The following is a 250,000-nucleotide window of genomic DNA, read 5'->3' on the forward strand; positions in this document are numbered from 1 at the left end:
ATGACAGTAAGTAACCCTGCTCCTGACAGACGCCATGACAGTAAGTAACCCTGCTCCTGACAGACGCCATGACAGTAAGTAACCCTGCTCCTGACAGACGCCATGACAGTAAGTAACCCTGCTCCTGACAGACGCCATGACAGTAAGTAACCCTGCTCCTGACAGACGCCATGACAGTAAGTAACCCTGCTCCTGACAGACGCCATGACAGTAAGTAACCCTGCTCCTGACAGACGCCATGACAGTAAGTAACCCTGCTCCTGACAGACGCCATGACAGTAAGTAACCCTGCTCCTGACAGACGCCATGACAGTAAGTAACCCTGCTCCTGACAGACGCCATGACAGTAAGTAACCCTGCTCCTGACAGACGCCATGACAGTAAGTAACCCTGCTCCTGACAGACGCCATGACAGTAAGTAACCCTGCTCCTGACAGACGCCATGACAGTAAGTAACCCTGCTCCTGACAGACGCCATGACAGTAAGTAACCCTGCTCCTGACAGACGCCATGACAGTAAGTAACCCTGCTCCTGACAGACGCCATGACAGTAAGTAACCCTGCTCCTGACAGACGCCATGACAGTAAGTAACCCTGCTCCTGACAGACGCCATGACAGTAAGTAACCCTGCTCCTGACAGACGCCATGACAGTAAGTAACCCTGCTCCTGACAGACGCCATGACAGTAAGTAACCCTGCTCCTGACAGACGCCATGACAGTAAGTAACCCTGCTCCTGACAGACGCCATGACAGTAAGTAACCCTGCTCCTGACAGACGCCATGACAGTAAGTAACCCTGCTCCTGACAGACGCCATGACAGTAAGTAACCCTGCTCCTGACAGACGCCATGACAGTAAGTAACCCTGCTCCTGACAGACGCCATGACAGTAAGTAACCCTGCTCCTGACAGACGCCATGACAGTAAGTAACCCTGCTCCTGACAGACGCCATGACAGTAAGTAACCCTGCTCCTGACAGACGCCATGACAGTAAGTAACCCTGCTCCTGACAGACGCCATGACAGTAAGTAACCCTGCTCCTGACAGACGCCATGACAGTAAGTAACCCTGCTCCTGACAGACGCCATGACAGTAAGTAACCCTGCTCCTGACAGACGCCATGACAGTAAGTAACCCTGCTCCTGACAGACGCCATGACAGTAAGTAACCCTGCTCCTGACAGACGCCATGACAGTAAGTAACCCTGCTCCTGACAGACGCCATGACAGTAAGTAACCCTGCTCCTGACAGACGCCATGACAGTAAGTAACCCTGCTCCTGACAGACGCCATGACAGTAAGTAACCCTGCTCCTGACAGACGCCATGACAGTAAGTAACCCTGCTCCTGACAGACGCCATGACAGTAAGTAACCCTGCTCCTGACAGACGCCATGACAGTAAGTAACCCTGCTCCTGACAGACGCCATGACAGTAAGTAACCCTGCTCCTGACAGACGCCATGACAGTAAGTAACCCTGCTCCTGACAGACGCCATGACAGTAAGTAACCCTGCTCCTGACAGACGCCATGACAGTAAGTAACCCTGCTCCTGACAGACGCCATGACAGTAAGTAACCCTGCTCCTGACAGACGCCATGACAGTAAGTAACCCTGCTCCTGACAGACGCCATGACAGTAAGTAACCCTGCTCCTGACAGACGCCATGACAGTAAGTAACCCTGCTCCTGACAGACGCCATGACAGTAAGTAACCCTGCTCCTGACAGACGCCATGACAGTAAGTAACCCTGCTCCTGACAGACGCCATGACAGTAAGTAACCCTGCTCCTGACAGACGCCATGACAGTAAGTAACCCTGCTCCTGACAGACGCCATGACAGTAAGTAACCCTGCTCCTGACAGACGCCATGACAGTAAGTAACCCTGCTCCTGACAGACGCCATGACAGTAAGTAACCCTGCTCCTGACAGACGCCATGACAGTAAGTAACCCTGCTCCTGACAGACGCCATGACAGTAAGTAACCCTGCTCCTGACAGACGCCATGACAGTAAGTAACCCTGCTCCTGACAGACGCCATGACAGTAAGTAACCCTGCTCCTGACAGACGCCATGACAGTAAGTAACCCTGCTCCTGACAGACGCCATGACAGTAAGTAACCCTGCTCCTGACAGACGCCATGACAGTAAGTAACCCTGCTCCTGACAGACGCCATGACAGTAAGTAACCCTGCTCCTGACAGACGCCATGACAGTAAGTAACCCTGCTCCTGACAGACGCCATGACAGTAAGTAACCCTGCTCCTGACAGACGCCATGACAGTAAGTAACCCTGCTCCTGACAGACGCCATGACAGTAAGTAACCCTGCTCCTGACAGACGCCATGACAGTAAGTAACCCTGCTCCTGACAGACGCCATGACAGTAAGTAACCCTGCTCCTGACAGACGCCATGACAGTAAGTAACCCTGCTCCTGACAGACGCCATGACAGTAAGTAACCCTGCTCCTGACAGACGCCATGACAGTAAGTAACCCTGCTCCTGACAGACGCCATGACAGTAAGTAACCCTGCTCCTGACAGACGCCATGACAGTAAGTAACCCTGCTCCTGACAGACGCCATGACAGTAAGTAACCCTGCTCCTGACAGACGCCATGACAGTAAGTAACCCTGCTCCTGACAGACGCCATGACAGTAAGTAACCCTGCTCCTGACAGACGCCATGACAGTAAGTAACCCTGCTCCTGACAGACGCCATGACAGTAAGTAACCCTGCTCCTGACAGACGCCATGACAGTAAGTAACCCTGCTCCTGACAGACGCCATGACAGTAAGTAACCCTGCTCCTGACAGACGCCATGACAGTAAGTAACCCTGCTCCTGACAGACGCCATGACAGTAAGTAACCCTGCTCCTGACAGACGCCATGACAGTAAGTAACCCTGCTCCTGACAGACGCCATGACAGTAAGTAACCCTGCTCCTGACAGACGCCATGACAGTAAGTAACCCTGCTCCTGACAGACGCCATGACAGTAAGTAACCCTGCTCCTGACAGACGCCATGACAGTAAGTAACCCTGCTCCTGACAGACGCCATGACAGTAAGTAACCCTGCTCCTGACAGACGCCATGACAGTAAGTAACCCTGCTCCTGACAGACGCCATGACAGTAAGTAACCCTGCTCCTGACAGACGCCATGACAGTAAGTAACCCTGCTCCTGACAGACGCCATGACAGTAAGTAACCCTGCTCCTGACAGACGCCATGACAGTAAGTAACCCTGCTCCTGACAGACGCCATGACAGTAAGTAACCCTGCTCCTGACAGACGCCATGACAGTAAGTAACCCTGCTCCTGACAGACGCCATGACAGTAAGTAACCCTGCTCCTGACAGACGCCATGACAGTAAGTAACCCTGCTCCTGACAGACGCCATGACAGTAAGTAACCCTGCTCCTGACAGACGCCATGACAGTAAGTAACCCTGCTCCTGACAGACGCCATGACAGTAAGTAACCCTGCTCCTGACAGACGCCATGACAGTAAGTAACCCTGCTCCTGACAGACGCCATGACAGTAAGTAACCCTGCTCCTGACAGACGCCATGACAGTAAGTAACCCTGCTCCTGACAGACGCCATGACAGTAAGTAACCCTGCTCCTGACAGACGCCATGACAGTAAGTAACCCTGCTCCTGACAGACGCCATGACAGTAAGTAACCCTGCTCCTGACAGACGCCATGACAGTAAGTAACCCTGCTCCTGACAGACGCCATGACAGTAAGTAACCCTGCTCCTGACAGACGCCATGACAGTAAGTAACCCTGCTCCTGACAGACGCCATGACAGTAAGTAACCCTGCTCCTGACAGACGCCATGACAGTAAGTAACCCTGCTCCTGACAGACGCCATGACAGTAAGTAACCCTGCTCCTGACAGACGCCATGACAGTAAGTAACCCTGCTCCTGACAGACGCCATGACAGTAAGTAACCCTGCTCCTGACAGACGCCATGACAGTAAGTAACCCTGCTCCTGACAGACGCCATGACAGTAAGTAACCCTGCTCCTGACAGACGCCATGACAGTAAGTAACCCTGCTCCTGACAGACGCCATGACAGTAAGTAACCCTGCTCCTGACAGACGCCATGACAGTAAGTAACCCTGCTCCTGACAGACGCCATGACAGTAAGTAACCCTGCTCCACTTTCTTTGAGCCAACTAAGCCAACAACAACCTGTACTCACAATGTAATGGGGGCTCCGCAAGTAGGAAAACATGGTCCAGTCAGCCAGGGGCCCTTGGGCCCTTGGGTCCTTGGGTCCTTGGGTCCTTGTGGGGTTGAGGAGGTGTGAGGAGGAGGAGTTTGCTTCCTGAGCTTACATCCACACTGTGCTCGGAGCAGACATGGAGCAGTCGAGTGCAGGACCAGATTAAAAGGTTTTAAGAGCTATTTAGGACACGGACTCAAATAGAGCTCTCATCAGCTCCATGACCTGCAGCGGGAGACGAGGCGTGAACGTTCACTCAAGGACCACAACAACTACTACTACAACAACTACTACAACTACAACTACTACTACTACTATTATTATTATTCCTCTGGATGTCGCTCCATGAAGCACTTTGGTTTGGAAAGGGAAAAGTTCACCTGAGACTTACAGCTGCTATATTCTAACTAAAGAGGCTTTTATCTTTCAGTCACTTTTTAATTTACTTCTAAAGACTCTAGAACAGACTGTACACTACAGACTGTGTACTACAGACTGTACACTACAGACTGTGTACTACAGACTGTACACTACAGACTGTGTACTACAGACTGTACACTACAGACTGTGTACTACAGACTGTACACTACAGACTGTGTACTACAGACTGTGTACTACAGACTGTGTACTACAGACTGTGTACTACAGACTGTACACTACAGACTGTGTACTACAGACTGTACACTACAGACTGTGTACTACAGACTGTACACTACAGACTGTACACTACAGACTGTACACTACAGACTGTGTACTACAGACTGTGTACTACAGACTGTGTACTACAGACTGTGTACTACAGACTGTACACTACAGACTGTGTACTACAGACTGTACACTACAGACTGTGTACTACAGACTGTACACTACAGACTGTACACTACAGACTGTACTACAGACTGTGTACTACAGACTGCACACTACAGACTGTGTACTACAGACTGTACTACAGACTGTGTACTACAGACTGTACTACAGACTGTGTACTACAGACTGTACACTACAGACTGTGTACTACAGACTGTACTACAGACTGTGTACTACAGACTGTGTACTAAAGACTGTGTACTACAGACTGTACACTACAGACTGTGTACTACAGACTGTACTACAGACTGTACTACAGACTGTGTACTACAGACTGTGTACTACAGACTGTACTACAGACTGTACTACAGACTGTACTACAGACTGTGTACTACAGACTGTACACTACAGACTGTGTACTACAGACTGTACTACAGACTGTACTACAGACTGTGTACTACAGACTGTACACTACAGACTGTGTACTACAGACTGTGTACTACAGACTGTGTACTACAGACTGTACACTACAGACTGTGTACTACAGACTGTACACTACAGACTGTGTACTACAGACTGTACTACAGACTGTGTACTACAGACTGTGTACTACAGACTGTGTACTACAGACTGTACACTACAGACTGTGTACTACAGACTGTGTACTACAGACTGTACACTACAGACTGTACTACAGACTGTGTACTACAGACTGTGTACTACAGACTGTGTACTACAGACTGTGTACTACAGACTGTACACTACAGACTGTGTACTACAGACTGTGTACTACAGACTGTACACTACAGACTGTGTACTACAGACTGTACACTACAGACTGTGTACTACAGACTGTGTACTACAGACTGTACACTACAGACTGTACACTACAGACTGTGTACTACAGACTGTGTACTACAGACTGTGTACTACAGACTGTGTACTACAGACTGTACTACAGACTGTGTACTACAGACTGTACTACAGACTGTGTACTACAGACTGTACTACAGACTGTGTACTACAGACTGTACTACAGACTGTGCACTACAGACTGTGTACTACAGACTGTACTACAGACTGTGTACTACAGACTGTACTACAGACTGTACTACAGACTGTACTACAGACTGTGTACTACAGACTGTACTACAGACTGTGTACTACAGACTGTACACTACAGACTGTGTACTACAGACTGTACACTACAGACTGTGTACTACAGACTGTGTACTACAGACTGTACACTACAGACTGTGTACTACAGACTGTACACTACAGACTGTGTACTACAGACTGTACACTACAGACTGTGTACTACAGACTGTGTACTACAGACTGTGTACTACAGACTGTACACTACAGACTGTGTACTACAGACTGTGTACTACAGACTGTGTACTACAGACTGTACTACAGACTGTGTACTACAGACTGTACACTACAGACTGTACACTACAGACTGTGTACTACAGACTGTGTACTACAGACTGTGTACTACAGACTGTGTACTACAGACTGTGTACTACAGACTGTACACTACAGACTGTGTACTACAGACTGTACACTACAGACTGTGTACTACAGACTGTGTACTACAGACTGTACACTACAGACTGTACACTACAGACTGTACACTACAGACTGTACACTACAGACTGTGTACTACAGACTGTACACTACAGACTGTGTACTACAGACTGTGTACTACAGACTGTGTACTACAGACTGTGTACTACAGACTGTGTACTACAGACTGACTTATCCAGACCTGAAGTGTGGCAGCTTCACTGTACAGCCAGCAGGTGGCGCCAAAACACTTAGAAAACACTTCCTGTGACTCACACGCTCCACCTGCTGTTTGCTTGTGATGCCCCTGCTCTCTGTCCCAGTATCATTATGGCTTCTGTTTCCAAATGTACCAATTACTCAGTATTACTAGGATTACTTCAGTAATACTTCAGTAATACTTCAGTAATACTTCAGGTCTGCTCTGCTCCGTGGATGAGAGCCCTGTCCGTGGGCTCCCTTAGTGCTCTGCTGCACGCTCTCTCTGAGGGTCAGTGAGAGGGTCAGTGAGAGAGGGTCAGTGAGAGGGTCAGTGAGAGAGGGTCAGTGAGAGGGTCAGTGAGAGAGGGTCAGTGAGAGGGTCAGTGAGAGAGGGTCAGTGAGAGGGTCAGTGAGAGAGGGTCAGTGAGAGGGTCAGTGAGAGAGGGTCAGTGAGAGGGTCAGTGAGAGGGTCAGTACTGCATGTCGTCCCTTTTCTCTCATCCCCATTTCACCCTGTCCTCTCCGGTCTAATGAAGCCTATGGGCAAGAAAATCTTGAAAAGAAGAACTAAATAAAAAAAGAGTGAGAAAGAGGACATTAACACTAAAGAACTGCTGCTTTTGTGATTTTAGGATCATTTAAATGACTCTTTGGATTTCTGTTAATCTCTTGGGCTTAATCCTGCTGTGCTGGACTGACCACAAAAAGACATCTGATCGTGATGTATTTACACCACAGCCTGAGCGTCCCGAGCGTCCCGAGTGTCCAGCACTAAAGCAGATTACAGGAGGATTTTGGACGCCTTTCAGCTGTGGAAGAACGAGATCACAGGCCGGTCAGATGGACGAGAGGTCAACGTCTACTGCTCGTGGCTAATCAAGGCCTCCAACAAATGTTGGGAGGGTCTGAGAGGGGAGGGTCTGAGAGGGGAGGGTCTGAGAGGGGCGGGTCTGAGAAGGGAGGGTCTGAGAGGGGAGGGTCTGAGAGGGGCGGGTCTGAGAAGGGAGGGTCTGAGGGAGGAGGGTCTGAAGGGGGAGGGTCTGAAGGGGGAGGGTCTGAGAGGGGAGGGTCTGAGAGGGGCGGGTCTGAGAAGGGAGGGTCTGAGAGGGGAGGGTCTGAGAGGGGCGGGTCTGAGAAGGGAGGGTCTGAGGGAGGAGGGTCTGAAGGGGGAGGGTCTGAAGGGGGAGGGTCTGAGAGGGGAGGGTCTGAGGGAGGAGGGTCTGAAGGGGGAGGGTCTGAAGGGGGAGGGTCTGAGAGGGGCGGGTCTGAGAGGGGCGGGTCTGAGAGGGGCGGGTCTGAGAGGGGCGGGTCTGAGAAGGGAGGGTCTGAGAGGGGAGGGTCTGAGAGGGGAGGGTCTGAGAGGGGAGGGTCTGAGAGGGGCGAGGAGGGTCTGAAAGGGGAGGGTCTTAGAGGGGAGGGTCTGAGAGGGTCTGAGAGGGGAGGGTCTGAGAGGGGATTGTCTGAGAGGGGAGGGTCTGAGAGGGGAGGGTCTGATAAGGGAGGGTCTGAGGGAGGAGGGTCTGAAGGGGGAGGGTCTGAGAGGGGCGGGTCTGAGAAGGGAGGGTCTGAGAGGGGAGGGTCTGAGAGGGGAGGGTCTGAGAGGGGAGGGTCTTAGAGGGGAGGGTCTGAGAGGGTCTGAGAGGGGCGAGGAGGGTCTGAGAGGGTCTGAGAGGGGAGGGTCTGAGAGGGGCGAGGAGGGTCTGAGAGGGGAGGGTCTGAGAGGGGCGGGTCTGAGAGGGGCGAGGAGGGTCTGAGAGGGGAGGGTCTTAGAGGAGAGGGTCTGAGAGGGGCGAGGAGGGTCTGAGAGGGGAGGGTCTGAGAGGGTCTGAGAGGGGAGGGTCTGAGAGGGGAGGGTCTGAGAGGGGAGGGTCTGAGAGGGGAGGGTCTGAGAGGGGAGGGTCTGAGAGGGGCGGGTCTGAGAGGGGCGAGTCTTAGAGGGGATTGTCTGAGAGGGGAGGGTCTGAGAGGGGAGGGTCTGAGAAGGGAGGGTCTGAGGGAGGAGGGTCTGAAGGGGGAGGGTCTGAGAGGGGCGGGTCTGAGGGAGGAGGGTCTGAAGGGGGAGGGTCTGAGAGGGGCGGGTCTGAGAGGGGAGGGTCTGAGAGGGGAGGGTCTGAGAGGGGAGGGTCTGAGAGGGGCGGGTCTGAGAGGGGCAGGTCTGAGAGGGGAGGGTCTGAAGGGGGAGGGTCTGAAGGGGGAGGGTCTGAGAAGGGCGGGTCTGAGAGGGGAGGGTCTGAGAGGGGAGGGTCTGAGGGAGGAGGGTCTGAAGGGGGAGGGTCTGAAGGGGGAGGGTCTGAGGGGAGGGTCTGAGGGAGGAGGGTCTGAAGGGGGAGGGTCTGAAGGGGGAGGGTCTGAGAAGGGCGGGTCTGAGAGGGGAGGGTCTGAGAACCCTTGTTTTGTGGGTGAAATTTAGATTTGAAAGGCAAATGTAGTAGTGCAACTAGTCTGTATCCTACCAGGAAGTCTGCCAAAATGTAGACCGATTCCACTGTTATAGAAGGTTTGTAGGGGTTTTAGTGTCTGTTTAGTCCAGACAAACATTAACGATTATCAAAGTACAATTATTACTTATTTTACCCAACAAGTCGCAATTAGTAATCTAATTGTGACACCCACAAAATACAGTCAATGCATGTGAAGTACATGTGTACAAAAGGAGAGCATAATGTAGGACAGATATGAAACACCGGAGTTCAAAGAATGTAGTACAGTATGTAGTACACTATATAGTACTGTATACTTGATTGACAGGTGTATTAATCAATCACAGAGAATGGGTTTGAAGATGTTTTGGACTCCCTCATGGTCCACAGAATGTAGGCGGGACTGTACGACTGCCCTGTCAATGAGCCCTCGGCCCAGAAATGTCTTTAAAGAATCTAAAAGAATGTGATTATGTGTTGGACGTCCAGCTGAAGACGTAATGGTCCCACTCTCTGACCACAAAGGCTTTCCAGTGCATGGTCAGAGGCCCAGTCTGTGGGGGTGTGCACTGTGATGTCCCCTTCTCCAGGGGACACAATGCTGGCCTGTCTGTGGTCCATGTGGAGGGGAGGTCCAGGTCTGAGGGCAGGTCCAGGTCAGAGGGGAGGTCCAGGTCTGAGGGGAGGTCCAGGTCAGAGGGGAGGTCCAGGTCAGAGGGGAGGTCCAGGTCAGAGGGGAGGTCCAGGTCAGAGGGGAGGTCCAGGTCAGAGGGGAGGTCCAGGTCAGAGGGGAGGTCCAGGTCAGAGGGCACTGCCATGTTGGATCACGCCGTGTCTCGTCAGAGTGTGTCCTTCACAGCGGTGTCTGTGTTTGTCTTTTAAAGAGAAGACTAACTAGGCAGTGAAACAACACTAAACTTGTACATGAGACTAGAGCGGAGACATCGGAGGAGATTTGTGATTCACTTTGCAACACTCAAGGGTTTTCTATTGTTCATTCAGGCTGAAAATGTAAATGGAAAAATACACAGACATTTGAAATATAAACCGATAAACAAAACAAAGAACGTGAGTGAGCAAGTGCGACAGAAAATAATATGAATAAATAATAACGAACACAAAGACACTAGAACAAAACATCAATCAAATGACGGCATAACATGTCCTACACATATGTACCATCCATTTCTTTGTGATGGTCTTTTTTCTAAAGCTACATTCCAGAGGTATCCATGTCCTGTGTCCATGCAGGAGTTCAGAGGCCCAAGTCCATAGTAGTGTAGTTCAGGGGTAAATGCTGTATCAGAGCGTGGTGAACTTCACTCACATATCTGTGATTGACAGGACAGTCCCAGAACACGTGACAGTGGTTTGCCACCTGGTGGCGCTGTTTCTACAACAGTTGCATTTCCTGTGAAGAATGAGACCTTTGACACAGTGTTAAGATAAGATAAGCCTTTATTTGTCCGCACAATGGGGAAATTTCGGTGTTGCAACTCAGAGTAGATACAGAAGTAAAAGAACAGATAACTTATAGAAAGCTTTAAGAAAACACTCTTAATATAAAAGCTCTTATAAAAAAAATAATCCTATAGAAAAAAATCTCTTATATTCTTAATACAAAGTAAATACTAATAATATTTACAGCAGTTATATGGATGGGGAATATTGCACCAATATGATTGACATTTAGTATTGCACAAGAGTATGTCAGTATTGCACATGAATATGTCAGTATTGCACATGAGTATGTCAGTATTGTACATGGGTATGACAGTATTGCACATGGGTATGACAGTATTGCACATGGGTATGACAGTATTGCACATGGGTATGTCAATATTGTACATGGGTATGTCAGTATTGCACATGAGTATGTCAGTATTGCACATGGGTATGACAGTATTGCACATGGGTATGTCAGTATTGCGCATGGGTATGTCTGTATTGCGCATGGGTATGTCTGTATTGCACATGGGTATGTCAGTATTGCACATGGGTATGTCAGTATTGCACATGGGTATGACAGTATTGCACATGGGTATGTCAGTATTGCACATGGGTATGACAGTATTGCACATGGGTATGTCAGTATTGCACATGGGTATGACAGTATTGCACATGGGTATGACAGTATTGCACATGGGTATGACAGTATTGCACATGGGTATGACAGTATTGCACATGGGTGTGACAGTATTGCACATGGGTGTGACAGTATTGCACATGGGTGTGACAGTATTGCACATGGGTATGACAGTATTGCACATGGGTATGACAGTATTGCACATGGGTGTGACAGTATTGCACATGGGTGTGACAGTATTGCACATGGGTGTGACAGTATTGCACATGGGTATGACAGTATTGCACATGGGTAAGACAGTATTGCACATGGGTATGACAGTATTGCACATGGGTATGACAGTATTGCACATGGGTAAGACAGTATTGCACATGGGTATGACAGTATTGCACATGGGTATGTCAGTATTGTACATGGGTATGTCAGTATTGCACATGGGTATGACAGTATTGTTAATGGTATGTCAGTATTGTACATGGGTATGACAGTATTGCACATGGGTATGTCAGTATTGTACATGGGTATGACAGTATTGTACATGGGTATGACAGTATTGCACATGGGTATGTCAGTATTGCACATGGGTATGTCAGTATTGCACATGGGAATGACAGTATTGCACATGGGTATGTCAGTATTGCACATGGGTATGTCAGTATTGCACATGGGTATGACAGTATTGCACATGGGTATGTCAGTATTGTACATGGGTATGTCAGTGTTGTACATGGGTATGTCAGTATTGTACATGGGTATGACAGTATTGCACATGGGTATGACAGTATTGCACATGGGTATGTCAGTATTGCACATGGGTATGTCAGTATTGCACATGGGTATGTCAGTGTTGCACATGGGTATGTCAGTGTTGTACATGGGTATGTCAGTATTGTACATGGGTATGACAGTATTGCACATGGGTATGACAGTATTGCACATGGGTATGACAGTATTGCACATGGGTATGACAGTATTGCACATGGGTATGACAGTATTGTACATGGGTATGACAGTATTGCACATGGGTATGACAGTATTGCACATGGGTATGACAGTATTGCACATGGGTATGACAGTATTGCACATGGGTATGACAGTATTGCACATGGGTATGTCAGTATTGCACATGGGTACGACAGTATTGCACATGGGTACGACAGTATTGCACATGGGTACGACAGTATTGCACATGGGTACGACAGTATTGCACATGGGTACGACAGTATTGCACATGGGTACGACAGTATTGCACATGGGTATGCCCGCGCGTGCGCCCAGAGGCAGAGCAGGTGCTGCCTCCTCCCTGTATCTGAACGACAAACATCTGAACATTTTGACATTTGAAAAAATATCGTTCGATATTGGATTCAAATGGAAAGGGAGTTTATAATACATACCAGATGACAAATATTAATATTTTTATATTTTATATAATTATTTTATTTATTTATTTTTGTACAAGATTGACAGGTGAGGCCCTGCCTCCCCTGAATGCACGTCCCTGCTGTGCAGATTGACTCTCACCACAATGGCAGAGCTCAGCGTGTTCTCCTTTGTAATAAGCTCTATTCAGTATGTGAGGAGTAAATGTAACGTTGATGTGGTGAGTGTGATTGAAATAAACGACAGGCCTAAAACAAGTGAGTTGTGTTGTTGTGCGTCGCTGCTCATGTTGTGCGTCGCTGCTCATGTTGTTGTGCGTTGCTGCTCATGTTGTGCGTCGCTGCTCATGTTGTTGTGCGTTGCTGCTCATGTTGTGCGTCGCTGCTCATGTTGTTGTGCGTTGCTGCTCATGTTGTGCGTCTCTGCTCATGTCGTTGTGCGTCGCTGCTCATGTCGTTGTGCGTCGCTGCTCATGTTGTTGTGCGTCGCTGCTCATGTCGTTGTGCGTCGCTGCTCATGTTGTTGTGCGTCGCTGCTCATGTCGTTGTGCGTCGCTGCTCATGTTGTTGTGCGTCTCTGCTCATGTCGTTGTGCGTCGCTGCTCATGTTGTTGTGCGTCGCTGCTCATGTCGTTGTGCGTCGCTGCTCATGTCGTTGTGCGTCGCCACAGATATTTTCTGTCGCACTTGCTCACTCACGTTCTTTGTTTTGTTTATCGGTTTATATTTCAAATGTCTGTGTATTTTTCCATTTACATTTTCAGCCTGAATGAACAATAGAAAACCCTTGAGTGTTGCAAAGTGAATCACAAATCTCCTCCGATGTCTCCGCTCTAGTCTCATGTACAAGTTTAGTGTTGTTTCACTGCCTAGTTAGTCTTCTCTTTAAAAGACAAACACAGACACCGCTGTGAAGGACACACTCTGACGAGACACGGCGTGATCCAACATGGCAGTGCCCTCTGACCTGGACCTCCCCTCTGACCTGGACCTCCCCTCTGACCTGGACCTCCCCTCTGACCTGGACCTCCCCTCTGACCTGGACCTCCCCTCTGACCTGGACCTCCCCTCTGACCTGGACCTCCCCTCTGACCTGGACCTCCCCTCTGACCTGGACCTCCCCTCTGACCTGGACCTCCCCTCAGACCTGGACCTCCCCTCAGACCTGGACCTCCCCTCAGACCTGGACCTCCCCTCAGACCTGGACCTCCCCTCTGACCTGGACCTCCCCTCTGACCTGGACCTCCCCTCTGACCTGGACCTCCCCTCTGACCTGGACCTCCCCTCTGACCTGGACCTCCCCTCTGACCTGGACCTCCCCTCTGACCTGGACCTCCCCTCTGACCTGGACCTCCCCTCAGACCTGGACCTCCCCTCAGACCTGGACCTCCCCTCTGACCTGGACCTCCCCTCAGACCTGGACCTCCCCTCAGACCTGGACCTCCCCTCAGACCTGGACCTCCCCTCTGACCTGGACCTCCCCTCAGACCTGGACCTCCCCTCTGACCTGGACCTCCCCTCTGACCTGGACCTCCCCTCTGACCTGGACCTCCCCTCAGACCTGGACCTCCCCTCAGACCTGGACCTCCCCTCAGACCTGGACCTCCCCTCAGACCTGGACCACCTGGAGGATTACACATGCTACAATAGACTCTGTACAATGGGACCACGCGCATTTCAGACTCACCCCAGGGGTCTCGCTACGCACAGGCAGGGACGGCGCCGCCGCCATCCCTGCCTGTGCACTGCCCCCGCCATCCCTGCCTGTGCACTGCCCCCGCCATCCCTGCCTGTGCACTGCCCGGAAGAAGGACCAAAACAACCCCCGCATGAGGTTTCGGCCAATCACAGAAGACGTGAGATTCTCACAAAAGCACATGTTCTGCTTCTGTCTCACTCCGAGTCTCACTCTCTCATCCGCTTGAGACGATCTCAATGTGGTCGTCTCACAAGTTCACACTGTGAGAGGAGGTTCTCCACTTTAGGGAGAATAAAGTCAAGGAGTTCACTGTGAACAAAGATCCTGGAGAACCTGATGCTCCTGGAACTGAAGGTCCAAATAATCCTGATGGTCCTGACTCTGAGTCTGTGTCCAACGGATGAAAAGGACAAGAAGAGTTGATGTGTCCAAATGATTTCAGCCTGATGCTGCCATGAGCTAAAACTGTTCACGTTTACATTATTGTGGATTATACAGTGTCCATTAGTAATACATTTAAATGACTCTGTATTTGTGTTTATTTATCATTTCCATTAAGTTTTGGGAAGCAAATATTCAAATTTCTTGATAGTGGATGGGCTTATACACCATGTAATAGTGTGTTTAGACTTATACACATGTAATAGTGTGTTTAGACTTATACACCATGTAATAGTGTGTTTAGACTTATACACATGTAATAGTGTGTTTAGACTTATACACCATGTAATAGTGTGTTTAGACTTATACACATGTAATAGTGTGTTTAGACTTATACACCATGTAATAGTGTGTTTAGACTTATACACATGTAATAGTGTGTTTAGACTTATACACCATGTAATAGTGTGTTTAGACTTATACACATGTAATAGTGTGTTTAGACTTATACACCATGTAATAGTGTGTTTAGACTTATACACATGTAATAGTGTGTTTAGACTTATACACATGTAATAGTGTGTTTAGACTTATACACCATGTAATAGTGTGTTTAGACTTATACACCATGTAATAGTGTGTTTAGACTTATACACATGTAATAGTGTGTTTAGACTTATACACCATGTAATAGTGTGTTTAGACTTATACACATGTAATAGTGTGTTTAGACTTATACATCATGTAATAGTGTGTTTAGACTTATACACCATGTAATAGTGTGTTTAGACTTATACACATGTAATAGTGTGTTTAGACTTATACACATGTAATAGTGTGTTTAGACTTATACACCATGTAATAGTGTGTTTAGACTTATACACATGTAATAGTGTGTTTAGACTTATACACATGTAATAGTGTGTTTAGACTTATACACCATGTAATAGTGTGTTTAGACTTATACACCATGTAATAGTGTGTTTAGACTTATACACCATGTAATAGTGTGTTTAGACTTATACACATGTAATAGTGTGTTTAGACTTATACATCATGTAATAGTGTGTTTAGACTTATACACATGTAATAGTGTGTTTAGACTTATACACCATGTAATAGTGTGTTTAGACTTATACACATGTAATAGTGTGTTTAGACTTATACACATGTAATAGTGTGTTTAGACTTATACACCATGTAATAGTGTGTTTAGACTTATACACCATGTAATAGTGTGTTTAGACTTATACACATGTAATAGTGTGTTTAGACTTATACACATGTAATAGTGTGTTTAGACTTATACACCATGTAATAGTGTGTTTAGACTTATACACCATGTAATAGTGTGTTTAGACTTATACACCATGTAATAGTGTGTTTAGGCTTATACACATGTAATAGTGTGTTTAGACTTATACACCATGTAATAGTGTGTTTAGACTTATACACCATGTAATAGTGTGTTTAGACTTATACACATGTAATAGTGTGTTTAGACTTATACATCATGTAATAGTGTGTTTAGGCTTATACACCATGTAATAGTGTGTTTAGACTTATACATCATGTAATAGTGTGTTTAGGCTTATACACCATGTAATAGTGTGTTTAGACTTATACACATGTAATAGTGTGTTTAGACTTATACACCATGTAATAGTGTGTTTAGACTTATACACCATGTAATAGTGTGTTTAGACTTATACACATGTAATAGTGTGTTTAGACTTATACACCATGTAATAGTGTGTTTAGACTTATACACCATGTAATAGTGTGTTTAGACTTATACACCATGTAATAGTGTGTTTAGACTTATACACCATGTAATAGTGTGTTTAGACTTATACACATGTAATAGTGTGTTTAGACTTATACACCATGTAATAGTGTGTTTAGACTTATACACATGTAATAGTGTGTTTAGACTTATACACCATGTAATAGTGTGTTTAGACTTATACACCATGTAATAGTATGTTTATGGTACATGTACCTTTGGAAATAATGAAGGTACATTAAACCATCCTTGGAGGAAATGCGACTCCATATGAGGCATATTTATCGTCCCCTAAACACATTCTGGGGCGAGCACTGATATGGTTATTGCTATTTATTTTTTACATATGACTACATCTACATTAACGACAACATATTGTAGCATGGTGAGAATGGTAATAATATAAAACATTTTTACTCTTTTTTTTTAAGAGTATTAAAAAATAAACACCTTTTTCTTCTATAATTAACATTGTATTATTTCTTTGAGGCAGTGGCTGCACAGAACAATCCAATATAAGACGACTTCACCCGCCGACAACAGGGACAGTGAGTGAACTGCCTCTGTACAAAAATACATTTGTGTTCACTTGAAATGTTGTATTTTCAATTGCACTGTTAAAATAAAGGTTCAAGTAATGTAATGTAACCGTGCATCTGTCATCATGCAAAGCTCTCGATTTAACACTCACTCCACCCTCACCTACGGTCATGAGCATTTGGGTCATGACTGAGGACACGGTCACAGATACAAGGTGCTCTCTCTGTACAGCAGTGAGTGTGTGTGTGCAGTACAAGAATGCCAAGTATGTGCTGGAAAACAAGCCGGGGCCTCTCTCTGAGCGAGTACTTTGGACCGTTTCTGACTTTAGTGGCAGGAGCGCCCTTATGTAACGCAGCCGTCTACCATCATGTCCATCACCATTGTCACGTTTCACAAATAGCTTTGAACATTTTCTGAAAAGTTATGAAAACCCTACTTGAAAGTTGGATTTGATTTGAAATGCATTTGACGCATTATTTTAATACATTCAAAACTATTAATATCTGAGAGAAAACTGAACTAGACGCTGTTAACTACCAATGTATTTCAGAAGATGTTTGTCTGCAGGAAACTACACGGGTTATGCCTTAACTGTGCCGCAGTAAGAATAAATGTTCTTTATAACAATAAAAACACTTCATCATGGCTGACATTGTGCACTAAAAATCAAACCTAAAAAATGTACAAATTCCACAGCGTACTCCGTTTCAAAGTGAAGCGCTGTGCACTGTAAACTTCCCACTTCCTGTAAACTTGGCGTCACATGATCCGCCTCTGTAGTATCCTTTTTTGGAACAAAGAGCACATTCTCATGATGTCTCGGGGAAGCCACACTAATGCTCTGCCTCTGAGCGAGCAGTGCCCCACACGCTGCACTCGCCAGGCCTCGCTGCGCACGCTGCACTCGCCAGGCCTCGCTGCACACGCTGCACGCGCTGCACTCGCCAGGCCTCGCTGCACACGCTGCACGCGCTGCACTCGCCAGGCCTCGCTGCACACGCTGCACTCGCCAGGCCTCGCTGCACACGCTGCACTCGCCAGGCCTCGCTGCACACGCTGCACGCGCTGCACTCGCCAGGCCTCGCTGCACACGCTGCACGCGCTGCACTCGCCAGGCCTCGCTGCACACGCTGCACTCGCCAGGCCTCGCTGCACACGCTGCACTCGCCAGGCCTCGCTGCACACGCTGCACGCGCTGCACTCGCCAGGCCTCGCTGCACACGCTGCACGCGCTGCACTCGCCAGGCCTCGCTGCACACGCTGCACTCGCCAGGCCTCGCTGCACACGCTGCACTCGCCAGGCCTCGCTGCACACGCTGCACTCGCCAGGCCTCGCTGCACACGCTGCACGCGCTGCACTCGCCAGGCCTCGCTGCACACGCTGCACTCGCCAGGCCTCGCTGCACACGCTGCACTCGCCAGGCCTCGCTGCACACGCTGCACACGCTGCACTCGCCAGGCCTCGCTGCACACGCTGCACGCGCTGCACTCGCCAGGCCTCGCTGCACACGCTGCACTCGCCAGGCCTCGCTGCACACGCTGCACTCGCCAGGCCTCGCTGCACACGCTGCACTCGCCAGGCCTCGCTGCACACGCTGCACACGCTGCACTCGCCAGGCCTCGCTGCACACGCTGCACACGCTGCACTCGCCAGGCCTCGCTGCACACGCTCCACACGCTCAGCCTTTGCTCTGCTGCACAGGTTGGTAAACACATAAGAGGCCTGAGCACTGGGAAAACACGGCAAAGAAATCCAAGAAAAGGAGAAATGATATGGAATGTGTTGTTTTGTGCTGATACATTCTACATTCTCGTTGAAACCCTAAGTTACATCTTCACAGGCGGATCAAATGTTGAAAAAACAAAAATACAAAGAAAATCACACAAGTCTGTCAAATTTGTCAATTTCCAAATTAAGTCCAAATCAGTCCTTGATTGTTGGTGATGTTTGTATCATCCGTTTCTTTGTGAAACAGAATTCCCTCCAAACATGTGATTTTTCTTCCTCCACTGAGAAGTACATATATTATCCCTTTTTTCAGTCAAATTAAAATGACCGTCGTTCCCATTTATTTTGTATATAATGAGAAGGGTGGGCAGTCTGAGTCATCAGTACATTTCATGTCATATTATTCCCATTGAAACTCATATTTATAATTTTTAACAAAAAAATCAATCAAAGGATTCAGTGGTCATTCCTTTAATTTCTTTGTTATAATAACTCCTTATTTGTAAATACTTATAAAAGTCCTGTTTGTCTAAATCAAAGGATTCTTTCCACTCCTCAAAGCTCTTCAGATGATTCTCCTTCACAATCTGATAAAAGACATTTAAACCTTTTGTTGTCCAGACTTAAATCTTGAGTCTGAGCTGTTTGTGTGACATCTATTTAAGATTGTAACATGTGTTTAGTTTCTATGTTCTGATCAGCTCCTTCCATGTTGTAAGAACAGATTTCACCCAAGGATTCTCCACCTCCTCCAAATGACTCAACCTTCTGCCACTAAGACCTGTACAGGAACCCCCGGCACCACATGACTCTCAGTATAAGACCTGTACAGGAACCCCCGGCACCACATGACTCTCAGTATAAGACCTGTACAGGAACCCCCGGCACCACATGACTCTCAGTATAAGACCTGTACAGGAACCCCCGGCACCACATGACTCTCAGTATAAGACCTGTACAGGAACCCCCGGCACCACATGACTCTCAGTATAAGACCTGTACAGGAACCCCCGGCACCACATGACTCTCAGTATAAGACCTGTACAGGAACCCCCGGCACCACATGACTCTCAGTATAAGACCTGTACAGGAACCCCCGGCACCACATGACTCTCAGTATAAGACCTGTACAGGAACCCCCAGCACCACATGACTCTCAGTATAAGACCTGTACAGGAACCCCCGGCACCGCATTACTCTCAGTATAAGACCTGTACAGGAACCTCAGGCACCACATGACTCTCAGTATAAGACCTGTACAGGAACCTCAGGCACCACATGACTCTCAGTATAAGACCTGTACAGGAACCTCAGGCACCACATGACTCTCAGTATAAGACCTGTACAGGAACCCCCAGCACCACATGACTCTCAGTATAAGACCTGTACAGGAACCTCAGGCACCACATGACTCTCAGTATAAGACCTGTACAGGAACCCCCGGCACCACATGACTCTCAGTATAAGACCTGTACAGGAACCCCCGGCACCACATGACTCTCAGTATGAGACCTGTACAGGAACCCCCGGCACCACATGACTCTCAGTATAAGACCTGTACAGGAACCCCCGGCACCACATGACTCTCAGTATAAGACCTGTACAGGAACCCCCGGCACCACATGACTCTCAGTATAAGACCTGTACAGGAACCTCAGGCACCACATGACTCTCAGTATAAGACCTGTACAGGAACCTCAGGCACCACATGACTCTCAGTATAAGACCTGTACAGGAACCCCCGGCACCACATGACTCTCAGTATAAGACCTGTACAGGAACCTCAGGCACCACATGACTCTCAGTATAAGACCTGTACAGGAACCTCAGGCACCACATGACTCTCAGTATAAGACCTGTACAGGAACCTCAGGCACCACATTACTCTCAGTATAAGACCTGTACAGGAACCCCCGGCACCACATGACTCTCAGTATAAGACCTGTACAGGAACCCCCGGCACCGCATTACTCTCAGTATAAGACCTGTACAGGAACCTCAGGCACCACATGACTCTCAGTATAAGACGTGTACAGGAACCCCCGGCACCACATGACTCTCAGTATAAGACCTGTACAGGAACCCCCGGCACCACATGACTCTCAGTATAAGACCTGTACAGGAACCTCAGGCACCACATGACTCTCAGTATAAGACCTGTACAGGAACCCCCGGCACCACATGACTCTCAGTATAAGACCTGTACAGGAACCCCCGGCACCACATGACTCTCAGTATAAGACCTGTACAGGAACCTCAGGCACCACATGACTCTCAGTATAAGGCCTGTACAGGAACCCCCGGCACCGCATTACTCTCAGTATAAGACCTGTACAGGAACCTCAGGCACCACATGACTCTCAGTATAAGACCTGTACAGGAACCTCAGGCACCACATGACTCTCAGTATAAGACCTGTACAGGAACCTCAGGCACCACATGACTCTCAGTATAAGACCTGTACAGGAACCCCCGGCACCGCATTACTCTCAGTATAAGACCTGTACAGGAACCTCAGGCACCACATGACTCTCAGTATAAGACCTGTACAGGAACCCCCGGCACCGCATTACTCTCAGTATAAGACCTGTACAGGAACCTCAGGCACCACATGACTCTCAGTATAAGACCTGTACAGGAACCCCCGACACCACATGACTCTCAGTATAAGACCTGTACAGGAACCCCCGGCACCACATGACTCTCAGTATAAGACCTGTACAGGAACCTCAGGCACCACATGACTCTCAGTATAAGACCTGTACAGGAACCCCCGGCACCACATGACTCTCAGTATAAGACCTGTACAGGAACCCCCGGCACCACATGACTCTCAGTATAAGACCTGTACAGGAACCCCCGGCACCACATGACTCCCAGTATAAGAACTGTACAGGAACCCCCGGCACCACATGACTCTCAGTATAAGAACTGTACAGGAACCCCCGGCACCACATGACTCTCAGTATAAGAACTGTACAGGAACCCCCGGCACCACATTACTCTCAGTATAAGACCTGTACAGGAACCTCAGGCACCACATGACTCACAGTATAAGACCTGTACAGGAACCTCAGGCACCACATGACTCTCAGTATAAGACCTGTACAGGAACCTCAGGCACCACATGACTCTCAGTATAAGACCTGTACAGGAACCTCAGGCACCACATGACTCTCAGTATAAGACCTGTACAGGAACCCCCGGCACCACATGACTCTCAGTATAAGACCTGTACAGGAACCTCAGGCACCACATGACTCTCAGTATAAGACCTGTACAGGAACCCCCGGCACCACATGACTCTCAGTATAAGACCTGTACAGGAACCCCCGGCACCACATGACTCTCAGTATAAGACCTGTACAGGAACCCCCGGCACCACATGACTCTCAGTATAAGACCTGTACAGGAACCTCAGGCACCACATGACTCTCAGTATAAGACCTGTACAGGAACCTCAGGCACCACATGACTCTCAGTATAAGACCTGTACAGGAACCTCAGGCACCACATGACTCTCAGTATAAGACCTGTACAGGAACCCCCGGCACCACATGACTCTCAGTATAAGACCTGTACAGGAACCTCAGGCACCACATGACTCTCAGTATAAGACCTGTACAGGAACCTCAGGCACCACATGACTCTCAGTATAAGACCTGTACAGGAACCTCAGGCACCACATGACTCTCAGTATAAGACCTGTACAGGAACCCCCGGCACCACATGACTCTCAGTATAAGACCTGTACAGGAACCTCAGGCACCACATGACTCTCAGTATAAGACCTGTACAGGAACCTCAGGCACCACATGACTCTCAGTATAAGACCTGTACAGGAACCCCCGGCACCACATTACTCTCAGTATAAGACCTGTACAGGAACCTCAGGCACCACATGACTCTCAGTATAAGACCTGTACAGGAACCTCAGGCACCACATGACTCTCAGTATAAGACCTGTACAGGAACCTCAGGCACCACATGACTCTCAGTATAAGACCTGTACAGGAACCTCAGGCACCACATGACTCTCAGTATAAGACCTGTACAGGAACCCCCGGCACCACATGACTCTCAGTATAAGACCTGTACAGGAACCTCAGGCACCACATGACTCTCAGTATAAGACCTGTACAGGAACCTCAGGCACCACATGACTCTCAGTATAAGACCTGTACAGGAACCCCCGGCACCACATGACTCTCAGTATAAGACCTGTACAGGAACCCCCGGCACCACATGACTCTCAGTATAAGACCTGTACAGGAACCCCCGGCACCACATGACTCTCAGTATAAGACCTGTACAGGAACCTCAGGCACCACATGACTCTCAGTATAAGACCTGTACAGGAACCCCCGGCACCACATGACTCTCAGTATAAGACCTGTACAGGAACCCCCGGCACCACATGACTCTCAGTATAAGACCTGTACAGGAACCCCCGGCACCACATGACTCTCAGTATAAGACTGTTATGTAAGTGCTTAGTGTGTTTTAATAGTTCAGTTTTAGGGTCTTGTTGACTGAGAGGCTGATGTGAGGCTGTTCTCTTATTCCACTGACACTGACGGACCCCTCTGGACGTGCACACACAGCGAGCGGACCCCTCTGGACGTGCACACACAGCGAGCGGACCCCTCTGGACGTGCACACACAGCGAGCGGACCCCTCTGGACGTGCACACACAGCGAGCGGACCCCTCTGGACGTGCACACACAGCGAGCGGACCCCTCTGGACGTGCACACACAGCGAGCGGACCCCTCTGGACGTGCACACACAGCGAGCGGACCCCTCTGGACGTGCACACACAGCGAGCGGACCCCTCTGGACGTGCACACACAGCGAGCGGACCCCTCTGGACGTGCACACACAGCGAGCGGACCCCTCTGGACGTGCACACACAGCGAGCGGACCCCTCTGGACGTGCACACACAGCGAGCGGACCCCTCTGGACGTGCACACACAGCGAGCGGACCCCTCTGGACGTGCACACACAGCGAGCGGACCCCTCTGGACGTGCACACACAGCGAGCGGACCCCTCTGGACGTGCACACACAGCGAGCGGACCCCTCTGGTTGCAGACAGACACACCACTGACCTAGTTTTTCTTCACCCCCCTCGCTCTCCGCTCACTCTCTTTGTGACAGCAGGAGCAGGGCAGAACAAAGACTGGAGCAGGGCAGAACAAAGACTGGAGCAGGGCAGAACAAAGACTGGAGCAGGGCAGAACAAAGACTGGAGCAGGGCAGAACAAAGACTGGAGCAGGGCAGAACAAAGACTGGAGCAGGGCAGAACAAAGACTGGAGTGGACCAGCTGCAACACTGGCACAGCCTCCTCCTCCAGGGTCTTTCATTTGACCCCCAGAGCTTCAATGTGGCCCTCTGAGATCACACGAGCTTTAAGACTAAAATCAAAGGAAAGTCAAAGAATATGACGTTGCTATGGTTACAGTCCTCTTGTGATCACAGATAGTGGGTTTCATGGTTATTTCTGGGTTCTAGCCTGAACCGTGTGGAAACCCCTTATTTTATTATAATGGAGCAGTGACATTTCATTGAGGAATCTGTACTTTTATACTCCTGTCCTGTCATCCAGCACCTGCAGTAACTGACTGTGGCGACGATTATTCCAGTAAATCGAGTAAATCGATTACACAAAAGCTTTGATTATTATTATTATTATTTTATTCCCTCGATGATTCCTTTAACTTCCAAATGTAATTATAAACAGGTGAATCTGTGGTGTGCAGAGAGCACGGTGTCCCGAGCTGCCCCACCGCAACTAGCTCCGCGTGCCGCCCACCCCAGCACCCGCGTCCTCGCCCACCCCAGCACCCGCGTCCTCGCCCACCCCAGCACCCGCGTCCTCGCCCACCCCAGCACCCGCGTCCTCGCCCACCCCAGCACCCGCGTCCTCGCCCACCCCAGCACCCGCGTCCTCGCCCACCCCAGCACCCGCGTCCTCGCCCACCCCAGCACCCGCGTCCTCGCCCACCCCAGCACCCGCGTCCTCGCCCCGCCCACCCCAGCACCCGCGTCATCATCGCCCCGCCCACCCCAGCACCCGCGTCATCATCGCCCCGCCCACCCCAGCACCCGCGTCCTCGCCCCGCCCACCCCAGCACCCGTGTCCTCGCCCCGCCCACCCCAGCACCCGCATCCTCACCCCGCTGATACGGACCCCCCGTCCCACACTTGTTATAATAATGTGCAAAATGCAGACCCAGGGGTCCCCGGTCCCTCCCAATATAAAGTTTTACAAACAAATGTCTTATTTTAATGTATGTGACAAACACAAATGAATCCATAGCCACTGTAACAGTTTAAAGCGGTGGTCCCCAAACTACGGCCCGCGGGCCGCATCCGGCCCGCTGGGCCTTTCAGTCCGGCCCGCCAAGCTTGTCCAAGTTATATTAAAAAATAATTTGAAAAAGAAAAAGAAAAAAAAAAGTGTTTTTTTTTTTTTTTAAGCAAATGTCGGAGTCAAACTCACGATACTGTGGCGGCCGTTCACTTTACCTTTTGCCTGTAATGCCCACATTTCCCCAAGAGATGACACTGTTCCGTCTAAGCTGCGCACCGCTCGCACATGAGATCTATGGCGCGAAGAAAATACAATTTACCACAAACGGCAGGAAGCACAAGTGTTTGACACACTGAAGATCTTATGGACAGTAGGACACTGTCCAGGGGACACGTCGTGTTCTCTACATTTTTAGTTTCAAAACGCGGTGTGTTTTATTACAATCAGAATCATATTCACTGAGAAATTAGCCTTATTAGTCCCGCAGCGCAGCGCGGACCGCGGCCCGCGGGCGCAGCGCGGACCGCGGGCACGTTCAATAGACACTGGTGTGTCACTATTGTGTAAATGAGACTTTCTTGGCCAGACCTGACTCACGAGTCAAAGACACATGTGCATCATTATCTGGACCATATTTCTGTGTAAATATCTCATGTCACAGTAACACTCACTCGATGAGTACACGCTCAGGAGCAGATGATCCTGATGTGAAGACACAGGTCAATCAGCCACACAGAGTCATCAAGGACAGAGGAGACAGAGGGGACACTAGAGACAGCTGTGATTTGTTCTAAAGCGGGTCTAAAGCAGGACTAAAGCAGACCGCAGGGTGCGCCGCGTGCCCACGAGACCCCCGGTTCAACGTGGGCACCTGCGGTTATGACAGGTGCGGTTTATGACAGGTGCGGCCCTGTTAGTTTATGAATAATATCATCCAGAAATGGTCTTGAAGTGGCACATTTTGGAGCAGTTGATGAGCATAAAGTCACAGAAGAAGCAAACGAAGACATGAACCTGGACAAAGTGTCCAACCACTGGAGACGTGAGACGGACAGAAGAGCAAAACTGTAACATTAAAGTCAAAATGTTCGCATATTCTGGTGACATTTATAAATATGTTTTATTTATGGATATTAATCATTCCGTGCCGTTACTACTCGATCATTTATGGGGAGAAGAAATGCTAATAAAAAAACGGTCCAACACTCTTAAACTTAACGACTTTAATGCTTCACTTAAGGAAACAAAACCTCCGAAGGACGTACAGAAGAAGCTGGTCTTGTTCTGCTCGACCTGCTCATGTGAGACATTCAGTGTCATGAACATGAACGTCACAGATCCAGCTTCACTGACCAACACCAAAGGATCGATTCTGAGAATTGCCACAACAAAACTTACACCAGACTTTGATGCAAAACAGCAAGATCAACAACACTGTTCCCACTGAAATTGAAGGTCAATTTTCCTGCTGTGTTTATTCAACTGAAAAGTAATTAAATTAATCATTATTTAATGCATTTGGAAAACAATTTGTACGTTGAGCCTTGCATTTGTTGCTTTGTTACAAGTTACAGGTCAAATCTTGCCTGTGATTTATAGTAATTCATTAGTTCACACAAACACACCATATTTTCCTGGCCCCGCCCCTCGGTCAAATTTTAGAACCCAATGTGGCCCTCGAGTCAAAAAGTTTGGGGACCACTGGTTTACAGTGAATCAGTCGACGCCGGCCTCCGCGACGTGTAAATTTATGAAGTTGTTGCGAATATGAAAGGTTTACAGAAAACAGCAACGAGTTGTGAATTCTGAATAATGAGACTGTGACATTCATCAACAGGAGGGAAAAGTGAAAGTGATGATTCTATACACAAGTGATCATAGTTAAAGATGTGATGTGCGTGTCTCAGTCATGAGGGGTTTCAGTTGAGCCCCAGACATTCTTCAGCTTGTGTTCTATAAGATGAGAAGACTTATGTTACTTTATATTATCTTATTATACTTATCTTTATATATGTCAGGCTGCGAAATAGACGGGGGCCCGGGGCCCGTAGGCCCGTAGGCCCTCAAATCTCCGGCGGGCCCGGGGTTTGAATTAGGAGGGGCCCCCCTCGAAAGAATCAAGATTTAACTAGTAATTTGTCCATATTTGGGGCATTTTCATCGCTTAAGTTTCATTTTGACAGACATGCCACTTCGCAGTATTCTCGCTTCTCATTGGCCGAGTGGTGTCCGTGATCTATTTTCGATGAAAGCGGACATCTGATTGGCCGCTGCCTTCCGTCGCGTTCGGGTCGCACTCGGAAATGCCCGCTCTAATTTTGCCCCATAAGTGAAATCTATGTCTCCTCAGTCCACAATTCAGTCTTTTTAAACTTGTTTGCAACAAAAGCTGTAGTTTTACACATTAGGGACAATGTCAATGTGGAAGTGTCTGGAAGAGGGAAACCCACCACCAAAAACACAAAAAGTGACGGATGAACAGAAAAAAAAAAAATAATAATAGATGATGAGAAGAATGATAGAGACAGACAGTATATGGAGTGGTGGGACAGACAGTATATGGAGTGGGACAGACAGTATATGGAGCGGGACAGACAGTATATGGAGTGGTGAGACAGACAGTATATGGAGTGGGACAGACAGTATATGGAGTGGGACAGACAGTATATGGAGCGGTGGGACAGACAGTATATGGAGTGGGACAGACAGTATATGGAGCGGTGGGACAGACAGTATATGGAGTGGTGGGACAGACAGTATATGGAGTGGTGGGACAGACAGTATATGGAGCGGTGGGACAGACAGTATATGGAGTGGGACAGACAGTATATGGAGTGGGACAGACAGTATATGGAGTGGGACAGACAGTATATGGAGTGGGACAGACAGTATATGGAGTGGTGGGACAGACAGTATATGGAGTGGGACAGACAGTATATGGAGTGGGACAGACAGTATATGGAGTGGGACAGACAGTATATGGAGTGGTGAGACAGACAGTATATGGAGTGGGACAGACAGTATATGGAGTGGGACAGACAGTATATGGAGTGGGACAGACAGTATATGGAGTGGGACAGACAGTATATGGAGTGGTGGGACAGACAGTATATGGAGTGGTGGGACAGACAGTATATGGAGTGGTGGGACAGACAGTATATGGAGTGGTGGGACAGACAGTATATGGAGTGGTGGGACAGACAGTATATGGAGCGGTGAGACAGACAGTATATGGAGTGGGACAGACAGTATATGGAGTGGTGGGACAGACAGTATATGGAGTGGGACAGACAGTATATGGAGTGGTGGGACAGACAGTATATGGAGCGGTGAGACAGACAGTATATGGAGCGGGACAGACAGTATATGGAGCGGTGGGACAGACAGTATATGGAGTGGGACAGACAGTATATGGAGCGGTGAGACAGACAGTATATGGAGCGGGACAGACAGTATATGGAGCGGGACAGACAGTATATGGAGTGGTGAGACAGACAGTATATGGAGCGGTGAGACAGACAGTATATGGAGCGGTGGGACAGACAGTATATGGAGCGGTGAGACAGACAGTATATGGAGCGGTGAGACAGACAGTATATGGAGCGGTGAGACAGACAGTATATGGAGCGGTGGGACAGACAGTATATGGAGTGGTGAGACAGACAGTATATGGAGCGGTGAGACAGACAGTATATGGAGTGAGACAGACAGTATATGGAGCGGTGAGACAGACAGTATATGGAGCGGGGAGACAGACAGTATATGGAGTGGGACAGACAGTATATGGAGTGGGATAGACAGTATATGGAGCGGTGGGACAGACAGTATATGGAGCGGTGGGACAGACAGTATATGGAGTGGGACAGACAGTATATGGGGCGGTGAGACAGACAGTATATGGAGCGGTGAGACAGACAGTATATGGAGCGGTGAGACAGACAGTATATGGAGCGGTGGGACAGACAGTATATGGAGCGGTGGGACAGACAGTATATGGAGCGGTGAGACAGACAGTATATGGAGTGGGACAGACAGTATATGGAGCGGTGAGACAGACAGTATATGGAGCGGTGGGACAGACAGTATATGGAGCGGTGGGACAGACAGTATATAGAGCGGTGAGACAGACAGTATATGGAGCGGTGGGACAGACAGTATATGGAGCGGTGGGACAGACAGTATATGGAGCGGTGAGACAGACAGTATATGGAGTGGGACAGACAGTATATGGAGCGGTGAGACAGACAGTATATGGAGTGGGACAGACAGTATATGGAGCGGTGAGACAGACAGTATATGGAGCGGTGGGACAGACAGTATATGGAGCGGTGAGACAGACAGTATATGGAGCGGTGAGACAGACAGTATATGGAGTGGGACAGACAGTATATGGAGCGGTGAGACAGACAGTATATGGAGCGGTGAGACAGACAGTATATGGAGCGGTGAGACAGACAGTATATGGAGCGGTGAGACAGACAGTATATGGAGCGGTGAGACAGACAGTATATGGAGCGGTGGGACAGACAGTATATGGAGCGGTGAGACAGACAGTATATGGAGCGGTGGGACAGACAGTATATGGAGCGGTGAGACAGACAGTATATGGAGCGGTGAGACAGACAGTATATGGAGCGGTGAGACAGACAGTATATGGAGTGGGACAGACAGTATATGGAGCGGTGAGACAGACAGTATATGGAGCGGTGGGACAGACAGTATATGGAGCGGTGAGACAGACAGTATATGGAGTGGGACAGACAGTATATGGAGTGAGACAGACAGTATATGGAGCGGTGAGACAGACAGTATATGGAGTGGGACAGACAGTATATGGAGTGAGACAGACAGTATATGGAGTGGTGAGACAGACAGTATATGGAGTGGGACAGACAGTATATGGAGTGAGACAGACAGTATATGGAGCGGTGAGACAGACAGTATATGGAGTAGGACAGACAGTATATGGAGTGAGACAGACAGTATATGGAGCGGTGAGACAGACAGTATATGGAGTGGTGAGACAGACAGTATATGGAGTGGGACAGACAGTATATGGAGCGGGACAGACAGTATATGGAGTGGGACAGACAGTATATGGATTGAGACAGACAGTATATGGAGTGGGACAGACAGTATATGGAGTGGGACAGACAGTATATGGAGCGGGACAGACAGTATATGGAGTGAGACAGACAGTATATGGAGCGGTGAGACAGACAGTATATGGAGTGGGACAGACAGTATATGGAGCGGTGAGACAGACAGTATATGGAGTGGGACAGACAGTATATGGAGTAGGACAGACAGTATATGGAGTGAGACAGACAGTATATGGAGCGGTGAGACAGACAGTATATGGAGTGGTGAGACAGACAGTATATGGAGTGGGACAGACAGTATATGGAGCGGGACAGACAGTATATGGAGTGAGACAGACAGTATATGGAGTGGGACAGACAGTATATGGAGTGGGACAGACAGTATATGGAGCGGGACAGACAGTATATGGAGTGGTGAGACAGACAGTATATGGAGTGGGACAGACAGTATATGGAGTGAGACAGACAGTATATGGAGCGGTGAGACAGACAGTATATGGAGCGGTGAGACAGACAGTATATGGAGTGGGACAGACAGTATATGGAGCGGGACAGACAGTATATGGAGTGGGACAGACAGTATATGGAGCGGGACAGACAGTATATGGAGCGGGACAGACAGTATATGGAGTGAGACAGACAGTATATGGAGTGGTGAGACAGACAGTATATGGAGTGGGACAGACAGTATATGGAGTGAGACAGACAGTATATGGAGCGGTGAGACAGACAGTATATGGAGCGGTGAGACAGACAGTATATGGAGTGGGACAGACAGTATATGGAGCGGGACAGACAGTATATGGAGTGGGACAGACAGTATATGGAGCGGGACAGACAGTATATGGAGCGGGACAGACAGTATATGGAGTGAGACAGACAGTATATGGAGTGGTGAGACAGACAGTATATGGAGTGGGACAGACAGTATATGGAGTGAGACAGACAGTATATGGAGCGAGACAGACAGTATATGGAGCGGTGAGACAGACAGTATATGGAGTGGGACAGACAGTATATGGAGTGGGACAGACAGTATATGGAGCGGGACAGACAGTATATGGAGCGGGACAGACAGTATATGGAGCGGGACAGACAGTATATGGAGCGGGACAGACAGTATATGGAGTGAGACAGACAGTATATGGAGTGGTGAGACAGACAGTATATGGAGTGGGACAGACAGTATATGGAGCGGGACAGACAGTATATGGAGTGGGACAGACAGTATATGGAGTGGTGAGACAGACAGTATATGGAGTGGGACAGACAGTATATGGAGCGGGACAGACAGTATATGGAGTGGTGAGACAGACAGTATATGGAGTGGGACAGACAGTATATGGAGCGGGACAGACAGTATATGGAGCGCGACAGACAGTATATGGAGTGGGACAGACAGTATATGGAGCGGGACAGACAGTATATGGAGCGGGACAGACAGTATATGGAGTGAGACAGACAGTATATGGAGTGGTGAGACAGACAGTATATGGAGTGGGACAGACAGTATATGGAGTGAGACAGACAGTATATGGAGCGGTGAGACAGACAGTATATGGAGCGGTGAGACAGACAGTATATGGAGCGGTGAGACAGACAGTATATGGAGTGGGACAGACAGTATATGGAGCGGGACAGACAGTATATGGAGTGGGACAGACAGTATATGGAGCGGGACAGACAGTATATGGAGCGGGACAGACAGTATATGGAGTGAGACAGACAGTATATGGAGTGGTGAGACAGACAGTATATGGAGTGGGACAGACAGTATATGGAGTGAGACAGACAGTATATGGAGCGAGACAGACAGTATATGGAGCGGTGAGACAGACAGTATATGGAGTGGGACAGACAGTATATGGAGTGGGACAGACAGTATATGGAGCGGGACAGACAGTATATGGAGCGGGACAGACAGTATATGGAGCGGGACAGACAGTATATGGAGTGGGACAGACAGTATATGGAGCGGGACAGACAGTATATGGAGTGGGACAGACAGTATATGGAGTGGTGAGACAGACAGTATATGGAGTGGGACAGACAGTATATGGAGCGGGACAGACAGTATATGGAGTGGTGAGACAGACAGTATATGGAGTGGGACAGACAGTATATGGAGCGGGACAGACAGTATATGGAGTGGGACAGACAGTATATGGAGTGGGACAGACAGTATATGGAGCGGGACAGACAGTATATGGAGCGGGACAGACAGTATATGGAGTGGGACAGACAGTATATGGAGCGGGACAGACAGTATATGGAGTGGGACAGACAGTATATGGAGTGGGACAGACAGTATATGGAGCGGTGGGACAGACAGTATATGGAGCGGGACAGACAGTATATGGAGTGGGACAGACAGTATATGGAGTGGGACAGACAGTATATGGAGCGGGACAGACAGTATATGGAGCGGGACAGACAGTATATGGAGTGGTGGGACACACCTGTCCCCTGCATCAGTCTGACAGGAGCAGGATTATTGTACTGCACCGTGTGTCTTTCCTCAAAGGGATGTGTTTACAGAGCCGCCACGCGGCCCAAGCTGCTGCGCTATTTGACCACGCCGGGTTAAGGTCAGGGTCAGGGTCAGGGTCAGGGTCAGGGTTAAGGTCAGGGTCAGGGTTAAGGTTAGGGTCAGGGTTAAGGTTAGGGTTAGGGTCAGGGTCAGGGTCAGGGTTAAGGTCAGGGTCAGGGTTAAGGTTAGGGTTAGGGTCAGGGTCAGGGTTAAGGTCAGGGTTAGGGTCAGGGTCAGGGTCAGGGTTAAGGTCAGGGTTAGGGTCAGGGTCAGGGTTAAGGTCAGGGTTAGGGTCAGGGTTAAGGTCAGGGTCAGGGTTAAGGTTAGGGTTAGGGTCAGGGTCAGGGTTAAGGTCAGGGTTAGGGTCAGGGTCAGGGTCAGGGTTAAGGTCAGGGTTAGGGTCAGGGTCAGGGTTAAGGTCAGGGTTAGGGTCAGGGTCAGGGTCAGGGTTAAGGTCAGGGTCAGGGTCAGGGTTAAGGTCAGGGTTAGGGTCAGGGTTAAGGTCAGGGTTAAGGTCAGGGTCAGGGTTAAGGTTAGGGTTAGGGTCAGGGTTAAGGTCAGGGTTAGGGTCAGGGTCAGGGTCAGGGTCAGGGTTAAGGTCAGGGTTAGGGTCAGGGTCAGGGTTAAGGTCAGGGTTAGGGTCAGGGTCAGGGTCAGGGTTAAGGTCAGGGTTAGGGTCAGGGTCAGGGTTAAGGTCAGGGTTAGGGTCAGGGTCAGGGTCAGGGTTAAGGTCAGGGTCAGGGTCAGGGTTAAGGTCAGGGTTAGGGTCAGGGTTAAGGTCAGGGTTAGGGTCAGGGTTAAGGTCAGGGTTAAGGTCAGGGTCAGGGTTAAGGTTAGGGTTAGGGTCAGGGTCAGGGTTAAGGTCAGGGTTAGGGTCAGGGTCAGGGTTAAGGTCAGGGTTAGGGTCAGGGTTAAGGTCAGGGTTAGTCATGAGGCTATTTGACCGCGCCGCGGCTCTGCAGCCACAGCCTTCCTCAAAAGGGACACAAGACACAGGAATGTATTTGACGAGCTTTGGTATTGAACAGAACTCTTACAGCTTCTATTTTAACTACACTGACACTTGATTTGTTCCTGAAGAAGATTATGATTCAGAATATTTCATGATCTCTGGTTTATATGATTCAGTATTAGTGCTCTTCATATCAAATAAAAGATAAAAGTACTTTAAATTGTTTTACATGCTAATAACCAGGTTTAAAACAAAAAAGGTATCTTGTTCTTATGACGCCGCGATGCCGCGTGCTTGTGGGCCTCTGAAATTGTTGGGGGGCCCCTAACTTTTTTGGATAGGGGGCCCCCTGGCCCCTAACTTTTTTAGATAGGGGGGCCCCCTGGCCCCTAACTATTTCTCAGCCTGTATGTTGAAAATTGACATGTGGTTCTGCCCATACTGGTCATTAAAAAGGGTCGAGGGGTGAAGAAACTCAAGTCTCCTCTTGCAAGTAAAACTAGACCTTGTGTCTGACTCTTCCTGTGTTTTGGTGTTTTCAGGTTCAAGCGCTCAGTGGGATTTTTCCCGTATAGTGAAGAACAAGATGCTAAGTATATGGAAACAACAACAGCTCAAGCAACAAAAGCATAGTCTCCACATTAGCGTTAAACAACCGAGTGAATGAGCGAAGCAGCCTTACCTGTGCATGTTCGGTGCTGCTACTGCTGCTGAGCTCGTCGCCGGACTCAGAGTCCAGGCGAAGTGCATGTGCCAGCAATGGATGACCAGGTGACGCTGCTTTCTCGTTGTCCAGGCTGCAGATCGCTCTGAGCAAAGGTGGTGGAGAGTCCGAGCGCGTCCTCTGAAGCGCATTCAGCTGGTGGTGGTTGTTATTGTGGAGCAGCACCAGCTCGGCCACCATTTTGCAATGGTGTGGGCTGTGAGGCTGCTGGTTGTTGTTGGGGTTCTGGCTGAGGGCTGGAGGTGTGACACGGTCGGTCGAGGGCGAAGGCGAGGAGGACAAAGGTGGCGGCCGGCCGAAGCTGGTCATCTCGTGTTGCTGTTTGCTCAGGTTCTCGTCCGAGGCTCTGCTTATCTCCAGGACAGTGGGTTTAGCGCAGACAGTGGGTTTGTACGGGGGCGGCAGGAGCGCTCGCCGCACCTCCCTCACATACTGCGCCGGCACGTAGAAGGTCTTGGCTACCTCGTCACGCCGTACCTGCCACCAGTCGTCATTGGTTTTCTTGACCAGCAGGTAGCACTCGCCCTGGTGGATGGTCACCAGCTTATCCTTGGCTTTGTACTCGTAGTCATACTCCACCTCTATGTACACCTGCCCCAGGGGGACAAGCGGACCCTCCCGGTCAGCCATGTCTGCCACTCAACCAGCGCTTGACCTTTAACCCAGGCTGCTCAGGGGTGGGGGGTGGGGCTCCTCATGTCTGACCAGAGAACGGCTGCAAAACACAAACACAAGGTGTGATTTATGGCCAGGATCATTCGTGGGGGTTTCGGAACATAAAGTATATCACAGAAAGGTTTCTCTGAGCACAACTCGAACTACAACGTGAGCGTGTCTTGGACCTTTTCTCCAGTGTCCCAAGTCTGCTGTTGTCTGAATGAGAGTGTGATTGTGAGAGTGAAATGAGGCCAAGGCTACAACATGGCGTGTTTACAGCATGTGCATCATGTATGTTCATGCACTGCCCCCAGTGGACGACAGTTACTTCATGAGGACACAGGAAAGAGCATAAGAATCCTGCCTGTTTCTGTCCTTCAGACAGTTTGTGTTACCATGGAGCTCATCTCACTAATAACTGATATAATACTACTAGTCGAGCTACGAATGAGGTTGTGATAAACTTAAAATTATTTGGCCAATTTGTGGCCACAAAATTTTATTTTGAAAATAAATTGCTGTATTAAATGACAGGAAAATGTGTAATAAAAAAATGATTTGCCAGTTAAGAATATTTACAAGCATAAAAAATACAGACAGTTTCCTTTTTGCTGATAATCATGAATAATAATATTTTTTAGAAAAGGTAATATTTCCCCTCACAATAACTGTGACACTAAAATTGGATATTGTAACATCTTTAAAGCACAGCAGACCCACACGCTCATGTGAGCAGCGTCGTGAGTTTGAATCCGGCTCTGTTCCCAGTCTCACCCGCCTTCTTTCCTGTCTAATAAAGCCCAAATAAAGCCTAATAAAGGCTACGACCTTGGTAATGGTATCGATACCAGTATCAATACTGATTCATTCAATACTTTTACTGAGTATGAAAACCAGTCAGTGTCTTCTACAGAAAGTTTCATGATTAATCACAATCAACTTTATAGAAAAATTAGAAAGAAAATTGCAATAAATCATCTTCATCATCAGTATCAGGAGATGTTCAAGAGATGTCGATCTCAATGGCTTTTACCTGCTAGAAAAAATGTCATTCATTTTGCCTGACGAAGGCCCAGTTGAATTCCCCTGTACCGGATTTTGAGCACGAAAAAGCGCACCGGATTATTAAGCGCACCATCAGCTATCTGTGTACCATGTGTAGCATGTGTACCATGTGTACCCTGTGTACCATGTGCACCATGTGTACCATGTGCACCATGTGTACCATGTGCACCATGTGTACTATGTGTCATGTGCACCATGTGCACCATGTGTACCATGTGTCATGTGTACCATGTGCACCATGTGTATCGCGTGCACCATGTATCATGTGTACCATGTGTACCATGTGTACCCTGTGTACCATGTGCACCATGTGTACCATGTGCACCATGTGTACCATGTGCACCATGTGTACTATGTGTCATGTGTACCATGTGCACCATGTGTACCATGTGTCATGTGTACCATGTGCACCATGTGTATCGCGTGCACCATGTGTATCACGTGTACCATGTGCACAATGTGTCATGTGTACCATGTGCACCATGTGTACCATGTGCACCATGTGTACCATGTGCACCATGTGCACCATGTGCACCATGTGTCAGGTGTACCATGTGCACCATGTGTATCGCGTGCACCATGTGTATCACGTGTACCATGTGCGTCATGTGTACCATGTGCGTCATGTGTACCATGTGCACCATGTGCACCATGTGTACCATGTACCATGTGTACCATGTGTACCATGTGTACCATGTATACCATGTGCACATGTGTATCGCGTGCACCATGTGTATCACGTGTACCATGTGCACAATGTGTCATGTGTACCATGTGCACCATGTGTACCATGTGCACCATGTGTCATGTGTACCATGTGCACCATGTGCACCATGTGTCAGGTGTACCATGTGCACCATGTGTATCGCGTGCACCATGTGTATCACGTGTACCATGTGCGTCATGTGTACCATGTGCGTCATGTGTACCATGTGCACCATGTGTACCATGTGTACCATGTATACCATGTGCACCATGTGCACCATGTGCACCATGTGTACCATGTGCACCATGTGTACCATGTGTACCATGTACCATGTGTACCATGTGTACCATGTGTACCATGTATACCATGTGCGTCATGTGTACCATGTGCACCATGTGCACCATGTGTACCATGTACCATGTGTACCATGTGTACCATGTGCACCATGTGTACCATGTGCACCATGTGTACCATGTGCACCATGTGTACCATGTGCACCATGTGTCATGTGTACCATGTGCACCATGTGTATCACGTGTACCATGTGTACCATGTGCACCATGTGTATCACGTGTACCATGTGCACCATGTGTACCATGTGCACCATGTGTACCATGTGTCATGTGTACCATGTGCACCATGTGTATCACGTGTACCATGTGCACCATGTGTACCATGTGCACCATGTGTCATGTGTACCATGTGCACCATGTGTACCACGTGTACCATGTGTACCATGTGTACTGGTCCATACATAAAGCGCATAAGATAAACAAAACAGACGATAAGTCAGAGTCAGTTGAGCTTTATGAAACACGTTCAACTCATTCAGATCAACATCAAAACACACTCTGCTATCGCTAACAGACACGTTAGCATATCCACAACAACTCCCAGCCTCGTTCAGAAGCAACATGTAAAATACAACACAATACACTCACTTTTTCAGTTCATTCCTCGTCATCAAATCCTTTAAATGCAGCTGAAGTACATCCCGCACAGCTATGACCAGACGTCCCGATTTACCTGGGACAGCCCCGATTGTTTACGTCCCGTGTCCCGGTTTAATGTCTGCTGGGGCGCAGAATGGTAAAAGCAGCCAAAGCGTCGATAGTGCTCCGTGCTCAAATCTCTTTGGTCATGTGATCCCGCATCTCGGACCCACGCGGCAGTTCAGTGATGATTCCGTTTGATTCCCACAGTTGACTGATAGTTTAGCCCGTAAGAGCATTTCTAATAATATTAATAAGAGTTCCAATGGTCTCTAGGCAGCAGCCATCTTGGGCCATCACCGGTAGGTGTCTGCGTTGTGCCTGACTGAAAATGTTGTTTACGTTTTGACAGTTTCAGAAGACTACTATTCCCAGAATGCTTTGCACACATGTTGTTGGGACTTCCGGTTCCGGAGTCACTCTAGTCGCGCATCGGCGTCTCATGTCCCAAATCTTCTTTATACACCGTGTACCACACAAAATATCTTCGCGGTCAGTAAGCACAACCAGAAATAAACCATATATTAAGCGCAACGGACTATTAAGTGTACGGACGGCTTTTGAAGACGTTAAAGACTTTTACGTGCGCTTTGTAGTGCGGAAAATACTGTAAATACATTTCACTTGCAAGTAAGACATTCATTCATTCATTTTCTACCGCTTTTTCCCTTTCGGGGTCGCAGGTGACTGGAGACTACCCCAGTGACTTTGGGCCTTAGGCACACCCTGGACAGTGGCCAACTCGTCGCAGGGCCAACAGACAGAGACATAACAGACAACCATTCACTCTCACTTCACTCTCACATTCATTCACTAGGGCCAATTTAGAGTTGCCAATTTTGCCTGACACATGCATGTATTGTGCGGTCGGTGGGAGGAATCCACGGTAACACGGGGAGAACATGCAGACTCCACCCAGAGATCATGTGATGTTGGTCTGGTCCGGGAATCGAACCCATGATCTCCTTCTTGGGAGGCACGAGCGCTAACCACCTTTTTCCTACGCACCTCCCACAGAATCTGATGTGGGGAGCACCATCATGATATCTATTACCTGGTTAAATAAACAAAACAAAATAAATGTATCAGCCAAATCTGAGAAATTTGATTAATATTCCGTGAGAAAAGCGAATGTCCCGTCCCACTGAAACTAGTCTGAAATATGCTGCACAAAATATCAGATCCTGATGTAACAAAAGACAATAACCTGTTTCCAGCCGCCTAGTTTGCCCTGTGCACACTGGTTGGACCCAAATGGCACTGCTTATTAAAAGAGGATCTTACGTTCCACATGTGAGTGTGATGCATCACTTCTAGTTTCTGCAGATGTGCACATGTCACACTGTCAGGGCTTCAGAACTCACACTACAGAAGCACAAACATGAACAAAACATCCTTTTTTAGTCTCGCCTGAATATTGTCAATGTGTAATGGTCCTGAGCATGACATACTTCATTGTGTGTTTATGCTGTTCACTGTACATGATGTTTATCTTGTTGACAACAACTGTGTAAAATTTCACATCTCTAGAACAGAAGCATTTTGGTGCTGTTGACCTTTTTGTATCAAAAAGTATATTCGGAACAAGTGATCCAAATATGTGCCAACTGTGCCAAACTGTTTTATTACAATTTTAGCTCCTCTATGATCATAAAACATACATTTTGATGTTTTGTAGGCCACTAATACTATTATAACTGCTAAAAACAATGTATGTGTAAATATGAGTTTACCCATGAATTTTTTATTGGTATAATAATACCAAAAAGCTAATAAAATCAGAAAATGTGATGCGTAAAGTCTTGTTGCCTCATGCCGAAAAAACTGGCTCTTGACTGCTTTGCACATGTGAATTGTAAACACAAGCTCTGGCTCTTTCCTAAAACCCACCCATCGTTCGAAAGCTTGGCTGATTGGCTAGAATAATGTGTCAATCAAAATGTTCTACGTCATCTTTAATCGGTGCTATGTGCATGTAAACAATATAAACGCGTGCGTCGGAAGCGGCGCATTTTTTTTTCCTGAGGCCGTAAAAAACAAACCCGTGGACAAAAAAAATAGTGGATGATCCTACATTCTGTAGGTAACAGTCTGAAGAAAATATCGATGCCAAACACCATCAAACAGGTCATTTGTTATGGACGGAGAAATGTGCCAGACAAGCCTTCATCCTGTCAGAGAAGAAAACGTTGTTTACTTGACAATATCTCGAAATGGGAAAACTTCAGGAAAAATACAAGTGGATATTGTTTTTCAGTGGATTATTACGGACAGAACGAGTCCACTTACTGAAGGATTGAACGTTTACGAGGCCGTCATAATTCGCAAAACAGGTAAGACATTTTGATGACAAGTTGAGACTTTATGACAAACTATTGGTAATTGCTTCTTGGGGCGTATTATTCAATCAATGAGATCTTCGTTTTGTTGAGAAAATAATATTTAAAATGATGTATAACTTGCTGATATTGACAACGAAAATAAAAGTGATGATGTAATAGACCTTTTGAAGTATGGTTTTCGCCCGCGCGGGCAAGTGGGCGGGAACAGGTTAAGAATTATTTAACTGAAATATAGCTTGACAAAATGACTAATTCTGAAACTGAAACACAAAACAAAAAAGGTGGAGGTTAGGGTTGTGTTCAAAATATCAATACGACGATATATCGTCACGGACTCCGGGCTGTGTCGGCTTTGAGGGTCTTTCTCACACAGCTCCGGGTGTGTCCCAGAGAGGCGGCTGTGTAGGGATGCAGACCTAAACCCACGTTCAGGTTCAAGTCCGGATTCAAATCCAGAGGTTTTGGTTCAGGTCCGGACCTAATGAGTCCAGACCTGAACCAGGCCATATTTACATAATGTTACAACAGCATAACACAAGACACTTCGCTAAATTAAGTTGAAGACACTTGAACAAGGACGACTATCAAACACAAGGCTTAACTGCAGACTGAAATAAACTCAACTTGTCTGATTTATTCACTGTTTTTCACTTTAAACTTACAAATCACAAGCTACGAGCTAGCAGCTAAACTATAGCTTAACAGTTCACACACATTCATGTGTTTCACTTGAGGAACAAGAGCATGTTGAGTGTTGTTGACAGGGTCAGTCTGGGTCAAGGGTCGAAGCAGCTGTTTCATCTGATACTATGTTTCATCTTTAGACACATTTCACTCTTTAATGTTCAGATCCTTTAGCATCAAAAGTCAGATAAAACCTTCAAACACAAAACACCAGTGTCAATAATTAAGTCAGTGTAAAATAACAGAGTTATAAAACTAGCATAAAAGTCAACTTGAATCACTATAAAGCATCAACTTAGCCGTGTCAAAAGTAGAATATGAAAATATTTTACACAACACATCAAAATAATACATCATATTAGCAGCATTAAACACCAGACCATATTTAACAACTGTAGAATACAAATACAATTACAAAATATAAACTCCAATTAATGAATGTAGCAATTAATACCAAATACATCACACCACAACATAACACTTAAGTTATTTCATTCATATTTACACCCAGACAAGACCACGCTGACCCCGCCCCTTTAACACGCGGCCACGCCCGCAGCACATTAACCGTCACAACATCGCACGTGTTCACTTCGGTGTTCACGCGCGGAGACGCGGCTCACTTCGGTGTTCAGGCGCGGAGACGCGGCTCACTTCGGTGTTCACGCGCGGAGACGCGGCTCACTTCGGTGTTCACGCGCGGAGACGCGGCTCACTTCGGTGTTCAGGCGCGGAGACGCGGCTCACTTCGGTGTTCAGGCGCGGAGACGCGGCTCACTTCGGTGTTCAGGCGCGGAGACGCGGCTCACTTCGGTGTTCAGGCGCGGAGACGCGGCTCACTTCGGTGTTCACGCGCGGAGACGCGGCTCACTTCGGTGTTCACGCGCGGAGACGCGGCTCACTTCGGTGTTCACGCGCGGAGACGCGGCTCACTTCGGTGTTCACGCGCGGAGACGCGGCTCACTTCGGTGTTCACGCGCGGAGACGCGGCTCACTTCGGTGTTCACGCGCGGAGACGCGGCTCACTTCGGTGTTCAGGCGCGGAGACGCGGCTCACTTCGGTGTTCAGGCGCGGAGACGCGGCTCACTTCGGTGTTCACGCGCGGAGACGCGGCTCACTTCGGTGTTCAGGCGCGGAGACGCGGCTCACTTCGGTGTTCACGCGCGGAGACGCGGCTCACTTCGGTGTTCACGCGCGGAGACGCGGCTCACTTCGGTGTTCACGCGCGGAGACGCGGCTCACTTCGGTGTTCACGCGCGGAGACGCGGCTCACTTCGGTGTTCACGCGCGGAGACGCGGCTCACTTCGGTGTTCAGGCGCGGAGACGCGGCTCACTTCGGTGTTCACGCGCGGAGACGCGGCTCACTTCGGTGTTCAGGCGCGGAGACGCGGCTCACTTCGGTGTTCACGCGCGGAGACGCGGCTCACTTCGGTGTTCACGCGCGGAGACGCGGCTCACTTCGGTGTTCACGCGCGGAGACGCGGCTCACTTCGGTGTTCAGGCGCGGAGACGCGGCTCACTTCGGTGTTCAGGCGCGGAGACGCGGCTCACTTCGGTGTTCACGCGCGGAGACGCGGCTCACTTCGGTGTTCACGCGCGGAGACGCGGCTCACTTCGGTGTTCACGCGCGGAGACGCGGCTCACTTCGGTGTTCACGCGCGGAGACGCGGCTCACTTCGGTGTTCACGCGCGGAGACGCGGCTCACTTCGGTGTTCAGGCGCGGAGACGCGGCTCACTTCGGTGTTCACGCGCGGAGACGCGGCTCACTTCGGTGTTCAGGCGCGGAGACGCGGCTCACTTCGGTGTTCAGGCGCGGAGACGCGGCTCACTTCGGTGTTCACGCGCGGAGACGCGGCTCACTTCGGTGTTCAGGCGCGGAGACGCGGCTCAGACGCGGCTCACTTCGGTGTTCACGCGCGGAGACGCGGCTCACTTCGGTGTTCAGGCGCGGAGACGCGGCTCACTTCGGTGTTCACGCGCGGAGACGCGGCTCACTTCGGTGTTCACGCGCGGAGACGCGGCTCACTTCGGTGTTCACGCGCGGAGACGCGGCTCACTTCGGTGTTCACGCGCGGAGACGCGGCTCACTTCGGTGTTCAGGCGCGGAGACGCGGCTCACTTCGGTGTTCACGCGCGGAGACGCGGCTCACTTCGGTGTTCAGGCGCGGAGACGCGGCTCACTTCGGTGTTCACGCGCGGAGACGCGGCTCACTTCGGTGTTCACGCGCGGAGACGCGGCTCACTTCGGTGTTCAGGCGCGGAGACGCGGCTCACTTCGGTGTTCACGCGCGGAGACGCGGCTCACTTCGGTGTTCAGGCGCGGAGACGCGGCTCACTTCGGTGTTCACGCGCGGAGACGCGGCTCACTTCGGTGTTCAGGCGCGGAGACGCGGCTCACTTCGGTGTTCACGCGCGGAGACGCGGCTCACTTCGGTGTTCAGGCGCGGAGACGCGGCTCACTTCGGTGTTCAGGCGCGGAGACGCGGCTCACTTCGGTGTTCACGCGCGGAGACGCGGCTCACTTCGGTGTTCAGGCGCGGAGACGCGGCTCACTTCGGTGTTCACGCGCGGAGACGCGGCTCACTTCGGTGTTCACGCGCGGAGACGCGGCTCATTTCGGTGTTCAGGCGCGGAGACGCGGCTCACTTCGGTGTTCACGCGCGGAGACGCGGCTCACTTCGGTGTTCACGCGCGGAGACGCGGCTCACTTCGGTGTTCAGGCGCGGAGACGCGGCTCACTTCGGTGTTCAGGCGCGGAGACGCGGCTCACTTCGGTGTTCACGCGCGGAGACGCGGCTCACTTCGGTGTTCAGGCGCGGAGATGCGGCTCACTTCGGTGTTCAGGCGCGGAGACGCGGCTCACTTCGGTGTTCACGCGCGGAGACGCGGCTCACTTCGGTGTTCAGGCGCGGAGACGCGGCTCACTTCGGTGTTCACGCGCGGAGACGCGGCTCACTTCGGTGTTCAGGCGCGGAGACGCGGCTCACTTCGGTGTTCAGGCGCGGAGACGCGGCTCACTTCGGTGTTCAGGCGCGGAGACGCGGCTCACTTCGGTGTTCAGGCGCGGAGACGCGGCTCACTTCGGTGTTCACGCGCGGAGACGCGGCTCACTTCGGTGTTCACGCGCGGAGACGCGGCTCACTTCGGTGTTCACGCGCGGAGACGCGGCTCACTTCGGTGTTCAGGCGCGGAGACGCGGCTCACTTCGGTGTTCAGGCGCGGAGACGCGGCTCACTTCGGTGTTCAGGCGCGGAGACGCGGCTCACTTCGGTGTTCACGCGCGGAGACGCGGCTCACTTCGGTGTTCACGCGCGGAGACGCGGCTCACTTCGGTGTTCAGGCGCGGAGACGCGGCTCACTTCGGTGTTCAGGCGCGGAGACGCGGCTCACTTCGGTGTTCACGCGCGGAGACGCGGCTCACTTCGGTGTTCACGCGCGGAGACGCGGCTCACTTCGGTGTTCACGCGCGGAGACGCGGCTCACTTCGGTGTTCACGCGCGGAGACGCGGCTCACTTCGGTGTTCAGGCGCGGAGACGCGGCTCACTTCGGTGTTCAGGCGCGGAGACGCGGCTCACTTCGGTGTTCAGGCGCGGAGACGCGGCTCACTTCGGTGTTCACGCGCGGAGACGCGGCTCACTTCGGTGTTCACGCGTGGAGACGCGGCTCACTTCGGTGTTCAGGCGCGGAGACGCGGCTCACTTCGGTGTTCAGGCGCGGAGACGCGGCTCACTTCGGTGTTCACGCGCGGAGACGCGGCTCACTTCGGTGTTCACGCGCGGAGACGCGGCTCACTTCGGTGTTCACGCGTGGAGACACAGTTCTGTCTCTTTCGCATCTTTAAACTTATTTCGCCGGCTTCAACTTATTCCCTTAAGACGCGTGCGTTGCTAATTAGGGTCTGTGTGCGCCATTGACAGCGACACATGGCAGTGTTTACGCCTTTTCCAGCGCGAATTTCGCCGACTTCTTCTTCTGCCCTACAGCCAATCTCGCCCTGTGCGCCCCCTAGCTAACGCCAAGGAAGTGTCTCAACAAAGGAACGGTGAAAAGAGCCATTTATAGCGGCTTTTTACAACGTTAAAAGATCGATACTTGACGAGAATGCGTCGATAATTGATCGCGGGAGTAAATATTGTGCCATATCGATATTTTGGCGTCATGTCCTGTTTGCCACAGTAACAGATTAACAAACCCTCCAGCTCAGCTGCCGTTAGAACTCATTTCCACATCCAAGTGTAATGAGTTTGCATTATTCTTTAGGCCGTGGCTGGAGAGCCGCGGCGCGGTCAAATAGCCGCGCAGTTTCAGGGACCGCGGCATTTCCCTTATAGCCTCATGGCTAACCCTAATCTTAACCTTAACCCTAACCTTAACCCGGCGCGGTCTAAAACGACGCTAAAACGCGGTCAAATAGCGGTGAAGTTTCAGGAGCCGCGGCGCGCGGCCGGCAAAAAAAATAACATGGCAGTTTCGGTCGCACACCGCGGCTCTGCAGACACTCCCCATTCTTTAATGACAAAACTGTCCATGAGATCATCACCAGTCTGAGTTCATCTACAGCTGCCTCCATGTGTGAGCCTCCAGATTTCTAAAGTCTGTGCTGAACAGTTTGTTAGCACCATCACTCACATAGTTAACATGTCGCTTCAATCTGGAACATTCCCAATGTATTTGAAAACTGCGGTCATAAAGCCTCTCCTAAAGAAGAGCAGGGGGAGGGGGGAGGGGTCAGGAGGAGTGGTCATAAAGCCTCTCCTAAAGAAGAGCAGGGGGAGGGGAGAGGGGTCAGGAGGAGTGGTCATAAAGCCTCTCCTAAAGAGCAGGGGTCAGGGGGAGGGGTCAGGGGGAGTGGTCATAAAGCCTCTCCTAAAGAAGAGCAGTCTTGATGCTGCAGTCCTGAGTCATTACCGGCCCATCTCTAATCCTAACCCTAGGTTTATACACCATGTAATAGTATGTTTAGACTTATACACCATGTAATAGTGTGTTTAGACTTATACACCATGTAATAGTGTGTTTAGACTTATACACCATGTAATAGTGTGTTTAGACTTATACACCATGTAATAGTGTGTTTAGACTTATACACATGTAATAGTGTGTTTAGACTTATAAACCATGTAATAGTGTGTTTAGACTTATACACCATGTAATAGTATGTTTAGACTTATACACCATGTAATAGTGTGTTTAGACTTATACACCATGTAATAGTGTGTTTAGACTTATACACATGTAATAGTATGTTTAGACTTATACACCATGTAATAGTGTGTTTAGACTTATACACATGTAATAGTGTGTTTAGACTTATACACCATGTAATAGTATGTTTAGGCCTAAGAGAGAGCACTGTCTTGAAGACTTCTTCATGGAGAACACTCGTTAATTTCTTCTTTATAATTTCTATTCTGTCAAAAGCAGTCTCCAGATGTCTACAACTGAATATTTCTCTACGATGGAACACTCCTGGACTGAAGGACTACACCGATTCATTGCGAATTGTAATATTTATTTATATTGTTATGTTATTTTGTGCAATTTACATGATCTTTTGTGAGTAAAGACACTACTTCCACTGCTTGTGACACAACAAGAGCAAAATAAAAACAACTGTCGAAATTAGTACTAAAAGACAAAACATGGATATAACAAGATGCATTTTAATTAAGATCATACATTTCAAAATCAGAATCACATTTTTGGCAGTATAATTGGTTTGTAAGAATATAGTGCTAACTGGTAATGCTATAACATCATATTTGCTCTATAAATCTTGTTTATGTAGTCCTATTTCCGTGGATTGCCATCTCCACAGCAGGCCTGACCTGTAACTAGCTTGTTTCCATGGAGATCAAAAAGTTTAATGTCATTCTGTAGAACATTCCAGAAAAAGCAAAAACACCTCCATGGACCAGGTAGCGGACCATCCAGCGGTTAAGTTACATAGTGCACCTTTGGATAAAAGATTTAGATTATGTCTTCTAGAAAAACAAGCAATTCCAAAATAATCCCACAAGACCCCTCACATGACCCCTCACACGACCCCTCACACGACCCCTCACACGACCCCTCACACGACCCCTCACACGACCCCTCACATGACCCCTCACATGACCACAGTGACCACTAACGGCCCAATCTGACCCACAAAATGAGACCATGTGGCTTCAAGCCGCTTGTCCATCTGGAGCCTTGAGTCCAGGGCTCAGACAGTGATCCGGGTGTAAGGATATCCAGGGAGGAAACCCGACCAGGCTGAGGGCTGACACCATGAGCCACACGCAGCTCATCACGGCTTCAAAACAACAACACTGGCCTCCAGAGCGACTGCTTTTACCCTTTAACAATGGGTCAAAGCAGGATTAAGTAGCAACATTTACGTCTTATTGAACATATTTATGGCTCCCTAAGATGGATGAACATGTATATATTTGGGGCGTTTGAAGAGTTCATTGTCGCCCGCTGCCGTTTCTGAGCGAAAAACAAACTTTGAAACATTTGCCGACATCGACCCAGAAGAGAACTGGTCTGAAAAACCCGGTTCATATGTTTGACAAAGAGACATGTTTTGTATACAATTTTAGCATATTATAATGATAAAGAACGAAAAATATGTGAAAGAAAAAGATAAAAACAACTTTTACATCATCACGAAAGGGGAGCTCTATACACCATGTAATAGTGTGTTTAGACTTATACACCATGTAATAGTGTGTTTAGACTTATACACATGTAATAGTGTGTTTAGACTTATACACCATGTAATAGTGTGTTTAGACTTATACACCATGTAATAGTGTGTTTAGACTTATACACCATGTAATAGTGTGTTTAGACTTATACACATGTAATAGTGTGTTTAGACTTATACACCATGTAATAGTGTGTTTAGACTTATACACCATGTAATAGTGTGTTTAGACTTATACACCATGTAATAGTGTGTTTAGACTTATACACCATGTAATAGTGTGTTTAGACTTATACACCATGTAATAGTGTGTTTAGACTTATACACATGTAATAGTGTGTTTAGACTTATACACCATGTAATAGTGTGTTTAGACTTATACACATGTAATAGTGTGTTTAGACTTATACACATGTAATAGTGTGTTTAGGCTTATACACCATGTAATAGTGTGTTTAGACTTATACACCATGTAATAGTGTGTTTAGACTTATACACCATGTAATAGTGTGTTTAGACTTATACACATGTAATAGTGTGTTTAGACTTATACATCATGTAATAGTGTGTTTAGACTTATACACCATGTAATAGTATGTTTAGACTTATACATCATGTAATAGTGTGTTTAGGCTTATACACCATGTAATAGTGTGTTTAGACTTATACACATGTAATAGTGTGTTTAGACTTATACACCATGTAATAGTGTGTTTAGACTTATACACCATGTAATAGTGTGTTTAGACTTATACACATGTAATAGTGTGTTTAGACTTATACACCATGTAATAGTGTGTTTAGACTTATACACATGTAATAGTGTGTTTAGACTTATACACATGTAATAGTGTGTTTAGACTTATACACATGTAATAGTGTGTTTAGAATAAACATACTAAATAAGTACCTTAAAAAGCCCCAAAAAATGTTTAAGATATAAAAGGGAAGAGTGCAAAGACAAAACTGTTTTTAGCTTCGAACTTCACAAGCTGCAACCATGTAATAGTGTGTTTATCCATCTTAAACTTTCCATAGATCGCGGAATTCACGCTTGAAAAGACGTAAACACTGCATCGCTGCCATTACTGAATTCCCGAACTCTCGCAATTTGTCGCAACTTCTCACGAGATTTGGATGAAACAGCTGCTTTGACCCTTGACCCTGACTGACCCTGTCAACAACACTCAACATGCTCTTGTTCCTCAAGTGAAACACATGAATGTGTGTGAACTGTTAAGCTATAGTTTAGCTGCTAGCTCGTAGCTCGTAGCTTGTGATGTATAACTTGTTACTTCTGTTAAAAAACAGTGAATAAACTAGATAAGTTGAGTTTATTTCACTGCAGTTAAGATAAGATAAGATAATCCTTTATTGTCCACACATGGGACATGTTGGTGTTACACTGCAGTAGATCCAGAGGAAAAGGACAGATCACTTACAGGAAGTTTAAAAAACACTCTTAATAGAAGATCTCTAATAAACAAAAACAAAAACTTATTAACAAAACTCCTGTAAACAGGTCCTCTCATATCTTAATATGGAGGGAAGAAAATAAAGATAAAATAAAATAATTATAATTATAATAAAACTAGCTGGCATAAGACAACTAATACTAATAATAATGGTAAAGTAAACACTCTTATTTACATAAGTTATATGCACATGAATATGATGGTATTGCACATGTGTATGACAGTATTGCACATGGGTATGACAGTATTGCACATGGGTATGACAGTATTGCACATGGGTACGTCAGTATTGCACATGTGTATGACAGTATTGCACATGGGTATGACAGTATTGCACATGGGTATGACAGTATTGCACATGGGTATGACAGTATTGCACATGGGTATGTCAGTATTGTACATGGGTATGACAGTATTGCACATGTGTATGACAGTATTGCACATGGGTATGACAGTATTGCACATGGGTATGACAGTATTGCACATGGGTATGTCAGTATTGCACATGTGTATGACAGTATTGCACATGGGTATGACAGTATTGCACATGGGTATGACAGTATTGTACATGGGTATGACAGTATTGCACATGGGTATGACAGTATTGCACATGGGTATGACAGTATTGCACATGGGTATAACAGTGTTTGTTGTAGAGTCTGACAGCAGCAGAAGGACAGACTGTGAAACGTCTCCTTCACACAGCGAGTGGATCAGTCACTGAAGCTGCTCTCCAGAGTGGACATGCAGGGGACAGAGTGTCCTGCAGGGGGCGACACTCATGGTCCAGCATAGATGTGAGTTTAGCCAGGACCCTTCTGTCCCCCACCTCCTGCACCGAGTCCAGAGGACAGTCCAGGACGGAGCTTTGTCCAGCTTCTTCCTCTCCCTCTGTGATGACCACACCTACAGGAGCTGATGCACCACAGAGGAGGAGAAGGTCTTCAGGAGTGGCCCTGTCAGGAGCGGCCCTGTCAGGAGTGGCCCTGTCACTCCTGAAGACCTGAGTCTCCTCAGGAGGTAGAGCTGACTCTGGCTCTTCCTGTACAGTCTGTGTTATGAGTCCAGTTTGTGGTTCAGATGAACACCAGGTCCTTGTATGAGTCACTCTCTCAATGTCCCGTCCCTGGATGTTCACTGGTGAGGGGGGCGTGGCCTGTCCCGTCCCTGGATGTTCACTGGTGAGGGGGGCGTGGCCTGTCCCGTCCCTGGATGTTCACTGGTGAGGGGGGCGTGGCCTGTCCCGTCCCTGGATGTTCACTGGTGAGGGGGGCGTGGCCTGTCCCGTCCCTGGATGTTCACTGGTGAGGGGGGCGTGGCCTGTCCCGTCCCTGGATGTTCACTGGTGAGGGGGGCGTGGCCTGTCCCGTCCCTGGATGTTCACTGGTGAGGGGGGCGTGGCCTGTCCCGTCCCTGGCTGTTCACTGGTGAGGGGGGCGTGGCCTGTCCCGTCCCTGGCTGTTCACTGGTGAGGGGGGCGTGGCCTGTCCCGTCCCTGGATGTTCACTGGTGAGGGGGGCGTGGCCTGTCCCGTCCCTGGATGTTCACTGGTGAGGGGGGCGTGGCCTGTCCCGTCCCTGGATGTTCACTGGTGAGGGGGGCGTGGCCTGTCCCGTCCCTGGATGTTCACTGGTGAGGGGGGCGTGGCCTGTCCCGTCCCTGGATGTTCACTGGTGAGGGGGGCGTGGCCTGTCCCGTCCCTGGATGTTCACTGGTGAGGGGGGCGTGGCCTGTCCCGTCCATGGATGTTCACTGGTGAGGGGGGCGTGGCCTGTCCCGTCCCTGGCTGTTCACTGGTGAGGGGGGCGTGGCCTGTCCCGTCCCTGGATGTTCACTGGTGAGGGGGGCGTGGCCTGTCCCGTCCCTGGATGTTCACTGGTGAGGGGGGCGTGGCCTGTCCCGTCCCTGGATGTTCACTGGTGAGGGGGGCGTGGCCTGTCCCGTCCCTGGCTGTTCACTGGTGAGGGGGGCGTGGCCTGTCCCGTCCCTGGATGTTCACTGGTGAGGGGGGCGTGGCCTGTCCCGTCCCTGGATGTTCACTGGTGAGGGGGGCGTGGCCTGTCCCGTCCCTGGATGTTCACTGGTGAGGGGGGCGTGGCCTGTCCCGTCCCTGGATGTTCACTGGTGAGGGGGGCGTGGCCTGTCCCGTCCCTGGATGTTCACTGGTGAGGGGGGCGTGGCCTGTCCCGTCCCTGGATGTTCACTGGTGAGGGGGGCGTGGCCTGTCCCGTCCCTGGATGTTCACTGGTGAGGGGGGCGTGGCCTGTCCCGTCCCTGGATGTTCACTGGTGAGGGGGGCGTGGCCTGTCCCGTCCCTGGATGTTCACTGGTGAGGGGGGCGTGGCCTGTCCCGTCCCTGGATGTTCACTGGTGAGGGGGGCGTGGCCTGTCCCGTCCCTGGATGTTCACTGGTGAGGGGGGCGTGGCCTGTCCCGTCCCTGGATGTTCACTGGTGAGGGGGGCGTGGCCTGTCCCGTCCCTGGATGTTCACTGGTGAGGGGGGCGTGGCCTGTCCCGTCCCTGGATGTTCACTGGTGAGGGGGGCGTGGCCTGTCCCGTCCCTGGATGTTCACTGGTGATGGGGGCGTGGCCTGTCCCGTCCCTGGATGTTCACTGGTGAGGGGGGCGTGGCCTGTCCCGTCCCTGGATGTTCACTGGTGAGGGGGGCGTGGCCTGTCCCGTCCCTGGATGTTCACTGGTGAGGGGGGCGTGGCCTCTGTGGAAGTCCACCACCATCTCCTTGGTCTTCCCCGCGTTGATGAGGAGGTGGTTCCACAAAGTCCTGCTCCAGTCCTCTGTCCTCCACATCATCGTCGTCCGTGATGAGTCCGATGATGGCAGAGTCATCAGAGAACTTCTGCAGGACACAGCTGTCCGTGTCATGTCTGAAGTCTGCAGTGTAAAGGGTGAAGAGAAAGGGCGCGAGGACAGTGCCCTGGGGCGCCCCCACACTGCAGGTCCCTCACACTGCAGGTCCCTCACACTGCAGGTCCCCCAAACTGCAGGTCCCTCACACTGCAGGTCCCCCACACTGCAGGTCCCCCACACTGCAGGTCCCCCACACTGCAGGTCCCCCAAACTGGAGGTCAGAATGTCAGACACACAGTCCAGGGCTCTCACAAACTGGGGTCGGTCCGTGAGGTCGTCCAGGATCCACTCTGCAGGTCATACTCCACACCAGCCGTCTCCAGCTTGTCCCTCAGGAGCTGATGGTGTTGAAGGCGCTGGAGAGATGAAAGAACAGGATCCTCACAGAGCTGCCAGGCTTCTCCAGGTGAGAGAGAGAGAGGTGCAGCAGGAGATGACGGCGTCCTCCTCTCCGATGTCAGGCCGGTATGCAAACTGCAGCAGGTCCTGAGCTCACGGTGGAGCGGAGGTGGTCCAGGACCAGCTCCAGTGTCTTCATCAGGACGTGAGAGCTGTATGAATGATGCTGTTGACCAATCTCAGAAATGAATCCTGGTTTAGATCAGGTTTGGACATAGTTTGATCCTGGTAAAGATTTAGCACAGATTTGTGTTCTTTTCTGTGAATACATGATTAAATCATGTACTATTTAGCCTGGTCCAGGGGTGATAATGCTTTAGTCTGGGGTTTGGAATAGACTGAAGGGATTTCTGTTCTGGTGTAGAAGATCTGATCTAGAGCTAGTTTCACAATGAACTTTTCAAACATTTTAGAGAAAAGAATGACTCTAGAACCAAATTAAGACATTTGCTCATGAATTAGACTCAAGCTCCACACAACAAAGAACGCCTTACTTTCCACTCCAGCCCCAGAAGGGTCAGGGTTCTCCTGGAGCCAGAACATGCAGAGAACATGCAGAGAACATGCAGAGAACATGCAGAGAACATGCAGAGAACATGCAGAGAACATGCACAGAACATGCACAGAACATGCAGAGAACATGCACAGAACATGCACAGAACATGCAGAGAACATGCACAGAACATGCACAGAACATGCAGAGAACATGCAGAGAACATGCAGAGAACATGCAGAGAACATGCAGAGAACATGCACAGAACATGCACAGAACATGCACAGAACATGCAGAGAACATGCAGAGAACATGCAGAGAACATGCACAGAACATGCACAGAACATGCACAGAACATGCACAGAACATGCAGAGAACATGCAGAGAACATGCACAGAACATGCACAGAACATGCAGAGAACATGCAGAGAACATGCAGAGAACATCCTCCTGCACTTCCCTCCAGGCTCCGGATCAGAACCTTCTGGAGCCGGAGGACGCGTCCCTAAGTCGGGCACGTCCCCCGCGACCCGCCGCTGCGGCTGGAGGAGCCAGACTCACATCACGTGGAAGTTAAAACGCAGCTATTAGACGTTCAAAACAAACTCACAAAGATGTTGTTTTATTGCGGTCGATTCAAGCACAAAATGGGTGAGATTCGCAGACAAAAGCGCCGCAGGTCCCGCGCTCTGTGGACACTGTGGACACTGTGGACACTGTGGACACTGTGGACACTGTGGACACTCCGCATAGCAACAAAGTATCACCGCAGCAACATGGACACGACCTGCGCCACAAAGCCGCACTTACGTGAACACGCCTGCTCCTGCGCGCACGGCGTCCCGCACGGCGTCCCGCACGGCACGGGGGAGAACGGCGGGATACTGTCCCGGGATAGTCCGTGGAGAAGGGTAATCCAGCGTGGGGGTTCTGCGGGGTTCTGCGGTGCGCGGGGTGCGGGATGTGGATGGAGGATGGCTCGTGCTCGCATTCCCCCGCTTCACCAGCCACTCACGCGCTCCTCACCGCAAAGTGCCATAACAGGACGCACGTGCTACTTCCGACCACAGATTGCGTTTCAAAATAAAATAGTTGTGTTACTTTTAATAATTAAAAGTAACACAACTATTGTGTTTGGCAGTCAACTGAAAAGGTGCTTTCACCACCGCCCACTGTAGTTGTACGTCTTCAAATCATGTGCTCCACGCTGTACCGTAAAAAAGAGAGGGAGAGAGAGAGAGCAAGAGAGAGGAGGAGACTAAATCAAATTTAAATTCTCTACGCCTTATTTGAATAGATCCATGGTCTATGCCAGGGCTATTCAACTTTTTTTTTCTGAGGGCCATATTTCTCTGGGGCTACAACCAGTTCTGAACCAAGATTAATCAGGAATCAAACCAGGTCAAAAGCAGAATTAAATCAGGACAGAACCAAAATAAAACCAGATTTAAAATGGTACTAACCCAGAATTACACCAGAAAACAAAACAAAAAAAAGTTTGAATATTTGAGAGATGGGTCGTGGGCCGGATCAGATGGTTTGATGGTAAAGGTGGTTAAAGTTACACTGCATAAGGTTTCACCTAAAAATGTGGGTTATACCGACCTGTTTTTGTAGGTTTTTTTGAGCGATTATAAGTCTCAGACACTATCTGTTGCTCCGAGTGGGGCTTCTCTGCTGAAAAACCACCAGGGGCCAGGAGCGCTCCACTTCTGAGGAAGAATCGTGTGACAAACCTGCTTCACGGCACTCTCCCGTCAGCTCTTTTACACGAGGCACAGGTATACTCAAGAAACTGCTTTTAGCAATAGTATTTTTGCCAGTTTGTCATGGCCAAAGGATGCAAGTCAAAGACTATGTCAGAGGAGGAACGGAAGAGGAAACGTGAAAGGGCCGCACTAGATCCAGACGAGAGTAAACATCGCACAGACTTTTGCTCGCTGGCATCAGATAAGAGATGGAGATGGCAGCACATCGGATTCTGTTTTTTCATCTTTGTATTTGCACTGGTAGATTTGTCTTTCATTTTGTTTTCGTCTTTGGTACATGCTGTTTATACAGTTACTAGTTGGTTTACCGTGGCCATTGTGCGATATCTGTCAATAAATGATCTGATGACGAGCTAAGGCTAATAACAAGTGTCGACACAAATGGTTAGGTACAGTCTATTGTACAGTAAATTCACTGTATAGTCCTACTGTTACTTTACTTTACTGTTACCTGGAGAGGAAGCTCAAATAGGTAAATTATTCCATGTTTCAATTTGGTCCTTTTGGTTCTTTTTTCTTATTTGATGTAGAATAATTGCTGAGGAGTGTGATCCCTCTGTAGTTGGAACACACCCTCAGCCAAGACAGTCCTACAACATCCAGATACTTTAGGTCCTCAGGATCTCATCCACCGGAGCCACCGAGGAGTTTGCGAACAACTTCAGTGACTTCAGCTTGGGTGATGGACGAGTCAACCTCCGTGTCCCCAGTCTTTGCTTCCCCTTCGGAAGACGTGGCGGTGGGATCAAGGAGATCCTCAAAGTATTCCTTCCACCATCCGACGACATCCCCAGTCGAGGTCAGCAGGTCTCCACCCGCACCGTAAACGGTGTTGCTGAAGCACTGCCTCCCCCTCCTGAGGCGCTGGACAGTTTGCCAGAATTTCTTTGGGGCCACCCATAGTCCTCCTCCATGGCCTCCCCAAACCCCTCCCAGCCCCGGGTTTTTGCCTCTGCGACAGCCCAAGCTGCGGCCTCGCCTGCCGATACCTGTCGATGACCTCAGGAGACCTACAAGCCAGAGTGGCCTGATAGGCCTCCTTCTTCAGCCTGACGACATCCCTTACTTCCAGTGTCCACTAAGGGGTTCGAGGGTATTGTCGCAGAACAATAATATGAAAAATAAGATTCAGGATTTGGAGTCCAGATCCCGTCGGCCTAACCTGAGGCTTGGGGGCGTATAAGAAGGAGAAGAAGTAGAGGGTACAGAAAGCTTCTTGGAGAATATTATCGATGAGCTCCTCGATGGCTCAGGAGTTGAAGGAACATGTCTTGAAGGCTGCAAGGGTTAAAGGAGACCTCCAGGGTTAAAGGAGACCTCCGGGGTTAAAGGAGACCTCCAGGGTTAAAGGAGACCTCCAGTACAAAGGCAAGTGTGTCTTCTTTGCTCCAGATATTCCATAGGAGGTTCTTCAACAATGGCAAAAGTTCCACCACATCTGTGAGGAGCTCAGGAGGAGAAAACTGAAACATGGGTTCTCTTTCCCTGTGACTCTTCTGTGACTTTTGAAGGTTAAAAAAACATGCTCAGAACACCAGGAGAAGCAGAGGTGCTCCTCAGAACACCAGGAGAAGCAGAGGTGCTCCTCAGAACACCAGGAGAAGCAGAGGTCCTCCTCAGAACACCAGGAGAAGCAGAGGTGCTCCTCAGAACACCAGGAGAAGCAGAGGTGCTCCTCAGAACACCAGGAGAAGCAGAGGTGCTCCTCAGAACACCAGAAGCAGAGGTGCTCCTCAGAACACCAGGAGAAGCAGAGGTGCTCCTCAGAACACCAGGAGGAGCAGAGGTGCTCCTCAGAACACCAGGAGAGGCAGAGGTGCTCCTCAGAACACCAGGAGAAGCAGAGGTGCTCCTCAGAACACCAGGAGAAGCAGAGGTGCTCCTCAGAACACCAGGAGAAGCAGAGGTGCACCTCAGAACACCAGGAGAAGCAGAGGTGCTCCTCAGAACACCAGGAGAAGCAGAGGTGACACCAGGAGAAGCAGAAGTGCTCCTCAGAACACCAGGAGAAGCAGAAGTGCTCCTCAGAACACCAGGAGAAGCAGAGGTGCTCCTCAGAACACCAGGAGAAGAAGAGGTGCTCCTCAGAACACCAGGAGAAGCAGAGGTGCTCCTCAGAACACCAGGAGAAGCAGAGGTGCTCCTCAGAACACCAGGAGAAGCAGAGGTGCTCCTCAGAACACCAGGAGAAGCAGAGGTGCTCCTCAGAACACCAGGAGAAGCAGAGGCGCTCCTCAGAACACCAGGAGAAGCAGAGGCGCTCCTCAGAACACCAGGAGAAGCAGAGGTGCTCCTCAGAACACCAGGAGAAGCAGAAGTGCTCCTCAGAACACCAGGAGAAGCAGAGGTGCTCCTCAGAACACCAGGAGAAGCAGAGGTGCTCCTCAGAACACCAGGAGAAGCAGAAGTGCTCCTCCGGAAGAAGCAAAACACAGAGAAATTAACATTGACAAGAGATGGAGCCAGCGTGGGGCATGTGAGTTCAGGTCGTGGTCTCATGGTGATACATTTCTGTTCATTTGAAGAGACTGATGATAGAGACATGATTTTTTTTGTGTTTACATCACTTTATGCCTCATGTTGGCTGTCTGCTTTAGTACATAAATGTTGTGCTTAAGTGCATCAACTCTTCAATGTGCCAAATGTGGGAGATTAGATTTGAGGAAGATTGGAAAATAATATTACAGGGAGCCGCAAGGGGACGTGGTGAGCCTGCAAGGAGATATTTCCAGTTCTTTCTGAGGATTGGTGTCAGGAGTGACTGGGCTCGGCTGAGTTCAAGACAAATAGTTTTTGAACATAGTTTGGGATGTAAGGATAAAGAGGGCAGATATGTACTGGTTAAGGGGAATATTAATGAAAGGTTTTCATGTGTATGCACCACCAGGGGGCGATATCACTTTCTCTGCTGATGTCATGGACCTGATTGTAAACCACTCTGAGGGAACCCTGATCTGTGGCAGCGATTGGAATCTTCACATTCAGCTACATTAGACGTGTCGAAATCTAAGAAGTTCTGTATCTTGTTGAAGAATATAGGATTGTTTGACATATTGAGGGAAATGAATCCTAGGGCATGTCAGTATACTTATTTCTCAAATCCACATACAATCTATTCCAGAAAAGATTACTTTTTTATTCTCAATAAAGACAGATCTAACATTACTTAACTTACTTAATTACTTTAATTCTAAACCGATCGACCACGGGAAAAACCGCCACAAGTCGGTGTCAGTGAAACTGAGATAACACCCAAAAAAGTTTTTTTTTTCAAATGTGTGATTTTCGTTTTTTTGCAGAATCAAATCAAATCAATTTATTTTTGTAAGGCCCAAAATCACAACAACAGTTGCCTCTGAGGGCCACAGGGAGAAATGAATCAACAATGTCTGTGGTGGCGAGGGACGATGTCCCAGGGTCCTCTGTCCTTAGACTCTCCTAGAATGTGCTAGTTGAAGTTATGGACCAGCCATTCCATGTATCAGATAACAGTATTTGCAGCATTAAAAGCATAAATAAAGCCGAAATAAAGCCGTTTAAAACTGGTAGTTTCTGCTCTTCTCTGGACGTGCGAATGGGTGTGGCCTCATTTCCCTATGAACAGCTGCGCTATTGTAGTCAGCCAATGGGAGGCCAGCCGCATGGCTACTTTAACATGCAGCAACATGTGTAGCATTAGTTGAATCCGAGCTTAACCGCGGTTGTTACAGCTCCACGCTTTTGGATTATTTCTGGGGAAAAAAAAAGTTATAACAGCGTTACCTTTTTTCAGCAGCGTATTGTTGATCTTTTTCCACCAATCAGCTGCGGACCACATGGCTACAGCTACTGTTCTCCTCGGAGACATTATTCATTTGTCCAGACTGTCTTCAGAGCTTACATTCCCTGGACTGCATTGCAACGGAACTGAGGTACTTTTACTCTAAAGTATTGCTTTAACGCTGTGTTTTAAGGTCGTCTCGATGTCACTTTAGCCTCGTCATTTTTGCCTCCGGCACCGGAGCAGAGACGGAGCAATGCTAAGCTAACATGCTGCTTCAGTGCACTCTACATTATAAATACGGGCTTGAATTTAATGTGACCACTTTCTGAATAATTAACATCACGTAGTCTCTTGAAACTAGCTGTTTGTCATGGTATAATGTCTGCATGCATGCTTTGTGTGTGTTTTATGGTGCTTTGTGTTAGTTTTCGTGGCTAAACCTGCGTTTAGCTTCGGGCTAAGTTGGAAGCTAAACTTTGCTATCAACCTGTTATCGGCGTTTTGCCTGTACAAATTATATACTTATGTAGTATTTCTTGACCCGTAGGTTGTGTGGGTCGTGCTTTATGTGTGTTTTATGGTGCTTTGCGTTAGTTTTTGTGGCTAAACCAGCTGTTAGCTCCGAATAGAAAAAAAACTACAACTCCCGATACCACTTCTGGTCACGTGGCTTACGTACGTCGCACGTCACGCACGCACTGCGTCACTCGAACCAATCACGCGCTTGCCTGGCCATTATCAGCTTCCTGTGTGTCTCTCTGTGCACGGTGTTGTTGTTGTTGTTGTTGTTTTATGGCGGTTGGCATCCAATTGTTGCATTACCGCCAGACTTTATTCCTCAGACTTTTCGTAGTCCTCAGACTCTGTCGTAGTCCGTAAAAGTACTCCTTCCATTGCTTTGGTGTTACAAAGCACATGAGGTCATGATATGTCTTTGTGACTAGAATAGTTGTTGTTTCAGAGACCGACCTGCTTTATTCCAGGGAGACTCCTCTTCATCTTCCTCTCCCTCCCCGACGTTCGGTGCTTCCACCGTACAGCCCCACTCTTTAGGCTTCATTCTATAGGCTTTAATATGTCCACTGATGTCGTTGCTTGGTAGCCGTGCGTCTACGAGACTGGGCGAGGACAGGAGACCACCCCCACCCCCATCTCGTCACTCTGATCACTCTGACTCCCCACAAGCAGACCCCCATCACTCCGACTCCCATTTAGCGCCTTTAGCCTGTTTTCTATATCTGCCCAATCAAGCTCCTTTGTTCCAAGGAATCTCCCTGCAGCTTTAGCAATGATCCTGATCCTTTCAGTTCTGCTTTGAGTCTGAGCAGCACAGTTTACAACATCCACCATAAAGAGTACAAAATCCTCTCTATCCACAACCAGGGTATTCTCATTAATTCTGGAACCTGCACACTTGGGACCTCCACTCTTGAAACCTTCACACTTCTTGGGAGCCACGCTGGCCTCTCTCATTTCGCCCTGGCTGGGAGCAGCGCTGGCTCCTCTCTCTGTATTTACTCTAAACTCGTTACTTGAAACTTTCTTGACTGCATCTGCATAGGATATACCTTGAGAGACCTTTATTTTATGCACCTCAGCAGCTCTTTTGCTAAACCTGCATCCCCCGTAGGCAGAGCTATGTTCTTCCCCACAGTTACAGCACTTCAGTTTTGCTCCCACGTCACACTTCCCATACTCGTGATCTCCTGCACATTTACCACACCTTTGCCTCCCTCTGCAGACCGCTGCAATATGCCCAAAGCGCTGGCACTTAAAGCAACGCAGGGGCGGTGGAACATATGGCCTGACGCTATAGCACATGTACCCAATGAACACCTTACTAGGCAGGCACCTCAGACCGGGTCACCTTCAACCACCACCACCGTAGCTTCAGTCAAATTCTCCTTAACTTCATCCACAGACGTCGCCGTAGGGACGCCTACGATAACTCCTCTGACCATGTTTCTTTCAGCATCAGACACAAGAATGTCCTTTCCACCCAGACGTTTAGTTCCAATCGCCTTCCGTTGCTGAGCCGCGTCCTTGCACACGACCAGCAGCGAGCCATCTCTAAGGACACTCGCACTCTTGATCACTCCCACAGCTACAGTTAGGCTCTTTGACAATGCCACTGAATTCCACTCCTTAAAGTATGCACTATCCTGTGCAAGCTTTATGATCACCTTACAGTCTCTGCTCTCACTCCGGATATCAATAGCTTCAGCCTCATCCTGCTGCTCATTCCCAGAACCCTCGGACGAGCTAAGGGACTTTTTACGTTTCCGGGCACGTGCAGCCAGAAAAGGCTGCTCCTCCACGCTGTCCAGAACGTCTTCGACGTTCTCTCCCAACCGTCCTGTTGGGAGAGACAACAGGACGGCTGAACCAGGTAAGCTTTGTGACTAAAACACCCGCTTTTAATCACTTTGATGCACCGGTTTTAAACTCGAGTGTATGTTCATAGACGTCTTATCAACCGCTGCCGATGCTGGATTTTTAGAGCGCAGGAAAGTCTGTCTGAATTGTCTGTCTGTGTTTTCTTGTTGTTGTGCTACATATTGATTTGATTGTTGGTATATTTATATATATATATATATATTCATTACCCGTACCAACCGGTTATTTATCTTAACGAAAGGTATTTATATAATGTATTTATACAACAATAATTAACATCCCGTAGTCTCTTGAAACTAGCTGTTTTGGGATGGTATAATGTCTGTATCTTTGTGTTTTTTACTGTTTTTACTGTTTTGTTTCACTTTTCAGAATTGGCGCTCGGAGCTGGATTTTATCATAACTATGCAGAAGTCCATTGCATTACAGCTTTGACTTTGCACAGCAGGTACTATTTATTACACATCTTTTACTTAACTTCACTTTATTAAATGTACAATAAAGTGCAAATGCAGAATAGCAATTATAGATTGCTATAGATTAGTATTATTTTGTCTTACGCTGTTTTTATTTTATCTTTATTTTCCCCTCCATTCCTTATTGAGAAATGAGAGGTTCTGTCTATAGGAGATTTTGTTTAAAAGAGTTCTTCTATTAAGAGTATATGTGACTGACCGTGGCTAGACCAGTTACATGTCTACCCGGAGACATTTTGAGTTATTCACAGATTCTGAAAGTGTGAATTCAAAGCTTTCCAATGATGTCTCACTCATGTAGATCTGATCATATTTGAGTAAGTTGTGGTCATTTGAATGTATACAACTCTCAAACCCATTCACTGAGAAAACGGCTTCCAAAGTTTCTCACCGGAGTGAGCCCAGAGTCACAGGGGGCGGGGCTCATTTGCATCTCATTGAGATAAGCCCTCCCCCCTGTCACACTGACACCACCTCCCCCTACAGCTGTCACTCAAGACTCAAGAGGAGTGTTGTTATTGATGGTAACTGGACTTGAATCAGAATTAGAAGTTACTAAATTAAAATGGAAATACTTGGATTACAAAAGGCCCTGAATAGAATCAAAGAATCAGAATCAGAATAGGGTTCATTGCATTTGTCGATAAACATAATTCACAGGTGATTCAGTGCAACACAAACAACAAAAGATAAGATAAGAGCCTTTAATGTTACAACGCAGTAGATACAGGGGGAAAGGACAGTAACTTATAGGAAGTTTAAAAAACACTCTTAATAGTAGAACTCTTATAAACAGATGCCAGGGCCAGGTATACGAACTGCAACGGGTCCATGGCTTTGAGTATATGAGATATGAGATAATAGATATGATATGTACACCACCAGAGTCTAATTACATCAGAGATCACATCCTCATCCTCTTCTTCGTCTGTGCACTCTTCAGTGCTGTGACTCTCGGCTCTTGGCATCAAAGCTGTAAACAAATAACAGGACATTTAAGAAATGGCTAACTATTTCACATAAAACACTCAGTAACTATTTTTTTTTTTTTTTAACACAATGTGAGAGTTTCAATATAAATACCTGAAGTGCTGATAACTCTTGATCTTTGGAAGCCGTCTGAAGAAGGGACTCAGATGCTTCTGCCAGTCCAAGTTCTTGACCAACACTTTGCCATCCGCCGTTCCAACAAGCTGTGGGATATTGAGGTGAGACTCAGGAGAGCTGTTTTCCACTACCTGATGACAAGGGCGACAATGTAAAAAAAATGAGAACAGAAGAAACATATCTTAAGCAGAGAGCAGCACTGAAGTTTTGCCAGGCTAATGTTTACACATTACAGTAGTCAAATAACATAAACTAACCTCAGCGATGTCTTCCAAAGTGTCAACCCTGGTCTTCATGTATGCTCGCTTGATAAGTCCAAAGCCGCAATCAGGGGAGAATTTGGTGTGGCCAGCAATGAGGAAGTGGATGTCCATTGTGTAGTGAAGCTTGGCCCCGTCTGCAGAGGGTTGGACGGAGAGTGTATCTGTAGTAGACAGAGAGAGAAAAGGAGATTAGATTAATACATATGACATTTGATTAAGACGTATATGTCTCTATAATTGCTATTCTGCATTTGCACTATTATTAGTACCTGCTGTGCAAAGTCAAAGCTGTAATGCATCCTGATGTCTTTGCTTGCTGGCGGTGAGGGTCCAAAGACAGCACATTAGATTCTGTTAGAGATCTGTGCGTGGCCTGCAGCTTCTGATGTGTGGGAGAAGCTGTTTCCACAGTGATCTGAAGCTTGATGTACAAACTGCAGGCTCACCTGAAAAACAGATGTTGCTTATGGTTAATTATACTCTAATCATTAAAACACGAAAATCACCAAAATAATGTTTTACACTTACCACGCTCCTTAGCAGACTTCACGTAGAGACAGGTCATGTCAGTCAGGGTGTCTTTGCCAATTCTGAAAAGGGGAAAAAAGGATTAGGGTTAACAGTAATATGGGAATAACACGCTTCACAGATAACAGTTCACATTGTGACGTTAACGGTGTATTTAAGATGCAAAACGCGGAGATATTGGGACATCTGCCCTCGGCTAGCGATGCTAGCTAGCTCACTTGAGATAACACTGCTCGTAAAAGCAAAACACTTGCAGAACAGCACACCAAAACATAAACATACACTCAAGTTTAAAACCGGCGCACATTAAAGTGATTAAAAGCGGGTGTTTTAGTCGCAAAGCTTACCTGGTTCAGCCGTCCTGTTGTCTCTCCCAACACCGTGCACAGAGAGACACACAGGAAGCTGATAATGGCCAGGCAAGCGTGTGATTGGTTCGAGTGACGCAGTGCGTGCGTGACGTGCAACGTACGTAAGCCACATGACCAGAAGTGGTATCGGGAGTTGTAGTTTTTTTTCTCTTCCCACGCCGAAAAATAACCTGATAACATAGCAAAGTTTAGCTTACAACTTAGCTCCGAATAGCTGCGTTTAGCTCCGGGCTGTGGGGCTAACAGCCGGTTTAGCACCATAAAATAGACACAAAGCACGACCCACACAACCCACGGGCCAACCCACGCCGAAAAATAACCCGATAACATAGCAAAGTTTAGCTTAGCTTAGCTCCGAATAACTGCGTTTAGCTCCGGGCTGTGGGGCTAACAGCCGGTTTAGCACCATAAAAACACACACAAAGCACGACCCACGGGTCAAGAAATACTACATAAGTATATAATTTGTACGGACAAAACGCCAAAAATAACCCGATAACATAGCAAAGTTTAGCTTACAACTTAGCTCCGAATAGCTGCGTTTAGCTCCGGGCTGTGGGGGTAACAGCCGGTTTAGTCACGAAAACTATCAAAGCAGCATAAAACAGACACAAAGCACGACCCACACAACCCACGGGCCAACCCACGCCGAAAAATAACCCGATAACATGGTGATAACAGCAAGTAGTCACATTAAGCCCGTATTGCAGAGTGCACTGAAGCAACATGTTAGCTTAGCATTAGCTCCACCGGAGCAGACAAGTAAGATTCTAAAGTGATCACGAGACCGCCTTAAAACACAGCGTTAAAGCAATAATTTAGTAGTAAAGTAAAAGTGTACCTGAGTAAACAGTTCCGTTGCAATGTAGTCCAGGAAATGTAAGCTCTGAAGACTGTGCTCTGCAGACGGTCTGGAGTCATGAGAGGAAAACACGGAGCAGCAGCTGCCATGAGGATCACAGCTGATTGGTGGAAAATGTAAACAATACATTGGCTAGAAAAAGGTGACGCCCCCCAGGAGAGCAGGAAAAAGACCCCAAAACTCCACATTTTTAACAGCTTAATGTATACGTTTAAGACAACCAATAGTGTTATCTGAAGCACACAGGGGCTTATTCATAACTTCAACTAGCCCATTCTGCAAAAAAATGAAAATCACACATTTGAAAAAAAACATCTTTTTTGGGGTTTATCTCAGTTTCACCGAGGCCGACATGTACCGGCATTTAGACTGCTGCGCCACATTTTTTTAAACTTCCTATAAGTTATCCGTCCTTTTCCTCTGTATCAACCTGCGTTGCAACAATGGAATTTCTCAATGTGTGGACAATAAAGGAATATCTTATCAAATGTCACATGTCTTAATCTAATTCCTTCGCTCTCTCCCTCTGTCTTCTACAGATACACTTTCCCTCAAACCCTCTGCAGCCGGTCAGCGCGCAGAGGCGCACTGACCCCGCGTGCCTCTGCGTGCGGGGTCAGCACAGAGCGACGCGCGCGCAGCTTCCAAACATCAAGAGTTATCAGCACTCCAGGTATTTATATTGGAACTCTCACATTGTGTTAAAGAAAATAAAAAAAAGTTAATGAGTGTTTCATGTGAAATAGTTTGCCATTTCTTAAATGTCCTGTTATTTGTTTACAGCTTTGATGCCAAGAGACCAGGTGTGGTGCAAAAAGTCACTGTGAAGCAGAACCTGTGGAATTTCAGCTATTACGCGTTTCAGCTGTTCTGCCTCCGGTTGACAATCTCCATGTCCTGGTCCCACCTGGACTGAACATTGACAGGCAGACCTATCTGCATGAAAAAATCAGGCCTTTCTGTGCTGACGAGGCAAAAGACATCACATGCCCAGCGCCGAGAGTCACAGCACAGAAGAGGATGTGGATGTGATCTCTGATGTAATTGGACTCTGATGGTGTACATATCATATCTATTATCTCATTAATTAATACATTTCTATGATGTACATATCACCACTTCCGATTGCACTACATAACTTTATACCTTTATATTTCATTATGTACATATCGTGCCGTTTAGTGCTCAGTGTTCAATGTTTTGCTGTTTGTGTTGCACTGAATCACCTGTGAATTCTGTTTATCCACAAATGGCAATAAACCCTGTTCTGATTCTGATTTTGATTCTTGGATTATAAAAGGCCCTGAATAGCATCAAAGTATTTCCATTTCAATATAGTAACTTCTAATTCTGATTCAAGTCCAAGTCCCACCAATAACACTCCTCTTGAGTCTTGAGTGACAGCTGTAGGGGGAAGGTGGTGTCAGTGTGACAGGGGGGAGGGCTTATCTCAATGAGATGCAAATGAGCCCCGCCCCCTGTGACTCTGGGCTCACTCCGGTGAGAAACTTTGGAAGCTGTTTTCTCAGTGAATGGGTTTGAGAGTTGTATACATTCAAATGACCACAACTTACTCAAATATGATCAGATCTACATGAGTGAGACATCATTTTGAATTCACACTTTCAGAATCTGTGAATAACTCAAAATGTCTCCGGGTAGACATGTAACTGGTTTATCCATGGTCAGTCACCTTTGTTTAAGGAAAAAATGTCCAACAACATTAAGACTTATCTAGAGGAAAATGGTACTGGGGAAATGTCTCTGCTCGTCCTTTTGGACGCTTCCAAAGCAGTCTTGAGAGGACAAATTATAGCCACAGCCTGTGAAAAAAAGAAACAAAGGGAGAAAAGGGATGTCCTAAAATGCTATTAAAAAATTAAAAAAACTCCTCCTCAGACTCTGTGTCTGATCACACATTCAATCGGCTCTACCTCTTGAGGAGACAGGGCCACTCCTGACAGGGCCACTCCTGACAGAGCCACTCCTGAAGACCTTCTCCTCCTCTGTGGTGCATCAGCTCCTGTAGGTGTGGTCATCACAGAGGGAGAGGAAGAAGCTGGACAAAGCTCCGTCCTGGACTGTGCTCTGGACTCGGTGCAGGAGGTGGGGGACAGAAGGGTCCTGGCTAAACTCACATCTATGCTGGACCATGAGTGTCGCCCCCTGCAGGACACTCTGTCCCCTGCAGGACACTCTGTCCCCTGCAGGACACTCTGTCCACTCTGGAGAGCAGCTTCAGTGACTAATCCACCCTCGCTGTGTGAAGGAGACATTTCACAGTCTGTCCTTCTGCTGCTGTCAGACTCTACAATTACTTGTGCGTAATTTGCATCTCTATGTGACACTTCATTGGCTTTACTGGGCTGTAGAACTGCTAAAAACCCTCCCGATTGGTTAATCTTGGTGTCAATCAAAAGCTAACACTTCCTGTTAGCTTCTGTAGCGAGGACGTTGTGGTGAAAATTCTATTCTCTTTGATATGGGTAAAATAAAAATAAAAATGGAGTTAGTTACTTTTTTTTCTGCATCATGGATCTAACATACGTATTAGACTTAATTGTTTTACTGGATTTTATCCGTTGGACCATTACGAACGGATTGAGACCGACGTGTCCAGAGCACTTTGTGCTTTTCTGCACTTTGTTGCATGTGAAAATGGATTACATATTCAAAAAGGCGAGACTATATATATATATATATATATATATATATATAGTATATATATATATATATATATATATATATATATATATAGATATATATATACACATCTTTCTTTACATAGGTCAGTTTGTTCTATGTATGTTTTTGTTGTTTAATGATTAAAGAATAAAGAATCAATAGAAAGGTAATGTACCTTCAAGTAGTGGCTCACATGAACTGTACGTAACAGTTTTCTGCCTCATAATGTATTCAAACAAAACATTTTTAAATAACGATGACTAAAATTAATGGTAAGAATAATTTTCTATGTATGTATTATTTTGTTGTTTTACAAATATTGCTATTTTAAATGTTTATTTTGTTGTCTTAACTGTTTTTTACGGTTTGATTTATTGCCTGCTAGCTTAGCTAAACCAAATCATTTGAAACAGTAAAGTGAGAAAAAAGGATTCCTCTTCTGTAACATCCCAAAGACCCTGTTTGTCCAGAAGTGTGTGACTGCGGTCAGGAGGGACCAGTGGGCTCGATCACTCTATCACTGAGGCTGAGCTGTTTGTTTCAGTTCGTTAGCAGCTGGCTAATGCTAGTGGCTACGCTAATAAACGTTAGCCTACTGCAGAGAGTTTTAAGGAGCCTCATTTCCAACTGTCCGGTGTTATATTTTAGGATCAGACACAAATTCTGTGCTGTTGAAAGCTCCACTGTCCGGTGCAGAGGGCGTGTCCGGTGCAGAGGGCGTGTCCGGTGCAGAGGGCGTGTCCGGGGCAGAGGGCGTGTCCGGGGCAGAGGGCGTGTCCGGGGCAGAGGGCGTGTCCGGGGCAGAGGGCTTGTCCGGTGCAGAGGGCGTGTCCGGTGCAGAGGGCGTGTCCGGGGCAGAGGGCGTGTCCGGTGCAGAGGGCGTGTCCGGGGCAGAGGGCTTGTCCGGTGCAGAGGGCGTGTCCGGTGCAGAGGGCGTGTCCGGGGCAGAGGGCGTGTCCGGTGCAGAGGGCGTGTCCGGTACAGAGGGCGTGTCCGGGGCAGAGGGCGTGTCCGGGGCAGAGGGCTTGTCCGGTGCAGAGGGCGTGTCCGGTGCAGAGGGCGTGTCCGGGGCAGAGGGCGTGTCCGGTGCAGAGGGCGTGTCCGGGGCAGAGGGCGTGTCCGGGGCAGAGGGCTTGTCCGGTGCAGAGGGCGTGTCCGGTGCAGAGGGCGTGTCCGGGGCAGAGGGCGTGTCCGGTGCAGAGGGCGAGTGGACGAGGAAGAGCAGATGGAAATGTCCACAAAAGTTTGTCTTTTAAGTGTCAGCGACTCGCCGCTGTGGAATGACCAAAGCCCAGAACTTCAACTATCGACCTTTGACCTTTGACTTTCCACTTTTATGTTCTTCATGATTTTATGTGACCTCTGTAACATGTGACCTCTGCAACATGTGACCTGTGTAACATGTGACCTCTGTAACATGTGACATTTGTAACATGTGACCTCTGTAACATGTGACCTCTGTAACATGTGACCTGTGTAACATGTGACCTCTGTAACATGTGACATTTGTAACACGTGACCTCTGTAACATGTGACCTCTGTAACATGTGACCTCTGCAGCATGTGACCTCTGTAACATGTGACCTCTTTAACATGTGACCTCTGCAGCATGTGACCTCTGTAACATGTGACCTCTGCAGCATGTGACCTCTGCAGCATGTGACCTCTGTAACATGTGACCTCTTTAACATGTGACCTCTGCAGCATGTGACCTCTGTAACATGTGACCTCTGTAACATGTGACCTCTGCAGCATGTGACCTCTGTAACATGTGACCTCTGTAACATGTGACCTCTGCAGCATGTGACCCTGTAACATGTGACCTCTGCAGCATGTGACCTCTATAACATGTGACCTCTGCAGCATGTGACCTCTGCAGCATGTGACCTCTGTAACATGTGACCTCTGCAGCATGTGACCCTGTAACATGTGACCTCTGCAGCATGTGACCTCTATAACATGTGACCTCTGCAGCATGTGACCTCTGTAACATGTGACCTCTGCAGCATGTGACCTCTGTAACATGTGACATCTGCAGCATGTGATCTCTGTGACATGTGACCTCTGTAACATGTGACCTCTGCAGCATGTGACCTCTGTGGCATGTGACATCTGTAACATGTGACCTCTGCAGCATGTGACCTCTGTAACATGTGACCTCTGCAGCATGTGACCTCTGCGGCATGTGACCTATGTGAAATGTGACCTCTGTAACGTGACCTCTGCGGCATGTGACCTCTGCAGCATGTGACCTCTGTAACATGTGACCTCTGCAGCATGTGACCTCTGTAACATGTGACCTCTGCAGCATGTGACCTCTGTGGCATGGGACCTCTGTGACATGTGGCCTCTGTAACATGTGACCTCTGTAACATGTGACCTCTGTGACATGTGACCTCTGCAGCATGTGATCTCTGCAGCATGTGACCTCTGTGGCATGTGACCTCTGCAGCATGTGACATCTGCGGCATGTGACCTCTGTGACATGTGACCTCTGTAACATTTGACCTCTGTAACATGTGACCTCTGCAGCATGTGACCTCTGCAGCATGTGACCTTATGACATGTGACCTCTGTAACATGTGACCTCTGTAACATGTGACCACAGATAAATCATGTGACTCAAACACATTCTTTATTTTTACTGTGTGTAACAATGGGCTTTTAAATTGCATGAAAATGGAACATAACTGCGTCGTAGAAAAAGATTCCGTTGTAACATCTGGACGTTTCAACTTTCATCCAAAAGTAATTCTCAGTCTGTGGATCTACTAGGCATGCAAGTTCAGGACCACAGAGCGCCGTGCACCGCCATCTTAAAGCCACAGACCACTCTATCAAAGACAGTGAGGAGAAAAGATGGTTTGAAAGAGGATTTAAAGAGGCCGTGTTGGAAGAGCCACAGGCGTCTGTAGAAGAAAACATGAAAAAGTGCTTATTGTGTGTTTGTGTTTTATGTTTGTTTTTGTTGTTTTATGTTTAAATATAGTAATAGTAAAAAAAGAAAACGTGCTTTAAACCCGCCCACTATCTTTGAGGGTCGCACAAAAGAGAATCCCTCTTTAAACAGAAAATAGAGATTTAAAAGGGACATTCTTTTGACATCATGTTGTCACATTGTTCCTACCTGGAGTAGCATTTAGCTTCATTCACGCTAGTTTGAGGAATCCTCAGTCCTCCAACAGTCAGAAACATTCAGAAAATTGCCGTAGCTCTGACGTGGTTCTGAGAATCTTCTCCGGTGTTTTTAAATCCATAAATCATCTCCAGACTGGCTCCGCCTGCTGTGATCCGGATTTAGCATTAGCTCTGTGTGTGGAGCGATGTAAATCCTACACTGTAGAGTGGCTCAACACCAGCTCGTGGTCACAAGGGGAAATCACACAATTTGGAGTGTGGAGAGTAACCAAAAATCTCAAATTTATTCTGTTTGTTAGAAATATTTTCTTTTTAGTTCTAAAACATAAGGTGCCAAACTAAAAGTACTCAAGAGAATGTTGCAATAAATAAAAATAAAGTACCATATGACCCTTTAAAGTTCACTTTAATGTACCAGTAGTGAACAGCAGTATTTTTGACCATGTGGCGGGATCAGCCCTGGTCATTCTGATGCTCATCAGGTACTCATCAGGGATGAGGGAGCTGCAGCCCATTACAGGGCTGTCAGGGGAACAAAGGTGAACAGGTGAAAGTTAGACAGTGTAAACACATAGATAAACAGCAGGGCTTACTCAGGAGAGGATAAATATCTGAGGTCTCAGACCAGACGGATTGAGTGTCACTTTTGGATGAAAGTCTCAAATGGATTTTTTTCTGCAGAATATTGTTGAGATAGTACTGGCAATTTTCTGGATTCAGTCACACATGAGCCTCTCCAGCATTAGTCCTGGAACATGACTAAAATCGCAGGCTGTTCAAATACTTATTTTGCTCACTGTAACTAGAGGTTATCAAATGATAATATGACATGACTCTCTCCTTCAGCCCTGATGCAAACACAAGAAGAGGGTGAGACAGGTAAGTCTGGAGCTGGTGTCTTCTGCTGTTCCATGGTGTGTGCAGCTCTACAGTCTGTTCAGTGGAGCCTATTCTTCATCCTCAAAGCAGCTGCAGAGAGAGGACAGCACAGCATCATCCATCTGATTTGAACAACAAAGAGGAGAGTGACCAGGAGAAGGCTTCCTCTTGCCTGTTGCCGCCCTTCAGCAGGCTGGCTCGGGTCACTCCGGGGTTAGGCAACGCTCCGGGAAGTTGGCCTGGACGGATGGGTTTAGCTAAAAAACAGACAGAGATGTTTTAGTGTTTTGATGCACAAAAATAGGGCTGCACTATATAGCACTATACATATCAATAACAGTGTTTACTGTGGGTCACGTGTGTTTACTGTGGGTCACGTGTGTTTACTGTGGGTCACGTGTGTTTACTGTGGGTCACGTGTGTTTACTGTGGGTCACGTGTGTTTTACTGTGGGTCACGTGTGTTTTACTGTGGGTCACGTGTGTTTACTGTGGGTCACGTGTGTTTACTGTGGGTCACGTGTGTTTTACTGTGGGTCACGTGTGTTTACTGTGGGTCACGTGTGTTTTACTGTGGGTCACGTGTGTTTTACTGTGGGTCACGTGTGTTTACTGTGGGTCACGTGTGTTTTACTGTGGGTCACGTGTGTTTACTGTGGGTCACGTGTGTTTTACTGTGGGTCACGTGTGTTTTACTGTGGGTCACGTGTGTTTTACTGTGGGTAACGTGTGTTTTACTGTGGGTCACGTGTGTTTACTGTGGGTCACGTGTGTTTTACTGTGGGTCACGTGTGTTTACTGTGGGTCACGTGTGTTTTACTGTGGGTCACGTGTGTTTTACTGTGGGTCACGTGTGTTTACTGTGGGTCACGTGTGTTTTACTGTGGGTCACGTGTGTTTACTGTGGGTCACGTGTGTTTACTGTGGGTCACGTGTGTTTATTGTGGGTAACGTGTGTTTACTGTGGGTCACGTGTGTTTTACTGTGGGTCACGTGTGTTTTACTGTGGGTCACGTGTGTTTTACTGCGGGTCACGTGTGTTTTACTGTGAGTCATGTGTGTTTTACTGTGGGTCACGTGTGTTTACTGCGGGTCACGTGTGTTTTACTGTGGGTCACGTGTGTTTTACTGTGGGTCACGTGTGTTTACTGTGGGTCACGTGTGTTTTACTGTGGGTCACGTGTGTTTACTGTGGGTCACGTGTGTTTACTGTGGGTAACATGTGTTTTACTGTGGGTAACGTGTGTTTTACTGTGAGTCACGTGTGTTTATTGTGGGTCACGTGTGTTTTACTGTGGGTCACGTGTGTTTTACTGTGGGTCACGTGTGTTTACTGTGGGTCACGTGTGTTTTACTGTGGGTCACATGTGTTTACCGTGGGTCACGTGTGTTTTACCGTGGGTCACGTGTGTTTTAAGATAAGATAAGATATTCCTTTATTGTCCCACATGGGGAAATTTCATTGGTGCAACGCAGGTAGATCCAGAGGTAGATACAGAAGAACAGATCACTTATAGGAAGTCTGAAAAACACTTTCAGTAGAAGATCTCCTATAAATAAATAAAAACTCCCATAGACAAATAAATAAATAAATACCATGTCATGTGATCCCGACAGTAATTGCACATGAATATGTGTCACGACAGCACATAGATTGCACATGAATTTCACAGTAATTGCACATGAATTCCAACAGTAATTGCACATATGACAGAGTTGCACATCAGTATTAGGTTAGGTCAGTATTGCGAGTGTTCAGTACTAACAGTTTTTGTTATAAAGTCTGACAGCAGCAGGAAGGAAAGACCTACAGAACCTTTCCTTCGCACATCGAGGGTGGATCAGTCTCTCACTGAAGCTGCTCTCCAGAGCGGACAGAGTGTCCTGCAGGGGGTGACAATCATGGTCCAGCATAGATGTGAATCTAGCCAGGACCCTTCTGTCCCCCACCTCCTGCACCGAGTCCAGAGCACAGCCCAGGACGGAGCTGGACTTCTTGATGACTCTGTCCAGCCTCTTCCTCTCCCTCTCTGTGATGCTGCTGCTCCAGCAGGCCACGCCGTACAGGAGGGCTGATGCCACCACAGAATCATAGAATGTCTTCAGGAGTGGCCCTGTCACTCCAAAAGACCTGAGTCTCCTCAGGAGGTAGAGCCGACTCTGGCTCTTCCTGTACAGTGCGTCTGTGTTATGAGTCCAGTCCAGTTTGTGGTTCAGATGAACACCAGGTACTTGTATGAGTCACTCTCTCAATGTCCCGTCCCTGGATGTTCACTGGTGAGGGGGCAGTGGGGTGGCATCTGCAGAAATCCACCACCATCTCCTTGGTCTTCCCCGCGTTGATGAGGAGGTGGTTCCGCTGACACCAGTCCACAAAGTCCTGCTCCAGTCCTCTGTACTCCGCGTCATCATCGTCCGTGATGAGTCCGATGATGGCAGAGTCATCAGAGAACTTCTGCAGGACACAGCTGTCCGTGTCATGTCTGAAGTCTGCAGTGTAAAGGGTGAAGAGAAAGGGCGCGAGGACAGTGCCCTGGGGCGCCCCCACACTGCAGGTCCGAGTGTCAGACATACAGTCCCGGGCTCTCACAAACTGGGGTCGGTCTGTGAGGTAGTCCAGGATCCACTCTGCCAGGTCGTACTCCACACCAGCCGTCTCCAGCTTGTCCCTCAGGAGCAGCGGCTGGATGGTGTTGAAGGCGCTGGAAAGATCGAAGAACAGAATCCTCACAGAGCTGCCAGACTTCTCCAGGTGAGAGAGAGAGCGGTGCAGCAGGAGATGACCGCGTCCTCCACTCCGATGCCAGACCGATATGCAAACTGCAGCGGGTCCATGGCTGAGCTCACGGTGGAGCGGAGGTGGTCCAGGACCAGCCGCTCCAGTGTCTTCATCAGGTGGGACGTGAGAGACACCGGCCTGAAGCTGTTGAGGTCTTTGGCGCGTGGTGTCTTGTGCACAGGTACCAGACAGGAGGTCTTCAGACCTGTGGTACCACCCTCAGCTTCAGGCTCATGTTGAAGACATGCTCCATAACTCCACACAGTTCATCTGCGCAGGACTTAAGGAGCCTGGGGCTGATGCCATCAGGTCCTGCTGCCTTCCTCACTTTAATCCTCTTCAGCTCACTCCTCACCTGTGCTGCTGTGACAGTCAGTGGTTGGCAGGGGGACCGTGTGCTGGGGGGATGGGTGAGTCCAGGCGAAGTGGGGAGCTGATGTTCCGGGGCAGATAAGCGAAGAGGAACAGATGCAGGGCATTGTCCAGCTGTGGAAGAGGGAGCATGCAGCTGTGCAGGGGGAGGGGCGGGTGACTGATCAAACCTCAAGAAGTGAGCATTTAAATCATTCACCCACTGTAGATCCCCCTCTGTCTGGGCAGGGGGGATTTTGAAGCCCGAGATGGTTTTCAGGCTCCTCCACACTCCCTGAATGTTCTTTTGCTGCAGCTGCTCCTCCATCCTCCTCTTGTAGCCGGCCTCAGCCTGCCTGATCTTCCTCCTCAGCTCCTTCTGCACAGTCCTCAGCTCCTCCTTGTTCCCTGACCTGAAGGCTCTCTTCTTCTCCTTCAGCAGAGCCTTCAGTTCACGGTTAATCCATGGCTTGTTGTTTGGAAAACACCGCACCGTCCGGGAGGGAACAATGTTCTCAAAACAGAAGTTGATGTAGTCCGTGATGCACTCTGTGATGGTGTTGATGTCCCTCCCATGTGGGTCATAAAGCTCAGTCCAGACAGTGGTGCTGAACAGTCCCTCAGAGCCTCCTCACTCTCAGCAGACCACATCCTCACCTCACGGGACACCACAGGCTGCCTGCGCACGATGGGTTCATACACAGGCCTCAGATGTACAAGGTTGTGGTCCGAGCTGCCCAGGGGAGGGAGGGGGGAAGAAGAATAAGCCTCCTTGGTCTTGGCAAAAAACAAGTCCAATGTTCTATTGTCTCTGGTGGGGCAGGTAACATACTGGGTGTATGTTGGTAGAACAGAAGAGGGAGAAGCGTGGTTAAAGTCACCAGAGATGAGGAAGAGAGCCTGTGGATGCTGTGTTTGCAGCCTACAAGTGCAGGAGAGCAGTGCCTCACAAGCATCTTCAGCATTGGCAGACGGGGCCACATAGACTGCGATCAAAATCACATGTGAGAACTCCCGGGGAAGATAATATGGCCTCATGCCAATAGCCAATAGTTCAATATCCCTGTTACATAGCTGCTCCCTCACTGTGCAGTGTTCGGGTTTGGACAAGCTCGTGTTCACATACACCGCCAGACCGCCTCCTCTTTTCTTCAAGCATTCTCTCGTTCTGTCCGCCCGCAGCAGATGAAAATTGTCCAAACCTACAATAGAGTCTGGCATTTCTGCTGTTAACCAGGTCTCAGTGAAAATCAAGACGCTGCTGTCCCTATAAATCCTCTGGGACCGCATGAGGCTCGCTAATTCCGTCATTTTATTTTGAAGGGACCTCACGTTACCCATGACTACGGCGGGAACCGACTTCCTGTTTGTCCCTCTCTTCTCTCGGAGTTTACGTCCAGCCCGTCTGCCTCGTTGCGTTTTCCTTAGGATGTCCGCCGGGATAACGTGACGATCTCCGGGTAAGACGACTGTTCTCCGCAGTTTCATGAGTTCCTCCTTTGTGTAAACGCGGTACGGCGCCAGGCGGGGGGCGGGGCCGGAGCCGGGGGACTCAGAGCCAAGACACATCGCAACGACACGACGAAAACACTCAATCCAGCCGAATAAAGTCAAAACAAGTTAATTTAAAGCGATTCCAGTGCGTGTCCCGATCGTTGGTGAAGTTCCTCTTTCATATAAACGTGTATATAAACGTGTACCGACGACACGCCGTACTTTAGCGCGGCCGGAGGGCGCGGGGGGGGGCTGGGGGCTCACTCGGAGCTAGCTCACGTCACAACAACACAACGAACGCAACGAAAAACGCTCAAATCCAGCCGAAAAAAGTCAAAAACAGTTGAATTAAAAAACTATTCCAGCGCGTGTCCCTATCGTACAGTAAAATAGAAAAAATATACTAACTATATTTACAAAATATAGGAGATAAAGCACAATAAGTGTGAGAAAGAAGAGAGAGCGTTTTACTGTGGGTCACGTGTGTTTTACTGTGGGTCACGTGTGTTTACTGTGGGTCACGTGTGTTTTACTGTGAGTCATGTGGGTTTCACTGTGGGTCACGTGTGTTTATTGTGGGTCACGTGTGTTTTGCTGTGGGTCACGTGTGTTTTGCTTTGGGTCACGTGTGTTTTACTGTGGGTCACGTGTGTTTTACTGTGGGTCACGTGTGTTTTACTGTGGGTCACGTGTGTTTACTGTGAGTCACGTGTGTTTTACTGTGGTTCACGTGTGTTTTACTGTGATTCACGTGTGTTTTACTGTGGGTCACGTGTGTTTACTGTGGGTCACGTGTGTTTTACTGTGGGTCACGTGTGTTTACTGTGGGTCACGTGTGTTTTACTGTGGGTCACGTGTGTTTACTGTGGGTCACGTGTGTTTACTGTGGGTCACGTGTGTTTTACTGTGGGTCACGTGTGTTTTACTGTGGGTCACGTGTGTTTACTGTGGGTCACGTGTGTTTTACTGTGGGTCACGTGTGTTTTACTGTGGGTCACGTGTGTTTACTGTGGGTCACGTGTGTTTTACTGTGGGTCACGTGTGTTTACTGTGGGTCACGTGTGTTTATTGTGGGTCACGTGTGTTTAGTGTGGGTCACGTGTGTTTTACTGTGGGTTACGTGTGTTTTACTGTGGGTCACGTGTGTTTACTGTGAGTCACGTGTGTTTACTGTGGTTCACGTGTGTTTTACTGTGATTCACGTGTGTTTTACTGTGGGTCACGTGTGTTTTACTGTGGGTCACGTGTGTTTACTGTGGTTCACGTGTGTTTTACTGTGATTCACGTGTGTTTTACTGTGGGTCACGTGTGTTTTACTGTGGGTCACGTGTGTTTACTGTGGGTCACGTGTGTTTACTGTGGGTCACGTGTGTTTACTGTGGGTCACGTGTGTTTACTGTGGTTCACGTGTGTTTTACTGTGATTCACGTGTGTTTTACTGTGGGTCACGTGTGTTTACTGTGGGTCACGTGTGTTTTACTGTGGGTCACGTGTGTTTACTGTGGGTCACGTGTGTTTACTGTGGGTCACGTGTGTTTTACTGTGGGTCACGTGTGTTTATTGTGGGTCACGTGTGTTATGAAGCCTGCGTAAATTCAGCCTAGAAGACCTAACTCCACCCATATACATCAAGGCCTCCATGGAAGGACACGCCTCTCCCCAGCGCCATCATCCCACTCAAGCGGGCGTGGCCTGTCCTTCTGTGAGAGTCAGATCCCTCTCTTCACCATGGACTCTCCCAGGTTTCTGCGCTTATCCCAAAGAAGTTATGCAGTTTTTCCTGGCCAAAGAAGGAGGGTGTAAGGACAGAAGGAGGGTGTAAGGACAGAAGGAGGGTGGAAGGACAGAAGGAGGGTGTAAGGACAGAAGGAGGGTGTAAGGACAGAAGGAGGGTGGAAGGACAGAAGGAGGGTGTAAGGACAGAAGGAGGGTGTAAGGACAGAAGGAGGGTGTAAGGACAGGGGGCGTCTGCATCATGGCCCTCGCACCTGCTCCTCATCCCCAATTAACGCTCTCAGTGACTCCTCCCCGCTCCCAATCAGCACCAGGCGGTCGCATTTAAGCCCTCAGGCAGATGGCTCGGCCGCTCAAACCGTACTGCGACCCACCACCTCCCCAGCTCCTCCTCTACATTCCCCTCATCCTCTACCTCCTCTTCACATCTACCACCACCAGGCTCCAGGCTGCGGGGGGAGACATCTAATACAAATAGATCATGGAGGGCCCATGATTGCAACGTCTTCCGCCGGGGTCTGAGCGCCAAATAACTCACGAATAAAGATTGCTAAACAGTCCTTTCTCGTGGTCTCTTTGTCTCTCCAGGGTGAATTACTGTGGGTCACGTGTGTTTTACTGTGAGTCACGTGGGTTTTACTGTGGGTCACGTGTGTTTTACTGTGGGTCACGTGTGTGTTACTGTGGGTCATGTGTGTTTTACTGTGGGTCACGTGTGTTTTACTGTGGGTCATGTGTGTTTTACTGTGGGTCACGTGTGTTTTACTGTGGGTCACGTGTGTTTTACTGTGGGTCATGTGTGTTTTACTGTGGGTCACGTGTGTTTTACTGTGGGTCAAATGTCTGTTTATAGTCAGTCACATGTTTAAGTATACAGTAGTCACATGTTTAAGTATACAGTAGTCACATGTTTAAGTATACTGTAGTCACATGTTTAAGTATACTGTAGTCACATGTTTAAGTATACTGTAGTCACATGTTTAAGTATTCTGTAGTACTCTATACTGTTGGTCAAATGTTCATGTTTACATGGGGTTTGTGTTTTAATCCAGCAAAATGTAATATAATACGCTCCCATCATTCAGTAACATGGACAAGATTCTATACAGTATGTGTAAATACTGTATTTTACAGTAAGTACCGTATCTTGTATAAGTACCGTATCTTGTATAAGTACTGTATCTTGTATCACATGTTTAAGTATACAGTCGTCACATGTTTAAGTATATAGTAGTCACAGTAGTCACATGTTTAAGTATATAGTAGTCACAGTAGTCACATGTTTAAGTATACAGTAGTCACATGTTTAAGTATACAGTAGTCACATGTTAAGTATACAGTAGTCACATGTTAAGTATACAGTAGTCACGTTTAAGTATACTGTAGTCACATGTTAAGTATACAGTAGTCACATGTTTAAGTATACAGTAGTCACATGTTTAAGTATACTGTAGTCACATGTTTAAGTATACTGTAGTCACATGTTTAAGTATACTGTAGTCACATGTTTAAGTATTCTGTAGTACTCTATACTGTTGGTCAAATGTTCATGTTTACATGGGGTTTGTGTTTTAATCCAGCAAAATGTAATATAATACGCTCCCATCATTCAGTAACATGGACAAGATTCTATACAGTATGTGTAAATACTGTATTTTACAGTAAGTACTGTATCTTGTATAAGTACTGTATCTTGTATCACATGTTTAAGTATACAGTCGTCACATGTTTAAGTATATAGTAGTCACAGTAGTCACATGTTTAAGTATATAGTAGTCACAGTAGTCACATGTTTAAGTATACAGTAGTCACATGTTTAAGTATACAGTAGTCACATGTTAAGTATACAGTAGTCACATGTTAAGTATACAGTAGTCACATGTTAAGTATACAGTAGTCACGTTTAAGTATACTGTAGTCACATGTTAAGTATACAGTAGTCACATGTTTAAGTATACAGTAGTCACATGTTTAAGTATATAGTAGTCACAGTAGTCACATGTTTAAGTATACAGTAGTCACATGTTAAGTATACAGTAGTCACATGTTTAAGTATACAGTAGTCACATGTTTAAGTATACAGTAGTCACATGTTTAAGTATATAGTAGTCACAGTAGTCACATGTTTAAGTATATAGTAGTCACAGTAGTCACATGTTTAAGTATACAGTAGTCACATGTTAAGTATACAGTAGTCACATGTTAAGTATACAGTAGTCACATGTTTAAGTATATAGTAGTCACAGTAGTCACATGTTTAAGTATACAGTAGTCACATGTTAAGTATGTCACATGTTAAGTATACAGTAGTCACATGTTAAGTATACAGTAGTCACGTTTAAGTATACTGTAGTCACATGTTAAGTATACAGTAGTCACATGTTTAAGTATACAGTAGTCACATGTTTAAGTACATAGTAGTCACATGTTAAGTATACTGTAGTCACATGTTTAAGTATACTGTAGTCACATGTTTAAGTATATAGTAGTCACATGTTTAAGTAGCAGCAAAATGTAATATAATACGCTCCCATCATTCAGTAACATGGACAAGATTCTATACAGTATGTGTAAATACTGTATTTTACAGTAAGTACTGTATCTTGTATAAGTACCGTATCTTGTATAAGTACCGTATCTTGTATAAGTACCGTATCTTGTATAAGTACTGTATCTTGTATAAGTACTGTATCTTGTATAAGTACTGTATCTTGTATAAGTACCGTATCTTGTATAAGTACTGTATCTTGTATAAGTACCGTATCTTGTATAAGTACTGTATCTTGTATAAGTACCGTATCTTGTATAAGTACTGTATCTTGTATAAGTACTGTATCTTGTATAAATACTGTATCTTGTATAAGTACTGTATCTTGTATAAGTACTGTATCTTGTATAAGTACCGTATCTTGTATAAGTACTGTATCTTGTATAAGTACCGTATCTTGTATAAGTACTGTATCTTGTATAAGTACTGTATCTTGTATAAGTACTGTATCTTGTATAAGTACTGCAGTGTCACCGAAGCCTAGCAACATCTTCAAATTGTCTTTAGAAATCTGAAGCTCTTCTCTCCAGAGGCTCAGACCATCACTTGCTGCTGGTCTGTAGCTCCCTCGAATACTTATGGTGATTCGGTGCAACATAAAACAATGAACAATGATAAAACAACCTATATTAGTCAAAAAGAAAACAACTTAAATCTGCCAGTTGATAAAAATAACAATAAGCTATAAGATGAAAAATAGAAAAAAGAATGGACGGGATGAGTCTGTCTACAGGAGGTGGAGCGGCTGGTGTCCTGGTGCAGCAGTAACAACCTGGAGTTCAACGCCCAGAAGACAGTGGAGATGATCGTGGACTTCACCATCACAGACCCCCCCATCTCCACTGTGGACTCCTTCCCTCCAGAGACTACAGCGCCCTCTGCTGAGAAGGTGATCAGCTGCAGACTTCCATCTCTGCAGGACCTGTACGTCTCCAGAACTTTGGGACGAGCAGGTCGGATCACAGCCGACCCTTCTCACCCTGGACTATATGAGCCACTCCCCTCAGGAAGGAGGCCACTCCCCTCAGGAAGGAGGCCACTCCCCTCAGGAGGCTACGGTCCATCTGGACCAGAACCTCCTGCCACAGGAACAGTTTCTTTCCCTCTCCCTGGCTGTGGCTCCAGCGTACCACACGGTAATGGAGGAGGTGAGGAGGAGGTGAGGAGGAGGTGATGGAGGAGGTATGGAGGAGGTGAGGATGGACTCAATGATGGCCGTGTAGAACTGCACCATCATCTGCACTGTCAGCTTGTCTTTCCTCAGCTGCTGCAGGAAGTACATCCTCTGCTGGACCTTCTTGATGAGGAGCTGATGGTGGGAAGTATGGCAGCTTGAGCTCTATCCTCTGCTTCTGACTACTTATTCTAAATAAAAATAGCCCCCCCTAGTGCTATTTCTGTAGTCATGACACACAGATGGGAAAACAAAATGCGAGTCAGGCCCGATCTGAGAAATGTGATTCATATTCCCTGTGAAAAGATAAAGCCCAGTCTCACTGAAACTAGTCTGAAACTTGCTGTTCTAAATGTCAGATCCTTATGTAACAAATCACTCTTAATTAATAATTGTATTTCTTCTTATAATCTTGATTTTATGTTTTTAACTGAAACATGGCTTGACAAAAACACAGGAAATGTAGTTCTGATAGAATCTGCTCCACCCAACTTTAAGTTTGAATCTGAAACACGAGAAAACAAAAAAGGGGGTGGAGTCTGTGCTGTCTTTACAGATGAAATAATTACCTGCATGTTGTCTTTTGGGTGTTTTCATCATTTGAGTATGTATCCTTTAAAATGGAGCTAAAACAGTCTCCATCCATTCTCTTCATTGTTTTATACAAGCCTCTCCAGCACTGCCAACGTTTTATTGATGATTTTACTGAGATGTTTCAGTCATATGCACAGACTTTGATGGTTTGGTCATTACAGGTGATTTCAATGTGCATGTTGATAATATTTGTGACAGAAACGCTAAAGAGCTTGATGCTGTCCTTGAAACCTTCAGTCTTATGAATGATTTGTTGAACTCTGTTGCATCTAGTGTTTTGAATGTTCCGGACACCATCGCCCCTATGAAGGCTAAAATAGTTAAAAACAAGCAGAAGTTGCCATGGAGACATGATGATTTGGTCAGGGCACAGAAAAGGGAGTGACACAAGTCAAAGCTCCAGGTTCAAAAAGAGATTTACAAAGAGAAGCTGAACATGTACAACCTCATTTTATGTAGAACTAGAGAAAGATATTTCTCTGAAATTATTGGAAGCTGCAGTAAAAACTCACTTGTCCTGTTGCCACAGTAACAGATGAACAAACCCTCCAGCTCAGCTGCCGTTAGAACTCATTTCCACATCCAAGTGTAATGAGTTTGCATTATTCTTTAATAACAAAGTTCAGGGCATTAAAAATGCTATAAATCCCACAATGCAAAAAATTACATTAAAACCACCAAGACACTTAGAGCTAACTCACTTTGCACCAGTAACTGACAAAACTGTCCATGAGATCATCACAGTCTGAGTTCATCTACAGCTTTCTAAAGTCTGTGCTGAACAGTTTGTTAGCATCACTCACATAGTTAACATGTCGCTTCAATCTGGAACATTCCCAATGTCTTTGAAAACTGCGGTCATAAAGCCTCTCCTAAAGAAGAGCAGGGGTCAGGGGTCAGGGGGAGTGGTCATAAAGCCTCTCCTAAAGAAGAGCAGGGGTCAGGGGGAGGGGTCAGGGGTCAGGGGGAGTGGTCATGAAGTACCTCCTATAGAAGAGCAGGGGTCAGGGGGAGGGGTCAGGGGTCAGGGGGAGTGGTCATAAAGCCTCTCCTAAAGAAGAGCAGTCTTGATGCTGCAGTCCTGAGTCATGACCGGTCCATCTCTAATCTGACATTTTGGGACAAAGTCCTTGAAAAAGTCGTTTACAACAGTCACAGATTTCCTCTTAATAAACAACTCATTTGATGTTTTTCAGGTTTTAGACCTCATCACACTGAGACTGCTGTTGTCATGGTGACTGAGACTGCTGTTGTCATGGTGACTGAGACTGCTGTTGTCATGGTGACTGAGACTGCTGTTGTCATGGTGACAAATGACATCCTCCTGAACACTGACACGAGCAAAGCCTCAGTCTTAATTCTGTTAGATCTGATGCTGCTTTTGACACTGTCGATCATGGGATCCTCTTACAGAGACTAGAGGACTGGGTGGGCATCACTGGCCCCGCCCTAAACTGGTTAAGGTCCTATCTGGAAGACAGGAAGTACTTTGTGTCTCAGACCACATGACCCTGACCTGTGGAGTGCCCCAAGGGTCAGTCCTTGGACCCCTTCTGTTCAACCTCTACATGCTGCCGTTAGGTCAGCTGATACACAGTACAAATGTGTCCTATCACAATGATGCAGACGAGTCAGATCTATGTTTCACTGTCGCAGGTGAATATGGACCAGTGGATTCACTCTGTCACTGCATCCAACAGATCAGTGTGTGGACCGGCCTCCTGCTGGTGCCAGAGTCAGGACTAAACATGGACCGGCCTCCTGCTGGTGCCAGAGTCAGGACTAAACATGGACCGGCCTCCTGCTGGTGCCAGAGTCAGGACTAAACATGGACCGGCCTCCTGCTGGTGCCAGAGTCAGGACTAAACATGGACCGGCCTCCTGCTGGTGCCAGAGTAAGGACTAAACATGGACCGGCCTCCTGCTGGTGCCAGAGTCAGGACTAAACATGGACCGGCCTCCTGCTGGTGCCAGAGTCAGGACTAAACATGGAGCGGCCTCCTGCTGGTGCCAGAGTCAGGACTAAACATGGAGCGGCCTCCTGCTGGTGCCAGAGTCAGGACTAAACATGGACCGGCCTCCTGCTGGTGCCAGAGTCAGGACTAAACATGGACCGGCCTCCTGCTGGTGCCAGAGTCAGGACTAAACATGGACCGGCCTCCTGCTGGTGCCAGAGTCAGGACTAAACATGGACCGGCCTCCTGCTGGTGCCAGAGTCAGGACTAAACATGGACCGGCCTCCTGCTGGTGCCAGAGTCAGGACTAAACATGGACCGGCCTCCTGCTGGTGCCAGAGTCAGGACTAAACATGGACCGGCCTCCTGCTGGTGCCAGAGTCAGGACTAAACATGGACCGGCCTCCTGCTGGTGCCAGAGTCAGGACTAAACATGGACCGGCCTCCTGCTGGTGCCAGAGTCAGGACTAAACATGGGGAATCTGTGTTTCAGTTTTATGCAGCTAAAATCTGGAACATTCTTCCTGAAGATGTGAGACAGGCTTCTACTCTGACAATGTTCAAATCGAAGATAAAAACAGTTTTGTTTAGCTGTGTTTGACTGAAAGGATTTTCTTTGCTCTCTTCTCTTTTATGACTTAAAAGGTGGAATGGACGATTTTTTTCAGCACATTTTTTTATCATATTTCCTCGTGGCGTGGATAAATCATTTGTCCTGCCACGTGTCAATCATAAAACGCACCTATCGCTCACCTGCAGCCACGTGCGGCTCGTGCCCACGTTTCCGCGTGCCTAAGCGCATGGATCTATCATAATATAGTTCCCTCAGTGTGCGGGGCAAAATGAAGACGGAGAAAGACAGATCGAGCTGACGCAGAAGTGACAGAAATCTACGGGAGACGAGAGATGTGATGCGCTCCGTCGCGCTAATAAACAAACGCACGTGTGTGTTGTATCAGTCCACACGGGGGAGTGGCATGTGCACGGGGGAGTGGCATGAGCACGGGGGAGTGGCATGTGCACGGGGGAGTGGCATGTGCACGGGGGAGTAGCATGTGCACGGGGGAGTGGCATGAGCACGGGGGAGTGGCATGTGCACTTCCGCCTGTGTTCTCAAATCGCCGAAAAATCGTCCATACCGCCTTTAAATTGGTTTTAATTAGTTAATTTTATTGTATTTCTGTTTCTGTAATTTCTTTGTGATTTGAATGCATTTTTCCTGCTTTGAAGCACTTTGAATTGCCTTGTGTATGAAATGTGCTCTACAAATAAACTTGCCTTGCCTTATTCTATCACACAATATTTAATATTTAATTTCACTTGCAATCTGATCATTGCCTTTCCTTTTTCTTTTCCCACTCCCCACCACTCCAGGGGAGCGGGACAGGCACATCGAGGACCTGTGGACCCAGATGCTCCTCGAGTCCCTGGAAAAAGGGGTCTCTACTCCATATGAACGGTTCTTCATCTGCCTGGAAGAACTGGTTCGCCTCCTGAAGAACTGGTTCGCCTCCTGAAGAACTGGTTCGCCTCCTGAAGAACTGGTTCGCCTCCTGAAGAACTGGTACGCCTCCTGAAGAACTGGTTCACCTCCTGAAGAAACGGTTCTCCTCCTGAAGAACCGGTTCTCCTCCTGAAGAACTGGTTCTCCTTCTAAGTGGCTCCAGCTCCACTGAGTCAGATCCCTCCTTCACCAGGGGATTTTTCAAATATCATAAACATATACATTTTCTGAATTTTCTCCATCATTGTGTGGCTCCCACTCTCCATTGCTATGGTGTGGGCCCTTGATCGCTGTTGGGCCCCTGATCACTGACGGGCCCGTCACTGGACATGCATGAGTGGAAGATGGAGTTAGTGAGTGTTATGAAGCGCTTCATTTTCTCAGCCGTACGTTGCACGGTTTTACGGAGCTCGCCAGCTTGTGGCGCTCGGGCCTAATAAAAGAAAAAGTGTAGTAATGTTATGTTGTTTTTCGACAGACCTATGACAGCAGAGGCTCTGCGGCCCATGTTCTTGGGTCTGATCGGCGCCTCCTTAATGCGCTCCATCTCCTGCTGGTAGCGCTGGCGCTCCTTGGCTGCATTCTCCTTGGCCTCCTTCAGAGCCGCCTCCAGGGCTTTGACGCGCTCGATGGTGGCCCGGAAGCGCTTATCCAGTTTGGGGATCTCGCAGCGCAGGTCTGCATTGTCCCGCAGCAGCTGAGGGACACAACAGTCTGGTTTGTGGATGCTGGTCTCAAATGGTGATGGCAAATCTGATGGAACTGGGATTACCTGCTTGTGGACCTTGGTGAGCTGCTCCAGGTTGTTCTCCAGGAATTTGATCTTCTGCCTCTGAGCAGCGCTGCTGTCCGGGTCGTCAGAGTCAATTTTAGAATTCTGCAGCAAACACACAAGTCAGGAAAGTACTTTCAGGTACTTTATCCAACTAGAGCTTTAGTCAAGTAGAAGATAGTTTTGTCCTGTAGAGCAGTGGTTTTCAAACTTTTCACTCCAATTTCCAATTACCACCAGAGATAATAGTGGACTTTCCAAGTAGGGATGGAGCCTGTGGCTGAATCCGGCCCCCCAGACATTTTACTCTGGCCCGCAAAACATTTATTTTGTATTTATTTATTTATGATCGATATATATTGTTTTTAATCGCTAGAACTAGGAGTACCATAATCCTTTGCAGCAGCCACCCCTCCCCTGCGCTGCTCAGTACGGCTGTGCTGCTGGAGCGTCTCATCAGTGCCTAGTGCTGAGTCGCACAAAACTTTACAAGAAAACAAACTGTGATGATGCTCTGAGAGGAAAACATCCAAACCAGTGCAAAACCTGACCGATCAGGAGCTTCAGGTCAGAGTGTAATAAAGTCTGAACATGACTGTGACACACTAATGTTACCGTGAACACAATGATTCTCACTTAGCATAAACTATCATTTTTTTTGTAGAAACAGGTCTTTGATATACATTTAATATCTTTCACATGCTGCAAATGTGTGCAGCGGTGTCCACAAATACTTACAAACTATACAAATACTTGGCTAGATACAGCTATTTACAGTGTGTAGAAGTTTGGCTCGCACCCAGAGTATGACACCCCTGCCTAAGAATTTAGGCGTGATCCTCCATAAAAAGGTCTAAAATGAGACTGAACCAGACAAAACTACAGATAAGATACTTCTAAATAATGATTGAACAACATAAAGATAAAAACATCTTTAGATTTGTCTCCAAATACTGTAAATCAAATAAAAAATGGCAGAGGGTCCTGTGTAACACCAGTGGTACCACAGTTTGAGAATCACTGCTGTATACCATGTGGTAGCACTGCACAGAATATCCTTCATGAGACAGAGGTCTTTCTTACTTTTCGGACTCTGGAGGACAGGTCCTGGATGAAGAGCCTCCTCAGACTGTGCAGGGTCTGCAGCTCCCGCGCCTGACACAGGAAATATTTGTGTAGTCATCAGAGTAGAAAAACAGAAATACAATTTTACATTATCATCAAATACAAGAATTTGGCCAACTATAGCGTTAGTGTAGATTCCTGCACTTGCTCTGCGGAAGCCGTAATTTGATTCAAAAATCACAGTTTCACACATATAATTTCAAGAAATGAGGAGCAAGGGATGAGAAAACACGGAAAACACAAGACAGATATGAAGCTCAATGGAAAAATATTGAGGCCCGGGGGAAAACCCAGGACACGCTGGAGGGACTGTGTCTCGGCTGGCCCATGAACACCTTGTAATGGAGGAGGAGTTGGAAGAAGTGTCTTGGGAGAGGGAAGTCTGGGAGTCCCTGCTTAGACTTCTGCCCCTGCCCCGGATAAGTGGAAGACCGATACCTTCACACTCCAGGTAGTACATGGGATGGAAACATCCGGAAAAAGGAACATGAGAAACTAGAGAAATCCCAAGGCCTCAGAGAGGAGCTGGAGAAGGTCTGGAGCGTGAAGGTATCGGTGGTGCCTGTAGTGACCGGAGCACTTGGGGCAGTGACCCCCAAACTGTAGGAATGACCCCCAAACTGGAGGAGTGACCCCCAAACTGGAGGAGTGACCCCCAAACTGGAGGAATGACCCCCAAACTGGAGGAATGACTTGAGCAGATCCAGGAAAAACTTCAGACATTTCAGTCCAGAAAAGTGCAGGAACAGCAAAGATACTGAAGAACCCTCAAGCTCCCAGGGGCCTCTGGTAGAGGACCCGAGCTTGAAGGGGGATAAATAGAGACCACCCGTGAAGGGTGAGGAAGAGTTATACATATATTAGTTAATTAATTCTGTATAATGATTATGTATATAAATAACTGAAATGATGGTATAATCATATCAATGCATACTAATACTTACCACAGTCTCCTCCAAGCCCTTGAGGTCCTGCCTGGCCTGTTCTCTTCTGTCCTGCAGAGCTCTGGACAAGCACAATCACAACATGCTTAATTTAGCTGTTATTACACTCAAATGGAATCAAATGTTCCTCATTTACATAAGGGAGAATTGGATTTGGAAACATTCCAGGGCTGTGCATGCATATTTGAATACTAATATAATATACTGAGTCCATGGGGGTGCAAACGGGTGCATTGCAACCTAATTTAAAACTGTTTGCACCCTTATTTCAGGTGCGTTAAATAATGACACTTAATGGAAGTATTGTGCCCTCTGATGAGAAGGTGCAGACTTCCACCTCTGCAGGACCTGTACGTCTCCAGGACTCTGGGACGAGAGGCCACTCCCCTCAGGCAGGAGGCCACGCCCCTCAGGCAGGAGGCCACGCCCCTCAGGCAGGAGGCCATGTTGTGGAAAAATATAATCTGGCCCTTTGCTTTTCAATTTTTAAATTCTATCTTAATTGGATTTAGTTCTAACACAGTCAACAGCCTGACACAACTCCTCTTGGCCTGGACATGTACATGTCCGGACCTCCTGGAGTGACTAGGACGTCCCACGTTATGTTTCACACTAGGCAAGACATGTGAATTGAATTAATGCAAATGTTATGTACTGTCTCCTTCCTGAAACCACTGTTTCTTTGATGTCCCATTTGCTCCTTGATTCCTTTGTACCTGAGAGACCAGTGACCGGGAACTTCTGTGTGTGTGTGTGGTCATGTGACTACGGGTATAAATATGTAGGACATGGGACAAGAGGGAGATTCTGATCATGTAATGTACCAGAGAGAGAGAGAAACGCCCGGTTAAATCACCTTAACATTGAGACAAAGCAACTCGCCTCCTTGCCTTATTTTTGCCATTACAATTTGGCGTTGTTGGCAACTATCCTCGACCGGACTCCCGATTTCTGGGGACTGTGTGATCCAGCATTTTCACCTAAGCAGACGTTGTACCATACGGGCCCTGGAGAGAGGGATTCCGGCGCTGGGTTTGAAAAAAAAGGACCTTGTGGGTGAGTGGCTTTGTCTCAATTGTAAGACTAGGCTGTATATGAATATGATTAAGTTAGAGCTGTGTGAATAACTTACAGAGAATTTCTAAATGGAACATAGCTTTAAGTTTAACTGTAACTTAAACAAATAGAGCTGTGTGCGAATAATGATTGAGTTAGAGCTGTGTGAATGAGTTAGCGCTTTGTTTGAAACTCTGTTATTAAACAAAGCTCTAATTCTAACTGTAACTCCAAAACGTTAGAGCTGTGTGCTAGATTACGACGCCAATCCTAATTCGAGTTGGATTGGAATCTTAATTTTAACTCTAACATTTAAACGCTGTGTGCAATAAAATATATATATCAGGACCGCGGGTCGTTAAGAGAGCAGACGAAATTGGTGTAAAACAGTCCAAGGACGTCATGCCAATAGAGACACCCACTATGAGGGCAATGTCAAAAAAATATGGGAATGAATGTTTGGAATGCCTGGATGTATGGTCTAAAAAATATGGTTTCCCAATTGGTGGTTCATTAAGCGTGAACAAAATCACCCAACTTGGGTTCAAGTTAATGGAAACGAAAGAGAATGTGTTGAAAATGAAGAAAAAGAAAGTGTCTTTGAATTTTGTGAGAGAAATGGAAAAGCATAACAAAATATTTAAAATATGGGAAACTGAAGCTAAAACGCGGGAACGAAAGAAATCGTGTAAACTTACTGCCCCCGACTCGAATGAATGTAAAAATCCGCCGTCTTACCTACATAACACGCCACACTCTCCGGACGGAACAGACACAACACAACACACACATGCATGCACCTCTGCACTCCCACAAACAACACACACATGCATGCACCTCTGCACTCCGACACACAACACAACACACACATGCATGCACCTCTGCACTCCGACACACAACACAACACACACATGCATGCACCTCTGCACTCCCACAAACAACACACACATGCATGCACCTCTGCACTCCCACACACAACACACACATGCATGCACATCTGCACTCCCACACACAACACACACATGCATGCACATCTGCACTCCCACACACAACACAACACACACATGCATGCACCTCTGCACTCCCACACACAACACACACATGCATGCACCTCTGCACTCCCACAAACAACACACACATGCATGCACCTCTGCACTCCCACACACAACACACACATGCATGCACATCTGCACTCCCACACACAACACACACATGCATGCACATCTGCACTCCCACACACAACACAACACACACATGCATGCACCTCTGCACTCCCACACACAACACACACATGCATGCACCTCTGCACTCCCACAAACAACACACACATGCATGCACCTCTGCACTCCCACACACAACACAACACACACATGCATGCACCTCTGCACTCCCACACACAACACACACATGCATGCACCTCTGCACTCCCACACACAACACACACATGCATGCACCTCTGCACTCCCACAAACAACACACACATGCATGCACCTCTGCACTCCCACAAACAACACACACATGCATGCACCTCTGCACTCCCACACACAACACAACACAACACACACATGCATGCACATCTGCACTCCCACAAACAACACACACATGCATGCACCTCTGCACTCCCACACACAACACAACACAACACACACATGCATGCACCTCTGCACTCCCACACACAACACAACACACACATGCATGCACCTCTGCACTCCCACACACAACACACACATGCATGCACCTCTGCACTCCCACACACAACACACACATGCATGCACCTCTGCACTCCCACAAACAACACACACATGCATGCACCTCTGCACTCCCACACACAACACACACATGCATGCACCTCTGCACTCCCACACACAACACAACACAACACACACATGCATGCACCTCTGCACTCCCACACACAACACACACATGCATGCACCTCTGCACTCCCACACACAACACAACACAACACACACATGCATGCACCTCTGCACTCCCACACACAACACAACACACACATGCATGCACCTCTGCACTCCGACACACAACACACACATGCATGCACCTCTGCACTCCGACACACAACACAACACACACATGCATGCACCTCTGCACTCCCACACACAACACAACACAACACACACATGCATGCACCTCTGCACTCCGACACACAACACACACATGCATGCACCTCTGCACTCCGACACACAACACAACACACACATGCATGCACCTCTGCACTCCCACACACAACACAACACAACACACACATGCATGCACCTCTGCACTCCCACACACAACACAACACACACATGCATGCACCTCTGCACTCCCACACACAACACAACACAACACACACATGCATGCACCTCTGCACTCCCACACACAACACAACACAACACACACATGCATGCACCTCTGCACTCCCACACACAACACAACACAACACACACATGCATGCACATCTGCACTCCCACACACAACACACACATGCATGCACCTCTGCACTCCCACACACAACACAACACAACACACACATGCACCTCTGCACTCCCACACACAACACAACACAACACACACATGCATGCACATCTGCACTCCCACACACAACACAACACAACACAACACACACATGCATGCACCTCTGCACTCCCACACACAACACAACACAACACAACACACACATGCACACGCTTCTTCACTCCCACACACAACACAACACAACACACACATGCACACGCTTCTTCACTCCCACACACAACACAACACACACATGCATGCACCTCTGCACTCCCACACACAACACAACACAACACACACATGCATGCACATCTGCACTCCCACACACAACACACACATGCATGCACCTCTGCACTCCCACACACAACACAACACAACACACACATGCACACGCTTCTTCACTCCCACACACAACACAACACACACATGCATGCACCTCTGCACTCCCACACACAACACAACACAACACACACATGCATGCACATCTGCACTCCCACACACAACACACACATGCATGCACATCTGCACTCCCACACACAACACACACATGCATGCACCTCTGCACTCCCACAAACAACACACACATGCATGCACCTCTGCACTCCCACACACAACACACACATGCATGCACATCTGCACTCCCACACACAACACACACATGCATGCACATCTGCACTCCCACACACAACACACACATGCATGCACCTCTGCACTCCCACACACAACACAACACACACATGCATGCACCTCTGCACTCCCACACACAACACACACATGCATGCACCTCTGCACTCCCACACACAACACAACACACACATGCATGCACCTCTGCACTCCCACACACAACACACACATGCGTGCACCTCTGCACTCCCACACACAACACACACATGCATGCACCTCTGCACTCCCACAAACAACACACACATGCATGCACCTCTGCACTCCCACACACAACACACACATGCATGCACCTCTGCACTCCCACACACAACACAACACAACACACACATGCATGCACATCTGCACTCCCACACACAACACACACATGCATGCACCTCTGCACTCCCACACACAACACAACACAACACACACATGCATGCACCTCTGCACTCCCACACACAACACACACATGCATGCACCTCTGCACTCCCACACACAACACAACACAACACACACATGCATGCACCTCTGCACTACCACACACAACACAACACAACACGTACACACACAAGAACAAATAACTGCTCTCAAACTTCCTTTGCACACAGAGTCAACATGTCTGTCGGCGGCGCGGATCGACCCGGACCTTGACTCTTGTCTGGTCAATCGGGCCGAACAAGCTCTGGGAGGAGGGGGCGCGCAGGCCGCGGTGGACAACGACTCCACAGGAGGGGACGTGGCGACCATGGCGAAAACGGGACACGAACAGAAACTGGACTCTAAGAAATACAATCTCCGGAATCAAAACGGACCCACCACAGACGCCTTTCCTATGGTAGAAGTGGCCGGACCGAACGGACAGTTGCACGTTTACAGGCCCTGGAGCCACGACGAAGTCATGGACGTGGCTAAATCTTTACCTGACCCTGCGGCAAACGGACACGCTTTTGTTGCTAATCTAATCGATTTTTGTGCCGAGTTTCGGCCGTCCGGTTTAGAACTACGGAAACTTCTGACTCTGAAGATGAAAACAAGTGATTTTGCTACAATCAAAGACAGTGTTCCAGCGAACAATTTACGTCCCGAAAAACTCACGTATAACGAAAACATGGTTTATATTGCAGCTTTGACCAGACTAAACGACGCAATCATCCATGCGTTTCCACGGAAATATGACAGAACAGCCGGACAACTGTGCAAACAGAAGCCTGACGAGACCACAGATGATTTTATACATCGTTTCTCCATTCTGTTCAAAGAGCAGAGCGGCATACAAGAGGCACCGGACACGCCATATGAGACTTTCCTATGTGATGCCATACTCAAAGGACTGAACCAGGACATTGCAAAGAACATTAACCAAACATACGTGGGCGGAATGGATGACCTAGAGCTCAAAACATTGTGCAGGCATGCACGCCATGCACAGGAACTTATCAGAAAGGCGAAGTTGGAAAAGGAGGAGGCAAGAGAGAGAGAGCTCCACCAGGCCACTCTCATGCTCTATGCCAATACGGGTACCACTCCGACTCACAGACCGCAGTGGCAGAGGCAACAAAACCACAGACCAAGATATGACATGTCGATAGTTGTGTGTTATAACTGCAGACAGCCTGGACATATCGCTAGGAACTGCCGACAGCTGGACACACATCTGGGGAATCTTCACCCCCCCAGACAGCAATACCCCTTCCAACCACAGAGGCAGTATTCCGTTTTGCCACAGCAGCATCTCACCCTGCCATCACCACTGCAATACCCCGGGCAACCACAGGAGGAGTATTTCACCCTGCCAATGCCGCCCGCCGCCCCACAACCTCCCCAGATGCAGCAGCACGGTGCAGAGCACGGCCCGGATTGGCTGAGCCTAGTAGATGGATCCCACCGCGCCGCAGACATGACAGCTCAGACAACACAAGAACAACACACCCAATGGGACAGTATCACACACACACTGCTCACGCAAACAATCACTGATCTTGAAGCTGGTGCGAAAGCGCAAGATGGTACTTATGCTGAATTTAGTCCAACTAAAACTACATTTCCTGAGTATCCTTTAGTCATTGATGGTGAACTAATCACCTTTTTAGTCGATTCTGGTGCAACACACTCGGTGGTGAGGACATCCTCGCTGGCACGAAAGCCCAAGCTAAATGGGTGTTTTACTCTTTCATTAGGAGCATCCGGTAATGCAACCAAAGAGTATTACACATCTCCCCTGCCTTGTTCTGATATCCATGGGTCATCATTCAAACACACCTTCCTATATTCTCCCTTGTGTCCAGTGAATCTCCTCGGCCGTGACTTAATGGGCGCGCTGGGCATTTGTTTGATTTCAACCTCAGATGGTCTAAAAGTCACAACCACACGACAATTGGTAAATGTTTCAAACTTGTTAGCCATACAAACAAAATCTACAGCTGATCATCACTGGAAATTGACCCCAAAAATCCCAATTGAACTCATGTCTTTAGCACAGGAAAAGGTGAACACAGACAAGGCTGAATTTAAAAAGGAAGGGGATTTACATTGTACTCTTTGGTTACCAACAGATCCAGGAGCTCAAAGGTGTGAAAGCTGCATGGACACAGACCGGCAGGGGCAATTCCTGAACTTAATCTTTGGGCCAAAAGCACAACCAATGTAGGCCAAATTCAAACATGTCAACCCGTGATGACCCTCCCAAAATCGAACACACGCCCCTGCAGACCACAAGAGGCGGGAGTAATTGTCCCCTGCAAATCGGGTGGAGTTAGAAGCCCCAGAACAGTAAAACGATGTACACAATCTAACCCCATCGCACCAATTTCCATTGAACAGGTGTGCAATTCCAGACCGGACCTGAAAGAAGAGCCACTCACTAACGCTGATTTAGCCCTTTATGTAAATGGATCCGCATCCAGAGATGCCGACAACAAAGGCCAGTCTGCCACCACTGTCACAGACTCACGTTACGCGTTCGGCGTATGTGACGAACCTGAAATTGCTGTCTGCAAATGTCAGTCCACCATGGTTGCCAAAAAAATAAATAAAAAGTTTCCCCCATGGCCGTGATCATGCATCGAAAGGGGGGAAAAAGGGGGGACATGCACACAGATTACACAGACTGTCGATGCATGTTTACGGCCAAAGAGCTCCGTAGACAGGACAAAACATGACATTTTTGAACCTTCTCTTTTTTTTCCTCCACCATTTCCGTGTGCCATCTTTTATATATTATGGTTATCATATTTTTATCCTCTTACCTTTTGATTATTGTTGTTATCTCGTCCTTACTTTGATTTTTTGACATTGAACATGATTACCCCGTTATTGACCTGTATTTTACTTTTCATTTTTTATTATCCTTTTACTTTTTGATTACTGTTGTTATCTCGTACTTACTTTCGATTTATTTTTTTTTGTTTTCTCTCTTTGAATATGAGTACCTTGTTATTGATACGTTGTTATTGATCCCTATTTTCATACTGTAATATTTCTATGTTGTGATCTGGTTTATACATACCTTTTGATTGGTTTACTTCATCTCATTATCCTTTGTTATTAGTACTATAACCATTTGTCCTCCAACTTCTAAATTTTTATGTTTTGTATATTGTTTCATTTTATTTTGTTTGTTGGATTTCCTCCATGGACCCTATGCCTGTGTACAACTTTAAGATAGACTTTGGAATTTTTCAATTTTTACTCTTTCAAACAGCAGCTTGTTTATGGTTTATTGACGTAGTGACATTTTATTTTTCCTTCTGATTGTGATTAATTAGGAAAGCGAGTTTCCTAAATTATCACGGGAGAGGTCTGTTGTGGAAAAATATAATCTGGCCCTTTGCTTTTCAATTTTTAAATTCTATCTTAATTGGATTTAGTTCTAACACAGTCAACAGCCTGACACAACTCCTCTTGGCCTGGACATGTACATGTCCGGACCTCCTGGAGTGACTAGGACGTCCCACGTTATGTTTCACACTAGGCAAGACATGTGAATTGAATTAATGCAAATGTTATGTACTGTCTCCTTCCTGAAACCACTGTTTCTTTGATGTCCCATTTGCTCCTTGATTCCTTTGTACCTGAGAGACCAGTGACCGGGAACTTCTGTGTGTGTGTGTGGTCATGTGACTACGGGTATAAATATGTAGGACATGGGACAAGAGGGAGATTCTGATCATGTAATGTACCAGAGAGAGAGAGAAACGCCCGGTTAAATCACCTTAACATTGAGACAAAGCAACTCGCCTCCTTGCCTTATTTTTGCCATTACAGCCACTCCCCTCAGGCAGGAGGCCACTCCCCTCAGGCAGGAGGCCACTCCCCTCAGGCAGGAGGCCACTCCCCTCAGGCAGGAGGCCACTCCCCTCAGGCAGGAGGCCGCTCCCCTCAGACAGGAGGCCACTCCCCTCAGGCAGGAGGCCACTCCCCTCAGACAGGAGGCCACTCCCCTCAGGCAGGAGGCAACTCCCCTCAGACAGGAGGCCACTCCCCTCAGGCAGGAGGCCACTCCCCTCAGGCAGGAGGCCACTCCCCTCAGGCAGGAGGCCACTCCCCTCAGACAGGAGGCCACTCCCCTCAGACAGGAGGCAACTCCCCTCAGACAGGAGGCCACTCCCCTCAGGCAGGAGGCCACTCCCCTCAGACAGGAGGCCACTCCCCTCAGGCAGGAGGCCACTCCCCTCAGACAGGAGGCCACTCCCCTCAGGCAGGAGGCCACTCCCCTCAGACAGGAGGCCACTCCCCTCAGACAGGAGGCCATTGAATTCTGATTCTGAAAACTAAGAACAGACTTGTAAAAAGAACACATTCAAATGTAATCATACACAAATCATCTATGTAACACAAACAGTGTATAAGCCAGCTCCAACTCGAGTTGCTTATGTTGTAGATGGATATTTCGTTGACGCGCTAGCTCGCTGTTTTGCGTGATCCCAGAAAGTTCAATCAAAAACAATCCAAGCATTGCTTAATTTCATATCAAAAAATAAAATCCACAATCACCAACACGCCATCACAATTGCCTGTGACCAGGCCACAGAGCAGACATGTAATCGAGACATAAAAACGAGTGGAGGACTAAAGGGCATAAGTCTCAGCCGAGGAGCTGTGCAGTGGTGGATCCTGTCTCAGCCACATCGTGCTGCTATCACAAGACTGTGTGAACTAACAGCAGGACTTATCTAAGAAACGAGAAGGTCAAAGGAAGAGTTCAGAAGAATGAGAGCACAGTTGCATCGATCCTCACTACCATAGACAGTATGATGAATCCAGTTACTTACCCTGGAGAAGATCTTGTTTGCATAAGCTCAGGTGCTATTGCTACGGAAGATATCAAGACTGACCTGTAGAAGGCTGAAGATCTAGGGAAAAATGCAGCCAGTTCCTTCATCACTGATCGTTTGATGAGTATTGGAGAGGACATCCATAAACCAATTAAGTCCATGAAGCTAAAGACTTTCAAGGATAAATAAGAAACCAAAAAGAGAGAGAGTCAGCCGTCAAGAGTGAATGGATTGTGTTAGCTCGCTTGTTGATAATTGGACAGACTACTAAAGTTGATCTCCGTGAAACACTTAAGTATTCTCTTGGTCCAGTCTCCTATCCCTGATGATGAGATCAACCTTGCCAAGACAAATAAAGCTACCCTACTTCATATTATTGAAGAAAAGACAGAGGACTGCAATTACCAAGGGACCAAGGGACACCAAACAATGCTGCTCTCATGGTTGATGACATGGCAGCGTTTCAAGCTCTGAAACATATTCCTGACTCGTTTGGAAAAGTTGCTGACAAAATTCTCCAAATTGTTATAGGTCAAGCTAACAAATATTGTTGTCATCGAGTAGACTTTGTGACAGATCAGTATCCTACAGTCAGTAGAAAGGGCCTTGAGCAATCAAGGCGTGACATGACAGGCTCAAAGAAGATAAAGATCCATAATAAAGCTCAGAAGACTCCAAAGCAGTAGACCAAGTTCCTATCTGATGGGGTAACAAAGAAGCACTTGTTGAGTTCCTTTATACATCATGGAAAGATGCAGATTTGAGTTGTCTAAGAAGTCCCATTGACATCGTCATCGCACACGGAAACAAATGACAAATAAACAACTCTTTCTCACATCCCTGAGTTGACTTGCGATCATGAGGAAGCAGATACTCGTCTTTTGCTTCATGCCAAACATGCTGCAGAAATGGCGAGTTCAGTTATCATCAAAAGCCCAGATACTGATGCTGCCATTTTAGCCACATCTCTGATGTCACAACTCCCTGCTAAGCTATTCTTTCTACCTGGAATGCAGATGTCACAACGCTTGATTGATCTCCATAAGATAGCAGTCGCCCATGGTCAGAATGAATGCAAATCGCTGATAGGTCAACATGTGTTCACCGGATGTGATTCAGTTAGTGCGTTCTATAGAAAGGGTCAAAAGAAAGCATTTAACATGGTGATGAAGGAAACTAGGAGAAAGCTTTGAACTTAAATAACTCAACAGATTTGTGTGTGAGTTGTATGGCCAAACAATGACAAATGTGAATAAAGCAAGATACAAGTCACCCTGTATGTCCTCCCCCTCTGAGAACCTCATGCCACCAACTAAAGATGCTCTATACCAGCACTGCTTAAGAGCAAATGACCAAGCTGCTATTCACCGTAGATCGCTGCATAAGATGATGAATGCCCCTCCCCCTAATGGACAGGGGGGGTTGATCGATAATGGGAGGTTGACAGTAAAATGGATGACACTGCCTGCTGCTCCTGACTCTTTCTGGAAAATCTCTAACCCTAACCCTAATCTGCAAAGTTGGTAAATGCAAACAGAAGAGGTGCTCCTGTATAAGATAAGATAATCCTTTAATGTCCCACAGGGACATGTGGTTGTTGCAGTAGAAACAGGAGGAAAGGACAGATCATAGGACGTTTCAAACACACTCTTAATAGAACTCTTATGAACAAAACTCCTCTCATATCTTAATAGGGAATGGAGGGGGGGAAATACAATAAAATAGATAAATAAAAATAAAAAGATAAAGATAAAAATAAGATAATAATAATAAAATAATGATAATAGAATAAAATAAAAATAAAATAAAATAAAGAAAAATAGCTAGCACAAGACTAGGTAATACTATTAGCAGGTAAGTAAACCGAATAAAAACAAAATAAAACACTCTTATTTACAGGTATTGCACATGGTTCATTCAGCAAATGTGGCCTGCTGTCCAGCATGCAAGTGCACCGTCTGTGAAAACGATCTTAGAAACATCGCTCATGTATGATGAGATCACTGACCAATCAGAAAGTGATGCCAGTGATTATGATGACTAAGTGGTCGGAATAAAAAGTGGTCAGAATAAAAAAGTAACGTCATGGAACTTAGTGTAAATAATGTATATTTTAGGCTTACCTGCTTTAAAAAACAATTTAATTAAACCTACTTTCATTTGCAATTTGTGAATATTTTGGCCATAGAGTATATCATAAATTCCACATTCTTTAATGAAAGATATGTTCATAAAAATCCTACATCGTGAGTCTGTAAAATCCATCACTTTTATATTTGTAGTTTTCTAATTGTATCATATTAAAGCAATTATAGATTATATCAACACATTTATGCTCATTCTTATTTCTATAAGTCTACATTATGACATGTTAAACAGAGTAGCTCCAGTGGATATTCTAATCGAATTGGAAATGATCTTGAAGTAAAATTTTACTGTCACTGGCATGGAGAGGGTTAAACTATTCGACGATTCCTTAAGGGCTTAGATAATGAACATGGCAAACTTTCACTAAGTTTCTATTAATTGGAAATCCGTAATCGTAACAAATTGTCATGGTGCATTGAATTATGGTCGCTTTTTCAAAATGTGTACTTTTGCATTTAGATTTACTCGTTAACTAGGCCTAAAGGAGATTTGCAACTTTTCTATCCTAAAGAAAGTTGAAATGTCTATAGGAATTGGAAATTTCACTTACATTCGTCAAAGAATTGAAAAATTACAAGGGTATGAAAATGGGTGTAGAGCCATATTTGTCACTATTTTGGACATAAGACCGACTACCTCTCATTTTCTCAAAAACTGGCAGGATTCATATGAGAACGTTTTCCCCCAGTTGGAATACATAATTGAGAAAACTACTGTTAAAAAGTAGTCCCCAGGTTGAGGGAACGGAACCCACTTTCTAGCCACATTCTGGCCCTTTGCTTATGGCCTATTAGTCCTACAGTTTACAGTCTGACTAAGACTGCAGTATGGGGGTAGTCAGTGTAGTGTCAGTGTAGTGCTCACTGCAGCTCCTGCAGCTGTTGACTCTTCTCTTGGTCTGCCATTTTCAGCTTCTCGTGCTCCACTTTAAGGGTCTCCTGCTCCAGGGTGATCTTCTGGTTTTGCCTGTAACACACAAACACACACAAACACACACAAACACACACACACACACACACACACACACACACACACCTCAGCACCAGTCTGCAGCCTGTAGGTAGTGTCCAAAATGACACACTTGCAAATTCACATTTGTGCTTTTTGATCCTGAGTCTGATGTAGATTTTATTCTGTCCTGTTCTAGTTTGGATTTAGTTCAGTTTAGTTGTTGTGCCGTGTGTCGCAAACTAACTCTATATTCACAATATTAATACAGCTAATCAATTTAGAGTTATTGATGAAAACTATTTCCCCTTTATAAGTTTCTATGCAAAACAGTAAATCATTAGAATCCTATTGAGAAATGGTTCGAGCAGAAACATGAGGGGACAAGACATGAGGAAAAGGGGTGCGGAATATTGACCAAAAAGAATATCTTGATTTTTTTCTTCTTGATATTGAGATTGAGAATACATCAGAATGGTCTAAATGTGTCTGTAAATGTCTTATTGAGGGTCAATTGTTGCACAAAATGTAATTAGACCATAACATCAACCATATGCTGTGATTCAATTCAATTTATTTTTGTAACACCCAAAGTCACAACAGCAGTTGCTTTGAAGGGCAAAGTTGACACGAGACCAGGGGTGATCTACCAGTCAATCCTGGTGTCAAAACGAGCCAATCCCAGAGCCTTGCCAATCCTAAAACAGTGGCTATAGCCTTTTTCTATTGATCAAGATATTTGTCTTAAACAACTATCACAGAGGAGACCAAGGAGGATTTGGATAGTGATCACTGTACAAGAGTTACAGCAATTAAAACCATTAACTCTAACACAAAACCCTTAAAACCCTTTAATGGGCATGTCAAACAAAGCCTTGACATGAACCATGTGTCACAAACAAGAAGGTCACGTGACCGAGTCAAAAATAAAATCAAAGGAAGTAATACAGACCACAGATGTTTAGACACGAAAGCTCCAGGCCCCAAATCCAGCACCCTGAGACTGGACACTAGCACCCTGAGACTGGACACTAGCACCCTGAGACTGGACACTAGCACCCTGAGACTGGACACTAGCACCCTGAGACTGGACACTAGCACCCTGAGACTGGACACTAGCACCCTGAGACTGGACACTAGCACCCTGAGACTGTACACTAGCACCCTGAGACTGTACACTAGCACCCTGAGACTGTACACTGGCACCCTGAGACTGTACACTAGCACCCTGAGACTGGACACTAGCACCCTGAGACTGGACACTAGCACCCTGAGACTGTACACTAGCACCCTGAGACTGTACACTAGCACCCTGAGACTGTACACTAGCACCCTGAGACTGGACACTAGCACCTTGAGACTGGCCTCTAGCACCCTGAGACTATCCACTAGCACCCTGAGACTGTACACTAGCACCCTGAGACTGTACACTAGCACCCTGAGACTGTACACTAGCACCCTGAGACTGTACACTAGCACCCTGAGACTGGACACTAGCACCCTGAGACTGTACACTAGCACCCTGAGACTGGACACTAGCACCCTAAGACTGTACACTAGCACCCTGAGACTGTACACTAGCACCCTGAGACTGTACACTAGCACCCTGAGACTGTACACTAGCACCCTGAGACTGTACACTAGCACCCTGAGACTGGACACTAGCACCCTGAGACTGTACACTAGCACCCTGAGACTGTACACTAGCACCCTGAGACTGTACACTAGCACCCTGAGACTGGACACTAGCACCCTGAGACTGTACACTAGCACCCTGAGACTGGACACTAGCACCCTAAGACTGTACACTAGCACCCTGAGACTGTACACTAGCACCCTGAGACTGTACACTAGCACCCTGAGACTGTACACTAGCACCCTGAGACTGTACACTAGCACCCTGAGACTGGACACTAGCACCCTAAGACTGTACACTAGCACCCTGAGACTGTACACTAGCACCCTGAGACTGGACACTAGCACCCTGAGACTGGACACTAGCACCCTGAGACTGGACACTAGCACCCTAAGACTGTACACTAGCACCCTGAGACTGGACACTAGCACCTTGAGACTGGCCTCTAGCACCCTGAGACTATCCACTAGCACCCTGAGACTGTACACTAGCACCCTGAGACTGTACACTAGCACCCTGAGACTGGACACTAGCACCCTGAGACTGTACACTAGCACCCTGAGACTGTACACTAGCACCCTGAGACTGGACACTAGCACCTTGAGACTGGCCTCTAGCACCCTGAGACTATCCACTAGCACCCTGAGACTGTACACTAGCACCCTGAGACTGTACACTAGCACCCTGAGACTGGACACTAGCACCCTGAGACTGTACACTAGCACCCTGAGGCTGTACACTAGCACCCTGAGACTGTACACTAGCACCCTAAGACTGTACACTAGCACCCTGAGACTGTACACTAGCACCCTGAGACTGGACACTAGCACCCTGAGACTGTACACTAGCACCCTGAGACTGGACACTAGCACCCTAAGACTGTACACTAGCACCCTGAGACTGGACACTAGCACCCTGAGACTGTACACTAGCACCCTGAGGCTGTACACTAGCACCCTGAGACTGTACACTAGCACCCTAAGACTGTACACTAGCACCCTGAGACTGTACACTAGCACCCTGAGACTGTACACTAGCACCCTGAGACTGTACACTAGCACCCTGAGACTGTACACTAGCACCCTGAGACTGTACACTAGCACCCTGAGACTGTACACTAGCACCCTGAGACTGTACACTAGCACCCTGAGACTGTACACTAGCACCCTGAGACTGGACACTAGCACCTTGAGACTGGCCTCTAGCACCCTGAGACTATCCACTAGCACCCTGAGACTGTACACTAGCACCCTGAGACTGTACACTAGCACCCTGAGACTGTACACTAGCACCCTGAGACTGTACACTAGCACCCTGAGACTGTACACTAGCACCCTGAGACTGGACACTAGCACCCTGAGACTGGACACTAGCACCCTGAGACTGTACACTAGCACCCTGAGACTGGACACTAGCACCCTAAGACTGTACACTAGCACCCTGAGACTGTACACTAGCACCCTGAGACTGTACACTAGCACCCTGAGACTGGACACTAGCACCCTAAGACTGTACACTAGCACCCTGAGACTGTACACTAGCACCCTGAGACTGTACACTAGCACCCTGAGACTGGACACTAGCACCCTGAGACTGTACACTAGCACTCTGAGACTGGACACTAGCACCCTGAGACTGGACACTAGCACCCTGAGACTGGACACTAGCACCCTGAGACTGTACACTAGCACCCTGAGACTGGACACTAGCACCCTGAGACTGGACACTAGCACCCTGAGACTGGACACTAGCACCCTGAGACTGGACACTAGCACCCTGAGACTGGACACTAGCACCCTGAGACTGGACACTAGCACCTTGAGACTGTACACTAGCACCCTGAGACTGTACACTAGCACCCTGAGACTGTACACTAGCACCCTGAGACTGGACACTAGCACCCTGAGACTGGACACTAGCACCCTGAGACTGGACACTAGCACCCTAAGACTGTACACTAGCACCCTGAGACTGTACACTAGCACCCTGAGACTGTACACTAGCACCCTGAGACTGTACACTAGCACCCTGAGACTGGACACTAGCACCCTGAGACTGGACACTAGCACCCTGAGACTGTACACTAGCACCCTGAGACTGGACACTAGCACCCTGAGACTGGACACTAGCACCCTGAGACTGGACACTAGCACCCTGAGACTGGACACTAGCACCCTGAGACTGTACACTAGCACCCTGAGACTGGACACTAGCACCCTGAGACTGTCGGCATCTTGTCCTTAGAGTGAACCAGTTTGTGTCTTAAAGTGTTGCCTTCTATTTGGAGCTTCCCATCATCTTCTCTTATAGTGGAACAATCTAGAAAGGCCAAGCGGTTCTCCTTAGGGTCTTCTCTTGTAAACCTGATCCACAGCATTGATGTGCTCTGAGAAGTTACGAATGTGTCATCCACGTAGCGGTACCAAAGTTTTGGGGGCAATGCCTGAAAAGGAGGCCAGTGCCTTGTTTTCAAAGTGCTCCATGTTCAAGTTGGCCACTATGGGAGGGACCATAGCACGTTTGTCAATCTGTAGAAGTGTCCTTGAAATTGAAAGTAGGTGTGGTTCAGACAGATGTCCAACAGTTTGCAGATGTGTTCAGGTGTCAGTTTGGTCCTTTCCTGTAGGTGGTGTCTTCCTGCAGTCTGATTCTCACCGCTGCTACTGCCTCAGAGGTCGGGATGCAGGTAAGTAAGTAAGTAAGTAAGTAAGTAAGTAAGTAAGTAAGTAAGTAAGTAAGTAAATTGTATTTGTATAGCACCTTTCACAGACAGGAGTCACTAACAGTGACACATCATATGAAACCATGAGGTTATCTGGGTTGGAGCATTGGAGATGCTTCACTATGTCCACAAAATGATGTGTGTTTTCTACATGATGTTCCGAATTCCCCACCAATGGAGGCAAGATAGTTGTTAAATGCTTGGCCACATTGTATGTGGACGAATGAGGGATTACACCAACATGCTTAAAATACAATGTGATTTTTTTAAAGATTCTGTCTCTCATAGTGGAAATGCCTCTACAATGAACATTTTTAAGGGGGAGAACTTGCAAAATTGCAGGGTGTTGAAATAGTAACTGTATATCCAGATACGGTTAAGTCTCATGCCCCTTTGAGGCAACTGCTGTTGTGATTTTGGGTGTTACAAAACTACATTTAATTGAATTGAAACTAAATTGTAAATGTAAGACTCGGGGTCACCTTGGTCAGAGGCCAGCTCGATGCAGGGTTAACACAGAGATATAGACACTCAGACAACCATTCATGCTCACGTTAATTCACTCAGAGAACCCGGAGAGAACCCACGGTAACATGGGCAGGACATGCAGACACCACCCAGAGAGATCATGTGATGTTGGGCTTGCCAGGGAATCAAAACCATGATTTAATTATTGGGAGGCAAGAGTTCTGACCACTCTTCTAGAGCGCACCCTTTTAAAATATATATATATATATATATATATATATATATATATATATATATATATATATATATATATATATATATATATATATATATATATATATAAATAATTGTTGTCATTAATTATATATATATATATTTTTAATGGAAAATACAGCCCTTTTTTTGTTTTTAGGTATGTAATATTTATTGACAAGCAGGTTTTTCGAACGGTAAAAATAAACTACTTTTTTAAGGACACAAGTTAAAAGTTAAAAAAAAAACAAGAAATGTCCTAAAATGGCTTTAAGAGGATTTGTTTTTTTAAAGGTGGTCTGAGGGTTAAGACAAATATAACTTGTTCTAACACAAAGATATAATAAAATGCAGCAGTGGAGAGCAGTCTGAGGGTCTTACTCCTGGATGTCTGCGATGAACTTGTCCTTACTCTCCAGCTCGTCCCTCAGCTTACTGGTCTGTTTCTGATGGGCCTCTCTGTGGGAGCGGATCTGCCTCTCCACCGTGTCCTGGTGGACAAACGACACACACATTTGAAAAAAGGGCCCCACTAATGTAGACCGTTAGATTATGCATGTGGTTACCTTGAAGGAGAACGCTTTGGGCTGTTGGAGAAACAAACAGGGGAATGGTGAATGTGTAAAGTGAGTAATGTGGTGGATAAGTGGTTACCTTGGCAACTGACTGGTTGTCAGAGTTGGGCTCGTTCTCTTTTTCCAGGGCATTGACATTTTCTGAATATCATAGAAAACATCAACACAATTTCAACACTCCATTAGAGAGAGTCAAACAGTCAGCAGACTTATTTTTCTGCGTTCCCACTTTCCCTCTTGTTTCAGCAGAGGGGGTGTGGCAGGGGGCATGGCAGGGGGTGTGGCAGGGGGAGTGGCAGGGGGTGAGGCAGGGGGTGTGGCAGGGGGTGAGGCAGGGGGCGTGGCAGGGGGTGAGGCAGGGTGTGTGGCAGGGGTGTGGCAGGGGGCTGGGGCAGGGGGCGTGGCAGGCTTCTCACAGGGCTGCATATGAGACACACCTGCCCTCAATTGTGGATTCTTTTTGCACCAGGATTTACAAACGGTCAAGGGCATTTTGCAGGATCGACAGCTCCAGAATGAGGAGCGGTGCATTTCTGCAACTAAACCCACTGTAGTGAGTCAAACCTCACATTAACTAAGATACAAATGTGTTTTTGCATTCATTTGGGTTTTCATTAGGGGAATGATTTAACCATCATCTCAAAGATTCAAAATCTTTAAAAATTGTGTATTGGCAATTGTAATCATTATTAATCTATTGATTAAGGGACAGTGTAAAAAGAAACCATAAGATAAGATAATATTAGATATTCCTTTATTGTCCCACATGGGGAAATTTTATTGGTGCAACGCACTCCCTAATGCTTTAAAAAAAGGGAGTGTCTACAGAGCCGGGTTAAGGTTAGGGTCAGGGTTAGGGTTAAGGTTAGGGTCAGGGTCAGGGTCAGGGTCAGGGTCAGGGTTAGGGTTAGGGTTAGCCATGAGGCTATATGGCAGTGCCGCGGTTCCTGAAACTGCTGGGCCATTTGACCGCGCCGCGGCCTTTAAGAAATGCTGTTTGCACAAACTGTTCAATAAAAAATTTAAACAAATTATTTTGAGGTGTTTCTTACAGTGACATGAGTGAATTAGCCTCTGCCATGTTCAACAGATTTAAACTAGTCAAGAATACAACATTTGTTCACTATTTTATCAAAATCACATAATTTGAGTTTTCAATATCAGTAAATGTTTTATGTTCAGGGTTTTATACAAATATAAGTGTATTTGTCACATCTCCAGGGACACTGATGAATTTTTAACTTGGAAAGTAAATCAGACGCACAGATTTAACTGATTTAGTCACTCAGACCAGGTGAGCCTTGTAAGTTTATTATTTATGGCTTCATTTATTGACAAAGATAAACTCCAAAGCTAAATTGCACGCTCGTTGACATTCATTTATTGCGTCCTCTACAAATTTAGTCAAGCAGGAGTTTTATTGCAGTCTTCACTATACTGGACGGAGTAGACCACATTATTTTTGTGGCTCGAGATGAACCAGTTTCATTCTCCTTGGCTTGCAATGGAACCTACCTGGACTGAAGGATGATTTTTATATATATATATATATATATATATATATATATATATATATATATATATATATATATATATACCCTCTACTACCCTCATACTCTTATTGCAGATGTGCGTGTGTCGTTACCCTGAGCCATGTTCAGCTCTCCCTGGGTCTTGAGGCGGACAATCTCCTCGTTCAGAGAGTCCATCGTCTCCTCTAACTCTCTCTTCTTCTGCTCCACATTCTGAAGACTCTCTGACACAGACTTGATCTTTGCCTCTTGCTGCCAAGAAAAGAGCAAGAAAAGCAATGTTTAGTGATTTTATAACTGTGACCTGGGAGATGTGGTTACCTAGGAGACACTGTAGGAGACACTGTTACCTTAGAGATGTGGTTACCTAGGAAACACCATTACCTGAGAGATGTGGTTACCTAGGAGACACTGTTACCTGAGAGATGTGGTTACCTAGGAGACACAGTTACCTTAGAGATGTGGTTACCTAGGAGACACTGTTACCTGGGAGATGTGGTTACCACACTGTTACCTTAGAGATGTAGTTACCTAGGAGACACCGTTACCTGAGAGATGTGGTTACCTAGGAGACACAGTTACCTTAGAGATGTGGTTACCTAGGAGACACTGTTACCTGGGAGATGTGGTTACCTAGGAGACACGATTACCTGAGAGATGTGGTTACCTAGGAGACACCGTTACCTGAGGGATGTGGTTACCTAGGAGACACCGTTACCTGAGGGATGTGGTTACCTAGGAGACACCGTTACCTGAGGGATGTGGTTACCTAGGAGACACCGTTACCTGAGGGATGTGGTTACCTAGGAGACGCTGTTACCTGAGGGATGTGGTTACCTAGGAAACACCGTTACCTTAGAGATGTGGTTACCTAGGAGACACCGTTACCTTAGAGATGTGGTTACCTAGGAGACGCTGTTACCTTAGAGATGTGGTTACCTAGGAGACGCTGTTACCTTAGAGATGTGGTTACCTAGGAGACACCGTTACCTTAGAGATGTGGTTACCTAGGAGACGCTGTTACCTTAGAGATGTGGTTACCTAGGAGACACCGTTAACTTAGAGATGTGGTCACCTAGGAGACGCTGTTACCTGAAGGATGTGGTTACCTAGGAGACACCGTTACCTTAGAGATGTGGTTACCTAGGAGACACCGTTACCTTAGGGATGTGGTTACCTAGGAGACACCATTACCTTAGAGATGTGGCTACCTAGGTGACACCGTTACCTTAGAGATGTGGTTACCTAGGAGACACTGTTACCTTAGAGATGTGGCTACCTAGGAGACACCGTTACCTTAGAGATGTGGCTACCTAGGAGACACCGTTACCTTAGAGATGTGCTTATATAGGAGACACCCTTACCTTAGAGATGTGATTACCTAGGAAACACCATTACCTGAGAGATGTGGTTACCTAGGAGACACCGTTACCTTAGAGATGTGGTTACCTAGGAGACACTGTTACCTTAGAGATGTGGCTACCTAGGAGACACCGTTACCTTAGAGATGTGCTTATATAGGAGACACCCTTACCTTAGAGATGTGATTACCTAGGAGACGCTGTTACCCTAGAGATGTGGTTATCTAGGAGACGCTGTTACCCTAGAGATGTGGTTACCTAGGAGACGCTGTTACGCTAGAGATGTGGTTACCTAGGAGACGCTGTTACCCTAGAGATGTGGTTACCTAGGAGACGCTGTTACCCTAGAGATGTGGTTACCTAGGAGACGCTGTTACCTGGGAGATGCGCAGTTGGCATGCGGTCAGCTCCCTCTCGCTGTCCTTGGCCCTCTGCATGCTCTCTGCCTGGGAGCTTTCCAGCTGTTTGCTGCGTTTCACCATGATCTTCACCTCAGACTTCATCTTACTGATGTAGAGGCGCGCCATGGTGAACTCCTCGTCAATGATCCCAGTGCTCTCCTGTTGCTGAAGGAACACAAACGTTCGCTTTGGACAAACGTGTCGTAACAGGAGATTGTGTGAGTAAAAGCATCACCTTGATGTCATTACTGCCCACCGCAATGCCGATCTCACCCAGGTCTTTGAGCAGGGAGGACATCATCTCTGTGACCCTCTTCTTCTGGTGGTTGGTCATCTCCTTTAGCTTCTGCAGCTCTGAGTCAATAGAGGCCAGAGAGCTCTAAAACAGGCACAGTTAGAGATCTTTTGCTGGTGACAGTGATGCTGAACAATACAATGCCATTTTAGCAGCAGACACAAGCAGATTGTTGTGCTTCAAAGGTTAAGTTTAGGAATCAAATGGTCAAAGTGAGTCCGGTGAAGGTTTATGGAACATAAGATAAGATAAGATAAGATATTCCTTTATTGTCCCACATGGGGAAATTTCATTTGTGCAACGCAGGAAGATACAGAGGAAAAGAACAGATCACTTATAGGAAGTTTGAAAAACACTTTCAGTAGAAGATCTCCTATAAACAAAAACTCCCATAGACAAATAAATAAATAAATACATAAATACCATTGCATGTGATCACGACAGTAATTGCACATGAATATGTGTCACGACGGCACATGGATTGCACATGAATTTCACAGTAATTGCACATGAATCACGACAGTAATTGCACATATGACGGAATTGCACATGGTTAGGTCAGTATTGCGAGTGTTCAGTACTAACAATGTTTGTTATAAAGTCTGACAGCAGCAGGAAGGAAAGACCTACGGAACCTTTCCTTCACACAGTGAGGGTGGATCAGTCTCTCACTGAAGCTGCTCTCCAGAGCGGACATAGTGTCCTGCAGGGGGTGAGACTCATGGTCAAGCATAGATTTGGATCTAGCCAGGACACTTCTGTCCCCCACCTCCTGCACCGAGTCCAGAGCGCAGCCCAGGACGGAGCTGGACTTCTTGATGACTTTGTCCAGTCTCTTCCTCTCTGTGATGCTGCTGCTCCAGCAGGCCACACCGTACAGGAGGGCTGATGCCACCACAGAGTCGTAGAAGGTCTTCAGGAGTGGCCCTGTCACTCCAAAAGACCTGTCCTCAGAACAGCTCACGATGCCTGAACCCGCCAAGGCCGCGCCCAAGAAGGGCTCCAAGAAAGCCGTGACCAAGACCGCCAGGAAAGGCGGCAAGAAGAGGAGAAAGTCCAGGAAGGAGAGCTACGCCATCTACGTGTACAAGGTGCTGAAGCAGGTCCACCCTGACACCGGCATCTCCTCCAAGGCCATGGGCATCATGAACTCCTTCGTCAACGACATCTTCGAGAGAATCGGCGGAGAGGCCTCCCGCCTGGCGCACTACAACAAGCGCTCCACCATCACCTCCAGGGAGATCCAGACCGCCGTGCGCCTCCTGCTGCCCGGAGAGCTGGCCAAGCACGCCGTGTTCGAGGGCACCAAGGCCGTGATCAAGTACACCAGCTCCAAGTAAACCCAGTGTGCTCCAACCCTTAAACAACCATTGTGGAGTTTATCAAAAACTTTGCAGAAGTTCATTCCATCATGCTGCCGGGCCGATATCCTGGCCATAGGGACTAGCATGTGAAGTTGCTCCCAACCCATGTGATTAAGGCCTCAGTTTGGCATCTCTACGTGAAGTCTGCTAAGGTAAACGTAAAACATGATTTTGGTGATTTTCATGTTTTAATGATTAGAGTATAATTAACCATAAGCAACATCTGTTTTTTCAGGTGAGCCTGCAGTTTGTAAATCAAGCTTCAGATCACTGTGGAAACAGCTTCTCCCACACATCAGAAGCTGCAGGCCACGCACAGATCTCTGTTGGCAGTGTCAGAGCAGATACACTTTCCGTCAAACCCTCTGCAGCCGGGGCCAATGTATTTCCTGACTCCATGAAAATGTGGCCTTTTTGGCGTCTCCTGTGAAGGGATGCAGAAGCAGGTCAATCCTGATCGATGAAGGCATGTCCTCAAATAAGGGAAGCAATGAAGTCATAAGCTACATGCATCATTTCTTCAACAACTTCGGTGTTGGAGAAAAATACGTGGATCTTCATTGTTGGACACAGCTTCACTACACAATGGACATCCACTTCCTCATTGCTGGCCACACCAAATTCTCCCCTGATTGTGGCTTTGGACTTATCAAGCGAGCATACATGAAGACCAGGGTTGACACTTTGGAAGACATCGCTGAGGTTAGTTTATATTATTTGACTACTGTAATGTGTAAACATTAGCCTGGCAAAACTTCAGTGCTGCTCTCTGCTTAAGATATGTTTCTTCTGTTCTCATTTTTTTACATTGTCGCCCTTGTCATCAGGTAGTGGAAAACAGCTCTCCTGAGTCTCACCTCAGTATCCCACAGCTTGTTGGAACGGCGGATGGCAAAGTGTTTGTCAAGAACTTGGACTGGCAGAAGCATCTGAGTCCCTTCTTCAGACGGCTTCCAAAGATCAAGAGTTATCAGCACTTCAGGTATTTATATTGAAACAAAAAAAAAGAGTGTTTTATGTTAAACAGTTTGCCATTTCTTAAATGTCCTGTTATTTGCTTACAGCTTTGATGCCAAGAGACCAGGTGTGGTGCTTTCAAAAAGTCACTGTGACGCAGAACCTGTGGAATTTCAGCTACAACGCAATTCAGCTGTTCTGCCTCCGGTTGACAATCTCCATGTCCTGGTCCCACCTGGACTGAACATTGACAGGCAGACCTATCTGCAGGAAAAAATCAGGCCTTTCTGTGCTGACGAGGCAAAAGACATCACATGCCCAGCTCCAAGAGTCACAGCACAGAAGAGGATGCGGATGTGATCTCTGATGTAATTAGACTCTGGTGGTGTACATATCATATCTCATATCTCATATATTCAAAGCCATGGACCCGTTGCAGTTCCTATACCTGGCCCTGGCATCTGTTTATAAGAGTTCTTCTATTAAGAGTGTTTTTTAAACTTCCTATAAGTTACTGTCCTTTCCCCCTGTATCTACTGCGTTGTAACATTAAAGGCTCTTATCTTATCTTTTTGTTGTTTGTGTTGCACTGAATCACCTGTGAATTCTGTTTATCGACAAATGGCAATGAACCCTATTCTGATTCTGATTCTTTGATTCTATTCAGGGCCTTTTTTAATCCAAGTATTTCCATTTTAATATAGTAACTTCTAATTCTGATTCAAGTCCAGTTACCATCAATAACAACACTCCTCTTGAGTCTTGAGTGACAGCTGTAGGGGGAGGTGCTGTCAGTGTGACAGGGGGGAGGGTTTATCTCAATGAGATGCAAATGAGCCCCGCCCCCTGTGACTCTGGGCTCACTCCGGTGAGAAACTTTAGAGGCCGTTTTCTCAGTGAAAGGTTTTGAGAGTTGTATACATTCAAATGACCACAACTTACTCAAATATGATCAGATCTACATGAGTGAGACATCATTGGAAAGCTTTGAATTCACACTTTCAGATAAATAACTCAAAATGTCTCCGGGTAGAGATGTTTAGCCACGGTCAGTCACATTTGTCCTCTCAAGACTGCTTTGGAAGCGTCTCAAAAGAGGAGGAGACATTTCCCCAGTATCATTTTCTTCCAGATAAGTCTTAATGTTGTTTGACATTTTTTCCTAAAACAAAGGGTCATTAAGCAGCTGCATTGAACCTCCACAGTGTGTTTTGTTGTCTTTCCTCCAAATCTACAGAACTATAGAGCAGGATCACTTAGGTCTATTGTGCCTATATCTGCTTCAGTGATTTTCCATCGGTATTTATTGAGAACAAAAAAAATAGGAATAGATTGTATGCGGATTATAAAAAATATTATATGTCAATCAGTCCTACGGGATACGGAACTTCTTATTTATTGTTCCTCCAGTCTCTCTTTAATTAATTACTTAATTAATTAATCCACAAATCAGGGTTCCCTCAGAGTGATTTACTATCAGGTCCATGACATCAGCATAGAAAGTGAGATCGCCCCCTGGTGGAGCACACACATTAAAAAAATTTAAAACCTTTCCATCTGCCCTCTTTATTCTTACATTCAAAATTATTCAAAGACTATTCGGTTTGAAATGAAAACCCGTTCTAGCAGTTGTGATTTTGGGCGTTTCAAAAATAAATACAATTTAATTGAACTAAATAACAGAATTTCCATAGTTTTTGATGTGTCATTAAAATATCCATCCATTCATCCATCCATTTTCTACCGCTTGTTCCCTTTCGGGGTCGCGGGTGACTGGAGCCTATCCCAGTGACTTTGGGCCTTAGGCGGGGTACACCCTGGACAGTGGCCAACTTGTCGCAGGGTGTCATTAAAATATGTCTCTTGTAAATATCTATATAATATAATCTATATAATATTTTTTTATTTTTCTTAAATATTTTGTTTGCTTTATTGGGTTCAATGCCAATCACATTGAAGGATGCTCCTTGTAACACTTCTGATGCCATTGGGTTGATTTCATTGATCACCATTAAAAACTCTTGGATATTTTGAATCTCTCTGGTCGAAAACAACAAACGTACACAAGAACCATAAGAACACAAAACCACTGAAAGGGTAAAATAGAAAACAAAAGGTTTCATGTTGGAAACAGGCATAGAACCTAAAACCTGATTGAAAAAAGATCGAAGGGCCCCACCAAAATTTTCCCCAGGTACTCCAGACACCAATCCTTGGAAAGAACTGGATATTTGACCCCTTAACTCACCACACCCCGCAGCACTTTTCCACAAATCCAATGTCCCCAAATTTGGCACATCGATGAGTAGATGTATTTAGTCAGAGTTTATATACAAAAGCAGACAGCCGACATGGAGCATAAAGTCTGACGTTAAAAATAAATAAATAATGTCATCAGTCTCTTCAAATTAAAAGAAATGTGTCACCATGTGATACATTTCGAGCCTGAGCTTGTGTGGGAGGTTGAGCGCTATCGACTAAATATAGCCTCACCTCCAGCACAGTTTGGGCTCTGGAACCCATTTCCTCGAGAGGGGCTGGACGCTCCACTTCTCTGGTGTTGCCCGCGGGGAGAGGCGGCGGGCTGGTGTGGGCGGGGCTGGTGTGGGCTTACTTGCCACGTGTTGGAGCTCACTAGAGGGTCGCGTCCCTCCGCCTTCGGGTGGGGGACAGGTCTCTCACTGTTTTGTTGGCCTACGGGCCAAACAGAAGTGCAGAGTACCCGGCCTTCTTGGAGTCCTTGGAAGGGGTACTGGATAGAGCACCCACCGTTGCACCCACTCCGTTGTTCTACTGGGGGACTTCAACGCCCACGTGGGCAATGACAGTGACACCTGGAGAGGGGTGATCGAGAAGAACGGCTTCCCCGATCTGAACCCGAGCGGTGTTCAGTTATTGGACTTCTGTGCCACGGATTGTCCACAACGAACACCATGTTCAAGCACAAGGTCCATCAGTGCACATGGCACCAGGACACCCTAGGCCGGAGGTCAATGATCGACTGTCGTGTCATCTGACCTCCGGCCGCGTGTCTTGGACACTTGGGGGAAGAGAGGGGCGGAGCTGTAGACCACCACCTGGTGGTGAGTTGGATCCGCTGGCAGAGGAGGAAGCCAGACAGACTTGGCAGACCCAAGCGCATTGTGAGGGTCTGTTGGGAACGTCTTGTGGAGCCCTCTGTCAGTAGGTTCTTAAACTCACACCTCCGGGAGAGCTTCTCCCATGTCCCGGGGGAGGTTGGGGACATTGAGTCCGAGTGGACCATGTTCTCCATCTCCATTGTTGATGCGGCTGCTCTGAGCTGTGGTCGCAAGGTCTCCGGTGCCTGTCGTGGCGGCAACTCCCAAACCCGGTGGTGGACACCGGAAGTAAGGGATGCCGTCAGACTGAAGAAGGAGGCCTAACAGGCCACTCTGGCTTGTAGGTCTCCTGAGGTCATTGACAGGTATCGGCAGGCCAAACAGGCCGCAGCTTGTGCTGTTGCAGAGGAAAAACCCGGGCCTGGGAGGAGTTCGGGGAGGCCATGGAGGAGGACTCCAGTGCTTCACCAACGCCGTTTACGGTGCGGGTGGAGACCTGCTGACCTCGACTGGGGATGTCGTCGGACGGAGGAAGGAATATTTTGAGGACCTCCTTATTACCTCAGTCACGTCTTCTGAAGAGGAAGCAGAGACCGGGGACTCAGTGGTTGACTCGTCCATCACCCAAGCTGAAGTCACTGAGGTTGTTCGCAAACTCCTCAGTGGCTCCGGGGGTGGATGAGATCCGTCCTGAGGACCTAAAGTATCTGGATGTTGTAGGACTGTCTTTGCTGACACGTCTCTACAACATGGCGTGGCGGTCGGGGACCGTGCCTCTGGACTGGCAGACCGGGGTGGTGGTCCCTTTGTTCAAGAAGGGGGACCAGAGGGTGTGTTCCAACTACAGAGGGATCACACTCCTCAGCCTCCCATAAGGTCTATTCCAAGGTACTGGAGAGGAGAATCCGACCGATAGTCAAACCTCAGATTCAGGAGGAGCAGAGTGTTTTTTGTGCTGGTCGTGGAACACTGGACCAGCTCTATACCCTCCATCGGGTGCTCGAGGGTTCATGGGAGTTTGCCCAACCAGTCCACATGTGCTTTGTGGATCATGAGAAGGCTTTCAATCGTGTCCCTTGGGGTGTCCTTTGGGGTGTATTACGGGAGTACCGGGTCCGGGGCCCTTTGCTCAGGGCTGTCCGGTCCCTGTCTGACCGGAGCAGGAGCTGTGTTCACTGCAGTAAGTCAGACCTGTTCCCAGTGCATGTTGGACTCCGCCAGGGCTGCCCTTTGTCACCGGTTCTGTTCATAGTTTTTATGGACACAATTTCTAGGCGCAGTCAGGGGTCATAGGGTGTGGTCAGGGGTCGGAGGGTTTCTGGTTTGGCGACCACAGGATCTCATCTCTGCTGTTTGCAGACAATGTTGTCCTGGCGGCTCCATCAAACCCGGACCTGCAGCTGCACTGGGACGGTTTGAGCCGAGTGTGAAGCGGCCGGCATGAGAATCAGCACCTCCAAATCCGAGGCCATGGTTCTCAACCGGAAAAAGGTGGCTGTTCTCTCCAGGTGGGTGGGGGGTCCTTGCCCCAAGTGGAGGAGTTCAAGTATTTCTGGGTCTTGTTCACGAGTGAGTGAAGGATGGAGCGTGAGATCGACAGTTGGATCGGTGCAGCAGCTGCAGTGATGCAGTCGCTGCATCGGACCGTTGTGGTGAAGAAGGAGCTGAGTCCAAAGACAAAGCTCTCAATTTACCGGTCGGTCTACGTTCTGACCTCACCTATGGTCATGAGCTTTGGGTAATGACTGATAGGACAAGATCGCAGATACAAGTGGTCGAAATGAGTTTCCTCCACCGGGTGGCTGGGCGCTCCCTTAGAGACAGGGTGAGGTGCTCAGTCACACTGAAGGAGCTCGGAGTAGAGCCGCTTCTCCTCTACGTTGAGAGGAGCCAGCTGAGGTGGCTCGGGCATCTGTTCCGGATGCCTCCTGGGCGCCTCCCTAGGGAGGTGTTTCAGGCATGTCCCACCGGGACGAGGCCCCGGGGAAGACCCAGGACACGCTGGAGGGACTATTTCTCTCGGCTGGCCTGGGAACGCCTCGGGATCCCCCCGGAAGAGTTGGAAGAAGTGTGGGGGAGGAGGAAGTCTGAGAGTCCCTGCTTCGACTGCTGCCCCCGCGACCCGGCCCCGGATAAGCGGAAGGAAATGTTATTTATTTATTTAATATGGACATAGCATATTCGACGAACCAGATGCAATGTTTTAAGTGTTATAGCAAAACAAGCTAATTTTCAACACCTGTCCATACGAGGCTTTTAGAATTAAAACAATACAAAATTTACATAATATATACAATACATTTAATTTAATACATCACCATGTGCACAGTTCTGTCCTGATTTCAGCCACAGTTTTAAACACCTCATGTCAGTCTGCAGTTTTAAATGTGTGAGTTCCACAGTCGGGCTCCAGCAGAGGAGAAGCTGGACTGACCAAAAGAACCACACAGTCCTCACTCACAGAGGCTCTGGTGTTTGGTCTGAGAGAGCCTTGACGTCTGATGGCCAAACCAGAAAACAGTGGTGGCGCATGACTATGTAAACATTTAAAAAATAGTTTCAATGTGCTAAAATTTACAAAATTCTCAAATGTAAAAAGTTTGTGCTTTTGGATGACATCACATGGTGCCGCCTCAGAGGCTTTCTATCAAACACCTTGATTGCTGCTTGTTCAAAGATATGACAGGTTTGAGCGTGGATGCAGATGTTTGTGACCATGAGGTCAGACAATATGAGAGATGTGAAAAAATCATTGCATGTAAATACTGCTCCCGTCTTATGAAGCGAAAGCAGCTCAAATTTGGTTTTAGTTTTTTACAGATACAGATTTACATGACTTTGAAACTTTAAGTTGCTATCAATTATGATCCCTAGATATTTAGTTTCTTTTACTTCTTGGATTGTTTGGTCATTTATGGATACAACAAAGGGGTCAGTCAAAGGTTGTGATTTTATGGAAAAACATATGGCAACAGTTTTCTTTACATTTAGGGTTAAATGTGATGCTCAAGCCAAGAAGAGATGTTATAGGGCCTGTGTCAGCTGCTGCCCTGCCTGAGTGGAAGTTTTGGCAGACACATGGAAGACTGTGTCATCAGCATAGAGCTGACAGTTTACGCCTTGGCAGCAGTCTGAGAGGTAATTTATGTACATGGTGAACAGCGAAGGTCCCAGCACAGAACCCTGCGGTACCCCATGTTATTAGGCCTCAGGCTTGATGTATTCCCATTCACCCTAACACATTGTTGTTGGCATTCAAGATATGTTTTCAGCCACTGCAGTATGAGATTTTAAAGGATTGGAGCTTGTCTTCTAATAAGATGCTGTGGTCCACAGTATCGATGGCCTTTTTAAGATCTAAAAACACTGCACCAACACCTTTGTCCAGCCTCTAATCACTCGTTTGAAGACGGTGAGGTGAAGGTTTTAAGCAGGAGAAAAGATGGTTTGAAAGAGGAGTTAAGGAAGCTATTTTTGTTAAAAAAGAAAGACCTTCTTTAAACAGAAATGGAGGGCTTAGGTTTAATCTTCCTGTTATTTATAATGGGTTACTGAACCCCTGGAAAGGTAGAGGACATTCAGATGCTAATCAGGTACTCAGGGTGGTTGAGCCAGGGTCTCACAAAGACAAAGAGGATTCTAATAGCCCATTAAGATTCTGAATAGGCTCGGTAGATACAAGGGGGGAGTTTCTGTTGAAACATACAACTCTTTCTACTTCAGGAAGGCTCCTCCCAATGGGCGGGTCTTACCACAGAACAGTATTAATATCGGAGTTCTCGACCTAAATTCTGTTATTGACAATGACTCTTGGATGAGAGTCGAAACGTCTATTTTTTCAAACTGAGTCCAGATGACTACAACTGAAGCTTTTTCTACTATGGAACACGCCTGGACCAATGAGGGATTACACCGACATATTTGAGCGGATAGAAAGATTCACCATATGTGTGATGGCTTTGAGAAGAGTGTCTTAGTGTTTTTAATCAGAGCTGCACTAATATCATGGAAGTCCTTTGACATTGTGTTGCTCATATTTGAAATGATTTCCTTCACTTTGTCACAAGACACCTCCTCTATTTTAAATAGGTTAGTGTTATCCATGTGTTCTTTAGGACAAGTGTTTTTAAAATGACTTGCCAGTTGGTGCACAGAGTCAATAAAGAAATTGTTTAAAGCATTTGCCATTGACTCGTTGTCACTAATGACCTTTTCATGTACTTTGAGACGATCTAACTGTTGATGTTTTTTCCTGACAGGATCAGTTCAGTTGTGTATCTGCTTCCAAAGTTTGGAATTGTTTCCATTGGCCTCTTCAATTTTTCCAGTGAAGAAATTGTTTTTTGCTTTGTGAAGCTGACTAAGGCCAGTGTAAATAAGATGATCTGTTCCATTTTTTGTCTTTAATGATTTTTTAAGTGCATGGTCTCTTTTTTCATTAGCTGCCACATTTCACTACTGAACCGTGGAAGTGTGTATTTTTTTGGTTTACATTTCCAGGATTTGGTGTATTTTTTTATTATATTGCTTAATTAATTTGTAAATATATTGGTACATTGATTTAGGTTCGATTCCTTTGTAACAATATCCTAGTCAATTTGGTTCAGCTCCCCTTCAAAATCATTCATGTTTGCTTTTGGAATCCCTGTCTGAATTTTAGGTTCTGAGTTTTTATGATTGAGAAAACGCTTTTCTTGCCAACAGAATCATAACATGAAATTGTATATTTTAACTATCCTCTCTGGTCTATTTGCAAGAATCAAATCAATTAGAGTTTCACTTCGCCTTGTAATTCTGGTTGGCTTATCGACCAACTGTTTGGATGGATGGATGGTATCACCATGTGACCACAACCCAAACTCACTGCCCCACGCTGGTGGCTCCATCTCTCGTACTCTTCAGTTCTCTGTGTTTTGCATCTTCCTGAGGAGCACCTCTGCTTCTCCTGGTGTTCTGAGGAGCACCTCTGCTTCTCCTGGTGTTCTGAGGAGCACCTCTGCTTCTCCTGGTGTTCTGAGGAGCACCTCTGCTTCTCCTGGTGTTCTGAGGAGCACCTCTGCTTCTCCTGGTGTTCTGAGGAGCACCTCTGCTTCTCCTGGTGTTCTGAGGAGCACCTCTGCTTCTCCTGGTGTTCTGAGGAGCACCTCTGCTTCTCCTGGTGTTCTGAGGAGCACCTCTGCTTCTCCTGGTGTTCTGAGGAGCACCTCTGCTTCTCCTGGTGTTCTGAGGAGCACCTCTGCTTCTGGTGTTCTGAGCATGTGTTTTTTTACCTTCAAAAGTCACAGAAGAGTCACAGGAAAAGAGAACCCATGTCTCAGTTTTCTCCTCCTGAGCTCCTCACAGATGTGGTGGAACTTTTGCCGTTGTTGATGAACCTCCTATGGAATATCTGGAGCAAAGAAGACACACTTGCCTTTGTACTGGAGGTCTCCTTTAACCCTGGAGGTCTCCTTTAACCCTGGAGGTCTCCTTTAACCCCGGAGGTCTCCTTTAACCCTGGAGGTCTCCTTTAACCCTGGAGGTCTTCTTTAACCCCGGAGGTCTCCTTTAACCCCGGAGGTCTCCTTTAACCCCGGAGGTCTCCTTTAACCCCGGAGGTCTCCTTTAACCCCAGAGGTCTCCTTTAACCCTGGAGGTCTTCTTTAACCCCGGAGGTCTCCTTTAACCCCAGAGGTCTCCTTTAACCCCGGAGGTCTCCTTTAACCCCAGAGGTCTCCTTTAACCCTGGAGGTCTCCTTTAACCCCAGAGGTCTCCTTTAACCTTGGAGGTCTCCTTTAACCCCAGAGGTCTCCTTTAACCCCGGAGGTCTCCTTTAACCCCGGAGGTCTCCTTTAACCCCAGAGGTCTCCTTTAACCCCGGAGGTCTCCTTTAACCCCAGAGGTCTCCTTTAACCCTGGAGGTCTCCTTTAACCCTGGAGGTCTTCAAGACACGTTCCTTCATACAATCGTTTAGAAACCTCATTATCAGGCCTCGTGGTTTATCAGCTCCTGGTCTTGGTTGCCCAGGCGATGTGCTCTTTCTATAATGATGGGAGGGACTTCAACCCCTGATCCATCAAGGAGCTCAGGAATCAGAATCAGAAAAGGTTTATTGCTATTGCCAATGAACAAAATTCAATTGCTTTGGTGAGTCGGTTCAACATAAAACAATGAACAATAATAAAGCAACATATATAAAATCAAAAAGGGCATGCATTAAAGAAAAACTATTTAAATCTACTATAGGATAAAAATAAAATAGGCTTACTATGTACAAAAATTTTACAGTAAAATTTACATATGTAGTGCACAGTAAGTGAACAGTGCAGTGAGTGATTAAATGATGGTTAAAGTGACATGTGTTCAAGAAAAGGAGGAAGGTTCTGGTCCGGACGGACCGTAGCCTCCTGCCTGAGGGGAGTGGCCTCCTGCCTGAGGGGAGTGGCCTCCTGCCTGAGGGGAGTGGCCTCCTGCCTGAGGGGAGTGGCTCAAATAGTCCGTGTCCAGGGTGAGAAGGGTCGGCTGTGATCCGACCTGCTCGTCCCAGAGTCCTGGAGACGTACAGGTCCTTGTAGCGGGGCTCTCTTTAAAACATAGGTGAATTCCAAGTGCTCAGATGGAGCGCTGTCCAAAAATCCAAAAATGGGTTATGGCATGACTCCAGGGAGGTGTTAAAAATGTCTGTGAAGACACTTTTCAGGCACAGTGTCTTAAGGTGGCGGGGTGAACACCGTCTGGTCCAGCAGCTTTTTGTGGGTTGGATATCAGAATAATCTTCCCCAAAAAGCTTTTTGTATCCTTTCCTTCTTCTCCTTCTTTTACACCCACAAGCCTCAGGTTAGGTTGATGGGATCTGGACTCCAAATCCAGGATCTTACTTTTCCCATTGTTGTTCTCCGACTCCATCTCGGCTCTTACTGTCTGCAGATCGTCTGCATCATCTGAAACACGCTGCTCGTCTTCCTCCACGCGATACAGCCGGGCCCATGGCAACGATCACCTCAGCTCTAAAAAACTCCATATCACGCTACATTTACCATCTTATTTCTGACATCATGAGCAATAACTGATGATTAGTTATATTCTCTCCCCCTTCTGATGCAAAGAAGTCATGAGAATCTTTATCTGGGTCAGCGGGACCCTGGGTCTTCCGCGGACAAGAACTGCATTTCTCCGCCTCAGGTTTGCCAGCCTTGTTAGCCTTGTTAGCTTCGTTAGCTTGCGATGCGGGCCGCTTTCCAATGGGGCCGTTTGTAATATAGAGGGCCGTCAGCTTTGTTTGTTTTGGTCCCATAGTGTTGCCAGACCTGCAGAGGTGTTGGTGCGTCATCTAAAAGCGCCATAACCCGGAAGTCTTGTGAATGGTTCTTCATAAAGAAATGTTCTTTCTTTAATTTGTTCCTACACTGAAAGTAAATCAAACTATCAATCGTTAAGTTAGGAAAAGTATCAAGTCGTCTAAAGTCACAGAGCTTCAAGTCCAAGTCTAGTCCCAAGTCGCTGGCATTCAAGTCCAATTCTCAAAGCATCAAAATAGTGACTCAAGTCTGACTCGAGTCCAAGTCCTGACTTGCAATTCAACACCTGTAGGACTGACATAATGACATGTGTGATGGAAAAATATCACGTCATTAGGTTGTTGCGATGCTAAGTAATGAGTTGCATGAGATGATTGATTATTTCAACAGCTTTGATTGTTTTAACATGGTCAGCTTAGTAACCTTTGTCCTGTGCTTTGGTCAATTAACACTTGCCTAGGTGAAGGACAGAGGACCCTGCCAAAATATACTGTCAATGTATGTGGAGGATTTGGAGGGTGCCTTTCGAGTGAGTGGCCTGATACCCCACGACCCAAGGATGAAACACTAGATCATACACTCCTAACTCACGGAAGTCCGAATTCGGTCCCTCTGATACAACTCAATCATTTTCTCTCTCTAATAAGCTTTTTTTCATTGCATTACAGTCTGTTCCACTTCACTCGTAATATAGGGTTAACCCCTAACCTTAAGCCCTAACCCTCACCCTAACCCTTAACCCCTAACCCTAAGTTTATGTAGTAGTTAGGAAAAAAATAACAAACTAGACTGTGCAATCTAGAAGTTAAAAAAGTTAAACACGAAAAAAATTAAAGGTCGGAGCGGGAGTCGAACCCAAACTCTCCAGCACGTTACGCAGTGGTACCAACAGCTGAACAATAGATCTGAAAACATTCTGCTGTGAGACAGAAAATATACCTCGCATGTGATCTGGGCCGCCATATTGGATTCTGTAACTTCCAAATTAAAACTTCCGTGAGTTAGGAGTGTATGATCTAGTGCTGACCGAAACACAGGCCTTTACCACTCATTACATTCTGACATCATGTTTTGACTGTTGTGCCTTTTTAAACTGGACTTTGTTTGAGAGTCATTCAGTCAGACCAGGGAGGAAAAGAAGACTATCAGGGAAAGCATTTTGGCTTTTGCACGGCTAAAATAAAGAACCGCATTTGAACAAGACAACTTGGTTCTATCTTGCCTTATTTCTCTGTCACCGTAGTATTTAGTATTATAGTATTTTTATAGTCTTTTTTCCGCAACACATGATTTCAAGCTGAAAATATCACATCAATGTAACATTAGAACAGGAGCTGAGTGACTCACAGACTTCTGGTTGAGCTCCTCGCTGAGTGCCTCAAACTCCCTTGTCTTGTTCTCCACCTCCTGGCTCTTGTGGTCGTAGTTGACTGCTAGCTCCTCCAGTGCCTGCAGAACCTCCTTCACCTCCTCCTTTGATGCCTCGTTCTCCCCCAGCAGTCTTTTCAGCTCTGTCTGCAGGATGTCGTGGTCCCGCTGCGACGACGTCAGCAACTAGCACAACCATTACTTGTTAAATTCAATCATAATGAATATACAACCATTTTGTGAAGCCTTGTGAGACAAAAAAATAATTAAATTGAATTGAATATCATATCTACACACCATATTTAAATAACTAGACCGTTTTCGATAAAAGGTACTGCTACTTAACTTAAGACACCGTGTGGCAAGGCAAAAATCTTATATTCAGAGATATACATTTAAACTGCATCTGTAGTTTACTGAAATAAATGTGAGGAAAATAGTACATGTTTTCCATTTTTCATCTATAATTAAAGCATGTTAAGTATAAAAATGGCCCAAACTGCATATTTGGGACATATGAATATGTCAAATGGAAAGAGGCAGGTTTAAATTTTACATTACTGAAAGGATTTCTTATTCAGCTTTTGAGTCCATTTAATCCACCTGAAAAATGTCATTACAATTCAGATTTTGTAAAACGTTTCTGGGTTGAAACTGAAAAGAATCAGGCTTGGAATTAGATATGAATACATCTTGTTGGACTCCTCAGGGCTGCCCTTTGTCACCAGTTCTGTTCATAGTTTTTAAGGACAGAATTTCTAGGCGCAGTCAGGGGTCGAAGGGTGTGGTCAGGGGTCGGAGGGTGTGGTCAGGGGTTGGAGGGTGTCCGGTTTGGGGACCACAGGATCTCATCTCTGCTGTTTGCAGATGATGTTGTCCTGATGGCTCCATCAAACCTGGACCTGCAGCTGCACTGGGACGAGAGGGAAGCGTCTGGGATGAGAATCAGCTCCAGATCCGAGGTCATGGTTCACATCCGGAAAAAGGTGCCTTGTCCTCTCCAGGTGGGTGGGGAGTCCTTGTCCTCTCCAGGTGGGTGGGGGGTCCTTGTCCTCTCCAGGTGGGTGGGGGGTCCTTGTCCTCTCCAGGTGGGTGGGGAGTCCTTGTCCTCTCCAGGTGGGTGGGGGGTCCTTGTCCTCTCCAGGTGGGTGGGGGGTCCTTGTCCTCTCCAGGTGGGTGGGGGGTCCTTGTCCTCTCCAGGTGGGTGGGGGGTCCTTGTCCTCTCCAGGTGGGTGGGGGGTCCTTGTCCTCTCCAGGTGGGTGGGGAGTCCTTGTCCTCTCCAGGTGGGTGGGGAGTCCTTGTCCTCTCCAGGTGGGTGGGGGGTCCTTGTCCTCTCCAGGTGGGTGGGGAGTCCTTGTCCTCTCCAGGTGGGTGGGGGGTCCTTGTCCTCTCCAGGTGGGTGGGGAGTCCTTGTCCTCTCCAGGTGGGTGGGGAGTCCTTGTCCTCTCCAGGTGGGTGGGGAGTCCTTGTCCTCTCCAGGTGGGTGGGGAGTCCTTGTCCCAAGTGGAGGAGTTCAAGTATCTCGGGGTCTTGTTCACGAGTGAGTGAAGGATGGAGCCTGTGATTGACAGTTAGATCGGTGCAGTCGCTGCATCGACTGTTGTGGTGAAGAAGGAGCTGAGTCCAAAGACAAAGCTCTGGATTTACAGGTCACTCTACGTTCTGACCTCACCTATGGTCATGAGCTTTGGGTCATGACCCAAAGAACAAGATCACAGATACAAGCGGTCGAAATGAGATTCCTCGTGTTTCAGGCATGTCCCACCGGGAAGAGGCCCTGTGGATGACTCAGGACACGCTGGAGGGACTATGTCTCTCGGCTGGCCTGGGAACGGAGGAGTTGGAAGAAGTGTCTGGGGAGGAGGAAGTCTGGGAGTCCCTGCCCCGGATAAGCGGAAGGATGGATGGATGGATAAAAAAGAATGATAACCATCATAGCCCTTTGAACACTGCCTAAGCGCCTTGCTATAGTATAGTATATGTACGTACTAAAATGAAATATAACATATAAAGTGTTCAATGTTTGTTGTCTGTGTTGCACCGAACCACCAGGACACAAGGTCCTATGTTTGTGAAAACCCTTTTCTGATTCTGATGCTGATTCTGAAATATGTATTAAAGCTTATACATCTGAACTTTCAAGGGGATTAATATCTAAATTATACAAATGTATGAAGAGTCTGGACTGATCGTTGATACAATCTGGACTCTACTGACACATGAAGGGTCAGTGGGAAAGAGAGGGTCACTTTGTTCTGGAGGTTGAAGAGTGTGAAAGTATAAGAACATCTCACTGGAGATGTTGGAAAAGTGTGTCTGGTGTTTTTTTTCTGTTCCAGATCTACAATACTGTAAATAGGGGCATGATCATTTGAATCTATTGTACTTATGCCGGCCTCGGTTCTTTTGGATGTATTGGACTCAAAACTAACACATTGTGGTGATTTTTATATTATTATATCATATTATCATATTATGATACAATAATATATATCATATTATAGTAACAACAATAATTATATAATAACATCACTTTTTTTGAAGTGAAGCAAATATAATGATCTTTATGAACTCCTCATGACTTATGATGAAATCGTGCATGAATCATTTGAAGTGGCATCACTCATGTTACCACGATGAGGTAATGATGAACTCACGAGTTCATGTTCAATAAAGTACTGGAAAGTATGACACAATCATAATGGTTTCATGTGAACACATGATTATGACAATGTGATTATGATGATGTCATGCGTGAATCACAAGGTCTGATGCAATCAATTGGATATCTATATTATAACATATCAAATGATTAGTTAATGATGATGAAATCATAAATAGATCAGGATGAATTAATACACATATACTAATCGTATACAACACTTATACTTATAATGTGTTAATAATTAGTTAATCAATGGAAATTCTGATTCATCATGGTTATGATGATGTAGTAATGACTTAAGGTAACTTTTGAACTCATTATGATCATGATTAGTAAATTTTACTCATTGTTGGTGTTAATGTGTGGTATTTTCATTAATGAATCATGAATTCATGCGAGTTCCTTATGAACTGCTTAGTTCATGTATGAGTCATGATGAATTAATGGATCAACTCTTGTACCATTATTATAAAGATGTGTTTCACCTGCAAAAGTCTGATACTGATCAAATAAGAGTCACTAAGTGTGTCACCTCCTCCTGGTCCAACATCTGCTCCTTCAGCTCCTCCACCAGCTGCGACTGCTGGTTGATCTCCTCGTCCTGAAGGAGGAACAAAAGGGACATGGCCACTTGTTGGAGGAAACAGTAGAGCAAAAGAGCAAACATGGTCTCAATTGATCCTTTAAATAAGATAAGATAAGATATTCCTTTATTGTCCACATATGGGGAAATTTCATAAATACTACTGTATGTCATCAAAATGTTGAAACTCCTAAAATGTAAGCAAATAAAAGCATTATACATATTCAATTATAAACAGACATCAGATCTAAATGTAATTATGACAAAAATAAAGAAATAAAATGTAATTTATGACTGTAGACATTAAAGTTTAGTCGCAGTGTTAACAGAATTATTACAAATAAGAATTTTCTAGCCTCAAATATTTCAGCTTGACAAAAAATAGAATTTGTAAAAGTAGAACTTGTGGTATTTCTGTGCATATTTGTCCTAATATTTGTAAAAACCTAAAAATACAGATATTGCCTAAATCAAAAGTCTGTGTCATAATCTGAAACTAAATCCAATAGTATCAAAGCAGCTCTGACATCAGCCACTTGAGATTATTCCAATCATAAATCACCTTCATCTGCAGATGCCTGACATGATGACTGGTGATTACACCACATCCACATAGTGTTAGCAGCGTTACATCAGAGCGTATGCTATAATCGAAATGAGAGGAGTGAGATATTTATATATGTATATATATATATATATATATATATATATAGGGCAGGGCTTACGCAGCTCAGAGTAAGATAAATATTTGAGTTCTCAAGTCCACAGATTGATAATGACTTTTGGAGGATTTTCAAAACAGTGTCCAGATGACGATGGAACACTCCTGGACGAAGAAGGAGCTGAGTCCAAAGACAAAGCTCTCGATTTACAGTCAATCTACGTTCTGACCTCACCTATGGTCAAGATCGCAGATACAAGCGGTCGAAAGGAATTTCCTCCGCCGTGTGGCTGGGCGCTCCCTTAGAGATAAGGTGAGGAGCTCAGTCACACAGGGGGAACTCGGAGTAGAGCCGCTGCTCCTCCACGTTGAGAGGAGCCAGCTGAGGTGGCTCAGGCATCTGTTCCGGACGCCTCCTGGGTGTTTCGGACATGTCCCACCAGGAAGAGGCCCCAGGGAAGAGACTGCTGCCCCCACAACCCGGCCCCGAATAAGCAGAAGATGATGGATGGATGAAAAATGATCGTAATTGCATTTCTCTAATGGAAATGTTTGTCTGGACAATGCAGACTCATACACACAAACACTAATACCTTAAATACAATTGTCAACACAAAAACAACACTGTCTGTGTGTCTAACTGCTCCCACCTTGTCGTCCATCTCCTTGTAGAGCTTAGCCAGCTTGACCTCATAATGCTCCTTCTCTGCGTCTGTGAGTTTGGTCCCTGGAGCTCCAGGCGTCGCGCTGGGGGCCGCACTTGGGGCCGCACTTGGGGCTGACTTGTCATTGTTAGGGGCCACATCCAATGCTTGCACCTCTGAGTTGGCCTTCTCTTTGTCAAACTGATCTTCCACTGGCACCGTTTCACCTGCAGGGGGAATGAAATCAAATTCAAAAGATGTGTGTTGGTAGAGGACTGGGCAGTCAACAGTCAGTAAACTAAGACGTGTTGGCTATTCACCACAGGCACCAATTTTGCCTTCACCATGCCTTCTCCAGCTCTTCTCTGAGCGATGTATATGTAAACAATCTTGAGGGTTCAGCATAGTATCTTTGCTGTTACTGCACTGCACTTTTCTTCACTGAGATGTCTGATGTTTTTCCAGGGATCTGATGTAGCCACTCCTTCAGTTTGGGGGTCACTGCCCCGAGTACTCCGAAAACCATGGGCACCACTTTTGCCTTCACCTTTCCACGCCTTCTCCAGCTCTTCTCTGAGCCCTTGTTATTTCTCACTTTTTCCTGATGTTGCCATCACTTGCAACCCAAGTCAACTACAACAGCTTTTCTCTACTGTTTATCCACGACGAAAATAACTGGTTGGTTTGCCATTACCATTCTGTCAGTCTGTATCTAGAAGTCCCACAGGATCTTTGCTTGGTGGTTCTCCACCACCTTTTTGGGTTGTTTCCCACTTTGACCTAGGGGTTCCCAGTCCATACTCCGTACAGAGGTTCCTGCACACTATGCCAGCCACTTGGTTATGGCGCTCCATGTATGTTTTCCCTGCCAGCAAATTACACCCAGCAGTTATGTGTGGGATTGTCTCAGGGCCCTTTGCACAGCCTACACCTTGGGGTCTTGTCTCAGGGGCCCCTTTGCACAGCCTACACCTTGGGTCTTGTCTGGTGTGGTAGATCTGGGCCTCTATTGATCTGGTGTTCAGGGCCTGCTCCTGTCCTGCCATGATCAGGGCCTCTGTCTTTCAGACTGGCCCGCTCTAGCCATTGGTAGGATTTCGTGATATCAGCCACTTCAGTTATGTTCCAGTGGTACATCCCATGTAGGGGCGTGTCCTCCCATGATGGTCCCGCCTCCAGCACCTCATCCTCTGTTCCCCATTGGGGACTTGTTCTTGCTAATGAGCCGGCTTCTTAGGACTTGCCTCACTCGTTGTAGGTCGATGTGCTTGTTACCTCTTCAAGGTTGCCTGTGGCCATTTGCCTGTGGTATTCCAAGGTACTTGTAACCATTCTCAATGTCTGATATTGTTCCTTCTGGGAGTGAGACCCCTTCTTTGTGTACTACCTTCCCTCTCTATGACACCATCTCACGTCACTACACTTCTCAAGCCTGAGTGACATGGGGGGAAAAAATGAAGAGAAATGTCAACATCCAGCTGTCAGGGCGTTGGAATTATAGGAGGTTCGCCATGCACAAGGCAATAGTCTCGTGGTCCCAAATGTCCAAGATGACAAACTGATTAAGGGCAAACACTGGGGATTCAAATCCCAACCTTTGGATCAAAAGACAAGCAACTGTGCTACTGTCGACCTCAAGAGGTCTAACTTCTATTCTACACTTTATGTACAACTTTTTTTTATTTATTTTTAAATGTTTCTTGAAGCAGGAAAGTAAAGATGCAATTTAGAATTACATTTTTTCCTCTGTTTTTGTGGTAGGCAGAGTTCTGCAGGGATTAACAGGAGTACGTCTTAAGAATGAAATCCAAGACCTTGCGGTGAGTCCTGGTTCAGTCCAGGTTCCGTCTTGGTTTAGTCAGGATCTGGTGTTCTTCTTGCTTTGTCCTAATTCTGTCAATCTTTTAGTCGATGAATAGACTCATTCTCATGGTCTTTGTTTGTTTCATAAAGAGAAACAGTTAAACTGTACGGCATTGTCCTGATTCTGAGTCTGATTTCTTGCAGTTTAACTGCCATTTAAATAGCTGTTATTTGCGTCAGATGTGGTGTGTTATTTGCAACAGCCTTAAGATTATTTGTCCAGGTTACAGAATTACAGAGTGACTGGTTATTGTGTTCCATCTGATTAATATAAGATAAAGTCAACATAAGATAGTGACATGAGAATATCTAGGTCCAAGTTAGCAGTTATAGACCCGAGTTTCCCGGTGTGCAATATATGCAAAAGTATCAATACCACAATATTGGCTAACAATAATCAATATTGCAACAAATTAAATGTATGTTCACTATGGTCAGATCTGACATAAATGTACTGTTTAAAATGAGAAGACCAAAAAATTAAGTTTCCTTAGCCTTGATTAAGTCTCAGTTTAGTCGGTGCAACTTTACCAATACTATTCTCAATACTGGTGCCATTACTAGAATATAGATGGAGAGATAATTGTTGATGATAACATAATAAATAGATAGATAGATCATTTGAACTCATTGGTTGACATCGGGTATCGTAGTCAAAGCCGCTTCTCAAAGTACTGAGTTTTTTAGTGGCAGTTGTAAAGTCAGTTTTGTCTGTGGTGAAAACAAATCGTGATCTTGTGCATAAGTTATGTTTATAATGTAAAAAAGAATTATGGCCTAGGAGAAGCTCTATGTTGTGGACATGTGTGATCTGACCTTTCCTCCAACGGGCCAGCTCAGTCTCCAGCCAGGTCACCGTGTTCCTCAGGGTCTTGTTCTTGTCCTTCTCCTTTTCCCACTTCTTCTTCCACTGCTCGGCCGTCAGCTCCACATTCAGGCTCACATTGTTCTTGATGGTCTTTGCTCTAGAAGATGACAAGTTGTCACCATGTTATAAGGCTCCTGCTCTGCCTCTGTTTACAGAGTCTACTCATTTCAAGGATATATTATTCAAAATTACTTTCCCTCTTTTTTATTCCTGTTCTAATATGTTGTATTTAGCTATATTATTTTTTTAAACAAACAAAACAGCACAAATGAACACTGAACAAGACACAGAGCGTTTACATACAAACATCAGTAGTAAGTTTGTGGCCCAGAGTAATTGTCATATTTTGTCCAAAGTCCACCATGGGCAACGACAGAGACACCTGGAGAGGGGTGATCGGGAAGAACGAAAACGAAAGCGGAGCAGCATCTGTTTTTATTAAGGCACTGCGCATATTCCGTTGAACAATGTCTGCTTTGCCTCCATACTCCACCCTCTGGACGATTATCTCCTCTTAGGCCCTCCCTGCTGGCGGGTCCCTGCCACAGCTCCAGTAGCTTTTCTTCGTCAAAGCGTTTCGCTGTCCGACGCGTAGACCATCGGCCCCGGAACATCTCAGAGCCAGGGCATACGTTTAGATCTCGTGGCCATGGTTGCGTCTCTCCTCTCAGTCAAGGCAAGCCTGCCCGCATTTGCATCATAGCGCAGTCGTTTGTCTCTGCTACAGTCATTCCTATGCGCCAACTTCCGTCCCTCCCGGGCCACCTCAACTCACAAAGTTCATTCCAGGCTGCTCGACCTGGCTAACTCTGTCCCTTCTCAACTCTGTCTCGTTTGACAAAGGGTGCCGGTCTGACCTCGCTTCCTGGTCCTGCCTCCATGTTTGGACTGGTATTTAATTTTTCCATGATAACATTCAGTCTTCCAACTCCCTGCGCTTTCACACGTACGCTGTGGCCCTCTGGTTTGGGGGGCATTAGAAGTCTATCATAATCTAACTCTCAAAATCTCTAAAGGTAAAGGCCCTGCATCGTCATAGCAAGCACTATGTCTCACTACAAATACTGGTGGTGGTTCCAGATTTTCTCATTTCCTGTCCCCTTGTCCTCCAGGCCATGCCTGGTCTGTCCACTTCCTGTCTCTTCTGTTTCCTCTCGCTTCTTGTTTTTGACCCATGTCTGACCGTCAACCCCTTCTGGCCAGCTTTCCTTGGTGACCCACGTCTCAGTCCATTTTCTCAGTCCATTTCTGCTTCCGTCCGTGACCCATGTCCCACAGTCAACCTGCACTTGTCTCTGCTGTGTCTGTGACCCACGTCTCAGTCAACCTCTGCTGTCTCTGCTATTTTTCCATTGAGCTTCATATTCTGGGTCACACTAATACAGCAATGCTTTGATTTGACCTGAAAAAATGAATTTGTCAGACATGGTATTTTGATAATTGTTGACGCATGCGTGGCATGAGTGGACGTAAGGGCTGAGAGCTCCTTGCCATAACAGTAACAATAAACAGCTGACATTCCGCTCTCCGCTGTAAGCTCGCACTTGTCCGGGGGTGGAGGGGATATCCCCTTTAACTAAGTCACCATTATGATGCATGGAATTAAAAGTGAAATGCAGAGTGACATGGTGTTGTTGAGGATGGAAATGAGATCAGCGCAGGGTATGGCCTGATTAAAAAAAATAAAGGAGCTAAAAGAGGCACGATTGGAGAGAATGTGGATGAGCTGTAGACGATGAGGGCCAAGATGGAGGCGTTACAGGCCAAGGTGATGATGCTGCAGACAAAGAACAATAATATGAAAAAATAAGATCCTGGATTTGGAGTCCAGATCATTTAAGCCCAACATCAGATTATTGGGGCTCCCAGAAGGAGAAGAGGCAGATGATACTGAAAGAAGATTTTACCAAGCTCAACACAATCGAAAGAGCACATGGCCTGGGCAAACCAAGACCAGCATCTGATAAACCATGAGGCCTGATAATGAGGTTTCTTAACAATCGTGTGAAGGAACGTGTTGTGAAAGCTGCAAGGGTTAAAGGAGACCTCCAGTACAAAGGCAAGTGTGTCTTCTTTGTTCCAGATATTCTATACGAGGTTCGTCAACAACAACAAACTGAGACATGGGTTCTCTTTCCCCACGACTCCTTTGGTGTCTTTTGAAGCTGTTATTACTGAACAGTTTGTGATTTGTTTGTTTTTGACATCGGATTTTATGCTGTCTGTTTTGTCATTTAAACTCTGTGCCTAATTCCATCCATTCATTGAAATCACCCAGGGCCTCAAGTGGGAGCCCACCATCACCCAGGGCCTCAAGTGGGAGCCCACCATCACCCAGGGCCTCAAGTGGGAGCCCACCATCATCCAGGGCCTCAAGTGGGAGCCCACCATCACCCAGGGCCTCAAGTGGGAGCCCACCATCACCCAGGGCCTCAAGTGGGAGCCCACCATCACCCAGGGCTTCAAGTGGGAGGAGCCACCATCAGCTCCTCCTCAAGAAGAACCAGCAGAGGATGTACTTCCTGCAGCAGCTGAGGAAAGACAAGCTGACAGTGCAGATGATGGTGCAGTTCTACACGGCCATCATTGAGTCCATCCTCACCTCCTCCATCACCTCCTCCATCACCTCCTCCATCACCTCCTCCATCACCTCCTCCATCACCTCCTCCATCACCTCCTCCATCACCTCCTCCATCACCTCCTCCATCACCTCCTCCATCACCTCCTCCATCACCTCTTCCATCACCGTGTGGTACGCTCACTCCCTCTGTTTATAACAAATAAAACACCCTGACGATGTGCTCTGTGCTTCCATATTCTCGATAACGTATGAAATGTAAATCTGAAGCGTGTTTTAGGCTCACAGATTCATTATAAATCCGCAGTAAAAGTTCCCTCAGAGAGGCTTCATTACATGGGCCGCGTGAAGAGGGCGCTCCCGGGCTCAGGACTCCTGAGACGGGAGTAACAGACGGTAAAGAACGGTACGCATTCTTTTAAAACGGAGTGGTACGTCCATAAACGCTGGCTGTGTGGATGTTCGACGAGAAGCCGCCTTTTCTGCTATCCCTGTCTTTTATTTTCAACGGGTGACACTGTCTGGACTCAAAATGGATATTGTGACATGAAGAACTTGCCTAGAAGCCTGAATAAGCACGAACATTCAGTTTCTCACATTCAAAGTGAAATCGCTTTGAAAACTTTTGGGGCATCAAGGATAGACCTGGCTTTGGATGAACATCAGCCTGCACAATGCAAAGGTTAAGGAAAACCGTGAAATCTTAAAAGACATCATCAACGCAACGTGTTATCTTGCTAAACAGCAGCTGGCCTTTCGTGGGAATATAGAGCGCGCAGGTTACGCTAATCGTGGGAACTAGGTGGAGCTGTTACACGCGTTAGCTGAGAAAGACGAAAGGCTGACGAAACATTTAACAACATCCACTGTGTTTTCTGGCTTGTCAAATAGAATCCAAAATGATCTAATCGAAGCAGTCGCTGATGTTGTCAAAAATGAGATTCAAGGTGAAATTGCCGCAACATCATTTGTGGCAGTAGAAGTAGACGAGACAACGGACGTGACAAACACCGCGCAGTTATCTGTCATTTTGCGTTATGTAGTAAAGACTGAAGCGTCTTGTGAAGTGAAGGAGGCGTTTTTGGGGTTTGACGACGCGCAGACCGACGATGTTCTGGGCGTGTTGCAGAACTACACCTGTGTGGAGAAGCTTGTGGAGAAGCTTGTGCCTCAGACGTACGATGGGGCGTGTGTGATGGCATCAGAACTTAATGGGGTGCAGGCTAAAATGAAAGAAAAGGTGCCTCAGGCTATGTTCACCCACTGTTACGCACACAAGTTGAACCTTGTACTAATGCATTCAGCAAAGTGCATACCTGCCTGTCCAGTCTTCTTCAAAACAGCTGAGGGGCGCACTCACTTCATGGATGAGGCGGTGAAGCCACTTTTACCCAGAGCAGCGCCACCAGATGGAGTTCTAATTCTAGGTTGATTCAGACCATAAGCATGTACTAAACTGATCTTTGTGCTTTATTCCACATCATGGCGGAAAATCCTGACAAATGGGATCATGAGACTTCAATGATGGCATCAGGATATGATCGGTGGCTGCCAAAGGCATCAAAATGCTTCTTACTTATGACATATGAGGATTTTCTGTGAAACAGATGCACATTTTAGAGTGCTGCAAAACAAAGTGTTGGATATCCAATATTGTTGTGAGCGCGTCCGAGACACACATCACGTTCTAGAACTCAAAAAACAGGAGTTTGATCATTTTTATGAGCGATTTGAGCAGAAATGCAGCGCACTTGGCCTGACAGACAAAACACGGACAACGTCAGTCAGAAATGAACAGAGGCAATGGTTCTGTAACATCTTTGATAACATCAGCGTCAGATTAAAGTCAGGTTTGATCATTTTGGTGAGCGAGCTTTCATTGGTTTAGTGGAAGCACAACATTTAGTGAAATGTCCCAACATTTTGATGACACAAAACTGCAGAACCTGTCAAAATATGCAAGTTTTTTTTTACTTTGTGAGACTAAGAGCGGAGCAAGTGGGACTGTATAGCATAAGGGCGGAGCTAGTGGGACTGTATAGCATAAGGGCGGAGCTAGTGGGACTGTATAGCATAAGGGCGGAGCTAGTGGGACTGTAGAGCATAAGGGCGGTGCTAGTGGGACTGTATAGCATGGGACTGTATAGCATAAGGGCGGAGCTAGTGGGACTGTAGAGCATAAGGGCGGAGCTAGTGGGACTGTATAGCATAAGGGCGGAGCTAGTGGGACTGTATAGCATAAGGGCGGAGCTAGTGGGACTGTATAGCATAAGGGCGGAGCTAGTGGGACTGTAGAGCATAAGGGCGGAGCTAGTGGGACTGTATAGCATAAGGGCGGAGCTAGTGGGACTGTAGAGCATAAGGGCGGAGCTAGTGGGACTGTAGAGCATAAGGGCGGAGCTAGTGGGACTGTATAGCATAAGGGCGGAGCTAGTGGGACTGTATAGCATAAGGGCGGAGCTAGTGGGACTGTATAGCATAAGGGCGGAGCTAGTGGGACTGTATAGCATAAGGGCGGAGCTAGTGGGACTGTATAGCATAAGGGCGGAGCTAGTGGGACTGTAGAGCATAAGGGCGGAGCTAGTGGGACTGTATAGCATGGGACTGTATAGCATAAGGGCGGAGCTAGTGGGACTGTAGAGCATAAGGGCGGAGCTAGTGGGACTGTATAGCATAAGGGCGGAGCTAGTGGGACTGTATAGCATAAGGGCGGAGCTAGTGGGACTGTATAGCATAAGGGCGGAGCTAGTGGGACTGTAGAGCATAAGGGCGGAGCTAGTGGGACTGTAGAGCATAAGGGCGGAGCTAGTGGGACTGTATAGCATAAGGGCGGAGCTAGTGGGACTGTATAGCATAAGGGCGGAGCTAGTGGGACTGTATAGCATAAGGGCGGAGCTAGTGGGACTGTATAGCATAAGGGCGGAGCTAGTGGGACTGTATAGCATAAGGGCGGAGCTAGTGGGACTGTATAGCATAAGGGCGGAGCTAGTGGGACTGTATAGCATAAGGGCGGAGCTAGTGGGACTGTAGAGCATAAGGGCGGAGCTAGTGGGACTGTATAGCATAAGGGCGGAGCTAGTGGGACTGTAGAGCATAAGGGCGGAGCTAGTGGGACTGTATAGCATAAGGGCGGAGCTAGTGGGACTGTAGAGCATAAGGGCGGAGCTAGTGGGACTGTATAGCATAAGGGCGGAGCTAGTGGGACTGTAGAGCATAAGGGCGGAGCTAGTGGGACTGTATAGCACAGGGGTCCCCAACCTTTTTTGCACCACGGACCGGAATAATGTGGTTTTATTTTTAGGGACCGGTGCCAGTTTATGCACAAAAGTGGGCGGGGGCGAAATGTTCTGAAAAGACACATTTTTACATTAAGTATTCTATTCCAAAAGATCTGAATGTGACTAACATAAGGTCCAGTTCCACGTGTCCTCACAGTTCTTCTGACTGAAGCTCATCACATCAGTGTGTCAGCAGAGCACCGTCATTTCCATTCTCCAACAGCTGATCCTCTTGTTGCACACGCTCCTGATCCTCTTGTTGCACACGCTCCTGATCCTCTTGTTGCACACGCTCCTGATCCTCTTGTTGCACACGCTCCTGATCCTCTTGTTGCACACGCTCCTGATCCTCTTGTTGCACATGCTCCTGATCCTCTTGTTGCACACGCTCCTGATCCTCTTGTTGCACACGCTCCTGATCCTCTTGTTGCACATGCTCCTGATCCTCTTGTTGCACACGCTCCTGATCTTCTCGTTGCACACGCTCCTGATCCTCTTGTTGCACATGCTCCTGATCCTCTTGTTGCACACGCTCCTGATCCTCTTGTTGCACACGCTCCTGATCCTCTTGTTGCACACGCTCCTGATCCTCTTGTTGCACACGCTCCTGATCCTCTTGTTGCACATGCTCCTGATCCTCTTGTTGCACATGCTCCTGATCCTCTTGTTGCACACGCTCCTGATCCTCTTGTTGCACATGCTCCTGATCCTCTTGTTGCACATGCTTCTGATCCTCTTGTTGCAAACGCTCCTGATCCTCTTGTTGAACATGCTCCTGATCCTCTTGTTGCACATGCTCCTGATCCTCTTGTTGCACACGCTCCTGATCCTCTTGTTGCACATGCTCCTGATCCTCTTGTTGCACATGCTTCTGATCCTCTTGTTGCACACGCTCCTGATCCTCTTGTGGCACACGCTCCTGATCCTCTTGTTGCACATGCTCCTGATCCTCTTGTTGCACACGCTCCTGATCCTCTTGTTGCACATGCTCCTGATCCTCTTGTTGCACACGCTCCTGATCCTCTTGTTGCACATGCTCCTGATCCTCTTGTTGCACACGCTCCTGATCCTCTTGTTGCACATGCTCCTGATCCTCTTGTTGCACACGCTCCTGATCCTCTTGTTGCACACGCTCCTGATCCTCTGGTTGCACACGCTCCTGCTCCTGATCCTCTTGTTGCACACGCTCCTGATCCTCTTGTTGCACACGCTCCTGATCCTCTTGTTGCACACGCTCCTGATCCTCTTGTTGCACACTCTCCTGATCCTCTTGTTGCACACGCTCCTGATCCTCTTGTTGCACACGCTCCTGATCCTCTTGTTGCACACGCTCCTGATCCTCTTGTTGCACACGCTCCTGATCCTCTTGTTGCACACGCTCCTGATCCTCTTGTTGCACACGCTCCTGATCCTCTTGTTGCACATGCTTCTGATCCTCTTGTTGTAAACGCTCCTGATCCTCTTGTTGCACATGCTCCTGATCCTCTTGTTGCACATGCTCCTGATCCTCTTGTTGCACACGCTCCTGATCCTCTTGTTGCACATGCTCCTGATCCTCTTGTTGCACATGCTTCTGATCCTCTTGTTGCACACGCTCCTGATCCTCTTGTGGCACACGCTCCTGATCCTCTTGTTGCACATGCTCCTGATCCTCTTGTTGCACACGCTCCTGATCCTCTTGTTGCACACGCTCCTGATCCTCTTGTTGCACATGCTCCTGATCCTCTTGTTGCACACGCTCCTGATCCTCTTGTTGCACATGCTCCTGATCCTCTTGTTGCACACGCTCCTGATCCTCTTGTTGCACACGCTCCTGATCCTCTTGTTGCACACGCTCCTGCTCCTGATCCTCTTGTTGCACACGCTCCTGATCCTCTTGTTGCACACGCTCCTGATCCTCTTGTTGCACACGCTCCTGATCCTCTTGTTGCACACTCTCCTGATCCTCTTGTTGCACACGCTCCTGATCCTCTTGTTGCACACGCTCCTGATCCTCTTGTTGCACACGCTCCTGATCCTCTTGTTGCACACGCTCCTGATCCTCTTGTTGCACACGCTCCTGATCCTCTTGTTGCACACGCTCCTGATCCTCTTGTTGCACACGCTCCTGATCCTCTTGTTGCACACGCTCCTGATCCTCTTGTTGCACACGCTCCTGATCCTCTTGTTGCACACGCTCCTGATCCTCTTGTTGCACACGCTCCTGATCCTCTTGTTGCACATGCTCCTGATCCTCTTGTTGCACACGCTCCTGATCCTCTTGTTGCACATGCTCCTGATCCTCTCTTTGCACACGCTCCTGATCCTCTTGTTGCACACGCTCCTGATCCTCTTGTTGCACACGCTCCTGATCCTCTTGTTGCACACGCTCCTGATCCTCTTGTTGCACACGCTCCTGATCCTCTTGTTGCACATGCTCCTGATCCTCTTGTTGCACACGCTCCTGATCCTCTTGTTGCACACGCTCCTGATCCTCTTGTTGCACACGCTCCTGATCCTCTTGTTGCACACGCTCCTGATCCTCTTGTTGCACACGCTCCTGATCCTCTTGTTGCACACGCTCCTGATCCTCTTGTTGCACACGCTCCTGATCCTCTTGTTGCACATGCTCCTGATCTTCTCGTTGCACACGCTCCTGATCCTCTTGTTGCACACGCTCCTGATCCTCCTGATCCTCTTGTTGCACACGCTCCTGATCCTCTTGTTGCACACGCTCCTGATCCTCTTGTTGCACACGCTCCTGATCCTCTTGTTGCACATGCTCCTGATCTTCTCGTTGCACACGCTCCTGATCCTCTTGTTGCACACGCTCCTGATCCTCTTGTTGCACACGCTCCTGATCCTCTTGTTGCACATGCTCCTGATCTTCTCGTTGCACACGCTCCTGATCCTCTTGTTGCACACGCTCCTGATCCTCTTGTTGCACATGCTCCTGATCCTCTTGTTGCACACGCTCCTGATCCTCTTGTTGCACACGCTCCTGATCCTCTTGTTGCACACGCTCCTGATCCTCTTGTTGCACATGCTCCTGATCTTCTCGTTGCACACGCTCCTGATCCTCTTGTTGCACACGCTCCTGATCCTCTTGTTGCACACGCTCCTGATCCTCCTGATCCTCTTGTTGCACACGCTCCTGATCCTCTTGTTGCACACGCTCCTGATCCTCTTGTTGCACACGCTCCTGATCCTCTTGTTGCACATGCTCCTGATCTTCTCGTTGCACACGCTCCTGATCCTCTTGTTGCACACGCTCCTGATCCTCTTGTTGCACACGCTCCTGATCCTCTTGTTGCACACTCTCCTGATCCTCTTGTTGCACACGCTCCTGATCCTCTTGTTGCACATGCTCCTGATCCTCTTGTTGCACATGCTCCTGATCTTCTCGTTGCACACGCTCCTGATCCTCTTGTTGCACACGCTCCTGATCCTCTTGTTGCACATGCTCCTGATCTTCTCGTTGCACGTGAAGTCGCTCAAACTCTTGAAAAAGTAAAAACAGGTGATTGTGCAGCAGTAGCAGAATTCTGGCCCAGGAGACGTGTCCTCCAACATCCTCGTCTGCTCCTCGTCTGCTCCTCGTCTGCTCCTCGTCTGCTCCTCACTTGGCCTTTTCACCTTTGCAAAAACGCTCTCCAAAGACTTTTGTTTTTTACTCATTTTTTGCTGTATTCTGGTTCTACTTTTGAGCAGTGTGTTTGATGCGACGCATAAGATAAGATAATCCTTTAATGTCCCACAGGGACATGTGGTTGTTGCAGTAGAAACAGGAGGAAAGGACAGATCATAGGACGTTTCAAACACACTCTTAATAGAACTCTTATGAACAAAACTCCTCTCATATCTTAATAGGGAATGGAGGGGGGGAAATACAATAAAATGAAACAGATAATAAAAATACAAAATAAAGATAAAAATCAGATAATAATAATAATAAAATGATAATAGAATAAAATAAAAATAAAAAGTAAAAATAGCTAGCACAAGACTAGGTAATACTATTAGCAAGTAAGTAAACCGTAAAAAAAAAGAAAATAGAACATCTTATTTACAGGTATTGCACATGGTTGATTCAGTATTGCACATGTTCAGGGCAGTGTTTGTTGTAGAGTCTGACAGCAGCAGAAGGACAGACTGTGAAACGTTTCCTTCACACAGCGAGTGGATCAGTCACTGAAGCTGCTCTCCAGAGTGGACATGCAGGGGACAGAGTGTCCTGCAGGGGGTGGCACTCATGGTCCAACATAGATGTGAGTTTAGCCAGGACCCTTCTGTCCCCCACCTCCTGCACCGAGTCCAGAGGACAGTCCAGGACGGAGCTTTGTCCAGCTTCTTCCTCTCCCTCTGTGATGACCACACCTACAGGAGCTGATGCACCACAGAGGAGGAGAAGGTCTTCAGGAGTGGCCCTGTCAGGAGCGGCCCTGTCAGGAGTGGCCCTGTCACTCCTGAAGACCTGAGTCTCCTCAGGAGGTAGAGCTGACTCTGGCTCTTCCTGTACAGTCTGTGTTATGAGTCCAGTTTGTGGTTCAGATGAACACCAGGTCCTTGTATGAGTCACTCTCTCAATGTCCCGTCCCTGGATGTTCACTGGTGAGGGGGGCGAGGCCTGTCCCGTCCCTGAATGTTCACTGGTGAGGGGGGCGTGGCCTCTGTGGAAGTCCACCACCATCTCCTTGGTCTTCCCCGCGTTGATGAGGAGGTGGTTCCACAAAGTCCTGCTCCAGTCCTCTGTCCTCCACATCATCGTCGTCCGTGATGAGTCCGATGATGGCAGAGTCATCAGAGAACTTCTGCAGGACACAGCTGTCCGTGTCATGTCTGAAGTCTGCAGTGTAAAGGGTGAAGAGAAAGGGCGCGAGGACGGTGCCCTGGGGCTCTCACAAACTGGGGTCGGTCTGTGAGGTCGTCCAGGATCCACTCTGCAGGTCATACTCCACACCAGCCGTCTCCAGCTTGTCCCTCAGGAGCTGATGGTGTTGAAGGCGCTGGAGAGATGAAAGAACAGGATCCTCACAGAGCTGCCAGGCTTCTCCAGGTGAGAGAGAGAGAGGTGCAGCAGGAGATGACGGCGTCCTCCACTCCGATGTCAGGCCGGTATGCAAACTGCAGCAGGTCCTGAGCTCACGGTGGAGCGGAGGTGGTCCAGGACCAGCTCCAGTGTCTTCATCAGGACGTGAGAGCCACCGGCCTGAAGCTGTTGAGGTCTTTGGCGAGTGGTGTCTTGGGCACAGGTACCGCGATGACGTATCATGTATTATACATGTATAATACATGTATTATACATGTATTATACATGTATAATACATGTATTATACATGTATTATACATGTATAACGCAGGACAAGAGCAGAGATATAATATACTTCATTATATTTAATGGATTTCATTGGCAATTTCCTATAAGGCTTTTCATGATATATCCACAGACGAGCTCATTAGTGTCATGAGCTCATTAGTGTCATGAGTGACAGGCCAAAGTGACGTCGGAGAAGATGCGTCATTGAGAGATTATTTCCAGTTTTTGTACGGCCCGGTAGCAAACGCGTTGCGGACCGGTGGTTGGGGACCCCTGGTATAGCACACAAACGGTGAGGAATGAATGCAAGTCTCCTGCACCTTCTCCTCTTTTTGGTCCAGAACGATCTCACCCAGACTGTTCCTGAGGCAACTAAGTAACTCCAGTTAGTGCTCACAATACCAGCAACAGCATCAGTGGAGAGCTCCTTCTCAGCATTAAAAACAATAAAAACGTACAATCGGAACACGACTGGTCAAGGAAGACTTTCATCCCTGGCAATGATCTCCATTGAGTCGGAGAGACTTTTAAAACTAGACAATAAAGACTTCTACAATAAAGTCATAGACATTTTTGTCCAGAAGGAGCGTCGCATGGATTTCATGTACAAGTAAAGGTAAGACCATAAACCTTTATTTATTTTGGCTTGAAATAAGCTGAATTGGAATTAATTTTGACTACTTTAAACTAAATATGTGTCACATGTTATCAATCAATTATGTTTAAGGAGGTCTTTTGGTTCATTCGTGTTTGTAAATCTGATTCTGAAAAAGTCAGTGCCTCACTGTCCCTGAACCGCACGTCACTGGACATATTAAATTCAACTGTACATTTTGTGTACATAGTAAGCCTATTTTAAATTGTTTTTATTTTTGACTGGTATAGGTTGTAGACATGTCGAACTCAAGAGTCAGTGGAGGAACAATAACAGGAAAATCCCTAAATGAGGGAACAAATATGGAAATGTGGAGAAACGAGGGGAAGTGTAGAGAAACATGAAGGAAGTGTGGAGAAACCAGAGGAAGTGTAGAGAAACGAGGAGGAAGTGTGGAGAAATGAGGAGGAAGTGTGGAGAAACCAGAGGAAGTGTAGAGAAACGAGGAGGAAATGTGGAGAAATGAGGAGGAAGTGTGGAGAAACCAGAGGAAGTGTAGAGACACGAGGAGGAAGTGTGGAGAAAGTATAGAGAAACGAGGAGGAAGTGTGGAGAAATGAGGAGGAAGTGTGGAGAAACCAGAGGAAGTGTAGAGAAACGAGGAGGAAATGTGGAGAAATGAGGAGGAAGTGTGGAGAAACCAGAGGAAGTGTAGAGAAACGAGGAGGAAGTGTGGAGAAATGAGGAGGAAGTGTAGAGAAACGAGAGGAAGTGTGAAGAAATAAGGAGGAAGTGTGGAGAAACGAGGAGGAAATGTGGAGAAACCAGAGGAAGTGTAGAGAAACCAGAGGAAGTGTAGAGAAATGAGGAAGAAGTGTGGAGAAACGAGGAGGAAGTGTGGAGAAATGAGGAGGAAGTGTAGCGAAACGAGGAGGAAGTGTGGAGAAACCAGAGGAAGTGTAGAGAAACGAGGAGGAAGTGTGGAGAAATGAGGAGGAAGTGTGGAGAAACCAGAGGAAGTGTAGAGAAACGAGGAGGAAATGTGGAGAAATGAGGAGGAAGTGTGGAGAAACCAGAGGAAGTGTAGAGACACGAGGAGGAAGTGTGGAGAAAGTATAGAGAAACGAGGAGGAAGTGTGGAGAAACCAGAGGAAGTGTAGATAAACGAGGAGGAAATGTGGAGAAATGAGGAGGAAGTGTGGAGAAACCAGAGGAAGTGTAGAGAAACGAGGAGGAAGTGTGGAGAAATGAGGAGGAAGTGTAGAGAAACTAGAGGAAGTGTGAAGAAATAAGGAGGAAGTGTGGAGAAACGAGGAGGAAATGTGGAGAAACCAGAGGAAGTGTAGAGAAACCAGAGGAAGTGTAGAAAAATGAGGAAGAAGTGTGGAGAAACGAGGAGGAAGTGTGGAGAAATGAGGAGGAAGTGTAGCGAAACGAGGAGGAAGTGTGGAGAAACCAGAGGAAGTGTAGAGAAACGAGGAGGAAGTGTGGAGAAATGAGGAGGAAGTGTGGAGAAACCAGAGGAAGTGTAGAGAAACGAGGAGGAAATGTGGAGAAATGAGGAGGAAGTGTGGAGAAACCAGAGGAAGTGTAGAGACACGAGGAGGAAGTGTGGAGAAAGTATAGAGAAACGAGGAGGAAGTGTGGAGAAACCAGAGGAAGTGTAGAGAAACGAGGAGGAAATGTGGAGAAATGAGGAGGAAGTGTGGAGAAACCAGAGGAAGTGTAGAGAAACGAGGAGGAAGTGTGGAGAAATGAGGAGGAAGTGTAGAGAAACGAGAGGAAGTGTGAAGAAATAAGGAGGAAGTGTGGAGAAACGAGGAGGAAATGTGGAGAAACCAGAGGAAGTGTAGAGAAACCAGAGGAAGTGTAGAGAAATGAGGAGGAAGTGTGGAGAAACGAGGAGGAAGTGTGGAGAAATGAGGAGGAAGTGTAGCGAAACGAGGAGGAAGTATGGAGAAACCAGAGGAAGTGTAGAGAAACGAGGAGGAAGTGTGGAGAAATGAGGAGGAAGTGTGGAGAAACCAGAGGAAGTGTAGAGAAACGAGGAGGAAATGTGGAGAAATGAGAAGGAAGTGTGGAGAAACCAGAGGAAGTGTAGAGAAACGAGGAGGAAGTGTGGAGAAATGAGGAGGAAGTGTGGAGAGAGTGTAGAGAAACGAGGAGGAAGTGTGGAGAAACCAGAGGAAGTGTAGAGAAACGAGGAGGAAGTGTGGAGAAATGAGGAGGAAGTGTAGAGAAACGAGAGGAAGTGTGAAGAAATAAGGAGGAAGTGTGGAGAAACGAGGAGGAAATGTGGAGAAACCAGAGGAAGTTTAGAGAAACAAGGAGGAAGTGTGGAGAAACGAGGAGGAAGTGTGGAGAAATGAGGAGGAAGTGTGGAGAAAGTGTAGAGAAACGAAGAGGAAGTGTGGAGAAACGAGGAGGAAGTGTGGAGAAATGAGGAGGTAGTGTAGAGATACGAGGAGGAAGTGTGGAGAAACCAGAGGAAGTGTAGAGAAACGAGGAGGAAGTGTGGAGAAATGAGGAGGTAGTGTAGAGATACGAGGAGGAAGTGTGGAGAAACCAGAGGAAGTGTAGAGAAACGAGGAGGAAGTGTGGAGAAATGAGGAGGAAGTGTGGAGAAACCAGAGGAAGTGTAGAGAAACGAGGAGGAAGTGTGGAGAAATGAGGAGGAAGTGTGGAGAAACCAGAGGAAGTGTAGAGAAACGAGGAGGAAATGTGGAGAAATGAGGAGGAAGTGTGGAGAAACCAGAGGAAGTGTAGAGACACGAGGAGGAAGTGTGGAGAAAGTATAGAGAAACGAGGAGGAAGTGTGGAGAAACCAGAGGAAGTGTAGAGAAACGAGGAGGAAATGTGGAGAAATGAGGAGGAAGTGTGGAGAAACCAGAGGAAGTGTAGAGAAACGAGGAGGAAGTGTGGAGAAATGAGGAGGAAGTGTAGAGAAACGAGAGGAAGTGTGAAGAAATAAGGAGGAAGTGTGGAGAAACGAGGAGGAAATGTGGAGAAACCAGAGGAAGTGTAGAGAAACCAGAGGAAGTGTAGAAAAATGAGGAAGAAGTGTGGAGAAACGAGGAGGAAGTGTGGAGAAATGAGGAGGAAGTGTAGCGAAACGAGGAGGAAGTGTGGAGAAACCAGAGGAAGTGTAGAGAAACGAGGAGGAAGTGTGGAGAAATGAGGAGGAAGTGTGGAGAAACCAGAGGAAGTGTAGAGAAACGAGGAGGAAATGTGGAGAAATGAGGAGGAAGTGTGGAGAAACCAGAGGAAGTGTAGAGACACGAGGAGGAAGTGTGGAGAAAGTATAGAGAAACGAGGAGGAAGTGTGGAGAAACCAGAGGAAGTGTAGAGAAACGAGGAGGAAATGTGGAGAAATGAGGAGGAAGTGTGGAGAAACCAGAGGAAGTGTAGAGAAACGAGGAGGAAGTGTGGAGAAATGAGGAGGAAGTGTAGAGAAACGAGAGGAAGTGTGAAGAAATAAGGAGGAAGTGTGGAGAAACGAGGAGGAAATGTGGAGAAACCAGAGGAAGTGTAGAGAAACCAGAGGAAGTGTAGAGAAATGAGGAGGAAGTGTGGAGAAACGAGGAGGAAGTGTGGAGAAATGAGGAGGAAGTGTAGCGAAACGAGGAGGAAGTATGGAGAAACCAGAGGAAGTGTAGAGAAACGAGGAGGAAGTGTGGAGAAATGAGGAGGAAGTGTGGAGAAACCAGAGGAAGTGTAGAGAAACGAGGAGGAAATGTGGAGAAATGAGAAGGAAGTGTGGAGAAACCAGAGGAAGTGTAGAGAAACGAGGAGGAAGTGTGGAGAAATGAGGAGGAAGTGTGGAGAAAGTGTAGAGAAACGAGGAGGAAGTGTGGAGAAACCAGAGGAAGTGTAGAGAAACGAGGAGGAAGTGTGGAGAAATGAGGAGGAAGTGTAGAGAAACGAGAGGAAGTGTGAAGAAATAAGGAGGAAGTGTGGAGAAACGAGGAGGAAATGTGGAGAAACCAGAGGAAGTGTAGAGAAACAAGGAGGAAGTGTGGAGAAACGAGGAGGAAGTGTGGAGAAATGAGGAGGAAGTGTGGAGAAAGTGTAGAGAAACGAAGAGGAAGTGTGGAGAAACGAGGAGGAAGTGTGGAGAAATGAGGAGGTAGTGTAGAGATACGAGGAGGAAGTGTGGAGAAACCAGAGGAAGTGTAGAGAAACGAGGAGGAAGTGTGGAGAAATGAGGAGGTAGTGTAGAGATACGAGGAGGAAGTGTGGAGAAACCAGAGGAAGTGTAGAGAAACGAGGAGGAAGTGTGGAGAAATGAGGAGGAAGTGTGGAGAAACCAGAGGAAGTGTAGAGAAACGAGGAGGAAGTGTGGAGAAATGAGGAGGAAGTGTAGAGAAACGAGAGGAAGTGTAGAGAAATGAGGAGGAAGTGTGGAGAAACCAGAGGAGGTGTAGAGAAACGAGGAAGTGTGGAGAAATGAGGAGGAAGTGTGGAGAAACCAGAGGAAGTGTAGAGAAACGAGGAGGAAGTGTGGAGAAATGAGGAGGAAGTGTGGAGAAACGAGGAGGAAATGTGGAGAAACCAGAGGAAGTGTAGAGAAACGAGGAGGAAGTGTGGAGAAATGAGGAGGAAGTGTAGAGAAACGAGAGGAAGTGTAGAGAAACGAGGAGGAAGTGTGGAGAAACCAGAGGAGGTGTAGAGAAACAAGGAAGTGTGGAGAAATGAGGAGGAAGTGTGGAGAAACCAGAGGAAGTGTAGAGAAACGAGGAGGAAGTGTGGAGAAATGAGGAGGAAGTGTGGAGAAACGAGGAGGAAATGTGGAGAAACAAGGAGGAAGTGTGGAGAAACAAGGAGGAAGTGTAGAGAAACATGGAGGAAGTGTGGAGAAACCAGAGGAAGTGTGTAGCGAGGAGGAAGTGTGGAACGAGGAGGAAGTGTGGAGAAATGAGGAGGAAGTGTGGAGAAACCAGAGGAAGTGTGGAGAAATGAGGAGGAAATGTAGAGAAATGAGGAGGAAATGTAGAGAAATGAGGAGGAAGTGTAGGGAGTGTGGGGAAACAAGGGGGAAGTGTGGAGAAACAAGGAGGAAGTGTAGAGAAACGAGGTGGAAATGTAAAAAGATTAAAAACGGGAATATTTTAAATAAATAAAGGAGAAACACAACAACAAAACAGAAAAAATGAATAAATAGGACTGCCCCAAATAAATTGTCTGTTTGCTGTAACCCGACCCAACATTTTTCAAGTGGGTCGGTCGGTAGGTAAATTCTTTTTTTTTTACTTTGAAGGCAAAAAAAAGATCCAAATCATCGCCATTTTTGACCACCAAGGGTCAGAGGCTTCAACAGTCCAGAGGTCAGGCTTCAACAGTCCAGAGGTCAGGCTTCAACAGTCCAGGGGTCAGGCTTCTACAGTCCAGGGGTCAGGCTTCAACAGTCCAGGGGTCAGGCTTCAATAGTCCAGGGGTCAGGCTTCAACAGTCCATGGCTCAGGCTTCAACAGTCCATGGCTCAGGCTTCAACAGTCCAGGGGTCAGGCTTCAATAGTCCAGGGGTCAGGCTTCAACAGTCCATGGGTCAGGCTTCAACAGTCCAGGGGTCGGGCTTCTACAGTCCAGGGGTCAGGCTTCTACAGTCCAGGGGTCAGGCTTCAATAGTCCAGGGGTCAGAGGCTTCAACAGTCCAGGGGTCAGACTTCAACCCGATCGGGAGACAAAATCTCAGACTAAATCTCCAGATTTTAAGATATTTCAATCGACCTTTTGTACATTGTTATCCTTTATTTTGTGGTGAAGGCGAGCGGGGGGAACATGCGGGGGACACGGGCGCCATCATGTTTGTTGTGATGACGCTGCTGGGCATGTTTTAATCCCAAATTTAACATGAAGCGACACCATGATGCAGAACGGCATGAGCGGTGGGCAGCTCAGTGGTACTGACAGAGGCAAACTAACAGGTTAAAGACAATATAGCTTCCCTCCTGCAGGGTCTATTTAACACAGAAGCATATGGAGGACCGAAATTGTAAGCGCAAATGCGTTGCGCAGTGCATTATTTGTCCCTTGGGATGAAAAATAAATTCACCTGCGTGATAACATTTTTCCACACGCGCTTTTGGAAAGAACGGTCGGTGAGTCGGCAAAATATTAGTAAAATAAAATAATTTGGCGTCATTTTGACAAAATGCTGATATTTGTGTTTCAGTCGGCTAGTTTTATACCAGGTCGGTCGGGTTACGGCAAACAGACATATTATTTTGCCCAGCCTAAGGGAAAATTGAAAAAACAAAAAAACAATGGGAAAATGAAAATTAAAACAGAAAATATCAACAAACACAAATTTGAGATGTTTGGACTTTTGATAGTTTGGTACAAAAGTCAATATTTGCCTTTTTTAGATAATTTTGTGGATGAGTTCGAGGTTAGCTGTAGAAACATCAAAGTGTGTCTTATTTTGAATTTTTCATTTGCAAGTTCTGATGTTTTGGATCTTTGAGAACTGAAAATGTGTTGTACATAATGCATTTTATCATCTATTTTATATCAGAAGAACTTTTTATCTGAGTTTCAATAAAAAAATGTTTTTGTTTGTTTTCATTTTCTTTGTTCTTCCTCTGGATTTTGTAGATTGTCCTGGTGGAGAAGGAGGGTCTAAGGACAGAGGACCCTGTGACGTCGTCCCTCGTCCCTATGGACATTGTTTAATCTGTTTTTCACTCTCGCCCTCCGAGACAACTGTTGTGATTTTGGGCGTTATAAAAATATATTTCAATTAAATTGAATTAAATTGAAATACTCCCAAACTTGATCCACAATGATCAGACAGGATTTATAAGCAAAGACAGGATAACACAAGACGATCTCTACACATAATGAATAATTTACCAAAGCAACAAGACAAAGCTGTGATCTGTGTGAGAGCTTTGATTCTGTTAGCTGGTCTTATTTAAGGTGCTGAACACATTTCAAACAGACGACTTAATTGTAATTTACGCTGGTCCAACATCAAGAATTCAAATCGATGACAGATCTTCTGACTCTGGAGAGAAGGATGAGACAGTGTTGTGCCTGCTCCCCCCTCCTGTTTACTCTGTATCTGGAACCATTGGCCCAATATATTAGACAAACAATCAAAAACAATTCATGGTGTTACAGTTGATGGGATGGAAAAAAACACTCTGGACATATATGAAGCACAAATAGCAATGTAAGAAGGTTAAAAGCTCTGAAAAGTTGATTTTGCATGTTATGGGACCTTTAACCTTAACCCTAACCTTAACCCTAACCCTAACCCTAACCCTAACCCTAACCTTAACCCTAACCCTAACCCTAACCCTAACCCTAACCCTAACCTTAACCCTAACCTTAACCCTAACCCTAACCCTAACCCTAACCTTAACCCTAACCTTAACCCTAACCCTAACCTTAACCCTAACCTTAACCCTAACCTTAACCCTAACCCTAACCCTAACCCTAACCCTAACCCTAACCCTAACCTTAACCCTAACCTTAACCCTAACCCTAACCCTAACCCTAACCTTAACCCTAACCTTAACCCTAACCCTAACCTTAACCCTAACCTTAACCCTAACCTTAACCCTAACCCTAACCCTAACCCTAACCTTAACCTTAACCTTAACCTTAACCCTAACCCTAACCCTAACCTTAACCCTAACCTTAACCCTAACCCTAACCTTAACCCTAACCTTAACCTTAACCTTAACCTTAACCCTAACCCTAACCTTAACCTTAACCCTAACCTTAACCCTAACCCTAACCCTAACCCTAACCCTAACCCTAACCCTAACCCTAACCCTAACCCTGTAAGAAGGTTAAAAGCTCTGAAAAGTTGATTTTGCATGTTATGGGACCTTTAACCTTAACCCTAACCTTAACCCTAACCCTAACCTTAACCCTAACCTTAACCCTAACCCTAACCCTAACCCTAACCTTAACCCTAACCCTAACCCTAACCCTAACCCTAACCTTAACCCTAACCTTAACCCTAACCCTAACCCTAACCCTAACCCTAACCCTAACCTTAACCCTAACCTTAACCCTAACCCTAACCTTAACCCTAACCTTAACCCTAACCTTAACCCTAACCCTAACCCTAACCCTAACCTTAACCTTAACCCTAACCCTAACCTTAACCCTAACCTTAACCCTAACCCTAACCTTAACCCTAACCTTAACCTTAACCTTAACCCTAACCTTAACCTTAACCCTAACCTTAACCCTAACCCTAACCCTAACCCTAACCCTAACCTTAACCCTAACCCTAACCCTAACCTTAACCCTAACCTTAACCCTAACCTTAACCCTAACCCTAACCCTAACCTTAACCCTAACCCTAACCTTAACCCTAACCTTAACCCTAACCTTAACCCTAACCTTAACCCTAACCCTAACCTTAACCCTAACCTTAACCCTAACCTTAACCCTAACCCTAACCCTAACCCTAACCCTAACCTTAACCTTAACCCTAACCCTAACCCTAACCTTAACCCTAACCTTAACCCTAACCCTAACCTTAACCCTAACCTTAACCTTAACCTTAACCCTAACCCTAACCTTAACCTTAACCCTAACCTTAACCCTAACCCTAACCCTAACCCTAACCTTAACCCTAACCTTAACCCTAACCTTAACCCTAACCCTAACCTTAACCTTAACCCTAACCCTAACCCTAACCTTAACCCTAACCTTAACCCTAACCTTAACCTTAACCCTAACCTTAACCTTAACCCTAACCTTAACCTTAACCTTAACCTTAACCTTAACCTTAACCTTAACCTTAACCCTAACCTTAACCTTAACCTTAACCTTAACCTTAACCTTAACCTTAACCCTAACTTAAGCCTAACCTTAACCTTAACCCGGCAGTTTCAGGAGCCGCGGCGCGCGGCCGGCACAAAAATAACATGGCAGTTTCGTTATAAATATTTTCAGTTGTCTATAACAAATAAAAAGTCTTTTATGAATTTTTAAAAGTGTAAATTGGAGAGGGCACTAGAGAGCCATTTTATTAGCTACATTTGCATATCATCGCGTTCAGCTTGGAAATCTTCACAAACTTTTCCAAAAATTGCGATCTTGTTTAAAATTCACAATGACCATACTCAAAAGCGTATCAGCATAAAATGAACAACATTTCATTGCCCATGGAGTCAGTGTCTTTTGGCCAATGAAAACTGTAGGAGGAGATGCCAAAAGTACGACGAGGTGCACATTTTCAGCGCTGTCTTTGATCCAATATGGCCGACTTCCTATATGACTTAGAGCAGGGTCATAATATATATATTTTTAATCTCCTCCCATGAACTATTTTTTGGAGTGAGCGTCATATTTTTACGGCCACTTTTTTGGGCGTCGGAGCCCCATTGGTCCCATGTTAATACATTTTTGAGGTGGCGTTGCTGAGTCGTCTTTCAATATTTTTGCACGGGGTCTTCAATCCAAATTAGAACTCACTGAGATCAAATTTTTGACACCGCTACTAGCATATCCGTCCTTGTTTACTCATTTTTTTTTTGCATTTGTCCAGCTCTTGGATACAATACGATTCTTGTTCTTCGGCTCAGAACTAATAATAATAAGAAAAAACTGACGAAGAACAATAGTAAACATAATTTCAGTTATTACAGACATCTATGTAGTTTAGTTGTGGGAGTCCCAAATTGTTTTCATGGTTATTTTGGGGGTCCAGGCCTGAAATGTTAGGGAACCCCTTGTCTAGGGTATCATGACCAGTTGATAAGTGTGTGATGTGTGAATCGAAGCTACAAAACATCTAGTATTTAGCATTAACACTGATGTTTTTGCTCCTTTATTTGCTACTGAAAATAGCTATCATACGCCACCAAGCACACTTTTGGCAAACATTGATAAGCAACATTTACGTTGAGCAGTTCACCTGCCGGGATGAACTGTCTCTGGATGAACCACCTTCTCTCCTCCTGACTGGCTCCACAGTTTATCTGTAAATTGAAGCGCGTCAGCCTGTCTGTTCCTTGGAGTCGTAGCTCCCCTTCACTATGGTTCTCCTCGTGGTTTCTATTTTCTTTCAAAGGGTTTTGTAGTTTTTCGTTGGAGAGAAGGAGGGATTAAAGACAAGGGATCTTGGGACTTTAGCTAATTCCACATGAACATTATTGAATCTGTTTTTTGATGTCGCCCTTCAAGGCAATTGTTTTTGTAATTTTGCCGAAACAAAAATAAATAGAAATGAGTTTACATGCATTTTGAAAAACCTGTTTAAATTAAACTAGGCCACTTATCCGTTGACCTGGTGTGGTAACATAGTGAATGTTACCTCTGTCCGAAGAGCAGGGTGGAACGGGTTTCAACATCATTGAATTCCGAAGGGGAGCAGCAGATGACCATGGTGGTGCGACAGTTTCCTCCAAGAGAGTCCTGCAGGATCCGTGTCATCTTACTGTCTCGGTACGGGACATAGGCCTAAGATAACGCAGATACAACCACTGTTACTGTCGGCACGCAAACATCTAACAAATGACAAGGTTCTACAATAACACTAGACCATTCTCTTATTTGAAATATATTTTATTTATTGTAAATTTTACAGACACAAAAGCTCCTGACCATGGAGGGTTCCATCCCAAATCCAGCACCCTAAGACTGTACACTAGCTGTAAGGAAGTAGGACCGAGGACTAGTGAGTGTGAGAGCCACTATCCAGGACGAAACGTCCAAGACCCATAAGTACCTCAAGGAGAAGGCTCCTAAAGATGACGTGCTCAGTGAATGTCTCAGGCAATGAGGAACAGAGGGTGAGGTGCTGGGGGCGGGACCATTATGGGAGGACACGCCCCTACATGGGATGTACCACCTGAACATAACTGAAGTGGCTGATATCACAAAATCCTACCAATGGTTAGAAAGAGCCGGTCTGAAGGACAGAGGCCCTGATCATGGCAGGACAGGAGCAGGCCCTGAACACCAGATCAATAGAGGCCCAGATCTACCACACCAGACAAGACCCAAGGTGTAGGCTGTGCAAAGGGGCCCCTGAGACAAGACCCCAAGGTGTAGGCTGTGCAAAGGGGGCCCTGAGACAAGACCCCAAGGTGTAGGCTGTGCAAAGGGCCCTGAGACAAGACCCCAAGGTGTAGGCTGTGCAAAGGGCCCTGAGACAAGACCCCAAGGTGTAGGCTGTGCAAAGGGCCCTGAGACAAGACCCCAAGGTGTAGGCTGTGCAAAGGGTCCTGAGACAAGACCCCAAGGTGTAGGCTGTGCAAAGGGGCCCTGAGACCATCCCACACATAACTGCAGGTGCAAGATGCTGGCAGGGACAGCACACCCTCGCTGTGTGAAGGAGACGTTTCGCAGGTCTTTCCTTCTGCTGCTGTCAGACTCTAACAAACACTGTCATACCCATGTGCAATACTGTTATACCCATGTGCAATACTGACATACCCATGTGCAATACTGTCATACCCATGCGCAATACTGACATACCCATGTGCAATACTGTCATACCCATGTGCAATACTGACATACCCATGTGCAATACTGTCATACCCATGCGCAATACTGACATACCCATGTGCAATACTGTTATACCCATGTGCAATACTGACATACCCATGTGCAATACTGTCATACCCATGCGCAATACTGACATACCCATGTGCAATACTGACTTAATCGTGTGCAATACTGTCATACCCATGTGCAATACTGTCATACCCATGTGCAATACTGACATACCCATGCGCAATACTGACATAATCATGTGCAATACTGACTTAATCATGTGCAATACTGTCATACCCATGTGCAATACTGTAATACCCATGTGTAATACTGTCATACCCATGTGCAATACTGTCATACCCATGTGCAATATTAAAATAATCATGTGCAATACTGACTTAATCATGTGCAATACTGTCATACCCATGTGCAATACTCACATACCCATGTGCAATACTGACATACCCATGTGCAATACTGACATACCCATGTGCAATACTGTCATACCCATGTGCAATACTGTCATACCCATGTGCAATACTGTCATACCCATGCGCAATACTGATAATCATGTACAATACTGACTTAATCGTGTGCAATACTATCATACCCATGTGCAATACTGACTTAATCATGTGCAATACTGACTTAATCATGTGCAATACTGTCATACCCATGTGCAATACTGACATACCCATGTGCAATACTGACTTAATCATGTGCAATATTGTCATACCCATGTGCAATACTGTCATACCCATGTGCAATACTGTCATACCCATGCGCAATACTGACAATCATGTGCAATACTGACATAATCATGTGCAATACTGTCATACCCATGTGCAATACTGACAATAATGTGCAATACTGACTTAATCATGTGCAATACTGTCATACCCATGTGCAATACTATCATACCCATGTGCAATACTGTCATACCCATGTGCAATACTGTCATACCCATGCGCAATACTGACATACCCATGTGCAATACTGTCATACCCATGTGCAATACTGACATACCCATGCGCAATACTGACAATCATGTGCAATACTGACTTAATCATGTGCAATACTGTCATACCAATGTGCAATACTGTCATACCCATGTGCAATACTTACAATCATGTGCAATACTGACTTAATCATGTGCAATACTGTCATACCCATGTGCAATACTGACATACCCATGTGCAATACTGACTTAATCATGTGCAATACTGTCATACCCATGTGCAATACTGACTTAATCGTGTGCAATATTGTCATACCCATGTGCAATACTATCATACCCATGTGCAATACTGTCATACCCATGCGCAATACTGACAATCATGTGCAATACTGACTTAATCATGTGCAATACTGTCAAACCCATGTGCAATACTGTCATACCCGTGTGCAATACTGACTTAATCATGTGCAATACTGTCATACCCATGTGCAATACTGTCATACCCGTGTGCAATACTGACTTAATCATGTGCAATACTGACTTAAAGGCACAATGGACGATTTTTCGGCGATTTGAGAACGCAGGCGGAAGTGCACATGCCACTCCCCCGTGTGGACTGATACAACACACACGTGTGTTTGTTTATTAGCGCAACAGAGCTCATCACATCATCTCTCGTCTCCCGTAGATTTCCGTCTTTTATGAGTCAGCTCGAACAGTCTTTCTCCGTCTTCATTTTGTCCCGTACACTGAGGGAACTATATTATGATAGATCCATGCGCTTAGACACGCGGAACCGTGCTGCTCTCGGGGGACGAGCCTCACGCGGCTGCAGGTGAGCGGTAGGTGCGTTTTATGATTGACACATGACAGGACTAATCGGCCGTCCACACCACAAGGAAATAAGACTAAAATTTGGGCCAAAAAAATCGTCCATTCAACCTTTAATCATGTGCACCGTCGTACCCATGTGCAATACTGACATACCCATGCGCAATACTGACATACCCATGTGCAATACTGTCATACCCATGTGCAATACTGACATACCCATGTGCAATACTGACATACCCATGTGCAATACTGTCATACCCATGCGCAATACTGACATACCCATGTGCAATACTGACATACCCATGTGCAATACTGTCATACCCATGTGCAATACTGACATACCCATGTGCAATACTGACATATTCATGTGCAATACTGACATAATGTCAATCATATTGTTGCAATATTCTCCGTCCATATAACCCCTGTAAATAAGAGTGTTACTTTTATTACTATTATTTATTTATTTTACTTTTGATCAAGAATATATGAGATTTTGTCTTTAAGAATTTTGTTTATAAAAGCTTTTCTATTAAGTGTGTTTTTTAAAGCTTTCTATAAGTTATCTGTTCTTTTACTTTTTTACCTACTTTGTGTTGCAACACTGAAATGTCCCCATTGTGTGGACAAATAAAGGCTTATCTTATCTTATACATGGAGTGCCATAACCTAGTGGCTGGCATAGTGAACAGAAACATCTGTGCAGAGGACGGGCTGGAGACCCCAAGGACAAAGTGGGAAACGACCGAGCCAAGGTCCTCTGGGACTTCCAGATACAGACAGACCACATGGTAATGTAGAACCAACCGGACATAGTGGTGGTCTCAAGGGTCAGAGGAGCTGTGGTGGTGGACATTGCAGTGCATCATGGGATGGAAACATCCAGAAAAAGGAACATGAGAAACTAGAGAAATCCCAAGGCCTCAGAGAGGAGCTGGAGAAGGTCTGGAGCGTGAAGGTGTCAGTGGTGCTGTAGTGACCGGAGCACTTGGGGCAGTGACCCCCAAACTGGAGGAATGACCCCCAAACTGGAGGAATGACTTGAGCAGATCCAGGAAAAACATCAGACTCCTTTAACTTTTGCTGTCTTCACGACACATTCCTTCACACGATCGTTAAAACCTAATTATCAGGCCTCGTGGTTTATCAAAAGCTGGTCTTGGTTGCCCAGGCCATGTGCTCTTTCGATTGTAATGGGAGGGACTTCAACCCCTGATCCATCAAGGAGCACAGGGAAAATCGACCCTCTTCCTCCTCTCCGTTTGAGACGTCCAGTGATCTGGACTCCAAATCCAGGATCTTATTTTTCATAGAATTGTTCTCAATCATTACGTTGGCCTGCAGCGCCTCCTCTTGGCCCTCATTGTCTGCAGCTTGTCCATATTGTCTGAAATACGTTGTTCAGCTTCATCCATGCGTGCTGCATCCGCTCTTGTCTCTTTCATCTCCTTTATATCAGAAACTATTTCTTCAATACAAAGCAGTGATCGCATTTCGCCCTCAGCGCCTCCATGTCACACTGCATTTCACTTTTAATTTCATGCATCATGATGGGCAGTCTGTGTAAGGTGATCTCCCTTCCACCTTCGGACAAGTGTGAGCCTGGAGACCTGTGTTCAGGGACGGAGCTTTGCTTTTTGGTCGAAAGTGGATTGCTAGCTGCTACGTAGGGCCTGTTAGCAATGTTAGCCTTGGGCCTGCTGGCCATGTTAGCCTCATTAGCTTGTGAAGCGGGCCGTTTTTCACCGGAGCCCTGAACTTTCAGCTTTGTTTGTTTAGTGGATTTAGCTGGTTACGTCTTCTCTTGCTCCTCGTTTCTTGGAGTTTTATGGCTAAAACTGTACCTTTTAAAAGTACAGTTGTGAATAATGGGCACTTTGACAAGGTGTTATGAAAAAAACGTGAAACATTTTTCCAACAAAATTCTTCCCAGACATTTGATTTCGAGGGCCTCTACTGAAATGTACGCACGTTTTCCCACTCTTCATCTGTTAAAGTGAGATTACCTTCTCTTTCTCATTTGTTTTTAATATATTTAGTAGAGTAGCTGTCTAGATTAACAATATATTGGTATGTTTTATATATTATTCCTAATGAAAATTCTGATTAATAAGCCTTGGTCAGAGTACTGATGGCAAAATATAGTGTAATGTAATATAATGCATAATGTACAGAAACCTGGCACGCCGCCTGTTAGGAATATGTCATCATCACATTCTGGAATATGAAAATCAATAGTTATATACTATACACCTGAAAAAGCATGTCTTCTTTAAATTCTAAAGAGGTTAAGCTAAAAGTTACATGTAGATGTCAACACATTACAAATACTTTGCTTGATGCTGTGTTCACGTCTATAGAGTTCTCTCACCGTTCCTTCAGCCAAAGCAGAGATGACGTTCCCCAGAGCAGACAGAGACTTGTTGATCATTTTGGCCTCATCCAGGACCGTTCCTTCTGCTCCAGTCTTCCCCACCTGCAAACACAGCTACAGGGTCACAACTCTCCTGCACTAATTAATAGCCTGCTTTACAATTGTCGCAATTATATGATATATATATATATATATATATATATATATATATATATCAATTATGTCCTAAAGAATACAACAAATATTCCCAAATGTAATTCATAATGATCAGAGATAATGTATAAACAAACATCAAACACAGTGTACACAGTAAGCCTATTTGTATTTTTATATTGCCTATGGCAGATTTAAATTGCTTTTCTTTTTAACTTTATATAGGTTGTTTTATCATTGTTCATTGATTTCTGTTGCACCGTATCATCAAAGCAAGTTCCTATGTTTGTGAATTCTGGTCATTGGCAATAGCAATAAACCTTTTCTGAATCTGATACGGATCTGGCCATATTTATTTAAAGTGCTCACCAAATTTCAAATGGAAGATTTAATAAAAAGAAATATTGGGGCTCTTGGTCCAACAAGAATCAAAATTAATGGTCAATTCAAGGCGCGCGCGGCGATAAAGGCCCTCGCCACCCTTGCGACCGTGGAGTACGAGCTGCTACCACAAAGAGCACACCTTTAATCCCCCCGCCTACATCACCCCTCCCTCACAAACAGTACCAACTTTATACTACTTCATTCAAAACGCACGTTATGTCCCCTTTGGCTTTTATTTTCAGTGTGATGTGGAGAATAAGTGTGCCAAATTTCAACTGTTTATGAGAAAAACATTTTTTTCATCCCGTTCAAAATTCCTGTTTGCCAGGTTGCCACAGTAACATGCTTGCAGCTAGAGGTATGCTGTCATTGGCTGATCCTCTTCTAATAATTATTCAAATTTATCTACTATATCCGGGAGCAACAGTCTTCATGGAGAGAAGCCCCAAAACCACATCCATGTCTATACTATATGTCTATGTGTTGTTCATGTTTATCGTATGTCAATAAACACTGCTTGGGTTGCTAGTGAAGAATGTCTAATTTGTCTACATCAAAGTACATTTTTTCACTTAATTTAAATGTTCAAGGGGGCGCTGTAGATTCTTTGGAAAATATAGCTATACATATTGTATGTCATTGTGTGCAGCTCATCACAAAATGTATATTAATGATGAAAATAGGACATCTCATGCCAGAGAAAAGCAGGGTTTAACACTTTAAAAAAAATAACTTTTTGTTAACAACATTTTGAATTTGATCAAAAATCAAAAGAATGACCTCTAATTGCACATGGGTGTAGTTCATTTTGACACATTTTCAAGCCTTCTAGTATGAGGTGTAAAATTTTGAAACAAATTGTGTTCCTTCCAAAATGGCCGACTCCCTGTGGGATTTAGGGCGGGGTAATAATAATATATTTTCACATTCAAAACTCTGTTCAAACGCTTTTCAGTTTGAAATCAACTCCCCTTGCCTCTGTATGATGAATAATTGGATTAGAATTTCGTTCAGGGTCATTCAAATGTGTCACTTGCAAATACATAGTGTTTATTCTTTTTTTTCCCCTTTTAATTGGGTTCATTGCCATTCACATTAAAGGATTCTACTTGTAAAACTTCTGATGCCATTGGGTTGATTGTATTGATCTTATCATTGATAACTTTTGAATATTTCCAATCTCTCTGGTTGAAAACAATAAACGTACACAAGAACCATAGGAACACAATCCCACTGAAAGGGTAACAAATAAAACAAAAGGGTTCCTGCTGGAAACAGGCATCGAACCCAAAACCCGATCAAAAAAAGATTATAAATGGGAGGGAAGTCCAATCCTAATGAAGGGATGGAATATCAGCTGCTGGTCTTGGTTTGCCCAGGCCATGTGCTCTTTACCACATTTCCTCCAGCGTGTTTTCCGTGAAGGGTGCACACTTAAAAGCGTCAGTACTACTTATCTAAAACACACTAAATCTATGGTTACACTCACCTGCGCGCTGCGTCTCCTCACTCTCCTCCCGTGGTGCGTTTTGGGGCAAACCCGGACACATCCGTGTTTGGGTTTGAATGCCTGAGTCTCGCAGGCTTCAGTGGTCATGTGACCAACAAATCATTTACATTTATCTTTGCTTTGGACATATTCCAAGGATGTTTATTTAGATTGATATTTTTCTGTGATAATTATTACATTTTTGTATCTCTTAGACTGAAAAGATTTAGTCGTAGAAATGGTGTAAATATTATTTCATGTCTGTTTTGTAATGTGGGAGGGGCCAACGAGGGTTTAAAGGCGAGCTCTTCAGCTCTGCCTTCAGTCTGATGTGGGTTACAATTAGGGTTGCCAACCGTCCTGAATTGCCCGGGACGTCCCGAATTATGGGTGATTTTGATTTGTCCTTTCCTGGACAGCTCCAGTCCCGTATTCCAATCACAGCCTCGCCGGCCAATAATTGGCTACTGCAAACGGGCTACTGAGCTCTACGCATACATTTATCACGCGCCTCTCGAAGCTCCACTTCCTGGAATGACCGTGAGAGACGTGCGTCTCAGCCAATCAGCTGATCTGAGGTTAGATTGAAGTGAAATACCTGGCCTGTCCTCGCTCTCTGACTGCCACCGCCAGCGATCAAGTATTATTCATATCCAGAGAGGGAAACAGAAGATAAAGCTTGTTGAAACCGAGGCGCAAACACATAACCTCATAGATTAGGGGCAGTATTTCTCAAACTAATAATGATTTGTTACTGTCATTTACTGCAGGGTCAGAGGAGGTCCATGAAACAGACAGAGACACAGACATCTGAGGACAACAACAGAGACACAGTCAAGAAGACAATACAGTGTAAGAAACAACAGAAACAGGTCAGGAGAACAACACCAACACAATTTATGTTGGAGAGAAAAACTGAAGACAGATGGATAATAACAGAAAGTTCTACACCTGTTAAATGACATGTTTTAAAAGCTTAAAGGTCAGAGTTATAATAACATGTTAATATACAACTTACATAAATGTCTGTCTTTTTCCCCCTTCAGTATGACGTGGCCTCATGTGCTGCTCAGAACTGGGACAAATGAGTTTGACAATGGTTCAGGCCTAAAACTTTTCAGTGTCTGCAGCGTATTGAAAAGGTGGTTATGGTTATGGTTATAGTCTAATGCTAACATGACATTTGAGAGAAACTTGTAATAATTGTCTTCACTATTCCCATGAACAATACATCCAAGCAAGTCCAGTAGTGGTTTGCCAAAATTACACTGAAATTAGTAGGTTTATGATATGGCTAATGAAACCTTGCAATTTCCATTATTGTTGGTCAGCTGTTGACGCGTGCTCACCTGGAAGAAAGTGTCCCTCATTTGGGGTTGAGCTAACCCTAGTTACAGTGGAGGTAACATGTGCGGTTTGAAAAGAGTCTTAAAGGAGAAGTCTAGGCTAAACCTATATATGTGGTAGTTTTCTTTGTCAGAGCACCTTATTGCACTTGGTTTTCACTGTTGGAGATCATGATTAAATCACCCAAAAAACAAAATGGCCGACTCAGCAGCAGATACTACTGCAGCAGATACTACTGCAGCAGATACTACTGCAGCAGATACTACTGCAGCAGATACTACTGCAGCAGATACTACTGCAGCAGATACTACTGCAGCAGATACTACTGCAGCAGATACTACTGCAGCAGATACTACTGCAGCAGATACTGCGTTGTGATATACACCTTAGCAAGCCGAGCGCCGTAGCCAGCTCTTTGATTTGGACAAATGTATTTCGGATTAAGGTCTCCGATCAGCGCGAGGTAGGAGTCAAGCTCAGCTCTGAGCTCCAGAAAGAAAAACTGAACAAATAATGTCCCTATGTGCACTAGGAGCTACCCAGAAATTTCCCGAGTGTAAGATCTTTGAAGAAGCGGGGATCCGCGGACTTTAACGCTGCCGTGGAGTCTGCTTAGGACGCCCCGTGCCTGGCCATCTCGGGGGAGGAAGAGGGATGAGAGTCTGATATGGTCGCGTTGCAGGAACGTGGCACGGAGATGCGCAGAAAGGTTAGCGTGAATTGCCTACCAAGAGAAACCCGAAGAGGGCGGTTTCGAGAGAGAGGGACCATGCCGGGGAAAGCAGCTGTCGGTGGGGCCGCTGAACAGACTGGACCAGTACTGCCACTCCCATTACGTGCATGCGTAAGTGCATAGGGCATTGAGCGCTCCAAAGGGTGCCGCCAGCTTGATCAAGCAGTTTGAATGAATGACATGAACTATTTGTGCAGCAGCTTGCACTGATCCTTTTGCAATTAAAACAGTGAGCATATTTACTAAAATGACCATACTTTACGGGCTATACAGCGCTCCTGAATAAAAGCCGCCCACAAAATTTAAGAAAATAGGATTTGTACATAGCAGGCCGCACCAGTCAATAAGTCACAGGTGCCCCTGTTGAAACTTGAGCTATTTACACGTAAATATATAGTACACGATAGCGTCATGCTAGTTGTCTTTTGAACCGGGGGGGTCGTGGCACGTCCGCGGTCCACTGCTGCACCGCAGAACTAAATAGACCAATTTCTCCCTGAATATTTTTATTATTTAATTATTAGTAGTATTATCTTGTCTTACGCTAGCTGTTTTTATTTTATTTTATCTTTTATTTTCCCCCTCCATTTCTTATTAAGAAATGAGAGGTTTTGTCTATAGGAGTTTTTGTTTATAAGAGTTCTTCTATTAAGAGAGTTTTTTAAACTTCCTATAAGTTATCTGTCCTTTTCCTCTGTATCTACCTGCGTTGCAACAATGAAATTTCCCCATGTGTGGACAATAAAGGAATATCTTATCTTATCGTATGAGTGTGAGTGCAATAAAACACACAGCGTTTTGAAGCTAAAAATATAGACAACTCAACGTGTCCCCTGGACAGTGCTTCTACTGTCCACTGACATGTTCTTCTGTAGTGAGTCAAATGCTTGCGTTTATTTATTCATTTTTTAAATAACACGCTGAGTATTCAGGAAAACCAAGGAGCAAATTGGTTTTCGGAGGATTGAGCTTGGCCCGATCTGAATTAGAAACCATGAAACAGAGTGAATGGCACGATATGTACAATGCGTCGAGCTGTCCTCAATCTGTTCTGCAGAGGAGCAGGCGTTGAGTGACATGAGTGCGGGGGCGAAGCATGGATATTTAGGGACTGAGAGGGGCCCTCGTAATGAATGAGCAAATGGAATGAGTTTGTTGAAAACTCCATGGTTGAGGACCCCTAGATCTCATTAAAGAGTGTGATTTATGCAATATTCACGAGATAGAAAACATTTAAAATACTTTCAACTGGGGCATCACTGGACATTCTGCTTAGGGCACCCAAATGGCTAGCAGCGGGCCTGGGACCGGCCCCCTGGAGTTGAGGATCGAGAGCGGTGACGCGTGGTAGAGGGCCTGACGTACAGAGGAGCGTGTTCTGGAGCTGCTTCAATTTGGTGAAGAGAACGGCTTCGGCAGCCACAGTGAAGAAAGACGTCCCGACGCTCAGATGCGGAGGAGGAGCGGTGCTGGTGGCCACGGTGGTGGCAGCGTGTAGCAGAAGGAACTGATATCCTGGTTCTTGGCCACGGGGCGCACGGCTGGTGGATGGTAAGCGGTTCGAAGCGAGGGTGAGGAATCCTCGAAATGAAGGAACGCAGCGAGCTGGCTCAGCTGACAGGGGTCCGGGCACGACCCTGGTGGAACCCCCGCAAGGCCGGACGCAGGCGGAGTGTCGGCCTTCGCAGCGGACGTGCGCTCTTCCGAGTCGGAGGACTCATAGAAGGACCCGGAGCCCCCCTCAAAAGGAGCGGGGAGCCTGGAGGGACATCTGATTCAAAATCTGACATGATATGAGTCGCGGTGTATTTACGATCGCAGTACGGTCTGAAGCGGTCGAGCCAGCTGCATGAGGGTTTTAATAGGGCAGGCTGTACGCTGATTGGGAGCAGAAGTGCGCCGTGCCACGGGGAGGAGTAACTTGGGTGCGTTGATTGAGACTGGTGCGCAGGTGTACCCTGGTGTAGCGGTGGATGTAGATTGGGTGGAGTCAGGTCTTTCATGCTGAATTTATGCAGGCTTCATAACCATCAGCAACTTTTAGCTTTTTACCATCTAAAAAACATTGCCAAAATCAAAAATATAGTGTCTAAATCAGATTTAGAGAAACTTGTCCATGTGTTTGTCTCCAGTAGATTAGACTGTAACGGCCGCTCACTGGTCTCTCCAAACGAGCTGTAAAACAGCTGCAGTACATCCAGAACGCTGCTGCTCGGGTCCTGACTAGAATCAGGAAGTACCATCACATTAGTCCTGTTCTCAGGTCTCTGCACTGCCCCCTGTGGCTCAGAGAAGAGACTTTAAAGCAGCTCTGCTTGTGTACAAGTCTCTCCATGCCCTAGCACCAAAGTACATCTTGGACATGTTATGAACCATATGAACCATCTCGGACTCTGAGGACCTCAGGGACCGGCCTCCTGCTGGTGCCTGCAGTTAGGATTAAACGTGGAGAATCTGCATTATGTTTCGCTGTATGACTGAAAGGTTTTGTGATTTCTGTCATGACTTTCTGATTTTAATGATTCTTTCCTGTTGTGTGAAGCACCTGGAATTCCCTTGTTCAGGTCCTCCAAGCCTAGTCCCGATCCCTGGATAAATGACTCTACCCGGGCCCACAGACAGCGCTGTAGAGAGGCGGAGCGGCGGTTGAAAAAGGACAAATTACACAGGACAAACTGACAGCTTTGCTCTCTAACAAAAGGCAATGAAGAAGGCAAAATGCAAATATCTGTCTGATATTATTTGTAGAAACGAATACTGCCCCGGTGTGTTGTTCAATACCATAAATTCTGTTGTGAATCCACACACATCGTTGATTGATGCTTTTGTTTCCACCTTTTTGTCTGTGAGACAACTGAGCAGTTTCAGCATGTGTCCAGTCTTGCCAGCTACTGCTGTACGTACTGCAATGCTCAACCAATTTGAACCAGCTACAAACTGTCATTTAGACACTTTTCCCACAAAGTTGCTTAAGGAAGTGTTCACCACAATAGGTCCCTCCCTCATGGTTTTATTAACACTTGTTTCAGCTCAGGATGTGTCCTTGATCCTCTTAATCCTCCCTTGATCCTCTGGGATTGATCCAAGATGGCGCCTGTGTTCGGCCATGCCCCTGCTCGACTCCTGTTATGCTGCTTATTTGTGACGATCGTTACATCGTATGCAGTTTTATCAGCCCAGACATTAGTCTGTTGTGTGTCTGCTGTGCGGGTTTATGACCGTGGCACACTTTTCCGCATCAAAGCGACGATGGAGTCACTTTTCGACACATGGGACAGGTACAAACAAGCCTTTCCGCCACCCCTTGTTTGTCCACCCAACTCAACTGACGTTTTGCTGCTGTCCCGAGGCCCGGGGAAGAGGAGGAAGCAGAGGAGACGAGGCACAAGGTCTGGTGTGCAAGTCAAGCGCAGACGAGCCTGGGCTTTGGGAGACGTGCTCGGTGCTTGCGCCTGGTCCCGCTCCTCGATGTTTGCGGCTGTTCGCCGTCGCCGTCTTCGCCGCCTGCCCGTGTCATCGCGGCTGCTTTCCCGGAGCCTGCCCGTGTCATCGCGGCTGCTTTCCCGCTGCCTGCACGGGCCATCGCGGCTGCTTTCCCGGAGCCTGCCCGGGTCATCGCGGCTGCTTTCCCGCTGCCTGCACGGGCCATCGCGGCTGCTTTCCCGCTGCCTGCACGGGCCATCGGGGCCGCACCGGTCCTGGAGCCTGCGCGGGATGTGGCGGCTGTTTTCCTGGAGCCCGCGCGCCGCTGGAATTATGAGCGCTGGGGTCCACCGCCACCGTCCGCTTCCTTGTCTTCGTCGGCTTACCGGCGAAACAGATGGGAATCACGTGACCGTAAGGCGTGCCTTCGACAGGTCCCGCTGCGCTCAGCTGAACCGATGGACGTGACGTCATCCACGGTCCGGCTCGGCTTGTTGATGCACGTTCAATTGCCAACAAAGCCTTTTCCTTGAATGAACTTTTTACAAGACAAAACCTTGATTTCATGTGTCTTACGGAGACATGGCAGAGAGAGGGTGAGTTTATTCATCTAAATGAACTCTGCCCACCTGGCTGCTCCGTTTCTGCGATGCCTCGCCCTGGTCGACATGGAGGAGGTCTGGCAGTCGTGTCCCAGGACCTTCCTTTGAATCACAGATGATTAAGGTTGGTTCTTCAAGTCCTTTTTACTGTGTTTTAGTCCCCGCCCCCTGGTCCTGCTGCTGTCTTTTTAAAGGACTTTAGTGACTATTTATCTTCTATTATAAAGCTGGAAAATGTTTTAATTCTTGGGGATTTTAACATTTGGGTCGATGGCTCATCATGCCCTGCAAAGGATCTTTTAACCTTGACCGAAACATTTAACTTTGAGCAGCATGTTTCAGGTCCCACTCACCAAAAGGGACACACTTTAGACCTGGTGTTTTCACTTTAGACCTGGTGTTTTCACTTTAGACCTGGTGTTTTCACTTGGCCTGAGTGTTGTAACCTCTGTACCTCTGTGTGGAGGATGTCCATGTGAGTGATCATAGCTGTGTTTTATTTGAATTGAACTTTTCTCCTGAGCCGGTGCCCTCAAACATCAGGTCTCAGAGGCGCATTATCACTGCAAATACAGCCGTCCAATTTTCTGCTATGTTTGATCCTCATTTGTTTATGAATTGTCTTGATGTTTCCGGTGACGTCATTTCCGGTGAGTGTGTCGCGTTTTCAGAGCTGTTCGTTCTTAGAGCCTTTTACCGATTAATCCACGAATTATACACACTATTTACGCATCATATACACGAAAGTGAACGTTTGATTTCTCCGCAAACAATCCGGAGCCTCAAGCCGCTCGCTTTTCAGTATTTCGTGGATTAAAAAGCCCTCCTCACTCTCTAGCTCCAGCATGAACTAGCCTAGCGTAGCCTAGCCGCTAGCGTCATGGCTGGATCTACCTTTACCTGTTTGAGCTGTCATATGTCGAGTCAGAACCCTGGCTCCTTCTCTGATGATAGGTGCGTGAAGTGCAGTGTAGTGGTAGTTTTGGAGGCCAGGGTTACGGAGTTAGAAGCGCGGATCCGCTGTTTAGAGGAGCTTAAGTCCAGTTATAGTTCGGTTTTAGCGCGAGGGCTACCGGACCGCGCTGCAGGGCGTAGCATTAGCATTAGCAGTAGCAGTAAGGCCGAGCTCAACCCCTCAGCGTCTCCCATGCAGCCGGGACTAGAACAGAATAGGGACCAATTTGTGACAGTTCGGAGGGGACAAGGCGCTAAACGCCGAACCTCAGAGCGCCGTGAGCTTCACGTCTATAATAGGTTTTCTCCCCTCAGCGAACACACGCCCGCTGAACACACGAGAGAAACTCTTGTAATCAGGAGTTCTATTGTTAGAGACGTGAAGCTGCCAGCTGCTAGCGTTAGGTGTTACCCGGGGGCCAGAATGGGTGACATCGAAGGAAACCTTAGGATCTTAAAGTGGAGTAGGACCCGTTTCCGGCGAGTCGTGGTTCACGCAGGCGGTAACGACGCCCGTCGGAGACAATCAGAGGTGCTCAAAGTTCAAGTAGCCGCGGTGTGTGACCTAGCGAAGTCGATGTCGGACACTGTAATATTTTCTGGTCCCCTGCCCAATCGGATCAATGCTGAATTGTACAGCCGTCTCTCAGCATTCAACAACTGGTTATCCAGATGGTGCCCTCAAAACAACGTTGTCTTTATTGATAACTGGAGTGCGTTTTGGGGAAAGCCCGGGCTCATACGCAGGGATGGCATCCATCCGACTTCGGAGGGTACATCCCTATTAGTTCGGAATTTGACCGATAGTCTTAGTCGTGTTAAGTGACCATCTAGGGATGAGCCCCAGGTGCAGAGCAGCAGTGTAAGACGCTCCTCTGTCGCTGAACTCTCGCCCGTTCTGTTACATGTGAAGTGTTCAGATTCAAGACAGATAGAGACTGTGTGTGTCCCTCGTGTCCCTCGTGTCCCTCGTACAAATAATGCCAAAAAGTCACATCTCAGAAAAAATATTTCAGGCGTCAGACCAAATAACTTAAGGAAAATAACAATCACAAATGACACAAATACACAAATGAATAAACACGTAAAATGTGGACTGCTAAACATTAGAGCAATTTCCTCCAAATCGCTCTTAGTTAATGAATTAATTAGTGACTATAACATAGATCTTCTAGCTCTAACTGAAACGTGGCTTCAACAAGACGACTACGTCAGACTAAATGAGTCCACCCCACCCACCCATGTTAACCCCACCCACCCATGTAAACCCCACCCACCCATGTTAACCCCACCCACCTATGTTAACCCCACCCACCCATGTTAACCCCACCCACCCATGTTAACTTTCAGACCGCCAGGAGCACAGGCCGAGGTGGTGGTGTGGCAGTGATCTCACACTCAAGCGACTCATGAGCCCTAAAACTAACAATGCATTTCACTCATTTGAAAGCCTTATGCTGTCAATCACATGTCCAAATATGAAAAACCAAAAAGGAGTTTTGTTCATAGTTTTCTACCGACCTCCTGGTCCTATTCAGAGTTTTTAACAGAGTTTTCTGACTTTATATCAAACTTAGTGTTAGCCTGGGATAAAATAGTTATAGTTGGAGACTTTAATATCCACGTGAACATGAGTGATGACGCTCTCAGTAATGTCTTCAGCGCCTTGTTAGACAGCATTGGTTTCACTCAGAATGTAAATAAAGCGACTCACACTCACAAGAACACTCTGGATCTTGTCCTAACGTATGGAACAGAGATTAGTGACCTCATTGTCCTCCCTCAAAACCCTATATTGTCAGATTATTTCCTAATTACCTTTCAGTTTATTCTTAAAGATCATCCAGTCCCACAAAATAAAGTTATAATGAAAAGGACAATATCTGAAAAATCTATCTCAAAATTCAAAGAAATAATAGAGCCAATATTCAGTGACATGTCATGTGATCACGTCATGTGATCATGTCATGTGATCACGTCATATGATCATGTCATGTGATCACGTCATGTGATCATGTCATGTGATCCTGCTGAGAACAGTTTTAGTCCCAGTTTAAGTGATCAATGTGTCGACTTGACCATGAATTCTCTGAAGTCTGCTCTTGACGTTGTCGCGCCGTTAAAACAGAAGGTCATTAGGCCAAAGCGCGCCTCCCCATGGTACAACCAAGAACTGCGTTCACATAAACAAAGAGTTAGAAAGTTAGAGGGATTATTTCGTCGCTCTCACACCGAAGAATCCCTAAAAGCATGGAAAAGTTGCCTGCTGTCCTATAAGCAGGCTCTGCGTAAGGCCCAAACCAGATATTATTCAAATCTAATAGAAGTCAACAAAAGTAACACTAAATTCCTTTTCAGCGCTGTAGCTAGGCTAACAAACTGTCACAGTGCAGTAGAGCCCTCAATCCCAGCTACACTTAGCTCTGATGATTTCCTCCTATTTTTTAACAATAAAATAAAAACAATCAGAGATAAATTAGATGAAATTACCCCCGCTATTAGCCCTGAACTAGCCCAAGCTGTAAATCTAACGTCCCATATAAATCCAGCTGTAAACCTAGAAAGGTTCACAGCTGTTGATCAAGCAGAGATAACTTCAGCCATTATGTCCTCTAAAAGCTCCACTTGTGTCCTAGACCCCATTCCAAGCTCCTCAAAGACATTCTCCCCCTAATTATAGACTCTATTCTTAATATAATAAATACTTCACTCCAAAGTGGCTATGTTCCACAGTCCTTCAAACATGCAGTCATTAAACCTCTTCTGAAAAAGCCTAATCTAGATCCCGACCTATTGGTAAACTACAGACCTATTTCAAATCTTCCCTTCGTCTCTAAAATCCTTGAAAAAGTTGTAGTAAAACAGCTTTGTCGCCACCTGCAGGACAATGACTTATTTGAAGTTTTCCAGTCAGGGTTCAGAGCCCACCACAGCACTGAAACTGCACTAGTTAAAGTCACAAATGATTTGTTATCAGCCGCTGACGATGGACTGGTCTCAATCCTGGTTCTGTTGGACCTCAGCGCAGCGTTTGACACCATCGACCACAACATTCTACTGCAGAGGTTAGAATGTGATGTAGGTGTTGGAGGAACAGCCCTCAGCTGGTTTAAATCCTATCTATCTGATAGGTTCCAATTTGTTAATGTAAACCAGAGCTCCTCACCAAGCTCTAAAGTAATTCACGGTGTGCCACAGGGTTCGGTGCTCGGTCCAATTCTGTTTACTCTTTATATGCTGCCATTAGGCAACATTATCAGAAAGCATGACATTAACTTCCACTGCTATGCAGATGACACTCAGCTGTATTTATCAATGAAACCTGATCAGAGCGATCAAGTAGACAGACTTAGTACTTGTGTGAAGGAGATAAAAACCTGGATGACACTTAACTACCTGCTTCTTAACCCTGAAAAAACCGAGGTCATTGTGCTTGGCCCTAAGCATCTACGAGACGCTCTATCTGAGCAGATAGTCACACTGGACAATGTCAGTGTAGCCTCCAGTTCTACTGTAAGAAACCTTGGAGTCTTATTTGACCAGGAGCTCTCATTTAAAGCTCATATAAATCAAGCTTGTAAAACAGCCTATTTCCATTTGCGCAACAAGAGCCAAAATCAGAAGAATCCTGCCTAAAAGTGATGCCGAAAAACTTATCCATGCATTTGTAACGACTAGATTAGACTACTGTAACTCCCTGCTTGCAGCGTGTCCTAAAAGCTCCATAAAAAGCTTTCAACTGGTTCAAAATGCAGCAGCAAGATTACTAACAGGAACAAAAAGAAGAGAGCACATTACGCCGGTGCTGAAGTCTCTTCACTGGCTCCCCGTCGAGTCTAGAATCAAATTCAAAATTCTACTCTTGACCTACAAAGCCATAAATGACATGGCCCCATCCTACCTCAAAGATGCTATAGAACCATATCATCCAAACAGAGCTCTTCGCTCTCAGAATGCCGGCCTTCTGGTGGTGCCAAGAGTCTCTAAAAGTACTGTAGGAGGTAGAGCGTTTAGCTCCCAAGCTCCTGTGTTATGGAATCAGCTCCCGACCCATGTTAAATATGCTGACACAGTCTCTTCATTTAAGTCCAGGCTTAAAACGTTCCTCTTCGAAATCGCTTATGGTCAGACTAGTTAGGAACAGAAAGATAAACCCACAGCTTCAGCTACGCTGCCCTAGGAGTAACTGTGCTGGGGGAAGTATGACAGCTTGAGCACTATCCTCTTCTTCTTCTGACTACTTATGCTATCAAACAATATTTATTTTTTGATTCCACTTGCAAACTGTTCACCGCCTTCTTTTCTTTCTCTCACTCCTGAGGACCTGTGGACCCAGATGCCCCTCCCCTGGTGAAGTGGTCCCTGCCCTGTGTGGACGGTCCCTCATCTGCCTGAAGAGTGGCTCCAGTTCGCCTCCGACGGTCCCTCGTCTGCCTGAAGAGTGGGTCCAGCTCGACTCAGACGGTCCCTCTTCTGCCTGAAGAGTGGGTCCAGCTCGCCTCCGACGGTCCCTCATCTGCCTGAAGAGTGGGTCCAGCTCGACTCAGACGGTCCCTCTTCTGCCTGAAGAGTGGGCCCAGCTCGCCTCCGACGGTCCCTCTTCTGCCTGAAGAGTGGGTCCAGCTCGACTCAGACGGTCCCTCTTCTGCCTGAAGAGTGGGTCCAGCTCGCCTCAGTCGGTCCCTCATCTGCCTGAAGAGTGGGTCAAGCTCGCCTCAGTCGGTCCCTCATCTGCCTGAAGAGTGGGTCCAGCTCCAGTCTCCTTGTGTCCGTCTGTCTGTCTGTGAGAGTCGGATCTCTCCTTCACTGGAACTCCTCCAGGTTTCTACGCTTTTTTCCCAAAGAGGTTTTTTTTGTAGTTTTTCCTGGCCGAGAAGGAGAGTCTAAGGACAGAGGACCCTGGGACATCGTCCCTCGCCACCACAGACATTGTCTGACTCCATCGCCACCACAGACATTGTTGATTCATTTCTCCCTGTGGCCCTCAGAGGCAACTGTTGTTGTGATTTTGGGCCTTACAAAATAAATTGATTTGATTTGATTTGATTTGATTTGATTTGATGTGGACAGTTTAATTAATTCCTTTAACAGCCAATGTTTATCCATTTTAGATCAGGTGGCACCTGTAAAATCCACTCTGTCAACACAGAAAAAAGCTTGTCCTTGGATAAATGAAGATATCCTAAACCTAAAGAGACTATGTCGGAAAACTGAGCGTCTGTGGAAAACCTCCAGTCTTGAGGTCGGAGGTCACACCTCAGAGAGCTTGTGTCATCTTACAATGAAATGATGGAAAGTTCCAGAGCTGATTACTTCCGTCAGCTAATAACATCCAACAAGAAAAACCCCAAAGTGTTTGACACTATAAATTCTATTGTTTGTCCTTCAGCTGCAGTGACTCCTGTTTCCTGCAAAGCCGACAGCAATGAATTCCTCAGGTTCTTCATCGATAAGATCAAGATGATCAAAGACCAAATCCCACTCCCATTGTCTGATAAACCTGTTTCTGTGGAGCCTGTTTCCCAAAACTGGTCTTCTTTTAAACCTGTCACTCTAGAAGACATCTCAGCTCTGGTGACCAAGAGTAAACCCTCCTCTTGTACATCAGATGCCCTTCCCTGCAGGCTCTTCTCAAAGTGTTTGATGTTATTGGCCCCTGGGTTACCAAAATGGTAAATCTCTCTCTTTCTACTGGTGTGTTTCCTGGTCCATTTAAACATGCCATAGTTGAGCCTTTACTGAAAAAAACAAACTTGGACCCGACAGACCCCAAAAGTTTCAGACCCATATCAAAGCTCCCGTTCATGTCCCAGATCCTAGAGAAGGTGGTCTCTGAACAATTGTCCGATTTCCTTGATCAGTCAAACATTCACGACTCTTTTCAATCTGGTTTCCTCAAACATCATTCTACGGAAACCGCATTGCTCAAAGTGTCCAGTGACATTATGATGTCTCCTGATTCTGGGAAATGCACGGTTTTAGTTCTGTTGGATCTGTCTGCACGGTTGACCTTTGACACCGTCGACCATCATATCCTGTTGAACAGACTGAGGGACCTGATTGGACCATCAGGGTCAGTTCTTCATTGGTTTTCCTCATATTTATCTGGTCGGAGCTTTAGTGTTGCTGCAAACCAAATAATGTCCGACTCAGCTGATCTGTTGTGTGGAGTTCCTCAGGGCTCCGTCTTGGGTCCCGTCCTATTTCTGCTTTATATAATTCCCCTGGGAATGATCATTAAAGAGTTTAGTGATGTGTCCTATCACCTGTTCATGACGATATTCAGCTCTATTGCTCTTTTAAACCTTCTGAGATCCAGAAGCTGAACTCATTGGTCAGTTGTTTAGTGCAAATTAAACAATGGCTGAGTCAAAACTCTGCAGCTAAATGCTGACAAAACAGAAACTCTGATTATTGCCCCTGATGATGCCATTCCAGGGATAAACCAGTACTTGGGTGTTTTAGGTCAGACTGCTAAACCAAGTCTTAGAAACTTGGGTGTTGTCTTTGACAAAAACATGTCTTTAGAGCACCACTCCAAGCTGTTGATGAGGAACTGTTTCTTTCAGTTGAGGAAAATCTCTAAGCTCAGGAAAATGGTGTCTCAAAATGACCTGGAACTTATAATTCATGCATTTGTGTCTTCACGTTTAGACTACTGTAATAGCTTGTTTTCCTGTCTTAACAAGAAGGAACTCTCTTGTCTGCAGCTGCTCCAGAACTCTGCAGCGAGGATCTTGACTCGCACAAATAGAAGGGCCCACATTTCACCCATTCTTAAAGCCCTTCACTGGCTGCCGGTCTCCTACCGGATACAGTTTAAAATTCTTGTTTTAACTTTTAGAGCTTTAAATGGTCAGGTCCCATCGTACATCAGCGATCTGATTAACCCATACGCTCCCTCTCGCTCACTAAGGTCCTTGGATCAGAAACTGTTGTTGGTTCCTCGCACTCGTTTTGGGACCAGAGGAGACCGATCCTTCCAGGCTGTTGCCCCCAGACTCTGGAACGATCTTCCGTTCTCCTTACGGTCACTGGACTCAGTTACTGCTTTTAAGGGTCAGCTTAAAACCTTTTTATTTAGTCAAGCCTTTTAAATGCACTTGTTTTACGGACTGATTCTACTGTATATTGTTGTATATGTATTGTTCACTGTAAGTTTTTTGTGTTTTTATTGTTTTATTCTGTGTTTTGTGAAGCACTTTGTGACCTCTGTCTGTGAAAGGTGCTATATAAATACAATTTACTTACTTACTTAAACATGCTGCGGTGAGACCCCTTCTGAAGAAACCATAACTGGATTCTAACGTTATGTCAAATTTTAGACCTGTCTCTAACTTATTTCTAAAATTCTTGCAAAAGTGTTTTTATGCAACTGCAACTGTTTTTAGAAAACATCTTTACTCTTGAAAAATTCCAGTCTGGGTTCAGATCACGACACAGCACAGAATATGCATTGCTCAAAGTGCACAATGATATTGCCCGGTCTGTGGATGCCAAGCGCCCGTTGTCTTAGTTCTGTTAGATTTGACCGTGGCTTGATACAGTCGACCATTCAATTCTGTCGTCTCGCCTTAAACATTCTGTTCTCTCTATGGCACTCGCATGGTTTAAGTCTTATTTGACCAACAGAAGCTTTTCTGTCATGATTGGGGACCGGTCCGCCTCTGCTGCCTCGCTGCTCTGTGGAGTGCCCCAGGGCTCTGTTTTGGGCCCCATGTTGTTTTCTCTGTATATGTTGCCACTGGGGTCAATTATAGACGAGACGGAGTACATTTTATTTGGTGATTCTGTGTTGTCTGATTTTGATAACTTGTCATCTGTGATAAAACCGACCGTAAAGAATCTCTGGGTTTTTATCAATTATGTCTTTTAGTTAAAGTAAAGCCTTGAAAGGACTATTCATGCTTTCATCAGCTCAAGAATAGACAATGCACTTTATGTCAACGTTTCCCAGTCAACCTTAGCCGCCTTCACCTAAGGTCATGAGCTTTGGGTAATGACCCAAAGGACAAGATCATGGATACAAGCGGTTAAAATGAGTTTCCTCCACAAGGCGGCTGGGCGCACCCTTAGAGATAGGGTGAGAAACTCAGTCACACGGCAGGGGCTCAGAGTAGAGCCGCTTCTCCTCCATCGAGAGGAGCCAGCTGAAGTGACTGGGAAGAGGCCCGGGGAAGACCCAGGAAACACAGGAGGGACTATGTCTCTTGGCTGGCCTGGAAACGCCTCGGGTTCATGGGTGTATAATGTTGCCCCCCACGACCCGGTCCCGGATAAGTGGAAGAAGATGGAAAGACGGATGTTCTAATCTTTTGGACATAATTGAGGTGTGTTTACAATAGTCCACATTCATCCACGTGACGGCCTCCTAACAATTTTTCAAGTTGATAAAACAAATTTGCTCTCTTTATCTTTATGGCGGTTGGTATTCAAGTGTTACATTACCGCCACCTACTGTAGTTGTATGTCTTCAAAGTATGTGTTTTACAACTCTGTTCAAAGACTATTCCGCTTGAGATAAAATGGCCACACCCCTCCTATGTTTCCCCCTGTATGAGTAAAAGTAAAGTCTGTTATAACCAAATGTAGTTCATTTTTCCAAGTTGTTTATATGGGTTTCCCTTGTAGGTATATAATATCTATTATATTTGTTAGTGTCTTTGACTGCTTCATTAGACTAAATATGCCATTAACATTAAGATATTATTCATAATTTTTCGGTTACCATTGTATAAATCATGTTGAAATCATACTTAAATCTGCTTTTGTTACCCGGCTCTCTGGTCGAACACACACACATAGGAACTACAACAACAGAACACAATAGAACAAACAAGCCCACAGACAGATCCAAAGAGAGATCAGAAAGTGGAAGGAAAACCATTTTCCAGTTTGAAATAAAATCTAGTTTGGTTGAAATAAAATCTTCACCTGGGTATTTTTAAACCAAAGTTTTGTCTCCAGTACAGTCCAGTTCCCTTTTATTGAAATAATTAAAATAAAAGGGAGAGAATGTCAGACCAGATCTGATATTGAAATTGGCAAATGCCAACTCCTCTTCTGCTGTAGTAAATCTTTTTATTTTTCCATGCATGTCTCTCTCAAGCGAGCTTTCACTGGATCAAAGGTTTTGGGTTTATTGACCACTTGCACGGAGTAGTCATTGAAGAAAGAGACTTTGGACTTGGTTGATCAGGGTTGGCCCGTAGCGAGACGTTTATATGTAGCTATGACATGCTGTTTATCACTGAAGTTGAACAACTTCAGTATAATAGGTCTTGGACGCTGGTTCGGGGCTGGCTTGGGGGCTAGGGAGCTATGCGCATGGTCAGTTTTTACTTTCCCAGCATCTGTTGGAAGTTTAAGATATTCGGGGATACTTGACCATATCTTTACCTTCAGTGTCCTCTGAAATGCCGACAATCCGCAGATTACACCTGCGTTCTTGGTTCTCTAGGTTGTCCAGTTTCTCGGTCAAAACATGCACCTGGTTTGTAAAGTCTGCCACTTTGTAGAGTAGAGACGGTTTTCCCTCAGGTCCCTCCACTGCTGTGGCTTGGGTGTTCAGCTCGCCAATCTTGGATTTCAAATCATGCATTTTGCAGGAACGCGTCTTGTAAGCTTGTCAGTAATCTCCTGTAAAGCCGCCAAAATCATCGGGTCAATGTCGCTCCTCCACAGATGAATCCGACCCGGAGCTGGAGCCGGAGCAAGCTTGTATTATGGCCCAGGCAGCAACAGAGCTTGAGCCAGAAGCTGGATGTGCCGTAGCTGGGGCAGATGTGACGCATAAACTGGGGCCCATGACTGGTGCCAATGTGGAGCTAGCTAGCTTGGATGTAGTATTGCCTGCCTTGTTAGCTGTGGCATTTTTTTCTTTATTTTCTTAGAAATGTTCCCAAAATAAGGGATCTTCTCGTCTCTCTCTGGACCCCCTCCCCCCCCCTCAAAAGACTAAAAAAAAAAAATATCTGGCTTCACATAAAATTTAACACGTTGATAAAACAATAGTATCTTGATAAACCTGCTCACCTCCAGTGAACATCCCTGAACATCCTTTGGTATTTTTATCAGTAGAAGTTATGAACTCTCAAATAATGTCACCTGTCGTGGCATATTTGTTTACTCAATCCACATGGTCCACGGGCCCGAGGGGCCTTACGACCGTCCCATTCAACCCAAACTGTGAGATGACCACAAGAGGATGAGAGAGTGAGAAACTAATGTTTCTTGTCAAAACCTGTAATTGTCAATTGCCTGAGTTTAGACCTTAGACATGTCAGAGTGACAGAAGCAGGACACGCCCTTTTGCCTCAGTGAGAATCTCACGTCTTCTGTGATTGGCTGAAACCTCATGCGGGTTTATTTTGTTTCCTTCTTCCGGTCAGTGCGTAGCACGTTACTAGAGCCAAATCTCGCGATCATTTACTGTGCCGTGTTTTGCCGCAAAAAAGCTTTTCCAACTTTTCTGCACCAGCCGCGTTGGCGACGGCGACGCCCGCCCCGCTCCCCGCACGGGCCACGGCGCGCCGTGCTCCCCCGCACGGGCCACGGTGCTCTGCGCCCGCACCCGCCGTCTAATGTTGGCCTAATGCTCGTTGCTGATAGAGTTTTTTAGCATTTCAAAACAATGCCTGCCACAACGATGTATTGAAGCTTCAAAGCAACAAAAAGACGAAATGTAGGTCCAACCCCCCCCCAGACGAAAAATATTAAGTCTTTTCAGCTTCAACCCATTTTGAGATGATCCCTAAGTGTCCAGGCCCATTATGTGTCCGTTCCCATGCAGAGATATCGGGTCTCCCCAGATCAGTCCAACGGAAATGACTGCAGTCAGACAGATGTGTCCAAACGAAGCAGTCATCACCTCAGCTTTTAATGACGCCATGTCATGCCACATTTCACGTAACAGGCCAACTGTTTTAAAGTCATCTCCACCATCTGCCCTGCAGCGACCCGGCGCCCCAGCTTTGATTGTTTAGCGCCCAAAGCTTTATCTTTCTTTGAGTTTCCATCACGCCATTTTCGTAAGTCCGAATTTTAAAATGTTTCAGTATCAACATTTGAGTGCCTACAGTCTTTTTAAATAGACATGAATTATTTCATAGTAATATATAGATATAGTCAGTGTTGATAATCAGCGAGAATATTGACTTTGGGGGACTTTCAATTTCATGTTAAGTCAATTTTTAAACGTACATACAATTGACAAATATTAATATTATTGTACACTTTTTTTCAAACCCATAAGAAAATCCCATAAGGATAGAACTAAGGCTGAAGGGGATTCACACACAGGCAATGGAACAGTAGGTGGAGTGGTGCTGGTCCACTGCTCAGGATTATGGTATCTAAGGCTCATTACTGGAGCAGCCAGTGATATCATAATATGTGACAAAAGAGCAAGGTGTCAAACTAAAATTCTGTCATTCAATCAATTAATAGCACCACATTCATTTCATTGGAAAAAGCTCTTAACCCACAGATTGGATCTGCGCCCTGTCAGTGGAGGGCAGTGTGGCAGCAGAGCAGATAGTTTAATCACACCCAATGCCTGTACCTTCTCACTCCCTGCCAGGTCCACCAGGTAGAGCTTTCCGGTCATCTTCTGGTCCGTCTGAGAGTTCTCCTGTTTGATGTTGATGATGAAGATACTGTGACTCCTGGAACTGTCCGCGTTCATGTCTGTAATGTCCATAAGATCACCTCTCACAAATCTACTAAATCTACTACAGCTGTAATGTCCAATCTTCATAGTGAAAAGTCATTAGAGAGTAACTTTAGAATTATGTCACATATTACTAAACTTTGTCAGTGAAGTGTTTATTTGATTTGTAAAAAGGAGACCAAGAGCTCCTCAGCAGCACAGTAGTCAGCAGACCCCATGAGCCCACTGTCTCAAGACCCCAGTGTTGCACTCACTTGTGAAAGCCACGTGGCGGTTGCTCTTGCCTTCATCTATGGCTTCCATGACCTCGTCTGGACTGCAAACGAAGCGCTCGGTAGCGCCCTGAGGGTGAGAGCACAACAAAACTACTGTTAAGCACTGCTCTCTCACTGCCTTTGGAAACATACGTTATACTGTATGTAGGCTAAGTACTATTGTCTGTTTCAGAATGTGTGTGTTTTTTAAATTTAACTATTTTGTTTTAAACATGCTTTATCATGTATAAATCAACATTGAGATTGAGGTGATTTAGGTGTTCTCCCTCTCTATAATAATAATATTACTTACAATATATCACTAGAACAAATAATAATACATCATAAAAACTTACCTAACCCTGTATTGTATGTGTCATGAAATACAACCGCAATCCATATTATTATGCAAATTATGTTTTAAGTGCAGATAAAAGCACAATGAGGAAGGTTTCTGCCAGACAAATACATGGGATTAAGAGAGCAGCTGCTAAAATTCCATTACAAAGCAGCAAACAGGCATTTGGAGCAACTGGTGCCTCTGGAGTCCTGCGAACATCAAGGTGTCGGATCCTCCAGAGGCTTGAGGTTCTGCAGAAACTTTCTATTGGGCTCTTAACCAATGCCCACAAGCAGAAATGGCTCCAGTGGCCCAGAAATACCTGAAGACTCATGTCGGTGTAATCCCTCATTTGTCCAGGAGTGTTCCATTGTAGAAAAAGATTCAGTTGGAGTCAATTGGCCAACTTGAACATGGAGCACTTTGAGAAGAAGGCACTGACCTCCTTTTCAGGCATTGCCCCCAAAACTTTGGTACCGCTACGTGGATGACATATTCGTAACAATCAAGAAACAAGAGCTGAAGCCTTCTCAGAACACATCAATGCTGTGGACCTGAACATCAGGCTTACAAGAGAAGACGCTTGGCCTTGGCCTTCTTGATTGTTCCACGATCAGAGGAGACGACGGAAAGCTCCAGATAGAAGTATAAAGGAAACCTACACACACGGATCAGTACCTGCTCTTTGGCTCTAACCATCCACTACAGCACAAGCTGAGAGTGATCAGAACTTTACAACACAGAGCCCAAGAGGTGCCCACCAGCTCCGAGGGCAAGAGGTGCCCACCAGCTCAGAGGCCAAGAGGTGCCCACCAGCTCCGAGGGCAAGAGGTGCCCACCAGCTCCGAGGGCAAGAGGTGCCCACCAGCTCAGAGGCCAAGAGGGGCCCACCAGCTCAGAGCCCAAGAGGTGCCCACCAGCTCAGAGCCCAAGAGGGGCCCACCAGCTCAGAGCCCAAGAGGTGCCCACCAGCTCAGAGCCCAAGAGGTGCCCACCAGCTCAGAGCCCAAGAGGTGCCCACCAGCTCAGAGCCCAAGAGGTGCCCACCAGCTCAGAGCCCAAGAGGTGCCCACCAGCTCAGAGCCCAAGAGGTGCCCACCAGCTCAGAGCCCAAGAGGTGCCCACCAGCTCAGAGCCCAAGAGGTGCCCACCAGCTCAGAGCCCAAGAGGTGCCCACCAGCTCAGAGGGCAAGAGGTGCCCACCAGCTCAGAGGGCAAGAGGTGCCCACCAGCTCCGAGGGCAAGAGGGGCCCACCAGCTCCGAGGGCAAGAGGGGCCCACCAGCTCAGAGGGCAAGAGGTGCCCACCAGCTCAGAGGGCAAGAGGTGCCCACCAGCTCCGAGGGCAAGAGGGGCCCACCAGCTCCGAGGGCAAGAGGTGCCCACCAGCTCAGAGCCCAAGAGGTGCCCACCAGCTCAGAGCCCAAGAGGTGCCCACCAGCTCAGAGCCCAAGAGGTGCCCACCAGCTCAGAGGGCAAGAGGTGCCCACCAGCTCAGAGGCCAAGAGGTGCCCACCAGCTCCGAGGGCAAGAGGGGCCCACCAGCTCCGAGGGCAAGAGGGGCCCACCAGCTTAGAGGGCAAGAGGGGCCCACCAGCTAAAGAGCCCAAGAGGTGCCCACCAGCTCAGAGGGCAAGAGGTGCCCACCAGCTCCGAGGGCAAGAGGGGCCCACCAGCTCCGAGGGCAAGAGGTGCCCACCAGCTCAGAGCCCAAGAGGTGCCCACCAGCTCAGAGCCCAAGAGGTGCCCACCAGCTCAGAGCCCAAGAGGTGCCCACCAGCTCAGAGCCCAAGAGGTGCCCACCAGCTCAGAGGGCAAGAGGTGCCCACCAGCTCAGAGGGCAAGAGGTGCCCACCAGCTCCGAGGGCAAGAGGGGCCCACCAGCTCCGAGGGCAAGAGGGGCCCACCAGCTTAGAGGGCAAGAGGGGCCCACCAGCTCAGAGGGCAAGAGGGGCCCACCAGCTCAGAGGGCAAGAGGAAAGAGGGAAAAACACATCTGGAATGCTCTCTCAGCCTGTGGATACCCCACTTGGGCCCTTAACAGAGTGAAGAGAACCAATAAAGCAGGACTAAAGGGACAAAAGGGAAACAGAACAGAGAAGGGTGTTTCTGTCCCTTATGTCTCGGGACATGTGTCGGAAAAACTGCAGAGAATTTTTGAGGGAGAGAACACAAAGTCCTTGTTTATTTTAAACCAGACAAAACTGGTTCACACTAAGGACAAGTTGCCGACACAAAAACAGAGCAATGTAGTTTATTCTGTCCAATGCAGTGAAGAAAGTTGTAAAGAGCGTTACATGGTGAGACTAAACAGCCTCTGCACAAGAGGCTTTATCAGCACAGAAGACACTGGAGTTCAGGACCACAGAGCGCTGTGCATCTTCATCTTAAAGACACAAACCACTCTATCGAAGACAGTGAGGAGAAGATTCTGAGCAGGAGAAAAGATGGTTTGAAAGAGTTAAAGAGGCCATTTTTGATTTAAAAAAAGTCCTTGAAATGGTGATTTACGATTAAACTTCCGGCCGTTTATTATGGAATTTTGAATCCCTGGAGAGGTCGACGCCCTGGGCATTCGGATGCTAATCAGGAGAGCGAGTAAGCGAGGTTACAATAGGAGGCTGATAGCCCATTAAAGGGCTGATAGTAAACAAAAAGGCTAGTTTGATAGTAAACAAAGAGGGTTAGTTTCTGGTGAAACCAAAAACACCCTTCATCAGGAGGTCCCGCCCGGTGGGCGGGGCCTACTCAGGGTAGGATAAATATTTGAGTTCCCAGTCTTGATTCGCAGATTGAGAATGACTCTTGGATGAGAGTCCAGTTGACTACAACTGAATCTTTTTCTACTATGAAGACTTATGTTCAAACAGTCTTGTTCACTGATGAGTGCCATGCAACCCTGGATGGTGGAGATAGATGGAGTGGTGGATGTTTGGTGGATGGCCACCCTGTCTCAACAAGGCTGTGACGTCAGCAATGGGGAGGCGGAGTCATGTTTTGGGCCGGAATCATGTGGAGAGAGCTGGTCAGCTCCTGAGAATGACCTCGGTAACATATGAGGAGTTTCTGACACTCTCTTCCATGTTATTAAACTAACAAAATCATCTTCATCTCATGCTGCAAGGAACACCACTGCATCATCGGCTGCTATGGCCATAAAAGAAGAGAAACTCATGAGAACCTTTGGAGCATATTCAAGCTAAAGATCTCGGGCGCAGGAGGCAGATCACATCCAAACTGCAGCTCTGGCGGCTATTCTGAATAAATAAGGCTCCTATGTTCAAATGTAACTGGACCTGTTCAGATGTTTGGATTTAAGCTTTTGATTTCAGTTAATATTACCTGCTAATGCTTCTAATTGAACAAATTACCATTTACAGTTCCTTACAACAATAACATGGTTTGAAATTATGTTGAGCATAATAATTTGAAACAGTGCATTTTAAGTTTGTTTTTTTGAAAAAAATAAAAAAAATACTGTTTGAATCATTGTGAAGTTTGTTCAACATTTGAATTGTACTTTTAAGGTTGATGACTTGAAAATGATGATGACTCATTTATATTCAGAGAAAAATATAATTTGCATAATAATTTGGAATGCAGTGTATTATGTATTGTATCATGAAGGATGGTCAAACACTGGCACTGTTGTTTAATACAGCAAGTTAAACCCATCCATATAGTAAAGACACAAATGGTAAAAAGTGTGTGTGAGAGAGAGTGTGTGCTGCTCCAGACTGACCAGAGGAAGTGCCACAGGTCAGGCACAGTGCCAGCAGCAGGTTTACCTACACTGGGCCATCTGTATTATTTCTGCTGGTCGACAAATTCAGGTTGTAACAGTCTTGAAATGTTATATTGATAACACAGGCGTTACTTGAGGAGCAGCTTGTGCAGAACTGCGCTACTGTAGAGTCTTACCTTGACATAAGGAACTCACCTTGACATAAGGAACTCACCTTGACATAAGGAACTCACCTTGACGTAAGGAACTCTGTTTTTGTCCTCATGCACAGGGAGATTTGTCTTTGTTACTGTGGAAAAAGAACGTCAATGCCCAGCATTTGGAAATGTTTTAACGTATTCAAGTCACATGGACTAAATTGTGCTGTGAACGTGCATAGATCAATCTAAACTGAGTTTTCTGATCATTTAAATAAAGCCTTTGTCTGTAACTGGTTTAGACTCTGTAGAAATCTATTAAAATCAGACTCTTGTCATATTTGTGTTACTCGTATGTGTCATATACATATCTCAGTTGTCCTAAGCATACATGAAGCACTATTGCACTCAAAAGTTAGACATGGCCCTCAGTATCAGTAGTAGAAGAGGTCACTGATGGTGACAGTACATACTGTCAAGCAGGTCTTTGATTTTGTCCAGATAGATTTCAAAGTAGGACACCTGCAAAAGCCACAGAAGAACATGAGACCACCAGAACCTACTGCACCCACAGCCCAGACACTGGACCTACTTTGATGTGAAACTCCAGGTTCTCGTCCATGGAGTAGATGTGGTTGAAAATGTCCTGCACGATCCTGGGAATGATGCCCATCATTTCAAGGTCATGGAGCTTTCCCTGTGGAAGAGATGGACACAGGCTCCAAGCTGTTGGATAAGGAGGTTTACAATAAAAGATACATGGCCTCACTCAGAACTGACTCTGACCTGGGGGTCCCACACATAAAATACATCCCAAAGATATCTGCAGTGACCAGGTGGTAGAGGTGATCATCATTTGTTAGTGTTTGTGAACCGTGAAAGGCCAACGCACACCAAACACAGGGCTCCGCAGCATCTCATTCAGCGTGTTAATAGACTTTCCTGTGATGTTATTTCCCACAGAGTGTATTCTGTATTGAAAATTGTTTGTTTGGTATGTGTTATCTTTTATCCACAAATTATACACAAACCATTTCAGTTTCCTATACACCATCAAAAGTTTGATTACTCCATAAACAAACGTGCAGTATTTTATTGATTAAACCCCCTGTTATCTAACCTCAGTCAGAGCTTGCTTAGCTTAGCCTAGCCACTCGCTTCATGGTTGAATCTTCCGCCACTTTTACCTGCTCAAGTTGTCATCATGTCGAGTCAGAAGCCTGGCGTGGATCCGCTGTTGGGAGGAGCTGAAGTCTAGCTATAGCCAGGTTGTAGCATCAGGTTTACCAGACAGCATGACAGGTCGCAGTGTTAGCATTAGCAGTGCTCGAAATGCTAAGACTAGCCCCTCAATGCCTCATTTTCAACCGGGACAAGACCAGGAACAAAATAGAGACCAATTTGTGACAGTTCAGAGGGATTGACACGTTAAGTACGGGCCTGTAGTGCACCGTGAGCTTCCCCTCTACAATAGGTTTTCTCCCCTCAGCGATCACACGCCGCTGAATGGACCCGTGGAAGTTCTATAGTTGGAGACATTAAGCTACCAGCAGCGTCAGTATTACTCAGAGGCCAGAATGGGTGACAGCGAAGGAAACCCTAGGCTTTTAGTGTGTTCAGATTCAAGGCAGCTAGAGACTGTGTCCCTCCTACAAATAATACAAAAAAGTCAAATCTCAGAAAAGCTATTTCAAGTGTCAAAGTACTCACAAGACTTCCGGTCATCGTGGCACTTTGAGCAAACACACCTCTCACTCGGCTTTAAAATCATTGTTTGACCCACCTAATCCCAAAGAGGAAGAACAAAAGATGAGTAAACAAGGACGTCACAAGTCTGTTAACACTATTGAACCAAAGCAAATAAAGCTGACAGTCCACAGTCCGATTAGAAACCAGTCCTCTCGCAAGCTTACGAAGCTAACGAGGCTAACATGGCTAACGTGGCTTGCAAACCTGACCCGGAGAAACGCAGTTTCTAAGATTCTGGATTTGAAGTCCAGATCAAGTCCTCCTAACCTGAGGCTTGTGGGTGTAGAAAAAGGAGAAGAAGGAAGGGATACAAGAAGCTTTTTGGAGAAGATTATTCCTGAGCTCATGATGGCTCAGGAGTTAAGATAAGATAAGATATTCCTTTATTGTCCCACATGGGGAAATTTCATTGGTGCAACGCAGGTAGATACAGAGGTAGATACAGAAGAACAGATCACTTATAGGAAGTCTGAAAAACACTTTCAGTAGAAGATCTCCTATAAATAAATAAAAACTCCCATAGACAAATAAATAAATACCATTGCATGTGATCCCGACAGTAATTGCACATGAATATGTGCCCGGCCGTATGAAACCCAGTTACATGTCTACCCGGAGACATTTTGAGTTATTCACAGATTCTGAAAGTGTGAATTCAAAGCTTTCCAATGATGTCTCACTCATGTAGATCTGAGAATATTTGAGTAAGTTGTGGTCATTTGAATGTATACAACTCTCAAACCCATTCACTGAGAAAACGGCTTCCAAAGTTTCTCACCTGAGAGAGCCCAGAGTCACAGGGGGCGGGGCTCATTTGCATCTCATTTAGATAAGCCCTCCCCCCTGTCACACTGACACCACCTTCCCCTACAGCTGTCACTCAAGACTCAGGAGGAGTGTTGTTATTGATGGTAACTGGACTTGAATCAGAATTAGAAGTTACTATATTAAAATGGAAATACTTGGATTACAAAAGGCCCTGAATAGAATCAAAGAATCAGAATGAGAATAGGGTTCATTGCATTTGTCGGTAAACATAATTCACAGGTGATTCAGTGCACCAACAACGGTGCACTGAATGATTCAACACAAACAACAAAAGATAAGATAAGATAGCCTTTAATGTTACAACGCAGTAGATACAGGGGGAAAGGACAGATAATTTATAGGAAGTTTAAAAAACACCCTCAATAGAAGAACTCTTATAAACAGATGCCAGAGCCAGGTATACGAACTGCAACATATGAGATAATAGACATCATAGGTACACCATCAGAGTCCAATTACGTCCGCAGCCTCTTTTGCACATTCGTCTTCTGTGCTGTGACTCTCGGCGCTGGGCATGTGATGTCTTTTGCCTCGTCAGCACAGAAAGGCCTGATTTTTTCATGCAGATAGGTCTGCCTGTCAATGTTCAATCCAGGTGGGACCAGGACATGGAGATTGTCAACCGGAGGCAGAACAGCTGTAGTGCGTAGTAGCTGAAATTCCACTGGTTCGGCCTTAGTCACATGGGTTGGGAGCAACTTCACATGTCAGTCCCTATGGCCAGGATGTAGACCAGGTAGCATTATGGAATGGACTTCTGCATAGTTTTTGATAAACTCTACAACGGTGTGGATGACTTCATGGCTGATGAACCTGCGTGAACGTGGCTGTGGCTGTGCACGCTTCTTCCTCAATCGTGGTGTTGCTCCATTTTCATCATAGTGTTTAATTATGTCAGTCAGGGTGTCTTTGCCAATTCTGAAAAGGGGGAAAAAAAGGATTAGGGTTGAGAGTAATATGGGAATAACACGCTTCACGTGGCTAGCTAGCTTGTGATATCATGGCTCACCAGGTTTAGACCAAAACAGGCACTCACAACACAAACACGACCACAACAGCACACCAAAACATAACTTTCAAGCGTGTTTGTGATGCCATTTATTCTGCATTATTCACATTCTGACGTTTACGTCGTATTTAAGACTTAAAACGCGGAGGAGCGGGTACGGCCGGGGCTAGCGGCACTACGTGGCTAGCTAGCTTGTGATGGCTCAACAAAACAGGCACTCACAACACAAACACGACCGCAACAGCACACTAAAACAGGCGTATTTAATATTAATCATTACTTACGCCATGAGGAACAGGAAAGTACTTCTGCAGACTTCCGTGCCTCCTATGAAAAAGCTTGTCCGGGCAAACTTGCGCTTCTTCTGGGGCTTTTTCGTGGACGTCGTCAGCTCAGAAGTGACGACAGAACGTCTGTTTGCTTCCATATGTCCGATAATCCTCATATCCTGCCACTCTCTTTCTGCTGCTAATGAGTCGCTCCGTAGCTTGTACATGAGTTCTGGAGAGAGTTTCCCGCTACACGATTTGCTTGAGAGTAGAGAATTTTCTTTTCTTCTTGAGTAACATTTGCAGTCAAAGTTACGGATCTTTTCCAACTCTTCGTTCTCTCCTGCAAAAGTAACCGTGGCTATAGCGTCTGTTATTTCACGCTCCAGCTCTTCGGCGTGACCGGGCGCTCCTTCCTCTGTCCAAAACCCATCTTCCTCCTCATCTAAGGTCAGCCGTAGACTAGGGATATTTTCCAGCTGGATGAAATCACGTTCGTCATCTGTGAGGTCATCTTCAGATTCAGAACTTAGATAGTCATCTGGATAAGCGGACTTTTCGCAGAAATAATCCAAAAGCGTGGAGCTGTAACAACCTCTGTTAAGCTCCGAAGCGATAGCAGAAGGATCCATTTTTCAACTGATTTTACACAGTGTGTGTTGCGTGTCCCTGTGTTGCTGCTTATCAAGTAGCCATGCGGCTGGCGGCTCAGCCCATTGGCTGACTACAATAGCGCAGCTGTTCATATGGAAATGCGGTCACACCCCCTCTGCACGTCCAGAGAGCGCCCGAAAACACCACATTTTAAACGGCTTTATTTATGCTTTTAATGCTGCAAATACTGTTATCTGATACATCGAATGGCTGGTCCATATCTTCAACTAGCACATTCTGCAAAAAAAACGAAAATCACAAATTTGGGGAAAAAAAAGTAAAATGCTGTTTTTCTCAGTTTCACCGAGGCCGACATGGTCCGACAATTCCGGTGGCGAGGCACATATGTGTCACGACGGCACATAGATTGCACATGAATTTCACAGTAATTGCACATGAATTGCACATGAATTCCAACAGCAATTGCACATATGACAGAATTGCACATGGTTAGGTCAGTATTGCGAGTGTTCAGTACTAACAGTGTTTGTTATAAAGTCTGACAGCAGCAGAAGGAAAGACCTGCGAAACCTCTCCTTCACACATCGAGGGTGGATCAGTCTCTCACTGAAGCTGCTCTCCAGAGCGGACAGAGTGTCCTGCAGGGGGTGACAATCATGGTCCAGCATAGATGTGAATCTAGCCAGGACCCTCCTGTCCCCCACCTCCTGCACCGAGTCCAGAGCACAGCCCAGGACGGAGCTGGACTTCTTGATGACTCTGTCCAGCCTCTTCCTCTCCCTCTCTGTGATGCTGCTGCTCCAGCAGGCCACACCGTACAGGAGGGCTAATGCCACCACAGAGTTGTAGAAGGTCTTCAGGAGTGGCCCTGTCACTCCAAAAGACCTGAGTCTCCTCAGGAGGTAGAGCCAACTCTGGCTCTTCCTGTACAGTGCGTCTGTGTTATGAGTCCAGTCCAGTTTGTGGTTCAGATGAACACCCAGGTACTTGTATGAGACCACTCTCTCAATGTCCCGTCTCTGGATGTTCACTGGTGAGGGGGCAGTGGGGTGGCGTCTGCGGAAATCCACCACCATCTCCTTGGTCTTCCCCGCGTTGATGAGGAGGTGGTTCCGCTGACACCAGTCCACAAAGTCCTGCGCCAGTCCTCTGTACTCCGCGTCATTGTCGTCCGTGATGAGTCCGATGATGGCAGAGTCATCAGAGAACTTCTGCAGGACACAGCTGTCCGTGTCATGTCTGAAGTCTGCAGTGTAAAGGGTGAAGAGAAAGGGCGCGAGGACAGTGCCCTGGGGCGCCCCCACACTGCAGGTCCGAGTGTCAGACACATAGTTCCGGGCTCTCACAAACTGGGGTCGGTCTGTGAGGTAGTCCAGGATCCACTCTGCAGGTCATACTCCACACCAGCCGTCTCCAGCTTGTCCCTCAGGAGCTGATGGTGTTGAAGGCGCTGGAAAGATCGAAGAACAGGATCCTCACAGAGCTGCCAGGCTTTTCCAGGTGAGAGAGAGAGCGGTGCAGCAGGGAGATGACAGCGTCCTCCACTCCGATGCCAGGCCGATATGCAAACTGCAGCGGGTCCATGGCTGAGCTCACGGTGGAGCGGAGGTGGTCCAGGACTAGCTGCTCCAGTGTCTTCATCAGGTGGGACGTGAGAGCCACTGGCCTGAAGCTGTTGAGGTCTTTGGGGCGCGGTGTCTTAGGCACAGGTACCAGACAGGAGGTCTTCCAGACCTGTGGTACCACCCTCAGCTTCAGGCTCATGTTGAAGACATGCTCCATAACTCCACACAGTTCATCTGCGCAGGACTTAAGGAGCCTGGGGCTGATGCCGTCAGGTCCTGCTGCCTTCCTCACTTTAATCCTCTTCAGCTCACTCCTCACCTGTGCTGCTGTGACAGTCAGTGGTTGGCAGGGGGACCGTGTGCTGGGGGGATGGGTGAGTCCAGGCGAAGTGGGGAGCTGATGGTCCGGGGCAGATAAGCGAAGAGGAACAGATGTGGGGCATTGTCCAGCTGTGGAAGAGGGAGCATGCAGCTGTGCAGGGGGAGGGGCGGGTGACCGATCAAACCTCAAGAAGTGAGCATTTAAATCATTCACCCACTGTAGATCCCCCTCTGTCTGGGCAGGGGGGATTTTGAAGCCCGAGATGGTTTTCAGGCTCCTCCACACTCCCTGAATGTTATTTTGCTGCAGCTGCTCCTCCATCCTCCTCTTGTAGCCGGCCTCAGCCTGTCTGATCTTCCTCCTCAGCTCCTTCTGCACAGTCCTCAGCTCCTCCTTGTTCCCTGACCTGAAGGCTCTCTTCTTCTCCTTCAGCAGAGCCTTCAGTTCACGGTTAATCCATGGCTTGTTGTTTGGAAAACACCGCACCGTCCGGGAGGGAACAATGTTCTCAAAACAGAAGTTGATGTAGTCCGTGATGCACTCTGTGACGGTGTTGAAGCCCCTCCCATAAAAATTGAAAGAGCACATTGCCTGGACAACCAAGACCAGCAGCTGATAAACCACAAGGCCTTGTAATGAGGTTTCTTCACGGTCGGGTGAAGGAACGTGTCCTGAAGGCTGCAAGGGTTAAAGGAGACCTCCAGGGTTAAAGGAGACCTCCAGGGTTAAAGGAGACCTCCAGTACAAAGGCAAGAGCGTCTTCTTTGCTCCAGATATTCCATACAAGGTTCATCAACAACGGAAAAGTTCCACCACATCTGTGAGGAGCTCAGGAGGAGAAAACTGAGACATGGGTTATCTTTCCCTGTGACTCTTCTGTGACTTTTGAAGGTTAAAAAAACATGCTCAGAACACCAGGAGAAGCAGAGGTGCTCCTCAGAACACCAGGAGAAGCAGAGGTGCTCCTCAGAACACCAGGAGAGGCAGAGGTGCTCCTCAGAACACCAGGAGAAGCAGAGGTGCTCCTCAGAACACCAGGAGAAGCAGAGGTGCTCCTCAGAACACCAGGGGAAGCAGAGGTCCTCCTCAGAACACCAGGAGAAGCAGAGGTGCTCCTCAGAACACCAGGAGAAGCAGAGGTGCTCCTCAGAACACCAGGAGAAGCAGAGGTGCTCCTCAGAACACCAGGAGAAGCAGAGGTGCTCCTCAGAACACCAGGAGAGGCAGAGGTGCTCCTCAGAACACCAGGAGAAGCAGAGGTGCTCCTCAGAACACCAGGAGAAGCAGAGGTGCTCCTCAGAACACCAGGAGAAGCAGAGGTGCTCCTCAGAACACCAGGAGAAGCAGAGGTGCTCCTCAGGAAGATGCAAAACACAGAGAACTGAAGAGTACGAGAGATAGAGCCACCAGCGTGGGGCATTTGAGTTGTTGGATACATTTCTGTTCATTTGAAGAGACTGATGACATGATTTATTTGTTTTAACATCAGACTTCATGCTCCATGTCGGCGTCTGCTTTAGTACATACATTCTGTTACGAATTAAAACCACTCATCGATGTGCCAAATGTGGGAGATTAGATTTGTGGGAAATTGGAAAATACTTGCAGAATGCAGCAGGGTATGGTGAGTTAATGAGGTCAAATATTCAGTTCTTCAGAGGATTAGTGTCAGGAGTGGCCGGGGAGTTTTTGGGGGGCTTCATTAGGATTGGACTTCCCTCCCTTTTACGATCTGTTTCTTGATCAGGTTTCCAGCATGAATCCTTTTGTTTTCTTTTTCACCCTTTCAGCCGTTTTGTTGTCCTATGGTTCTTTTGTATGTTTGTTGTTTCTGACCAGAAGGATTAAAAATATTCAAAATGAAATGAATGAAAAAAGAAAGAATAGACATTGTATATTTACAAGAGACACATTTGAATTATACTGAATCTATCAAAAACTAATTTCTGTGATAAAAAATCTTATTCAAACATAGAAGGGGAGTTGCAATTTTGAATTCAAACCGATTAGTTTTTGAACATAGTTTGGGATGTAAGGATAAAGAGGGCAGATATGTACTGGTTAAGGGGAATATTAATGAAAGGTTTTCATGTGTATGCACCACCAGAGGGCGATATCACTTTCTCTGCTGATGTCATGGACCTGATTGTAAACCACTCTGAGGGAACCCTGATCTGTGGCAGCGATTGGAATCTTCACATTCAGCTACATTAGACGTGTCGAAATCTAAGAAGTTCTGTATCTTGTTGAAGAATATAGGATTGTTTGACATATTGAGGGAAATGAATCCTAGGGCATGTCAGTATACTTATTTCTCAAATCCACATACAATCTATTCCAGAATAGATTACTTTTTTATTCTCAATGAAGACAGATCTAAAATCACTGAAGAAGATATAGGCACAAAAGACCTAAGTCAGGGGTGTCAAACTCATTTTGGGCTGCTGGCCGAATTTTGACGCTCAGGCTGGGTCGTGGGCCAAACATAACGTAAAACATAAAACTATTAAAAATATAAGAAACAAATAGCTTTATATAACCTGCGCTGTTTTGAAGCAATTACTGGATCGATAAAAATAACTTACAAAACGTTTGTTCTCATAAACTGAGATGTATTTAGAAAAACAAGTGTAATTTCACCAACACTGTGCTTCAGTTTATGAGCATCACAACTTCAGAGATGATCTACAGTTCTACACAGATAAACATTTGACTTTATAACAACATAAACTTCTCAAGATCTAAAAAACCTTTTAAATGTACTAACTAACATTTCCACGTCTGTGTAGTTCTCTGTTCACCTGAACTACTCACCACAAAACTTCTGCTCAAAAGTGCATTGTGGGACGCGTAGTCCATCCATCCACCTTTTTCCAGTCGAGAACCATGGCCTCGGATTTGGAGCTGATTCTCATCCCAGACGCTTCACACTCGGCTCAAACCGTCCCAGTGCAGCTGCAGGTCCAGGTTTGATGGAGCCATCAGGACAACATCGTCTTTAAACAGCAGAGATGGAATCCTGTGGTCCCCAAACCGGACACCCTCCGACCCCTGACCACACCCTCCGACCCCTGACCACACCCTCCGACCCCTGACTGCGCCTAGAAATTCTGTCCATAAAAACTATGAACAGAACCGGTGACAAAGCGCAGCCCTGAGGAGCCCAACATGCACTGGGAACAGGTCTGACTTACTGCTGGCAGTGAACACAGCTCCTGCTCCGGTTATACAGGGACCGGACAGCCCTGAGCAAAGGGCCCTGGACCCCGTACTCCCGGAGCACCCCCCAAAGGACACCCCGATGGACACGGTCGAAAGCCTTCTCCAGATCCACAAAGCACATGTGGACGGGTTGGGCAAACTCCCATGAACCCTCGAGCACCCGATGGAGGGTGTAGAGCTGGTCCAGTGTTCCACGAGCAGGACGAAAACCACTCTGCTCCTCCTGAATCTGAGGTTCGACTATCGGTCGGATTCTCCTCTCCAGGACCTTGGAATAGACCTTATGGGAGGCTGAGGAGTGTGATCCCTCTGTAGTTGGAACACACCCTCCGGTCCCCCTTCTTGAACAGAGGGACCACCACCCCGGTCTGCCAGTCCAGAGGCACGGTCCCCGACCGCCACGCCATGTTGCAGGACGCAATGTTTTAGCGATAAAAACGGTTACGGATATAACTACGGTTCTATGAATCGATTTAAAGAATATATATATATATATATATATATATATATATATATATATATATATATATATATATATATGTATTTTTTTTTATATAAATTTGAAATGTTCGGCGGGCCAGATTAAAACGTCTGGCAGGCCAGAGTTTGACACCTATGACCTAAGTGATCGTGCTCTACATTTCTGTAGATTTGGAGTAAAGATGAAAAAACACACTGTTGAGTTTCAAAGCCAGCCTGCTTAATGACCCTTTGTTTAAAGGAATAATAGAGGATTTTTCACCAATTTGAGAACTCAAGCGACTGTTAGTCGCCCCCCACCCTCCCGTTCTTTCCAAGAGGCCGTTTATATTTAAACCTCGTGCGGAAGCACGCAACAACCCGCTGCTACACGTGTGTTTGTTTATGAGCGCCACGTATTGCATCATCTCTCGTTGCCGCAGATTTCCGTCTCTTCTGAGCTTGAACACAGTCTTTCTCTGAGGTCATTATTGTACTGTACACTGAAGGAATTTGCTAAACACACACCAGCATATCAACCACGCATGCATTTCTATGTTGTCTTGTTTGTCTGATCATTGTGGATTAAAGGAATTTTGTTCCTTTGAGAGACTTGTATACAAGCAAAACCTCTTTAAAGATCCCATATGATGCTATTTTCCCCGTTTTGTAGTCTACCCTAAGGGCATATTTGATAATAATGTGTTTCTGCAACATAAAATAATGGTTATAAAATATCTCCCATATATTGCATGTTACCGGTGCAGTGTGCTTCGTGGAGGACGGGCTGTGGCACTCACCAGGCTCACTCATCCTGATGAGTGGACCCTGTTTGTCTGCTCATCCAAGGGAATCAATCAAAAACACTTTGTACATATATGAGGGACCAAAAGCACTGTACGACAGGGAGCAGTGCAGAGACCTGAGAACAGGACTAATGTGATGGTACTTCCTGGTTCTAGTCAGAACTAATGTGATGGTACTTCCTGGTTCTGGTCAGGACCCGAGCAGCAGCGTTCTGGATGTACTGCAGCTGTTTTACAGCTCGTTTGGAGAGACCAGTGAGCGGCCGTTACAGTCTAATCTACTGGAGACAAACGCATGGACAAGTCTCTCTAAATCTGGTTTAGACACTATACTTTCGATTTTGGCAATGTTTTTTAGATGGTAAAAAGCTGCTGATGTTATTGATTTGACGTGGCTGTTAAAGTTCAAGTCTGAGTCCATTATTACCCCCAGATTTCTAACTTGATTTGTAGGTTTTAGAGCAAGACTCTGGAGGTGACGCTGACACTTTCTCTTTGTTTCTGTGACAAATACGATGATTTCAGTCTTGTCTGAGTTCAGCTGGAGAAAGTTGTTTTGCATCCACACACAGATCTGTTTGATGCAGTGACAGAGTGAATCCACTGGTCCATATTCACCTGCGACAGTGAAACATAGATCTGACTCGTCTGCATAATTGTGATAGGACACATTTTCACTGCGTATCAACTGACCTAACGGCAGCATGTAGAGGTTGAACAGTAGGGGTCCCAGGACTGACCCTTGGGGCACCCCACAGGTCAGGGGCATGTGGTCTGAGACACAAAGTACTTCCTGTCTTCCAGATAGGACCTTAACCAGTTTAGGGCGGGGCCAGTGATGCCCACCCAGTCCTCTAGTCTCTGCAAGAGGGTCTCATGATGGACAGTGTCAAAAGCAGCATCAGATCAACAGAATTAAGACTGAGGCTTTGCCCGTGTCAGTGTTCAGGAGGATGTCATTTGTTACCTTGACAACAGCAGTCTCAGTCACCATGACAACAGCAGTCTCAGTGCTGTGATGAGGTCTAAAACCTGACTGAAAAACATCAAATGAGTTTTTTTTATTAAGAGGAACATGTCAGATTAGAGATGGGGTAATCACACAGTACTGCAGCATCAAGACTGCTCTTCTTTAGGAGAGGCTTTATGACCGCAGTTTTCAAAGACATTGGGAATGTTCCAGATTGAAGCGACATGTTCACTATGTGAGTGAGTGATGCTAACAAACTGTTCGGCACAGACTTTAGAAATCTGGAGGTCACACATGGAGGCAGCTGTAGATGAACTCAGACTGGTGATGATCTCCTGGACAATTTTGTTAGTTCCCGTGTTCTACATAAAATGTAGCTTAATGCGGAGATTCCAATCGCCCCCACAGATCAGGGTTCCCTCAGAGTGATTTACAATCAGGTCCATGACATCAGCATAGAAAGGGATATTGCCCCATATTATATGGAGCATACATATTCTAGACAGACTTAGTGCTTGTGTGAAGGAGATAAAAACCTGGATGACACTTAACTACCTACTTTTTAACCCTGAAAAAACCGAGGTCATTGTACTTGGCCCTAAGCATCTACGAGACGCTTTATCTGAGCAGATAGTCACACTGGACAATGTTTGTGTAGCCTCCAGTTCTACTGTAAGAAACCTCAGAGTCTTATTTGACCAGGAGCTCTCATCTAAAGCTCATATAAATCAGGCTTGTATAACAGCCTATTTCCATTTGCGCAACAAGAGCCAAAATCAGCAGAATCCTGCCTAAAAGTGATGCCGAAAAACTTATCCATGCATTTGTAACGTCTAGATTAGACTGTAACTCCTGCTCACAGCATGTCCTAAAAGCTCCATAAAAAGCTTTAACTGGTTCAAAATGCAGCAGCAAGATTACTAACAGGAACAAAAAGAAGAGAGCACATTACGCCAGTGCTGAAGTCTCTTCACTGGCTCCCCGTCGAGTCTAGAATCAAATTTAAAGTTCTACTCCTGACCTACAAAGCCATAAATGACATGGCCCCTCGCACCTCAAAGATGCTATAGAACCATATCATCCAAATAGAGCTCTTCGCTCTCAGAATGCCGGCCTTCTGGTGGTCCCAAGAGTCTCTAAAAGTACTGTAGGAGGTAGAGCGTTTAGCTACCAAGCGCCTGTGTTATGGAATCAGCTCCTGTCCATGTTAAATATGCTGACACAGTCTCTTCATTTAAGTCCAGGCTTGAAACGTTCCTCTTCGAAATCGCTTATGGTCAGACCAGTTAGGAACAGAAATATAAACCCACAGCTTTAGCGACGCTGCCCTAGCAGCAACTGTGCAGGGGGAATATGACAGCTTGAGCACTATCCTCTTCTTCTGACTACTTATTCTATCAAACAATATTTATTTTTTAATTCCACTTGCAAACTGTTCACCGCCTTCTTTTCTTTTTCTCACTCCTGAGGACCTGTGGACCCAGATGCCCCTCCCCTGGTGAAGTGGTCCCTGCCCCGTGTGGACGGTCCCTCATCTGCCTGAAGAGTGGATCCAGCTCGACTCAGACGATCCCTCATCTGCCTGAAGAGTGGGTCCATATTCCCGTCTCCCTCGTGTCCGTCTGTCCGTCTGTGAGAGTCGGATCTCTCCTTCACTGGAACTCCTCCAGGTTTCTACGCTTTTTTCCCAAAGAGGTTTTTTTTGTAGTTTTTCCTGGCCGAGAAGGAGAGTCTAAGGACAGAGGACCCTGGGACATCGTCCCTCGCCACCACAGACATTGTCTGACTCCATCGCCACCACAGACATTGTTGATTCGGCCCTCAGAGGCGACTATTGTTGTGATTTTGGGCCTTACAAAAATAAATTGATTTGATTTGATTTGATATTCTGCAGAGTAAAGACCTTTCCATTAATATTCCCTTCAACTAGTACATATCTGCCTTCTTTGTCCTTTCAAAAACTATTCAGCTTGAAATCGGCTTTGTAAAACAGGTAAATCTTTGTAACATAACTTTGTTCGTTTTTGATGTTCAGCTTCATTCATGTCTCTCGTAAATATACAATGTCTATTATTTCTTTTTAAATTTTTGTCAAAATGTTTGTCCGTTTGATTGGGTTCAGTATTTCATTCACATCGAATGAAGCTACTCGTAACACTTCTGATGCCATTGTGTTGATTGTATTGATCTTACCGTTGATAACTCTTTAATCTGTCTGGTTGAAAACAACAAATACAAGAACCATAGAAACAGAACTGCATTCTGCAAGTATTTTCCAATTTCCTCACATGCCCCACGCTGGTGGCTCCATCTTTCATACTGTTCAGTTCTCTGTGTTTTGCTTCTTCTTGAGGAGCAACTCTCCTTGTGTTTTGAGCATTTTACTTTCGTATGTCACAGAAGAGTCACAGGGAAAGAGAACTCATGTCTTAGTTTTCTCCTCCTGAGCTCCTCTCAGATGTGGTGGAACTTTTGCCGTTGTTGAAGAACCTCATATGGAATATCTGGAGCAAAGAAGCGCTTTGTACTGGAGGTCTTTAACCCTTGAGGTCTCCTTTAACTTTTACAGCCGTCAAGACACGTTCATTCACGCGATCGTTAAGAAACCTCATTATCAGGCCTCGTGGTTTATCAGCTGCTTGTCTTGGTTTGCCCAGGCCATGTGCTCTATATATTGTGATCGGGGGACCTCAACTCTTGAGCCTGAGATGATCTCAGGTATTATCTTCTCAAGAAAACCTCTTGGACTCCCACAAGTCTGATCTTAGGGCTTACGTGATCTGGACTCCAAATCCAGAATCAAATTTTTAGGCCCGAGCGCCACAAGCTGGCGAGAGGCCTTTTTGTTCCGCAAGGCTGCAAAAACGCACTTGCCCACTTCAAAACACTCAGTAACGCACTCCTCCACTCATACACTTATCTTATGCATGTCCCGTGCATACTAATTAGTAGTAGGAAAATTGAACATTACCGTTGTAAATGGGCGAAGCCCATCCGAAAGTGCGCACGAAGCGGGCGGAGCCCACTCAAAATTAACAAAAGTACCGGTCAGTGACCAGGGACCCACACCATGAGGTAGGAAAGCGCCAGCGCTTTCCGAAAATGTATAGTTCATGATATTTGAAAAATGGGAAACATTTTTTTTGCTTCGGAATATTCTTCTTCTTTCTTTCTTTCTTTCTTCTACCAACCCCCCTATGTTTGACGAAATGTCAAGAAAATTTGCACACCTCTAAAAATTGTGCCTCTCTACATTCTGGCTATTTCCCTTTTCTAAAATAAAATAAAAAATGGTGCCTCAGCGCCCCCAAATGTACAAAAAATGGATTGAGGGATAGGAAATGGCCCAAAAAAATCTGAAATTTAGCGCAGAGGTAGATGGTGACAAGAGAAGTAAAAAATAGTATTACGGCAAAATTTGCTAAGCATGACTGGAGATTTCCATACGTCATACTTTTACAAACTCCTCTCAGGGCTTTGGCCAAAAAGCCGCAAACTGTAGCTGAAATTTCAGAAATTTCCCAATTTTTTTATTTGCTGCCGTTTGCGCAGACAAAGTCCGAACTGCATCAAATTTGAATCAGTTCTTAAAACCTGTGCCCTAAACCTACTTGAAGTGAAACAAATTAATTTGGCGTGATAGTGCCCCCTACAGTGCCCCCTACAGAGTGAATTAAAATTTAATATGGGGAGTAAAATATTTAGTTTGGCACAAAATTCCATTTTGGCATCCCGATCAAAAAAGTCGATAAAACCCATGTTATATTTGTTACGGCTAGCCGTAGCGATGACAGGAACCTCCCATGTTATTCGAATGGGAAAATCGCCAAATCTCTGTAACGTGGACATGCTGACACTTTATACTTCTAAGAACTCCTCCTTGGGCGTTAGCCCAATTAACCTGAAATTTGGTGAGACTCATCTCCATCGTGGCCCTTACTGGCTGCAGATCATCCGTATTGTATGCAGCTCGGCTTCATCCATACGTGCTCCGTTTACTCCCCCTGCTTTCAGCTCAGTGGCTACTGCAGCGGACACGGCCGGAGCTATGGCAGCTATAATTTTGGATATGGTGTCTATATCACGCTGCATTTTGCATCCTTTTTCACATATCATGAGCACTAATTAATGCTTCGTCATATTCTCTCTATCTTCCGATTTAAACAAGCTGTGAGAATCTCTATCTGGGCCGGCGGGACACGGTTTCTCCGACGGGGAGGGACTGCGTCCGCGTTAAGCTTGCTAACTATGTTAGCCTCATTAGCCTTGTTACCCTTGTTAGCTTGTGATGCGGGCTGTTTTCCAATGAGGCTGTGGACCGCCAGCTTTGTTTGTTTTGGTCCTATAGTGTTACCGTACTTCCTTGTTTACTCATCTCTTGTTCTTTTTCTTTGGGATTAGGTGGATCAAACCATTATTTTAAACTAAGTTCTGCAGTAGCGGTGCTAGTGCGTTAGCTCAAAGCGCTATCATAACTGCCCTTTTGCGTGTAATTTATGTTTGTTTTTTAATGGGGTCCCGAATTATGAATGTATTCATTTGTTCTAGCATTTGAGTTAAACATGTGAGGTAAAAAGCATGGTGGCATATTATAAACCAGTATGGTTAGGGTTAGGTTTAACCCATAATAATTTAGGAATAGCTGACCTCAACACATCCAGAAATGTTATCTTTGTTTTCAAGAAATGTTTCCAATTAAATCTTTAAAACATCACCAGAATGAAGACATAGATGCTGGAATCGAGAGCATTTTGAAAGGCTCATGCCTTTACCTGAATGAGGAGCCTCAAAGCTTGATAAAAGAGTATTTGGTGAGTATAATATGAATCATTTCATTAATGTTTTTCAAGATTCCCCTGAGCGTTCAAAAACACTTTGAATTTCCCAGTTTTGACATTATAAGTAATGATTTGAGGCTTTCATGTATTTCATTTATTATGCCAATATAAATGTATCGAAGATTAATTAAACAATTAGATAAACATGAAAAACATTAGGATCAGGCATCAAATCAGACTAACAAGAACGGAGTAAAGCTGACAAGAGTGATTTACCCAGGAAGGCTATCTTATTTACTTTCAACTTAGGGGATCCGTACAACTAAATTGAGGTAGAGTTAGAAATCAAAAATGTTAAAATGTTTGGTTCTTTGAAAAAAAGAGATCGTGTTCACCTTTATCCAGTGACACACACTATCTCACCCACTTTGCCTAGTAAAGTGTCTTGAAGGTGGAAAAGCTCTATACAAAGACCCTGTATATATAACAATAATATCTTTTGCCCTTTTTTTAGGGAAATGATGAAGCCCTCCTTGAGGCCTACCTCCAAGTGCACTGTAGGGATCTACATTATACACCAGCATGAGAGTCAACGAAGCCCTGATGACATTGGCATTGTGCTGGAAGGCCAGGTTGGTTAAATTAAGTTGACAATGTTGATTGGCCCTCAAACCTCTGTTTGGTCTCTTTATGGATTGAATATGAACTACCCTCTCAATCTGAGGTACTTTTTTGAGGTTTTTCAGAAACTGCTGATTGAGCTTGAAAGCTCAGCACTATCACAAAAACGCAGATGCTTAAAAATGAACATTTTGAATAGAGCTCAGGATTATGACTCACCTCATAGAATGTTGATTATGCCCAATCTTAAAGCAATGGGGATTTCATTAAGCCGAATACGAATTTTACCGTTCATCCAAAAATATTCTGATAATAAAAAGTGATAAATGTTTTACCAGCAGTTTTTTGACTACGCTGCCCTTGGAGAAACTGTGCTGGGGGAAGTATGGCAGCTTGAGCACTATCCTCTGCTTAAGACAACTTTTTCTATCGAACAATATTTAATATTCAATTTCACTTGCAATTTGTTCATTGCTTTTCCCACTTCTCCGCTGGGAGTGGGACAGGCACATCGATGACCTGTGGGCCCAGATGCTCCTTGAGTCCCTAGAGAAGTGGTCTCCATTCCATATGGACGGTCCATCATCTGCCTGGAAGAACTTGTTCTTTTCCTGAAGAACTGGTTCTCCTCCTGAAGAACTGGTTCTCCTCCTGAGTGGCTCCAGCTCCACAGTCCATCTCGCGTCAGCCTGTCCGTCTGAGGGAGTCACTGTGGAACTCCTCCAGGTTTCTACATTTTCCCAAAGAAGTTTTGTAGTTTTTCCTGGCCAAGAAGGAGGGACTAAGGACCCGGGATGCTGGGACATTGCCAAGTCCCTATGAACATTGTTTAATCTGTTTTACACTCAAGGAAACTACTGTTGTGATTTTGTTTGGGCGTCAAAAAAATGAATTGAATTGAAATTGAAATTGAAATTGAAATTGAATTGACATTCTATTCTATTCTGAGAATGTTCAAGTTAATATTGTTATGCTTTATTGTTGGGCAAAAAGGTGAGTTTGGATGAATTGTAACACTGTGAAAAAGTGCTTGCTTTAAGAGAACATTCATTACAAACCAAAATATTGATCAAAAATGACTAAAGGCGAGACACTACAGGAATTTAAACCACACTCCATTCTCCATTTTTCAGATTTGGATGTGCAATTTTGGCTATCGTACACATAAAATGCTTTATTTGTGTATGAAAACATCAAATCTCATTTTGAGAACCATTGGTCAAGTGGATACATATAGTACCTACTTCATTGAGTGTATGTGAAAGATTTCTGTGGATAAGCAGCCTTACCTCCATGGTGTGTGTTTTCCCAGAGGAGGTTTGTCCATAGGCGAATATGGTCCCGTTGTAGCCCTCCAGTACATCTGCAGGACAGGTCAGAGTCAGCCTAGATCACTGCTGCTATGACAAGCATAAGTCCCTTTACCTTTGACAATCCTCTGAGCCACATCATTGTAGAACTCCTCTTGTGTGGTTTTAGACTGGAACACCTTGTCAAAGTAGTATGGTTTACCCTGGGAGAGGGGGAAATTAGATATATTCATTTATTATTATTGTTTTGTTATTTATTCATTCATTAATTTAATTTAATTTGTTTTCTTTTATTGGTAGTTTTATTACTAGTATTTTTTTTGGTAGTGCGACTAGTCTGTCGATGCAACTACTCCGTGCGACTTGTCAGTCGCACCACACCAATACAAAAATACTAGTCAAACAACTACACCCTGCTACTGATATTGCCATTTTTACCCACAAACCGAGGAGCAAATTACTGTAAGCGATGACTAAACGGGCAAGGGAGGTGATGAAACTGAAGGACTATAACCTCAAGGTAAAACCGACGTCCCCACAAGCTAACAATGCAAACGTAAGTTACCACACAGCCGAACAGGTGGTCCCTGCTGGAGAATGGGAGAGAGGACATAACGTTACAACAGGTGGTCCTTGTGATGCGTGAAATGTACAACAACAACAACAACAACAACAACAACAACAGCAACAGCATTCTGTAAAGCCTTCTGGCTTCTGGCTTAACACAATGGAAACCGATATACTGCACCTGAAGGAGGTTGGAGGTTGCTACCCACGCATTGCTGAGACAGAGCACTATCTCAGACATTATGGATGAGTTACGGGAGCTGAAAGCCAAAGTGCTTAAACTCTGGGGGGAGAACATGAATATTAAAAGAAAGATTCTGGATATGGAGTCCAGGTCCCACAAGAGAACTCTCAGCCTGATGGTTGTTGCATGACATATTTGTTTTTGGCATCTTACTTTTGAATAATTGTCTTTCTTTTAGCTTATTTTACTTATTTAGTTGACTGTAACAGTTAAGTTAATGTCACCAAATTGCAGATGGTATTTACATACACACGCCATATACACGGTTGGGTTTGTGGGAAATAGGCAGTGGGGGAGCATGGTAGTTTTGAGAGGTAGGGTGTCTAGTTGATTGAGGACTGGAATCAGGAGAAGCCTGGGATAAGTTTTGGAGCAGGACCACACCCCTTTCACATCACTTCCTGCAGCTACACTATTTAGGCATCAAGGTCACACACATCAGCGTTCTTGACTTTGTGCCCCTCCCTCTCACCCTCTTCTAATTAATATTATAATTTATGTCCTAGATGGGGGTATCGAGGCCCTGGAGCCTACAGCCCTCTTTGCCAGAAGCCCCAAAACCACATCCATGTCTATACACTCGTGTTGTTCATGTTTGTCATATTTGTATTGTAGCTGGGGTTGTGGTCCTTGCTAGTGAAGAATGTCTGTGTCAAATTTAATTTGCAAATAAAAACTTGTTTGAGTTACTCTCTCAATGTTCCTTCCCTGGATGTTCACAGGTGAGAGGGCAGTGGCCTCTGTGGAAGTCCACCACCATCTCCTTGGTCTTCCCCGCGTTGATGAGGAGGTGGTTCCACAAAGTCCTGCTCCAGTCCTCTGTCCTCCACATCATCGTCGTCCGTGATGAGTCCGATGATGGCAGAGTCGTCAGAGAACTTCTGCAGGACACAGCTGTCTGTGTCATGTCTGAAGTCTGCACTGTAAAGGGTGACGAGAAAGGGCGCAAGGACGGTGCCCTGGGGCGCCCCCACACTGCAGGTCCCCCACACTGCAGGTCCGAGTGTCAGACACACAGTCCCAGGCTCTCACAAACTGGGGTCGGTCCGTGAGGTAGTCCAGGATCCACTCTGCCAGGTCATACTCCACACCAGCCGTCTCCAGCTTGTCCCTCAGGAGCAGCGGCTGGATGGTGTTGAAGGCGCTGGAGAGATCAAGAACAGGATCCTCACAGAGCTGCCAGGCTTCTCCAGGTGAGAGAGAGAGCGGTGCAGCAGGGAGATGACGGCGTCCTCCACTCCGATGCCAAACTGCAGCGGGTCCATGGCTGAGCTCACGGTGGAGCGGAGGTGGTCCAGGACCAGCCGCTCCAGTGTCTTCATCAGGACGTGAGAGCCACCGGCCTGAAGCTGTTGAGATCTTTGGCGTGGTGTCTTGGGCACAGGTACCAGACAGGAGGTCTTCCAGACCTGTGGTACCACCCTCAGCTTCAGGCTCATGTTGAAGACATGCTCCATAACTCCACACAGTTCATCTGCAGGACTTAAGGTGCCAGGGGCTGATGCCTCAGGTCCTGCTGCCTTCCTCATGTTAATTCTCAGAGGTGTGAAGAGGGACGGGTGTGGGCCATTGTCCAGCTGTGGAAGATGGAGCATGCAGCTGTGCAGGGGGAGGTGATTGATCAAATCTCAGGAAGTGAGAATTCAGTTCATTCACCCACTGTAGGTCCCCCTCCGTGACCTAACCCTAACCCCCGGTTCCCAGTGAGACCAGATGCTGCAAGATGAAGTGGAGAGCCAGGTTGATGATGTCGTCCACAGACCTGTTGGCTCTGTAGGCGAACTGCAGGGGGTCCAGCAGGGGGTCCAGCAGGGGGGGAGGTGAAGGACTTGAGGTGGGGGAGTACCAGACGCTCAAATTACTTCATGACTACAGACATCAGCACCACAGGACTGTATTAATTGTATCTGTCATTAAGTCCAGTGATCCGGGGCAAGTTGGCGACAGGGATAATGATGGACGACTTGAAGCTGGGACATGGCATGACTCCAGGGAGGTGTTAAAAATGCCATTGAAGACAGGGGCCACCTCGCCTGCACAGTGTCTTAAGGTGGTGGGTTGGCAGAGGTGGCCACAGTGAGGGAGGGGGTGTCAAATCTGCAGTAGAAGGAATTGAGTTGTCAGGCCAGTTTTCTGTCATCTACAGAAGGGGGGGCTCTGGGCTTGTAGTTTGTGAGAAGTCGGAGCCCACTCCACACAGAGGCGGGGCCACTCCACACAGAGGCGGGGCCACTCCACACAGAGGCGCGGTTGTTGTTTGAGAACTGCTGCTTCAGATACGTATTGTACTTTGTAGCGCTCTCTATCACCGGCCCTGTGCTCCGCCTCCTTCTGCCGCCTCAGCCTCAGTTTAAGTGTGAACCAGGGTTTGTCATGGTTGAATGTGACTTTGGTGTGTGATGTCTGATGCTGTCCTCACAGAATGTGTGACATCACAGTGTCTGTGTCCTCATCCCAACTGTCTGTGGCAGCTCTGAAGACCTCCCAGTCTGTAATGTCCAAACACACACGTAGCTCCTCCCAGTCTGTAATGTCCACACACACACGTAGCTCCTCCTAGTCTGTAATGTCCACACACACACGTAGCTCCTCCCAGTCTGTAATGTCCAAACACACACGTAGCTCCTCCCAGTCTGTAATGTCCAAACACACACGTAGCTCCTCCCAGTCTGTAATGTCCACACACACACGTAGCTCCTCCCAGTCTAATGTCCAAACACACACGTAGCTCCTCCTCCTCTGCCTCATTGGTCCCTCTCTCAGAAGTCCTCACTACAGGTTGGGAGAGCTTCAGCCTCTGTCTGTTCGTGGGGATCAGGTGAACCATGACGTGGTCTGGGGCCACGGCGTGGAAGGCGTGGCTGACTGTTGTGTAGCAGTGATCCAGTGTGTTCTGCTCTCTGGTCGGGACTTTAATAAACGGTCTGTACTTTGGTAGTTCATGGCTGAGATTCCCCTTGTTAAAATTGCCCAGGTTAATACACAAGGAGTCTGGGAAGGTCCGCTCCACACTCAGAACCTGGTCCACGAGCGCGTGCTGGTCCTCCTGCGCGCTCACGCTCGTCAGGATGTAAACAGCAGCCAAGATGAATGAGGCAAACTCATGCGGCGAAAAAAATGGTTTGCAGTTGATGAAGAGATTGCAGACTAGGGGGGGCTCGGAGCCAGCGCAGATCGTAAGAACAAAAACACGCAATAATCCAGCGGAATAAAGTTGAATCAAAGCGGGTCCAGTGCGTGTCTGCGAGCCCCAGACGTACAAGTGAAAGTACAAAAATATTTACAAAAATACAATAAATAGAGCACAAAAAGTTTGAAAGAGAGAGAGAGCGTTGCAACAGGCATCCGGCACTCACCAGCGCCGGATGTAAACCAACCTACCAGAATAGATTACTTTTTTACTCTCAATAAAGACAGATCTAACACCACTGAGGCAGATATGGGCACAATAGACCTAAGGAAAGACTTAAAACACACTTTGGAGGTTCAATGCCAGCCTGCTTTGTTTAAGGAAGAAATGTCACAACATTGTGACTTATGTGGAAGACAATAACTTTGGTGAATTCTTCCCACCCATCCTTTATGATGCGACTAAAGAAGTTTTGAGATGTAAAATTATAGCCATTGCCTCTGCAAAAAAGAAACAAAGGCAAATTACAATCTTCAAGAACAACCAAAACTGCTGGAGCTAAATCAAGCCAAGAAGGGGAATGACCTGATGATGATTACAATTAAAAACACTTATCCCATACTTAAGTCTAAGTCAAAGGCTTCTGATCAAAGTTTTGCAGGTAACCGCACAGATTTGAAGTTTAAGGTTGTAAAAGTTGTAAAAGAGAATCACATGAAAAGCTTTGAAATGTTGAAAGAATCCTTTGACTTGGAGAAACAGGACTTTTCTAGGTTTTTACATGTAAAAAGTTATTAAACACAGTAATGACAATTATTACCCTCTGACTGAAATATTTATTAAAGCATGCAAATACAATGTTTCAAGTGGAATGATATCTAAATTATATAAATTAATTACCAATACTTCTACTAAATGATAATGACAAAACAAATGGGAAAGAGTAGGTAATCTTGTTTTGACAGACGAAGAGTTGGAAAATGTGTGTACATGTGTACATCCCAGAGGAGGAGCTAAAAATCACATTCCTGGAAAAATGTGTCAAAGTGCCCATTATTTACAGGGAAATGCTAACTGTTGGAGAAAGTGCAGCAGCCAGGAGGTACATGAGCAGTCTGAAGCGACTCAAACACATGTCCTCACTGCTCACAGGTGACACAGAGACACATGTCTGACTCATATTCAGAGATTTTTAGACAAGTTGTGCAGACAGAAGGCACACATTGACAGAGGAGGAGCAGACACATGATGGCATAGCATGACTGTGAGAGGTTTCAGTCAGCCAGGCCGAGTGCACCCGAACATGACATTTATTTAAACAGGAAAGTCCCTTTGAGATTTTGAATCTCCTTTTCAGGTGAGTCCGACGCAGGAACAGTGAGAACATGCAAACAGGCCCAATGCTGCCTGGGAGTCAATCCCAGGATCTTCTTGCTGTGAGTCAAGAGAACTAAGCGTTGTGCCACTGTTCTGTTTGTAATTAGTAATGGTGTTGACTTGGTGGATAGCGTGACTTAGTGGCAGATGCTTCAGCAGCAGCAGCAGCAGCAGCAGCACACAAAGCTGACTGTGGAGTCTCGAGCCTGTTGGGTTTGAGCCGCGAGCCTGGGCCTGGTCAGCCTCTGTCATGCCTCTGCATGTGGAACAATGCTCATTTTGTCTTTTCAAAGGGACGTGAGGATCAGAGCTGCTCTGAAGTGGCACATGTACAGTTTCACGGTCTATTGGGATATAGCATTATTTTGTTTAACTTTAAAGCAGAGGAACAAAATATGTATAAAGCAAACTCACAGGCTCAAGGCAAATGTTTGTGATTCTGTAACATAGAGCTGTAGTGGGATAAAAGACATGGAGAACATCTCAGAGGCTTTAAAAAGTGAACAGCACAGCGTCAAAGGCATAAACCATAAATGAAGCCATCCTCAGGTAGACCAAACATTAAGAGATAGAAAACAGCCTAATCTTCATATTGTCAGCTAATTCGATGTATGGATTAAAGTCGGTGCGTAAAAGGCCTATTGAGCACAGTAACACGCCGCTCTCCAAAGCCAACCCAAACTTACCCCCATCAGTATGCAGTCGTCTCCCTGGAACTTGGGGATGTACTTGTCACCCCGGGCCTTCTCCGCACTGTTGAGCGGCCTGAAGCGGCACACTACCTTGATATTGGTGGCTGCAGCGTCAGCCATGTCCACGTCTGTGCCTGGAGAAAGTGCACCAAGCTCCCGTTAGATCCACACACACACCAGCAGCAGCAGCAGCAGCAGCAGCAGCAGCAGCAGCAGCAGCAGCAGCAGCAGCAGCAGCAGCAGCAGCAGCAGCAGCAGCAGCAGCAGGCCACGCCCCACTGCCCCAGGACCGGCCTTGGAAGAAGATGGGACTCTATTCCACACAAGCATCATGTGAGCCGGGTCACGTGGTGCGCCCCGGGACACATCAGGCTGCAGTCATCACACTTTACAATTTACACAAGCAGGAGAAAAAAGAAACACTGGAACAAAATATCAACCAAGTAGAAGTACAAAGTATTTGTACAAATGTAAAGTATGTATAGGAGACGCCTCAGTGCCTTACTAAGTGGGTAAGATTTTAAAGGTGATTTTTGAAGGCGCTTATTGAAACCTATGTTGGAAGCCGAGTGCAACAGACTCTTAACTTGAGGAAATCTTAACAACAAACACAATTTTGGGTGCAATTCAAAACAGCTTTAACAGGACCACAGTAGCTAGAATACAGCTATGAACATTAATGTGGCCCTGAATTTGTGGCCCTCAAATCTCCTCTTGATTTACTCAAGAGGAGATTTAAGGGCCACATTTGCCCCCTGGCCATAGTTTGGACACCCCTGAATTAATCAACTTAACTGCTTGAACTAAGACAAATTTAAAAGGGGATTTAGTCAAACAATTGTGTAAAAAGGAGGGCATTTTAATTTTGTTTTAGTACTTGCATGTGTACTTTTACGTGTTTCATGAAGGACAATGAAATGTCTCCCCTTTTTTATTCTGGACACTCACATGTTCTGAATACAAAAGGAGAGGCATTTAATACAGTTACACTGCTTATCAAGACAACCCCCTTTCTTTAAAGTTAGGAGCATTGCACAATCAATACAGAAACGACGATGCAAGAATGTAAACTTTTTAGCTTAGCTTGTGTGTCATGACAGTTTGTACCTCTGTGTTTTTATCGGACACTGGTAGTGCTCAACATCCATCCATCCATTTTCTGCCGCTTATCCGGGGCCGGGTCGCGGGGGCAGCAGTCTGAGCAGGGACTCCCAGACTTCCTCTCCCCAGACACTTCCTCTAACTCCTCCGGGGGGATCCCGAGACGTTCCCAGGCCAGCCGAGAGACATAGTCTCTCCAGCGTGTCCTGGGTCATCCCCGGGGCCTCTTCCCGGTGGGACATGCCTGAAACACCTCCCGAAGGAGGCGCCCAGGAGGCATCCGGAACAGATGCCCGAGCCACCTCAGCTGGAGGAGCAGCGGCTCTACTCCGAGCTCCCCCCGTGTGGCCGGGCTCCTCACCTTATCTCTAAGGGAGCGCCCAGCCACACGGCGGAGGAAACTCATTTCGACCGCTTTTATCCGCGATCTTGTTCTTTCGGTCATTACCCAAAGCTCATGACCATAGGTGAGGTCAGAACGTAGACCGACCGGTAAATAGAGAGCTTTGCCTTTCGGCTCAGCTCCTTCTTTACCACAACGGTCCGATGCAGCGACTGCATCACTGCAGCCGCTGCTGCAGTGATGCAGTCGCTGCATGTTCATATGCTCCTCCACCTCTTTCTCAGTGGAACCTACACAATTTAGTTCTGATGCTCGTGATAGTGCATCTGCCACTAAATGCGTGCCAGGTGTGTATATCATACCTCTGTAGTTTCATGATGAGGCGCTGAATCCTTGGTGACATTTCATTCAGGCTCTTTTTGATGATGGACGCATTGGTCTCTCTCAACTGTGAAGTTAAGAAAGCCATTGACATCAAATTAAATCCATTAGCCAACCCTTCTCAATCTGAGCATATCTTAGTCATTGACCTGGAAGCGTATGCAACTGGCTTCCAGCTTCTGCCTGTAGTAAGCCCGACCGATTCCATCTTTTGATGCATCTGTTGATATCTTCAGTCTCTTTGTGGGATCATAATAAGCGAGCATGGGTCCAGTGGTAAGAGTTGTTTTTCAAATGTTCCACTCGCTGGTGTCTGGTTTGCAGTTGAAGTCTGTCATCATGAAGTAGCTCTCATAGCTGATGTTTTCGGGTTGGGTAGTTCTTCATCCTCATTACTCTAAGCACACATTTTTTATCAGTAAGCTGAGGCATGCTGAGAATGGCTTTCATCTTGAACCTTTAATCCTAACTCTCAGACAATTTGTTTCCGAAAATGTTATTTCCTGCTCACCAAATTCGCATTTGATACGATTCAGTTTCAGTCCACTCTCAAGTATTCTTTGGAGTGACTTTTTTAGTGTTTCATTGTGTTCTTGTAGGTGGAGCCCCAGATGACCCCACCGTCTACGTAAAAGTGAACATACCGTCCTTTGCACGGTGAAAGATCTCTGAAGCTGAAATGATCCCAAATGGTATTCTCAGAAATCTGTACCTGCCATAAGGAGTGTCGAATGTGCAGTATCTGGAGCTTTCATTATCCAACTTTATTTGTCAGAATCCTTAAGCTGTATCTGGCTCCATCTCACATGCAATCTCCTCACGCTTTGGGATCTCCTCACGCTTTGGGATCTCCTCACGCTTTGGAATCTCCTCACGCTTTGGAATCTCCTCACGCTTTGGAATCTCCTCACGCTTTGGAATCTCCTCACGCTTTGGAATCTCCTCACGCTTTGGAATCTCCTCACTCTTTGGAATCTCCTCACGCTTTGGAATCTCTTCACGCTTCGGAATCTCCTCACGCTTTGGAATTTCCTCACGCTTTGGAATCTCCTCACGCTTTGGAATCTCCTCACGCTTTGGGATCTCCTCACGCTTTGGAATCTCCTCACGCTTTGGAATCTCCTCACGCTTTGGAATCTCCTCACGCTTTGCAATTTCTTCACGCTTTGGAATCGCCTCACGCTTTGGAATCTCCTCACGCTTTGGAATCTCCTCACGCTTTGGGATCTCCTCACGCTTTGGAATCTCCTCACGCTTTGGAATCTCCTCACGCTTTGGAATCTCCTCACGCTTTGCAATTTCTTCACGCTTTGGAATCGCCTCACGCTTTGGAATCTTCTCACGCTTTGGAATCTCCTCACGCTTTGCAATCTCCTCACGCTTTGGAATCTCCTCACGCTTTGGAATCTCCTCACGCTTTGGAATCTCCTGACGCTTTGGAATCTTTTTACGCTTTTGAATCTCCTCACGCTTTGGAATCTCCTCATGCTTTGGAATCTTTTCACGCTTTGGGATCTCCTCACGCTTTGGAATCTCCTCACGCTTTGGGATCTCCTCACGCTTTGGAATCTCCTCACGCTTTGGAATCTCCTCAGGCTTTGGACTCTCCTCACGCTTTGGAATCTCTTCACGCTTTGGAATCTCCTCATGCTTTGGAATTTCCTCACGCTTTGGAATCTCCTCAAGCTTTGGAATCTCCTCACGCTTTGGAATCTCCTCACGCTTTGGGATCTCCTCACGCTTTGGAATCTCCTCACGCTTTGGAATCTCCTCACGCTTTGGGATCTCCTCACGCTTTGGAATCTCCTCACGCTTTGGAATCTCCTCACGCTTTGGAATCTCCTCACGCTTTGCAATCTCCTCACGCTTTGGAATCTCCTAACGCTTTGGAATCTCCTCACGCTTTGGAATCTCCTCACGCTTTGGAATCTACTCACGCTTTGGAATCTCCTCACGCTTTGGAATTTCCTCACGCTTTGGAATCTCCTCACGCTTTGGAATCTCCTCACGCTTTGGAATCTCCTCACGCTTTGGGATCTCCTCACGCTTTGGAATCTCCTCACGCTTTGGAATCTCCTCACGCTTTGGAATCTCCTCATGCTTTGCAATTTCTTCACGCTTTGGAATCGCCTCACGCTTTGGAATCTCCTCACGCTTCGGAATCTCCTCACGCTTTGGAATCTCTTCACGCTTTGCAATCTCCTCACGCTTTGGAATCTCCTCACGCTTTGGAATCTCCTCACGCTTTGGAATCTCCTGACGCTTTGGAATCTTTTTACGCTTTTGAATCTCCTCACGCTTTGGAATCTCCTCACGCTTTGGAATCTCCTCACGCTTTGGGATCTCCTCACGCTTTGGAATCTCCTCACGCTTTGGAATCTCCTCACGCTTTGGAATCTCCTCACGCTTTGCAATCTCCTCACGCTTTGGAATCTCCTCACGCTTTGCAATCTCCTCACGCTTTGGAATCTCCTAACGCTTTGGAATCTCCTCACGCTTTGGAATCTCCTCACGCTTTGGAATCTACTCACGCTTTGGAATCTCCTCACGCTTTGGAATTTCCTCACGCTTTGGAATCTCCTCACGCTTTGGAATCTCCTCACGCTTTGGAATCTCCTCACGCTTTGGGATCTCCTCACGCTTTGGAATCTCCTCACGCTTTGGAATCTCCTCACGCTTTGGAATCTCCTCATGCTTTGCAATTTCTTCACGCTTTGGAATCGCCTCACGCTTTGGAATCTCCTCACGCTTCGGAATCTCCTCACGCTTTGGAATCTCTTCACGCTTTGCAATCTCCTCACGCTTTGGAATCTCCTCACGCTTTGGAATCTCCTCACGCTTTGGAATCTCCTGACGCTTTGGAATCTTTTTACGCTTTTGAATCTCCTCACGCTTTGGAATCTCCTCATGCTTTGGAATCTTTTCACGCTTTGGGATCTCCTCATGCTTTGGAATCTCCTCACGCTTTGGGATCTCCTCACACTTTGGAATCTCCTCACGCTTTGGAATCTCCTCACGCTTTGGACTCTCCTCTCGCTTTGGAATCTCTTCACGCTTTGGAATCTCCTCACGCTTTGGAATTTCCTCACGCTTTGGAATCTCCTCACGCTTTGGAATCTCCTCACGCTTTGGAATCTCCTCACGCTTTGGGATCTCCTCACGCTTTGGAATCTACTCACGCTTTGGAATCTCCTCACGCTTTGGGATCTCCTCACCATTTGGAATCTCCTCACGCTTTGGAATCTCCTCACGCTTTGCAATCTCCTCACGCTTTGGAATCTCCTCACGCTTTGGAATCTCCTCACGCTTTGGAATCTCCTCACGCTTTGGAATCTCTTCACGCTTTGGAATCTCCTCACTACAGCAACAGTGTTAAAACCTCTGAACTGAGTTTTTTGCTCAGCTCTAAGGTCTAGCTCTGCGGTTCAGCTCTGAGGTTAAACTCTAAGGTTCAGCCCTGAGGTTCAGTTCACGCTTTGGAATCTCCTCAAGCTTTGCATTCTCCTCACGCTTTGGAATCTCCTCACGCTTTGGAATCTCCTCACGCTTTGGAATCTCCTCACGCTTTGGAATCTCCTCACGCTTTGGAATCTCTTCACGCTTTGGAATCTCCTCACGCTTTGGAATCTCCTCACGCGTTGGAATCTCTTCAGGCTTTGGGATCTCCTCACGCTTTGGAATCTCCTCACGCTTTGGGATCTCCTAATGCTTTGGAATCTCCTCACGCTTTGGAATCTCCTCACGCTTTGGAATCTCCTCACGCTTTGGAATCTCTTCACGCTTCGGAATCTACTCACGCTTTGGAATTTCCTCACGCTTTGGAATCTCCTCACGCTTTGGAATCTCCTCACGCTTTGGAATCTCCTCACGCTTTGGGATCTCCTCACGCTTTGGAATCTCCTCACGCTTTGGAATCTCCTCACGCTTTGCAATTTCTTCACGCTTTGGAATCGCCTCACGCTTTGGGATCTCCTCACGCTTCGGAATCTCCTCACGCTTTGGAATCTCTTCACGCTTTGCAATCTCCTCACGCTTTGGAATCTCCTCACGCTTTGGAATCTTTTTACGCTTTTGAATCTCCTCACGCTTTGGAATCTCCTCACGCTTTGGAATCTCCTCACGCTTTGGGATCTCCTCACGCTTTGGAATCTCCTCACGCTTTGGAATCTCCTCACGCTTTGGAATCTCCTCACGCTTTGCAATCTCCTCACGCTTTGGAATCTCCTCACGCTTTGGAATCTCTTCACGCTTTGGAATCTCAGCAACTACAGCAACAGTGTTAAAACCTCTGAACTGAGTATTTTGCTCAGCTCTAAGGTTCAGCTCTAAGGTTCAGCTCTAAGGTTCAGCTCTGAGGTTCAGCTCTGAGGTTCAGCTCTAATGTTCAGCTCTGAGGTTCAGCTCAGAGGTTCAGCTCTAAGGTTCAGCTCTAAGGCTCAGCTCTGAGGTTCAGCTCTAAGGTTCAGCTCTAAGGCTCAGCTCTAAGGTTCAGCTCTAAGGTTCAGCTCTTAGGTTCAGCTCTAAGGTCTAGCTCTAAGGCTCAGCTCTAAGGTTCAGCTCTAAGGTTCAGCTCTAAGGTTCAGCTCTAAGGTTCAGCTCTAAGGTCTAGCTCTAAGGCTCAGCTCTAAGGTTCATCTCTAAGGTTCAGCTCTGAGGTTCAGCTCTAAGGTTCAGCTCTGAGGTTCAGCGCTAAGGTTCAGCTCTAAAGTCTAGCTCTAAGGTTCAGCTCTAAGGTCTAGCTCTAAGGTTCAGCTCTGAGGTTCAGCTCTAAGGTTCAGCTCTGAGGTTCAGCTCTGAGGCTCAGCTCTAAGGTTCAGCTCTAAGGTTCAGCTCTAAGGTTCAGCTCTGAGGTTCAGCTCTGAGGTTCAGCTCTAAGGTTCAGCTCTAAGGTTCAGCTCTAAGGTTCAGCTCTAAGGTTCAGCTCTAAGGTCTAGCTCTAAGGCTCAGCTCTAAGGTTCAGCTCTAAGGTTCAGCTCTGAGGTTCAGCTCTAAGGTTCAGCTCTAAGGTCTAGCTCTAAGGTTCAGCTCTGAGGTTCAGCTCTGAGGCTCAGCTCTAAGGTTCAGCTCTAAGGTTCAGCTCTGAGGTTCAGCTCTAAAGTCTAGCTCTAAGGTTCAGCTCTAAGGTCTAGCTCTAAGGTTCAGCTCTGAGGTTCAGCTCTAAGGTTCAGCTCTGAGGTTCAGCGCTAAGGTTCAGCTCTAAAGTCTAGCTCTAAGGTTAAGCTCTAAGGTCTAGCTCTGAGGTTCAGCTCTGAGGTTCAGCTCTAAAGTTCAGCTCTAAGGTTCAGCTCTAAGGTTCAGCTCTGAGGTTCAGCTCTAAAGTTCAGCTCTAAGGTTCAGCTCTAAGCTTCTCCTCACGCTTTGGAATCTCCTCAGGCTTTGGAATCTCCTCACGCTTTGGGATCTCCTCACGCTTTGGGATCTCCTCACGCTTTGGAATCTCCTCACGCTTTGGAATCTCCTCACGCTTTGGAATCTCCTCAAGCTTTGCATTCTCCTCACGCTTTGGAATCTCCTCACGCTTTGGAATCTCCTCACGCTTTGGAATCTCCTCACGCTTTGGAATCCCCTCATGCTTTGCAATTTCTTCACGCTTTGGAATCGCCTCACGCTTTGGAATCTCCTCACGCTTCGGAATCTCCTCACGCTTTGGAATCTCTTCACGCTTTGCAATCTCCTCACGCTTTGGAATCTCCTCACGCTTTGGAATCTCCTCACGCTTTGGAATCTCCTGACGCTTTGGAATCTTTTTACGCTTTTGAATCTCCTCACGCTTTGGAATCTCCTCATGCTTTGGAATCTTTTCACGCTTTGGGATCTCCTCATGCTTTGGAATCTCCTCACGCTTTGGGATCTCCTCACACTTTGGAATCTCCTCACGCTTTGGAATCTCCTCACGCTTTGGACTCTCCTCACGCTTTGGAATCTCTTCACGCTTTGGAATCTCCTCACGCTTTGGAATTTCCTCACGCTTTGGAATCTCCTCACGCTTTGGAATCTCCTCACGCTTTGGAATCTCCTCACGCTTTGGGATCTCCTCACGCTTTGGAATCTACTCACGCTTTGGAATCTCCTCACGCTTTGGGATCTCCTCACGCTTTGGAATCTCCTCACGCTTTGGAATCTCCTCACGCTTTGCAATCTCCTCACGCTTTGGAATCTCCTCACGCTTTGGAATCTCCTCACGCTTTGGAATCTCCTCACGCTTTGGAATCTCCTCACGCTTTGGAATCTCCTCACGCTTTGGAATCTCCTCACGCTTTCGAATCTCTTCACGCTTTGGAATCTCCTCACGCTTTGGAATCTCCTCACGCTTTGGAATCTCCTCACGCTTTGGAATCTCCTCACGCTTTCGAATCTCTTCACGCTTTGGAATCTCCTCACGCTTTGGAATCTCCTCACGCTTTGGAATCTCCTCACGCGTTGGAATCTCTTCAGGCTTTGGGATCTCCTCACGCTTTGGAATCTCCTCACGCTTTGGGATCTCCTAATGCTTTGGAATCTCCTCACGCTTTGGAATCTCCTCACGCTTTGGAATCTCCTCACGCTTTGGAATCTCTTCACGCTTCGGAATCTACTCACGCTTTGGAATTTCCTCACGCTTTGGAATCTCCTCACGCTTTGGAATCTCCTCACGCTTTGGAATCTCCTCACGCTTTGCAATTTCTTCACGCTTTGGAATCGCCTCACGCTTTGGGATCTCCTCACGCTTCGGAATCTCCTCACGCTTTGGAATCTCTTCACGCTTTGCAATCTCCTCACGCTTTGGAATCTCCTCACGCTTTGGAATCTTTTTACGCTTTTGAATCTCCTCACGCTTTGGAATCTCCTCACGCTTTGGAATCTCCTCACGCTTTGGGATCTCCTCACGCTTTGGAATCTCCTCATGCTTTGGAATCTCCTCACGCTTTGGAATCTCCTCACGCTTTGCAATCTCCTCACGCTTTGGAATCTCCTCACGCTTTGGAATCTCCTCACGCTTTGGGATCTCCTCACGCTTTGGAATCTCCTCACGCTTTGGAATCTCCTCACGCTTTGCAATTTCTTCACGCTTTGGAATCGCCTCACGCTTTGGGATCTCCTCACGCTTCGGAATCTCCTCACGCTTTGGAATCTCTTCACGCTTTGCAATCTCCTCACGCTTTGGAATCTCCTCACGCTTTGGAATCTTTTTACGCTTTTGAATCTCCTCACGCTTTGGAATCTCCTCACGCTTTGGAATCTCCTCACGCTTTGGGATCTCCTCACGCTTTGGAATCTCCTCATGCTTTGGAATCTCCTCACGCTTTGGAATCTCCTCACGCTTTGCAATCTCCTCACGCTTTGGAATCTCCTCACGCTTTGGAATCTCTTCACGCTTTGGAATCTCAGCAACTACAGCAACAGTGTTAAAACCTCTGAACTGAGTATTTTGCTCAGCTCTAAGGTTCAGCTCTGAGGTTCAGCTCAGAGGTTCAGCTCTAAGGTTCAGCTCTAAGGCTCAGCTCTGAGGTTCAGCTCTAAGGTTCAGCTCTAAGGCTCAGCTCTAAGGTTCAGCTCTAAGGTCCAGCTCTTAGGTTCAGCTCTAAGGTCTAGCTCTAAGGCTCAGCTCTAAGGTTCAGCTCTAAGGTTCAGCTCTAAGGTTCAGCTCTAAGGTTCAGCTCTAAGGTCTAGCTCTAAGGCTCAGCTCTAAGGTTCATCTCTAAGGTTCAGCTCTGAGGTTCAGCTCTAAGGTTCAGCTCTGAGGTTCAGCGCTAAGGTTCAGCTCTAAAGTCTAGCTCTAAGGTTCAGCTCTAAGGTCTAGCTCTAAGGTTCAGCTCTGAGGTTCAGCTCTAAGGTTCAGCTCTGAGGTTCAGCTCTGAGGCTCAGCTCTAAGGTTCAGCTCTAAGGTTCAGCTCTAAGGTTCAGCTCTGAGGTTCAGCTCTGAGGTTCAGCTCTAAGGTTCAGCTCTAAGGTTCAGCTCTAAGGTTCAGCTCTAAGGTTCAGCTCTAAGGTCTAGCTCTAAGGCTCAGCTCTAAGGTTCAGCTCTAAGGTTCAGCTCTGAGGTTCAGCTCTAAGGTTCAGCTCTAAGGTCTAGCTCTAAGGTTCAGCTCTGAGGTTCAGCTCTGAGGCTCAGCTCTAAGGTTCAGCTCTAAGGTTCAGCTCTAAGGTTCAGCTCTGAGGTTCAGCTCTGAGGTTCAGCTCTAAAGTCTAGCTCTAAGGTTCAGCTCTAAGGTCTAGCTCTAAGGTTCAGCTCTGAGGTTCAGCTCTAAGGTTCAGCTCTGAGGTTCAGCGCTAAGGTTCAGCTCTAAAGTCTAGCTCTAAGGTTAAGCTCTAAGGTCTAGCTCTAAGGTTCAGCTCTGAGGTTCAGCTCTAAAGTTCAGCTCTAAGGTTCAGCTCTAAGGTTCAGCTCTGAGGTTCAGCTCTAAAGTTCAGCTCTAAGGTTCAGCTCTAAGCTTCTCCTCACGCTTTGGAATCTCCTCAGGCTTTGGAATCTCCTCACGCTTTGGGATCTCCTCACGCTTTGGAATCTCCTCAGGCTTTGGAATCTCCTCACGCTTTGGGATCTCCTCACGCTTTGGAATCCCCTCATGCTTTGCAATTTCTTCACGCTTTGGAATCGCCTCACGCTTTGGAATCTCCTCACGCTTCGGAATCTCCTCACGCTTTGGAATCTCTTCACGCTTTGCAATCTCCTCACGCTTTGGAATCTCCTCACGCTTTGGAATCTCCTCACGCTTTGGAATCTCCTGACGCTTTGGAATCTTTTTACGCTTTTGAATCTCCTCACGCTTTGGAATCTCCTCATGCTTTGGAATCTTTTCACGCTTTGGGATCTCCTCATGCTTTGGAATCTCCTCACGCTTTGGGATCTCCTCACACTTTGGAATCTCCTCACGCTTTGGAATCTCCTCACGCTTTGGACTCTCCTCACGCTTTGGAATCTCTTCACGCTTTGGAATCTCCTCACGCTTTGGAATTTCCTCACGCTTTGGAATCTCCTCACGCTTTGGAATCTCCTCACGCTTTGGAATCTCCTCACGCTTTGGGATCTCCTCACGCTTTGGAATCTACTCACGCTTTGGAATCTCCTCACGCTTTGGGATCTCCTCACGCTTTGGAATCTCCTCACGCTTTGGAATCTCCTCACGCTTTGCAATCTCCTCACGCTTTGGAATCTCCTCACGCTTTGGAATCTCCTCACGCTTTGGAATCTCCTCACGCTTTGGAATCTCCTCACGCTTTGGAATCTCCTCACGCTTTGGAATCTCCTCACGCTTTCGAATCTCTTCACGCTTTGGAATCTCCTCACGCTTTGGAATCTCCTCACGCTTTGGAATCTCCTCACGCTTTGGAATCTCCTCACGCTTTCGAATCTCTTCACGCTTTGGAATCTCCTCACGCTTTGGAATCTCCTCACGCTTTGGAATCTCCTCACGCGTTGGAATCTCTTCAGGCTTTGGGATCTCCTCACGCTTTGGAATCTCCTCACGCTTTGGGATCTCCTAATGCTTTGGAATCTCCTCACGCTTTGGAATCTCCTCACGCTTTGGAATCTCCTCACGCTTTGGAATCTCTTCACGCTTCGGAATCTACTCACGCTTTGGAATTTCCTCACGCTTTGGAATCTCCTCACGCTTTGGAATCTCCTCACGCTTTGGAATCTCCTCACGCTTTGCAATTTCTTCACGCTTTGGAATCGCCTCACGCTTTGGGATCTCCTCACGCTTCGGAATCTCCTCACGCTTTGGAATCTCTTCACGCTTTGCAATCTCCTCACGCTTTGGAATCTCCTCACGCTTTGGAATCTTTTTACGCTTTTGAATCTCCTCACGCTTTGGAATCTCCTCACGCTTTGGAATCTCCTCACGCTTTGGGATCTCCTCACGCTTTGGAATCTCCTCATGCTTTGGAATCTCCTCACGCTTTGGAATCTCCTCACGCTTTGCAATCTCCTCACGCTTTGGAATCTCCTCACGCTTTGGAATCTCCTCACGCTTTGGGATCTCCTCACGCTTTGGAATCTCCTCACGCTTTGGAATCTCCTCACGCTTTGCAATTTCTTCACGCTTTGGAATCGCCTCACGCTTTGGGATCTCCTCACGCTTCGGAATCTCCTCACGCTTTGGAATCTCTTCACGCTTTGCAATCTCCTCACGCTTTGGAATCTCCTCACGCTTTGGAATCTTTTTACGCTTTTGAATCTCCTCACGCTTTGGAATCTCCTCACGCTTTGGAATCTCCTCACGCTTTGGGATCTCCTCACGCTTTGGAATCTCCTCATGCTTTGGAATCTCCTCACGCTTTGGAATCTCCTCACGCTTTGCAATCTCCTCACGCTTTGGAATCTCCTCACGCTTTGGAATCTCTTCACGCTTTGGAATCTCAGCAACTACAGCAACAGTGTTAAAACCTCTGAACTGAGTATTTTGCTCAGCTCTAAGGTTCAGCTCTGAGGTTCAGCTCAGAGGTTCAGCTCTAAGGTTCAGCTCTAAGGCTCAGCTCTGAGGTTCAGCTCTAAGGTTCAGCTCTAAGGCTCAGCTCTAAGGTTCAGCTCTAAGGTTCAGCTCTTAGGTTCAGCTCTAAGGTCTAGCTCTAAGGCTCAGCTCTAAGGTTCAGCTCTAAGGTTCAGCTCTAAGGTTCAGCTCTAAGGTTCAGCTCTAAGGTCTAGCTCTAAGGCTCAGCTCTAAGGTTCATCTCTAAGGTTCAGCTCTGAGGTTCAGCTCTAAGGTTCAGCTCTGAGGTTCAGCGCTAAGGTTCAGCTCTAAAGTCTAGCTCTAAGGTTCAGCTCTAAGGTCTAGCTCTAAGGTTCAGCTCTGAGGTTCAGCTCTAAGGTTCAGCTCTGAGGTTCAGCTCTGAGGCTCAGCTCTAAGGTTCAGCTCTAAGGTTCAGCTCTAAGGTTCAGCTCTGAGGTTCAGCTCTGAGGTTCAGCTCTAAGGTTCAGCTCTAAGGTTCAGCTCTAAGGTTCAGCTCTAAGGTTCAGCTCTAAGGTCTAGCTCTAAGGCTCAGCTCTAAGGTTCAGCTCTAAGGTTCAGCTCTGAGGTTCAGCTCTAAGGTTCAGCTCTAAGGTCTAGCTCTAAGGTTCAGCTCTGAGGTTCAGCTCTAAGGTCTAGCTCTAAGGCTCAGCTCTAAGGTTCAGCTCTAAGGTTCAGCTCTGAGGTTCAGCTCTAAGGTTCAGCTCTAAGGTCTAGCTCTAAGGTTCAGCTCTGAGGTTCAGCTCTGAGGCTCAGCTCTAAGGTTCAGCTCTAAGGTTCAGCTCTAAGGTTCAGCTCTGAGGTTCAGCTCTGAGGTTCAGCTCTAAAGTCTAGCTCTAAGGTTCAGCTCTAAGGTCTAGCTCTAAGGTTCAGCTCTGAGGTTCAGCTCTAAGGTTCAGCTCTGAGGTTCAGCGCTAAGGTTCAGCTCTAAAGTCTAGCTCTAAGGTTAAGCTCTAAGGTCTAGCTCTAAGGTTCAGCTCTGAGGTTCAGCTCTAAAGTTCAGCTCTAAGGTTCAGCTCTAAGGTTCAGCTCTGAGGTTCAGCTCTAAAGTTCAGCTCTAAGGTTCAGCTCTAAGCTTCTCCTCACGCTTTGGAATCTCCTCAGGCTTTGGAATCTCCTCACGCTTTGGGATCTCCTCACGCTTTGGAATCTCCTCAGGCTTTGGAATCTCCTCACGCTTTGGGATCTCCTCACGCTTTGGAATCTCCTCACGCTTTGGAATCTCCTCACGCTTTGCAAACTCCTCACGCTTTGGAATCTCCTCACGCTTTGGAATCTCCTCACGCTTTGGAATCTCCTCACGCTTTGGAATCTCTTCACGCTTTGGAATCTCCTCACTACAGCAACAGTGTTAAAACCTCTGAACTGAGTTTTTTGCTCAGCTCTAAGGTCTAGCTCTGCGGTTCAGCTCTGAGGTTAAGCTCTAAGGTTCAGCCCTGAGGTTCAGCTCACGCTTTGGAATCTCCTCAAGCTTTGCATTCTCCTCACGCTTTGGAATCTCCTCACGCTTTGGAATCTCCTCACGCTTTGGAATCTCCTCACGCTTTAGAATCTCCTCACGCTTTGGAATCTCCTCACGCTTTGGAATCTCCTCACGCGTTGGAATCTCTTCAGGCTTTGGGATCTCCTCACGCTTTGGAATCTCCTCACGCTTTGGGATCTCCTAATGCTTTGGAATCTCCTCACGCTTTGGAATCTCCTCACGCTTTGGAATCTCCTCACGCTTTGGAATCTCTTCACGCTTCGGAATCAACTCACGCTTTGGAATTTCCTCACGCTTTGGAATCTCCTCACGCTTTGGAATCTCCTCACGCTTTGGAATCTCCTCACGCTTTGGGATCTCCTCACGCTTTGGAATCTCCTCACGCTTTGGAATCTCCTCACGCTTTGCAATTTCTTCACGCTTTGGAATCGCCTCACGCTTTGGGATCTCCTCACGCTTCGGAATCTCCTCACGCTTTGGAATCTCTTCACTCTTTGCAATCTCCTCACGCTTTGGAATCTCCTCACGCTTTGGAATCTTTTTACGCTTTTGAATCTCCTCACGCTTTGGAATCTCCTCACGCTTTGGAATCTCCTCACGCTTTGGGATCTCCTCACGCTTTGGAATCTCCTCACGCTTTGGAATCTCCTCACGCTTTGGAATCTCCTCATGCTTTGGAATCTCTTCACGCTTTGGAATCTCAGCAACTACAGCAACAGTGTTAAAACCTCTGAACTGAGTATTTTGCTCAGCTCTAAGGTTCAGCTCTAAGGTTCAGCTCTGAGGTTCAGCTCAGAGGTTCAGCTCTAAGGTTCAGCTCTAAGGCTCAGCTCTGAGGTTCAGCTCTAAGGTTCAGCTCTAAGGCTCAGCTCTAAGGTTCAGCTCTAAGGTTCAGCTCTAAGGTTCAGCTCTAAGGTTCAGCTCTACGGTTCAGCTCTAAGGTCTAGCTCTAAGGCTCAGCTCTAAGGTTCATCTCTAAGGTTCAGCTCTGAGGTTCAGCTCTAAGGTTCAGCTCTGAGGTTCAGCGCTAAGGTTCAGCTCTAAAGTCTAGCTCTAAGGTTCAGCTCTAAGGTTCAGCTCTGAGGTTCAGCTCTAAGGTTCAGCTCTGAGGTTCAGCTCTGAGGCTCAGCTCTAAGGTTCAGCTCTAAGGTTCAGCTCTAAGGTTCAGCTCTGAGGTTCAGCTCTGAGGTTCAGCTCTAAGGTTCAGCTCTAAGGTTCAGCTCTAAGGTTCAGCTCTAAGGTTCAGCTCTAAGGTCTAGCTCTAAGGCTCAGCTCTAAGGTTCAGCTCTAAGGTTCAGCTCTGAGGTTCAGCTCTAAGGTTCAGCTCTGAGGTTCAGCGCTAAGGTTCAGCTCTAAAGTCTAGCTCTAAGGTTCAGCTCTAAGGTCTAGCTCTAAGGTTCAGCTCTGAGGTTCAGCTCTGAGGCTCAGCTCTAAGGTTCAGCTCTAAGGTTCAGCTCTAAGGTTCAGCTCTGAGGTTCAGCTCTGAGGTTCAGCTCTAAAGTCTAGCTCTAAGGTTCAGCTCTAAGGTCTAGCTCTAAGGTTCAGCTCTGACGTTCAGCTCTAAGGTTCAGCTCTGAGGTTCAGCGCTAAGGTTCAGCTCTAAAGTCTAGCTCTAAGGTTAAGCTCTAAGGTCTAGCTCTAAGGTTCAGCTCTGAGGTTCAGCTCTAAAGTTCAGCTCTAAGGTTCAGCTCTAAGGTTCAGCTCTGAGGTTCAGCTCTAAAGTTCAGCTCTAAGGTTCAGCTCTAAGCTTCTCCTCACGCTTTGGAATCTCCTCAGGCTTTGGAATCTCCTCACGCTTTGGGATCTCCTCACGCTTTGGAATCTCCTCACGCTTTGGGATCTCCTCACGCTTTGGAATCTCCTCACGCTTTGCAATCTCCTCACGCTTTGGACTCTCCTCACGCTTTGGAATCTCCTCACGCTTTGGAATCTCCTCACTATAGCAACAGTTTTAAAACCTCTGAACTGAGTTTTTCGCTCAGCTCTAAGGCTCAGCTCTAAGGTCTAGCTCTAAGGTCTAGCTCTGCAGTTCAGCTCTGAGGTTAAGCTCTAATGTTTAGCTTTAAGGTTAAGCTCTAAGGTTCAGCTCTGAGGTTCAGCTCTAAGGTTCAGTTCTAAGGCTCAGCTCTAAGGTTCAGCTCTAAGGTTCAGCTCTAAGGTTCAGCTCTAAGGTCTAGCTCTAAGGCTCAGCTCTAAGGTTCAGCTCTAAGGTTCAGCTCTGAGGTTCAGCTCTAAGGTTCAGCTCTAAGGCTCAGCTCTAAGGCTCAGCTCTAAGGTTCAGCTCTAAGGTCTAGCTCTAAGGTTCAGCTCTAAGGTTCAGCTCTAAGGTTCAGCTCTGAGGTTCAGCTCTAAGGTTCAGCCCTGAGGTTCAGCTCTATGGTTCAGCTCTAAGGTCTAGCTCTAAGGCTCAGCTCTAAGGTTCAGCTCTAAGGTTCAGCTCTAAGCTTCTCCTCACGCTTTGGAATCTCCTCACGCTTTGGAATCTCCTCACGCTTTGGATTCTCCTCACGCTTTGGAATGTCCTCACGCTTTGGAATCTCCTCACGCTTTGGAATCTCCTCACGCTTTGGAATCTCCTCACGCTTTGGGATCTCCTCACGCTTTGGAATCTCCTCACGCTTTGGAATCTCCTCACGCTTTGGAATCTCCTCATGCTTTGCAATTTCTTCACGCTTTGGAATCGCCTCACGCTTTGGAATCTCCTCACGCTTCGGAATCTCCTCACGCTTTGGAATCTCCTCACGCTTTGGAATCTCCTCACGCTTTGGAATCTCCTGACGCTTTGGAATCTTTTTACGCTTTTGAATCTCCTCACGCTTTGGAATCTCCTCATGCTTTGGAATCTTTTCACGCTTTGGGATCTCCTCACGCTTTGGAATCTCCTCACGCTTTGGAATCTCCTCACGCTTTGGAATCTCCTCACGCTTTGGGATCTCCTCACGCTTTGGAATCTCCTCACGCTTTGGAATCTCCTCACGCTTTGCAATCTCCTCACGCTTTGGAATCTCCTCACGCTTTGGAATCTCCTCACGCTTTGGAATCTCCTCACGCTTTGGAATCTCTTCACGCTTTGGAATCTCCTCACTACAGCAACAGTGTTAAAACCTCTGAACTGAGTTTTTTGCTCAGCTCTAAGGTCTAGCTCTGCGGTTCAGCTCTGAGGTTAAGCTCTAAGGTTCAGCTTTAAGGTACAGCTCTGATGTTCAGCTCTAAGGTTCAGCTCTAAGGCTCAGCTCTAAGGTTCAGCTCTAAGCTTCTCCTCACGCTTTGGAATCTCCTCAAGCTTTGCATTCTCCTCACGCTTTGGAATATCCTCATGCTTTGGAATCTCCTCACGCTTTGGAATCTCCTCACGCTTTGGAATCTCCTCACGCTTTGGAATCTCTTCACGCTTTGGAATCTCCTCACGCTTTGGAATCTCCTCACGCGTTGGAATCTCTTCAGGCTTTGGGATCTCCTCACGCTTTGGAATCTCCTCACGCTTTGGGATCTCCTAACGCTTTGGGATCTCCTCACGCTTTGGAATCTCCTCACGCTTTGGGATCTCCTCACGCTTTGGAATCTCCTCACGCTTTGGAATCTCCTCACGCTTTGCAATCTCCTCACGCTTTGGAATCTCCTCACGCTTTGGAATCTCCTCACGCTTTGGAATCTCCTCACGCTTTGGAATCTCTTCACGCTTTGGAATCTCCTCACTACAGCAACATTTTTAAAACCTCTGAACTGAGTTTTTTGCTCAGCTCTAAGGTCTAGCTCTGCGGTTCAGCTCTGAGGTTAAGCTCTAAGGTTCAGCTTTAAGGTACAGCTCTAAGGTTCAGCTCTAAGGTTAAGCTCTAAGGTTAAGCTCTAAGGTTCAGCTCTAAGGTTCAGCTCTAAGGTTCAGCTCTGATGTTCAGCTCTAAGGTTCAGCTCTAAGGCTCAGCTCTAAGGTTCAGCTCTAAGCTTCTCCTCACGCTTTGGAATCTCCTCAAGCTTTGCATTCTCCTCACGCTTTGGAATCTCCTCACGCTTTGGAATCTCCTCACGCTTTGGAATCTCCTCACGCTTTGGAATCTCCTCACGCTTTGGAATCTCTTCACGCTTTGGAATCTCCTCACGCTTTGGAATCTCCTCACGCTTTGGAATCTCCTCACGCGTTGGAATCTCTTCAGGCTTTGGGATCTCCTCACGCTTTGGAATCTCCTCACGCTTTGGGATCTCCTAACGCTTTGGAATCTCCTCACGCTTTGGAATCTCCTCACGCTTTGGAATCTCCTCACGCTTTGGAATCTCTTCACGCTTCGGAATCTCCTCACGCTTTGGAATTTCCTCACGCTTTGGAATCTCCTCACGCTTTGGAATCTCCTCACGCTTTGGAATCTCCTCACGCTTTGGGATCTCCTCACGCTTTGGAATCTCCTCACGCTTTGGGATCTCCTCACGCTTTGGAATCTCCTCACGCTTTGGAATCTCCTCACGCTTTGGAATCTCCTCACGCTTTGGAATCTCCTCACGCTTTGGGATCCCCTCACGCTTTGGAATCTCCTCACGCTTTGGAATCTCCTCACGCTTTGCAATCTCCTCACGCTTTGGAATCTCCTCACGCTTTGGAATCTCCTCACGCTTTGGAATCTCCTCACGCTTTGGAATCTCTTCACGCTTTGGAATCTCCTCACTACAGCAACAGTGTTAAAACCTCTGAACTGAGTTTTTTGCTCAGCTCTGCGGTTCAGCTCTGAGGTTAAGCTCTAAGGTTCAGCTTTAAGGTACAGCTCTAAGGTTCAGCTCTAAGGTTAAGCTCTAAGGTTAAGCTCTAAGGTTCAGCTCTAAGGTTCAGCTCTAAGGTTCAGCTCTGATGTTCAGCTCTAAGGTTCAGCTCTAAGGCTCAGCTCTAAGGTTCAGCTCTAAGGTTCAGCTCTGAGGTTCAGCTCTAAAGTTCAGCTCTAAGGTTCAGCTCTAAGCTTCTCCTCACGCTTTGGAATCTCCTCAAGCTTTGCATTCTCCTCACGCTTTGGAATCTCCTCACGCTTTGGAATCTCCTCACGCTTTGGAATCTCCTCACGCTTTGGAATCTCTTCACGCTTTGGAATCTCCTCACGCTTTGGAATCTCCTCACGCTTTGGAATCTCCTCACGCGTTGGAATCTCTTCAGGCTTTGGGATCTCCTCACGCTTTGGAATCTCCTCACGCTTTGGGATCTCCTAACGCTTTGGAATCTCCTCACGCTTTGGAATCTCCTCACGCTTTGGAATCTCCTCACGCTTTGGAATCTCTTCACGCTTCGGAATCTCCTCACGCTTTGGAATTTCCTCACGCTTTGGAATCTCCTCACGCTTTGGAATCTCCTCACGCTTTGGAATCTCCTCACGCTTTGGGATCTCCTCACGCTTTGGAATCTCCTCACGCTTTGGAATCTCCTCACGCTTTGCAATTTCTTCACGCTTTGGAATCGCCTCACGCTTTGGAATCTCCTCACGCTTCGGAATCTCCTCACGCTTTTGAATCTCTTCACGCTTTGCAATCTCCTCACGCTTTGGAATCTCCTCACGCTTTGGAATCTCCTTACGCTTTGGAATCTCCTGACGCTTTGGAATCTTTTTACGCTTTTGAATCTCCTCACGCTTTGGAATCTCCTCACGCTTTGAAATCTCCTCACGCTTTGGGATCTCCTCACGCTTTGGAATCTCCTCACGCTTTGGAATCTCCTCACGCTTTGGAATCTCCTCACGCTTTGCAATCTCCTCACGCTTTGGAATCTCCTCACGCTTTGGAATCTCCTCACGCTTTGGAATCTCCTCACGCTTTGGAATCTCCTCACGCTTTGGAATCTCTTCACGCTTTGGAATCTCCACACGCTTTGGAATCTCCTCACGCGTTGGAATCTCTTCAGGCTTTGGGATCTCCTCACGCTTTGGAATCTCCTCACGCTTTGGGATCTCCTAACGCTTTGGAATCTCCTCACGCTTTGGAATCTCCTCACGCTTTGGAATCTCCTCACGCTTTGGAATCTCTTCACGCTTCGGAATCTACTCACGCTTTGGAATTTCCTCACGCTTTGGAATCTCCTCACGCTTTGGAATCTCCTCACGCTTTGGGATCTCCTCACGCTTTGGAATCTCTTCACGCTTTGGAATCTCCTCACGCTTTGCAATTTCTTCACGCTTTGGAATTTCCTCACGCTTTGGAATCTCCTCACGCTTCGGAATCTCCTCACGCTTTGGAATCTCTTCACGCTTTGCAATCTCCTCACGCTTTGGAATCTCCTTACGCTTTGGAATCTCCTGACGCTCTGGAATCTTTTTACGCTTTTGAATCTCCTCACGCTTTGGAATCTCCTCACGCTTTGGAATCTCTTCACGCTTTGGGATCTCCTCACGCTTTGGAATCTCCTCACGCTTTGGAATCTCCTCACGCTTTGGAATCTCCTCACGCTTTGCAAACTCCTCACGCTTTGGAATCTCCTCACGCTTTGGAATCTTTTCAACTACAGCAACAGTGTTCAAACCTCTGAACTGAGTTTTTTGCTCAGCTCTAAGGTTCAGCTCTGAGGTTCAGCTCTAAGGTTCAGCTCTGAGGTTCAGCTCTGAGGTTCAGCTCTAAGGTTCAGCTCTTAGGTTCAGCTCTGAGGTTCAGCTCTAAGGTTCAGCTCTGAGGTTCAGCTCTAAGGTTCAGCTCTAAGGTTCAGCTCTAAGGTTCAGCTCTTAGGTTCAGCTCTAAGGTCTAGCTCTTAGGTTCAGCTCTAAGGTTCAGCTCTAAGGTTCAGCTCTAAGGTTCAGCTCTAAGGTTCAGCTCTAAGGTTCAGCTCTAAGGTTCAGCTCTACGGTTCAGCTCTAAGGTCTAGCTCTAAGGCTCAGCTCTAAGGTTCAGCTCTAAGGTTCAGCTCTGAGGTTCAGCTCTAAGGTTCAGCTCTGAGGTTCAGCGCTAAGGTTCAGCTCCAAAGTCTAGCTCTAAGGTTCAGCTCTAAGGTCTAGCTCTAAGGTTCAGCTCTGAGGTTCAGCTCTAAGGTTCAGCTCTGAGGTTCAGCTCTGAGGCTCAGCTCTAAGGTTCAGCTCTAAGGTTCAGCTCTAAGGTTCAGCTCTGAGGTTCAGCTCTGAGGTTCAGCTCTGAGGTTCAGCTCTAAGGTTCAGCTCTAAGGTTCAGCTCTAAGGTTCAGCTCTAAGGCTCAGCTCTAAGGTTCAGCTCTGAGGTTCAGCGCTAAGGTTCAGCTCTAAAGTCTAGCTCTAAGGTTCAGCTCTAAGGTCTAGCTCTAAGGTTCAGCTCTGAGGTTCAGCTCTGAGGCTCAGCTCTAAGGTTCAGCTCTAAGGTTCAGCTCTGAGGTTCAGCTCTGAGGTTCAGTTCTAAAGTCTAGCTCTAAGGTTCAGCTCTAAGGTTCAGCTCTAAGCTTCTCCTCACGCTTTGGAATCTCCTCAAGCTTTGCATTCTCCTCACGCTTTGGAATCTCCTCACGCTTTGGAATCTCCTCACGCTTCCGAATCTCCTCACGCTTTGGAATCTCCTCACGCTTCGGAATCTCCTCACGCTTTGGAATCTCCTCACGCTTCGGAATCTCCTCACGCTTTGGAATCTCCTCACGCTTTGGAATCTCCTCACGCTTTGGAATCTCCTCACGCTATGGAATCATTTCAGCTCTGCCTCTTGTTTGTGTTTTAGGCTCTTTTTTGGCTTTTTGCCTGATATTGATCCAGTTTATGTCACATTAGTTCAAGTGTTGGTGGTTTGAGTCTCAAGACATTTTTTAGGGTTAGGTTTAGGTCACATCGTGTCAAACAGAGACAGGACAAAAGGGTTAGGGTTAGGTTTAGGTCACATTGTGTCAAACAGAGACAGGACAAAAGGGTTAGGTTTGGGTCACATCGTGTCAAACAGAAACAGGACAAAAGGGTTAGGGTTAGGTTTAGGTCACATCGTGTCAAACAGAGACAGGACAAAAGGGTTAGGGTTAGGTTTAGGTCACATCGTGTCAATCAAAGACAGGACAAAAGGGTTAAGGTTAGGTTTAGGTCACATCGTGTCAAACAGAAACAGGACAAAAGGGTTAGGTTTAGGTCACATCGTGTCAAACAGAGACAGGACAAAAGGGTTAGGGTTAGGTTTAGGTCACATCGTGTCAAACAGAGACAGGACAAAAGGGTTAGGTTTAGGTCACATCGTGTCAAACAGAGACAGGACAAAAGGGTTAAGGTTAGGTTTAGGTCACATCGTGTCAAACAGAGACAGGACAAAAAAATTAAATCATTTTATATCTTTTAATGAGTTTAAAGCACTGGTCAAGGACGACCCACAATGCACTTGTTTTATATAACTGTATCTCAGATTGTGTGTTTAAATGTGTTTTAATGAGTTGGTTCATTTTATTGATTGTTTTAAGTGTGTTTTAGTTTCCTGTGTTTGTGTGTTTTCTGTTGTGTTTGAACAGGGCCATGAAAAAGAGAACTTTTCTCATTGGGTTTTCCCCTGAATGAATAAATAAAACGAATGAATGAAATCAGTCAATTCTAATAAATCTATAAAATACACCATGTTCCATGTTTAGTCCTGACTCTGGCACCAGCAGGAGGCCGGTCCATGTTTAGTCCTGACTCTGGCACCAGCAGGAGGCCGGTCCATGTTTAGTCCTGACTCTGGCACCAGCAGGAGGCCGGTCCATGTTTACTCCTGACTCTGGCACCAGCAGGAGGCCGGTCCATGTTTAGTCCTGACTCTGGCACCAGCAGGAGGCCGGTCCATGTTTAGTCCTGACTCTGGCACCAGCAGGAGGCCGGTCCATGTTTAGTCCTAACTCTGGCACCAGCAGGAGGCCGGTCCATGTTTACTCCTGACTCTGGCACCAGCAGGAGGCCGGTCCATGTTTAGTCCTGACTCTGGCACCAGCAGGAGGCCGGTCCATGTTTACTCCTGACTCTGGCACCAGCAGGAGGCTGGTCCATGTTTAGTCCTGACTCTGGCACCAGCAGGAGGCCGGTCCATGTTTAGTCCTGACTCTGGCACCAGCAGGAGGCCGGTCCATGTTTAGTCCTGACTCTGGCACCAGCAGGAGGCCGGTCCATGTTTAGTCCTGACTCTGGCACCAGCAGGAGGCCGGTCCATGTTTAGTCCTGACTCTGGCACCAGCAGGAGGCCGGTCCATGTTTAGTCCTGACTCTGGCACCAGCAGGAGGCCGGTCCATGTTTAGTCCTGACTCTGGCACCAGCAGGAGGCCGGTCCATGTTTAGTCCTGACTCTGGCACCAGCAGGAGGCTGGTCCACACACTGATCTGTTGAATGCAGTGACAGAGTGAATCCACTGGTCCATATTCACCTGCGACAGTGAAACATAGATCTGACTCGTCTGCATCATTGTGATAGGACACATTTGCACTGCGTATCAACTGAGGTTGAACAGAAAGGGACCCAGGACTGACCCTTGGGGCACTCCACTGGTCAGGGTCATGTGGTCTGAGACACAAAGTACTTCCTGTCCTCCAGATAGGACCTTAACCAGTTTAGGGCGGGGCCAGTGATGCCCACCCAGTCCTCTAGTCTCTGTAAGAGGATCCCATGATCGACAGTGTCAAAAGCAGCACTCAGATCTAACAGAATTAAGACTGAGGCTTTGCCCGTGTCAGTGTTCAGGCGGATGTCATTTGTCACCTTGACAACAGCAGTCTCAGTCACCATGACAACAGGAGTCTCAGTCACCATGACAACAGGAGTCTCAGTCACCATGACAACAGCAGTCTCAGTGTGATGAGGTCTAAAACCTGACTAAAAAACATCAAATGAGTTGTTTAGAGATGGACCGGTCATGACTCAGGACTGCAGCATCAAGACTGCTCTTCTTTAGGAGAGGCTTTATGACCACTCCCCCTGACCCCTGACCCCTGCTCTTCTTTAGGAGAGGCTTTATGACCGCAGTTTTCAAATACATTGGGAATGTTCCAGATTGAAGCGACATGTTAACTATGTGAGTGATGCTAACAAACTGTTCAGCACAGACTTTAGAAATCTGGAGGCTCACACATGGCGGCAGCTGTAGATGAACTCAGACTGTGATGATCTCATGGACAGTTTTGTCAGTTACAGGTGCAAAGTGAGTGAGCTCTAAGTGTCTTGGTGGTTTTAGGGTAATTTTTTGCATTGTGGGATTTATATCATTTTTAATGCCCTGAACTTTGTCATTAAAGAATAATGCAAACTCATTACACTTGGATGTGGAAATGAGTTCTAACGGCAGCTGAGCTGGAGGGTTTGTTAATCTGTTTACTGTGGCAAACAGAACAAGCGAGTTGTTACTGCAGCTTCCAATAATTTCAGAAAAATATCTTTCTCTAGTTCTACATAAGATGAGGTTGTCCATGTTCAGCTTCTCTTTGTAAATCTCTTTTTGAACCTGGAGCTTTGACTTGCGCCATTTCCGTTCGGCCCTGCAGCACTCCCTTTTCTGTGCCCTGACCCAATCATCATGTCTCCATGGCAACTTCTGCTTAATTTTAACCATTTTAGCCTTCATAGGGGCGATGGTGTCCAGAACATTCAAAACACTAGATGTAACAGAGTTCAACAAATCATTTACATTAGAACATGAGACATCAAACTTTATCATTTCCATAAACAGTGCACCTGTGCCATCACTTATGTGTCTCCTCTGATCAGCTGCAGAACCAGCCTCTGAACAGCTGCAGGACCAGCCGGTGGTTTGGGAAAAACAGACATGTCAAAGAAGACTCAGAAATGATCAGACAGAGCAGCATCGATCACATTGACATTTAAAATATTTACCCCCTTTGTAATTATGAGATCTAGAGTGTGCCCTCTGCTGTGGGTGTGGCCACTCTGCTGTGGGTGTGGCCACTCTGCTGTGGGTGTGGCCACTCTGCTGTGGGTGTGGCCACTCTGCTGTGGGTGGGGCCACTCTGCTTTGGGTGGGGCCTCTCACATGCTGAGTAAGACTGAAGGTTTCAAGGACAGCATCAAGCTCTTTAGTGTTTCTGTCACAAATATTATCAACATGCACATTGAAATCACCTGTAATGACCAAACCATCAAAGTCTGTGCATATGACTGAAAGCATCTCAGTAAAATCATCAATAAAACGTTGGCAGTGCTGGAGAGGCTTGTATAAAACAATGAAGAGAATGGATGGAGACCGTTTTAGCTCCATTTTAAAGGATACATACTCAAATGATGAAAACACCCCAAAGGACAACTTGTGGGTAATTATTTCGACTCTAAAGATTGCACAGACTCCGCCCCCCTTTTTTTTTCTCGTGTATCAGATTCAAACTTAAAGTTGGGTGGAGCAGATTCTATCAGAACTACATTTCCTGTGTTTTTGTCAAGCCATGTTTCAGTTAAAAACATAAAATCAAGATTATAAGAAGAAATAAAATTGTTAATTAAGAGTGATTTGTTGCATAAGGATCTGACATTTAGAACAGCAAGTTTCAGACTAGTTTCAGTGGGACTGGGCTTTATCTTTTCACAGGGAATATGAATCACATTTCTCAGATAGGGCCTGACTCACATTTTGTTTTCCCATCTGTGTGTCATGACTACAGAAATAGCACTAGGGGGGGCTATTTTTACACAGGGCCCTTGGTTTGATATGATTATAAGTCGCATATCAACGCTGAGACCCAGTGCATCCTATCTATGGGAGATACCAGGTGAAAGGGGAGGGGGGATGGGTGGTGGGACTTTTGTTGATGTAGAGGAAGCTGGGGAGACCTCCATTTTCAAACAATATGGGAAAGAAAAAGGATCTCTCCAGTGCCAAAAAGAGTGATGTTGTTGAATGCCTTGAATTTATGAAAACAGATATTTCACGAAAACTTAAGTTTAATTTAGTTTAGTCTTTATTTGTCAGAGACCATGTACACAATCATTAATCTTCAAGAGAAAAGATGATCTGCCCCAGATTCAGCTACTGCTACTTTCCATCTGCAGTCCCTGGGCAGGTGAATGCATCACAATAATAAAAGTACACATTTCATTACAATTACAACACATTTCATGATTAACATTAGCTCAGTAAAATACACAAGTATGATCATTGTACTATTAAGAGATTTGTAGCTGATCCAGATGAAGGTTTCTGCCCGTCAAATGAAGTCTGTGTAAGTTCACCTGGAAGACCTAACTCCATCTGTGTCGACCACCAGGCCAGGGCACCTCTCCCCAGCCTGTATCAAAGCACCCAAGCCGGGCGTCCGCCTGTCCGTCTGAGAGAGTCAGATTCCACCTTCACACGGAACTCCTCCAGGTTTCTACTTTTTCCCAAGGAGGTTTTTGTAGTTTTTTTCCTGGCCGAGAAGGAGGGTCTAAGGACAGGGGACTCCCGGGACATCACCCGTGATTACATCCCGACATCACCCTGGGCGTTGAACTCCAGGTTGTTACCGCTGTACAAGGTCAGCAGCCGGTCCACCTCCTGTAGACAGACTCATCCCCGTCCGAGATGAGCCCAATGAGGGTGGTGTCGTCCGCAAACTTGATCAGTTATACAAAGTCGTGGCTGGAGGTGCAGCAGTTTTTGTACAGGGGGGAAGTACACAGCCCTGTGGAGCTCCTGTGCTGATAATCCCAGTGTCTGAGACATTCTTCCCGAGCCGCACACACTGCCTCCATCAGGAAGTCAGTGATCCACCTGCAGCTGGGAGAGCTTGTCCTGGAGCAGAGCAGGGTTGGCAGAGGTGGCCACAGTGGGGGAGGGAGTGTAAAATCTGCAATAGAAGGAGTTGAGCCGTTGAGCCAGTTTTTGGTCGTCTGCGGAAGGGGGGGTTCTGGGCTTGTAATTGGTGAGAGGCTGGAGCCGACTCCACATGGGATTGTTGTTGGAGAATTGCTGCTTCAGACGCGTATTGTACTGAGATCTAGCTCTCGACACCTCCCTGCTAAATACATACTTTGCATCTTTGTAGCGCTCTCTATCACCGGCCCTGTCCGCTGCCTCCTTCTTCTGCCTTTACTGCCTCAGTTTCTGCCTCAGGATCCCTCAAAGGCTACAGCTCCGTCCAAACTACTGGCCAATTACCTGTCTCTCCTCAACATGGGAGCTCCTGTCGGACATAATGTCGGACAGCTAAGATAAGTGGGCACATGGATCAATATATGATCACTGCTCAGAAAGACATCGGCAAAAATACCAGAGGTGCGAAACATAAGCTCCTGGTAGACAGACAGTCGCACGGGACTGTAGAACACGACACACCAACCTGAGCACTGCCTGGATTGATTTCAAGAAAGCATACGACTCAGACCAGGTAAGAGGGTGAACAACAATATTCACACAATCAATGATAACGGGCAGATGCTGTAAAATCATACAACATTGTTCTTCAATCCAATGTCTTACATGCAGCTTTGATTCTCCCGTTGAGGAGGGCCCATTTAGAGCCCTGAGGATCCATGGCTGAGGAGCCATAGAAGGGTGTCTGTGTGGATGCTGCAGATAAAAGCGGCGCTAGACTCACACTTTTATCTGAGTTGATCCAGAAGGAGTGCCCTGGCACAGGGTCAGTCGGCGCTGGTGCAGGTCAACCTCAGTCTGCTCAAACCCCAGCAATTCTCTCTTAAGATTGCAACACTCTCAAGCGTTAAGAGTCCCACAGCGGAAGCAACACTATCGCCCACTTCAGTCCATCCCGGCACATTGGGACTGTCACGGGAGTCTGAAGTCCAGCCCCTGTGTCTTTCCCACGGATGGACAGATGACCTCATCTGATTCTGGTGGACGAAAGACTAGTCAACAGTGTGTGGACCTATGTGCCCCGCTCTGCAACCTACACCGCGTTTTCGGTGATCACCAGGACTTAGCATGGGCCCAACCAGCGTTTTGATCTCATACAATTGCACCTTGTGTCCTTGACCGGGAGACATGAGCCAGGCCTTGTTTCATGAAGCAGCTCTCAGCGGTGTGGTTTTGACCTGCACAGAAAGAAAAGCAAAAGTGCATGCACCTGGAAGTCTGGCGTTCTCGCAGTTGTATCTCGGAGGGCTGTTGAAACAAAAACAAACCAGAGTAGGTCGTAAAGCAGTGGTCCCCAAACTACGGCCCGTGGGCCACATCCGGCCCGTTGGGCCTTTCAATCCGGCCCGCCAAGCTTGTCCAAGTTGTATTATTATTATTTTTATTTTTTTCGTAGGCTTTATTAGACAGTAGATGGAATGAGAAAGAAAGGAAGGGGAATGATGAGAGAGAAAGGAGGACATGCAGCAAATGTCGGAGTCGGGATTCAAACTCACAATACTGTTGCTGGCCGTTCATTTTACCTTTTGCCTGTAATGCCCACATTTCCCCAAGAGATGGCACTGTTCCCTCTAAGCTGAGCAGCTGCGCAGCAGCGCACTGCTCGCACATAGTGCACTGCTCCGCGCAGAAAATAAAATTCACCACAAACGGCCACCGGGGCCAATCAAGCAGGAAGCACAAGTGTTTGACACTGAAGAAGACTCTTGTGGACAGTAGAAGACTCTTGTGGACAGTAGAAGACTCTTGTGGACAGTAGAAGACTCTTGTGGACAGTAGACTCTTGTGGACAGTAGAAGACTCTAGTGGACAGTAGAAGACTCTTGTGGACAGTAGAAGACTCTTGTGGACAGTAGAAGACTCTTGTGGACAGTAGAAGACTCTTGTGGACAGTAGAAGACTCTTGTGGACGGTAGAAGACTCTTGTGGACAGTAGACTCTTGTGGACAGTAGAAGACTCTTGTGGACGGTAGAAGACTCTTGTGGACAGTAGACTCTTGTGGACAGTAGAAGACTCTTGTGGACAGTAGAAGACTCTTGTGGACAGTAGAAGACGCTTGTGGACAGTAGAAGACTCTTGTGGACAGTAGAAGACGCTTGTGGACAGTAGAAGCCTCTTGTGGACAGTAGAAGACTCTTGTGGACAGTAGAAGACTCTTGTGGACAGTAGAAGCCTCTTGTGGACAGTAGAAGACTCTTGTGGACAGTAGAAGACTCTTGTGGACAGTAGAAGACTCTTGTGGACAGTAGAAGACTCTTGTGGACAGTAGAAGACTCTTGTGGACAGTAGAAGACGCTTGTGGACAGTAGAAGCCTCTTGTGGACAGTAGAAGACTCTTGTGGACAGTAGAAGCCTCTTGTGGACAGTAGAAGACTCTTGTGGACAGTAGAAGCCTCTTGTGGACAGTAGAAGCCTCTTGTGGACAGTAGAAGCCTCTTGTGGACAGTAGAAGACTCTTGTGGACAGTAGAAGACTCTTGTGGACAGTAGAAGACAGTAGATAATTAATCATTATTTAATGTATTTGTTGCTTTGTTACAAGTTACAGGTCAAATCTTGCGTGTCATTTATAGTAATTCATTAATTCACACAAACACACCATATTTTCCTGGCCCCGCCCCTCGGCCAAATTTTAGAACCCAATGTGGCCCTCGAGTCAAAAAGTTTGGGGACCACTGGTCTAAAGTAAATCGCATCGACCTTGAAAGGACGATTCATGCTTTTATCAGCTCAAGAATCGACTATTGCAATGCACTTTATGTCGGTGTCTCCCAGTCGCCCTCAGCCGCCTTCAACTTGTACAGAACGCTGCAGCGCGTTTTTTAACCAACACACCCAGACGTCAGCACATTCCCCCGGTTCTTTTTTCTCTCCATTGGCTTCCTGTTGCTTTTAGAATTGATTTAAAAATGTTACTTTTTGTTTTTAAAGCTTTAAATGGCCCATCTTATTTAGCTGAGCTCCTGTCTGTCCGAAACCCAAGCAGGGCTCTAAGGTCGACAGGTCAGCATCTGCTGGACGTCCCCAGAGCCAGACTCAAGCACTGGGGTGATCGAGCTTTCTCTGTCGCTGGCCCCAGACTCTGGAACAAACTCCGCCCCGACATGCGCACCATCACAGATTTTAACCTTTTTAAATCTAGGCTAAAAACAAATTTATTCAGACTGGCTTTTAACTCTATGTAATGTAATGGCACTTTATTTAGTACAGTTTATTTTCTTATTTAGTTTTATGTTTTGTATCTCCTTGATTGTATTGTTAAGCACTTTGGTCACTTTAAGTGTTGTGAAGGGCTCTATAAATAAAGTTTGATTGATTGATTGATTGATTGATTGAGTGAGTGATTGATAGGTGAGAGGGGCGTGAATGCATTGTGTGCCACAAAAAGGGGGCAAAAAAGGGGCTCTATTCAGTTTGTTGGGGCAATAATAAAAAATAAAACGTGGCTGCCCCTTTTTTATTCCATTTTCCTTTTGCTGAATCTTACATCTCATTTAGTTTTTACGAAATGAGTCGCCTATATTACAGTCCCACTGGCCCCATTTTGTGTCATGCGTATGTATCTTTTACCACGACTCTCTTGTCGATGTCTCCACCCTTTGTGCGGCGCTTTTGTATCTTTAACGACTCTCTCGTCAACACTCCCCTAGGGTACGTTACTCGCAAAACTAATTGCCCCAGACAAAACTTGACCAAAGGTAAGTTTTGAACTCGGTGGGAGAGTGCGCCAGGCTCTTCCTGGACTTTGCAGTGGCCTTTGTGCCGACTGACTATCCAACCAGCGAGTGGTCCAAAAGTGACCAGCACCAGCCCCCCTCAGACACCACATCCGGTCATGTGAAGACAATGGCAATGTGCTGCATGGGTCCAAATGAGATTCAAATGTTCAATCTGTAAACTTGTATTTCCAATTGTAATCAGTGTACAAAATTGATTAAATCACATTTTAAAATATTACATTATTATTATTACATGATTACATTTTGAAATGTTAAAATGTATTTTTTTTTCTGTATTTTTTATTTCTGACCACACAAAATTGTTTCAGTTTCTAAATGTGTAGTTTATTTTAGATTTAAAGCTTAGGATTTCAAGAGTCAACTGTTTTTTTCAAGCAAAGTCGGCAGATATGAAGCGATGCTTCATCTAATCCATCATATTAAAAAAAAACACCCTGACATTGATAATATTCCTAAGCACCTTTAATTCAAAGGACAGCACAGGACATGTTCCAGACTACAACACAAGCACACAGACTTACGTTTCCTATGTACATTATTATGCAGTAGGTCATACACAGATACTGTACTTCAGCACACATGGTACAATGGAGAGAGAACGTGTCCAAGTATGGCCAGGGGGTGGGGCCAAGGGGCGGGGCCAGAGGGCGGGGCCAGGGATGTTCTTTTACATTTTCTGATCCAAAGGAATACTTACCTTGAAATATTGTGACACTATTTTTACTGTGTAACTAATTAGATTGATCTGGCAATGCAGAAATAAGAGGCCAAGAGACAGTGAATTCTAATATCCACATTTGGTGAATATGATGTAGAGAGAACATGCAAATACCACACGCATGTGCTCTTCTTTACCTGCATCCGTACTGGAAATCTATATTTCAAAATAAATACATTCATTCTTAAGAAGAATAAAGTAAAACAAATGTAAAGGCAAGACACAGAAGGATTGGTTGATATCTAATTCCAAGCCTGATCTATTAAAGTCCCAAAAAGTAGGTGAAATTTGATCTAGTTTGATCAAATACTAGATTTTTGAAGAATTTTTTTTTTACACGTCCCAAATATGAGCAAATTTAGCAATATTTATACATACTGTAAAACAATGAAAGCATTTATGATGGAAAACATACATTTACTCTTACAATACATTTATTCTTACAATTTTATATTTACACCACAGAAGTTATTTTCAAAATTATCGATTTTACATATGATATATTATATATAATAATTAATCATTTTTCGTACGACCTGAGCCCCTCCCATCATCTCTCCTCTACATGTAAATATGTAAACACACAGCAGTCACAGGAAAGAGATGGATACTTCCACCGCATACACACACACACACACACACACACACACATACAAACACACACACACACACACACACACACACACACACATACAAACACACACACACACACACACACACACACACACACATACACACACACACACACACACACACACACACACACATACACACACACACACACACACACACACACATACACACACACACACACACACACACACACTATTCTCTATACAATACTATAAAGAGTATATCAAAAACTGTATTAGGGTGTATGTTTAAAGGTGCACTATGTAACTTTACTTTTTCTGTTTTTCTCTATACTATGGCATTAAACTTATGGATGTATTAGGGTTAGGGTTACAGAAGTTTTTACAGCTCAAATATCTGGAAAAACTTGCAATATTAGAGTAAGCGAATGTGACCTGTAACATGGCCTGGTTGTGTCATAGACGTTCATGGACGTGAGATTCTTCTTCTTTCTTACAATAGAGAGCTACGTACGTCAAATCAAATGTTCCTTCACAAAATGAATTGTCAATCCACCTATTAAAGGACAACTATTATGCCTTATTTGTATTATGTGCCTTTAAAGATACTCTTGAGTACATTTTAGTTCGGCAACTCAACAAAATTTAGTTTAGACTTTTGCTGTTTCCCCCGAGACTAACAGAGTTTTGGTGCCATCTACTGGCAGCAGAGGGAATTACACAGGTTTATAATAAACAACTGGGATGTTTTCACAGCGATGCTAGTAGCCATAGAGTTGCACTGATCGAGATTAGATGGGATAAATACTCAGAATGAGTCTCGAGATGATGTATTGACCTATTAACAGCACAAGATACTCAGAGCCACGTCACAGATCAAGAAGATTCAGGAATGTTATTGATGGTCGGAGGGGAGAGGCTTTTCTAACAATTCATTCATTTTCTACCCCTTGTTCCCATATGGGGTCGCGGGTGACTGGGCCTATCTCTGTGACTTTGGGCCTCAGGCTAACCAGGATTTATCAACCTAGCTTGAATTAAGCTAAATGCTATCCCAAGTGTTTCTGATTAGAGAACAATGGTAAAACAGGGAAAAAAGCTAAAAAAAAACAATTTTGATTTATATGTGTCCTTTAAAGTATAGGACAAGTTTATTTCTTGTAAAAGGTTTAGTGTCACTAAAGCCATAGTTACACATACCAACCTGCACATTTACATGGCATTGTGTCATGTGTGAATAAAGCCAGGCCTGATTTCTCTGCATTTATGATCTGGATTTCCTAAAAAACACCTAGTAAATTTCAAGGACTAATGCAGGAAAGGAAGACAAATGTTTTTTGTGTAATCTTCTGGTTGTGGTGGTGACGGGGTGATGAGTAACTGTGGCCAAGCAGAGGTACTGTGGCTGGGACTGTTGAGAATTCTATTTTCCCATATGCTTTTTACCGCTCCTAATCACACTTTTAGTATCTTTTAATATTTTTATACAAACATATTGGTAAAATATATATAACTTACTATCATGTAGGAAGTTGAAAGCATTTTTACTTAGCTAGCTAAAGTTTAAAAAACTAATTTTTTAAACCAAAACTATTAGATACCTAATAGTTTTGGGTCCGGCCCAAATCTGTTGCTCTTGATACGGACGATTGACAGAAAACCCCTAAATGTATTATTAACGTTTAGTCAAAAAACAGCTAAATTCGAAATTTGTTCCATCTTCACAGCAGTGATTTAAACAGACTATTTTGGAAATCCATCCCCCGAAAAGCTGCTGGACCAAACGGTATCACTCCGGCAACAGCCTGTAGCTCAACACCCAGAAGACAGTGGAGATGATGGTGGACTTCAGGAAAGTCACAGCCCCCCCTCACCATCACAGACTCCCCCATCTCCACTGAGGACTCCTTCAGCTTCCTGTAATTCTGTACCTAATCTGTGGATGAGCAAATTCCATTCCTCATTGTGGGACAAATAGAGGTTATCTTATCTTATCCTCGGCACCACCCAGGACCTCAAGTGGGAGGAGCCACCATCACCAGGACCTCAAGTGGGAGGAGCCACCATCAGCTCCTCATCAAGAAGAACCAGCAGAGGATGTACTTCCTGCAGCAGCTGAGGAAAGACAAGCTGACAGTGCAAATGATGGTGCAGTTCTACACGGCCATCATTGAGTCCATCCTCACCTCCTCCATCACCTCCTCCATCACCTCCTCCATCACCTCCTCCATCACTGTGTGGTACGCTGGAGCCACAGCCAGGGACAAACAGAGACTACAGCGCCCTCTGCTGAGAAGGTGATCTGCTGCAGACTTCCACCTCTGCAGGACCTGTACGTCTCCAGGACTCTGGGACGAGAGGCTACTCCCCTCAGGAGGCCACTCCCCTCAGGCAGGAGGCCACTCCTCTCAGGAAGGAGGCCACTCCCCTCAGGCAGGAGGCCACACCCCTCAGGGGGTCACACCCCTCAGGCAGGAGGCCACTCCCCTCAGGCCAGAGGCTACGGTACATCAGGACCAGAACCTCCCTCCACAAGAACAGTTTCTTTCCCTCTGCTGTTGGACTCATGATCACTTTCTAACACTATTAACTACAATTTAACCATAATTTGTTCATTGTTTTATTTTGGCCCTGCGACAAGTTGGCCACTGTCCAGGATGTACCCTGCCTAAGGCCCAAAGTCACTGGGATAGGCTCCAGTCACCCGCGACCCCAAAAGGGAACAAGCGGTAGAAAATGGATGGATGGATGGATGGATGTTTTATTTTGCACCGAATCACCAAAGCAAGTTCCTGTGTTTGTGAATTCTGTTCATTAGCAAGGGCAATAAACCTTTTCTGATTCTGATCCTGATTCTGAGCAGCAGCTTTTGACCAGTGTTGCATCATCCCGACCAAAAGAACGCAGTATAATTATGTCTACGATGTCACCTGCTTCTCTCCATGAAGATAGATAGGTTTAACGCCATATTGTGGAACATTCCAGGCAAAGCAATATCATCCCCATGGAGATGAGCAGGTGGCGGACCATCCACCAGAAAAGCTACATAGTGCACCTTTATTTAATGCAGTCTAAAGCCAAGCTCTTTTTCATTATGGTATTGTCAGACAGTTGACATTTTTGCAGTGCATTGTTATTCAATTAAACCAGTGCATGAACTTTGTTAACTCCCATTATCTCCCCAAAACCCTCTACATCCCTTTCTAACGTTTACCGTCCAGTCAGGTGCTAACAATAGAGGGACATGCGACTGCGCCTCATGGCCTCACTGATCAGGTACGCTGGGCTGACTTCTGGCTCCTCCGTCATCACCGCGATGCTCTGCCACTCTCCGCTCTGGTTGGACTTCTTGATGGTGTCCACCACGCACAGAGCATACAAACAGTCTTCAAATGTGGCTGCCATGGTGAGAGGCCTTCCGTCCCACGTCCTGCGGTCATCCTGATCCTGGAATGCCTCCCTCACTGCTTGAATCATCCGAATTGTCCCAATCAGATACGGCGTTGGAATGTCACTAAACGCCTTCTCCGGTAGCGAGGATTTTTCCAGCGACGTGGAGTCTTGGAGCAAACGTTCTGGCACCCCGACATTCTTCTGGCCGTACAAGTCCGTGCCAGTTACCGTTAGCCGTCCGATTGTCCCGACAATGATCACCTCTTGACGGAACTCTCCCGGGACGTTGAAGTTTAGGGTAACTGTGCAACAGGCCCCGCCCTCCAGCACCATTTGGAAGGTACAGAAGTCGTCGCTGGTGATTTGGCGGATGCCGTGGATGTGGGCGGTTTGCTTCACGAAGGTCTTAAGGAAGCCGTGGACCTTGATGGCGCGCTGGCCAGTCAGGAAGGTGAGCAGGTCAATGATGTAGCTGCCCACCGAGTGCAGGCCACCGCCGCCCATCAGGTCGTCACAACTCCAGTTGTACTTCTTACCCAGCAGGCTGCCACTGTGCACCTGGAGACACACAGAGGATTAGAGCATTGATGTTAAAGAAGATATATTAAGCAAAACGCACTGATTATTGTTTATCCTTGTTACAGTGTTTCCTCATCATTACTGTAATTTGCTCAAAGTAGTATTTATATTAATTCCTGCATGTTTAAGTTACCTACCCCCAGCCCCCCCAAAGTCCTTATACTTTTTCCGTATATACGTCCCGTTGACCTTGCCACTTCCCCCGCTCGGCCTTGAAGACCACAACTTTATTCACCCACTTGTGACATACAAAACGGTGTTGAGGAAGGACAAGGTGGAGTCTAAGGAGGTAAAGCTGTGGACAGAAGACTCCATCCAGGCCCTCCAAGAGTGCTTTGAGTGCACAGATAAGGAGGTCTTTAAGAACTGTCGTGACAGTCTAGATGAACTCTCTGCAACACACACAGTCTCTGCGACACACACAGTCTCTGAGACACACACAGTCTATCTGCCTTGAATCTTAACACTTCATTTGTGACAGAGCGGGCAGAAGCTCAGCGACAGAAGACCGTCTTACACTGCTGCTCTCAAATGATGAAAACACCCCAAAAACCAACCAGTGGGAACAATTTTCCTTTCTGATTTGAATGCATTTTTCCTGTTGTGTGAAGCACTTTGAATTGCCTTGTGTATGAATTGTGCTCTACAAATGAACTTGCCTTGCCTTGCAGACGCCTCCACCCTTTTTTTTTTCTCGTGTTTCAGTTTCAAATTTAAAGTTGGGTGGAGCAGATTCTACTACATTTTCTGTGTTTTTGTCAAGCCATGTTTCAGTTGAAAAATAAAATCAAGATTATAAGAATAAATAAAATGAAAGCTGTAAGCAGCGATGATAGCTCCCACCACCTGCGCGACCTCCTTCCCGCGCGTTGACCATTGAAACCCGACCGCCCTGGCATGGCTTTCTCCTCGCCTGACTACTGCCCAGGGGCCAAGTACACCAACTGGTCATAAGTTAAGTTGGTCCAAATCCTTTCATTGGACTTAGCTACTTAGCTACGCTATGAATGGGCCGAGTGCACCCGCTCAACTGAAGACCAGGCGCAGCTACAGCATGCGCGTTCACAGGAAAACAGTCTTCTGAGCTTGTTGCCTGGAAGCATCATAGATTCTCTAATTTAATAGTCTAAATTATCCAAAGGAGTGATAAATCTGTTTTATGCAAATTTGCAAATCAAGCAAACAGATGAAAAAGCGAACATATTTGTGACAATGACTCTGTTTGTCTCTATTTGTAATTTGCACAGCGTTATTAATGTCGCTGTCAGACCTTCGCCCTCCGAGACAACTGCTGTTGTGATTTTGGGCGTCACAAAAATAAATTGAATTGAATTGAACCTTAAACACAATAAAGTTGCTTCTGTATCTGGAAAATGCAGAGGCCTTTATTTTGTAAGTGTCACAAGAAGTGTTTAGTTGCTGTTTGCGAACTTCCGCAAATGGCAGAGGAACTTCTGTCTAGTTTCGGAGCGTGAACGGGGCTGCAGCAGGAGCACGGAAAGTGCACGGGAGAGTGCGGGGAACATGTTCTGTCTATCGCACGCTGTTCTGTCTATCGCACGATGTTCTGTCTATCGCACGATGTTCTGTCTATCGCACGCTGTTCTGTCTATCGCACGCTGTTCTGTCTATCGCACGCTGTTCTGTCTATCGCACGCTGTTCTGTCTATCGCACGCTGTTCTGTCTATCGCACGCTGTTCTGCTCCACACTGAGTGTAAATGTTACACCTGGTACTTCTGGTGCACTGGTCATAACTATAAGTTGGTTTTAACTTTCGGACGTAGCTTAAGACCAGGTTTATGACCTGGTGGTGCAATCGGCTCGAGGCTCTGATCTGCCCCCCCTCTCTCCCATTTACTCCCATTCACAGCACGCCATTTGTGCATTGGTGGGGACCATGGCTTTGAAATGACAATCCGTACATTGTACACATATGATAAGATGTACTTTATTGAGCAAATTGACCAATGGGTGTGCCAATTGTCACTTTTCACAAAATAATGTTGTCAGTGTGCATATGACTCACTTTGCACTCTTTTATGTCTTAAACTGTTTTGTTCTGTGAAGCATTTTGCAGACCACATTTCATACACAAGGCAATTCAAATAAACTTGCCTTGCCTTGCCTTCTGGTGGTCCCAAGAGTCTCTAAAAGCACAGTAGGAGGTAGAGCCTTCTGGTGGTCCCAAGAGTCTCTAAAAGCACAGTAGGAGGTAGAGCCTTCTGGTGGTCCCAAGAGTCTCTAAAAACACAGTAGGAGGTGTAGAGCCTTCTGGTGGTCCCAAGAGTCTCTAAAAGCACAGTAGGAGGTAGAGCCTTATGGTGATCCCAAGAGTCTCTAAAAGCACAGTAGGAGGTAGAGCCTTCTGGTGGTGCCAAGAATCTCTAAAAGCACAGTAGGAGGTAGAGCCTTCTGGTGGTGCCAAGAATCTCTAAAAGCACAGTAGGAGGTAGAGCCTTCTGGTGGGCCCAAGAGTCTCTAAAAGCACAGTGGGAGGTATCCCAAGAGTCTCTAAATGCACAGTAGGAGGGAGAGCCTTCTGGTGGTCCCAAGAGTCTCTAAAAGCACAGTAGGAGGTAGAGCCTTCTGGTGGTCCTAAGAGTCTCTAAATGCACAGTAGGAGGTAGAGCCTTATGGTGGTGCCAAGAGTCTCTAAAAGCACAGTAGGAGGTAGAGCTCCTGTCCATGTTAAAGAGGCCGACACAGTCTCTTCATTTAAGTCCAGGCTTAAAACGTTCCTCTTTGAAATGACTTATGGTCAGACCAGTTAGGAACAGAAACATAAAGCTACAGTTTCAGCTCCGCTGCCCTAGGAGCAACTATGGGGGAAGTATGGCAGCTTGAGCACTATCCTCTGATAAAGAGGATAGCTTTTGCAACAGTCGTATTTCACTAGCACTACATGAAGTAGTGTTGTCAAAAGTGTTTGAAAATTAAACATTGGCACCATTGGGCAAAAGTTCTCAAAATGAAGCCGGAACCCATAATATATAGTTTGGGCCCTGCATCTGAACAGAACACCCACCTGCGCCTCGCACACCAGCAGCTCGCCCACGTATCCCTCCTCCAGCAGTTCCTTCATGCGCACGAAGGCGGGCAGGAAACGAAGCACGTTTCCCATGATGCTTAGCAGTTTGGGGTAGTACTGCGCTGCTGACATCATCCTGAAGGCGTCCAGAGGCGTGGCTGTGCGGTCACAGATAACATTCTTACCAATACCTGAGGACAGACAGGAGCTCAGGTTAGGACAAGGGAGGGAAACTCTGTTATGGTTTAGCTTCAAATAGATATTAGACATTCTTTGTATTGTTCTTGTTTCCTTAAACTTGCTCTTGTGCATTTACTTTGGCATCTTATGTTTTAGAACTTAAAGTGAATCAGAATCAGATCAGAATAGGTTTATTGTCATTAAACATAGGAACTTGTTTTGGCGTTAAGGTGTGTAACAAAGAGCCCATTTTTTACCACTAGCAATTGACCTTTTTTACTCATTTTAAATTACATTTCACACTTTAATTGCACACAGTGTGTGTGACAAGTAATGTCTGTCCTTTTTATCCCTTTTTTTGATCTGTTGCACCGGAGCATTTTGATTGAGGCCGTCTGTCCTGGAGACCCTCAAAACCCTATATTGTCAGATTATTTCCTAATTTATTCAGTTTATTCTTAAAGTTCATCAGCCCCAGAATAAAGTTATAATGAAAAGGACAAAATCCCAAAAATCTATATCAAAGTTCAAAGAAATAATAGAGCCAATATTCAGTGACATGTCATGTGATCATGTCATGTGATCCTGTCATGTGATCATGTCATGAGATCATGTCATGTGATCATGTCATGTGATCATGTCATGAGATCATGTCATGAGATCATGTCATGAGATCATGTCATGAGATCATGTCACGTGATCATGTCATGAGATCATGTCGTGTAATCCTGTCATGTGATCATGTCATGTGATCATGTCATGTGATCATGTCATGTGATCATGTCATGTGATCATGTCATGTGATCCTGTCATGTGATCATGTCATGTGATCATGTCATGTGATCATGTCATGTGATCATGTCATGAGATCATGTCATGTGATCATGTCATGTGATCATGTCATGAGATCATGTCATGTGATCATGTCATGTGATCATGTCATGTGATCATGTCGTGTGATCATGTCGTGTGATCATGTCGTGTGATCATGCATGGAGTTTTTTATTTATAGGAGATCTTCTACTGAAAGTGTTTTTCAGACTTCCTATAAGTGATCTGTTCTTCTGGATCTACCTGCGTTGCACCAATGAAATTTCCCCATGCGGGACAATAAAGGAATATCTTATCTTATCTTATCTTATCTTATGTCATGTGATCGTGCTGAGAACAGCTTTAGTCCAGTGGAAGTGACCGATCTGTCGACTTGACCATGAACTCTCTGAAGTCTGCTCTTGATGCTGCAGCTCCGTTAAAACAGAAGGTCATTAGGCCAAAACACGCCCAAACCAGATACTATTCAAATGTAATAGTCAACAAAAGTAACACTAGATTTCTTTTCAGCAATGTAGCCATGGTAACAAACTGTCACAGCAGTAGAGCCCTCACTCCCAGCTTCTCTCAGCTCTGATGATTTCCTCCTATTTTTAACAATAAAATAAAAACAATCAGAGATAAATGAGATACAATGACTCCCACTTTTCGCCCTGAACAAGCCCAAACTGTAAAACTAGTGTCACATATAAATCCATCAGTGACTTTAGAAATGTTCAGCTGTTGATCAAGAGAGAGAACTTCTGCCCTTATGTCCTCTAAAAGCTCAACTTGTGTCCTAGACCCCATTCCAAGCTCCTCAAAGACATTCTCTCCAAGAGTCTCTAAAAGCACAGTAGGAGGTAGAGCCTTCTGGTGGTGCCAAGAGTCTCTAAAAGCACAGTAGGAGGTAGAGCTCCTGTCCATGTTAAAGAGGCCGACACAGTCTCTTCATTTAAGACCAGGCTTAAAACGTTCCTCTTTAAATGACTTATGGTCAGGCCAGTTAGGAACAAAAATATAAACCTACAGTTTCAGCTCCGCTGCCCTAGGAGCAACTATGGGGGAAGTATGGCAGCTTGAGCACTATGCTCTGCTTAAGACTACTATTATATAAAAAATATTTTAAATGATACATGCTTTTATCACAAGTTGTATAGACTATTGTAATGGCCTGCCCTCTGGTCTCCCAAAAAGTCTATTTCACATCACACTGGTATTTTTAAAATCACTGCATTGGCTTACCGTGTGTTTAAGGATCGAGTTTAAGGTTATTTTACAGGTTTTTAATGTCTTATTGGTCTCGGGAATTCTGATCTTTCAGAACTGCTTGAACCCTCGCGGTTTCTGCAGTTCACAGGCTCCAAGTAGTTCCCAAAGTTAGGACACACACTCACAGCGAGGCTCCAGTTCTATAGCCCTCATATATGGAACAGCCTGCTTGAGGACCTCAGGGGCGCATAGAACATTCAGGTTTTCAAGAACAGGCTCAAGACCTACCTCAAGCTTAGCGTTTAATTAATATCTGTTAATCAATTTCTATATATTTATTGTATATTTTTATTCTATGCTAACAGGACTGAAGTAGGAAGCATCAACAGATGGACCAGGGTTTTAAAGCCCCTTTCCCAAATTTGACCATAGTTTACATTCCAATTGTCTCCTAAACAGACAGAAATGAGGGCTTCCCCTGCTGATCTTATCTCATCTCAAGAACCTTTGAGACAACCAAATAACCCAACTATTAGTCTCTGTCCTTCATAATTCTGTGCCCGTCTTTTAGAACTGCAACACACAATCTAAAGTGAAGGACCCTTTTTCCAGCCACCAACTTTTGCTCAGCTCGCTCACTCCTCTCAAGGAAAGGAGACTCTAGCACCCTCTGGAGGCATCACAGGGTTATTCCACCAGCAGCCCACCTGAGCCTGGATCACACAGCTAAACCGCTCAGCCTCAGCTTTAGATCACAGTCCAGGCTATTTCTTTCACCTAGGCCTCATTTGCATATTCAATAATCAAACGTGGTCTTTTTAAATGTGTGAGGGTGTATTTGGCTCAGAATCTGGACTCTGTGAAATGATCTTATTGTTGAATGGTTTTGTTTGCACTGTATTCTTTACTCTATTACTACTACTTAG

At 46.5% G+C, this 250,000-nt stretch overlaps 4 protein-coding genes across 4 annotated transcripts in view; 1 reads left to right on the forward strand and 3 right to left on the reverse strand.

Annotated features, from left to right (window-relative positions):
- Nucleotides 1-71,165: 71,165 nt before the first annotated feature.
- LOC140364855 (kinesin-1 heavy chain-like) lies at nt 71,166-208,543 on the reverse strand. Its single transcript, XM_072451239.1, has 26 exons — nt 208,369-208,543; nt 202,480-202,567; nt 202,344-202,417; nt 184,434-184,538; nt 184,315-184,363; nt 183,938-183,993; nt 179,621-179,708; nt 179,259-179,383; nt 158,608-158,712; nt 153,261-153,406; nt 131,180-131,328; nt 128,507-128,727; nt 127,145-127,213; nt 123,926-124,132; nt 109,839-109,982; nt 109,580-109,768; nt 107,955-108,093; nt 106,389-106,459; nt 106,301-106,321; nt 106,116-106,225; nt 100,573-100,674; nt 88,055-88,115; nt 87,069-87,140; nt 85,986-86,090; nt 85,694-85,910; nt 71,166-71,338 (listed from the first exon to the last, which is right to left on the reverse strand). The coding sequence occupies exons 1-26, from the start codon at nt 208,492-208,494 to the stop codon at nt 71,196-71,198; spliced, it is 2,982 nt and encodes a 993-aa protein (XP_072307340.1). The 5' UTR covers nt 208,495-208,543; the 3' UTR covers nt 71,166-71,195.
- Nucleotides 110,864-111,238, forward strand: LOC140364853 (histone H2B 1/2-like). Its single transcript, XM_072451237.1, has one exon. The coding sequence runs from the start codon at nt 110,864-110,866 to the stop codon at nt 111,236-111,238; it is 375 nt and encodes a 124-aa protein (XP_072307338.1).
- On the reverse strand, nt 187,126-188,330 carry LOC140364898 (uncharacterized). Its single transcript, XM_072451280.1, has 2 exons — nt 187,712-188,330; nt 187,126-187,336 (listed from the first exon to the last, which is right to left on the reverse strand). Exons 1-2 carry the CDS (start codon nt 188,326-188,328, stop codon nt 187,126-187,128), a joined length of 828 nt encoding a protein of 275 aa, XP_072307381.1. The 5' UTR covers nt 188,329-188,330.
- Nucleotides 208,544-239,049: 30,506 nt separating the features above from the next.
- Nucleotides 239,050-250,000, reverse strand: part of gfod1 (glucose-fructose oxidoreductase domain containing 1) — a 37,611-nt gene continuing 26,660 nt past the window's right edge. The window contains exons 3-4 of the mRNA XM_072451241.1: nt 246,870-247,063; nt 239,050-243,821 (exon numbers count right to left, since the gene is read on the reverse strand). Coding sequence (XP_072307342.1) covers nt 243,099-243,821; nt 246,870-247,063 — 917 coding nt within the window. The 3' untranslated portion in view covers nt 239,050-243,098. The remainder of the gene's footprint in view (nt 243,822-246,869; nt 247,064-250,000) is intronic.

The sequence above is a fragment of the Eucyclogobius newberryi genome, unplaced genomic scaffold (genome assembly GCF_026437365.1).
Source record: "Eucyclogobius newberryi isolate DKJ021-1_F unplaced genomic scaffold, fEucNew1.0.hap1 SCAF_18, whole genome shotgun sequence".
Lineage (NCBI taxonomy): Eukaryota > Metazoa > Chordata > Actinopteri > Gobiiformes > Gobiidae > Eucyclogobius > Eucyclogobius newberryi.

Excerpts from the sequence above, each read along its gene's own strand:
- LOC140364853 (XM_072451237.1), top strand. The coding sequence starts at position 110,864 with ATGCCTGAACCCGCCAAGGCCGCGCCCAAGAAGGGCTCCAAGAAAGCC.
- LOC140364898 (XM_072451280.1), bottom strand. The coding sequence starts at position 188,328 with ATGGATCCTTCTGCTATCGCTTCGGAGCTTAACAGAGGTTGTTACAGC. Across the intron at positions 187,337-187,711 it reads ACTTTCCTGTTCCTCATGGC|AATTGGCAAAGACACCCTGA; the intron begins GTAAGTAATGAT and ends CCCCCTTTTCAG.
- LOC140364855 (XM_072451239.1), bottom strand. The coding sequence starts at position 208,494 with ATGGCTGACGCTGCAGCCACCAATATCAAGGTAGTGTGCCGCTTCAGG. Across the intron at positions 202,568-208,368 it reads ACGACTGCATACTGATGGGG|GGTAAACCATACTACTTTGA; the intron begins GTAAGTTTGGGT and ends CCCCTCTCCCAG. Across the intron at positions 71,339-85,693 it reads CAGAGCCTCTGCTGTCATAG|CTAAACCCATCCGTCCAGGC; the intron begins GTCTGTCGAAAA and ends TCTGTTTTTTAG.